Raw genomic sequence first — 288,358 nt, 5'->3', positions numbered from 1 at the left:
AAACAGACCATGCACGGTTTTCCCAGAGCAGAGCTAAAATACACAAGATATTTATTTTAAAACGATTCCATGATGTAATGATGTTATTTCTGTGCTATGTGCAATTCTGCTAATGCAAATCTTATTGTAGTCACTGACTCACATTGAGGTTTACTGAGTGACTCCTGACTGTGTCATTGAGATTCATCCCACACTGCAGAAAACAAGAGAGACCTGAGTGACGTCCTCAGGATGCAAGCTACTGACAATGAATTCTGTATAGAAATAACAACTTTACTGTGATCCAATCCAATTACTATAGAGGAGATGAGAAAAACATGCATTATGTATAACTAAAAACTGCATTAGGAGACTCCTCAAGCTATGCTTTCTCATCATACAGTGTAGGTGGATTAATATCTAGTCTCAGATATGACGCTATCTATCTATCTAAAACAGAAGGTATAGCAGCACTACTTGAATACACCAAAGGTACTAATATTGCATTTACAATGGCATATTCCACCCAGAGTGTCAGCTTCCTTGATATCCTAATCTCTACACATAACAATAGATTAAAAACGAGTCTATATACCAAACCCATCGATAAGAACACCATCCTACACTATTACAGCAGCCACCCCAGGAAAATGGTTAATTCATTACCATACAGCAAAATGCTGAGGGATAGAAGAGTTGTAGATGATAGTCAGGTTCTACAGGTTTCCCTTGATTCCATTACAGAGAAATTTGTACAAAGAGGATATCCTAAACCAGTGATGGCGAACCTTTTTGAGCCCGAGTGGCCAAACCGTAATGCACGCCAACTTTTTTCCCTTAAAGTGCCAGCACAGCAATTAAATCAGAATACTGAGGTTTAAGTTTAGAAAAAACAGCTTAGGTAGGCAGTATGTTCCCCCACATTAGGTTGTAGTTCCCCCAGATTAGGTAGGCAGTATAGTTCCCCCACATTATTTTGTAGTTCCCCCAGATTAGGTAGGCAGTATAGTTCCCCCACATTAGGTTGTAGTTCCCCCACGTTAGGTTGGCAGTATAGTTCCCCCACATTAGGTTGTAGTTCCCCCACGTTAAGTTGGCAGTACAGTTCCCCCACATTAGGCTGGCAGTATGTTCCCCCTACATTAGGTTGCAGTTCCCCCACATTAGGTTGGCAGTATGTTCCCCCACATTAGGTTGTACTCCCCCCACATTAGGTGCAGTATAGTTCCCCCACAGACATACAGCCTCCAGCCATATACAGTGTATGTCTGGAGGCTGTATGTCTGTGTACTGGCCCACTTCAGTGCTCCGACCACCGCTTCTCCGGTCAGGGGTCACGACCTACTGCTATGGCCTATAGGCCATAGCAGTAGGTCCCGGGAAGGAGGCGCCATGCTCGGAGCATGGAAGCTGAAGTGTAGCTGGTAACTTACCATGCCGGCCAGCGCGCATCCTCCCCCTCGATGCTCCGCTCCTCCGTTGCTATGGGCGCACGCACGAGACGTCAGTGACGTTCCTGCGTATGCTACCTCCCAGCGGCCCCTGCTTTTTTAAAGTTAACGCAGGGCTGCAGAAAGGTAACAGGGACATCCTGAAAAGATCTTTCAGGACACAGGGATGTCCTGTTTTGCCCCACCTGGCGAACTATGGCCGCGTGCCCACAGGGGGGGCCATAGGTTCGCCATCACTGTCCTAAACATTGGTAGAGTGTCAAAGACAGCTAGAGAGGGAACAAATATTACCTCCAATAGGGAAGAGAAAGCAATTAAAGGGGTACTCCGGTGGAAAACAAATTGTTTAAAATCAACTGGTGCCAAAAAGTTACACAGATTTGTAAATTACTTCAATTTGAAATCTTATTCCTTCCAGTACTTATCAGCTGCTGTATGCTCCACAGGAAGTTGTATAGATCTTTTCTGTCTGACCACAGTGCTCTCTGCTGATACCTCTGTCCATTTCAGGAATTGTCCATAGCAGGAACAAATTCCTATAGCAAACCTCTCCTGCTCTGGACAGTTCCAGACATGGACAGAGGTAGCAGCACTGTGGTCAGTATGTAAAGAACTACACAGCTTCCTGTGGAGCATACAGCAGCTGATAAGTACTGGAAGGATTTAGATTGTTATATAGAAGTAATTTACAAATCTGTTAATTTTTCTGGCATAGGTTGATTTGAATAAATTTGTTTTCCACCGGAGTACCACTTTAAAGAGAATTCCATTTGACTCTCCTACAATGGACAGTTGACACATCAGTGAAATTCTTAATCTGCACTGGTATACTTTGCATTACAACTATAGAGATCTGGAAGAATTTAAATTGAATCCACTTATGTCGCATAGACGGACAAAAAATCTAAAAGACCAACTAGTCCATGCTGATGTATATAAAGGTACCACTGGAACTACACAGACATTTTTATCTACCCCTAAGGGTGCATGCACATTTTCACTGTACAGGTGCTGGATCCGGCTGGGGGAGGGGAAAACCGTGCGCTCCCGTACCCCAGGTGGACCAATGCTAAAATCCAATGACTTTAATGAGCCCACCAGAGTCACCATTTTACTCCGGCTGGCTAATTTTTGACCCGTATCCAATTTTCTGACCGGACCTATAAACGCAGTATACTACATTTTTAGGTCTGGTCAGAAAACCGGATATGGGTAAAAAAATGACCCGACCGAAGTAAAACGGTGACTTCAGTCGGCTCATTAAAGCCAGTGGATGTTAGCGTTGGTCCGCATGGGGTACGGGAGCGCGCGGTTTTCCCCTCTCCCAGTCGGATCCGGCACCCGTACAGTGAAAATTTGGTGTGAAAGCACCCTAAAACTGGTTCTTACCCATGTCTATCCTGTATTAACTGTCCTTATATGATAAAAGGTTCCATTCTTATTCACCCTACTTATCCACAAAAATTCAAGCTAAGACACTAACATACTTGTTATTCTGGATAGGTGATTTATGCATTGACATGTCCTTGCAAGTTATTGTATATTGCACAGACTACATGGACTTTAAAAACTTGTTTAAACAATCACAGGTATTCGATTAGAAAAAAACTATTCGACCTACCTGTCTCTGAACATTTTACCGAAGCGAGCCCCACCGAAAGGGATCTGAAATTTATGGCCATTGATTATGTGCCACCCCTGAAAAGAGGGGGTGACAGATTGGTCCTTCTTGGGGAGAAAGAATTGAGGTGGATCCACAGATTGGGATCCTTGCGTCTAAAGGGACTCAATGTCGAATTTAATATTGCATACACTCTGTTCCAAATTATTATGCAAATTATATTTTTCTCATTTACCAAAATAATTGATGTAAGTAACAGTCAGCATAATTCTCATTCTCTATTAAGAGTACAATTCAAATGTTATTGAACAAACCTCCTAATGATAACAGTATTTTCTTTAAACATAAAAAACTTACAATGCAGTGTTCCAAATTATTATGCACAGTAAGTTTCAAAACACTTTATAGGTTGTAAAGAACTGAAAATTGTCATTTGTTGTGTTTTCAGCAGATTTACAGAATTCAAAAGCTATTTCAATCAAACTTTTAGCAACATTTACATTTTTTAAACATTTTAACAGGTCACATTACATTTTAACATAGGACCCCTTATTTGATAGCAGCTTCACAAGTCTTGCATCCATTGAAGGTGTACTTCGGCCCTAATACATCTTATCCCCTGACCAAAGGATAGGGGATAAGATGTATGATCGCGGGGGTTCCTGGGGACCCCACAATCTGTCATGGAAAGTGTGACGACCATGGGCTCTGAGTATCGTGACGTCACAACTCCGCCCCCCGTGTGACATCACGCCCACCCCCTCAATGCAAGTCTATGGGAGCGAGCATGACGTGCCAAAAAGTTAAGCAGATTTGTAAATTACTTCTATTTAAAAATCTTAATCATTCCGTATGTATCAGATGCTGTATAATACAGAGGAAGTTAATTTCTTATGAATTTCTTTCCAGTGTGACCACAGTGCTCTCTGTTGACAACTCTGCCCATGTCAGGAACTGTCCAGAGCAGGGGCAATTCCCCATAGCAAACCTGTCCTGCTCTGGACAGTTCCTGACATGAACAGAGGTGTCAGCAGAGAGCACCTTGGACAGACAGAAAGGAAATTCAAAAAGAAAAGAACTTCCTCTGTATTATACAGCATCTGATAAGTACTGGAAGGGTTAATATTTTTTAATAGAAGTAATTTACAAATCTGTTTAACTGTCTGGCACCTGTTTATTTAAAACATTTTTCTTTCCACCAGGGTACCCCTTTAATAATGTGGAACACCCACCTTTAGTATTTTTTCCTTAAATTGGGCTCACCTGGCAATCTAATTATCACAGGTGTCCAAAATTGTTTTCAGTAATCAAAAGAGCCCTGAGACACAATGGCATCCATGAGTTAAACTGCAAAACTAAATATTTCATCTTTGTGAAACACTTAAATAGAATTTGCATAATAATGTGGAACAGGATGTAGTTGATTGGGACGGCTTTTTCTTGATCTTTCTCTGGACAGATACTTTTGTCTGTGGTATATACAATGTTTAGTTTTTTAGTTTATTAATTCTATGTGAATTATAACATTTTTCTTTTTCTCTCTTTAGGCTGTATTCACACCTCGTTTTTTACATATGGGTGCCGTACCACAGCGGATCAGCCCGTGACTCCATTAACTTTAATGAGCCGACCGGAGTCAAACGGTGACTCAGTTTTGACCCGTATACAGTTTCCAGACCGGACCTAAAACCGTAGTATAATACGGTTTTAGGTCCGGTCCAAAACCGGATACGGGTCAAAACTGAGCCGACCGGAGTCACCGTTTGACTCCGGTGAGCTCATTAAAGTAAATGGAGTCACTGGCTGATCAGGCTGGGGTACGGGAGATCCCGGTTTTCCCCTCCCCCAGTCGGATCCGGCACCAGTATGTAAAAAACGAGGTGTGAATGCAGCCTTAGACTCTATAAAATATGTTACCGGATCTGTATGGATTTATGAAGATTCATGTGAGAGAGAGGACAACGCACCCCTTCAGTGTTTTGAATATTTAAATAGTTTTTTCGTTGGTTTATATATGAAGCTTTATGATTTAATAACATTTTCATTTTATTTTTGCATTCTTGTGAGATGTAGCACATTGGGCTGGTGAGGGTGGCTCCATTGGGCACTTGGACGTGTCGCTAGGCTCGGAGCAAATGACGCAACCTGTGATTGTAATTATTTGTTTCATTTAGTTTTAACAGTAATGTATTGTAGAGTACTGCCCCTATCTAGTGATGTAGTGTGACCATTTTCCCATGATTTGATGGGGTGAATGTGGGGATTTATTGCCAGAATGCCCTCTATAGGCTGCCATTGGATGGTGTTTGATTCTGATGATGTCTGGATTTTATCCTCGCACCCAATGAGGTTTGCGCCCCTGACCAGGAAACTGTAGTTGGAGCGCATGTCACTCTTTGGCTCAGAGGTATTAGCATCCCCTGCAATATATGTGTTTTGACTGATATGGGTATTGGTCTTTAACCCCTTCAGGACCGGGCCAATTTTGGCCTTAAAGGGGGTACTCCACTGGAAAATATTTTGTTAAAAACAACTGGTGCCAGAAAGTTAAACAGATTTGTAACTTACTTCTATAAAAAAACATATTAATCCCTCCAGTACTTATCAGCTGCTGTATGATCCACAGGAAGTTCTTTTCTTTTTGAATTTCCTTTCTGCCTGACCACAATGCTCTCTGCTGACACCTCTGTCCATTTTAGTAACTGTGCAGAGTAGGAGCAAATCCCCATAGAAAACCTATCCTGCTCTGTACAGTTCCTAAAATGGACAGAGGTGTCAGCAGAGAGCACTGTGGTCAGACAGAAAGGAAATTCAAAAAGAAAAGAATTTACTATGGATCATATCAGCAGCTGATAAGTACTGGAATGATTAATATTTTTTAATAGAAGTAATTTATAAATCTGTTTAACTTTCTGGCACCAGTTGATAAAAAAATTAAATAAAATTTTTTTTTCTAGTGAAGTACACCTTTGACCAAGCCCATTTTTCCATTCTGACCTGTCCCACTTCATGTTGTAAATTTTTTATAACTTCGGGACACTTTAACTTATCAAAGTGATTCTGAGATAGTTTTTTTGGGGACAAATAGTGGTAAATTTTGGGGACAAATGGTAAATTTTGGACAATAAATAAAGCATTTCATGACAAAAACTCAGGAAATTTCGGGAAAAATAAAAAAAATTTGCTTTTTTTCCGAATTCCAGATTCTCTACTTTTAACCTGTACAGGACCCAGGGCATAATTTTACGCCCCGGTGCCCTGGTACTTAAGGACCCAGGGCGTAAACTTACTCCCTGGCATTTTCCGGTCCCTGCCGTGCGCCGGGCGGGGATCGGAAGCGGATGACTGCTGAAATGCTTCAGTAGGCATCCAGGGCAAACGCCGAGGGGGCCATGTAGGGAAATCCTGCGATCCGCAGCGATACCGGGCTGATCGGGTCTCTGCTGGAGGCTAGGAGTGAGGTGGCAAGCCTGCCACCTCCTCCTATCCCATGCGATCCGTCGGTTAGTTAACCGACCAATCGCAGGGGGGGGGGGCGTTACTTCCTCCCGCCCTGCCCGGCCCCTGAAAGTCCGGAGAGGACGGGAGGAAGACCGGAGGATGCGGCGGGGGACAGGGGGAGTGCTGGGGACCGGCCCCAGTACTTACCTCGTCCCTGAAGACCCGGATCCGGCGATGAAGATGGCGGCGGTGGCGACAGGTGAGTTCCTCTTCAGCCGCGGTCGGGCCCTTTACAGCAATGCACGTCGCCGTAAAGCGACATGCATTGCTGTATTGGGACCCTCTATACTACAACTCCCAGCATGCCCAGAAAGCCCTTGGCATCTGAGCATGCTGGGAGTTGCAGTTTTGCAGCATCTGGAGGTCCACAGTTTGGAGACCACTGTGCCCTTCCAGATGTTGCAAAACTACACATCCTCAGCATGCCCTTACTGTCCAGGCATGCTGGGAGTTGTAGTTCTGTAACATCTGGCCCTTCAGATGTTGCAGAACTACAACTCCCAGCATGCCTGGACACTTTTGGCATACTGGGAGTTGTAGTTTTGCAACATCTGGAAGGGCACAGATTGGGAACCACTGTATTAGTGGTCTGCAAACTGTAGTCCTCCAGATGTTGCAAAACTTCAATTCCAAGCATGCTGAGAGTTGTAGTTCGGCAACATCTGGCTCTAAAGATGTTGCCGAACTACTACTTCAGCATTCCTGAGAATGTTTTGGGAGTAGTGGTTTTGCAACAACTGGAGGCACACTGGTTGGCAAACATTGTCTGTTTCCTAACTCAGTGTTTCCCAACCCATGTGCCTCCAGCTGTTGCAAAACTACAACTACCAGCATGCACTGATAGACTGTGCATGCTGGGAGTTGTAGTTTTGCAACAGCTGGAGGTTCCCCCCCTGTGAATGTACAGGGTACATTCACATGGGCAGGGGGCTTACAGTGAGTATCAGGCTGCAGGTTTACTCACTTTATTCCTTGTTACGTTCCTCAAGGGGTCTAGTTTCCAAAATGGTATGCCATTTGTTTTTTTTTTTGCTGTTCTGGCACCATAGGGGCTTCCTAAATGCGACATGCCCTCGAGCAAAATTTACTCTCAAAAAGCCAAATATGACTCCTTCTCTTCTGAGCATTGTAGTTCGCCCTTAGTGCACTTCAGGTCAACTTATGGGGTACCTCCATACTCAGAAGAGATGGGGTTACAAATTTTGGGGGGTATTTTCTGCTATTAACCCTTGCAAAAATGTGAAATTTGGGGGGAAACACACATTTTAGTGACATTTTTATTTTATTTTTTTACATATGCAAAAGTCGTGAAACACCTGTGGGGTATTAAGGCTCACTTTATTCCTTGTTACGTTCCTCAAGGGGTCTAGTTTCCAAAATGGTATGCCATGTGTTTTTTTTTTTTTTTTGCTGTTCTGGCACCATAGGGGATTCCTAAATGCAACATGCCCCCCAAAAACCATTTCAGGAAAATGCACTCTCCAAAATCCCCTTGTCGCTCCTTCGCTTCTGAGCCCTCTACTGCGCCCGCCGAACACTTTACATACACATGAGGTATGTGCTTACTCGAGAGAAATTGGGCTACAAATATAACTATACATTTTCTCCTTTTACCCCTTGTAAAAATTAAAAAATTTGGTCTACAAGAACATGCGAGTGTAAAAACTGAAGATTGTGAATTTTCGCCTTTACTTTGCTGCTATTCCTGTGACACACCTAAAGGGTTAAAATGCTGACTGAATGTAATTTTGAATACTTTGGGGGGTGCAGTTTTTATAATGGGGTTATTAAAGGAGTTCTCAGTTATTAAAGGAGTTCTCTAAGCTAAAACTTTTAACCCCGCTGTGCCCGGGCTGTAAAACTATACATAATAATTGTAACGCCGAGCGCTCTGGGTCCCGCCGCTCCGGTCTCTGTCTCTGACCATGAGCGCTTCTGTGTTCGTGCCGGCGGGGACGCGATCCATGGGGCGGGTCAAACCAGTTCATGGATCGCGCCCCATTCTACTCACCCTCCTCCTGTGACTGTCTCGTCCCGATGCGCGCGGCCCCGCTCCCTAGGGCGCGCGAGCCGATGTTCTGAGATTTATAGGGCCAGTGCACCGTTAATTGGTGCCTGGCCCAATTAGTTCTAATCACCTCCCTACTCATAAATACTCACTTCCCCTTCCTTTCCTTGCCGGATCTTGTTTCCTTGTGCCCTGAGAAAGCGTTATAGTGTGTTCCCAAGCCTGTGTACCCAGACCTTCTGCTGTTGCCCCTGACTACGAACCTCGCTGCCTGCCCTGACCTTCTGCTACGTCTGACCTCGCCTCTGTCTAGTCCTTGTGTACCGCGCCAGTCTCAGCTGCCTGAGAGGTCGAGTCGCTACTGGGGATCACGACCTGGTAATTATCGCCGCAGCAAGTCCATCCCGCTTTGCGGCAGGCTCTGGTGAACACCATTAACTGCTTAGAACCGATTCCCCAGTACGACCTGCATCATCGCCTCTCAGGTACAGAGGATCCACCTCCAGCCGCTAGTCTGGACCCTGACAATAACCTTTCACTTACCTGCCTACGATCCCCTGTTGTTCCGATATTGCCGTCCCATTCTCCGGTCCCGGTCTCTTCCACTTCATGCGGGTCGGTGACTTCACTCTGCGCTCAGCGTCTGCGACGGAAGTTTGCTGCGGTCGCTTGATAGGCTGAGCACAGAGAGAAGTCACCAACCCGCAGGAAGTGGAAGAGACCGGGACCGGAGAATGGGACGGCGATATCGGAACAACGGGGGATCGTAGGCAGGTAAGTGAAAGGTTATTATGCATAGTTTTACAGCCCGGGCACAGCGGGGGTTAAATGTTTTAGCTTAGAGAACTCCTTTAATTCGCATTTACAATATGTCTACTTTATGTTTGCATCATTTGTTAACCATTGTTTTACTTTTTTTGGACGTTACGGGACTTAGAAGATTGGCAGCAATTTTCAAAATTATAGTGAACATATCAAAATCAGATCTTTTTAGGGACAAGTACAGTTCTGAAGTGGATTTGAGGGGCCTGTATGTAAGAACCCCCTATAAATCCCCCCATTATAAAAACTGCACCCCTCAACATAATCCAAATGACATTTGGGAAGTTCATTAACCCTTTAGGTGTTTCACAGAAATGAACGCAAAGTGGAAGTGGAATTCAAACATTAGTTTTTTTTTTCTGCAACACAGTGCGTGCTGACAAGGAAATACAACTCAATATTTATTACCCTAATTCTGACATATTTAGAAATATCCCATATGCGGATATTCCCATATGCGGCTCTTGTGCGCAACATGACTCACATACAGGCCTCACACATGACGGAGCACTGTGTCGATTTTGGGTCTTCCTTTTATTTAGGATATTTTGTAAATACCTTATCAAGATGCAGGGGCCTTTGGGTTCCAAAATATTTTTCCGAGACAAATTAATGTTATCATGGGTACCATTTTGAGGTACATGTGACACTCTGATCGCTTTTTATTCCATATTTTATGATGAGGTGGTACAAATAAAAAAAAAAAACTGTTCTGCCATTGTTTTTTATTTAATTTGTTACTGTCATTTCATGCAGTAAAAATGACATGTTATTTTTGGTCTGCCATTCGGTACGATTATGGAGTTACCTAATTTATATACATTTTTTATGGTTTATCACATTTATATCCCCAAAACATTTTTTTGTAAAAAAAATGTTTTTTGAGTGTCACCATATTCTGAGAGCTGCAACTTTTTTTTTATTTTTTTTCACCAACGGAGCTGTGTGAGGACTTCTTTTTTGTGGGATAAGTAGCGATTTTGAATAGTACTATTTTGGAGTATGTCTGACATTTTGATAACTTTTTATAAAAATTTTAGCGAGGCGGGATTACCAAAAAGCAGTAATTTTGGCATGATTATAATTTATTTTTTTTTTACAGTGTTCACCATGCAGTTTCAATGACATGATAATTTTATTCTGCAGGTTGGTACGAATATGGCTATACCTAATTTATGTATATTTTTTTTTATGGTTTATCACATTTATATCACAAAAATAATTTTTTTGCTAACATTTTTTGTCACCATTTTCTGGGAGCTGTAATTTTTAATTTTTTTTTCCCAATGGAGCTGTGTTAGGGCTTATTTTTTGTGGGATAAGTAGCGGCTTTGAATAGTACTATTTTGGAGTATGTCTGACATTTTGATCACTTTTATAAATTTTTTTAGCGAGGCCGGATTACCAAAAAGCTGTAATTTTGGCATGATTATTCTATATTTTTTTTATTCTGCAGGCTGGTACGATTATGGCGATAACTCATTTATGTACTTTACTTGATGGTTTATTACTTTTACACTATAAAAACTATTTTTTATAAAAAAAAATATTGTTAGTGCATCGCTATTTTCTGAGAGGTGTATTTTTTTATTTCTATACCAACAATGTTGTCTGATAGCAAATTTTTTCCATGAGAAGTTGATGTTTTTAGTGGTACCATTTTGGGGTACATGGGACATTTTGACCACTTTTTATTTCAGTTTTACAGAGGCGACATTGATTTAAAGCCATAAATTTAACAAGGTTTTTATAAGAATTTTTTTTTTTAAATTACGGCGTTCATCGTGCGGGTTAAATAAGGTGATAGTTTTATTGCTTGGGTTGTTGCGGACACTAATAATACACTGCAGTACAGATCTGTACTGCAGTGTGTTATGCCTGACAGTGTAACACTGACAGCTGTCTCACTGACACGCATAGCAGATCAGGCTTTACCTCGGGCAGAACGTGTCCCCCCCATCCAACACACGGAGGTGGCCTCATATCGGATGGGACCCTAAGACTAACTCACCTCTGCTGGGCATACAGCCTCTGACTGGGTGACATGTTGGATCCATTATCAATCCAAACCACCTCCTGTGAAATAGGGGAGGGGATGCACGGCTACAGAGGGAGCCACTCCCCCAAATTGCACAGCAAAAACTAAAATATAGCCAGCACCTAAACCCAATACACGGGTGCAAGTACAAAACATGTAAAAAAAAGAAAATGGCAGCAGCACACTTGGTCAACAAAATGGAGGCTCTTAGCGCACTTTTTGATGAAAACGTGTCCCCCCCATCCACCACGCGGAGGTGGCCTCATATCGGATGGGACCCTAACACTAACGCACCTCTGCTGGGCATACAGGGTCTATGCAGGTTGGAGTCTTGCATAAGGATAACTTGTCCTTCTATGTACTTCCTCATTGTACCTCCGCTCTTCTGCTTGGCCTACCTTGGTTACAACTCCATGCCCCACAGCTAGATTGGAAAACTGGAGAAGTTCTCTGTTGGGGACCATTTTGCTACAACAACTGTATTTATACACTTTTGTCTAAGTTGGTGTCTCCTTCTACTCCTCTGCCCGGTTTGCCATCGTATCTTTAGGACTTTGCTGACATCTTCAGTGAGAAACAAGTTGAAGTTTTACCACCTAATCCTCCATACGATTGTCTTATAGACTTACTGCTCGGGACTACTCCTCCCGAGCAGTAAGAATTTACCCTTTGCCTATTCCCGAAACTCAGGCCATGTCAAAATACATTCAAGAAAACCTTCAAAAAGGCTTTATCAGGAAGTCTTCTTCCCCAGCCAGAGCCGGATTCTTCTTTGTGGAAAAGAAAGACGGTTCTTTGCGACCTTACATTGATTATTGTGGCCTGAATAAAATTACCGTCAAGAACCGCTAAGCACTGGAATTATTTGATCGTCTTCGTGGAGCGAGGATCTTCTCAAAACATGACCTTCATGGAGCATACGAAAAGGTGATGAATGGAAGACTGCGTTTAATACTCGTGATGGACATTTTGAGTACCTTGTGAAGCCATTGGGACTCTGTAATGCTCCTGCAGACTTCCAGGAGTTCGTCAATGATATCTTTTGTGACCTCCTATACTCCTGTGTCATAGTCTATTTGGGCGACATTCTCATCTACTCGCCCAATGTACAGATTCATCGTTCCCACATTCACCAGGTCCTACAACGTCTCAGAGACAGTCATCTCTATGCTAAACTGGAGAAGTATATTTTCGAAAAAAACAGTCTTCCTTTTTTGGGTTATATTGTTACCAGTCAAGATCTTCAAATAGACCCTAACAAATTGTGTGCTGTACTGGATTGGCCACGACCATCCAGCTTAAGAGCTATTCAGCACTTTCTCTTTTTTGCCAATTACTATAGGCAATGTATTCCTCGTTACTCCACCTTGGTAGTGCCCATTGTCTCTATCACCAAGAAGACTTCTAATCCTAAGGTTTGGACTCCAGAGGCTGAAGAGGCTTTCAATCAGTTAAAATCCGCCTTCACTTCAGCTCCGGTTTTGTCTAGACCCGATCCAAGCAAACCATGTCTTTTGGAGGTGGATGCTTCTTCAGTCAGAGCTGGTGCTGTCTTGATGCAAAAGTCTTCCAAAGGAAGAATCGTAACCTGCGGCTTTTTCTCTAAGATCTTCTCTCTCGCGGATAAAAACTATACCATTGGAGACCGCAAACTCCTGGCAATAAAGCTGGCTTTGGATGAATGGCTTCATCTATTGGAGGGCTCTGTACATCCAGTTTTATATATTCTGACCACAAGAACTTGCTCTATCTCCAGATAGCCCATTAACTCAATCCTCGGCAGGCCCGCTGGTCACTGTTCTTTTCCAGATTTAATTACTTCATTCACTTCCATCCGGCAGAGAAGAATTTACGAGCAGATGCTCTTTCCAGGTCTTATGATGTCCTTGACCAGGAATCTCCTCCTCAGCATATTATTCCTCCTGAGCGTCTCATCTCTGCAGCGCCAGCAACTCTACAGACCCTACCCCCTGGAAAGACTTTCGTATCTCCCCGTTTAAGATTGCGAGTCTTAAAGTGGGGGCATTCCTCTCTCCTGGCTGGTTATTCCGGAGTCCGCAAGCTCATTTCCAGACAGTATTGGTGGTCTGGTTTAAAACGGGATGTCGTTGATTTTGTCCGTTCCTCCTCGTTTTAAACCTGCGGGTCTCCTACACCCCTTGCCAGTCCCAGAGCTCCTCTGGACCAATATTGCTATGAACTTCACAGCTGACCTTCCGTCTTCCAGCGGCAATATGGTCATCTGGATGGTAGTGGACCGATTTTCTGAAATGGCTAAGTTTGTGCCTCTGCGCGGACTTCCATCTGTACCGCAGCTTTCTAAGCTTTTTCTTTGCCACATCTTACACTTACACGGATTGCCTTCTCATATAGTATCCGACCGTGGAGTCCAGTTCATCTCTAAGTTCTGGCTGGCCGGCTTTTCTCGTCTCCAAGCCCACCCTCAATCCAATGGACAGGTCGAGAGGGTGAATCAGGTCTTAGGAGATTATCTACATCATTTCATCTCTGCTCGTCAAGACGACTGGGTAGATTTAGTTCCTTGGGCGCCGTTCTCATACAATCATAAGGCAGGTAGAACAACAAGACCCCAATAGGCGCTGCAGATTCCCACGAAGTAAACCAGACCAGAGATGTAGTAGTAGTAGTACAAAACACATGTGCTCCCAGGGAGCACATGTGTTTTGTACTACTACTACTACATCTCTGGTCTGGTTTACTTTGTGGGAATCTGCAGCGCCTATTGGGGTCTTGTTGTTCTACCTGCCTAAAGTTTCATCAGGATTGGTTGTCTTTCCTCCCCTGTGACCTCCGGCTTGGCAGCAGTCCTACCATCTTTGCTACTTCTGGTAACCCCATTGTGGGTTGACACGCAAGTTTTTACTTGCTCTCAGGTGAGCAGCCACTACCTAGGGGTGTGTCTTAACCGACCCCCGATTTTTCATGTTGCTTACCCATACGGTATCACACGAGGCGCCTCCCTCCGGTCTCTCCTTTTTTCTCTTTTACAGGTCATACAATCATAGGGATTCTGAATCCTCTGGGACTTCACCTTTCTTTGTGGTTTATGGACTTCATCCTCATCCTCCTCTTCCCTTGTCCTCTTCCTCTGGAGTTCCTGTGGTTGATGAGCAAGTGCAAAATTTCTCCACCATCTGGCACAAGACTCGTCAATCTCTATTGTATGCCGAAAGTAAGAGGAGAAACACTTTCCTCAAATCTGGTCTTTTGTATGCTCTGAAAAAATGGTGAGAGAGCGTATATAAAGAATTGTGTGTTTACACAGTTGGTACTGAAGTAGAAACAATATATATTATATTGTATTAAAACAAATATATGTTTATTGATGTAATTGTCTATGGCAACTGCCTGCAGGGCCCTTGCAGTAGTGTCAATAGATACAAACAAATATAAAATTAATAATATAGAATATAAAAAAAAAAAGATTATTAAAAATGATTATGCAGATAAGGGTCCATATTATGCAATCAAAAGGATAGGCAGTGATTTTGAATGCAATATTGCACAATTTGCAAACCAGTCGATAAAGTTCCATATAGCTTAGAGAGACTTCAAAAATCTTATGTAATGATATTGAACAAAGTTTGGAAGTTGCAGGACAGTGTTGGCTTACCTGTCCTGGCAGGATCCCATGGCGCTCTCACTACTTACCCACAGCGGCTTCAGAACTGGACGCCTAGTCGCTCCTTGGAATGGCGAGTCAACAGCGCCGGTGAGCCAGGGGAGGGAGAAGTCGGCTTGTCGGCGTAGTGATGCGAAGTTCTATGAGTTATGCGCATCAGGATGTCTACTTGCCAGCGTGGTGTTATGCAACTTCATGCGCTATGCGCACCAGGAGATCTGTTTGCCGGTGTAGTGATCTGAAGTTTTGTGCACTGTGCGCACCAGGAAGGTCGGCTTGTCTCTATAGTATAGTTCATGCGCTGTGCGCATCGGGAGGTTATAGGATGCTGCAAATACCTATTGATTGCTATGGGTATAAAGGCCAGACGCATTTCGAGAACGGCTGGGTCTCAATAGCAGTGTTGTATGCCACTTCTCGAATGAAGTCTCAAGCGGACAAGAAAAGGCGTCCTCCTCCCGAGTTCTCTCCTGGTGAAAGAGTCTGGTTGTCATCCAAGTATATCCGCATTAAAGTACCCAGTTATAAACTGGGCCCTCACTATCTGGGTCCTTATAAAATCAAGAAATGTCTAAACCCCGTGGCTTATTCTCTCCATCTGCTGTCCTCTCTACGGATCCCGAATTCCTTCCATGTCTCCCTCTTGAAACCTGTCATCCACAACCGCATTTCTAAAAAAGACACCTCACCTACTCCCATCTCAGGTACCTTTGATGTTTTTGTCGTTAAAGAAATTTTGGACTTAAAGTTTATGAGAGGAAAACATTTTTTCCTTGTGGATTGGGATGGATTCGGGCTGGAGGAGAGGTCTTGGGAGCCGCAGGACAACATCCTGGACAGTGACCTCATTCGGAAATTCTTGTCCTCCAAAAAGAGGGGGAGACCTAAAGAGGGGGGATACTGTTATGGTGAGTGCTCCAGTTCGAATCTCTGACCGTGAACGCTTACCTCCCCACACTCCCGGCCGGCCCGAGATTCGCATCACGGGACGCGCCCGCATGCAACTTGCTACCCGCTTCTCACCGGCCTCCACTCTGTCCCCTGGTTCCCGGTGTGCACACCCCCGCCTCCTAGGGCATGCACGCGCTGGCTTCTTGAATTTTAAAAGGCCAGTGCACCATTGATTGTTGCCTGGTCCTTCTGCCAGGTTATTTAAGTCAGCTCCGCCCCTTCCTCCCTGCTGGATCTTCAGTGCCCATTGCCTGAGATTAAGCGTACTTTTGTCTGTTTGCCTTGCCCGTGTTCTAGACCCTTCAGCTACGTTTTTTGACTATGCACCTTTGCTGCCTGCCTAGACCGTCTGCTAAGTCCGACTACGCATTTGCCTTATCCTTCTGTACCCTGCCTGCCCAGATACCAGTGCCCAGTAGCAAAGGTGTTGAATATGGGTCCATATGGAAAATAGATAGGAATGTATAGAAGTCATTTTAGGGGCTGTTTAGTTAAGCGTATCTGTATAAATGCATAAAAAACACACTGAAAGATGTCACTCAAAGTGTCCATAGAGTTTCATTGACTATGCGTTTGTTTTTACACAGACAGTGTATTTAGGCTGGGTTTACATATATCAGTTGTCCGGCATAGTTTCCCTCTGGCGTGCACCGGAGGGAAACTGATGCTAGAACTGATCCCATTCATTTGAATGGTATAGTTGTCAATCATCCAGCGTTTCAATTTTGATGCCGGATGGTTGGACATGCCAGAGAGCACCAGACAGGAGAATGCAGCTTGTCATCAGTTGTCGCATCAGTTGCATCGAGATTTAGGCTGTGTTCACCTATGCCAGATGCCGGACATATGTGAACCCAGCCTTAGTAGCTATGTGTGGGAGGAGATGAAGAAGAAATTCTACATTACAGCTCTGTCCCCAAGCTAAATATAATAGCATATAAAAACTGCCAAATGCCATATGAAGGCCATACAGAAAAACATACTTAAATTAAAATATAATTTATTGAAGTACATATAAAAAAATAAATGACACTAACATGTCAAAAAATTACGACAAACAGACAATGGCAACTGAAACACAGGGGCAATCCTGGCTAAACAGTTACATATGCTGAATACAAAATTACAAAGTGCATGTGCCAGTAATATATACATGGGATACTATAAGGTAGGAGCTGGGATAGAACAGCTCACAATAAAAAGTGCTCGTGCTACAAAATTTGAGCAGACAGCAATCACATCAGCAACTACCCACATATAGCAGCAACTCTGAACAGACCACAGTGTCACGATTCGGCTTACAGGTTGTGGATCCACTGTGTCAGCGAGGGATTGGCGTGGACCGTGCTGGTGGACCGGTTCTAAGAGGCTACTGGTGTTCACCAGAGCCCGCCGCAAAGCGGGATGGTCTTGCTGCGGCAGTAGCAACCAGGTCGTATCCACTAGCAACGGCTCAACCTCACTGACTGCTGAGAAGGCGTGGGACAGAAGGACTAGGCAGAGGCAAGGTCAGACGTAGCAGAAGGTCGGGGCAGGCGGCAAGGTTCGTAGTCAAGATGGATAGCAGGAGTTCAGGTAACATAGGCTTTGGACAACACTAAACGCTTTCACTGGCACAAGGCAACAAGATCCGGCAAGGGAGTGCAGGGGAAGTGATGTGATATAGCCAGGGAGCAGGTGGAAGCCAATTAAGCTAATTGGGCCAGGCACCAATCATTGGTGCACTGGCCCTTTAAGTCTCAGAGAGCTGGCGCGCGCGCGCCCTAGAGAGCGGAGTCGCGCGCGCCAGCACATGACAGCAGGGGACCGGGACGGGTAAGTGACTTGGGATGCGATTCGCGAGCGGGTGCGTCCCGCTGTGCGAATCGCATCCCCGACGGCCATGTCAGTGCAGCGCTCCCGGTCAGCGGGACCGACCGGGGCGCTGCAGGGAGAGAGACGCCGTGAGCGCTCCGGGGAGGAGCAGGGACCCGGAGCGCTCGGCGTAACAGTACCCCCCCCCCCTTAGGTCTCCCCCTTTTTTTGTCCGACAACTGCTTTACCTGGGACGAGGAAACCGGGAGTGAATGGAGGGTTTCCTCAAAGGCAGGCAGTACAGCAGGAGTGGGAATGGGGAGGGAGGGCAGAGGGCGAAGCCTGGCACGGCACGTGTGTCACCAGGACGGGGGCCATGAGGAGGCACTGAGGCTTGCCTGACGGGACTGGGAGGGGGGGAGAGGCACTTCCTATGGCAAGCAGAGTCCCAGTTCTTGATCTCCCCGGTGGTCCAGTCAAGGGTGGGAGAATGAAGCCGGAGCCATGGCAGACCGAGGAGGACCTCAGAGGTACAGTTGGGAAGGACGAAGAACTCAATCACTTCGTGATGCGGTCCAATACACATCAAGAGGGGTTCTGTGCGGTAACGCACGGTGCAATCCAATCTGACTCCGTTGACCGCGGAAATGTAGAGCGGCTTGACGAGACGGGTCACCGGGATGCAGAATTTATTCACCAAAGACTCCAAAATAAAATTCCCAGAGGCACCAGAGTCCAAGCAGGCCACGGCTGAGAGGGAGGAGTTGGCAGAAGGAGAGATCCGCACGGGCACCGTGAGACGTGGAGAAGCAGATTTTGAACCAAGAGACGCCACACCCACGTGAGCTGGGTGCGTGCGTGCGTTTCCTAGACGTGGAGGACGAATAGGGCAATCCACCAAGAAATGCTCGGTACTAGCACAGTACAGACAAAGATTTTCTTCCCTACGGCGATTCCTCTCTTCCTGGGTCAGGCGAGACCGATCCACTTGCATGGCCTCCTCGGCGGGAGGCCCAGGCGTAGATTGCAAAGGATATTGCGGGAGAGGTGCCCAGAGATCTAAGTCTTTTTCCTGGCGGAGCTCCTGATGTCTCTCAGAAAAACGCATGTCAATGCGGGTGGCCAAATGGATAAGTTCTTGCAGGTTGGCAGGAATCTCTCGTGCGGCCAGCACATCCTTGATGCTACTGGATAGGCCTTTTTTAAAGGTCGCGCAGAGAGCCTCGTTATTCCAAGATAATTCGGAAGCAAGAGTATGAAATTGGATGGCGTACTCGCCTACTGAAGAATTACCCTGGACTAGGTTCAGCAGGGCAGTCTCGGCAGAAGAAGCTCGGGCTGGTTCCTCGAAGACACTACGGACTTCAGCGAAGAAGGACTGGACTGTGGCAGGATCATTGCGGTCCCAGAGCGGTGTGGCCCAAGACAAGGCCTTTCCTGAAAAAAGGCTCACTATGAACGCCACCTTAGACCGTTCTGTTGGAAACAAGTCCGACAACATCTCCATATGCAGGGAACATTGAGACAAAAATCCACGGCAGAGTCTAGAGTCCCCATCAAATTTGTCCGGCAGGGACAAGCGGAGGCTAGGAGCGGCCACTCGCTGCGGAGGAGGTGCAGGAGCTGGCGGAGGAGATGGTTGCTGCTGTAGCAGAGGCAGAAGTTGCTGTAACGTGGCGGTCAACTGCGACAGCTGCTGTCCTTGTTGGGCAATTTGCTGCGATTGCTGAGCGACCACCGTGGTAAGGTCAGCGAGACTTGGCAGCGGCAACTCAGCGGGATCCATGGCCGAATCTACTGTCACGATTCGGCTTACAGGTTGTGGATCCACTGTGTCAGCGAGGGATTGGCGTGGACCGTGCTGGTGGACCGGTTCTAAGAGGCTACTGGTGTTCACCAGAGCCCGCCGCAAAGCGGGATGGTCTTGCTGCGGCAGTAGCAACCAGGTCGTATCCACTAGCAACGGCTCAACCTCGCTGACTGCTGAGAAGGCGTGGGACAGAAGGACTAGGCAGAGGCAAGGTCAGACGTAGCAGAAGGTCGGGGCAGGCGGCAAGGTTCGTAGTCAAGATGGATAGCAGGAGTTCAGGTAACACAGGCTTTGGACAACACTAAACGCTTTCACTGGCACAAGGCAACAAGATCCGGCAAGGGAGTGCAGGGGAAGTGATGTGATATAGCCAGGGAGCAGGTGGAAGCCAATTAAGCTAATTGGGCCAGGCACCAATCATTGGTGCACTGGCCCTTTAAGTCTCAGAGAGCTGGCGCGCGCGCGCCCTAGAGAGCGGAGCCGCGCGCGCCAGCACATGACAGCAGGGGACCGGGACGGGTAAGTGACTTGGGATGCGATTCGCGAGCGGGTGCGTCCCGCTGTGCGAATCGCATCCCCGACGGCCATGTCAGTGCAGCGCTCCCGGTCAGCGGGACCGACCGGGGCGCTGCAGGGAGAGAGACGCCGTGAGCGCTCCGGGGAGGAGCAGGGACCCGGAGCGCTCTGCGTAACACACAGGATGCCCGCCCCTTAGATTGTTACGGAAAACTTCCTTCTTCTGAAACGGTACGTGCACTTTTTACTGTGAGCTTTTGTAATTTTGTATTCAGCATATGTATCTGTTTAGCCAGGATTGCCCTCTGTGTTTCAGTTGCCATTGTCTGCTTTTTTTGTATGTGTTTGTTGTAAGTTTCTGACATGCTAGTGTCACTTATTTTTTTTTTTTATATGGGCTTCAATGAATTACATTTTCTCAGTATGTTTCTTTGAAAACATAATGGGAGATTTATCAAAACCTGTCCAGAGGAAAAGCTGCTGACTTGCCCATAGCAACCAATCAGCTCGCTTCTTTCATTTTTAACAAGGCCTCTGTAAAATGAAAGAAGCAATCTAATTAGTTGCTATGGGCAACTGGGCAACTTTTCCTCTGGACAGGTTTTGATAAATCTCCCCCATACTGTGTAATATATATATATATATATATATATATATATATATATATATATATATAGTAATACATGTTTTGCTATATATTATGTAAAAAATGTGTATGTAAAAAAGTGCATTGTACACAGCCTATTAGTACTTATCACCATTTAATTATTTATGTATTTTTTCTTTAACCCCTTAGGGACTCAGACCATTTTCACCTTAAGGGCTCAGCCCTTTTTTGCAATGCTGACCACTGTCACTTTTTGCATTAATAACTCTGAGATGCTTTTACCTTTTATTTTGATTCTGAGATTGTTTTTCTTGACGTATTCTACTTTAAAATAATGGTAAATTTTCATTGCTACTTGAATCCTTTCTTGGTGAAAATTCCCCAAATTTCCTGAAAATTTCGAAAATTTAGCATTTTTCTAACTTTGAAACTTTCTGCTTGTAAGGAGAATGGACCTTCCAAATAAACTATATACTTTGATTCCCAAATACAATGGCCGACATTTATCATTGTCTTTAGACAGTTTTTTGTGTCTACAAAAGGCACAAAAAGGCGCAAGCAGGGTTTATTTGCAATCCACTGATTTTGAGTTGCAATCCACTGATTTTGGCAATACACATGATATAGAAGGGATTTATGAACTGCGCCTTTTTGTAAAAAGGCGCAAAAAAGGCGCAAAGCCACTGAAAAGTCTCTAAAACTACACCAGCCCAGACCTGGCGTAGCTTTTTGGTGTATGTGAAGAAAGAAATTTGAGAAAATGTTTACCTGCACAAAATGTATCAAATGCTCTGTGAACATTTAATAAATTTGGTGCTCCTACACATCACCAGTACACAAAAAAAGGTGTAGAAAAATGCTTCACTTACAATTACAATAATAAATGTGGGCCAATATGTCTACCCGTCTATGTCTTTATGTTGGTATCATAAAGTTGACATGCTTTTACTTTTTGAAGACATTAGAGGGCTTCAAAGTATAGCAGCAATTTTCAAGATTTTCATGAAAAATTCAAAATCTGAATTTTTCAGGGTCCAGTTAAGTTTGAAGCGGATTTGTGGGGCCTTTCTGTGAGAAATACCCAATAAATGACCCTATTATAGAAACTGCACCCCTCAAAGCATTCAAAATTACATTCAGAAAGTTTATCAAAATTCAAAATCTTAATTTTTAACTCCATGTTCTTGTAGAGCCATTTTTGAATTTTTACAAGGGGTAAAAGGAGAAACATCCTCCCAAACTTTTTAACCCAATTTCTCTCGAGTAAGGAAATACCTCATATGTGGATGTAAAGTGCTCTGTGGGTGCACTAGAGGGCTCAGAAGGGAAGGAGTGGCAATGGGATTTTGGAGTGAGTTTTTCTGAAAAGGTTTTTAGGGAGCATGTCACATTTAGGAAGCCCCTATGGTGCCAGAACAGCAAAAAAAAAAAAAAAAAAAAAAAAAAAAAAACACGACATACTATTTTGGAAACTACAACCCTCAAGGAACGTAACAAGGGTTACAGTGAGCCTTAACACCCAACAGGTGTTTGACGACTTTTCGTTAGTTGTTTGTATGCCCTGCATCCCCAAGTGGTTAAAAAACAACAATTGACTAACACAGATCTACCACACAGGAGGTAGAATTTTGGTACTTTGGAAAGAATAAATCGAATGGATACTGATACATAAACTGCCAATTTATAAGTGGATGGATCTAGCTCTCACAATGATTTGTAGGATGGAAAAACAATGTTAAAGTGCTAAAGAAGTATTATGATTTAAGTTAATAAAGGTAATTCACTGTATAACAAAATGTTATCTAGTTTCTTAGTATACTCACAGTTTTCAAGATGAACACATTACATGGTAAAATCTAAAATCAGATAAATACCAGCGCTAAAAAGGAATAAATATTTATTGAAATAGATAAAAAATACAATGGGGGAAAAGATAATTGGGGGGCTGGAACAAGGGATGTTACGTAGGTGCTATTATTCTAAGATGACGAGTATTCCTAGAAGTTTTGATGGGGCGGGGTAGAGGCTGAAAAATATGCAAATATGCAGAAAAAATTATAATATAGGGATAACTTGAAGGATAATCCTAAAAGGTTGTGTTTTTATTTCCTTTACAGTTTCTGTCTAAAGCAAGCTAAAAGAAGTTTTAGACCACTCCCATCTGTCACCATGACTCACTAGAAATCTATAATGACATAGGTTGAATGCCCTACATATGTTTACCCAGGTTAACATCATTTCAGACACTGCTTATAGGAAAAAATGCATTGTGACATTCTTTCTCTTTTTCCATGCGGGTAATGTGACCTGACTGCATTTGACGATTTAGGCGAAGTTCACACATTTTGAAATAACAATAGATAAAATAGATTAAAAAGCAGCAGTAACTAGGGCACAAGGGTGAATTACAAAAAAAAAAAAAGGATAAGTTGGCCAGCATATACTGATACACAACTATTGCATGGAGGTTGCATACAGGTGCACGCTGCTAGGCTAAATATACACAAGCAGGAGAATACAGCAGCACACAGCTAGCACAAAGATATATATGAAATATGAAATGCTATATTGCTATAGTAAAAAATGTAGGTACTTAGCTTACCATTTGGCCAAATAGCGTGATAAGGTGACCGCATTGGGATGGGTACTTTACTATGAATGTGCCTCTGAGCAGTTAGTTACCAGGTTTGCAAGGTCTGGAACATCAAGCACCTTATAAAATGAGTGGGGCGCACGAACCAACATGGAGGTAGCCACTCCCCATATGTTCAATACAAAAAAAGGATGAGTTGGCCAGCACATACTGATACACAACTATTGCATGAAACCGGCATTCAGGTGCACGCTGCTAGGCTAAATATACACAAGCTATCAGTGTGCTGCTGTATTCTCCTGCTTGTGTATATTTAGCCTAGCAGTGTGCACCTGTATGCCAGGTCCATGCAATAGTTGTATATCTGTATCAGTATGTGCTGCCCAACTTATCCTTTTTTTGTATTGTACATATGGTGAGTGGCTACCCCCATGTGGGTTTGTGCACCCCACCCATTTTATAAGGTGCTGGTTGTTTCAGACCTTGCAAGCCTGGTAACTGAATGCTCAGAGGCACATTCATAGTGTAGGGTCCGTCCCAATGAGGTCACCTTATCGTGGTAGGATGGTACACACTATTTGGCCAAATGGTAAGCTAAGTACCTCAATTTTTACAATAGCAATATAGCATTTCACATTTCATATATATCTTTGTGCAAGCAGTGTGCTATGTTCATTTAGATGGGTTCTTATGTCATTGGTAGTCTCCCCCACGTATAGAAAATCGCAAGGGCAGGGCAAGATATACATAATGTAATCTGAACTGCACATAAGATAATGTTTCATTGGGTAAGACTTTTTTAATTGGATGGATAAATGTTGAACCTTTATGTATGTAATTACAGCTAACACAGGAGCATCAGGGGAAACAGCCTTTCTTACTAACTGTAAGATATTTTTTGTGTGATTTTTGGTTTATGGGATACAACTGTTTTTACTATCGGTCTCTCAAATTTGGTCCCCTATGCTAGGACATCAGTGGTGGAAAATTAAAGACTCCAATCTGAGGGTGGCCATCTTTAATAAGGTGCCAATGTTTACGAATTATACGTGCAATCTTATTCAAATCATCATTGTATGTGGTAACCATAGGCAACCTCTCAGTTTTAATGAGGTCTCTAATTTTTCCACCATCAGATTTTCCTTTTATTTTGTTTGTGTGTTGTTCAATTAACTTGGTAGGGTACCCACGTTGTAGAAATTCTGACATCTCATTACAGTAGAGAAATAGTTAACTTCCTGGACATTACAATTTCATCCGACAAACAGGGTATAAAAATTATCCCTTTTAGGGAGGAAACTGCTAGCAATTCAATATTACGGGCAAATTCCTGTCACCCACGTCATGTAATTAAAAACATACCTTTTGGAGAACTGTGTAGAATAAAATGCAATTGTTCTGATCCAGTTAGATTTAGAGAAGAGAAAGTTAAATGGAGGATGCGGTTTTTAGAAAGAAGTTACTCGGCAGAGGATATAAATACAGCATAAGAAAAAGTGGATAACATAGAAAGCACTACATTAATAGCCGAAAATAGTTACAGTGTTACTAGTAATATTACCATAGAGCAGGGCACTTTAAATAAAAAAGGATTGTTACAGGATAAAGAAGTAATCAAGAAAAAGAAACCTACATTTATCACAGCCTACAGTAGCCAGTTTGCTTGCATTAGACGAATCATTAATAAGTACACACCTGTGCTAGAAATGGATCCAGTGCTACAATAGACAGTAGAGGCTGGTATAAATGTAGTCTCCAGGAGAGGTCCCACATTAGGGACTAAATTATCTCCTAGTTTGTTTAACAGTAATCTACAAAAAACTAATAGTAAAAATTGGTTGAACACCACGGGGAACCGCAAATGTGGCCACCGTAAGTGTATCACCTGTAAACATATGGAGATTAGTAAAGAATTTAACTCTTTTGTAACTGGAAACAAATACACCATCAAATCCTAAATAAATTGTAATACCAAGTCAGTTGTTTATTTAGCACCATGCATGATTTGCCAACAGCAGTACGTAGGGTGCACTAGTTACCCATTACAAAACAGAATCAGACGACATATTTCAGATGCTCGAACAGACAAATTTAATGTCTCTGCTTTAAGTAAACACTTTGAAGACATGCATGCAGGAGATGTGAGGAGCCTTAATGTCAAGGGTATAGAAAAAGTGAGTAACGGTACCAGAGGTGGTGATCTAAAAAGAAAAATATTTAATCGAGAGACCTTCTGGATGTTTATTTTTAATAGTAGATACCCCCAGGGTATGAACCATAGACTAGACTTGATTACAACATACTGATACATAATTGTTGGTTGCTACTGGCTACAGCGCATACAGGTTGAAGAAAACTTGTATTCACCTGTGTATTCGGTGGAGTCAAAATGTGACTAGTGAGAATCAGATAGTATCTTGTAATATATCCAAATTTATTGGTATTGCTACTTACATACATACTAAAAGTAAATAAAAAAAAGTATAAAAACAAAATAAAATAAATTTTAAATGATTAGTAATAGTAATTGTAATTGCTGTCACAAGTTAATACCTTGAGAATATGTGCATGCGTATATGTCTATATTTACAAATATGCCTTGTGGGCATGCATGCATTATATGTATGCATATAATTACATAGATACTACTATATGCATGTATATTTCCTTAGATTAGTAATATCATCTACATTATAGAATTATAAAATTACAACAACTATAAAATAGAAATAAAAATAGATATAAATTAACTAAAAATATACCATACCATGCAAGTGTGAATTGAGTTTTACATGTCCACTGAAACACCTGTAGTAATTTGTATTGTAATTCCGTTTCTGGTTTTGGTACGTACCGAATCCAGACAGGGATTTTCCGATTTCCTGATTTTCTGTCATGAACATGTGACTGAGATTTTAGTGTGTGTAACATTTATCCTATTACTCTATGACTAAGCGCGTCCACCTGGATGCTGGACGCTTTTTTCTTCGTTGGAATTGCATTTAAATAGTTCTTGTCGGCCGCACATTTTCCTGAGTAAATGGGGATGGTCATTTACTTTCAGAAAATCAAAGCACATCATTGTTGCATGTTCTTGCCTCTCTGTAAATGAGCACTAAACATACTGATGTGGATTTAAATTGGACATCCAAGAGTTAATTTGGAATACACATTTAATATTTTACTTCATTATGATTAATCATTTATTTTGTGGGACTTTCAGTAATTTCTTTTTGATGAATAAAATATGAGACTTTTTATTAGGGAAATCCATTATGTCTATGGCAATCCAATGCCCCTTTCAGGACGTCAAGACATGCAGCTATATCAGAGCCTTAAGGTACATTCACACAAACAAGATCTGCTGCGGATTTAAAGGTGTGAATATTCCCTTATGCTGCATGATTGGACTATAATTTCAAGTAGAGCACATGCTTTAATGTAGTGTCTTTACAGCATAATTAAAATACTCTTTATTTTCCTTTTTTATCGGTTTAAAATTTAAAGTGTCCTTTTCATGTGAAAAGTTTTCATTGGTCTCTTTGCCGAGGTCCTACCAGTCAGTAGAAGGTGGGGAAGAAGCATGCGGCAGTATGCTTCATTCCACAGTGAATAATGATTTCCGTTTTGTGGCTTCATGGGGGCGTCCTGTGAAGCAGGGCGTAGATTGATGCAGGCTGGGGATTGAAGAGAGATTGTGTCGGATCACTGTGACATCTTCTTTTATTTCAGCAGCATAGACAAGATTAGCAATGTGCTTCCATATGCTACAAGTCGTATTGAAGGATTCTGGACATTTATTTTATTGCTAATTTTGCTGGATTTAAAGAGTACCTGTCATGATCTTGTAAAATTTTATAATTCTCTCAGTTCACTGCCCCCATCAGGATAAACCACCCCCGGCCTTTATTTTTTTAAATAATTTTTTTAGTTTTCTAGCTTGATATTGCTCTATATTTTCTGCTCAGTCTTAGTCAGATTCACAGACTGGGAAACGGTGTTCTCCAGCAGACATGACATCATCTTAAGCCATAAAGGGGAGAACATGCTCCCTCACTCTGCTACATACAGCTCAGAGCAGTTCAGTGTGAGATGAGCTATGATTGGCTAAGGCTGCAAACACCCCTCAGGACTCTAGACTGCAATTCCTGATTTTGGACTTCTGCCAGGCAAGCAGGAGTCCAAAGTCTGTGCAAGACATAGGAGGAAATGTGCTCTGGACAAGTAGGGAGACACCTAGTGGCAGCTTTTTTAAACACAAAGAAAACAAAGAAAACTACATTAGAAAGATTTTTTTCCCTAACGTCTGCAGCAGCACAATAATGGTCAACAATCCCCCCTGTGAGCTGGCAGGACCTGTGGAACTTTTAATAATTACAACACACCACCCTGTAGTATAAATGGACCTTCCCCCCTTCCCTCACTGAGTTTTTTCATCCTGTGAGCAGGACAGTGGAGATACCTTCCTCCTTAGCTCTGGCTGTCCTGTGACCTCCCTGATATCCTCGACTGCAGGATCCCTGCTGCTGTTTAGCTTCCGTACCGGAAGCTGCATATCTGCCGGCTGCCATGCACCTCCTGCTCCTAAGAGCGCGCGCGGCGACACTTCCTGGTTTTATTTGCAGCGCGATCTATGCGCACGCAGGACTCCGCTGATGTCAGAGGTTGGCGTGGTTAACTCCGGACGGCGTTCTTCTTTTTTCTCTATCTCTGTTTATTTCCCATATCTACTGCTTGCTGTAGGTAAGGCAGTATCAGTAGAAAGGGATTTGTTTGTTTTTCTCTAGTTTTTATGGCCTCTTCTTAGCAAATGCTGGAAGGAGGCAGGTGGGGGCGTGGCTTTCCATATTTTGGCGCCAGTCAGGGTATTTAAACTGCACAGTGTTAGTCAGCATGTCTTTTTGAGCCTGCTTCAATCAATTGGTGCTAGTGCAGAGAGCGTTTCTTTAGAAACTATTTCTTCTTAAAGAGGTATGTACCTTGTTTTTTCCCTATAGTTATGTGTAACTATACAGTTAGTTTTAGTGTATATAATATTCCTTTTTAGATGTCTTCTAAAGATTCAGGCAGAAATTATGCTGGGAAATCTACACAGAAAAGAAAGCATACAGTTTGCAGAGAATGCAATTCACCACTTCCAGATGGTTATGATCATACTCTATGCCAGTCTTGTCGTCCTTGTCTTCCTGAAAATCAGGAACCCACAATACACGATGTGGTGGTGTGGGTTAAGGACTTCTATTAAAGAACTTAAAGAAGTTTTTCTACTCCAAGAAAAAGATCTAGATATGGTCCTTCCTCTCCCCAGAGGGGTTCATCCCCTATATTAGATGAGGACGTCTCCATGGTAGAAGATTGAAATGCTTCATCAGAGGACTCTGAAGAAGAATTCGTTGATCAAGGGAAGGTGCTTTTTCCTACTGAAAAGACACAGAAGTAACTAAAATTGGTGCAGACCGAGGGTCAGCCTTGAGATCAGGGAGAAACTCCATTAGATAGTAGATAATAAATGTCTCCAACTCCGCCCTTATGCAGGCAGAGTGAAAAAAAACCTGAGAAAGCTCCAGTGATCTCAAAAAGGTTTAAAACAATGTATCCCTTGGAGGAATCCCAGTCAAATTACTGGTTTTCTCCACCCAAAGTGGATACCGCCATTGCCAAGATATCCAAAAGGACTCTGGTTCCGGCGGAAGATGGGTCGAGTCTTAAAGACCCTATGGACAGGAGGGTTGAGATAGCTCTTAAAAGATCTTATGTTACTGCTGCAAGTCAGTCTGCTGTATCTATTGCTGCTTCTGAAGTTTCTTGTAATTTAAGAAAATGGTTGAATAAGGTCCCGGAGGACATTGAAAGAGGTGTGCCTAGGGATGAAATTCTTTGAAATTCAAAGACTATCTCTGTGATTCTGCTAATCAACAATTATGTTTTTCCTCTAATGCCATGGCTTTGTCTACCGCGGGGAGAAGAGCATTATGGTTGCGCCCCTTGTCTGGTGACAATCCATCAAAGTATCACCTCACTTGCTCTTGTCTCCTGGTAGACTTTTTAGGCCAGAATTAGACACCTTAATGTTAGAGTTGGCAGACAAAAAAGGGAAGTCATTACCTCAGGCTCCCAGACAGTCTCACAGATTCTTCCCTAACAGGGAGAGGTCTCCTCCCACATCTCGATTTTGTCCCTCTAATAGAGGTAGAGGAGCTGGTTCTTCTAGAAGAGGTGGCACTAGAATAACTAGACCTAACAAGAAGGAGCAATTTTGACAATCAAGATACTCCAGTCGGCGGCCGTCTAACTTTTTTTTTCTTTTCTTTCGGTATGGGTACAAAAAATTAAAGACCCTTGGGTTATAAGCACTATCCAGTCTGGTGACGCGCTCTCTTTCCTCTTGTACCCTCCAGACAGGTTCATCTCATCACAAACTCTGCTGAAACCAAAAAAGACACTATTAGAGAATTCTATTCTAGACCTTCTATCTTTAGCCGCTTGGAGCCAGTTCCCTCAGCCCAAGAAGGGAAAGGAGTATACTCACCCGTTTTTCTTGTCCCCAAACCTTCAGGAAAATCACATCTAATCATAGATCTGAGATATCTGAACAAATTTCTAGTAAAGAACATGTTCCAAATGGAAACAATCAAGTCCATAAGGCCTCTCATATCTCAAGGAGATTTTATGGCGTCTTTAGACCTAAAGGACGCCTATTTCCACATTCCTATATTTCCCGCCCACAGACGATATCTGCGTATTGTGGTAATGATCGGGGGAACACTGAAACATTTTCAGTTCAAGGTACTCCCTTTCGGAATAACGTCTGCTCCGTTTGTGTGGATAGTTCATTACCTGGACGATTGGCTAATCATAGCCAGTTCCTTTTTTCTACTCAAGGAGCAGATAGTAATTACGCTCTCTCTCCTGATGGAGTTGGGGTGGATCATCAACAAGGAAAAATCAAATCTTGCGCCAGCCACCATAAAACAATTCCTAGGTTTTATAATAAATTCTCAAGAAATGAAAATATATCTCTCCGATGCAAGGAAGCAACGAAGAAGGGTTATCAGTTTCTAAGAGTCCCTCGAGTTGTCACGTTGAGAACTTTGATGAGTTTCCTGGGTCTGCTATGCTCAGCTGCAGATGCGGTTCCATGGGCTCTCTGGCATCTCAGACCCCTTCAAACAGAGATTCTTCAGAGATGGAACAGAACCCAGTCAGATTTAGATACTCTTCATACACTTTCTCTCAGTGTCAGGAAATCGCTTCATTGGTGGGGCCAGCTCAGAGACGGTATGTCTCTACTAGAGCCAACATGGCAGGTGTTAACGACAGATGCCTCTGCATCAGGATGGGGAGCCCATCTTGCAGAGCACGTAGTAGCCGGATTGTAGAGTCCAACAGAGAGGCTACTTTCTTCAAATGTAAAATAACTAAGAGCCATTTTTTATGCTCTGAGACATTTCGAGCCATTATTAATTGGCAGAGCAGTCCGAGTAAAGACGGAAAATATGTCCGCAGTCTTTTACATAAACAAACAAGGCGGAACAAGATCACCAATACTACTTGCAGTAGTAGGGAAAATCTTGTCATGGGCAGAGGTAAGGATAACCAGGCTATCTGCTGTCCACATTAGAGGCACATTAAATATTCTTGCAGACCGTTTAAGCCGCCAGAAGACTATTCCAGGGGAATGGTCTCTGAATCAGGATATATTCCTGAAGATCATAGATCTCTGGGGCAGACCAGTCATAGATCTTATTGCCACCAGACTGAATACCAAACTAGCAACGTTTTGCTCCCTATATGCAGAAGACCATCCCTTTGCGATAGACGCAATGTCAATACCTTGTAATTTCAGTCTGGCATACATTTTTCCTCTCACAGCGATGATTCCCAGAGTACTCGCTAAGATAAGACAGGAGGAATCTGCGATCATAGCAATAATTCCCTTTTGGTCAAAGAGAGCATGGTTCCCGTCCCTTGTGTCTATGAGTCGAGGGATGTTCTGGAAGCTTCCCCTACAGAACAACCTAGTATCTCAGGGGTCCCAGTTATGCAACAATCTGAAGTCCCTTCATCTTACAGCCTGCAGGTTAGTAGGTCCCTTTTAGAGACTAGAGCTTTTTCTAACCGTGTCTTGAACACTCTATCTCACTCTAGAAGTGTTTCAACTAACAAGACTTATTCCAGAATAAAAACATTTTTGCTCCTGGTGTGCAGAAAGAGGAATTAATTCCTCTTCCCCAACTAGACCACAAATTCTTGAATTTCTCCAAGATGGATATGAGAAAGGTCTATCTACTGGTACTATTCGAGTCCAGGTTGCGGCACTATCAGCTCATATTTAATCCAAATTATGTAACTTCCAGGAAGTTAAAGTTTTTTAAGGGCCCTAAATAGGTTGAGACCCTTGAGAACCTTACCAATAGCATCCTGGGATCTATCTCTGGTATTAAATCAACTGTGTGAACCACCTTTTGAGCCTTTGGAAAGTTCTTCTCTAAAGTATCTTTCCTTTAAAACTATTTTTTGTTGGCTATTATCTCAGAAAAGAGGGTTGGAGAACTACAGGCCTTAGCGGCAGAGGAACCCTATTTAACGTTCCATTCAGATAAGGTTTTATTATCATTTCTCCCTTCCTCTATTCCGAAAGTTCCCTCTTTCTCTAATATAAATCAGATTATTACAATGCCCCGATATTCCCCCTCCAGGGAGGAAGAAGGGCAGTCTGACTACTCTACTCTAGATGTAGAAATATTTACGTTGACAGAACAAAGTAATTTTGCCAGAACAAGAACTTGTTTATTTCCTTTCAAGGTAATAAAAAAGGGTAATCTGCATCCAAAGCAACTATTTCTAGATGGATTTCTGACTGAATAAAGGAGGCTTATACAACTCAAAATCTACAACCACCTGAATTTGTTAAAGCACATTCCACAAGAGCGATGGCTGCTTCCTGGGTGGAAAGAAATGCTGTACCTTTGGAACAGATCTGTGCCAGTGCATCTTGGTCCACTCCAAGCACTTTCTTCAGACATTATAAGTTCAATTCTTTATTTGCTGAAAAAACATGTTTTGCCAAATCGGTCTTAGACTCTGTAAAGAATACACACCCACCCAGGAATACTACTAACTAAATCCCATTATTGTGCTGCTGCAGACATTAAGGGAGATAAAATTAATCTGTTTTCCCTTAGTCTGTCAGCAGCACAAGCTTCCCTCCCTACTATTGTGTGTTTTTTTCTTTTATTACTTTTTAAATAACTCAGAGAAGAACCCGGGGGGGGGGGGGGGGGGGGGGGGGGCATTTATACTACAGGGTGGTGTGTTGTAATTATTAAAAGTTCCACAGGTCCTGCCACCTCACGGGGGGGATTGTTAACCCATTATTGTGCTGCTTACAGACTAAGGGAAAACAGATTAACTACTTAAATCTTATCTTATTTACCATAAGGAGTGCAATAGCAAAATTTAGTTTTAATGAGTGCCCATTTAAGACTGTCTTGCTTGTCCTTGCATCCCAAAAAACAAGGAGAGAGTGTTGCAGTCCCTGTTTGTGCATGTGTGTCTCGGTAACAACTTGAAAGTGTTTTGAAATGACAGGGAAACTTTTTATGAAAAATGAGAGCGCCTTACTTTTTAGTGATAGAATATTCTATAACAAGCTGAGATGACATGATCGGGATGGCAGAATAAGACTAAAATAGGCGCAATAAAAATAGTTGAAAAGTTCAATCATTTAACTTCTTAACGACCACAGACGTATATTTACGTCTGTGGCTCCTGTTATGTGAAGCGTGCTTTGTATCTGCTGGGTCCACGTTGCTATCAGCAACCGGGACCCGCAGCTAATACTGAACATCGCCGATCGGGCTGATGTCCAGTATTAACCCCTTAGACGCCGCAATCAAAGTTGATCGTGGAGTCTAAACAGGGAGAAAATACTGCCGGTTAGCTCAGCGGAGCTGTTCAGGACCGCCGCTGTGAAATTTCGCTGTCCTGAACAGCTGAGAGGACAGCGGGAGGCGCCTTACCTTGCTCCACACTGTCCGATCTGTGTTTGAGTGCTCCAAGCCTGAGATCCAAGCTGGAGCAATCGAGCACATATTACACTGATCAATGCTATGCTATGGCATAGCATTGTTTAGTGTATGCAATCAAAGGATTGCATGTAATAGTACCCTAAAGAAAAAAAGTTATATATTTAAAAAAAAAAAAAAACTATATTAATTGGGTATCATTGTAATCGTATGGTGACCGTATGCAGGTCACCAAGTATTTTACATCATCTACTAACAATAATACTTTTGAGATTAAACAATATATTAATTGTAATACCACATTTGTGGTATACTTGGTGTCCTGCAGAACTTGCCATATGCAATTTGTTGGTTGTACGACCAATTTGTTAAAAACCAGACTCCGCAAACATTTATCGGATATTCCACACTTTAATTCTCGGAATGTATCAGCTGTATCGAAACACTGTGCTGATTTTCACTCAGGGAGTTTTTCATCCCTGAGATGTATTGCCATAGAACGAGTCTGTGTGCCTAGGCGAGGTGGTAATCATAAACAAAAACTTTTGAATCGAGAAGTCTTTTGGATTTTAAAGTTAGCCATCCATGTTCCACATGGTATGAACAGACGCCAGGACATTATTTTACATTATTAATTAATTTAATTTGACTTTATTTGGTCATGTCCTTGGCATCTGTTCACACCATGCGTTTTTTATCCTTACCAGCATTCTTTATTCATGCACTTTCTCTATTTACCACCTGTATCTTGGGAGAGTGTCTCTCTCTCGTTTTTCCGTTATTCCTGTATTTATGTGCCCCTTTTTTATTCATATATATTCTTTGATCTGGAGCTATTATGCATTTCTTCATATGTTTTAGATTCAATCACTATGTAAGGGGTTAATTCCCACGCTCTCACATGATCTGTGTAAGCCTGGGATTGCCCCACCTATAAAATCCTGTGAGTATTTGCAACAAGTTGTATGACTAAGAGTGCAGTGTTTGGCGCTTGAAACGCGTTACTTCTGTCCATGTTTCCTGTGGTTGGGTGCCAATAAAACCTTGTTTTTACATGCAAGAGCTGGATCATCTATTCTTGTCTAACCGTATGGACCTACATAATAAATATATGGTATAATTTTTACCGAAAAGTGCACTGCGTAGAACCGGAAGCCCCCAAAATTTACAAAATAGCCCTTTTTCCAATTTTGCCCTACAAATAATTTTTTTCTGCTTTTGCCATAAATTTTTGGGTGAAATGATTGATGTTATTACAAAGTACAATTAATGGTGCAAAAAACAAGCCCTCATGTGAGTCTGTAGGTGCAAAATTAAAAGCGTTTAGATTTTTAGAAAGTAAGGTGGAAAATACGAAAGTGCAAAAATGAAAAAACCTGTGGTACTTAAGGGGGTAAGGTAGTTATTCCTATTTTATCAATTTTTTTTAAACAAAGGGAGCCCTGAAGAATTTCACTCCTGGGAACCCATAATATCAGTCCTCCCTCAAGGAAGCTTGGTACAGGTGAAACTCGAAAAATTAAAATATCGTGCAAAAGTCCATTCTATTTCTTTTCTTTTTTATTATTTTTTAATTTTTCAAATTCAAATTTTATTAAATTTTAAAAGACATACATAAGAAAAACGACATCAAGAAAAAATTCACATCCCTCCACAACTCGTAACAATATCTGGGGGGCGACATATAACATTTGGAAGAAACCGGACAGGGGAGGCATTACATAGGTTAATTAACAACTTACTGGAGTGCACATCAGAGCCTTCCAGGATACTACTAGTCAGGCTATGGAATAAGTGATACTAATCGCTAAAGAATACAGCCCTGTGGGGGTGCATCTATATACTAAGGAGAAAGCACAAGTAAAGCTACGCTGAACCCCGTACACTTACTCCAGCGTTATCGCCGGGAAAAAATAACACACAGAAAGTCGCCTCCTAACAGATTATAGTTGCGGAAGAAGAGCCATAGGAGCAGGCCAAAAGAAGGGGAAAGCCCAGGAAGAAGAGAGAGAGTGGAAAAGCAAGAATGAAAGAGAGAGGAGGGGGGAGCAAACAGCAAAGGGGCATGGGGAAAGAATTGGAAAGGATCTTAGAGGAAAGATAAATGCTTACCACGCGAGCCGAGTCGATGCCAGTCCCCCACGACTAGCAGCCAGATCTCTGCAAGGTAAGTATAAGGGGACCTATATGTAAATGTGTGCATCTAAGCGTGTGTGCGGTACAGAAGGACAATGGGGCATGCGGGTCTAGTGTGATGGGTTACTCAGAGAGGTGGAGTGTGGAGAACTCCTGTGAGGACAGGAACTCTGACCAGGGGTGCCAGGTGGTCGTATATTTTAATAGATGGTTGTGTGAGTCAGCAGTGAGCTCTTCCATCCTATGAATGTGGGAGACCTCTTGGAGCCATGACGAAATCGTGGGGCTGATGTTGATTTCCACAATCGTGGTATGACTGTTCTGGCCGCCAACAGTAAAAAGGCGATTAATTTAACTGAGCATTTCGGAGTGTCAGAGGGGAGCATAGACAGTAACACAATTTCATGGGTAAGAGCTAGGCGGACCGAGGTGATACGTGCTATGGCATCTACCACTCTGGTCCAAAAATTGACGAGCGAATGTGTATCATGTCACCTTTGCCAGAAGCACAGCGCCAACACACATCCGGAGTCCCCAGATAGAAGGAAGCCAGAAGAGTGGGGACCCTGTACCACCGGGTGAGAATTTTGAAATTAGTCTCCTGTGCCTTACAAGATACTGACATTTTGTGGCAAGTGACAATAGCCCTGCTCCACTCTCCCTCCGGAATAACATGACCCAAATCCCTCTCCCAACCTAGTTTGTAAGGGAGAGGCGAAGCAGTTGAAGCCTCCAATAGATAGGAGTAAAGTAGGCTGACTGCGTGTTCCACTGGTCTAGGTGCCACACACAACAATTCAAATTTGGTGAGGGGTCTATGCAGTTGTAGTTTGTCTCTCATGTGGCTATAATAATGCGTCAGCTGGGCATATTGAAACATGTAGGTGGTCTTGGGGGGTGAGTCTGGGACTACGGCTAAGAGAGTTTTAAGGTTGGAATGAGATATCATATCGTAAAATGTGATACCCTGGTCATGGCGAAAATTTAAAAAGTTACCTTTAGGGTCCGCAGGAGTGAAGGTGGGATTGTAGAACAAGGGGGTCAAGGGGCCCTCAAATGGGAAAAGGCCAAGTTTGGCTAGGTTAAGCTTCCTGGATCTTGATATTGAGTGGAGTACCGGTGGGAGGGAGGCAACTGGCAATCCTGGCTGTTCTGGTCTCGGTTGCCATAGGAATGCTTTCAAATCACAGGCTATAATCGAGCTTTCCATCTTTACCTACTGCTTATCCTGCCCATGATGGCAACAGTCCAGTACTCTAGTCAATATGGAAGAGCGGTAGTAGGACAAATAATCAGGAAGAGCCAAGCCCCCAGCGCATTTTTTACGGATCAAAGCCTGCCTGGCTAATCTAGGACGTTTGTTGGCCCAGACAAAAGAAGCTTGTAACGATGAAATTTCCCTGAAGAAGGTTCGAGGAAGATGGATGGGTAGACATGAGAACAGGTAGAGAAGACATTCACTCTGCCCAACCAGGAAAAATCCTTCCCTCTCCCATCTCGTCAGGTCCCTCCTCAGGGAACTCAGAAGTGGGGGGAAGTTGAACTTGTAAGTGTCCGCCAAGTCCAACGGAACTTCAATGCCTAAGTAGGTGAGGGACAGGGGTTGCCATTTAAAGGGGTACGTCGACCGCAGGTGTTGTACTAGGGATCCGGGTAGAGTGATGTTCAGAGCTTCACATTTGGAGGGGTTTAATTTGTAATTGCTAAAGGAGGAGAAGAGTTTTATTGTGGCTAGGAGCGATGGGAGGGAGATCAGGGGAGAGGAGAGGTATAACAATAGATTGTCCGCATACGCCGAACATTTGTAATGGTCCCGGGCTATCCTAAGTCCACCAATATCAGCGTTTTGTCTTATGTCTACCAGGAGGTGTTCCATACACAACACGTATAAGAGGGGGGACAGGGGGCATCCCTGACGTGTGCCGTTGCGTATGTCAAAAGGTTGGGACAGACGTCCGTTTATCCGAATTTGGGCCTGGGGGTGAGAGTAGAGGGCCATTATGCGAGACAGCATAGTTTTGCCAATCCCGATTTGCGATAATGTCGCCGACATGAAGTCCCAGTCCACCCTGTCAAATGCTTTTTCGGCGTCAAGGGACAAGAGGAAAAGGGGGAGATCAGAACGCTTCGCGTAGTGGATCGCAGAAAACGTTCTCAGGGTATTATCCCTCGCCTCCCGTCCCTTGATAAAGCCCACTTGGTCCGGGTGGACAAGGGAGCCCATGTGTGCGGACAAGCGATTGGCAAACAATTTAGTGTCAGTGTTGATGAGTGATATCGGACGGTAGCTTGGGCATAGCATGAGGTCCTTGCCCTCCTTGGGCAGCACTGTGATATATGCCCGCAGGAAGGAGGGGGGGGGGGAGGTGTATTCACTGATATGTCATTGAAAGCCGCCAATAAGGAGGTAGAAAGAGTCGGGTATAGTAGTTTGTAAAATTTTGCCGTATAGCCATCCGGCCCAGGGCTCTTTCCCGTCGGTAGGGAAGCTATGGCGGCTTCCAATTCCATAGACGTGAACGGCTGTTCCAGAGCCTGGATATCTAACTGAGTAAGGGTGGGGAGTGCCGTTTTATTCACGTAGTCGGCTAAGGAGAGGGGTTCGGGCGCCGTCGTAATAGAGTGAGAAGGCGGAGGTAAATTATATAGGGAGGTGTAGTATTGTCGGAACGTCTCAAGGATGTCTGGGGTCAATGAGCAGGGTGAACCCGAGGCATCCTTGACCGCCGCGACAAATAGGGACGCTTTCTTTTCCCTCAGAGCGTTGGCCAGTAGTCTACCGGCCCTATTACCCCACTCGTAATATAGACGACCCCGTCAGTTGTTTATAGTGAGCATGCTTGGACGTGAGAGCCTTAAGAAGTTCACTTCTAACTTGGATGAGTTCCCTCAGGACAGTATCCTGTTTGGGATTACTTGTGTTGTGTCTCTAAAGAGTGGAGGGTGAGGTGTAATTTAGATATATTCGCTGCTGCCTCCCTCTTCAGATGGGAACCGTGCTTAATTAAGATGCCCCTAAGGACGCACTTGAGCGTTTCCCACTTGATCATGGGCAAAGAGTCGTCTGTCGCATGATCAGAGAGGAAATTTGTAACGGAGTCCTTTAAATCGCCTAAGCATACCGAATCTCGCAACAATGACTCATTCAGCCTCCATGAGGATTGTGGTTTTGATAGGGAGGGAAGCATCAGCGAGCAACTGACGGGTGCATAGGCGTAGAAGGGAGTAGGAAATGCGGGCAATAAATATAATCAATGTGATTATAAGAATTTCTGGGCGCGGAATAGTGGGTATAGTCCCTGTCCTGTGGATGGAATATTCTCCATGTGTCACTGAGCTGCATCGAGTGCAGTCTTTTCCTAAGAGCTCTCAATTTACTGTGAGACACACTCGAAGTTCCATGGGACGTGTCAACCTGAGGGAACAGGGGTAAGTTAAAGTCCCCACTAAGGAGGATGGGACCAGTGGCAAATTCTTTTAGCGCCGTAAGGGTTTTCAATATGAATTTCGCCTGGTCTCTGTTCGGGGCATAGATAGAGACTATGGTGAATGGTTGGTTGGCTATTTCACAATTGACAAATAAGTACCTGGCCTGCGGGTCTGGTAGGGAGGTGAGAATTTTAAGTGGGAGAGATTTATGGAAGGCGATTGATACGCCCTTTGATCGGGACTCCGGGTTGGTACTATGGAGCCAGGTCGAATAATATTTAGTGGACAGCGCCGGGACATGAGCGGACTTAAAGTGAGTCTCCTGCAAGGTCAGTATGTGTGCCCTCTGCTTGTGTAGAGTGTATAAAATCTGTGCACGCTTTTCAGGTGTATTAAACCCCTGAGCATTCAGGGAGGTAAGTGTGATGTTAGCTGCCATAGTAGGGGATATGCCATGTAGTCCACTTACCAGCTATGTCGTGGGGTGTCTGGTCGGTCAGCCCGCGAAGCAAAAAGATGATAATACAGCGTTCGATCCTAGGGTGGAAAGAGAAGGGAAAAGAAAGTGTTAGTGGGAAAGCAAAGGAAGAGCACAGAAAGAACAGCAACCCTATAGAACGGGGTGCACAAGTCCATTCTATTTCATTAATGCAACTTAAAAGGAAAGGAAGCACGACGTGCTCCAAAATCTCCTGGTAAATGGATGCGTTAGCCTGCGAGCTGTTCACCCCTACAACCGTACCAGAGAATACATTCCTTATAGATATGCAGCAAATGTATATACTTGATCCAAGTGGGCTCAATATAAGCAATGATGAATGCCCACATGCATTCCAAATAAAGATTCACTAATTAGTATAACATATGAGTTCCCAACACGTTTCTGTCCTCATGCTGATTAAAATGCATGGGAACGTCCTCAGGTGAACCTTTATCCTATAGTTATTAGCTCAAAATTGTAAAAGAATATAGTTCTTAAAATTGAGCTGGATAGCCCTCTACAGTTGTAGATGTTCCTCACAGGCTAGTTTAGACTGTCATCCCCTGCAACAAATGAAAGTGGTAGGGAAAATAGTAAATTACCTTTTCTCTCAGTAGCCGTTTTTCTCAGTATAAAAGATATTCATACTCACAGTAGTTATGAGGAAAAACCCTATAAAAGAGGGGCAAGGTCATAAGATCTCTATATTGTAACCTACATAAAAACCATACAACTGCTCGGGTTTATACTTACAGTGGGGATCAAAATATTGGACACCCAAGGAAAAATTTGTATTAATGTGCATAAAGAAGCCAAGGAAAGATGGAAAAATATCCAAAAGGCATCAAATTACAGATTAGACATTCTTATAAGATGTCAACAAAAGTTAGATTTTATTTTCATCATTTACACTTTCAAAATAACAGAAAACAAAAAAATGGCATCCTCAAAAGTTTGGGCACCCTGCAGAATTTATAGCATGCACTGCCCCCTTAGCAAAGCTGCGACCTGCCAGTGTCATGGATTGTTCTCAATCATCATCTGCGAAGACCAGGTGATGTCAATCTCAAAGATTTTAAATGCCCAGACTCATCTGACCGTGCCCCAACAATCAGCACCATGGGTTCTTCTAAGAAGTTGTCTAGAAATCTGAAACTGAAAATAGTTGACGCTCACAAAGCTGGAGAAGGCTATACGAAGATAGCAAAACGTTTTCAGATGTCAATATCCTCTGTTCGGAATGTAATTAAGAAATGGCAGTCATCAGGAACAGTAGAGGTTAAAGCAAGATCTGGAAGACCAAGAAAAATATCAGACAGAACAGCTCGCATGATTGTGAGAAAAACAATTCAAAACCCACGTTTGACTGCACAATCCCAGAAAGATTTGACAGACGCTGGAGTTGTGGTACACTATTCCACTATAAAGAGATACTTGTACAACTATGGTCTTCATGGTAGAGTCATCAGAAGAAAACCTCTTCTATGTCCTCACCACAAAAATCAGCGTTTGAACTTTGCAAATGAACATATAGACAAGCCTGATGCATTTTGGAAACAAGTTCTGTGGACCAATGAGGTTAAAATTTAACTTTTTGGCCGGAATGAGCAATGGTACGTTTGGAGAAGAAGGGGAACAGAATTTAATGAAAAGAACCTCTGTCCAACTGTTAAGCATGGGGGTGGATCAACCCCCCTGTGGGCATTGGTGTCGCGGTGGTGGTGGTCGCCGCCCGGTGCTGCGCCATTTTATGCTAGGGACGTTAGGGACCCACTCTAAATAGGTGGCCTTGACGTGGCGAGTGGGCTTGTACTTTTTGATCAAAAATGTATACTAACAACCTGTTAGTTTTTGATATTATGCTGAGAAGCAATCAGATCATTATACAAGATTGTAGATGTGCACCATGTCTGTTTTTCTACCCGAATTCACACGGTGGATCAATCATGCTTTGGGGTTGTATTGGAGCCAGTGGCACAGGGAATATCTCACGGGGGATTACATTAAGAGACGTAAACAGAAGGTTTTGCCATGGCCTTCACAATCTCCTGACCTCAACATAATTGAAAATCTATGGATAGACCTTAAAAGAGCAGTGCGTGACAGACAGCCCAGAAATCTCAAAGAACTGGAAGACTTTTGTAAGGAAGAATGGGCAAAGATACCTCAAACAAGAATTGAAAGACTCTTGGCTGGCTACAAAAGCGTTTTCAAGCTGTGATACTTGCCAAAGGGGGCAATAAAAGATATTAACTCTGCAGGGTGCCCAAACTTTTGCAGACACCATTTTTTTGTTTTATGTTATCTTGAAAGTGAAAAGGATGGAAATAAAATCTAACTTTTGTTGACATATTATAAGAATGTCTAATCTGTAATTTGATGCCTTTTGATCATTTTTCCATCTTTAATTAATACAAATTTTTACCTGGGGTGCCCAAAATTTTGATCCCCACTGTACAACTTGCGCCGAGCAGTGATTGAATAATTGCTTCTACAGTGGCAGGAGAACGGGAGTATCTCCCTATGTGCTGGTCTGGCTTGTGGTGAAGCTGGCGCCTAATGCACACAGCCTCACTTCTGCATTATAACAGCATCTGGTCCGCTCACCTCCCGACGTCAGAGGAGGGGGTGGGACCGCTGTCACAGAGCGCTCACGTACAAGATTATGCTGGGCGGAAGTAGGTGTGCCGTTTGGTATATGCTTATTGTAGCCATCTTGGTTATGGGCAAAAGTAAGGGCATAAGTTAAAGTACAAAACCACCACTATCTTTCATATAAAGTCAGGCGATACTGTGTAGAATAGGGATTAGACAGCAAGGCTCACTATTTGTCATCAAAATAGCATCAATCAGATGTGGCAGCATTGCAAAAAGCGGTTTAACCCTTACAGTGTCAGAGCAGACCAGTGTAATATCATTATACACTAGACAAAGCATGACAAAAGGGGAACCCAATATAATCAAAGGCCCTTTTTTTTGCACGCAACAGAATAAAAATAAGGTTTGATAGAGTATTCTGGAAGAAAGTTTTTATTAGCACAGTGCAACACATGGCGGAGAATACAAGGTATAAACAAAGAAACAATGAATAGTATCTTCTGTATCTAAGAACGGTTTCAAATGATCAAATAAATCTTCAAAGAAACCAGCACATGGAAGTGAAGTGACAAATGGAACCCTACTGGGCAAGAAGGGGAGGGTATTAGAAGGGGCGTATGGATCTATCATGGCCCTACAAAAACACCTACTCAAAGGTCCTATAGCCTAGGCAGCATTGTCGTCCTTAAAAGGAAGGTACCGAAGACAGGATACCTCCTGCAATTCCCTGTTTGCCCTACTCCTTAAGAGGTGGTGCTAGACAATGGTCCACTGCGACCCTCCCTCTCTACCTGAATCCATCTCAGGTCACCGTTCGATGTGCTAGCGAGTCAAAAACGTGACACGGGAATTAAGATGTAAAACAAAAGAGAATACATTAAAAGGCTCATATAAAGGGGGAGAAATTGAGTGGTTCATTGAGTCCATGTGGGGCCATAGTATGTAAATTAAAAAAAAATTAATCTGCACTCCAGCTGCAGTAGGATTCTATTATGGTCATCCCCATGTGGAGATGGATTCACTTTTTTGACCCCTACAAATCTCAAACCCCTCATGTCTCCACCATGATATTCTCTCATATGTGTAGCCACCGGTGTGTTTCTGTTGTTTCTAATGTTGCCTAGATCTTCTAGAATTTTTTTTCGCAATTCTCTGAATGTCTTACCCACATAGCGTTTATTACATGGGCATATGGCAACATAAATGAAGGACTTTGGCACTGATAAAATATATAAAATTTAAAGTTTTATCAATTGCACAACCAAGTCTATCAAGGTCTTAGTTTTTCCACATTGCCACATGCCCGGCAATGGCCACATGGAAAACAACCTGATATAGGGGTACGATTTAACCAAGTTTTCCTATTAGTAGTTGTTGATGTTAGATGACTGGGTCAACACATCTAAAAGGTTGCGTCCCCTACGATAAGTAATCGATGGTATACTAGTTAGAATCTCATCCAGATCTTGATCGATTCTCAAAATATGCCAATGCTGTTTTATGATTTTGCGTACCTGTGGAGCCTTGCTATCAAATGTCCCTATAATCCTGATGAGCTGTCAATAGTAATCTAGATCTAGGTAATAATAATGATTCCCTAGGGGTCTTTAATGCTTTCTGAAATGCTTGCTTTTGAAAGTCATGGATGTCAGAACAATTCCCCCTAAGGCGGAGATACTGCCCTCTAGGTATCCCCCACTTAAGAGGACACGGGTGGCAGCTCTCCCACCTTAGGAGACTGTTCGTAGAGGTGGCTTTGCGATAGATAGTGGTGTCAAGAGCACCACCTACTCTTTTAGAAATAAACACAACAAAGAATGCTAGACCTGTTAGTGATGTTTTACATGTAAAGTATAACCCAATATTATTACAATTGTGTGATCTTAGTAGCATATCGAATTGTGCCTGCATCCCGGTCCACAAGATGAAAATGTAATCTATGAAACGGGAACTGGCATATTCAGATTGATGTTCCCTGTCATCTTGGAAGGTGATGGTAGCCTCCCACCAACCCAGGACCAAATTAGCGTATGTGGGGGTGCAAGGGCTCCCCATAGCTGTACACCTGAGTTGGTGGTACAATAAGCGACAGCCCTCATTCCTACGTTGTGCAGTATGGAAGAATATAGGGCTTACACATCTATACTCACCAAAATGGTGTCAGGTTCCACAACACCTTCTAATTTATTCAGTAGGTCCATGCTGTCGCGAGTATAAGAAGGGAGTGCTAAAACAAAATCACGCAAAATCTTGTCAACATATGTACCGATGTTTTGGCCTATGCTACCAATACCCGCCACAATCGGTCTTCCCTTAATGGGCGGGAGCCACTCATGAACTTTAGGGAGTGCATAGAATGTAGATGTAGTGGGGGCATTGGCGGCTAAAAAGGCATATTCCTGTTCATCAATAATGCAATTAACTTTAGCATGGTCCAGTATTTTCAATAGTTCCTTAGTGTATTCCTTTGTAGGATCACCACTTAACCCCTTAAGGACACCGGGCGTATCCATAGTTTTAGAGTTCTTAAGGACTGAGGGCATATGGGTACGCCCGTGGGAATTTCGGTCCCTGCTGCTATCAGCAGACATCCCATGCATATGCCCTGGGGGGTCCTGAGACCCTCCCATGTTGGCGATCGCCGCAAATCGCTGGTCAATTCAGACCAGTGATCTGCGGCGATTACGGGTCAAACCGGTCTCCGGTGACCCAGTGACCTGCAAAATAAGGGGGATCAGAGGTGTCCAAGAAACCCCCCATTCCCCTGAAGGTATAGGAGTGAGGTGGCAGGGGTGCCACCCCTCCTACACCTACTTTTGGTCGTTCAGAAGCGACGATCAATAGCAGATCTGGGGCAGGGGGGGGGGGGGGGTTAACGTTCGGTTCCCCCACTCTGCCCACCCACTGTAGTCCGGGCAGAGCAGGGGAACCGTTGGTGACTGGCTCCTGAGTTCAGTCACCATCGGCGGCGGTAGCGGGCGACGATCGGCGGGCGGCAATGATGTGCGTCTGGCTCCCTGCTGCAGACTACAGAAGACGGTGAGTTGCCTAGCAACATCTGGAGGGCTGCAGTACACTATACAGTTGTCATTAAACTGTAGACCTCCAGATGTTGCAAAACTACAACTTCCAGCATGCCCAGACAGCTGTTTGGGCATGCTGGGATTTATAGTTTTGCAACAGCTGGAGGGCTACAGTTTGGAGATCACTGTGCAGTGATCTCTAAACTGTGGCCCTCTAGATCTTGCAAAACTACAACTCCCAGCATGCCCACACAGCAGTTTGTTGTCTGGGCATGCTGGGATTTGTAGTTTTGCAACATCTGGAAGGCCACAGTTTGAAGATCACTGTGCGGTGGTTTCTAAACCGTGGCCCTCTAAATCTTGCAAATCTACAACTCCCAGCATGCACGAACAGCAAACGGCTGTCTTGCCATGATGGGAGTTGTAGTTGCGTACCTTCAGCTGTTGTATAACTACATCTGCCAGCATGCCCTTAGGCGATCAGTACATGCTGGGAGTATTAGCTTTGCAACAGCTGGAGGCACACTGGTTGGAAAATACAGAGTTAGGTAACAGAACCTAACTGAAGGTTTTCCAACCAGTGTGCCTCTAGCTGTTGCAAAAGTACAAATCCCAGCATGCACAGTCTGTCAGTGCATGCTGGGAGTTGTAGTTTTGCAACAGCTGGAGGTTTGCCCCCCCCCCTTCCCCCTATTGTGAATGTACAGGGTACATTCACACAGGCGGGTTTACAGGGAGTTTCCTGCTTCAAGTTTGAGCTGCAGCAAATTTCCCGCCGCAGCTCAAACTCCTAGTGTGAAACTCGCCGTAAACACCCACCCGTATGAATGTACCCTAAAAACACTACACTACAGTAACACATAATAAAGGGTAAAACACTACATATACACCCCCTTGCACTGTCCCCCCCCCCCCCAATAAAAATGAAAAACGTATGGTACGGCATTGTTTCCAAAACGGAGCCTCCAGCTGTTGCAAAACAACAACTCCCAGTATTTCCGGACAGCCACTAACTGTCCAGGCATGCTGAGAGTTTAGCAATAGCTGGAGGCACACTGTTTGGGAATCACTGGCATAGAATACCCCTATGTCCACCCCTATGCAATCCCTAATTTAGTCCTCAAATGCGCATGGTGCTCTCTCACTTCGGAGCCCTGTCGTATTTCGAGGAAACAGTTTAGGACCACATATGGGGTATTTCCGTACTCAGAAGCAATTGCGTAAAAATTTGGGGGGCTTTTTCTCCTTTTACCTCTTATGAAAAGGAAAAGTTGGGGTCTACATCAGCCTGTTAGTTTAAAAAAATAAACATGTTTACACTAACATGCTGGTGTTACCCCATACTTTTTATTTTCACAAGAGGTAAAAGGGAAAAAAGACCCCCAAAATTTTTAACGCAATTTCTCCTGCGTACGGAAATACCCCATATGTTGGTGTAAAATGCTCTGCGGACGCACAACAAGTCTCAGGAGTGAGAGCGCACTATGTACATTTGAGGTCTAAATTGGTGATTTGCACAGGGGTGGATGATTTTACAGCGGTTCTGACATAAACGCAAAAACATAAATACCCACATGTGACCTCATTTTGGAAACTACACCCCTTACAAAACGTAACAAGGGGTATAGTGAGCGTTAATACCGCACAGGTGATTGACAAATTTTCGTTAAAGTTGGATGGGAAAATGAAAAAAAATTCTTATTAACTAAAATGCTGGTGTTACCCTAAACTTTTTTTTTCACAAGGGAAAGTAGGAAAAAAAAGCCCCCGCAAAATTTGTAACCCAATTTCTCCTGAGTATGAACATACCCCATATGTGGATGTAAAGTGCTCTGCATGTGAACTACAATGCTCAGAAGAGAAGGAGCACCATTGGGCTTTTGGATGGAAAATTTGTCCAGAAATGAAGGCCATGTGTGTTTACAAAGCCCCCATAGTGCCAGAACAATGGACCCCCCCCCACATGTGACCCCATTTTGGAAACTATACCCTTCACAGAATGTAATAAGGGGTGCAGTAAGCATTTGCGCCCCACAGGTGTCTGACAGATTTTTGGAACAGTGGTCCGTGAAAATGAAAAATGCAATTTTTCATTTGCACAGCCCACTGTTCCAAAGATCTGTCAAATGCCAGTGGGGTGTAAATGCTCACTGCACCCATTATTAAATTCTGTGAAGGTGCAGTTTCCAAAATGGGGTCACATGTGCGTGGGGGGGGGGGGGTTGAAACGAAAAAACAATCTCAGAATCAGAATAAACGGTAAAAGCATTCCAGAGTTATTAATGCATAAAATGACAGTGGTCAGAATTGAAAAAAAAAGGGCTCAGTCCGTAAGGGGTTAAGACCTCATAGGTATCTGTGTCATTTAATAATCTATAACACATTTTCACGATCCAACAGTACCAAGTTACCCGCCTTGTCCGAGTTTTTAATAATCAAGTCTTGATTCTAGGCCAAGGATCTCAATGCCTCCCTCTCACGTCTGGTACAATTTGAGGGTAAGGAGTTCTGGGTATGTACAATGGAACCCAGATCTCTCGTTACCCTATTGGCAAAAACTTCAATACAATATGCTTCATTTAAAGGTGGAAATGATTTACTAATGACCCAGGTAAATTTATCAAAGGGGGTAGTTGGTACAAATGATAGTCCCTTACACAAGACCTGTTCCTCATCTCTAGTAAGGGGGAAACGAGACAAATTGAGTACATGATTAGAACTATTCTGTTCTATCGATACCGGGGCTGATCCTGTTGATTGCGTAACTGGTATTGATCCTTCAGTTCTACCCCTAAAAAAGAGGCAGTACCCGATGAGGCTGAGGAAGATGGTCCACATGATGGAAATGCGTTTGTATTCATGTTTTGTGGGGCATAGCGTCCTCGTCCTCTAGGATTCCTGGAACCCCTGCCTCGCTGTCCCCTGTTGTTGCCACATCCTCTATCCGATCCTCCAGGGGACCGATCAGTGTCAGAGTGATATGTGTCCGATGTAGTTATATGTATGTCAGGCAGAAAAGTGCCAGGAAGTGCACAGTGGAGTGGCAGAGGCCTAAATTCATCAGGTGCAGGCAGAGGGCGTGTGGCAGCAGGAGTCGCAGCGAGAGGTCTGAGCTCCCGGTGTCAGCTAGCAGTCATGTCTCGACCAGAAACCACGCAGCCGTGATTGATTGGTTCACTCGGTCATCCACTTCATCCCAAGTGACATCCGACACCCCCAGTCAACAGTCGAAGGGTTCCTCAGACTCAACCTTTACTTAGCATGGCCCTCATGCTGCTGCTGCCATCTCCAGGCTCTGTCATTGTGCCACCATATGGTCTCTTCCTGCAGATGCTGCCACCTCCAGGCTCTCTCATTGTGCTGCCATATGGTCTCCTCATGCGGATGTTGCCACCTCCAGGCTCTCTCATTGCGCTGCTATATAGTCTCCTCATGCTGATGCTCCTACCTCCAGGCTCTCTCATTGTGCAGCCATGTTCCCCAGTTACAGAAATTCCTCTGCATTAGACCACAAGGAAGTATTGAGGATATGCATTAGCTAAAACTTAACTTTTCTTAGGATAAAATATATGGACCCCAATTTTTTTTTTTAAATCTAACAAAAGGAAAGGTGTACAAAAAACACACCATGTGCCACCTACACCACCAAGTATTGATGCGATGCAAAGACCTCTAAAAGGTGGAAGGGAACAACCTATGGTCCATTGTAACAGGTGGGGGTAAAAACTTCCCCTGTAAGGCCTTACTCTTGCTCTATTAATTCCCTTCTTGGCAAGTGTTACTCACCCTTAAAAGGGCGGCCCCATACAGGAACCTCTCCCTATTTCCACCTAAAAACACTGCCATTTCCCAGGGTGTTTAGTTGGAAATAGGGAGAGGTTCCTGTGTGGGGCCTTACAGGGGAAGTTTTTAACCCACCTGTTACAATGGAGCATTCGTTGTTCCGCTCCACCTCTTAGAAGCCATTGCATCACATCAATACTTGGTGGTGTAGGTGGCACGTGGTGTTTTTTGTACACCTTACCTTTTGTTAGATTTAAAAAAATAATAATAATTTGGTCCATCTATTTTATCCTAAGAAAAGTTAAAGGGGTGCTCCACTGGAAAACATTTTTTATAAATCAACCGGTGCCAGAAAGTTAAACAGATTTGTAAATTACTTCTATTTAAAAATTATAATCCTTCTAGTACTTATCAGCTGCTGTATGATCCACCCGAAGTTCTTTTCTTTTTGAATTTCCTTTCTGTGTGACCACAGTGCTTTCTGCTGACACCTCTATCCATTTTAGGAACTGTCCACAGTAACAGCAAATCCCCATAGAAAACCTATCCTGCTCTGGATAGTTCCTAAAATGGACAGAGGTGTCAGCAGAGAGCACTGCGGTCAGACAGAAAGGAAATTCAAAAAGAAAAGAACTTCCTGTGGATCATAACAGCAGCTAATAAGTACTGGAAGGATTTAGATTTTTTTAATAGAAGTAATTTACAAATCGGTTTAACTTTCTGACATCAGTTGATTTAAAAAATAAATAAATAAATAAACATTTTTCCAGTGGAGTACCCCTTTAAGTTTTAGCTAATGCATATCCTCAATACTTACTTGTGCACACCAACACTTTGCCAAAAGAGACCGTTTTCTTCTGCCTACCTGTCTCAACTACTATTCTGATCCTGCCACCCGCCTGATGCCACACATTTGTTGCCAAGTTTTCCTTCTTTCACCCACCTTCGTCACCAGGTGCTGGTATTAACACCCACCACCCCACTCTACCAAAGTGTACCAAAGTGCACAGCAGCACCTATGTGTGGAGCTGTAACTACGGTCAGGGACAATACATGTCCTTTACAGCCCACTGGGTGAATGCGGTTCCTGCACAGCCACAACAGCAACTTGTACAGGTCACGCCGCTTCCGCCTCCACCCTCTCAGGCCGTTGGTCCTGCGACAGTGTGCGACTCCGCCTCCTCATCCTCCACCGTGTCCTCAGCCTCCACTGCACAAGTCTCAGAGCCCCTCCAGCATACCATGTGTGCAGGGCACGGCGGTGTCACGCTGTTCGTCACATGGTTTGCCTTGGCGAACTGAGTCACACAGCGGAGGAACTGCTAATAGTCATTCATCAAGAGATCGAATCATGGCTTACTCCACGAAAACTGGAAATGGGAGCCATGGTGACAGACAACAGGAAGAACATCTTGTCTGCGCTCCATCAAGGAAGCCTGAGCCATGCGCCCGGGATGACGGGATTACGGATGAACTACGTCATTCCACTGCTTCATATCCTACAATATGTGTTGGAAAAGATGGCAGTTCAGGGCACTGGAGACGTGGCGCCTACATCGAGGCCACATGAGCCCTGTGGAGGCTGAACTGGAGGAGAAGGGGGACAGTGGAGGACAGGCAAGGTTTTGTGAACATGTGTGGTTTTTAATAGTCATCTGACAGGAGAGTAGGAGCAGGCTATGGAGCTATAGGATGATGAGGACCCAGACACACTGTGGCCATGTGGTCTCCTCATGCTGCTGGCACATTAAATGAAACTTTATCAGTTCCTTTGGATAGGGCATAAGATGTCTGATCGTGGGGGTCCCACTGCTAGGGACCTCCGCAACCTCTCCTGCAGCATCCAGAGTCATCACTGCAAGGAGCTAAGTTTTCTCTGTGCATGATGACTCACAATACAGGGGCAGGAGTATTGTGACATTACGGCTCCGCCCCTTCATGATGTCACGCTCCGTCACCTCAATGCAAGTCTATTGGAGGGGGGTCACCGTCATACCCCCTCCCATAGACTTGCATTGAGGGGCGGAGCGTGACATCATGAGGGGGCGGAGCCGTATCGCTCCTGCATCGTGAGTCATCACGCACAGAGAAAACTTAGCTCCGTGCATTGATGACTCTGGGTGCTGCAGGAGAGATTGCGGGGGTCCCCAGCAACCGAACCCCTGCAATCAGACATCTTATCCCCTATCCTTTGGATATAGGACAAGATGTCTAGGGCAGAGTACCCCTTTAATCTATTTTAAATCTTCAATTTATTTTCCAAAATATTTTTAATCTGTTCAATTGTGAGGCCCTATGGTCTCGTTAGGCTGTTGCCATCTCCAGGCTGGGTCTTTCTGCCACATTATGGTCTCCTCATGCTGCTGGCACATTAAATGAAACTTTATCTTAATCTATTTTAAATCTTCAATAAAAAATTTCCTAAATATCTTTAATCTTTTCAATTGTGAAGCCCTATGGTCTCTTCAGGCTGTTGCCACCTTCAGGTTGGGTCATTCTGCCACAGTATTGTCTCCTCTTGCTGCCGCCAATTCCAGGCTGTCATTCTGCCACATTATGGTCTCCTCATTCTGCAGCCACCTCCAGGCTGTGTCATTGTGCCACCATATTGTCTTCTCATGCTGTTTGCACCTTAAATTAAACTTTTAAAATGTTAACCTATTTTAAATCTTCAACTGAAATTTTACAAAATATCTTTAATCTTTTCTATTGTGAGGCCCCATTGGTCTCCTTGGGCTCCTGTCACCTCTAGGCTATCTCAATTTGCCAACCTTGGGTTTTGTGGTCATACAGTATTAGTTAAAAGTAAACGCTTCGGGCTCCCGGGACATTAAACTTATGAATCTAATCAAAATCTTAATTTAAAAAAAATTGATGTAATCTTTTCAAGACTGAGGCCCTATGGTCATCGACATCATATATTACCTGTAAAAACAAGAGAGAGCGCTCCATAGCGTAAAACCACCCGGGTGGATATGGCAAAGAGAGTGATAATACAAGCCTCTTACCCAAGGTGGTTGTGTGGACTCACATACAACAACGGTAATCGTGGGTGAGCGATAGGGTCCGGTCTGCAGCCTCCCAACCATGTTAACAGCAATTGGGGATAGACTTCTAAGGAGTGGCGGGTCTCCACGGCACTGACCAAGGACGGACACGTCAGATAAGTAGAAGGTAACTTTATTGGGATAATGCAACGCGTTTCACAGCGCTTGCGCGGCTTCATCAGGCGTTGCATTATCCCGATAAAGTTACCTTCTACTTATCTGATGTGTCCGCCGTGGAGACCTGCCACTCCTTGGAAGTCTATCACCAGTTGATATATTACCTGTGGAATTACCACAAGAATCCAAAGAAACAGGTTGGAGCGATAACAATGGACCATAACTGATTAAATGAAACATTCACACTTTCACAGTTGGGGGGGGGGGGGGGGGGGGGTTTGCTGAGAATCGGACCGCCAGCTTGATTTTAAGATACAAGTACAAGCTTTTTCACTGCAAACACTTCTAGCATTATGTGCCCACTTATCCAATGGCACAGAAGCTGAATATGCTCCTGTCCAAGTTGCTGGTACTGCAGTCCCTCCCTTTTCAAGTGGACACTCAAAGCATGGGGGTGCACAGAGAGGCATGGGCTAGGACAGGCGGTAGCTGGCCTCACAACGGACCACCAGCTCAATTTTAAGATACAACTAGGAGCTTTGCCATAGCTTAGACTGCAGCAATTATACACTCTTGGAGCTGGAATTGGAGCTGGCACCAGACTTGCCTTCCAATCGGTCCTCAAAAAAGTATTTAAAGTTTGCTCATTCCAATTACCAGGCTCTGTCATTGTGCCGCCATGTGATCTCCTCATGCTGCTGGCACATTAAACTTGTGAATCTATTCAATATCTCCTATTTAAATAACATAAAAAAAATCTATGTAATGTTTTCAAGATTGAAGCCCCATGGTTGTCATCATGTATTACCTCTGGAATTACCATAAGAATCCAGTGAAACAGGTTGGAGCGATAACAATGAACTATAACTGATTAAATGAAACATGTGCAGCTCCTCACCAAGTAAGACAGTCAAAATGGGGGGGGGGGGGGGGTTCACTGTGAGTCAGGGGCTGGCACAGGTGGTAGCTCACCTCACGGAGGAACGCCAGCTTGATTTTAAGATTCAAGTACAAGCTTTTTCACTGCAGACACTCCTAGCATTATGAGCCCACTTATCCAATGGCACAGAAGCTGAATATGCTCCTGTCCAAGATGCTGGTACTGCAGTCCCTCCATTTTCAAGTGGACACTCAGAGCATGGGGATGCGCAGAGAGGCACGGGCTGGGACAGGTGGTAGCTGGCCTCATGACGGACCACCAGCTCGATTTTAAGATAAAAATAGGAGTTTTGCCTTAGTTTACACTGCAGAAGTTATACATTATTGGAGCTGGAATTGGAGCTGGCACCAGACTTGCCTTCCTCTGGTCCTCATAAAAGTATTTAAAGTTTGCTCATTCCAATTACCAGGCTCTGTCATTGTAACCGCCATGTGATCTCCTCATGCTGCTGGCACATTAAACTTGTGAATCTATTCAACATCTCCTATTTAAATAAAAAAAAATCTATGTACTATTTTCAAGATTGAGGCCTCATGGTCGTCATCATATATTACCTCTGGAATTACCATAAGAATCCAATGAAACAGGTTGGAGCGATGACAATGAACCATAACTGATTAAATGAAACATTTGCAGTTCTACACAGAGGGGGGCGCTGAGAGGCAGGGGCTGGAACAGGCGGCGGACCGCCAGCTCGATGCTCACCAGAATGGGTCCTCAAAAAAGGATTTCAAAAAATTTAAATAAATGTTGGTGGAGTATCTCAGAGCGCAGAGACTTGTGAATAATGTTGATTTGTTCGAATTGTATATGAGAAGTACACAGTGTTTTGTTACAGTCGTTACGTTAACCTTCGCCAGAAATGATTTTGTACTATATCCATATAAAAGAAAACCCACCTGCTGTATATCTAGCTGTTTGTTGACATGATTATGTGTACTTATTTTTCCCCTAAATTGTGTTTCTCAAAATCCTCCCACCAAAAGAATGCTCTGTTTCCTGCTGAAATGCCAATGTACTATCAATGATTCTATTTCTACAGTGCAGGGTGTCCATATTTGACTTTCCTCTCACTGCCAAGACATTGAATTCTGCCAGCAATCTGAAGAACGGATACCACAGAAACATCATTAAAAGAGATTGCTAAAGCCTAGGGAAACATTTAATGACACTGCTTAGATCCTTTATGCAGACATATTTTTCTTTGAGAGGAAAAAAAAAGATGGTATAAATCATATTTCCTACTCCCTCTTAGTCCTTGCATTCACTTTCATAAAAATTTTAGGTTTTATATCTACTTGTGAGGACTTAAAAAACAAACAAATGAACCCCCAGAAGCATGGCACATCAATTTTTAATTCCTGTTCCTTGTAAGAATATATCTTTGCTGAAAAAAAAAGTCATTTCATGGTTAAGGAATCACAGGCTTGAAGGATGAACTTCTGATTATCATGTCATTCCAAAGCAGTATGAATTTGTCTGGCCTACTTTTTTAAAGTCTACCCAGAATACAAAGACTTCTACTCTCCTTGTGTATTGTGCAATGGGGTGAGTCGGTCATATAACTAATAAATAAATTGTTGTTTACCATTCGTATCTCTGTATCATGCAGCTTTGTTTTAACCCCCTAGTAAACAAGCCAATTATTTGCCCAGTTTTTCCATTTGTTGCACCTTTAAAAAAAAAAAAAGAAAATTTCAGTGACATAGCAATATCAGTGCTTGCTTTTTGTTGGACTGTTGTACTTTTTAAAGAAGCAATCCAGGTTTTTATTTTGCCCATATCATGCATACAGTGGGGCAAAAAGTATTTAGTCAGCAACCAATTGTGCAAGTTCTCCCACTTAAAATGAGAGAGGCCTGTAATTTTCATCATAGGTATACCTCAACTATGAGAGACACAATGAGAAAAAAATAAAATCATAGTCTGATTTTTAAAGAATTTATTTGCAAATTATTGTGGAAAATACTGTAAGTGTTTGGTCAATAACAAAAGTTTATCTCAGTAATTTGTTATATACCCTTTGTTGGCAATGACAGAGGTCAAATGTTTTCTGTAAGTCTTCACAAGGTTTTCACACACTGTTGCTGGTATTTTGGCCCATTGCTCCATGTCGATCTCCTTTGGAGCAGTGATGTTTTGGATCTGTCACTGGGCAACACAGACTTTCAACTCCCTCCAAAGGTTTTCTATGGGGTTGAGATCTGGAGACTGGCTAGGCCACTCCAGGACCTTGAAATGCTTCATTCGAAGCCACTCCTTTGTTGCCTGGGCAGTGTGTTTGGGATCATTGTCATGCTGAAAGACCCAGCCATGTTTCATCTTCAATGCCCGTGCTGATGGAAGGAGGTTTTCACTCACGATACATGGCCCCATTCATTCTTTCCTTTACACAGATCAGTCAACCTGGTCCCTTAGCAGAAAAAAAGCCCAAAAGCATGATTCCCCCCCCCCCCCATGCTTCAAAGTAGGTATGGTGTTCTTTGGATGCAACTCAGCATTCTTTCTCTTCCAAACACAACAAGTTGAGTTTTTAACAAAAAGTTCTACTTTGGTTTCATTGCACCCCCCACTTCGGGCTGGGGTCGTGACGCGCCGCTGTTAAGGAGGGCTGGGGGTCCAAGCAGGAGATCACGGGGGGGGGGGGGGGGGGGCCATCGCTCGGACCCCCTGCAATCTAAAACTTATCCTTAGAATAGGGGATACTTTTTTTTTACATGATACTTCTCCTTTAATTGCATTATATTTTGTTTATTTTATTTTTATTTAAAATTGAAATTTTTTTTGTAATGAAAAAAATACAGTTTTGTCTTTAAATTCATGCCATTTAAGATATCATTATAATTTTTTTTCTTTGGGCAAGTATGATTTACAGCAATACAATATTGGGTAGGTATGGTCTGGCACCCTGTATGGCCTATCCTCCATGCTATTGCAGGTGGTTGTTTACTTTCTCATTATGCACTTTTTGTAAGCCTTTCGGTAACATTTTACTTGCATGCATTTTGGTTCTATCTTGTATCCATTATCCTTGGGTCCATTCCTCATACCTATCTTCTGTTTGTGTCCTGGTGCCTTTTACTATTGTGTCTATTTTCATGTTTTCAGCTGTTGAACATGCTTAAATAAAGATACATTTTTCTTTATGTGATGCGTTTAGTGCACTATTTTTTGTGTTTGGTGTTGCATATATAGTATATATACAGTATATATATATATATATATATATATATATATATAAATGCTTTCTTGAAGCTTCTAAGTGTGAGGCACGGTGAAACACCTTGGAGGTTAGAGCGTATGCATGGAACCATCATTGTCCTGAAAATGAAAAGTGTAAATCTATTTCCCACTGGCGACTACATGGAGACCCTCATCCTGTAATTAGGCCCTATATGCTTTAGAAACCCTGAGCTAAAGGAATTTGTAAAAGTCCCTGGGAGATAGGTGGTCGGAACAGTTGCTGAAATGGGAGCAAAAGACCTTCTCTATCCGTCCATGTATCAGACCATGTGATTTCCAGTAGAGTGGCCAGAGTCTGGTATTTGAGTTTCGATAATATCCAGTGGCAATTCTGAGCATCATAGGGGGAGAAGGGAATCATGTTAGTTTATTTTTTATTGCTTGTACTTTTGATTTATGGATAAAATTCAAACAATGGTATATTTAATGCAGCTGTAGATGTATATAAGGTTACCGTATATACTCGAGTATAAGCCGACCCGAGTATAAGCCGAGACCCCTAATTTCAACCCAAAATCCCAGGAAAAGTTATTGACTCGAGTATAAGCCTAGGGTGGGAAATACCTCATCCCCCCCCTGTCATCATCCAGACCCGTCATTAACATCCTCATCATCCCCTTGTCATCATCCCACACATCCCCCCTTCATCATCCCCTTATCATCCCACACATCCCCCCTTCATCATCCCCTTGTCATCATCCCACACATCCCCTTATCCCACACATCCCCCCTTCATCATCCCCTTGTCATCATCCCACACATCCCCCCTTCATCATCCCCTTGTCATCATCCCACACATCCCCTTATCATCCCACACATCCCCCCTTCATCATCCCCTTGTAATCATCCCACACCCCCCCCCTTCATCATCCCCACCCCCCTTCATCATCCTCTTCTCATCATTCGCCCTCAGTGGTCTTCAACCTGCGGACCTCCAGAGGTTTCAAAACTACAACTCCCAGCAAGCCCGGGCAGCCATCGGCTGTCCGGGCTTGCTGGGAGTTGTAGTTTTGAAACCTCCGGAGGTCCGCAGGTTGAAGACCACTGCGGCCTTCAACATGCGGACCTCCAGAGGTTTCAAAACTACAACTCCCAGCAAGCCCGGGCAGCCATCGGCTGTCCGGGCTTGCTGGGAGTTGTAGTTTTGAAACCTCCGGAGGTCCGCAGGTTGAAGACCACTGCGGTCTTCAACCTGCGGACCTCCAGAGGTTTCAAAACTACAACTCCCAGCAAGCCCGGGCAGCCATCGGCTGTCCGGGCTTGCTGGGAGTTGTAGTTTTGAAACCTCCGGAGGTCCGCAGGTTGAAGACCACTGCGGCCTTCAACATCATCCAGCCCCCTCTCACCCCCTTTAGTTCTGAGTACTCACCTCCGCTCGGCGCTGGTCCGGTCCTGCAGGGCTGTCCGGTAAGGAGGTGGTCCGGTGAGGAGGTGGTCCGGGCTGCTATCTTCACCGGGGGCGCCTCTTCTCCGCGCTTCCGGCCCGGAATAGAGCCGTTGCCTAGACAACGACGCATCTGCGTCATTGTCAAGGCAACGTGACTATTCTGAGGCCGGGCCCGAAGCGCTTAGAAGAGGCCTCCCCGGTGAAGATAGCAGCCCGGACCACCTCCTCACCGGACCACCTCCTTACCGGACAGCCCTGCAGGACCGGACCAGCGCCGAGCGGAGGTGAGTACTCAGAACTAAAGGGGGTGAGAGGGGGCTGGATGATGTTGAAGGCCGCAGTGGTCTTCAACCTGCGGACCTCCGGAGGTTTCAAAACTACAACTCCCAGCAAGCCCGGACAGCCGATGGCTGCCCTGGCTTGCTGGGAGTTGTAGTTTTGAAACCTCTGGAAGTCCGCAGGTTGAAGACCACTGCGGGTGGGGGAGTTCACTCGAGTATAAGCCGAGGGGGTGTTTTCAGCACGAAAAATCGTGCTGAAAAACTCGGCTTATACTCGAGTATATACGGTAAATGCTTTTCCTTCTTCTAGTGAATAAAACAACTTGGTTTTGAATGTGAAAAAAAATCTTTGAAAGCTAAAAAGTTTTTTTTTTATTAAAAGAATTGTAGTAAACCCATTTTGTGTATGGGCTTCTCCATTATAAAAAGTCAAAAAATAATTTGAAACATATATTGCCAGGACCAGCATACATTTTCCCCATACAGTAATCTTCTCTCACACAATCTTCTCTCTACTGTCTTTTCTCACACTGCAATAATACTTTAGATTGCAGATTGTGTGCCCCTCCAACTTCTTGACTTTTCACATTGAGATCTTAATATCTCGCAAGTCCCCATTGACCCCATCCACTAGGCACATGTGAAAGCGAGCGGGCTTGCATACACTATATGCATGGTCACTCACTTTATATTCACTGGGCTCAGTGCTCTTGTACCCAATCCATTGAATGTGCTGTGTTGTACAGGTGATCGGCGATGCAGACATTGTATGCATCACCGATCTCTACTGTACAGCAGCAAGGAGTGTAGTGCACCATTGAGACAGAGTAACGCACTCTGTCAGTCAAGTTGGTGGCCACTACATTTACAATGTACATTTTACAATCCACCCCATACTGGTAGCAGAATCATGAAACACAGTTGCAACGACACAGAGCCCTGCATGGTTAATTCTTCCTGTATGTTTAGCTATTGCTACTCTGTCCTCCTGCTTGTACCCAACTATACTTTTTGCCATACTTTTTGAATTTATACCTTGTTGTTATTCTGGTTTTGACCTGGGCCTGCCTGACCTTCTGGGGCTTAGTTCTCAGACTTGTGTTCTGTTTAACCCTTGGCCCTGACATGGGCTGCTTCAGGGTTGCACATTTTCCTGCCTGAGGTGACTATACAGGCTGGTGCCTGGTAAAAAATGCAGTGGGGGGCGCTCAGGGGTGCATGGCAGAGTGAACACTTGCTCTTCCCACAGTTGAGGGCACAAGCTTGTTGCTAGAGTGTGTTATAGCTACTAGTGTTGAGCGGCATAGGCCATATTCGAATTCGCGAATATTCGCGAATATATGGACGAATATTCGTCATATTCGCGAATATTCGCATATTCGTAATATTCTCGTTGTATTTTCGCATATGTGAATATTCGCGTGTGCGAAAATTTACATATGCGAAACTTTGCATATGCGAAAATTAGCATAAGCAAATGTTCGCATGTGCGAAAATTCGCATGCCGGTCTCACACAGTAGTATTAGAGCCTTCTTTACACCACACAAGCTGGAAGCAGAGAGGGATGATCACTGTGATGTGTACTGTGAAAAAAAAAAAATTTAAAAAATAAAAAAAACGAATATTCGTAATTACGAATATATAGCGCTATATTCGCGAATATTCGCGAATTCGCGAATATGCGATATTCGCGAATAAAATTCGAATTGCGAATATTCGCGAGCAACACTAATAGCTACAAAACTTCCTGTGCTGTGTGGATGGTGACCATCTGATCTTAAACCAGAAGTGGCATCTTCTGCATCCATAGCCTCAATGGCGGCTGCATGGGCTGCGAGTAGAAACTACTATGTGTAAGTGTGCCACTATTTGACTGATTAATGTACTGTATACAGCAAAAAAAAAGTATATATGCAGATTTTCCACATCACAGGTTTGCCACACTAACCCACAATGTAAAAGGGCTATGTAATGTCTGTTTATTCGTATTTAATATTTTTCTGCTTTATGTCCTGTTCAGACTATAGGGGAGATTTATCAAAACCTGTCCAGAGGAAAAGTTGCTGAGTTGCCCATGGCAACCAATCAGATCACTTCTTTCATTTTTCCGAGGCATTTTCAAAAATGAAAGAAGTAATCTGATTGGTTGCAATGGCCAACTCAGCAACTTTTACTCTGGACAGGTTTTGATAAATCTCCCCCCGTTATGTTTATGTCTGAACAGTTTCTGTGTTTATTTTCCCTGGTTTGGGAAGAGTTAACCTTCCAGGCCTTCAGCACTGGGAGTGTATATAAGGCCTCTTCAGGTGCTGCTCTGGGCTGTTAATTTCACCTGTTACTCTCATAATGCTTGCTTCATGCACCTTAGCCTATGTCTGTCTGAACACAAGTCCTGAGTTTTCCCCATGGTTTACTGTTTCGTTTGATATATTTTTTTTAGCTTGGCTTGTATGAGTACTTTGTCGGGTTATAGTATTCTTGTATTGCTCATTGTGTATTTGAATGGTGTTGCCTTAGTCCATGTTTACACTGTGCGTTTGTCAGTTCTGTTTTGACTTTGTTTGATCCTGGATCTCCTAGGATAGAATCCTGTTCTGAGCCTTGTGCTAATCCGTCTATCTAGTAGTGAGTTAGTCTCGTGTCTGTATTTGGGTATCTTGGATTTTTGTTTCCTCCTAGGCTAGTATCCTGTTCACACTGTGGAGTGTGCCTGCTAGCTAGGAGTCTATTCGGCTTTAGTATTGTTGTCCCTCCATGTTAGGAGGGGGGTGTCTATTGTGTTCCTTGTTCGGAGTCCAGTGTGTACAGTGCTCTTGACTTCTTGACCCGTTTAGTGTTCTGACATTCAGTTAACCTGTTCATCAGCTGCATCTCCTGATTTTGTCTGCTGTATACTTATCCTCATATCTAATCTTGTTCATATATTCATATCTACCGTTAATCTTGATCCTGGTTCTTGAACTGTTTCTTAGCATGCTACATCCTGCCGGTAATATCTTTGTAGTAGCTTTGTAGTATTCCTGTTATATTTCTGACTCGTTTCCTGACATGCTCAGTTTGTTTTGTTTTGTTTGACTCTTATGCCCATGCACTTTAGCACAGTATAGGGTCTGTCCTCATGGTTGTCGATCCATCATTTAGGGCGGATGGGCCATAGGAAGGGACAGTGGTTGTAGGGACAGTTAGGGCTCACTAACTCACTGTTCCCTGCCCCCCTTTCATGACAGGCTAAGTGTACCTGTAATATTATATTATTATATATAAAGGTACATATATTGTACATACTGCCTTGTATATGATTGCCAAGTATAATAAATTCTAGTTCTACTATTGAATATACCTACTGACTACAGTGTTAATTTCTAAATCTCTGTATTTATGACTCTTTCCTTAAGAACACCTTGTTTTATGGCATATCTGCAGAACTCGGTGTGAATATTAAAATCCCCAAGCTTAGAAGTAAAATGCTATTTTTAATGAAATCTGTAGGAGTGAAATTCCGGTGACACTTTTAGGTTATGCAGTAAAAAATGATTTATACTAAGCGAACACTTTAACAAGACAGCTAATTATAAATGAGACACTCTTAAAATGAATGAAAAGAGTAGCTTGAAAGTGTAATCCGATGATCAAGCCTTTGATCCATTTTAAAATACCAGGCAATACGAGAGACAAGAACCTAAGAAGTGTAAAGATAATTTATACTGCAAAGTAAAAACAGTGTAAATGTACAGGTAAGCCCAAACAAAAGCTGGTTTTGCCGTTTTTCCTTTCTTATTTTAATAGAGTCTTAAAAAGTTTCAGATTTTCGAAAGTATGCTAAGCTTACATTAAATAGGTATTCTGGTATATTTTTTGTAGCTTGGGCTGGTGTGAAAAGGAAAAAAAAAAGTACTACCTACCCTGGTCCTCCCGCTGCCTGGTTCGGAGACATGACCTGCCTGCCCAGCCGATCACTGGATGAGAAATGATGCCACTGCACCAGTGACTGGTTGAGCAGACATCTCACAGGTAGAAAGAAAAACAGCAGTGAGGGACAAGAAGGAACTGCTACAGGAGATGCAGGGAACAAGGTAGGTATAACTTTTCTTTTTGTAAACTGTATGTTAACAAAAACTTTTGCTATAATGTAGATAATACTATTAGAAGTATGTTTGTAATATAGAATTTGGATATTTTTTGGTGAAAAAATGCTGTCCTAGCAGCTAATCTGTGTGTCTCTATAAGGAATCAAAATACAGGAAGTGATGGCAGGACAAGCAGGGCTCTGTGCAGGAGTGTGTCACAGAGTCTCACTGCACAGAGTCTTGCTTGTCCACCCACACTTCCTGTATTTAGACTCCTCATAGAGATACACAGACAATAGCTGTAGAGACAAAAACATTTTTTTTAACCAATGTATATTACAAATAAACATACAGTCATGTTTGTAAATGTTGGCACCCCTGAAATTTTTCTAGAAAATGAGGTGTTTTTCCCAGAAAATGATTGAAGTAACACATGTTTTGTAATACCCATGTTTATTCCCTTTGTATCTATTCTGGACCACTCTTGCTGTAGCAACCTGTATCTCCCCCTGCAGCAGAAGTCCAGCTTCCGCATCCTGGAGCAGAATAAAGGGTAAAAACCAGGGGAACACTTAGACTCTGCTCCCAAGTTTGGCCCAAAATCATACTGATGGGTGGCACCGCAGGTTTACACCCGTTGGGGCGTTAAACTCCCTCTAATAAGAATTTCTTCGAAAATAACTTGACAATATATCTTGTAATATATCCTTACTGTATATATTTTAAATTCCCTGCCCAACATTTACTCTCAACCTGTGGTTCCAGGAAACTTTCAGTCATATGCTTTATGTATCTGATACCATATAACAATTACCAGTTCTCTAAAAAGTAAATAACATTATCCTATTTATTTCTTGCACTAAATCTTGCAGTTTTCATTGTGGCTACTAAGCCTAATAATAATACTGTTTCATAGGTATCACTTTTCTGCATTCTCCTCATTATTATCACAGGCAAGATTAAAATATAAGGTGACAACAAAATATAGATAACACAGGATCTACATACAAAACTCTTCAAAGTCAGCTTCCAATAGTCCATGCGGCTGCTGTAAAGCATATGTTTAAATGTTGTACAAAAAATAATAGTTTTTTTAAATTATTATAAAAAAAATAGCAACAGCTTAGAAAAAATAAAACGTTTCTGCATTTCGATCTCAGCAGTAAAATGGGGACAACATCTGAGAAAATAGCAACATAACATTGAAAATATATTTCTCTAGAGATACAAAAACATAAAGTAAGATCAGGGCATTTTCTTTCTATTTCTGTTGAAATACTCAGGTACGCCTTCAGTATGGTCTACAGACATGGTAAAATAAATAGTAGCAAAGATCATGTTAAATTGGTAGACTCTATGATAGGTCATAGATGAGCGAATTTTTGAAAAATTCAATTCGGCCAACTCGCCAAATTTTCTAAAAAAAAAGCTTGTTTTGGTCCGGATTTATTGGCGACAAATTGCTATTAAAAACGGCTATTTCTGGCCTACAGAGAGCCTCAATAGGGGTGCAGAACACTTTGCCATGCTGTAGCACGCATAGGGTGTGTGCTGGGTTAGTGAAATATTACTGTTATTCAGTATGACATGCAGATAAGAGGCATTGCTATTAGAATCACTGTTGCAAAGCTGCACAATGACAGAACCTGGAGGTGGCATCAGTATGAGGAGACCATATAGTGGCTGAATGACACAGCATGGAGGTGGTGGCAGAATGAGACCATATAGTGGCAGAATGACACAGCCTGGAGTTGGAAGCAGCATGAGGAGACCATACAGTGGCTGAATGACACAGCCTGGAGTTGGCAGCAGCATGAGGAGACCATATAGTGGCTGAATGACACAGCATGGAGGTGGTGGCAGAATGAGACCATATAGTGGCAGAATGACACAGCCTGGAGTTGGAAGCAGCATGAGGAGACCATACAGTGGCTGAATGACACAGCCTGGAGTTGGCAGCAGCATGAGGAGACCATATAGTGGCTGAATGACCCAGCATGGAGGTGGCACAAGCATGAGGAGACCATATAGTGGATGAATGACACAGCATGGAGGTGGCGGCAGCATGAAGAGACCATATAGTGGCTGAATGACTCAGCCTGGAGTTGGCAGCAGGATGAGGAGACCATATAGTGACTGAATGACACAGCGTGGAGGTGGCGGCAGCATGAGGAGACCATATAGTGGCTGAATGACTCAGCCTGGAGTTGGAGGCAGCATGAGGAGACCATATAGTGGCTGAATGACACAGCCTGGAGTTGGCGGCAGCATGAGGAGACCATATAGTGGCTGAATGACCCAGCATGGAGGTGGCACCAGCATGAGGAGACCATATAGTGGCTGAATGACTCAGCCTGGAGTTGGAGGCAGCATTAGGAGACCATACAGTGGCTGAATGACACAGCGTGGAGGTGGCGGCAGCATGAGGAGACCATATAGTGGCTGAATGACACAGCATGGAGGTGGCAGCAGCATGAGGAGACCATATAGTGGCTGAATGACACAGCCTGGAGCTGGCATCAGCAAGAGGAGAACATATGGTGGCAGAATGAGACAGCCTGGAGGTGGCAGAAGCATCAGGAATCCTGAAAGTGACCCGGTGGTGTGGTGGGTGGCAATACCAATACTCGGTGATGAAGGTGGGTGAAAAAAGAAGAACTTGGCATCAGATGTGTGGCAGCAGGCGGGTGGCAGGATCTGAATAGTAGCTGAGGTAGGCAGAAGAAAATGGTCTCTTGTAAAAGTGTTAGTGTGCACAAGTAAGTATTGATATGCATTACGTAAAACGTAACTTTTAATAATATGCTTAGGATAAAATAAATGGACCCAAATTTATTTTTAAAATCAAACAAAAATAAAGGTGTGCATGAAAACACCATGTGCCATCTAAACCACCAAGTATTGATGTGATGCAAAGACCTCTAAAAGGTGGAAGGGAACAACATATGGTTCATTGTAACCGGTAGGAATAAAAATTTCCCCTGTAAAGCCCTACTCTTGCATTATTAATTCCCTTCTTGGCAAGTGTTACTCGCCCTAAAAAGGGCGGCCCCACAAAGGAACCTCTCCCTATTTCCACCTACAAACACTGCCATTTCTCAAGCTTTTTAGGTGGAAATAGAGATTGGTTTCTGTGTGGGGCCGCCTTTTTAAGACGAGTAACACTTACCTCGAGAAGGTGGAACAATGTATTGTCCATTGTAGCAGGTGGGGGTAAAAACTTCCCCTGTAAGGCCCTACTCTCACCCTATTAATTTCCTTCTTGGCAAGTATTACTCACCCTAAAAAGGGCGGCCCCACACAGGAGACCCACTCTATTTCCCCCTAAAAACCCTGGCAAATGGCAGTGTTTGTAGGAGGAAATAGGGAGAGATTCCTGTATGGAGTCACCCTTTTTAGGGCAAGAAACACTTGCCAAGAAGGGAATTAATAATGCGAGAGTAGGGCCTTACAGAAGAAGTTTTTACTCTCACCGGTTAAAATGGACCATACATTGTTCCCTTCCACCTTTTAGAGGTATTTGCATCACATCAATACTTGGTGGTGTAGGTGGCACATGGTGCTTTTTGCACATCTTTCCTTTTGTTTGATTAAAAAAAAAAATTTTGTACATATATTTTATCCTAAGAAAAGGTAAATTTTAGCTAATGCATATCCTCAATACTTACTTGGGGTCTGATGCCGAGAAATGTCTGTAACTGGGGAGCAGCACCTTAAATATGCTTTGCACTATCCATATTAGTGAAGTGTTGGTGTGGCACCATGGTCAATCTACTCTGATGCATAAGGCATTGGTGGGCTTAAATCCTGGCTGATCCATTCCTGATTCATCTTCCCAAAGGTCACTCTCTCCACATTTTTCGTGGACAGATGGCTAATGGCACACTACTGGCCAGGCTGGACAGCTTTTCCAGGGCAAACTCTGCTAGTTGTGGCCACAAATCAAGTTTGGCTGCCCAGAAGTCCAGTGGGTCTTCAAGGTGTGTTGGCATGGTCATGTCAAGGTATGCCACCACCTGCTGGTTCAGATCCTGCTCCAGATCTACCTGATGATGATGAAAGGCTTCACTATGCGGGTGAAGAAAGCTACTCATCAGCGACTGTAGGCTCAGGCTGCTGCTTATGGAGCTGGTACTGCTTCTGCCACGCCACCCCTCCCCAGCAGCCTTGGCAGTGGAAGGTGAGCGCAGAGGGCTCCCTGAGTCAGACCTGCGAGAGGATGGACAATGGCGCAGATAGGCATCGGCCAACTGACTACGTAGGATGTGTCTGTAGTAGGTCAGTTTGTCCTCCCTCTCAGTGGGTGTAAAAAAGGCCCCCATTTTAGGCCGGTAGTATTATGGCAGTCTATTTTGGTGGTCCTGTACCAGAAAGCCACATGGAGTTAGTTTATACAAAGGCAAGATGGAGTCTCTTCTTAGAAAGGGGTCTCCCAGTCATGTTCACAGGGACCTATAGGTGGTCTTTTGTAACATTGCCAACCCATGGGTGGGTTGGAAAAGGGGAGGAGAAAATATAATAAAAACCCATTAAAAGGGACCAAAGGCTCTCTTTCTCTTCTGGACCAGCAACCATAACACCTTCCATTCAACTTCCTGGTGGGACACCAACTCCCTTTCAACTTCCTGTTTGGGCCTGATCCTGAGACTGCAGCTACTTCTGATGCCTGTCTTTGTCTCTCATAGTTCCCCGAAGCTAAGTATTTTTCAGTTATATTATTTTGTGTGTTTCATTTATGAAAGTTGTACCTTTAAAGGTAAATCCGTCCATATAGCCAACAGATAGTGTTTCTATTATAATTGTTGAACATGTGTTACTTACACTGTAGTTTTAAGTCTTCTAACTACCTTTTCCCTTAGTTAGAACATGTTTAGTTAATTGTTTATTAAACATCTTTATTTCTGCCAGTATTTGGGTGTGTAGTGTTAAATTGTGCATTGGATATTAGGTTATAACTCTTCCAAAATTCCTAATATATAGGTTGGTCTGTGGGGTGTTTATGAATGCATTTGGTCTCCAGTAATACTGCTTAGTTAAGTGTCTAATGTACCTGGTCTTTGTGAATATATATTGTATTCACTAGACCACTCTTTGGCAGCCATCTTGTGTCTCAGCCATTGATGACCTCAGATACATGGTCTGCAGATATTTAACTGGTTGTATAACCTTTGGAGCCAAATCTAATTCTACCCCCAAAGCCACAAACCACAACACGGTAGCAAGGGTCGAATAAGGTGGAGAGCCAGAATGTTGACAATTCGACGGTCACTATGCAAACAAGTGAGCATGCATTGTGCCATTTGTGCAAACGACTTTGAGGGACTCCCTGCCTCCATCTCCACTGCAAACTTTCATGGTGCAATTCCTCCTCTCCTGTCAGATGACTAGAAAAACCGCCCATCTCGTGAAATGCAAACTGTGCTCCACTGTGCCCCTCCCTCTCCTCCTCCTCCAGTAAAGCCCATACAGGGCTCATGTGACCGTGAGATGTAGACGTCTTGTCTCCAGTGCCCTGACAAGCCATCATTTCCAACAAGTGTTGTAGTAAATGAAGCATTGGAATCACGTTGTTCATCCTGTACTCCTGGCCATTGACTAATAATGTGGCTTCCTCAAAGGACCTGAGCAAACGGCAGGTGTCACGTATGAGCAGCCACTGATTGACATTGAAGTTACACAGGGGAGACCCCCTATCCGTTTGGATCATCAAGAAATCAGTGATTGCTTTTCTCTGTTCGTATAGTTGGTCGAACACATGGCCATGATTAAGACTTAGCGTTAAGTCGAAACGCGTTGGTGCGTTTGGTATTGTTTTCCTTTCTATGTTTTTATTTTTGCTCATGCACTGGATTTTAATATGAAGAAATAAACTTGGATTTTTTACCCAGCTTTGGGAGCCGGAACTTCCTTTTCTCCTTCCTGATTGCTTCACCTGAGGACTTGGCCTCAGAGATTATCCGAAGCTCCCGCTGGTGCAGGTGTATTGTGCTACGTCCCATATACCTTGGAGACTACCGGGTGAGCTGATCAACTTTTTTATTCTATTGTTAAGTCCGCACTGATTGACTGCTACTGCCGCCGACTCCAGGAAACCCTTTTCCACTACGTCCCGGGAAGGTAGGCGGCCACGCAGCAGGTGGTCTACCCTGGGCACATTTGGATACAGACTTTCCACTTCTGCCACCATGCTGACTGCCAACCATGCTACCACCTTACTGGCTCAGCTGTTGCATCACGAGCAACCTGCAACACTCTTCTCCTGATGATGATGAAGTTCCTTCTGCACACGGCTCCCAAATTTTATCATCATCAAGTTGTAACTGCAAGTCACTGGTGTCTCCCTCAAGTTCCTCAACAGTGTCTGTTTCAGGAGCCTGAATGCTCGCAACACCACCTCCCACGCCACTCTCCTCATCACTACTTGCCTGCCTAGCGGAGGAAGTGGTGGATGTCTCCTCCATTTCTTGGCTGGGCAGTAGCTGTTGACTGTCCTCTAGATCATCCTCGCTAAATAGGACAGAGGCAATCGGAGGACAGGGACTGTTCTCGGGCCATGCCAACTGAGGGTTGTGTCTGGGGAACCCACCGACTGTTGACTGGTGGTGTCAGATGTCACTTGTGATGAAGTGGATGACCATGTTAACCAATCGATGATGGCAGATGGGTTGCTGGTCGAGACATGACTGCTAGCTGATACCGAGCGCTCAGGCCTCTTGCTGTGACTCCTGATGCCACTCACCCCTATTCTGCTGAGACCTTTGCCTGATGAATTAAGGCCTCAGCCACTCCTCTGTGCACGTCGTGGCACGTCTCGGCCTGACATACTTAGTGCATATATGAGGGAAGTACGCTTAAAATAGTATTTGTCTACAACACCAGCAGGTGTGTACTTTTGCCTGTCCTTTCACAGTATCTAGGCCATTAAGACTTTAACAGGAACAAAATGGTACACCACTTAGATGTATGCACAGGTTACACTTAATAGAGGACAATATGCTTTTAGGGCTCTGCTTACCCTAACTGGCTAGCTACTATTAGCTTTTTAGATGTTGCACACACCAGTGCTACAGCACACAGTTGCTGTGTACTACACCCAAAATGGCACTCTCTCTCTCTCTCTCTCTCTCTCTCTCTCTCTCAATCTCACTCCCTTTCCTATCAGTGCTCCTATCTAGGCTGGATTTGGGCTAGAGGTGAATCGCTGCGGTAAAAAAGCTTTTCTGCGCAACACACTGCTCTCTGTCCCGCTCTGTAATAGAAGGCTGATGTGACTGGGAGGTGAATCACTACTGTAAAAATGCTTTTCTGTGCAACACACACTGCGCTCTGTCCCTCTCTCTCTGCAATAGAACGCTGATGTGACTGGGAGGTGAATCACTACTGTAAAAATGCTTTTCTGTGCAACACACACTGCTGTCTGTCCCTCTCTCTGTAATAGAACGCTGATGTGAGTGGCCGCAAGATGGCTGCCAATAATATAGTCATCATGACTACCTGTGTTCTCGCCTTCCCAGCGTTCCTTGTCCCATGTTTTGACATGTAGAACTGCCATTTTAGATGCCCTGGAGCCTGGACTACACTAAATGGAGTTTAATGAAGCAATTCGTGCGATTGAATCACGGCAATATTCACATTCGTTGCGAATCATATTTTTCCTGAAATTCATAATGAATTCGGATTCATCAGATTTGATTCGCTCATCCCTAGTCATAACAACTAGCATGATACAGATGACTGTTCTATTATTTGCTAAAAGCTAAAAAAAATTTTTATAGAACTATGTACTGAAAGGTTGCATATCTTTACATAGCCTTTATGGAATTAGCTTTTCACCAATCAAGTCTATGGTGGGCCATTGAACATGTGAATTTACACCATTTACGAAGGATTGATGTTAAATGCTTTTGCTACAATATCCATGTTCTATTTATCAAGACTGACCTTCATGGTGGAACAAATGGTCTGTATTCTATTATATTAAAGAGTACCTTAGTAATATGGCATGTGTTAAACAGGGCCAGATTAAGGCTGCCTGGAAGACGGAGCACTTCCCTTCCACTGAGTGGAACAGGAGTCAGGCCCCTGTTAAAATAAAATGGACTGCATGGTCTAAAATCACTTCAGTTCAGGTCACTCTTTCCAGCTGTTGAAAAGCTACAACACCCATTATGTCTGGAGAGCTTCAGGCATTATAGGAGTTGTAGTTTTGTAACAGCTGTAGCGAAGGGCGCACGGCTAATGTGGTACCAATCTTCAAGAAGGGCTCTAGGTCTTCGCCAGGCAATTATAAACCGGTAAGTCTAACGTGCATTGTGGGTAAATTGTTTGAAGGACTTATAATACAATTATCCCCTATGTATTGCTGTATGTAATCCCTTATAAGTGATAGCCAGCATGGGTTCACTAAGGATAGAAGTTGTCAAACCAATCTAATTTGCTTTTATGAAGAGGTGAATAGAAGCCTTGACAGAGGAATGGCTGTGGATATAGTGTTTCTGGATTTTGCCAAAGCGTTTGATACTGTTCCTCACAGACGTCTGACAGGTAAGTTAAGGTCTTTGGGCTTGGACACTTTAGTTTGTAACTGGATTGATCACTGGCTCATGGATCGTACCCAGAGAGTGGTGGTCAATGATTCATACTCTGATTGGTCCCCGGTTATTAGTGGTGTACCCCAAGGTTCAGTACTGGGCCCGCTGTTGTTTAATTTATTTATCAATGATATAGAGGATGGCATTAACAGCTCTGTTTCTATCTTTGCAGATGACACCAAGCTTTGTAGCACAGTACAGTCTATAGAGAATGTGCATAAGTTACAAGATGACTTGGATAGACTAAGTGTCTGGGCATCCACTTGGCAAATGAGGTTCAATGTGGATAAATGTAAAGTTATGCATCTGGGTACTAATAACATGCATGCATCGTATGTCTTAGGGGGGATTAAACTGGAAGAGTCACTGGTAGAGAAGGATCTGGGTGTACTTGTAGATCACAGACTACAGAATAGCATGCAATGTCAGGCTGCTGCTTCCAAAGCCAGCAGAATATTGTCATGTATAAAAAGAGGCATGGACTCAAGGGACAGGGACATAATACTCCCCCTTTATAAAGCATTGGTATGGCCTCACCTGGAATACGCTGTTCAGTTTTGGTCACCTGTTCATAAAAGGGACACTGCGGAGTTGGAAAGGGTGCAGAGACGCGCGACTAAACTAATATGGGGCATGGAACATCTTAGCTATGAGGAGCGATTAAAGGAGTTACAATTGTTAAGGGGGGATATGATAAACGTATATAAGTATATAAATGGCCCATACAAAAAATATGGAGAAAAACTGTTCCAGGTTAAACCCCCCCAAAGGACGAGGGGGCACTCCCTCCGTCTGGAGAAGAAAAGGTTTAGTCTAAAGGGGCGACACGCCTTCTTTACCGTGAGGACTGTGAATTTATGGAACGGTCTACCTCAGGAACTGGTCACAGCAGGAACAATTAACAGCTTTAAAACAGGGTTAGATACATTCCTGGAACAAAATAACATTAATGCTTATGAAGAATTATAAAACTACATCCCTTTCCCTTATCCCCTTACACCCTTCCCTTCAATTCCCTGGTTGGACTTGATGGACGTATGTCTTTTTTCAACCATACTAACTATGTAACTATGTAGCCTCAAATTGGGGTACAGTGTCATCCATTATTACTGCAAAACCTAGAAGTGACGAGAGACCTAATGGGACAGTCAGGAGAATACACAAACATAAAATGACTCACAGGAGACGTCTTCTCTGTTGTCTTTCCTTTTCTACTTCATCTGGTCAAGACGCCATGTCTTCTTCCAGCTCCATCCTTCTCTGTAAAGTTCGACGCCTGGACATCATTGGTTCCTCACTTTGCCAGCCAATCCTCATCCTCTGTATAAAGACAACAATCATTATAACCCTTGAAGAGACTGTGCCTCCTAAATATAATACTACCAAAACCTGTGTACCCTGTATATTATACTGCCAAACATCATGCCCTCTAAAAATAATACCACCACACACTGTGTCTTCCGTAGTGTGCACAGAGCAGCAGCATCCCATTGAAAACAAGCAAAATTCTGCTGGCGGAAGTTCGTAGTGTGGACGAGCCCTAATTCCCCAGACCCCTCTGCCCCCCAGACACCTAAGTCCTCCTCCAGACTCCTGCTCCCAGAGACCCTTAAGGCTAGGTTTCCCCCTTTTTTACCTGCAAAAACACAGAAAAACTGCTACTGCTTTTTCCTGTGCTATGGTAATTTTTTGGCATTTTTTTCTTGTGCTTTTGCCTTATCTGGAAACTTAGCCTTAGTCCTCCCCTGGTCCTTAAAGGGGTACTCCACCCCTAGACATCTTATCCCCTATCCAAAGGATAGGGGATAAGATGTCTGATTGCGGGGGTCCTGCTGCTGGGGACCCCCGCAATATAGCGTGCAGCACCCACCTGTATCTGCTTCTGGCAGCACTGGAGGTTCTGAACTATATGCCTCATCATCCCCCCAACTTTGATTCCCTTGATCCTCAGTTTGCCCCCCCCCTCCTTCCTCCCCCTTTTATCAGCCCCTGTGCCATATTTACCCCCCGCCTCTTTTCCCATGTTTTCCCCATGCTCATCATTCCCCCCCTGCTCATCATTCCCCCCCTGCTCATCATTCCCCCCCTGCTCATCATTCCACCCACCTCCTCATCATCATTCCCAGCCCCTGCTCATCATTCCACCCCTGCTCATTATTACCCCCCTGCTCATCATTACCCCCCCCTGCTCATCATTACTCCCCCCCTGCTCATCATTACCCTCTTCTGCCTCATCATCCTCCACCACTCATAATCCTCCCCTGCTCATTGCTCCCCCCTCCTCCTGCTTTTTCTATTTTTCATATTTCCTTACCTTGCCACGCTCGGCAGGCTCAGGTAATGCGTCGGGTCTTGTGGGCTGTGACAAGTGATGTCTCCTGCAGCTCCTCCGCGCGGCATCAGGGACGTCACTCCTCATTTCCTGCAGTGCTGGGGTGTAATGAAGAAAACTGTGCCCTGTTGCGGCCGCAGGAAATGATGAGTGATGTCCCTGACGCCGTGCAGAGGAGCCACAGGAGATGTCACTCGTCACAGCCCACAAGACCCGACGCATTACCTGAGCCTGCCGAGCGCGGCCAGGTAAGGAAATATGAAAAATAGAAAAAGCAGGAGGAGTCCGGGCCCACAGGAGCCGCCGCTGGTCACTGTTTTAAAGTGGCCGCGGCCGGGCTACATACTGATCTTTAACAAGCAGCTGCGGCCCCCCCGATCTGCTACTGAGTAGCCAGCAGGGATGTCCCGAATGTGACAAGGCCCCCTGCGGGCACGGGGCCCGGAGCAGGTGCTCCATGAGCGCCAATGATGATCCAGCCCTGGCGATAAAACACAAACATTACATTCTTCCAAAGTTACATTCTCTATTTACTTTCTCATGTAAATGAATAAATGAACAGGGTTCCTAAAGTCCAGTGAAGTGATAAAATATCATTAGCCTAAAGCTAGGTGTTTACAGGATTTTACAACAATTTTTGGGAGGTCACAGAATCAGCCCTACTCAGAGGAAACAATCCAATCACAAACAAATGTCTGCAGCGGACAAGATCATTTTCATAAAGCAATGAGCAAAAAGATGAAGGAAACATTCATGCTCCTGCAGAGCTGTCATACAGATGCGTGCCTGCAGTAATGACTTGGCAAGATCACAGAATAAGAGATTGGCAAGTCTTTTAGATGTTGTGAAAACACAAATGCAGGTTTGAAGCACACAATTAGTTGAAGCATTACTATTGTTTCAGGTGACATTACAGAAAAAGCTGTTGTGTTTGTACACAAAGAATAGCAATATTTTTGGCTATTGCAGTGTATGACTCGTATAAGGTTTTTTTTAGTAGTCTTTTACTAATCTCCCCTTTTTGGTTAGGCATACGATACCAGAAGAATTTACTACATTATTATTTATTTCCAACAAGAGACTGAGAGAACTCATCAGCATCACCACGCCTTGTTGCTCTGTTGAAATAAAACCCAGAATCTCAGTAGTGCGAGATGTGCTAGTTTTTATTCTTATTTTATTTTTTTGTGTGTGCAGGAAGTACTATTTAGGTAATGAGGGGTAGTGATTACAGGGGGGGTCTGCCTTCCTGCCTAATAGAAGGGGTTTGCCTAATTACCTAATGAGGGTGTCTGCCTATTTGTCTAATGAGGGGAGGTCTGCCTACTTAATAGGATTGGCAGACAGAAGACATCATCTGGCTTCCTGCTGCCATGGTGTGGTGTCCCGGTACAGAAAATGGTTCTGTACATTCCTAAAGTCCCCTCATGTAGAATCCCTCAAGTCCACAGGGCTCTCCTGCAGGCTCCCCCCCTAAGTCATTATATGGTATTATCTTGTATATGAAGTATGTACATCTATTATATGTATTGTACAGTGAATGTAAGTAATATACAAAGGTTATTTGGATAATAACCCTGTATAGGACCTTCCTAAGGTCATGTAATATGTCATGTAACAGTAACATAGGTCATAAGGTTGAAAAAAGACCAGAGTCCATCAAGTTCAACCTATAACCCTAATGAGTCCCTACTGAGTTGAGTTGATCCAGAGAAAGGCAAAAAACCCTCATACTAGAGGTAAAAGTTCCTTCCCGACTCCAAATATGGCAGTCAGAATAAATCCCTGGATAAATGTTCTGTCCCTATAAATCTAGTATACATAACCAGCGATGTTATTATTCTCCAAAAATGCATCCAGACTCCTTTTGAACTCTTTTGCAGAGTTCACCCTGGCCACCTCCTCAGGCAGATAATTCCACAGTCTCACTGCTCTTACAGTAAAGAACCCCCATCTGTGCTGGTGTAGAAATCTTTCCTCTAGACATAGAGGATGCCCCATTGTTAAAGATACAGTCCTGGGTATAAATAGATCATGGGAGAGATCTCTGTACGATCCCCTGATATATTTATACATAGTTATTAGGTCTCCCCTAAGCCTTCTTTTTTCTAAACTAAATAACCTTAATTCTGATAATCTTTCTGGGTACTGTAGTTCTCCCATTCCCCGTATTATCCTGGTTGCCCGTCATTGAACCCTTTCCAGCTCCACTATATCTTTTTTGTACACTGGTGCCCAGTACTGGACACAGTATGCTATGTGTGGTCTTACTAGTGATTTGTACAGCGGTAGAATTATTATTATTTGCCTTGGCAGCAGCTGCTCAACACTGGTCACCACAGCTAAATTTACTGTTAACTAAGACTCCCAAGTCCTTTTTCACATCAGTCATCCCAAGTGTTCTCCCATTTAACACATAATCCCAGCCCAGATTTTTCTTCCCCATGTGCATTACCTTACATTTATCAGTGCTGAACCTCATCTGCCACTTCTCAGCCCAATCCTCCAACCTATCCAGATCCATTTGCAACAGTGCACTGTCCTCTATTGTGTTTACTGCTTTACAGAGTTTAGTATCATCTGCAAAGATTGCTACTTTACTATTCAACCCCTCTACAAGGTCATTAATGAATATATTAAATAGGACAGGACCCAAGACGGACTCATGTGTTACCCCACTAGTCACAGTTACCCAATCAGAATAAGTACCATTAATAACCACCCTGTGTTATTACCCACTTAACCACTTACACACATTCTCCCGCAGCCCAATCCTTCTCATTTCATGCACCAACCTTTTATGTGGATCCATATCAAATGCTTTGGAAAAAATCCAGCTATACAACATCCAGGGATTGTCCCTGGTCCAGTCTGGAGCTCATCTCCTCATAAAAGCTGATCAGGTTAGTTTGACAGGACCGATTCCTCATAAAGCCATGCAGATATGGAGTCATACATTTATTTTTATCAAGATACTAAAAAATAGCATCTCTTAGAAAACCCTCAAACAATTTACATACAACGGAGGTTAAACTAACAGGTTTACTGTATAATTCACGGGGTCACCTTTTGGCCCCTTTTAAAATATTGGCACCACATTTGCCATACGCCAACATGTGATCACATGATACCCAGAGTTCCAGAGACACTGGTAACCCCAGGCAACCAGCTACCAATGGGCTTTAGTCCAGCCACCTGATTTATAAAGGGCTGTAGTCTCCACATTCACGCTCTTGGTTCCTGCTCTTTAGTTCCTGCAAGCAAAGCAAGGACAAGTCCTGCACAAGTCAAGCACAAAATAACTAGGCCAAAGCCTAAAAGTCTGCAACCAAATCTGTGAGTACAAGTCAAGTCTCTACTGTCCCTACCAAAGTCATAACAGTAGTACAGTGGTCTGCATAATCATTTTTGCAACTACAAGTCCAAGCCTGAGTGGTTCCCTGTGTCCAGGTCACCTCTGTGGAAGTTGGCTATTTGTAAAGACTGTTGTACTGCCTTCAGTAAAGTTCCAGTTGCATCAAAACCCTGCTTTGGACTCTCATTTACTATGTGCCATTTTGGGTTGGTTGTCGGCGGTACCCTACACCATACAACCACATACTGGCGTCACGAACACTAGGGGTTCACAACATCTTGCCCACAACATCACAAGATTTCTGAAAGGGCCATCGCACTCTCTCACAGCGACAGTGCACCCCAGCAAGTCTGCAGGTCAGCGCACTCAAAGTCTTCTTAAAGGGCCAGTGCACCACAAACTTCTTAAAGCGACAGTGCACACAATCAAGCCTGCAACATGTCAGCACCCAGTTCTCCTGGACCACCGGACAAAGGTGTTTCTTCTACTCCAGCGGTGGGGTCACCACCTGCTACCAGGAGGGTTCTACCCTCTCCACCTCCAGTTTAGCGCAACAGTTTAGGAGCTCCTGTATCCGCACCAGTCTTTTTGGGGAACCCCATTCTTCCCACCTACAATGGGGACCCCATCAGTTTGCGAGATTTTAAAGAGAAGATGCAGAGCCTTTTTGTTTTCTATTCTTTTCCCCCTAATCAAAAGGTGCAGTTGCTCACTGGACAGCTACAAGGACCAGTACTTGAAGAAGTCCATACCTGGCCCGCCTCCGAGAAGGCAACGGTAGAACAGATCTTTGAGTGGCTGTATCAAGTGTTTGAATCCCATTCTCCATCAGAGGTACGCCTCCGCCTATATGAGAGACGACAGAAACCAGGTGAAACCCTCCGAGCTTATGCTGTAGCCTTGCAAAATGCCCTAGAAACTGTCCAGAGACTAGATCATATAACTCCGGAGCAGGGTAACAAGGTACTAATGGACAGATTTATTGATGGGGCTCACAACAAATGGGACAAAGCCCCACTTAGAATGTTAGCAGTACAGAATCCTAGTTTGTCATTTCCCGCTTTTAAGAGACTAGCCATCCAAGTTATTGAGTCTGGGGCCGAGGCAGAAGAAATTAGCGCCTCTCCCTCAGAGACACTAGGAGCATCTGCTAGATCAGTGCCTCTATCACCACCTACTCCTCTACCAGTATCCCCTGCCCCATCAACCCCTGCGGCCTTAGAATTGCAAAGTGTTAGATAGGACATTGATCAGCTGACTAAGGCCGTCAAAGAACTTGCTAGCCAGACCAATCCGCCTGGCCGGGGAGCACCTCCACCTACAAAACCTGTCTGTGCTCCCCTTCCTAAATCCCATAATTTCCCCTCCAACAGACCTCCAGAGACTTAGAGGCCCTTCTGTAGCCACTGTAATAAGACTGGACATTGGAGAACACAATGTTGGGCTTTAAACGGGAATCCCTTGAGGTTGAGGACCGGCCCTCAGGAGAATCGTCCCCAGGTCCAGATTCAGCCTGTTGCAATTCGGACTCTCCCTTTATGTCGCCCCATGCCCCTATGTAAAGGTTGTTTTAGAATAGGTACAGTTAGAGGCCCTAATTGATACAGGGTCTCAGGTGTCTACCATACCCAAAGATGGCTTTTATAAGTATTGGAGTGCTGATTTGTTATGTGAACCTGACGATATTGACTTTAAAGTAATGGCAGGGAATGGGAAACCAGTACCCAGACATGGATACTGGGAGCCAACTATTCAAGTGGGAGAGCATATACTCAGGGGACAGGGAGTGATTGTAACCAATGTATCCGATAGGGGGCAGTGGAGTTTGTATTGGGGATGAATATCATGAGACACTGTTTTACTGAAATAGTAGGTTCTTTACATGCCTCTCTTCCCTACATGTCACCTTCAGGCCGGCGGGCTGCGCAACACCACTTAAAGATTCTTCAAGCGGAGCAGAAGTTTGTCAACCATCAGGGAGAAGTTTGCCGAGTACGGATTTAGGACATCCGGTCAGTAGTCTTACAGCCTCATACGGAGACCATCCTCTAGTGCTGTGCTCGACCTGGAATTAGGAACAAAGATTACCAAGCATTGCTGGAGCCGATACAGCTGGAAGATTATCCTTTAGTCCGGGCAGCAAGAAGTCTAGTCACTGTCTCCGATGGGTAAGTCCCAGTCCGTCTAGTCAACCTATCTGACACTGCCACCATCCTGCCGAAGTATACTCCAGTTGCCCAGTTGTATCTCATTGGGTCGAAAGGCAACCTCACTGGGGCACAGGTGGCCCGGCAGCGTAAAGCTTAGGCAGCCCCGGGGTCTAAATTTGGTATTGTCGCAGCTGTAGCAGCGGCCATAAAAATTGCAGCACCATAACAAGTGCAGCAGCAGAGGCCAGAAAAATTAGGCATGTACACATGGATGAAAAATTGGGCATTATAGCAGCGGCCATAAAAATTGCAGCACCATAACAAGTGCAGCAGCAGAGGCCAGAAAAATTAGGCATGTACACCTGGCTGGAAAATTTGGTATTGTCCTGAAAAATTTCTGTTTGTTTTGCCAGGCAGAAAGTGCCCTTAAACATTGCGGCTTGAACCCTAGTTGGTGGCGGATAAGTCACGCAAGTCATCCGGCATTCAGAGTTTAAATACAGCAGCGTGTGGACCATTTTTAGGCCAAGGCAGCTCATCTGATCAGGCCTTGTTCAGTCAAATGTATCGCCCAGTGTCAGTCCCTTCGGGATCCATCCCTCATTCATCTTAAGAAAGGTGAGGTAATCCGGACTTTTTTGACCAAGGCGACTCCTCTTCTCAGTGACAATACCTCCTGCTGCACTGAAGGTCCTTTCTGACAGGACACTTGAAGCGGGACAGGCCAGAAGTTTGAGCTCAAATTGGGATAGCTCAGGCCACAGGTCAAGACGGCACACCCAGTAGTCAAGGGGTTCATCGCTCCTCAGAGTGTCGATATCTGCGGATAAGGCCAGGTAGTCTGCTACCTGTCGGTCAAGTCGTTCTCTGATGGTGGACCCAGAAGGGCTGTGGCGATGCTTAGGACTTAAAAAGCTCTGCATGTCCTCCATCAACAGCATGTCTGTACAGCTTCCTGTCCTTGCCGGGGTGTTCGTGGGAGGAGAAGGAGGATTACTTTCACCTCTTCCCCTGTTAGATCCCTGTTGTGCTGCGACATGACCCTTATACGCTGTGTACAGCATACTTCTTAATTTATTTTCAACCTGCTGAATCCTTTCCGCCTTGCTGTAATGCGGTAACATGTCAGGCACTTTATGTTTATACCGGGGGTCTAGTAGCGTGGACACCCAATACAGGTCGTTCTCCTTCATCCTTTTTATACGAGGGTCCTTCAACAGGCACAACAGCATGAAAGACCTCATTTGCACAAGGACGGATGCCGAGCTACTCATGTCCCGTTCCTCGTCCTCAGTGATGTCAAGGATGGTATAATCTTCTTCCCCACAGCCACGTTCAACACCACGGAAACCAGATAGGTGACAAGGAGCACCCTGGGATGCCTGCTGTGGTTGGTCTTCCTCCTTCTCTTCAAAGCCACATTCCTCCTCTTACTCCTGTTCCTCACAATCCTCTTCAGAGTTGCCGCAGGTCCAGCAAGCAATGCTGATAAGGCTGTTTCTGGTGGTCCACAACTCTTCCTCTTCATGCTCATCTACTGCCTGATCCAGCACTCCTCGCAGGGCACGCTCCAGGAAGAAAGCAAACGGTATGATGTCGCTGATGGTGCATTCGGTGCGACTGACCAGGTTTGTCACCTCCTCAAAAGGACGCATGAGCCTACAGGCATTGCGCATGAGCCTCCAGTAACCTGGCAAAAAAATTCCCAGCTCCACAGATGATGTCCTAGCACCCCGGTCATACAAATATTCGTTGACGGCTTTTTCTTGTTGGGACAGGCGGTCGAACATTAGGAGTGTTGAATTCCAACGTGTCGGGCTGTCGCAAATCAAGCGTCTCACTGGCATGTTGTTTCGCCATGGATATCTGACAAGTGCGCCATGGCCGTGTAGGAACGCCTGAAATGGTCACACACCTTCCTGGACTGCTTCAGGACATCCTGTAAGCCTGGGTACTTGAGCACAAAGCGTTGTACAATCAGATTACACACATGTGCCATGCACGGCACATGTGTCAACTTGCCCAACCTCAATGCCGCCAACAAATTTGTTCCGTTGTCATAAACCCCCTTGCCGATCTCCAGTTGGTGCGGAGTCAGCCACTGGTCCACCTGTGCATTCATGGCCAACAGGAGCGCTGGTGCGGTGTGACTTTCCGCTTTGAGGCAAGTCAACGCCAAGATGGCGTGACACTGCCGTATCCGGGATGTGGAATAGCACCTGGGGGGGGGGGGTGATGTGGAGCAAGACGCAGCAGTGGAAGAGGACTCGGCCGAGGATGTTATGGAAGAGGATGGAGGAGGAGGAGTAGAGGAGGTGGCAGCAGGCCTGCCTGCAAGTCGTGGCGGTGTCACCAACTCCACTGCAGAGCCACGCATTCCATGCTTGGCAGCCGTCACCAGGTTTACCCAATGAGCAGTGTAGGTGATATACCTGCCCTGACCATGCTTTGCAGACCAGGTATCAGTGGTCAGATGGAACCTTGCCCCTACACTGTGTGCCATAATTTCCTTTTGCACAATGGAGTAAAGGTTGGGGATTGCCTTTTGTCCAAAAAATTTCATCCGGGTACCTTCCACTGCGGTGTCCCAATGGCTACAAATTTTTTAAAGGCCTCAGACTCCACCAGCTTGTATGGTAAAAGCTGGCAGGCTAGCAGTTCCGACAAGCCAGCTGTCAGACGCCGGGCTAGGGGGTGACTTTGAGACATTGTCTTCTTGCGCTCAAACATCTCCTTGACAGACACCTGACTGTGGGCTGATGAGCAGGAACTGCTCAAGGCGAGAGACGGAGAGGCAGATGGTTGAGAGGGGGCAAGGAGGGCAGCAGTAGTTGACCTAGCTGAAGATGCTAGACCAGGAGGAGGATGGCTGCTTTGACTTTGTGTGCTGCTTGTACTGACGTGTTGATCCCATAGGCGTTTGTGATGTGACATCATGTGCCTTCGCAAAGCAGTTGTGCCTAGGTGGGTGTTGGACTTCCCACGACTCAGTTTCTTCTGGCACAGGTTACAAATGGCCTCGCTGTTGTCAGAGGCAGACACACAAAAAAATGCCACACTGCTGAGCTCTGCGATGACGGCATTCTGGTGGTGGCAACAGCATGCGTTGATTGGCGTCCCGTCTGGCTGACCCCGGGTGCCACTAGCTCCTTGTGACGACCTCCCCCTGCTTCCAACTCGTCTCCTCCTCCTCTCTGTCTCCCCATCTGAACTTTCCCCCTCTTCTTCTCTTCTAGCGGGCACCCACGTGGCATCCACGGACACATCGTCATCATCAACACCTTCACCGCTATCTGACACCTCAAGAAAGGAAGCAGCAGCGGGTACAACATCATCATCACACCGTATGTCCATGTGTGTAATGCTGCCTGACTGAGACATATCCCTGTTAACTACATCCTCTGGCAATAATGGTTGTGCATCACTCATGTCTTCAAACTGATGTGTAAATAACTCCTCTGACGGATCAAGTAAAGTTGCTTTATTGCTAGTGTTGGTGGTGGCGGCAGGCGGGCAAGTGGTAGCATGAGAGGTTCCCGAAGCTAAGCTAGAGGAGGAGAAGGACGGTGCGTCAAGGTTCCGAGCGGAAGCTTTAGTAGTAGATTGGGTGTCTTGTGATAGCCAGTCAACTAAGTCCTCAGAACTTTGGGGGTTCAGGGTATGTGGCCTCTGAACACTGGCCATTCTAGGGCCAAAGGGAATCCCAGCACCACGACGGCCCCTGCGGGGTGGCCTTCCTCTGCCTGTCATTTTTTTTTGGTTAAATTTGCACAAGTGTCACACCTAATGTCATTTGCACTAGGGTGACAGAATTTTCCCTGCAGGCAGAAAAAATGGCAACTGTGACATGAAAAAACAGTGACAGCTGATTTTATTTAACAGCCAAAAAAGGTATTTTTTTTTAAATTTGCACAACTGTCACACCTAATGTGATTTGCACTAGTGTAACAATTAGCAAAAAAACTTGCCAGTGGAGTTCCCCTTTTATGCAGTGGTCCCCAACCAGGGTGCCTCCAGCTGTTGCAAAACACACGGACTGATATATTTCAGCCCTTTGAACACTGTAGTAGTTTGTTGCTTTAAAGAAAAAAAGCTTGCCAGCGGAGTTCCCCTTTTAAGCAGTGGTCCCCAACCAGGGTGCCTACAGCTGTTGCAAAACACACGGACTGATATATTTCAGCCCTTTGAATACTGTAGTAGATAGTTGCTTGAAGGAACTTAAGTTTGATTCTGGAGTACCCCTTTTAACCAGCGGTTCCCTCCCAACCAGGACTGATATCTTTCAGCCCTAAAAAGGGCTTTTTTGGGTGCTGTCCTTAAAGCAGATGTTACACTAGTGCTTTAGGAGTAAACTGGACCCTGAATACACCACCTAGCAGCAACCTAGCTATCGCTTTCCCTATACAGCAGGAGCATCTTCTCTAACCCTTCACTTCCTAAGCCTGCAGCATGTTGAATGAGGCTAAAATGGCATCCGTGCAAGAGGTAGGAGGGTCTGGAAGGGAGGGACTGCTGCTGATTGGCTGTAATGTGTCTGCTGACTCTGACTCACAGGGTCAAAGTTTACTGCAATGTTAAAGTATAGGGGGCGGATCGGACTTCACATATGTTCGCCCGGAGATGCGAACATGTGAAATTCCCCGGGAACTGTTCGCCGGCGAACAATTCACGACATCTCTAGTGTCATGACTACGCGAGATGACAGTGAACCCAGGTCTGAAAGAGTTCAAGAAGACCACTACACGTGGAAGACTTTACAAGACGAAAGTTGGGTCATGGGGGATCTGTTGGACTACCTGTTAATGAAAAAGGTACCAACCTGTCTAAGCCGGGCCCAGTGTTACTATGAGTTGAAGAGGTTGTGGCGACAGAGGAAACAACTGTTTGTGCACAAGGGACTGTACAGGAATTCTTTGGATCCAGTCTCTGGTGAGCGACTTCATCAGATTCTGGTTCCCCGAAGAGACGCTGCAATGGACAGGCTGTGAGTCGGACCTACTGGATAATGTCTCAATTTTAACATCGGTATTGAGGGTTAGCCAATGTCATTGTTTACATCTATCACAGTAGTACACCTAAATTCTTGTATTGTATTATTCTAAGTGTTACACATCCACACTGTTTATCAGGTGTAGGATGCCATTGTGGCACTTGTTGTCTGCTGCAGGCATCTTTCATTGTATGCATTTCTATGCTGGGGATCGCCCTTAGCAACAGACCACAAGGGCAGGATCTGCTCTCCCAGCATAAATGGACAACTGCTTTTGGGGTTGAACACCTCCTGCCATTTGAGACCACGTCGATGTTGTTGTTGTTTAAATCTTATACTTGGAGGTGTATAAACTCCACATTTAATCCGCCTTGATCCCTATTAAGGCAGCATTAAGGTCCACCTGTGAGGCCGGCAACCATATCAGCCAACTTGGGTGGGGCTTATAGTCTGTCTCCCTCCTCCCATTGTATGTGTGCCCAGCCACACTGAAGGTAACCTGGGAGCAGGTTGTGAGTCAGACCTAATGCAGCTGTAATTGCCCAGTGGCTTTTCATGCACAGGTAGGTTAGTGTTACATCCCGTGCCACTTGAGAAACCTTGGTGTTGGTGTGCGGGCTCAGGTATGTCCTTTATATAAGGATATACTGGCTATTGTCTCATTTTTAACATCAGTATTGAGGTTTAGCCAATGTCATTGTTTACATCTACCACCGTAGTGCACCTAAATTCTTGTATTGTATTATTCTAATTGTTACACATCCACACCATTTATCTGGTGTAGGATGCCATTGTGGCACTTGTGGTCTGTTGCAGGCATCCCCCATTGTATGCATTTCTATGCTGGGGATTGCCCTAAGCAACAGACTACAAGGGCAGGATCTGCTCCCCCAGCATAAATGCACAGCTGCATTTGGGGTTGAGCACCTCCTGCCATTTGAGACCACGTTTTTGTTGTTGTAAGAATCCAAGAGGCAAAGGAGATTGTTGGGGAAAAAATGGGTGAGGCCCAAGAAAGACAGCAAAGAGGCTATAACTGTCACGCCTCTGCCAAGTCCCTACGATTGGGAGACAAAGTTTGGCTGGGGAAGTTCCCAAGGACGCATAAGTTGGACTCCATTTAGGAAACGGAACCCTACACTATCACTGCATTGCCCTATCCGGACTCTGATGTCTATGAGATTCAGAAGACTGGTTATGAACTGCAGGTGGTACATCGAAATCGCATACATTTTTGCCTTAGAGAAGATCTGCCGGAACCTCCTGCACCTCCTCCAACAGCTGCTAGACCCGTGAGGGAATATGTAGCTGGAGAGGGGATCCATCTGTCAATGGATGTACCGAAGTTCTCCCCTAGCCAGCATGCAGTCTACTGTGCCGTTTCAAGGACTGGTGCAACCATCCCTCGCTCCTGTCCTGTCTCCCATGGCATCTGCTTACATTCCTGATTCCAGTTCATCAGTCCACGTGGATCCAGCAAGTCCAGGACCTATTCCAGTTCCAGAGTTCAGTCTGCAAGTGTGTCCTGCTATTCCAGAAACACCAAGAGCTCCTGAAGCGGAGAATTTTCCTGAGTCCCAAGAGGTGGTATTGCGTTGGTCCCAAAGGTCGACACAAGGACAACTGCCAGCCAGCTATCTAGACTGACCTAAATAGTGTACACACATAAATTCAGTACACACAAAACAAAAGTTATGTACATCACCCACAAACTTCAGTCAAATATACCTTAGGGACTATAGCATTCTTATATCAGTCCACACCACTGTTAATCATTAAAATGTCATATAACTAATGTTATTTCTTCTTGTCTTTGCGTGCCCAGGGTACTTTACTGGCCAGAAGATATTCCTGTAGCTAACCAAATACACGTACAAAAGTAAGGTAACAGAATGTCAAATGTTCTCTAGAGTAAAGTGTTCTAGGAGTAAGTGTGTAATGCAGATAGACCCTAGTAGCCAGGGCATTGGGCAGAAAGCCTCTGGCAACCCAATCCACAACCAGTGTCTAACAGCAAAAATAAACAGTGGTATAATGTCATGTCTAACAGTCCCAAAAAATAAACAGTGGTATAATGTCATTTCTAACAGCAAATTTATTTTATTTTATAAATAAACAGTGCTATAATGTCTAAGAATATGTATGAGCATTGCTGCCACCATGCATACCAAGTCTAATAGGGGGAGATTTATCAAAACCTGTGCAGACGAAAACTTGCCCATAGCAACCAATCAGATTGCTTATTTCATTTTTCACAGGCCTTCATAAAAATGAAAGCAGCAAGCTGATTGGTTGCTATGGGCAACTGGGCAAGTTTTCCTCTGCACAGGTTTTGATAAATCTCCCCCATAGTCAGTCAAATGTCAGTCATAGTCAGATATATCATAGTACTAATCAATAGTGTTGCTCACGAATATTCGCAATTCGAATATTATTCGCGAATATCGCATATTCGCGAATTCGCGAATTTCGCGAATATAGCGCTATATATTCGTAATTACGAATATTCGTTTTTTTTTTTTTTTTTTTCACAGTACACATCACAGTGATCATCCCTCTCTGCTTCCAGCTTGTGTGGTGTAAAGAAGGCTCTAATACTACTGTGTGAGACTGGCGCGCGAAAATTCGCATATGCGAAAATTAGCATATGCGAAAATTAGCACATGCGAATTTTCACATATGCGAATTTTCGCGTATGTTAATTTTGTATATGCTAATATGCACATATGATAGTTTTCGCATACGCGAATGTTCGCATATGCGAAAATAAAACGGGAATATAACGAATATGCGCGAATATATGACGAATATTCGTCCATATATTCGCGAATATTCGCGAATTCGAATATGGCCTATGCCGCTCAACACTACTAATCAAATGATATAGCACTCATAAAATGAGTTGTCATAGTCATAATAAATTGTCAGATATAGTCCATTGTCATAAAATGTCCTAGTCAGTCAGAAATGTATAGTCAGCAATGTCTGCTGTATGCATAGTCCCTAATTGTGCATAGTCCATAGTCAAACCTACTAAAAAGGAGAAAAAAATGATTTCATAAGTATAAGTCATGTCGTTATAGTCATAGGTATTTTCATAAGATAATGAATCCTTATCTCAAACAAGTCCTAGAAGTATTATATTCATCGGATTTGCATATACTTTTCATCAGCCTGGAATTGGACGTTGTATGTAGTGCTTCAGGACTGCATACGGCCCAGTGGCCATTTTGCTCCTCTCCCTAAGGGGACATACGTTGAGGTCGACTTGTATTAAATAAGGGGGTTTGAGGTGTCCCAGTACAGAACATGATTCTGTACAGTCCTAAAGTTCCCTCAGGTAGAATCCCTCAAGTCCACAGGGCTCTCCTGCAGGGTTACCCCCTAAGTCATTATATTGTATTGTCTTGTATATTAAGTATGTACATCTATTATATGTATTGTACAGTGAATGTAAGTAATATAAAAAGGTCATCAGGATATTTACCCTGTATAGGACCTTCATAAGGTCATGTATGTGTCATGTGATATGTGATCACATGATACCCAGAGTCCCAGAGACACAGGTAACCCTAGGCAACCAGCTACCAATGGGCTTTAGTCCAGCCCCCTGATTTATAAAGGGCTGTAGTCTCCACATTCGCGCTTTTGGTTCCTGCTCTTTAGTACCTGCAAGCAAAGCAAGGACAAGTCCTGCACAAGTCAAGCGCAGAATATCTAGGCCAAAGCCTAAAAGTCTGCAGCCAAACCAAATCTGTGAGTGCAAGTCAAGTCTCTACTGTCCCTACTAAATTCATAACATTACATTAATACAGTGGCCTGCATCATCATTATTGCAACTACAAGTCCAAGCAAGCCTGAGAGGTCCCGTGTCCCGATCACCTCTGTGGAAGTTGGTTGTTTTTAAAGACTGTTATACTTCCTTTTTAAGTCCTGCACAAGTCAAGCGCAGAATATCTAGGCCAAAGCCTAAAAGTCTGCAGCCAAACCAAATCTGTGAGTGCAAGTCAAGTCTCTACTGTCCCTACTAAATTCATAACATTACATTAATACAGTGGCCTGCATCATCATTATTGCAACTACAAGTCCAAGCAAGCCTGAGAGGTCCCGTGTCCCGATCACCTCTGTGGAAGTTGGTTGTTTTTAAAGACTGTTATACTTCCTTTTTCAGTAAAGTTCCAGTTGCATCAAAACCCTGCTTTGGATTCTCATTTACTATATGCCATTTTAGGTTGGTTGTCGGCGGTACCCTATACCATACAACCACATCCTGGCGTCACAAACACTAGGGGTTAACAACATGTGCCCCAGGGGTTAATACCATCTGGACTCGCTATCTACACTGCTACACATTGTGGTCCCGCCATGACACTGTGGTCTCCACAACGGCAACCATCTGGACCCAGCAATTGGGTAGCCAATGGGGGCAGGGGATGCCCTCAATCATATAGATGTAGTTAGCATTACTGACAACGGCATGTATAGGGTTAAAACTGCTAAGACAGGCATATTCTCTGTCTCTGCAGTTGCAGCGGGATCCTGGCTGTGATTGACAGCTGGGTCCCTGCACCATGTCCCAGAGTGCAGGAAATATGCAAGACATATGAGTATGTCCTGTTGTAGAAACCCACTGCAAGGATGTACCCATACATCTCATAGCTGGAAGGGGTTAAAGAAGTGACATATATGAGCACTAGTTTAAGTGTGTGTGTGTGTGTGTGTGTATATGTGTGTGGGGCATTCTATAGTTAGTTTGGCCAGCAGTGAAGCTAGATTTACCCCTGATGAGAGGAAACCAAAGTGCCCAAGGGAAAACCCACACAAACATGAGCAGGTGATAGAAACAACACACTGTTATTGTCTTTGTATTCTTTAACCCCTTAAGGACCCAGCCCAAATATACCTTAAGGACCCGGCCATTTTTTTTAACATCTGACCACTGTCACTTCAAGCATTAATAACTCTGGGATGCTTTTACCTTTCATTCTGATTCCGAGATAGTTTTTTCGTGACATATTCAACCTTATGTTAGCGGTAAAATTTTGTCGATACTTGTATCATTTCTTGGTGAAAAATTCCAAAATTTGATGAAAAAATTGAAAATTTTGCATTTTTTTTTACTTTGAAGCTCTCTGCTTATAAGGAAAATGAATATTCCAAATAAATTATATATTGATTCACATATACAATAGGTCTACTTTATGTTTGCATCATAAAGTTGACATGTTTTTACTTTTGAAAGACATCAGAGGGCTTCAAAGTTCAGCAGCAATTTTCCAATTTTTCACAAAATTTTCAAAATCGGATTTTTTCAGGGACCAGTTCTATTTTGAAGTAGATTTGAACCCCTCAAAGTATGCAAAATGACATTCAAAAGGTTTGCTAACCCTTTTGGTGTTTCACAGGAATAGCAGCAAGTTGAAGGAGAAAATTCAAAATCTTCATTTTTTTACACTCGCATGTTCTTGTAAACCCAGCTTTTGCATTTTTACAAGGGGTAAAAAGAGAGAAATTTCTTAAAATGTGTAACCCAATTTCTCTCGAGTAAGGAAATACCTCATGTGTATGTCAAGTGTTCGGCGGGCGCAGTAGAGGGCTCATAAGGGAAGGAGCATCAGTGGGATTTTGGAGAGTGAGTTTTTCTGAAATGGTTTTTGGGGGCATGTCACATTTAGGAAGCCCCTATGGTGCCAGAACAGCAAAAACAAACAAACAAACCCATATGGCATACCATTTTGGAAACTAGACCCCTTGAGGAACGTAACAAGGAATAAAGTGAGCCTTAATACCCCACAGGGGTTTCACAACTTTTGCATATGTAAAAAAATATATATATATTTTTCACTAAAATGTGTGTTTCCCCCCAAATTTCACATTTTTGCAAGGGTTAATAGCAGAAAATACCCCCCAAAATTTGTAACCCCATCTCTACTGAGTATGGAGGTACCCCATAAGTTGACCTGAAGTACACTACGGGCGAACTACAATGCTCAGAAGAGAAGGAGTCATATTTGGCTTTTTGAGAGCAAATTTTGCTCGGGGAGCATGTAGCATTTAGGAAGCCCCTATAGTGCCAGAACAGCAAAAAAAAAAACACATGGCATACCATTTTGGAAACTAGACCAATTGAGGAACGTAACAAGAAATAAAGTGAGCCTTAATACCCCACAGGGGTTTCACGACTTTTGCATATGTAAAAAAATATATATATTTTTTTCACTAAAATGTGTGTTTCCCCCCCAAATTTCACATTTTTGCAAGGGTTAATAGCAGAAAATACCCCCCCAAAATTTGTAACCCCATCTCTTCTGAGTATGGAGGTACCCCATAAATTGACCTGAAGTGCACTACGGGCGAACTACAATGCTCAGAAGAGAAGGAGTCATATTTGGCTTTTTGAGAGCAAATTTTGCTCGGGGAGCATGTAGCATTTAGGAAGCCCCTATAGTGCCAGAACAGCAAAAAAAACACATGGCATACCATTTTGGAAACTAGACCAATTGAGGAACGTAACAAGAAATAAAGTGAGCCTTAATACCCCACAGGGGTTTCACGACTTTTGCATATGTAAAAAAATATATATATTTTTTTCACTAAAATGTGTGTTTCCCCCCCAAATTTCACATTTTTGCAAGGGTTAATAGCAGAAAATACCCTCCAAAATTTGTAACCCCATCTCTTCTGAGTATGGAGGTACCCCTTAAGTTGACCTGAAGTGCACTACGGGCGAACTACAATGCTCAGAAGAGAAGGAGTCATATTTGGCTTTTTGAGAGTAAATTTTGCTCGGGGAGCATGTCGCATTTAGGAAGCCCCTATGGTGCCAGAACAGCAAAAAAATCCCACATGGCCTACCATTTTAGAAACTAGACCCCTTGAGGAACGTAACAAGGAATAAAGTGAGCCTTAATACCCCACAGGGGTTTCACGACTTTTGCATATGTAAAAAAAAAACACATGGCATACCATTTTGGAAACCCTTGCAACGGTTAATAGCAGAAAATACCCCCCAAAATTTGTAACCCCATCTCTGCTGAGTATATAGGTACCCCATAAGTGGACGTCAAATGCACTGCAGGAGCGCTACAATGCTCAGAAGAGAAGGAGTCACATTTGCTAATTTTGCTGAAATGTCGCATTTACTGCCAGAAAAGCAAAAAAAAAATTACATTTGTAAATACATTTCTTTGGAAAAAGGACATACCTCATATCTGGGCGTAAAACAGATCTCCGGGTGCACACTGGTCACGGAGGAACAGGAGGACAGTCAGGGGCCTTGAGCTTCTGCCTATGGAGCCAGAACAGTGGGACCCCCCCTCAAGGGGCATTATTTGGGGTACACTAATAACTAACAAGGGGTACAGTGGGACATAAAAGGATAAAACAGGTTATGTTCCCAGAATGATGACCCAGAGCATAGCCAAAACTAAAAAATATGCCCACCCCAAACCCTATGCTCTGAATAATCATTCTGGGAACGTGATGTGTGTGGCCATCCCTAACCTGTTGCCTCAAATGCGCACCCGCTCAGGTGGGGAGAGAGCGCTGCACATTTGAGGCAACATAAAAAGTCCCCGATGATAGTGACTCAGTGACCCATGACCCAGAGAAAAAAAATACCCCCAGAGGTCTTATCAGTTTTTTTTTTTTATGAGAGTTTTTTGGGCAATTTAGTGGTTTTATGGGGTTAAAACTTGGAATGTACTCTGGACTTGGTACATTGGGGTCAAATTATGGAAAATTAAAATGAAAAGGGAAAATTTAGTACTAAATGGAAGTGTGATACTCCCTGAAGCAGTTTTTAATGCAGAGGCCTGGATGATCAGGGCAAGTGTCACATTGATAGGTGGTATTCTTCCGAATCCCCCTTCTGTTACACACTCTGCATTTTTTCTGGGATTGTCCCTTCTTTCCAGTGTGGGGGACCTCACCTGGAAAGTGTTGGCCTGGGACGATCCTGGCACCTATAACTTCAGTTCCTTGGGAAGTCCGGCCTGCTCTTTCCCGGTCAGCAAAGATCAGGACCTTTAGGACTTCTTCTTGGAACTGAAGGTATGTCCCTGTGTTGCCAGCGTCCTGGTACAGTACAAAAGAGTTGTACATGGCAACCTATACCAAGTAGACCGCAACTTTCTTGTACCATACACATGTTTTCCGCATGGCGTTATATGGCTTCAGGATTGGATCAGAAAGATCAACTCCCCCCATATACCGATTGTAGTCCAGAATACAATCGGGCTTGAGGACCGTTGTTGTGGTACCTCGCACAGGGACAGGTGAGCCGCCGTTACCATGAATAGTGGTCAGCAAAAGGACCTCCCTCTTATCCTTATACTTGACCAGCAACAGGTTTTCATGGGTAAGGGCACGGGACTCACCCTTGGGCATAGGTGTCTGAACAAAATTTAGAGGGAGGCCTTTCTGATTCTTCCGCACGGTCCCACAAGCGGACATCAATCTGGCGGCAAGGGATGTGAAGAGAGGGATACTGGTATAAAAGTTGTCCACGTACACGTGGTAACCCTTATCCAGCAATGGGTACATAAGGTCCCAAACGATTTTCCCGCTAACACCCAGAGTGGGGGAACAATCTGGGGGTTCAATACGGGAATCTCGTCCCTCATACACCCTAAACTTGAGAGTGTACTCGGAGGTACTCTCACAAAGTTTATATAGCTTCACGCCATATCGTGCCCGCTTCGAGGGAATATACTGGCGGACATGCCGCATTATCTGCATGATGCAGGCATTTCCGAATGGCCTTGAACCGCTTCCGTGCCATGGCCATACTGTACAGCGGGGTCTGGTATAGGACGTCCCCGCTCCAGTACTGCCTGACACTTGGCTTTTTGACCAGGCCCATGTGCAGCAGGAGGCCCCAAAATGTCCTCATTTCGACTGCACTGACGGCGTACCATTCATTGGACCTGGCCAAAACAGAATCAGGGTGGTGGACGATGAACTGCCTGGCGTACAGATTCGTCTGCTCCACCATGGGATTGACCAGGCTGTCACTGAAAAAAATAACTGAAAAAGTCAAATTCAATGAACCCAGCCGTGTCAATCCGGATTCCGGAATCGCCAACAAACTCCGGAATCCGTGGCTGATAACCCTCTGGGGGTCCCCAGACAGGTTCACCGGAAGGGGGTTCCGGTAAAATCGCCTGGGGGGTCAGACTCCTAGTACGAGCGGCATCACCACTCGCACTAGTGCCAGCCACTGGGGCACTTTTATGAGGGTTGCGTGGCCTCGCCTGGCGGCGTCTCCACCGCCGTGCAGGGGGCTCATCATCAGTACTAGATGATGAGGAGGACGATGAAGAACACAGGAATGTTGGATCTTCATCGTCCTCACTGACAGATTTGGAGTCGGAGGCAAGAAAAGCGTATGCCTCCACTACCAAAAATGCCCAGCGAGCCATCGCCTTTTTCTACAGTGGTGGGGGGCGGTGGTGGGGGGGTGAGGGGGTGTGTGTGGGGGGGTGGCGGGGATGTATGTAGTGTGTGTGCTTGGTGTATACTATATATAACGGTGTGTGATTAGAAATCACACACCGTTATATGAACAAAAATAAAAAGCTGCGGCCAAAAAAAAATGGACGGGCCAAATGCAGCACCCTGAACCCCTAATAGGGCCCGGGTGAAGCTGAAAAATCTCAGGCAGACCCTTGGGGACCTATTAGGGGGTCGGGGGTGGGGGGAATTTTTTTAAACTTTTATTTTACTGTTTTACACAATTTTTTCCTACCTTTCCCTGGGGGGTTTTCTGTCCCTGCTTTATGGGGGATCGTCGGTCCTGAGGGGGCTCCAATCCTCACAGGGGGGGGGGGTCCCTGGCACCTTCGAGCAGCTTTGCCCGCTGACTGAACTCAGCTAATGGGCAGAGCTGCAAGAAGAGGCAGTTAACCCCTCCCCCGCCGGCAGCCAATACCAGCACTCCTGGGGGGGTGACAAAATCGCCACCTCCCCATAGATACAATGGGTGATAGGGGGTGTATTGTACACCCCCGATCACCTTGTATCTTCGGGTCAGCGGGTCACACGTGACCCATATGACCCGAATCGCGGCAGATCGTTAGTGTGAATTCACCAACGATCTGCCGCGATCGCCGACATGGGGGGGTCTCATGACCCCCATGGGCATTTGTGCGGGATGCCCGCTGAACGATATCAGCAGGCATCGTGGACCGGTCCCCGCCCGGCAGGGACCGAAATTCCCACAGGCGTATGGATACGCCCTGGGTCCTTAAGTACCAGGACGTCAAGGCGTATCCATACGCCCTAGGTCCTTAACCCCTTAAGGACACATGACGTACTGGAACGTCATGTGTCCACTCCCGATCTATAACGCGGGGCCACGGCGTGGCCCCGCGTCATAGCGGGTCGGGCCCGGCCTCTAACAACGGCCGGGACCCGTGGCTAATAGCGCGCGGCATTGATCGCTGTGCCGCGCGCTATTAACCCTTTAGACGCGGCGTTCAAAGTTGAACGCCGCGTCTAAAGTGAAACCGAAAGCATGCCGGCTAGCTCAGTGGGCTGTTCGGGATAGCCGCAGTGAAATCGCGGCATCCCGAACAGCTGACAGGACAGCGGGAGGGCCCCTACCTGCCTCCTCGCTGTCCGATCGCCGAATGACAGCTCAGTGCCTGAGATCCAGGCATGAGCAGTCATGCGGCAGAATCATCGATCACTGGTTTCTTATGAGAAACCAGTGATCAATGTAAAAGATCAGTGTGTGCAGTGTTATAGGTCCCTATGGGACCTATAACACTGCAAAAAAAAAGTGCAAAAAAAAAGTGAATAAACATCATTTAACCCCTTCCCTATTAAAAGTTTGAATCACCCCCCTTTTCCCATAAAAGAAAAAACACAGTGTAAATAAAAATAAACATAAATGGTATCGCCGCGTGCGGAAATGTCCGAATTATAAAAATATATCGTTAATTAAACCGCACGGTCAATGGCGTGCGCGCAAAAAAATTCCAAAGTCCAAAATAGTGCATTTTTGGTCACTTTTTATATCATGAAAAAATGAATAAAAAGCGATCAATAAGTCCTATCAATGCAAAAATGGTACCGTTAAAAACTTCAGATCACGGCGCAAAAAATGAGCCCTCATACCGCCCCATACACGGAAAAATAAAAAAGTTATAGGGGTCAGAAGATGACAATTTTAAACGTATTAATTTTCCTGCATGTAGTTATGATTTTTTCCAGAAGTCCGACAAAATCAAACCTATATACGTAGGGTATCATTTTAATCGTATGGACCTACAGAATACATATCAGGTGTCATTTTTACCGAAAAATGTACTACGTAGAAACGGAAGCCCCCAAAAGTTACAAAACAGCGTTTTTTTTTTAATTTTGTCGCACAATGATTTTTTTTCCCACTTCACCATAGATTTTTGGGCAAAATGACTGACGTCATTACAAAGTAGAATTGGTGGCGCAAAAAATAAGCCATCATATGGATTTTTAGGTGTAAATTTGAAAGAGTTATGATTTTTTAAAGGCAAGGAGCAAAAAACGAAAATGCAAAAACGGAAAAACCTCCGGTCCTTAAGGGGTTAAGTGGTTAAAGGGGTACTCCGGTGAAAACCTTTTTTTCTTTTAAATCAACTGGTGGCAGAAAGTTAAACATATTTGTAAATTACTTCTATTAAAAAATCTTAATCCTTCCAGTACTAATTAGCTGCTGAATGCAGACAGGAGGTCATCATGTGACCTCCTGCGGCCATGGCAACCACCGGTGACTCACGATCGTATAGCGCAGCCGCCGTTGGTGAACAGGGGAAGCTCCCTCCCCCCCTGTCAACACCATAGATGCCGTGATCAGGATTGATCATGGCATCCATGGGGTTAATGCTGCTGGGACAAGCGCGATCGCTGCCCCTGCATCTGCACCATGTCCCCGGCTGTGATTGACAGCCAGGTCCTGCTGGCGAACTCCTGAGCTGCCCGCGGCAGAGCAGGAGATCGCGAGGATGTATGCATACGTTCCAGCTCGCTAACATGTCAGTCGCTGGGATGTATGCATAAGTCTCATAGCGGGAAGGGGTTAAGATCCAAGAATTCAGTGTATTGGTAACCATGCTGCTCAATTTTGCATAGGAGACTAGCTTACATATATAATTATTCCTGATATTAGGTTTATTGAGAAACATCTCCTCTTTTCAGTAATTGTTGATACAGGCCATTCTTGGAATTCTTTACAGAATTGGCAGATGGAATCATGGCATGGCAGAACAATAAACAGAGGCAGGTGGAAAACAGGCACAAGTCAAGGCAGAGTCAGTGATGGAACAGCAGTAATGTTAGACAGTGGACCATCGCACATAAATCTGGTTGCCAGCATCAGAGTCATGCATGTCAACCCATTGATAGTTTGTGAAAGCACCATAATACTGGAAGTTGAGGTAAAAAAAAAAAAAAAATAGGCTTTTGCTTTAGCTTCACTTTGTAATTGTTTTCTTTGTTTGCTTTTGGGTAAAAAAAAGCTGAAAAATGTAATTACGAAATTTGTAATATTCTGTGTTTCGGAAACATAGCAGCAGCGACAGATTTAGGGGAACTTACCCAAAGTAAGGACATTATATATGTATTGTGAGATCTTTGTAGTCACTCACTCAGGGGGATCACCATGGTGTGCTAACCATTTTAGAACCTGGTTAGCTCACCAAAAATTACAATCCCGCAATCCTTTTAAATAGGCCTCAGTCAGCTTCATTTTCCATCCGCAAAGACAAACCTGGGCTACAAAAAGTAGCACGATGTGAACCATGGTATATGGAGATAACATCTTATAAGTCACTTTTAATACCAGATTATCTATCCATTTATGTTGTAACCAGTTTTGAAAAGATACTATATATACATACTACCATGTCTACTTCTTTGCCTTTATATATGTAAATTTTATAAGAATATTTTGTAATCCAGTTCCATGTTTTACTTCTATCTGCGGAGGCAGTCACATGACTAATTGTTATACTATAAATAGTTTTACCTTTGGGTTTGTTTTATGCCATGTTAGTCAGGTCTTGTTACCTGAAACGCGTAGGCTTACGCTCTGTCCTGTTCATGTATCTGCTTTTATGCCAATAAACACTATTGCAACGGACATCGAGTGCTGGACATTCTCTCTTGTTTGCTGTATTGGGCGGTTGCGCTTCCGCCAGTCCGTGCACACCTGTGTCCAGTGGGAGGTGAGAGCTGTCTACTTACCGGCCTTGGATCTTCAGTGTTGGCGTGCTCCCTCCACGTGTTTGATATAGGCGCTTACAGATACAACATGAACGGCTTTGTCTACAGAGCATGTGGAGGCATCGGGATCTACAACCGGACCTACAGAGAAATCTCCTGAGCTGAATAGAGCAGGAAAAGCACGCTCTGTTTTTGGGTCCTGTATTGAGAATATGAGCCCCGCTGCACCACCTGATCTCATCTGCCTCATGTGACAACTTGAGATTACACAAGGTAAAGAGCTAAAGACGTGGTGGGATTTTACTACTCTTTCCACTTATAAGGAAAAAGATATGATTCCCCGTGGTCTACGTATTAAAAAGAGACCTACAAGAATTTTTCCACTTGCCTTTGAAAATAAGTGGGACTCAGCCCTAAATAGATGCTCTCAGGAGCTAATCGGCTATATCATAGAAGAAGAGCAATTGGAGCTAACATCCCTACAAAATGAAATTTTGGATATTAAAACTAAAATAAATACGTATGTTGGCAGTGTTGATTTACAAGTCCTGGAAGAAAAAGTCAAAAGCAATATGGACACACTGGAATCTAACATAATGGATATCAAAAAGGAAAAATTTAAACGGGACATTCATGATTATCAACAAGATGCAGTGTACACCTGGGCGGCTCAACGTCGTCAGTCGGTTACCACAGGAGATTCCACACCTAAATCCATTTTGAGAAACAGGTCTGGGTCTCGCAAACGCAACAAGAAAAAGCGCAACATCAAACGGCGTGTCAGCTTCTCGGATGTGGACAGTGTGCAAGATCATACCTCTTCTAATGAGAGTTTTGCCCTTGGAGCCACGGCTTCAAGTATGACTCCGGTAAGCCAACAAACCGGATTGGGGTTTCATCGCCGCAACGATCCAGGAGAAGAACGGGGCGCAAGCACTGGAGACAAAGGCTACGTGCTGAGACCCCGGCAGCCAAACAAGTGAGTGACTCTATTATTAATCTGACTCCATTCATCCTGTCCACCCCACAAAGCACTGCACTCAGTCGAGGACTTAATTTTGTGCCCTCATGTGACTTTAATTTGTTCTCCACTATCTTGGACGTGAATAGGTGGGCACGTAAATTGACACTCAAGAGACACTTTGCCCTGATTGACATTTCCACTGGGGAGCAGGATGCACGTTCTCCCCCTGTACAGGTTCCATCTCTACCTGGGCATCCTCCCACACCTTCGAACTTTGATATACAATTGAGTTCTACTGTATCTGTGGATTTTGCAGATCAAATTAATTTGATAAATCTAAATGCATTGTCCAATGAGTCTGTGTCCCTTTGTGATGAAGGTATTCCTTTTCATTCTGCCAATCCTGATTTCTACCCTGTACCTCCCGTCCGGGGGCACTGGATAGATTTCAGGAATTGGTAGAAGGAGATTTGGTCAAATTAAAAAGTACAACACAAAATGTATTTAAACATCACAATATGACTAAGAATGAAATGGAGGGCATTGAAAGTTTACACAAAAACAAAAATTTGGTAATCCGAAATTCGGACAAGGGAGGTACCATAGTAGTGATGTATTCGGATCTGTATGAGCATCTGAACATGTGTATGCTCAACGATCCGAATACATACAAGAGGTTGTCAGGAGATCCTACCCCCACCAGCCAAAGGGATTTAGGTCGATTACTGGATGATGGAGTACAACGGGGTGTCATCAGTACTAAAATGAGAGATTATCTATTTGTTCAGCATTCTGTCACCCCAGTCTTCCACTCTCTCCCCAAGGTCCACAAAGGGGTTTTTCCTCCTCCCCTACGCCCCATAGTGGCTGGCATTGGATCCTTGGGAGAGAGACTGGGAGAGTGGGTAGACAGTTTCTTGCAGCCTCTTGTTTCCATCACTCCGACGTATATACGGGATACCAAGCATATCTTACATATCATGGATGGAGTGCAGTGGCAGGAGAATTTCTCCTGGGCAACGTGCGATGTCACTGCACTCTACCCATCTATCCCAAGGGGGGGGGGGGGCTTACGGGCTCTGTCCAGGCACATGGATTTGTACAGTAGATACTCCCCTGATCTGAAGCTTTTTATTTTGGAAGCCACCAAATTTTTGTTAAAGAATAATTTTTTATGTTCAATGGTTGCTTTTTTCTTCAGATCAGTGGAGCATCTATGGGCGCTAAATACTCGCCTTCCTTTATATGTCCCAGTGGGAAGAAACACACATTTTTTCTACATCTAACCCTTTCTACAACTCCATAAAATGGATGGGAAGGTATATTGATGATCTCATCGTGATATGGAGGGATACTGAGTTAAGATTTGGGGAATTTGTGAGTTACATAAATGAGAACCAATTGAATCTCAAATTTACTGCATCTTTCTCACGACTGAACATTTCTAGATGTCAGATTTTCCACAGACGGACAGCATGTTGTTTCCTCTCCATTTCGTAAAGATATTGCAGGGAACACTATTCTGCAGGCAACATCTTGCCATCCCCATCATGTTACGGCTAATATACCGTATGGGGAGTGGTGTAGGTTGCGGCGGAACTGCACTAGGAATGATACATACGAGGTGGAGTCCGAACAACTACATAACAGACTGAGAGACAGGGGCTACGACGAAAAATCACTTAAACTAGCCAAGGATAGGGCAGACAGACTAAGTAGAGAGTCACTTATTATACACACAGATAAACGCAAGGAGACACAAAAAAGTGGGGAATCTGTTCCATTTTTCATTACCCAGTACAGTAGACAGTACAATCAGATAGGACGGATTATGAGGAAATATCTTCCTATTTTGTATCAGGATCCGATCCTGGGAAAAATTACGTCTTCAGGGTTTAAAATGGTCTCAAAACGAGGCCCCTCTCTGGGTAACAGATTGTCACCTAGTATGTTTGGTACTAGTGCCACTCCTAGCAATCCAACCTGGCTCCATAGTCCAGGCAACTGGAAATGCGGCCACAACACGTGTGTCACCTGCAGACACATGCATGTATCGAGGGATTTCAAGTCATACAGCAATAACCAACAATATAATATTAAAGAATACATTAATTGTAATTCGAAATATGTGATATATTTGGCCTCCTGCGAGACATGCATGTGTCAATACGTAGGTTGTACGTCCACACCATTGAAAGTAAGAATTAGATGACATTTGTCTGACTGTTCAAATCTACAATTTAATATCTCAGCACTATCTAAACATTTCAGGGATATACACCAGGGCAATACAGAGTCCTTTAGAGTGGTAGGAATAGAACGTGTTAAGAGGATGTCACGGGGTGGTGATTTCAGGAGATCTCTCCTGAACCGGGAGTCCTATTGGATTTTCTTACTGGGCACCCGGTATATTTTAGTAAAACACCAGCCGGTGATTACTTTTGCCTGGACTTTTGCAGTATCTAGGCCCTTGACAGATTAACAGGTACAAAATAGTACACTACCTATAAGTGCATAACTGCATACCACATATGTACATCTAAGTAGTGTACTATTTTGTAACTGTTAATCTGTCAAGGGCCTAAATACTGTGAAAGTTTCATGCAAGAAAAAACGCAACACAATTCTTATAGTTTTCTGTAGTGCTTCTTTTAGTTATTTCTTTGTGTCACAAGGTTGACAATGGAAATAGTAGCAAAAACATATCATATTCACCCAGGTGCACCAAACTATCGGACGCGCTAGACACTAGGACAGGCTTCAGGATTCCTTCTTCCCTTTACCGGCTCCTCTCAGCTTGTCCTCCTTCCTCTTATGAAGGGGAACAGGTGAAGCTTGCGCCGACACTTAGACGACGTTTCGGAGGCTCCTCCTCCTTTTTCAAGTATCCCTACCGTGCACCCTCCACCATATTAAATAAGCAATCAAGTCTCGCGAGATTTCAACTCTATAAACGAGAAAGATTAGATTAAAATCCTACATGCATATTGATATAAAACTAGAAACAGTATAAAACGATGTTATCTCACAGGTATATGCCAAAGTTGCAAGATTCATTTAACCCATTCGGGCTCAATGCATCAAGCTTTTCAATCCAAAACACTTCGCGTTTTAACAATCTTTTTTTAATTTCAGTTTCTGATGTTCCTTGTATTTCTTCGATCACCATCCACCTAAGCTCACTGACTCCATGTCTTTGTTCGGCAAAATGTCTGGCAACACCCGTTTCACCATATTTGTTACTCTCCTGTATCTTTTTACTGAGTGCATTCCGGATTGCACAAAGATGTTCCGCAATCCAGAATTTTACACTTCTCGTAGTTTGGCCAACATATACTCTCCCACAAGGACACTTAAGCAGGTAAATTACCTGCTTAGTGTCACAGGAGAACCATCCTCTAATGGGAATTTTCGTCCCATATAGAGGGTGCAGTATATGATCGCTTTTAATAATACTGGAACAATTTGTGCATGAAAGCCAGGCAAAAGTCCCCATCTTTTTCGACTGTATAAAAGCCTGTTTAGATTTTTTCTTTTTCTTCATGTCGGCTCGAATCAAACAGTTAGCTAAAGATTTCCCTTTTCTATAGACGAAACGGGGGAGATTGCCAAACACCTTACCAAACTTAGTATCTGCTCTCAGTAATCCCCAATACTTCTTTATGGTATTTTTAATTAACTGGGCATGCTTATCGTAAGTACCTATATACACCAGATCATATTTACTTTTATTTTTTGTGATTTCTTTTTTTCTTTCTGCGTATATCCTCCCTAGACATTCTCTGTACGTCTTCCCCTACTTTTCTCACCTCTCTCTCCTGATAACCTCTTTCTGTAAATTTCTGAACTAACTTCTCTTTGTTCCTCTCATATTCTTCCACGGCACTGCATATACGTCTGGCTCTGACGAACTGACTTTTTGGTATCCCTTTAAACGTCTGTGGGGCGTGGAAACTATCTCGTAACAGTAAATTGTTTCTATCTGCATCTTTCCTATATAAGGTAGTTTGTAACCTAGTTCCTTCTTTGTAGATTTCAACATCTAAATAATGGATCTTGTGGAGGTCAGCTTCTAAAGTAAATTCAATCAATTCATGACATTGATTCAGTAATGATACAAATAAATCCAAGTCCTCACGTGTTCCATCCCACAGCATGAACACGTCATCCACATACCTAAGCCATGTGATGACGTGCTCGCTCTGTGGGAAGGAACCTATGAAAAGCTCTTCAAACTTAGCCATAAAAATATTAGCAAAAGATGGGGCCACTGGGGACCCCATCGAAACTCCTTGCAATTGAAGGAAAATAATCTTCTCCAAATCTAAAATAATTCTGAATTCGGGTAGAAAACAGACATGGTGCACATCTACAATCTTGTATAATGATCTGATTGCTTCTCAGCATAATATCAAAAACTAACAGGTTGTTAGTATACATTTTTGATCAAAAAGTACAAGTCCACTCGCCACGTCAAGGCCACCTATTTAGAGTGGGTCCCTAACATTCCTAGCATAAAATGGCGTAGCACTGGGCGGCGACCACAACCGTCGCGACACCAGTGCCCACGGGGGGGGGGGGAAACGACCCACTGGCAGAGCGGCCCCAATGCCACTCAAACCAGTCTATGGGTCGCAACCCCCCGCAGACACGGCAGCAACGGACGCCGCACAGCACCACACCAGTGTGAACAAGGTGTAATAGCTCACTTACCATGCTCTAACAATCAGACTGGGAGGCTGCTAGGAAAGAAATGGCCCATGTGTAGCTAACTACTACTTATATAGGGTTGGGCTGAGGGGGTGGGGAAGAGTGCAGCACATGTTCAAAAAAAAAAAGAAGGGGATAGAAAACACAGTGTGAATTTGGGTAGAAAACAGACATGGTGCACATCTACAATCTTGTATAATGATCTGATTGCTTCTCAGCATAATATCAAAAACTAACAGGTTGTCAGTATACATTTTTGATCAAAAAGTACAAGCCCAATCGCCACGTCAAGGCCACCTATATAGAGTGGGTCCCTAACGTCCCTAGCATAAAATGGCGTAGCACTGGGCGGCGATCAACACCGCCGCGACACCAGTGCCCACGGGGGGGAAACGACCCACTGGCAGAGCGGCCCCAATGCCACTCAAACCGGTCTATGTGTCGCACCCCCCCGCAGACACGGCAGCAACGGACGCCGCACAGCACCACACCAGTGTGAACAAGGTGTAATAGCTTACTTACCATGCTCTCCCAGTCAGACTGGGAGGCTGCTAGGAAAGAAATGGCCCATGTGTAGCTAACTACTACTTATATAGGGTTGGGCTGAGGGGGTGGGGCAGGGGCGGATCCAGAGTCGAGTCTCGGGGGGGGGGGGCACTATTAGAGTATTTTGTGTTGGCGGACAGAAAAAAAGATTACAGAACTTACAATATTATTAAATGTATCATACAGTCCTAACCTTGTTTAAGACTTTTTGGCCATGCTCATATGTCAGAATAATAATCAAATATACCAATTGCCACAGAATGGGAAAGTGCTAAAGAAATTTTTACCATTTAAAACTACAGCTCCCAGTATGACCTAAGCAGTGGTAAGTTTATGCTGGGAGTTGTTGTTTCACCCATCACAACTGCAGAACTTACATGTAACTCCAGCTCTGATGGGACATAGTTAGGAGAATACACAATGATATCAGTGATTACAGATGACCTCTTCTCTATAGTGAGGAGAATACACAATGATATCAGTGATTACAGATGACCTCTTGTCTATAGTGAGGAGAATACACAATGATATCAGTGACTACAGGTGACGTCTTCTCTATAGTGAGGAGAATACACAGTGATATCAGTGATTACAGGTGACGTCTTCTCTATAGTGAAAATACACAATGATATCAGTGACTACAGGTGACGTCTTCTCTATAGTGAGGAGAATACACAATGATATCAGTGACTACAGGTGACGTCTTCTCTATGGTGAGGAGAATACACAATGATATCAGTGATTACAGATGACCTCTTCTCTATAGTGAGGAGAATACACAATGATATCAGTGACTACAGGTGACGTCTTCTCTATAGTGAGGAGAATACACAGTGATATCAGTGACTACAGGTGACGTCTTATCATTGTGTATTCTCCTCACTATAGAGAAGACGTCACCTGTAATCACTGATATCATTATGTATTCTCACTATAGAGAAGACGTCACCTGTAGTCACTGATATCATTGTGTATTCTCCTCACTACAGAGAAGACGTCACCTGTAATCACTGATATCATTGTGTATTCTCACTATAGAGAAGACGTCACCTGTAATCACTGATATCATTGTGTATTCTCCTCACTACAGAGAAGACGTCACCTGTAATCACTGATATCATTGTGTATTCTCACTATAGAGAAGACGTCACCTGTAATCACTGATATCATAGTGTATTCTCCTCACTATAGAGATCAGTGATTACAGGTGACGTCTTCTCTATAGTGAGGAGAATACACAATGATATCAGTGATTACAGGTGACGTCTTCTCTATAGTCTTTCCTTATCTAATTCAGCTGGTACATACCGCCAGGATTTGTTCCAGCTAAATCTTCTCTCTGCAGAACTTGATGCCCAGACGTCTCCTCACTATGTCAGCACATTCTGATCCTCTATATGAAAACAATAATTATTATAATACTGCCAAACACTGTATTCTTTGAATATAATACTGGCACACACCCCCTGAATATAATTCTGACACACTGTACCCCCTGAATATACAACACACTGTACCCTCTGAATATAATACCGCCATACACTGTACCCTCTGAATATAATACTATCACACACTGCACCCTCTGACTATAATACTATCACACACTGTGCCCTCTAAATATACTACCACACACTGCACTCTCTGAATATAATACTACCACACACTGCACCCTCTGAATATAATACTACCACACACTGTGCCCTCTAAATTTAATACTACCAAACACTGCACCCTGTGAATATAATACTATCACACACTGCACCCTCTAAATATAATACTCTCACACACTGCACCCTCTAAATATAATACTATCACACACTGCACCCTCTAAATATAATACTATCACACACTGCACCCTCTAAATATAAAACTATCACACACTGTACCCACTGAATATAATACTAACACATACTGTGCCCTCTAAATCTAATACTACCACACACTGCACTCTCTGAATATAACTTGCTGTGCAGTGCACCCTCTGAGTAAAATACCGTAATGTATTGTGGCCCCTAAAAAATGTACCACCCCAGAAATTCCTCATAATATACACTATACTTCTGAAAGGCAAAACACTCTGTGCCTTCACATATAGTAATAATGCCCCATCTTGTACCCCTACATATAATAATTATGACCCGTCCTGTTCCCCCCACATAATAATGCCCTCTGTGCTGTGCCCCTCACATATAATGCTCCTGTCATGTGCCCCACCCATTTAATGCCCCTGTGCCCTTCACATATAATGCCCCCATTCTTTGCCCCTCACATATAATGCCTCCATCATGTGCCCCTCATATATAAACCCCCCATCATGCGTCCCGCACATATAATGCCCCCTGTGCTGTGCCCATCACATATAATGCCCCCATCATGCGCCCCTCACATATAATGCCCCCTGTGCTGTGCCCTTCACATATAAAGCCCCATGTCCTGTCCCCTCAGGGGGCATTATATGTGAGGAGCACAGCACAGGGGGCATTATATGTTTGGAGAACATGACAGGAACATTATATGTGAGGGGCACAGCACAGTGGGCATTATATGTGAGGGGCGCATGATGGGGGCATTATATGTGAGGGGCGCATGATGGGGGCATTATATGTGAGGGGCACAGCACAAGGGGCATTATATGTGAGGGGCGCATGATGGGGGCAGTATATGTGAAGGGCACAGCACAGGGGCATTCTATATGAGGGGCGCATGATGGAGGCATTATATGTGAGGGGCAAAGAATGGGGGCATTATATGTGAGGGGTACAGCACAGGGAGCATTATATGTGAGGGGCGCATGATGGGGGCATTATATATGAGGGGCGCATGATGGGGCATTATATGTGAGGGGCACAGCACAGGGTTCATTATATGTGTGGGACACAGCACAGGGGGCAATATATGTGAGGGGAACAGCACAGGGGGCAATATATGTGAGGGGCACAGCACAGGGGGCATTATAAGTGTGGGGCACAGAACAGGGGGCCTTATATGATATAATGCCCCCTGTCCTGTGCCCCACACATATAATGCCCCCTGTGCTGTGCCCCACACATATAATATATATGTGTGGCACAGCACAGGGGGCATTATATGTGAGGGGCACAGCACAGGGGGCATTATATGTGAGGGGCACAGAGCAGGGAGCATTATATCATATAATGCCCCCCTGTGCTGTGCCCCACACATATAATGACCCCTGTGCTGTGTGCCCCACACATATAATTTATATGTGTGGCACAGCACAGGGGGCATTATGTGAGGGGCACAGCACAGGGGACATTATATGTGAAGGGCACAGGACAGGGGGGCATTATAAGTGTGGGGCACAGAACAGGGGGCATTGTATGATATAATGCCCCCCTGTCCTGTGCCCCACACATATAATGCCCCCTGTGCTGTGCGCCACACATATAATGCCCCCTGTGCTGTGCCCCACACATATAATATATATGTGTGGCACAGCACAGGGGGCATTATATGTGAGGGGAACAGCACAGGGGGCATTATATGTGAGGGGCACAGGACAGGGGGGCATTATATCATATAATGCCCCCCTGTGTTGTGCCCCACACATATAATGCCCCCTGTGCTGTGTGCCCCACACATATAATTTATATGTGTGGCACAGCACAGGGGGCATTATGTGAGGGGCACAGCACAGGGGACATTATATGTGAAGGGCACAGGACAGGGGGCCCCCCTGTCATGTGCTCTTCACATATAATGCCCCCTATGCTTTGCCCTGCAGACCCTCATGAAATATTCCCTTTTCTCTGACCCCCCCCCCTCCTAACAATGGCGCATATCCCTAATCCCTGAGCATACCTTTACTTCCAGTATGCAGGCCGCGGGGACGGGTCCTCCAGGCGCCGGCGCGATGATGTGACGTCATCGCGCCGGCCTTTAGTGGATCTCGTCCCCGCAGCTCACACGCTGTGTATGCACAGCGTGTGTACAAGGTTAGTGAATGGTGGAGCCGGAGCTTACAGCTTCGGCTCCACCATGATAGGGAGGGGGGGGGGGGCAGCAAACTCGGGGGGGGGGCAGCAAACTCGGGGGGGGGGCAGCAATCTCGGGGGGGGGGCAATCTCGGGGGGGGGGGACATTGCCCCGTTGCCCCCCCCTGGATCCGCCACTGGGGTGGGGAAGAGTGCAGCACATGTTCAAAAAAAATAAATAAATAAATAAAAAAAGGAGGGGATAGAAAACACAGTGTGAATTCGGGTAGAAAACAGACATGGTGCACATCTACAATCTTGTATAATGATCTGATTGCTTCTCAGCATAATATCAAAAACTAACAGGTTGTTAGTATACATTTTTGATCAAAAAGTACAAGCCCACTCGCCACGTCAAGGCCACCTATTTAGAGTGGGTCCCTAACGTCCCTAGCATAAAATGGCGTAGCACTGGGCGGCGACCACCACCGCCGCGACACCAGTGCCCACGGGGGGGAAACGACCCACTGGCAGAGCGGCCCCAATGCCACTCAAACCAGTCTATGGGTCGCACCCCCCCCCCCCCCGCAGACACGGCAGCAACGGATGCCGCACAGTACCACACCAGTGTGAACTAGGTGTAATAGCTCACTTACCATGCTCTCCCAGTCAGACTGGGAGGCTGCTAGGAAAGAAATGGCCCATGTGTAGCTAACTACTACTTATATATGGTTGGGCTGAGGGGGTGGGGAAGAGTGCAGCACATGTTCAAACAAAAAAAAAAGGAGGGGATAGAAAACAGTGTGAATTCGGGTAGAAAACAGACATGGTGCACATCTACAATCTTGTATAATGATCTGATTGCTTCTCAGCATAATATCAAAAACTAACAGGTTGTTAGTATACATTTTTGATCAAAAAGTACAAGCCCACTCGCCACGTCAAGGCCACCTATTTAGAGTGGGTCCCTAAAGTCCCTAGCATAAAATGGCGTAGCACTGGGCGGCGACCACCACTGCCGCGACACCAGTGCCCACCGGGGGGGGGGGGGGGGGGGGGGAAACGACCCACTGGCAGAGCGGCCCCAATGCCACTAAAACCAGTCTATGGGTCGCACCCCCCCGCAGACACTGCGCCACGGCAGCAACGGACGCCGCACAGCACCACACCAGTGTGAACAAGGTGTAATAGCTCACTTACCATGCTCTCCCAGTCAGACTGGGAGGCTGCTAGGAAAGAAATGGCCCTTGTGTAGCTAACTACTACTTATATATGGTTGGGCTGAGGGGGTGGGGAAGAGTGCAGCACATGTTCAAACAAAAAAAAAAAAAGGAGGGGATAGAAAATACAGTGTGAATTCGGGTAGAAAACAGACATGGCGCACATCTACAATCTTGTATAATGATCTGATTGCTTCTCAGCATAATATCAAAAACTAACAGGTTGTTAGTATACATTTTTGATCAAAAAGTACAAGCCCACTCGCCATGTCAAGGCCACCTATTTAGAGTGGGTCCCTAACGTCCCTAGCATAAAATGGCATAGCACTGGGTGGCGACCACCACCGCCGCGACACCAAAAATAATTATTTTTAACCCCTTAAGGACCCATGACGTATGCATACGTCTCCGCACCCTGGGCTTTAAGGACCCATGACGTATGAGTACGTCATGGCGTTTTCCAGTCCCTGCCGCGCACCGGGCAGAGATCGGAAGCAGATGCCTGCTGAAATGCTTCAGCAGGCATCCAGGGCAAACGTCGAGGGGGGCCATGTAGGCCCCCCATGTCGGCGATCGTCGCAAATCGCGAGGGAAATCGCCCCTGCGATCTGCGGCGATACCGGACGTGTACTGGCCGTTTGGACGTGATGCTGGAACATACACACAAACACACACACAGATACACACGTTGAGTTTTATATATATATATATATATATTGTAGGAGACCATCAGGCAAAGTGGTGGAAGGTAGATATGTGCCAAGTAGATTTCTGTATTCACTACTAAACTTCCAGGGTTGTCAAAGAGGCAGATCTGGCAATCCGTTTCAGTGTTGCCATGCAGCTAAGTTAAAGCAAGCTGCAGCGTATGTGCAACCAAAGTCCCGGGGCTCTGTGGGGGAAAAGAGCATTTCTTTGTAATCAGTAACAGCAGGTTACTGATATGTGCATAGCTAGGATAACTGCCATGCAGTTTTAGTGGGCTCTTTTCCTGGAATGGCCGTAGTGTGGGTGGGAGGCCGTTCCCACAGTCCGGTCCGGGCTTTACTGGACTTAGTCTGTATTAAAACTGCTGCTCCTAGACCTCAGGTGAGGAGAGTGTGTACAAAAGAGTGTGGTTGCCATATTTTTGCTCTGCAGTGAGCTACAGACTGGAGCAGTCACAGCAGTGCCCTGAGAACAGGACTGATAGAGCCTTGCTGCCCTGCACTTGGAGTAACCACCACTACAAGGTCATGTATGGACGTTTATGAGGGAGCAACCTTCTATTTTTTTGTTGTATGGACTGAGTTAAACGGCTGCTGAGAAGCCTTCTGCTGAACTGTTATGTTCCTGCTTGTTTTTTTAAAATAAACCCTTTTGTTTTGCCCCAGCCTTCTGCCTGTCAGCCCACCATTTCAGCTAATTCCCACATTTTGGTGGAGGATGCGGGCACGCTGGTTGCTAAGGGTGACGACTGCATACATTTTTGGACTGTTTAACCTGCATATGTCCTGGATAAAAGCTGCTACATTCCTGCCAAACCAGTCACCTGCTATGGAGGAACTATACAAACACCTGGTGCAAGCCAATGCAGTCCAGCAAGAGTCAAACCGTGTGTTGTTGGAACAGATTGCTGCCCTCAAGGACAATGTTTCTGCTCAGAGGATGGAGGACTTATCTGGAGTAAATAAAATAAAGAAAGTAGTGCAAAATGCCTTGCAAAAGATGACACCGGAGGACGATGTAGAGGCATATCTTGCTGTGTTTGAGAGACTTGCTGAAAGGGAGAAACTTCCTGGGGCTCTATGGACAGAGGTTCTGGCACCTTACTTGATTGGTGAACCCCAAAAAGCCTACTTCGACCTGACCGCAGAGCAAGTCAAGGGCTATGACCTCTTCAAGGGTGAGATAATGGCACGGCTGGGAGTCACCTTAGCGGTGCGGGCTCGCAGAGTCCACGACTGGCGCTTTGAGAAACAGAAGCCGCCACGCTCTCAGCTGTTTGATCTACTACATCTTGTGCGCAAGTGGCTACAGCCAGAGACTCTAAGTTCAACTGCCATCGTTGACCGGATTGTCATGGACCGCTATGTGAGTGGACTTCCTCATGATATTCAATGCTGGGTTGCTCAGGGTGACCCCCAAACGCTGGACCAGCTGGTGGCACTTGTGGAACGGTTCACCAATACTGAGATTTACATGGATCTGGGAAGCAAGCCAAAGCAGTTTGTGGAGCGCTACAGGAATCACATCCAGAAGTCCGGTGTCAAGGCCCAGTCCTCAGTTGAACAGGAGATATGTTCCAGGCCTAGTCAAGCTGATCCACCCAGGGGAGAGAGGTTGGTGGACCCAGAAAAGGTACTGCCACCCTATAAAGGCCCACTAGGTGGTAGACCCGAGGTGCGTTTCTGGAGGTGTCAGCGAGGGGGACATATTGCAGAATACTGTCCTCAGCCAGAGGAACCCATGGAATGTGGGGCCACCAGTCACCTCTCCCTGCTTGCCCGTCCTGTTTGCAGTGCTACTTCCTTGCAGGAGTGAGGTCCACAGGAGTGCCCACTCCAAGTGAATGGGGTCAGTGTGGTAGCACTGTTGGATTCCGGCAGCTTGGTCACTCTCTTGCGAGCTGCCATACCCCATGTCCTGGTAACCCCAGAAAAACGGGTGGGGGTGGTGTGCATACATGGGACACCAAACACTACCCACTTGCTAAAGTGACTGTAAAAACTGCCTGGGGGACTCTGAGCCATGAGGTGGGGGTAGTGAGGGACTTAATACATCCTTTTCTTGTGAGACGTGATTTTCCATTATTCTGGGAATTGTGGTCAACTCCTCAATGTATCTCTAAGGAGGTCTCATGTCCCCGGACTCTCAGCCCACTTCCCCTAGATGAGAATGTACAAAATGATGCCGTAGGGGTGACCACTATTGTACCTGATAATTTTCCCCCAACAGTGTTAGCCGGAGAGGCGGATGAGCCATCCACGCCTGAGGAGAATGTTCCTGATCTAGAGGTGTCACAGGAAGATTTTGGAAATGCTCAGTTGCGTGACCTTACCCTGAAACATGCATGGGAAAGTGTAACCGTGCTAAATGAGGCTCCGCAGGAGCCAGTTGCTGAGAAAAGGTATCCTCACTTTTCGTTATCTAATAATTTGTTGTATCGTGTGACTAAGGTACGGGGTGAAATTGTGGAACAGGTGTTGGTGCCAGTACCATATAGAAAAGTAGTGCTTGATATGGCCCACAGTCATGTGTTATGGGGTCACTTGGGGACAGACAAGACACGAGCGAGTCCTGCAAAGGTTTTATTGGCCAGGCTGTTATCAGGAGATCTTGAATTTTTGTAAGTTCTGTCCAACTTGTCAGTTATCCGCTCCTATGCCCCATTTCAGGAGTCCCCTAGTTCCCCTACCGATAATTGAAGTGCCATTCGAAAGGATAGCTATGGATCTTGTAGGTCCGTTGGTCAAGTCTGCCCGAGGCCACCAATATATTCTAGTAGTACTTGACTATGCCACCAGGTACCCCGAAGCTGTTCCCTTGCGTAATACCTCATCAAAGTGTATTGCCAGGGAACTGGTTCACATATTTTCTAGAACAGGTCTACCCAAGGAAATACTCACAGACCAGGGTACACCTTTTATGTCCAAGGTAATGCGAGAGTTGTGTAAACTACTGAAAATAAAACAGCTCAGAACTTCTGTGTATCATCCCCAAACAGACTACTTAGTGGAAAGGTTCAATAGAACCCTGAAGGGAATGTTGAGGAAGGTGGTAGAAAAGGATGGGAGGGACTGGGATTGTTTACTGCCCTACCTCCTGTTCTCCATCCGAGAGGTCCCTCAGTCTTCTACAGGCTTCTCTCCATTCGAGTTGCTATATGGGAGACATCCCAGGGGTTTACTGGATATCGCTAAGGAAACATGGGAGAGTGAGGCCACCCCTTATAGGAGTGTGATTGAACATGTGACCCTAATGCAGGATTGTATCAGCAGGGTTATGCCCATTGTTAGGGAACACATGCAAAGGGCCCAAGAGTCCCAGAGTCGGGTATATAATAGGGTGGCTCGAGTAAGACAGTTTAACCCTGGTGGCCGTGTACTGGTACTTGTGCCAACTGTAGAGAGTAAATTCCTGGCTAAGTGGCAAGGTCCCTATGAAGTGGTAGAGAGGATTGGAGAGGTAAATTATAAAATCCATCAACCTGGGAAAAGAAAACCGTTCCAACTCTACCATATAAACTTACTTAAACCTTGGCAGGATAGAGAGTCCCTAGTAGTGGCCCTGACCTCCCAAGTGGAAGCTCCCTCAGAAGTGGAGAAGGTTACCATAGGTGACACATTGACTAAATTCCCCAAAACAGGAAACCTGGGAGTTTTTACAAAGGAATAGAGATATAGTCACCAACCTCCCTGGCACTACAGATGTTGTTCAACATGAGATAGTTACTGAACCCGGGGTAAAGGTCCATGTGAAGCCAGGGGTTACCTATGTGACCTAGGGGTTATTGAGGAGTCTAAGAGGGCTTGGTCTAGTCCCATTGTATTGGTCCCTAAGCCAGATGGATCCTGGAGGTTCTGTAACAACTTCCGCCATCTGAATGAAGTGTCTAAGTGGGATTCCTATCCAATGCCCAGGGTAGATGAACTAATTGAAAACTTAGGGCCTGCCAGGTACATTACTATCCTGGACCTTACCAAAGGGTACTGACAGATTCCCCTGTCAGAGGAGGCAAAGGAGAAAACTGCTTTCTCCACACCAGATGGTCTCTTTCATTACACCAGGATGCCTTTTGGGTTACAGGGGGCACCAGCCACATTCCAGAGGGCCATGGATTTTAAAGCCCCATGCGAAATATGCAGCCGCCTACTTAGATGATATTGTGATATTCAGTACAGACTGGGAGTCCCATCTGAGTAAAGTACAAGCGGTAATGCAGTCACTCAGGGAAGCCGGATTTTCAGCTAACCCTGAGAAATGTGCCATTGGGTTAGAGGAGGCTCGATATTTGGGGTACATTGTGGGTAAGGGCACAATAAAACCTCAGATAAACAAGGTGGAGGCGATTCAGAGCTGGCCACAACCTCTGACAAAAAAGCAGGCAAAAGCATTCCTGGGGATTGTGGGCTGTTACCGCAGGTTTGTGCCAAACTTTGCCTCAATAGCTGCACCATTGACCGATCTTACAAAAGGAAAAAAGGCAGTGATGGTTCAGTGGTCTGAAGAGGCAGAAAAGTAATTTCAGTCCCTAAAAAAAGTCCTATGTAATCAGCCAGTGTTGGTTGCACCCAACTTTTCAAAAGAATTTATTGTACAGACAGATGCCTCAGAGGTTGGTTTGGGAGCAGTAATGTTGCAGGATGTGAATGGGGAAGAGCACCCCATTATATATTTAAGCCGGAAGCTCACATCCTGTGAAAGGAATTATTCTATTGTGGAAAGGGAATGTCTTGCGATAAAGTGGGCCCTTGAGTCCTTACGATACTACCTGGCTGGCAGAAAGTTCAGATTGGTGTCCGATCATGCCCCCCTACAGTGGATGTACAGGAATAAAGGTAATAATGCCAGGGTAACAAGATGGTTCCTCGCTCTACAGGATTTTAAGTTTGTAGTGGAACACAGGGCAGGGAAACACCATACAAATGCAGATGCCCTGTCAAGGGTTCACTGTCTTTTGGGTTCAAGTGCCCAGTCCCCTTGCCTTGGGCAGAGGGGAGGGGGGATATGTAGGAGACCAACAGGAAAAGTGGTGGAAGGTAGATATGTGTCAAGTAGATTTCTGTATTCATTACTAAACTTCCAGGGTTGTCAAAGAGGCCGATCCAGCAATCCGTTTCAGTGTTGCCATGCAGCTAAGTTAAAGCAAGGAAGCTGCAGTGTATGTGCCACCGAAGTCCCTGGGCTCGGTGGGGGAAAAGAGCATTTTTTGTAAACAGTAACAGTAGGTTACTGATATGTTCATAGCTAGGATAACTGCCATGCAGTTTTAGTGGCCTCTTTTCCTGGAATGGCCGTAGTGTGGGTGGGAGGCCATTCCCACAGTCCGGTCCGGGCTTTACTGGACTTAGTCTGTATTAAAACTGCTGCTCCTAGACCTCAGGTGAGGAGAGTGTGTACAAAAGAGTGTGGTTGCCATGTTTTTGCTCTGCAGTGAGCTACAGACTGGAGCAGTCACAGCAGTGCCCTGAGAACAGGACTGAGAGAGCCTTGCTGCCCTGCACTTGGAGTAACCACCACTACAAGGTCATGTATGGATGTTTATGAGGGAGCAACTGCTGAGCTGCTGAGAAGCCTTCTGCTTAACTGTTATGTTCCTGCTTGTTTTTTTTAAATAAACCCTTTTGTTTTGCACCAGCCTTCTGCCTGTCAGCCTACCATTTGTTCAGCTAATTCCCACAAAATATATGTGGTGTCCCGGTACCGTATTGCATACCGTACCTTGGTTAGAGGTCCCCAAAGTCAGAGTTCCTAGTAACTGTGGGATTCCGCTTCTTTAGTCATCCCCTAGTCACCCCTCAAATAGTTAATATATAACTAAAATAAATGTAAATGCTGTATAGAAAGTGTATACTTACCTTGCATAGCGTCGCAGGACCTGCGGGTCATGTGACTGTGGTATAGTCTCTATGGTAGGTAAAAGGACCTTTGGAGGTTCTGGGTCATTTGACACCCACAATGCCTTGTAAAGCTGATTGACAGATGGTGTGGACCAATCCTAAAACGGCCAGCCCCTGCCCATATAAGGGAGCTGCAGCCAATGATCGCTTTCTTGTTCCTGCGCTGCAAAGCAAGCAGCATCTCTTAAATTGCTGACACTTCATGAGGACAGACCTCCGCAACTTACAAGGACTGCCACTAGGCCACAGCCTGCCGGCCTTGACCTGAAACGAAACAGTGAGTTCTTACAACTTCCCCCGCTTATGCTAGCGAGACCTCTGGACCTAAACATAACCCTAAATCCAGCGTATCTGCGCATACTAAATCCTACTAATTTAAATAACTTACAAAAGTCCCAACCATATGTCAATCTCAGCTAAGCTGTATATAGACTTTGTTATAAAGACTGTTCCTGTATTCGCATGTAACAGAAAATCTTCAGTAAAGTTTATGCAAGTTTTCAGCAAAGCTCTGGTTGTGGACAATACTTTATTCTACATCTCCCTATTGCTTTTGGGAAGGGTGGCGATAGGCCAAGCATCACAGGATTAACCCTCACCCTGGTGTCATGACTGGCAAGAGTTAATTATAACCGTGATATACCTCACAGCAACACCCCAACTGCCATACACCCCCCCCCCCAAGGCACCACACATATATATATACAGGGGCGGACATATCACTTGTTCAGCCGGTTCGGCTGCACAGGGGCCCAGCCTGTTAGGGGGCCCACCTAGTCTGGGCACCTCACAGTCTGGGCCCCTGCAGGGCCCCCTGCCAGTACTTCATACTAAATGCTGTAGCAACAGGTCCCGGACCTGCCGCTGACAGCAGTAATGCGAGTCAGTGAGTGATTGTCACTCACTGACGGCTGGGGGGGGGGGGGGGGGGGAGCCTTACTGTACACTGACTGACTACATCACATTCTTTTTTCTTATGTTCCAGCCCTGCCCTGTCTGTTGCCCAGACTGGCCAGCGGGGGCTGGAGCGAGAGGGAGCGCCGTCCGGAGGGCAGCTGGCCAGTGACGTCAGCTCACTTGTCCCTCCTCTTCCTGCCCACTGCCTGCAATAGAGGAGCGGAGCAGCAGGTTACACTGCACACAGGTACTTACTTGTATGGGGACAGTGTATGATGGCTGTGTGTGTGTGTGTGTATGATGGCTGTGTGTGTATAAAGGGGCAGTGTGTGTATATAGCAGCTGTGTATGTGTATATAGAAGCTGTGTATGTGTATATAGAAGCTGTGTATGTGTATATAGAAGCTGTGTATGTGTATTTAGAAGCTGTGTATGTGTATGATGGCCATGTGTGTATACAGGGACAGTGTGTGTCTATATAGTAGCAGTGTATATGCATATAGAAGCTGTGTATGTGTATGATGGCAATGTGTGTATAAAGGGGCAGTGTGTATATATAGTGGCAGTGTATGTGTATATAGTGGCTGTATATGTGTGTATGATGGCAGTGTGTGTCTATATAGTGGCTGTATATGTGTGTATGATGGCAGTGTGTGTCTATATAGTGGCAGTGTATGTGTATATAGTGGCTGTATATGTGTGTATGATGGCAGTGTGTGTCTATATAGTGGCAGTGTATGTGTATATAGTGGCTGTATATGTGTGTATGATGGCAGTGTATGTGTATATAGTGGCTGTATATGTGTGTATGATGGCAGTGTGTGTATATATAGTGGCAGTGTATGTGTATATAGTGGCTGTATATGTGTGTATGATGGCAGTGTGTGTATATATAGTGGCAGTGTATGTGTATATAGTGGCTGTATATGTGTGTATGATGGCAGTGTGTGTCTATATAGTGGCAGTGTATGTGTATATAGTGGCTGTATATGTGTGTATGATGGCAGTGTGTGTATATATAGTGGCAGTGTATGTGTATATAGTGGCTGTATATGTGTGTATGATGGCAGTGTGTGTATATATAGTGGCAGTGTATGTGTATATAGTGGCTGTATATGTGTGTATGATGGCAGTGTGTGTATATATAGTGGCAGTGTATGTGTATATAGTGGCTGTATATGTGTGTATGATGGCAGTGTGTGTCTATATAGTGGGACAGCCGGAAACGTATAGAGTCTAAAAGAAAAAGGAAAAGCCAATTAGGAAGCAAAATCAGGATAACAGCTTTTGTTTCACACTAATGTGGAGGATTGTTTGTTTACTTCATGTGACTAATCTTAGAATGTGGGCATTGGGTAACTAATAGTACCTGCAGATATGAAGATGTCCTAAGAACAGTTATGTTGTATGCACTGTATGGATTAAATGCCATTCATTTGATAGTATGCAGTAAGAGACTGAGAATGTAGTCTGCCAGAGAGAGGATTTATGCATTGATGTTTTGGAATGTGCTAAAACTCTCAATAATATACTAATAATGAGTGTGACTACAAAACTAACACTACTAATTCTGAATACATGCAAATACATAAAATAACTGACAAGGATTCTTGCGATGGACATGGAACACATGATTGTATATAAGACATTGATGTTGAAAATTGGATGTCCACTCAGGCAAGTGTTCATATATGGTCGGTGTGAACAGGCGGCAAGTATTAATATGGCTACTAAGATGGTGGCCGGAAATAGGTGCAGATATGTAGAAATACAGTTCTATTCACTTTCTTTTTTGATATATGGTTTTTAGAAGAAGTATTAAAAGTGAGGTTTTAAAGTCTCAGATTATGTATTCAGTGCCATATACAGTCATAATGGTAAATGTTGGCACCCCTGAAATTTTTCAAGAAAATGAAGTATTTCTCACAGAAAAGGATTGCAGTAACATGTTTTGCTATACACATGTTTATTCCCTTTGTGTGTATTGGAACTAAACCAAAAAAGGGAGGAAAAAAAGCAAATTGGACATAATGTCACCAAACTCCAAAAATGGTCTGGAAAAAATTATGGGCACCCTTAACTTAAAGGAGTAGTCCAGTGGTGACTCAGTGGTGAGCAACTTATCCCCTATCCTAAGGATAGGGGATAAGTTGCAGATCGCTGGGGGTCCGACCGCTGGGGCCCCCTGCGATCTCCTGTACGGAGCCCCGACAGCCCGCGGGAAGGGGGCGTGTTGACCTCCGCACGAGGCGGCGGCCAACACGCCCCCTCAATACAACTCTATGGCAGAGCCAAAGCGCTGCCTTCGGCAATCTCCGGCTCTGCCATTGAGATGTATTGAGGGGGCGTGTCGGCCGCCGCCTCGTGCGGAGGTCGACACCCGCTATCTGGGCCCCGTACAGAGAGATTGCAGGGGGCCCCAGCGGTCGGACCCCGCGCGATCTCAAACTTATCCCCTATCCTTAGGATAGGGGATAAGTTTTTCACCACTGGACTACCCCTTTAATATTTGGTTGCACACCCTTTGGAAAAAATAACTGAAATCAGTGTCTTCCTATAACCATCAATAAGCTTCTTACACCTCTCAGCCGGAGTGTTGGACCACTCTTCCTATAACCATCAATAAGCTCCTTACACCTCTCAGCCAGAGTGTTGGACCACTCTTCCTATAACCATCAATAAGCTTCTTACACCTCTCAGCCGTAATGTTGGACCACTCTTCCTTTACAAACTGCTCCAGGTCTCTTATTAGAAGGCGCCTTTTCCCAACAGTAATTTAAGGATCTCTCCACAGGTGATCAATGGGATTTAGATCTGGACTCATTGCTGCCACTTCAGAACTCTCCAGCGCTTTGTTGCCATCCATTTCTGGGGGCTTTTTGACGTATGTTTGGGGTCATTGTCCTGCTGGAAGACCCAAGATCTCGGAAGCAAACCCAGCTTTCTGACACTGGGCTGTACAGTGCCACCCAAAATCCGTTGGTAATCCTCAGATTTCATGATGTCTTGTACAAGGCCCCCAGTGCCAGAGGCAGCAAAACAACCCCAAAACATCATTGACCTCCACCATATGTCACTGGTGGACAAAATGCTCTATCTTGGTCTCATCTGTCCACAAGACGTTTTCCCAGAAGGATTTTGGTTAAGTTCATTTTGGCAAAATGTAGTCTTGCTTTTTTATGTCTCAGTGTCAGCAGTGGGGTCCTCTAGGGTCCCTTCCATAGCGTTTCATTTCATTTAAATGTTGACTGATAGTTCGCGCTGACTCTAATGCTCCCTGAGCCTGCAGGACAGCTTGAATATCTTTGGAACTTGTTTGGGGCTGCTTATCCACCATCCGGACTATCCTGCGTTTACACCTTTAATTAATTTTTCTCTTCCATCCATGCCCAGGGAGATTATCTACAGTGCCATGGGTTGTGAACTTCTTGATTATGTTGCGCACTGTGGACAAAGGCAAATCTAGATCTCTGGAGATGGACTTGTGACCTTGAGATTGTTGATATTTTTCCACAATTTTGGTTCTCAAGTCCTCAGACAGTTCTCTTCTCCTCTTTCTGTTGTCCATGCTAAGTGTGGCACACACAGACACACAATGCCAAGACCAAGTGAACTTCTCTCCTTTTTATCTGCTTTCAGGTGTGATTTTGATATTGCCCACACCTGTTACTTGCCCCAGGTGAGTTTAAAGGAACATCACATGCTTGAAACAATCTTATTTATCCACAATTTTGAAAGGGTGCCAATAATTTTGTCCAGACCATTTTTGGAGTTTGGTGACATTATGTCCAATTTGCTTTTTTCCTCCCTTTTTTGGGGTTAGTTCCAATACACATAAAGGGAATAAACATGTGTATAGCAAAACCTGTGTTACTGCAATCCTTTTCTGTGAGAATTTTATAGAAAAATTTCAGGGGTGCCAACATTTACGGCCATGACTATATGTGTGTATTGGCGCTGTATAGAGGCTGTGTACGCATATGGGGCTGTATATGTGTATTTTCTTAAGGTTGCAGGGTGTAAATGTACGTCCTGCCCCCCTCCAGTTCTATGCTTCATAACCGGTTGGTTAGAGCTGGGACATGTGGCTAATGCCAGAGTTCACCAATCAGGGTGATGTCCAGCATTAACCACATTAGATGCCACAATCAAAGTTCATTGCAGCATCTAAAAGTATGAAAATAGGTTGCCAGATAGCCCAGAGGAGCTGATCAGGACCACAGCAAAATTGTGGTGTCCCGATCAACTCAGCGGAGGGTACCTATCTGCCTCTGGCTCGTCTGATCTGTGCTCCATTAGTGCAGAAAGCTTCAACAGCCTGTAGTAAGGTAGCGCCAATAACACTGATCAATTCTGGGGGGCGGGGAGGGGTTGAAGGGGGCCTTGACCTGTGTAAGGGGCCCCAAAATTTCTGATGGCAGCCCTGATGAGAAGGACCGGGGGGGGGGGGTGTCAGCTGTGTAATAATGATGAGGTGCTTAAGGTATATGGGGTGAAGAGGAGACTGAGGATGGAGTGCGTGGGGTGTATGGGAGTGATGAGGAGACTGAGGATGGAGTGCATGGGGTGATGAGGAGACTGAGGATGGGGTGTATGGGGTGATGAGGAGACTGAGGATGGAGTGCATGGGGTGTATGGGGGTGATGAGGAGACTGAGGATGGGGTGTGTGGGGTGATGAGGAGACTGAGGATGAGGTGCGTGGGGTGTATGGGGTGATGAGGAGACTGAGGATGGAGTGCGTGGGGTGTATGGGATGATTCAGTGGTTGGTACAGTATTTGGCAGTATTATATTCATGGAGTACAGTGGTTGGCAGTATTATATTCGGGGATACAGTATTTGGCAGTATTATATTCGGGGGTACAGTGGTTGGCAGTATTATATTCAGGGTACAGTATTTGGCAGTATTATATTCGGGGGTACAGTGGTTTGCAGTATTATATTCAGGGGTACAGTGGTTGGCAGTATTATATTCAGGGGTACAGTATTTGGCAGTATTATATTCAGGGGTACAGTGGTTGGCAGTATTATATTCAGGGGTACAGTGGTTGGCAGTATTATATTCAGGGGGTACAGTGGTTGGCAGTATTATATTCAGGGGGTACAGTATTTGGCAAGGTTATAATGATTATTGTCATCATACAGAGGATGAGGATCTACTGACAAATTAAGGAACCAATGATGTCCAGGTGTCAGACTCTGCAGAGAAGATGGAAGAAATCCTGGTGTCTGGACCAGATGAAGAAGAAAAGTAAAGACAACAGAGAAGACGTCACTCAGGTCAGTGATATAATTGTGTATTTTCCTAACTGTCCCATCAGAGCTTTAGTCACTGATATCATTGTGTAGTCTCCTGACTGTCCCATCAGCTGTAGTCACTTCTGACATGATGGGAGTTGCAGCTTTCCAACATCTGGGGAGCCACTTGAATCAAGGTGATTGGTGGTGGTCCCATGAGTCAGACCCCCTTTATAAAAATGGGCTGTTTATTTTAAAATGCCTGGGCCTATTTTTGGTCCCAGTCTGGCCCTGCCTGTAAGTCACTTCTATTACTAAGGAGCCAAGGAACCAGGGGGTGCCAAGGGGTGTTGTGCTAAGTCCAGGGGTGCGAGTGTAAAGGGGAGCACTGCCCTCTGCCTCTCAGCTAGATACGGGTCAAGCTGACCCGGGGGAATACTCACGGGGCCTGGGCCGCACACTGAGAGGGACAGGGGCCACCCGGAGCCCACCTCAGGAGCCGTTCCATCCACCTGTGGTGGACAAGGCAAGTGGCGACACTACACGTGCGGGGTAAGTGGAGGCCCTCCGGTGGGGTCTAGGTACATGAGGAGGCACAGTGCGGGGGGGGGGGGGGGGGGGCCCAGGCACATTCTTTGCACAGGGGCCCTCTGCTGTCTGTGTCCGCCCCTGTGTATATATATATATACATATATATATATATATATATATATATATATACACATTTTCATTATGTACCCTATTATAACCAACTATGATTGACATTTGCTCCCTCCCCTTTTTGGCTCCGCCTTCACATAGCCATACCTATTTTGCTTGGGGCTCCCAAATTCCTTCAAACAGCCTTGCACACATGTATCCTTCTCTGTCTTGCAGATAAAACTATATACAGGGATGTATTAGAAAGAAAAGGGGCAATAGCACTGACACCAATGTAAATTATCCTGGAAAAAAACATAATTTTTTATGTATTTATATAGCAAATGTACTTATTTTTAAATGTCACATAGGTACATATTATTTTGCCATAAGTCTGCAGCAAAGTTTTTTTTTTTTTTTTTAAAGTCCCCTACTGTATTAAAGAATATACCTTGAAAATATTGGCAAACTGCAAGCTGAATGCCAACATTAAGTGTCAGACAGTGGCTTCAATATACAGTATCTCAATATAACTGCAACTTCTTCAAGTAAGTATTTTTCTGTCTTGTGTAATTAATTAATGAGTCCTGCAAATGATTAATGAGGATTGTAACAGAAGAACCGCGGCAACAACTGAACGTAATGAGTTTAAACTCTCGTCTTGCCACCCATTCTTTATTCAACTGCACAGCTGCAAATTAACGGGGCAAACTAACAAGGATATGAAGAAACCTGAAGAATTAGCACATTACGGATTGGCCATATACCTTTCACAAACACTGTTCCTACCTTTAAACAATACAATAGCAGTACTTTGCAATCAGCAGTACTGAATCCTCAGAAGCAAACTTAGTAACTCCAGGAGCATGATCATTAAATGACTACTGTATCATAGCTAAGGAAGACTATAAATATACCGTACTACATTTTGTATACTGAAATTTGTTTTTTTTTTTATATGAAACATTGATCTCATGGACTATATTGTTTTTATTCATTAATACGCAAAAATTAATACCTCATATGTACATACAATACTATTGTCTATTTATGGAGTTTTTATGTAGAAGGAAGGGAAGTAGTAAAAGTAAAAAGTATATTTCAGGCCAGGTCTTTACACAGATCATATTTGCAGTTTACACTGCCCAAAGGTGCTAATTCTGAGTACACTCTCTTTAAAATCAAATTCACACTTACCAATTATCGTCATGATTTGGTCACTTGTTACTGTTATAATTTGTTCATGGTAGCAGTATTCATAAATGTAAAAGTCACTCATAGTAAGTGTGCAAAATAGCACATCATTTATGGCCTCTGGGTAGGATCACACAGCGCATCCGCAGCATATTTGATGCTGTGGATGCATTGTCAGCAGTCACAGAGAGACTGCAGAGTGAGCTCCATGCTCCCTATAGCTCTGTGTGTCCGCTCGTGCTGGTGGATTTCCCTCCGGCAGTCATGAGCTTACACACAAAGCTACCTGGCCGCAGCAGGGAGCTCACTCTGCAGTCGCTTTGTGACTGCCGGCAGCGCATCCAAGGGTCAAATACTCTGCAGAAGTGCTGTGTGTGACACTACCATTAAAGGTATTTTTAGCTACAGACATTAGCAGAAAGGTCATATACAGATAAAACTAGCCATTCTTTTTTCTGGTAGTAGTTTTTAAAGTTACAATATCATATTTTTCCTTTGCAGCTAAAGTATCTCAGAGCCAACACTGTAGAAGACACACCTTCTTCTTTTGGGGTAGTGTAGGTAGGCCACATTCAGACTGAGACCACTTTTGAGAGGAATATTATAAGTATTTTATTTCAGTATTTGTAGCCAAAACAAAGAGAAGCTTTTTTAAAATTAGGTTTACCTAAACTTAACCATTAGCCCTTTAGCCCTAAATGCCCTGCATAACACTGTTAGGTCCTTTAGAAGTGTACCTAAGTACTTGAAAGATCCAAATCTTCTATTTTTGGCTTAGGCTGGGTTCACACCACATTTTTGCAATACAGTTCCCATATCAGGTTTTTGATTACAAAAAGGAATCCTCAAAACCTGACTAAACTGTATCCAAAAGTGTGTACAAATTTTTATCTGTATACGGTTGAAAACCGTATACAGTTTGAAAAATTATATCCGGTTGCATCCATTTTTTAATAAAAAAAAGTATACGTTTTGAACTTTTCACTCCATCATGAATAAAGTTTCACTTGTTTGATTGAAATTCCAAGAAAAAAAACTGTGCAAAGTAAAATACCATATGGTGAAAACCGAATGGAACCGTACGCACATACAGTTCTGTACGGTTCCCATTGACTCCCATGTTAAAAAAAAAAAACATATACGGTAAGCCGTGAAACGCGTATAGCCTATATTCCAGATCAAAGACTATTTGAAATTATCCATCTTTACTTGCTTTTGAACTTGCCTTGACAGCGCTGGAGCACCGCACTTGAATCCCACTGTGCGGCTCGCGCGCAATACACACGAGGGACGCTGACCGTTCACCTCACTTCGCTGCATACAGCGTTATTTTTCCAGCTATTCCATAGAGGACTGCAAGCACCCGCTCCAATTGATCACAAAGACGCGGGGACTACAAGTGCCACTGCCACTCACATTGCGATCATCATCCATCACTTAAGGGCCGGACGCTGTGCCGTGCTATTGCCACTATCTGCCTCCTGTCATCTGGTACCGTAAGAAGGCCGGGCGCAGGACCGTGCCAGCAACGATCCCTATATCCACGGAGCACGCCACTCTGTAGGGGACAGACTGCATCTACCTACGGTAACATTGTAACTGCATCGGAGAACAAGGTACTATAATTCTTTGTCATATAATCCAAAACCTCAGTGCACTGTAGGTAACATCTAATGAACGGCAATACTTTGTAACAGCTTGCAGTCACCCTCCCTGTCACAAGTTATAAACCATTATTTGCTACATCTTTCTCTTCAAGAACAAGACTTAGAGCAATTCTGTATCCATTTTTTGCTATCACATTGAAAGTATCAAGATGGACTATTAACTTCATTTTTATGTTTTTTATGTCTTCCGTTATCATTTGAGCAATCTTTTTACTTTTTCTGTGGTATACCTGGAGCAAGGGCCCTGCCCAGGTATCCATGATTATTTATATGCAATAAATGTTTTAATATATTTTTTACTATATTTATTCTCAGGTTTTTATTTATTGTTATTTATTTACATATTTTTACTGATCATTAATTTAATTTACTTTATTATTTGTGAAAATACATTAATATATAGATTGAGCATAATCACCACCACTGAATGAGTATACATTTATTTTACACTTTATTCTGATTATCTATTTACATATATTTTACATCTACACCTTCCCTTCCCCCATCCTCTTATTCCTCTTTGTAATCCCTTGAGGACTGGTTATGCACTTGTTGTATAAAATTTTTTCGGCTACATTGTTGAACGTCTTTTGGGATTTAGACTTTCCAGTTAACCTTGGGATTGCAGCTGAGTGAGCTGCACTACCCTCCTTTTCAATTAACTTACGAGCCTGATAGAGAATCCAACAAATACCCAAATTCACCCCGCTATCCCCATCTGGACCCTCAACACAGCCCAATACACAAAGTAATGCAGAAGGAGGAAAAAGGATACCGTAGACTCGCCTGATTAAATGCAACACCTCCCTCCAGAATTGTGTAAAATGTGTACAGTCCCACATCATATGTAACAGATGGGCCTCAGGTAGAGAAAAACTCTACACGGAGTTGGGCAAAGGACCCCCCCCCCCCCCCCCACATACAGCTGAGACAGATACAGAACCCCCTGAGAGGACCAAAGGAAAGAATCAGGGAGTATGCGAAGCTCAGACAGGTTAGGATTATTACAAAGGGGAGAGTATGTAACATAAGTAGGATACCGGAAAAGGGATCTATACTTCGCCCAAACCTTATGTTTGAGAGTAAACGTAGGCACCATATCTGAAGATCTGGTTTGAGCGGCAATTTCTAGCAAGTAAACAGTTGTCACCCCCCCAAACTGCTGGGATACTAACTGACCCAATCCCCCATGCTAGCGTACGTGACCCACCCTTTCAACTATTGAGCCTGTGCGGCTAGGTACTACAACCACGGATTAGGAACTGATAGGCCCCCTTCCTGCTTACCACGCTGTGACGTCTCAAGACGTATTCGGGAAGACTTACCATTCCATATAAGTTCCTGATAAACGGACTGAATCCTAATAAAATTCTTCATGGGGATCCAAATAGGAGAGTTATGCAACACATACAGAAACTGTGGCATTAGTACCATCTAGATTAGACCTACCCGCTATTGAGAGAGGGAGTTTACGCCATGTCGCTACCTTACAAGCACTATGATCTAATAGAGGAACAAGATTAAGAGCAATATAGCTAGAGGGAGAGGCCGTAATCATAACACTCAGGTATTTGTACTACTGGGATGCCCATCCCGGCAATATCCGGGATCGGCGGAAAGGGGTCCAGAGGAAGGAGAGTAGATTTATCCCAGTTGATGGTCAGGCCAGAATATTCACCAAACTACTCAATCAAATGCATCAGCGGAGGAAGAGTATGAGCAACATCACCCAAGAAAAGAATCATATCATCAGCATATAGAGCTATGTGTTCATCAAGGGCACCATATCGTAATCCTCTAAACTCTGCTGATGATCTAACCAACACGGCCAGGGGTTCTATGGCTATAGCAAAAAGAAAGGGGGACAAGGGACACCCCTGGTGCGTGCCTCTACTCAGGGGGAAAGAGTGGGAGAGTAATCCATTTGTCCTGATCTTGGCCCGCGAAGCCAACAACTGAACCCATTTCGCATATGACGCATCACTTTCCACAGAAAGCACCACTCAACGCTGTCAAAAGCTTTGGCAGCGTCAAGTGAAAGTACAGTCCTACCAACAGGCCCCTCCGCCACCAATTGAAGATTCAGAAATAGCCGTCTAATATTTCTAATATGACTTGACTAATATGACTTGCCAGGCATAAACCCAGTTTGATCGCCATGCACCAGAGTAGAGCCAACCCCCAACAACCTATTTGCAAGGACCTTAGCCAACAAATTTAATATCTGAACATAACAATGAGATTGGTCGGTAAGAGCCCGCCAAAAGCGGATCTTTGCCAGGCTTCAGCAATAGCACTATAATAGCCTCCAACATAGAAGCAGGTAAGCCCCCCTCAACTTCAACAGCCTGCAGAACTTCCAGCAACTGAGGAAGCAGCACTTCACTATATTATTTTAGATATTCATTGGGTAGCCCATCCACCCCTGGTGATTTCTCATTTGGCAAATAATCCAGGACCTCCTCCAATTCTCTCAAAGTAATAGGCGTGTCCAGGAAGTCTCTCTGGGTCTGCGACAGGGCTGCCATGGGGACAGAGGAAACAAATTGATCCACAGCAACATCATCATACAACAATGTGGAGGAATACATTTCCTCATAAAAGGAGACCAACACATATGAATTTTCATCGCAGAGACAGGGAATTGCCGTGGACCCCTGCTGCACCCAAATCATACGAGCCAATAAACGGCCAGTGCTTTCCCCACTTTCAAAATATCTCTGCTGCTTAAAGAAACGTTTATTATCTGCCATTTGCAGTAGATATGCATCTAGCAGAGTACACAAAGACTTCCAGCCAACCTGAACAGCATCAGACGGGTTCCCAAGGAACTCCCTCTCAGCAGAAAGCACCTGCCATTGCAACGACTCCTGTATCTATCGATTCTTCGAGTTACATGTGTTAATGTCTCTAATAAACACACCCCAGACAAAAGCCTTTAGAGAATACCACAATACCCCCAGCGAAGCAGAGCCACGATTAACTGCCAGGATAGATTCAATATCCACTACTAGGATGTGGCCTATTGTGGGTATTTGAAGCCAGCACGGATTAAGGCGCCACAAGAACCTGCTAACTCTAGGAATAGAACTGAAGCTAAGGTTTACATGAACAGGAGAATGATCTGATAAATGACGGGTGAGATATTCTACCACCGCCACCCATGGGAAGATCAGCTCATTACCCAGCACTAAATCAATACGTGACAGAGCACCATGGGAACTAGAATAGCAGGAATATTGCCTACCCGCAGGATTGTGCCTCCTCCATAAGTCAACCCACCCAGCCTCCTCTACAAACCTAGTCAGACCGGTAACAGAAGACCCAATAGGGGCCCCTCTACCGCGAAATTTATCTAAGGACAGATTCAAAAGATTATTGAAATCCCCTACTAGAAGAAGGGGCACATCTGGCAGGGAAGAGACAAAGGGCACCACCCTCCTTAAAGGGGTATTTCAAGATTTTTTTTATTTGATTATACTACAGGGGGCTGTAAAGTTAGTGTAGTTCATATTATAGTGTCTGTACCTGTCTCTAACGGCTGGTCTCATATTCTTATGTGATCTTTGCTCTGGATGTTCATTTTTAACAGCATACAAAATGACTCCTGTCTTGGGTATTTCTCAAGATGCAGTGCGGCTGAGACCTGACATCACTAGTCAGGTGATGACAGGGAGCCTGTCTGCTTCAATGGGTGGAACAGCTGGAGGCACCCTAATTAGAAAGCACTGACCTTTTTCATTGAATCTAGCTTGTTTGTTGTTCAATGGGTGGAGTGGCTGATGTGTGGGAGGTAGGAACGTGGAATTCTTGGTTTTGTAGTAAAAAAAAAAAAGAAATATTCAACAGAAAATACTGAGGTTCACAAAAAGAAAGCCACAGCTTTATGGTAATCTCACAACACAGCCATTTAACCCAAGGACAAGCGATGATCCTTCCTAAGCATGTCCATTACTGTTTGGCAGGTAGGTGCTAAAATCACCTTATGGTGGATAACCCCTTTAATGCATTACTTGAGTATGGGGGAGGGATATGCAGTATATTGCAGCCAATATACAAGGCACAAGGTGAAACTCACCGTAAAGGCACACAAAGCGATAATCGGAGTCAATCAAACTAAAGGAACACTTAAAAAGAATATTCCTGTGAATAGGAACACTGACACCTCTAGCATGAGGTGGCATGGAAGGTATGGCCCATGATTTATTAAGTATCTGTTTCGTATCATCCATCAGATGTGTCTCAGAGAGACACAAAACAGCAGGTTGATGAGACTTGAGCGCCTGCAGAACAGCAAGCAGTTAAGTGGGATCATTAAGGACCCGCACATTCCATGCCACTATGTGTACATCAATAGCCATAAGAGTGGACAAAACAATAAATGAAGCAGGGAAAGGACAGACACAGAGGCAAATGACCAGGATGTTCCCTTTTCTGGGGCCTCTGTCAAATCATGATTGGCCCCAGAAAAGGGAACATCGATAAATTACTATTAAAAGAAGAGGCAAGGTGGATCTACCACTTGAATAGTAAATTCCCAGGAAGGTTGAATGAAGAATTCACTTTTGCGGCGTTCCTTGAATAATAAAGTGTTACATAATTACAACAGTTTGAATACCCATTATTGACACTAGTTTTAGGACCCAGGATGCAACAGGATCTACAGACTTAGAATTATTACTGTAAAGAATTATGTGAACTCACTGCTCTGGAAATATAGATGGAGATTTCTATGTAATAAAACATCATCTTACCTGGGCACTGAGATGAAATCTGTCCCTTGGGAATTGTGGTATGATGTCATATGGAAGGATGGATCGAGATGGAAGCACCTAAGGGAAAAGTTATTTTACATTATTTAAGTGAGAAACCACTAAAATAACATAAAACAATAGATTGATTACTATCCATTTCAGATTATTTATACTTACCATAGCGGAGATAACGAAGATCAATACATAATTATTATAACATATAAGTGAGAAATCAGAATATCGGTATACTTCATCATCCAAATATAAATTCCTTTACATTTTCTTTCCCCTCCCCCTTTTCTTTTTCCTTCCCCTTTTCTTTCCCTCCCTCCTTATTCCTCTTCCCTACTCCTACACATCCCTTACTTCCAATCCCCCTCCAACAATATACTAGTAATATGAGTCGAACAAACTAAGATAAAAGGACAACAAGTAATACACCAAAAAGTAACAGACACAATATATGTCCTATAAGTACCGTTAATCTTATGATCTAGTATACCTATAATACCACATAGTCTAATAATCAATATTTGTTATAACATAGGTACTATAATTGAAGCACCCTATATGAAACCTAAGAATACTCTCACTTTAGATATACTTACTAATTTGTCAACATATCAGCCTGATAATAATTTCTACTACAAAAATAATTTCTAAGTCCTAAGACATGCGCAGTAAAACTTAACTCTGAGAACTGAACCTAAGTCTGATGATATGCGCTGCAGATACGGTCGCATAGATATATTCGCGAGGAGTCACGGCCGAACATAGACAATCATGCTCCATGCGCATGACAAGAATAACGGAGTGACGTCAGGAGTAAACAAATGCACCGATAGGTGCAGATGTAGGCACATGACAGATATAAACAAATACCATGATTGGTCAGGAATCCCCGTGCATAGAACATCCTGTGAGGCTCATACATGCGATTGGCCATAACATCTCGCGAGACACGAAATAATGATGTTTCAGCGCATGATTGGTAGACGCAAGGATAGGAAACTGTCATGAGAAGAAGTTATATAAACCCTGACTGGCGTCCGGAGCATCATTAGCCCCATAGCCCTTGACAAAGCTGACCTGCTCAGCGAAACGTTGGGGGGGGGGGGGTAGCTATATGTTTTAATACAGCGGATAGCGATATTTGAATCTAGTGCAATAGAAACTGGCACATTATATGCATAGGATATAGTGCACTATACACCAGTAAATAAGTGCCAGTAGCATCTAAACTGATAAGAGAGGCATCCCTCTCCCTTTTGACCCACTGACACCACTGATAATTTTAAACAGTGTGTTTATAGGGTGTATTGTTTTAATATAAATATACAGTAAAGAATAATACATTTTACAGGGAGTTTCTAGTAAGGGTTTTCCCCGCAAGGGGGTTACTCCTTAAAGGTTGTTTACGGGTCAAAACAGGAACACGGACAAAGGAATAAGTGCATGACCTGGAGGAAGGACAAAAAACAAGACAAACAAACAACAAAGACACAGATGTCGCAACTTGCAACACAAGGGGCAGATAAAAAGCCCAGTAACCAAAAGCATGTAGCATACAGATAAACATTCTTCCCATGATTAGTGCAAGTATAATCCCGGGAAAAGAATAACATAACAGAGGCATCTGGAATAATACAAAACAGATCATAAAACAACACCCCAAAGGATATAGAAACTAAGTAAGAACCCCCTCTCCCCCCCCCCCCGCCCCAAAGCATCTAGGTGCATAAAAGCTCCCCCATGAAACACTGAAAATGTAAATGAGAACATGACAAAATGGTCATGCTCCCCCCAGCAAGGGGAGGGGAGTACATTCAGGAGAGAGACCTGCCGCAGAGTGAGGGAAACCTAGGAGAGGCAGACATAGTTAACAGTGCAGCCGCCGCAACGCTCGGAGAAAACCTCAGCAAAACAAGTCACGGAGCATCATTGGTGAGCCTGTCGAATCTGCACTTCATGAGCATCCAGCCAGTCTGCAGATGCCACTAAGGTTTCAAACAAGTGGGTAGTGCCCAGGGCCACAACCCTCAGTCTGGCTAGATTAAGCATGGAGTCTCTTGACATCCATATATTTAGCTCTTTTCTTTTGGACTTCAGCGAAAAAGTCCGGAAACACAGAGACACGATTGCCATTAATGGTGAGCTGTTCCATGTCCCAAGCTTTGCGTAGAATAATGTCCCTATCCTTATAATGAAGTATACGAATATGCACAGCTCTTGGCGGAGCCCCAGACGGAAGAGGTCTGGTGGGAACCCTATGCGTCCCTTCTACTGCAAAGAGAGGTGTCAGAGTCTTTTTTCCAAAAGTGGTAAGGAGCCAGTTCTCAAAGAATTCTCCAGGATTGCGGCCTGCCATAAGAAGTTTTCCATAACATCCAACTTGGCAGCCAATGCGGTCAGATTAGTAATCACACGGTGCATTTCTCGCTTCAGGGGGGGACCTGATCCTCCAAATCGCCAACTCTTTCTTCCACCGCCCCAATCCGCTAAGACACTTTCTGCCTATCATGATGTAACAGGTTAATGTGCTCAAGCATGGCACCAATAAGAAGCTTCATGTCAGCATTCCCCTTAGAAATAGCCAGCATCACATCAGGAAGGGTTAAGGCCAGGGGAAGCATGATCTGGCTTTGCAATGACCACCCCAGCATAAGAGAGGGGAGCAGGAGACATAGTTCCAGGCACATGCATAAAAGGAGATACAGTGGAGGAGTTTTTAGCAGTCACTGCAGGGGCTCCAGCATTAATAGGGTTAAATTCAGGCTGCGCTGTACTCACTGACCGGCCCGGCGAGTCATCAGGCCCTGAGGCCGTAGAAAGAGCCTGTTCCGCCAGCAGTCATTCTGCCCCTGCATCACTGATGTCGCTCCAGTCATCAGCCGCAGCCTGGTCCGACTCAGGAGGTTCCATGACCCGGGCAAATCGCTGGAGCCGCTCTGCCACACCAGCCATCTCAGCGCAAGATGGTGCCTGCTCACCATATGGCCCTCTCCTGCCACTTCCCTGCCCCTTGTTCCCCTTATTCTGGTTGCTGCACCCAGCCATCTCACACACCACAGCTTAAGGAGAGGTACGGCAACACACTGTAGGGGTTGGGGCTGTTAAACGTGCCAGATGAGGATCAGCAGCGGAGCTCCGGGATGCTGCAACCGCAATCATGCAGCTCTAAGCCACACACCCCTTCCATTTGATATTTACCTGGCTTGTCTTACCAGCTCCTAAGTGCCCCTTGCACTAATTAAGTGTAGGGACTGTCGCCCAGTTGGGGGCTGCTCTTTAGAGTGGATCAGTTGTTTAGGTGAGTTGAAGGCTGCAATGTACTCTACCTGCTGTGACAAATTTATTGATTTATTCATTATACTACTACCTTTTAGTGACAATAAAAACCACAAACTTTGTGTTTTACAGGGATATTTAATAAAGCATATTATGTTAGGAAGTGAGAATTCAATTATTTAGTTAACATTATTAAATGTGACTTTGTTTTTGAAAACCCAAGAATGCTGTCATCCCTTTCCAGAATTGTAGAAATTGTGTCAATAGTTGAGCATATGAAACAGACAATCCAGATAAAACCAGCCCAGAGCTCTTCTCAGTAACAAGTTTACAAAGCATGTTGACAATAAAAACATTATCTGGAAGTGTTCCCTTCCCTTGAGTCACCCAGTTGTGAGGCATTTAAATGTAACATATCATGTGTTTCTGGCATGCCTCAGGGATTCTTTTTGTACCCGGGTCATGAAAACTGTCACGTCTTGAGGCAGTTACGTAACATAAAGCTGCTGTACAGGTTTAGTTTAGATAAATCCTGATTTACATTGCTCCTAGGATGTTTGCACATGCAGTTCTCACCAGAATACTATATATATAATACAGAGCTTACAAGAGCCAATAACATACCTGTACCTATAATTAGCAATATAGCATGCTGAAACACAAAATTCTTTCTTGTATGCACTGTGATACACAGACCTAGCATTTACTGTACAAGAGACATTTGCAGAATCAACTGGGTAAATTCATATGTGGGAGGTTTGTTGCAGGAATTTCTGTGCCCTAAAATCTGTTCCACTTATCTGAATGGGGTTGATATTGGCTTTAACCACTTTTTCTGCAAGCCCCATTCAGATAACTAAGACACTCAATTTAAACTGCAGGACCCTGCTTTGCTGTCCCATCTCTGTTTTTTAGATGTTTTCTGCTGCTTTCATTCTATTTGACGACTTATAACAAACCCCTTAATTTATTAATCTTTTTTCCTCTGGTTATTTTCCCCATAGAGACTCCACATTTTAATTTTGCATTAAAAATTGACTTACAGGAGGATCTTACATATAAGCAATCCCCTCCCCCTTTCTTATTTGTACGGTTATTTCTGTGCAGACAGGAACCCTGCAAATTAACAGCCCAGCCATAATTCGCATCCAGCCATGTCTCACTTATCACCACTATGTCATAGTCTTCTTCTAACTTTAATAGTTCCAGTTCCTTAATCCTATTATTGAGACTTTTGACATTAGTATATGTGATATGTGTAGACCAGAAGAGATAGTCCAGCGCAAGTGGGTCAGGAACGGAATAATTTATTGCAGAATTAAAAATAGGTACATGATAGACATGGACAAAGGTGACGCGTTTCGGCCCTGCAAACGGGCCTTAGTCCTACAAACAAGAAAGGTACTTGCAAGCTTAAAATAGGGAAAGTATCCCACACACATCCAATCAAATGTGGGATGAATTTCCCCCCTCCCACTATTGACAGGTGCACCAGGTCTCAAAATTCCGACCTGATGTCACTGTGCATAGCGGGGTAACATAGAAAACATGGATATAAATAATACAGCTCTGATCCCCGATGGAGATACGTAATGTAACAAATCCACATATCTCCATAAAGGATACAATAATACAAAAAGAAAATAACATAAATTGCTATTTCCAAAGAGAAATAGAAAAACCTAAGAGCAAAGAAAAACATATATTGTTTAAAACCATGGTTGCTAAACAAGACTGAGCAGACATAGTTGTCCACAGTGATACTAAAAATAGTGATATTAGTTAATAGTGATATTAGTTATGTTCACATAATAATAACAGTAGTTGACATATTGTGTTAAACTATCTGCCCAAAGCTTGAAGACCGTATGAGAAACATATTGTGAGTGAGGGGAATTAGACCAAACATGTATATATACATGGAACAAGGAATAGAAAACTATACTCCAAACAACCCCCTGCTATTGTGGATGGAAAAAGTATGGGGTGGTTTGAGGAGACAATTTAAAATTTAATGAGTTAATAATGAAGAATGGTATCCATTCTTTTATTAAAGGAGTAGTTCAGTGGTGAACAACTTATCCCCTATCCTAAGGATAGGAGATAAGTTGCAGATCGCAGGGGGTCCGACCGCTGGGGCCCCCGCGATCTCCTGTACAGGGCCCCGACAGTCCGCGGGAAGGGGGCGTGTCGACCTCCGCACGAAGCGGCGGCCAACATGCCCCCTCAATATAACTCTATGGCAGAGCCGGAGCGCTGCCTTCGGCAATCTCCGGCTCTGCCATAGCGATGTATTGAGAGGGCGTGTCGGCTGCCGCTTCGTGGACCTTTAAGTCCATTGGGGGGTTCAACTGTCCAGCTTCAAGATCCAATATACCTCGCGGTCTAGTAATTTTGATCTAATATTTCCTCCCCAAACTTACTCTTTCAAGACCTTGCAGGATAAGTGATGCCATATTACCCGAATGTGTTTCAGTACAATGTTTCGATACCATAGATACATTACGGGAATTAAAAGGACGTACGTTTGAGATGTGTTTACGGAAATAAACTTTGAGCGGGGTGGTAGTGTAACACACATATTGTAGGTTGCACTCTTGACATGTAATTACATATAATACATGAGTGGTGTTGCAGTTAATACATTGCCCTATCCCAACTATGTCACCAGTGGAAGAGGATGTCACACTATCAGAATTAGTCATGAACTTACAAAATATACAGTCAGTATGCCCAAAGATCCACTATGACGCAGCCAGGTAGGTTGGTGTTTAATGGTCCTACAAGGTTGGGAACAACTCTTGACAGATAACTCATTGCGCATGATTAACTATTTATTTGAGTACGAAAAGCAACATCTAAATACAGTAAATCTCCAACTGGAAAACCAGATCAAAGAGATCCAAGCATTTTCCACTCACCCGGAATTTAGTGTCCTAGAGACTAAATTGCAGAAACATCTCGAAATATTAAAAAACGAAATAAAGGAAAAAAAACACAAAAAATACGTACGTGACGTTACAGATTTTGCGATAGGTCAAGTGTATAGCTATCGGGGCTCCAATAGCGCACAAAACCACGGTACTATTAGTGGCCAATATAGGCCCAATACACAATCTAGACAGACACCCCATTATACGGACGTGTCGGAAACGGATACCTCTGGTACAGAGGGTCTCCAATCAGACTCCAATACATCACGCAATACGTACAAACGTAAGACCAAGACGTATAAGAATAGACCACAACTACCTAAAAGGGCCTCATATCAACAAGCTCCAACTACACATAATTACTCAACTCCGACATGGCAACAACAGGGTGGTGGTCAATTCTCTGGACCATCATCATCTATTGGTTGGTTGCCAACATCGGGAGGGTTGGGCATGAACCCACCAATAAATTCAAGACATGGGACTTTTCCCAACCCAGGAACAGGGGTTCAGGGATCTACCCAAGTAAATACACCCATGTTCCAAGATGGGCAGCCTGCTACATACTTCAACCCACCATCCGCCATAACGAATATGCAAAGTCAGAGTTCTGTCATCAACCCCCCCCCTCCTTTTTTACCATTAGGACAGGGACCAATGAAGGGGCCTACATAGGAGATGGTGATCTTCTAAGAGAGATAGTGAGTAGTAATTCTCCAGATGACGGAGATAAACTTAGAATCTACAATTTATCGTCTCGCCATCTAGGGCCACAAGAGATTAAGTTGCTCTCCAAGGGCCTTTCCTTTACGCCGCTACCTAAATTTGATAGCTTTAATTGGATAAAAGATGTAAATCTTTTTGCCCGTAAATTAGCTCTCAAAAAGTGGCATATCCAATTGGACACAGACTCAAGATCACAACTAAGGAGAGACGAGGAGACCAGACACTTGCTCCATGAGCTATTATTAGAGAGTGAAGGCATTGCCGCAGGGTTTGAAGCACCTTTTACGAATCTCAAACCTAGATCCCTGATGACTCCTCTGTTTTCTCAATATGCCAATATAGAGACTTTTGTGAATCTCGTTACAGCGGACATTGAGTCCATCCATCCTCAGAAGCATCTAATTAATTCCAATCTTACACTGGGGGAGCAACAAGCCCTGGAGACATTGAGAACGGACCCGTCCATAATCATCAAGCCCTCTGACAAGGGGGGTAACGTGGTGATTATGGACCGGTCTGACTATGTCTCCATGGCAATGGATCTCCTGAATGATAGGGGAAAATATGAAATACTATCAGCGGACCCTACTGGTGAATACCTGGCCCAATTTAAAATTTTACTGGCAGATGCCAAAGAACAATTACTCATTTCCACGGACGAACACAAATACCTTTACAATGCACATCCCACAATTGCAACGTTCTATGCGTTGCCAAAAACGCACAAGAATACTACACCCATTCGCGGTAGACCCATAGTGTCAGGCAATAATTGCCTTACTCAGGGTGCCAGTGTCTATATTGATAAGATTCTGGCCCCCTTTGTTGTCACTTTACCATCATTTCTGAAAGACACCAAGGATACTGTATTAAAACTTCAGGACTTATCAGTAACAGAATCAACGTCTCTAATGAGCTTAGATGTAGAGAGTCTATACAGTAACATTAGACACGATTTGGGTCTTACAGCTATTTCTCATTTTTTAAGCACTAAGAGCACTTTTTTCACAGCACACAACACTTTTGTTATTAATTTACTTCAATTTATTCTTACTCACAATTATTTTCTATTTAATGGTACTTTCTATCACCAAACACAAGGCACAGCTATGGGGGCTTCCTGTGCACCGACTTATGCTAATTTATTTCTTGGGTGGTGGGAAGACACTATTGTTTTTGATGAGGTTTTTAGTTTTTTCACTGATCACATTATTTTTTGGGGGCGCTATATCGATGATGTCCTAATCCTTTGGGACGGAGATATCTCACTATTCACAGATTTCGTTCACCAACTTAACACCAACAGTATAGGCATGGTATTCACCAGTGAGGTAGGGGGTAGATCCATTAATTTTCTTGATTTGCACATCTATATAGACGAAAACCTCAAGATACAGACAGAGGTTTTTCGTAAACCTACGTCAGCCAACTCACTCCTTCATTGGAATAGTTGGCACCCGGATCGCCTCAAAGCCAGTATCCCCATAGGACAATATCTACGAGCACGTCGTAATTGCTCAGAGGACGTTAAGTTTGAAGAGGAAAGTAAGAGACTCTTCTCCAGATTTAGACAACGACAATACCCTAGGAAACATCTAAAAAGAGCATACCATCGGGCAAAAGAGACAGACAGAAATTATACACTTAGGACAGAAACCCGTAGAGATCAAGAAAACCAAATACGGTGCATAGGTTCCTATGATGGATATACCAACAAGATCATGGGAATCCTTCGTAAACACTGGCATTTGCTGTCGAATGATAGGGATTTGGTACCTGCTATAGGAGTGAAACCGAGTATTACTTTTAGAAGGGGACCTAATTTAAAAGATCTGTTGGTGCATAGTCATCTAGATGTATCTAACACGAACAAAAATTGGTTGAGCAACAAGACGGTTGGTTCATATGCGTGCGGACATTGCACTTTTTGTACTTACATCATCAAAGGCAAGACCTTTACTAACCCCATAGACTCTCGGACTTATGAGATCAGGCAATTTATGAATTGTAACAGCAAAAACATTATCTATGTGGCCGTCTGCTCGTGCCCAAAAATCTATGTGGGTAAAACGACTCAAGAATTTAAGAGACGAATTTCCCAGCATCTAAGCTGTATAAGAACAGCAAAAGACACCCCTATATCTCGTCATATGCAGGTTTGCCACAACAGCAATTTGAAAGACATACGATTTGTAGGTCTCTGTCAGCTACGTCTAGGTCCCAGGCGGGGTAATATTGATTCATTACTACTGAAAGAAGAGGCGAGATGGATATATAGACTTAAAAGTATGGCCCCTTTAGGCCTAAATGAAGGGTTTTCCTTTGCCGCTTTTCTAGATCCGCAATAAGTTATTATGGTTTAAAGATAAGTTGAGATGACAATTAAACATCCTCCATGTATATTATGTCCACTCTGCTGATAAGATGGAAGGTCCCATGGAAATAGGGACTTCTAATGAAGCAGGAGTAAGCACTCCACTTTAAAAGTGTTTGCCACTGGTTATCTGTCTCCTCTGCACTAAAATTTGACTGAATACCATAGGATAATACTTACCTTTATGTCTATATTTATGTATGGTCATCGCATTATCCGTAAAATCATATGATGTTGCTAACTAACCATAGGACACAACCTATCGATTATGGAATATCTAATGCAGTTAGTGACTGTAAACTTCATTTTACTATAGTCTCATTGTATGGGACAAATATCCTTTGAAAATTTGATACATATGAGTCAGAGCAACTGTATATCTATGGTCCGGAATAGTAACATATACAGAAAATGAATGGACTATAGATTTCTAAGTCCTAGCGCATGCGCTGTATTCGCCATTGAGTTACATATTGAAAGCGAGCGGAGTATTTCTAAGTCCCCGCGCCTGCGCACCAAATAGGAGGCGATGTCTAAGTCCGGGCGCATGCGCGGCAATAGGACAAGCGATCGACCGATCACGTGATTACACACATGACCAAGTCATCACAACAATGGCGCATGGTGATGACATCAACTTACGTCATCAGACACGAACAGATAAACATCAATCTGGTTGGCCGCTCTCCACACAGGAAAGTGAGGTGGAAAGCGCTCATTGGACACAAGGAAAAGAAACAGGGATTGGCCTGGTAGAGTGTCGGGGAGTGATGAGGTAATCAACCTAGGGTATAAAAGACAGAGTGAGACACGTGGACGGGTGTTTGCCGCATATTCCTCCTGAGGACGGCGCAGATGCGCCGAAACTAGTAGAGGAGGCAAATTTCAGATTTTAATCTATTTCGCAGATTCCAATTGTTTGGGTACTGCAGACCCATAAGACAGGAAACTACTGGGTTAATCCCAGAATTCATAACTTATCTGGAACTGTGAAATTTGAGTTTTAATCATTTGTCATCATTTTATATAATAATACAATAAAAGTTATATTTTAATTTGGGGGGTTTACCCTATAGGGATTTGTGCTCTGGGCTTCGGCCCCGGGTTTGTGTAATATATATTAGTGGGATCCCTAACCCACCCAGGGGTTCTTTTTGTGGTTGTTTAATGGTCTGCTCCGAAAACAAACTACCGTATATACTCGAGTATAAGCCGACCCGAGTATAAGCTGAGACCCCTAATTTCAACCCAAAATCCCAGGAAAAGTTATTGACTCGAGTATAAGCCTAGGGTGGGAAATACCTCATCCCCCCCTGTCATCATCCAGACCCGTCATTAACATCCTCATCATCATCCCCTTGTCATCATCCCACACATCCCCCCTTCATCATCCCCTTATCATCCCACACATCCCCCTTCATCATCCCCTTGTCATCATCCCACACATCCCCCCCTTCATCATCCCCTTATCATCCCGCACATCCCCCCTTCATCATCCCCTTATCATCCCGCACATCCCCCCTTCATCATCCCCTTATCATCCCACACATCCCCCCTTCATCATCCCCTTATCATCCCACACCCCCCCCCCTTCATCATCCCCACCCCCCTTCATCATCCCCACACCCCCCCTTCATCATCCTCTTCTCATCATTCGCCCTCAGTGGTCTTCAACCTGCGGACCTCCAGAGGTTTCAAAACTACAACTCCCAGCAAGCCCGGGCAGCCATCGGCTGTCCGGGCTTGCTGGGAGTTGTAGTTTTGAAACCTCCGGAGGTCCGCAGGTTGAAGACCACTGCGGCCTTCAACATCATCCAGCCCCCTCTCACCCCCTTTAGTTCTGAGTACTCACCTCCGCTCGGCGCTGGTCCGGTCCTGCAGGGCTGTCCGGTGAGGAGGTGGTCCGGTGAGGAGGTGGTCCGGGCTGCTATCTTCACCGGGGGCGCCTCTTCTCCGCGCTTCCGGCCCGGAATAGATGCGTTGCCTTGACAATGACGCAGAAGTACGTTGGCAATGAACGCACCTCTGCGTCGTTGTCACGGCAACGTGACTATTCTGAGGCCGGGCCCGAAGCGCTTAGAAGAGGCCTCCCCAGTGAAGATAGCAGCCCGGAACCACTATCCCACCGGACGACCTCCTCACCGGACAGTCCTGCAGGACCGGACCAGCGCCGAGCGGAGGTGAGTACTCAGAACTAAAGGGGGTGAGAGGGGGCTGGATGATGTTGAAGGCCGCAGTGGTCTTCAACCTGCGGACCTCCGGAGGTTTCAAAACTACAACTCCCAGCAAGCCCGGACAGCCGATGGCTGCCCGGGCTTGCTGGGAGTTGTAGTTTTGAAACCTCTGGAGGTCCGCAGGTTGAAGACCACTGCGGGTGGGGGAGTTCACTCGAGTATAAGCCGAGGGGGGTGTTTTCAGCACGAAAAATCGTGCTGAAAAACTCGGCTTATACTCGAGTATATACGGTAGGTGAAATACGTTGTCCAATCGTACGTGCTCGTTTGGGAATACACTTATAGCCCGCTGTGAATACTTTCCTAAATGCAGGATCATTGGTTATTATGGGCATGTATTTGTGTATAATATTGCAAATTTGTTGGAATTCATTACTATATTTAATAGTGAAAATGATAGGCGAGTTGACTTTCTGGTAATTTTTGCGATATGTGTAATATGACAAATGCGAGTGCCAGGTAGACAACACAGTGTCTTTTCTCCTAATATTAATAACACAGATTACCTTGTCTGTCCCCCTAATAATTGAGTCATCCTCTACCAACAACTGTTTGGCCTGCATTCAAGCCCACTCTACTCTTTACTGGAACAGATACTTCCCATGCTACCATTCCTGTGTTAGATGATGACACTAGGAAAAGTGTTCCTCAACATCTATTCTGCAAAAGGTTAAACAGGCCCTGCTTGTTCATCAGTGGTTGGAGGAACTATGGGGGACATGTATCATTGCCTTTAGACTACTTTTCATGTCTACAGATTTTGCGCAATTGCGCTTTTTTTGCATTTGAGCTGCGTTTTTTTTGGTGGATGATTTTCTAAAGTTGTCACCTGTTTGGTGTACCGTAGACAACTTAATCCAGTGGACTGGTATGTATCATTTGCGCAAAAAAAAGTAGATTTTTTTAGCGCAATTGCGTTTTTTTTTTTTTTTTTTTTTGCGAAAATCAACTAAAAATTTACGAGTGGTAGCAAGGACAGGTAGAAAAGTGTCGGACGCTGGACGATGCAGGAGCCAGCCCTCAGCACTGCAATACTACAACTGCTCCCATCATGGGACAGAATCTGACCGGGCTCTCTGCAACTAACCCACAGAGTGGTACCTGAAGGCAGTGAAAAAAAAATCACCACAGGGTAAAAAAAAATTATTGTTTCCGCACACCACCAAAAATGCAAGAAAAAAACGCAAGAAAAGCTGTGACAGTTTTTCCTGCGTTTTTGCTGGTGGGCAAAAAAAACCCCAATGGAATCCGAGACTCAAAGCAATAGAGCAAAATCCCTGTGTCCACTTTTCCTGTGAGGTGTAGATCAGATGTACAAATAGAACTGTGTGTAAATTTAGAACTTTGCATGAAATGTATCAAGTATGGTAAATTTGGAAAATTTAGACCAACCAAAATGATCTAAAAAAGACATCTACCTACACAAACATTGATACATGTCCCCCTTTGTGCTCACGTGATACTCCACAGCATACGTAGTGTACATGACTATTCCTCAGTGTTGAACCTTGCCTGACCATAATTCAGAAAAAGGCTTTTGCCCCAAAAATAAATTGAGCATCTAAAATGAAGCATTAAAAGAGATAACAGTATGTTTATTTCTAATGCATAGCTAAAATGAGCACTTTGTGAGCATATTGTTGCACCAGCTGGAAAAGTGCAAAATATTGTAGATATACTAATGCATCAGTTACATCTCGCTTAATGACAATACAGTAGGTGAATAAGTAAATCAGCTTCCTTGTGTTTATACTATTTAGATTATTGTCATGGAAATGTAAAGTCGCCATGGAACAGTTTGCATGTTTTTTTTATATGACTCTCCTAATGGTCATGTGATGAGTAATCTATTTTCATTGGTTGAATCAATCTAAATCATTATTTCACTTGCTTCAATACTCAAAATACTTTACCAAGCACAGTGCTGTTTTTACAGCAGTTAGTTGCATACAGTATGTCTTGATACTATTCAGATTACTTTTACTGCAGTCGCAAGTATTCGTAAGATCAAAGTATATTACTAATAATCCATAATTTCTTTCTAAGGGTACGTTCACACTGTGGAATTCTGCGCAGTGAATAGTGCCATCAGTGTGAATGGGTCTTCCGCAAGATCTTTGGCCCGCCCCTCAGTGTACTGAAAATTTATGCTCAGAATGCAGACATGGAGCTTACGTGATCGTGAGGTCATGGCACGCCCTCTCCATTTATGTCTATGGAACAAAGGTACACAGCCGTAATACCCCCTCCTATAGACATGAATGGAGGTGGCGTGATGGCTGTGGTCGCCCGCCATCCGGCACAAATCAACGTTTGCTCTGTGCAGCGGATTACTGGAGTGCCGCAACGTAGATAGCGGGGGTCCCATCGGCCGGACCCCCCCGTGATCAGACATCTTATCCCCCATCCTTTGGACAGGGATAACATGTCTAGGGGCGGAGTACCCCTTTAAAGGGGGGGAAACCTTTTTTTTTTTTTTTAATTAACTGGTGCCATAAAGATTCGTAAATTACTTCTATCAAGAAATCTTAATCCTTCCAGTACTTATTGGCTGCTGAATACTACAGAGGAAATTATTTTCTTTTTGGAACACAGAGCTCTCTGCTGAATTACGACCACAGTGCTCTCTGTTGACATCTCTGTACATTTTTAGAACTGTCCAGAGTAGGAGAAAATCCCCATAGCAAATATATGCTGCTCTGGACAGTTCCTAAAATGGACAGAGATGTCAGCAGAAAGCACTGTGCTTGTAATGTCAGCAGAGAGCTCTGTGTTGCAAAAAGAAAAGAATTTCCTCTGTAGTATTCAGAAGCTAATAAGTACTGGAAGGATTAGGATTTTTTAATAGAAGTAATTTACAAATCTGTTTACAAATCAAATCAAATCAAATTTTCTGGCACCAGTTGATGAAAAAAAAAAAAATTCCACCAGAGTACCCCTTTAATCTCCTCCAATAATGTAAACAGTGGAGAGGCACCTGAAGCATTCCTATGTGATGTTGCATTTCATTCAGCAGAACTGACACAATGAACAGAACTGCAGAATAGCCTGTTTAGGACTAAAACAGCCACCTACTATTCAGTGCCCAAACAATACTGCCTCAATTTTACCTCCATTTCGTATCAAAATCATGTTACCACACAATGCCCACATAAAAGTACCATATATGATACAATACTGACAGTCAATGCACAAACAGAAATGCCTCAATAACCGTAACATATAGCATGCACCTAATATTTACGTACAGCTCTCATAATACTACCAAACAGTTCCAAAAATGCTTCCATACACAGATTACAAAATTATAACTCAAATTACTTAGAAAATAATAATAGAATTTAATAAATATTTTATTCCACCACACAATGCTCTATTTTCTCTATTAAGTATGAGCATATTCAAGGTTTAGGGCATTAATAAAGACATATGGTATTCTATATTACCTAATGGAAAAATAAGTTCTGGTGTATACAGTATCTATACCTGAGCCAATTTTTCAGTTTGGAAAAACCCATTATAAACAATTTTAGGGCCATTTTATGGTGCTATTTAATTCAGTATGAAAGTTTTGTTTTAGGCACCTCTGGCAATGATTCATTTGTTTTCTTGTCTTATGCAACTAACAGGGAATAACTTTTGTTTGTATTTTAAATAGTTTGGGATTTTCAGAAGACTGCAGGGATGTACATTAAAGGCAATGTTTACTTGGTTGTTATTATGAAACACAAAGTTTTTGTGTGTTTTTCCATAATCACAATATTGCCTAGAATGTACTTTTCTACAGTTTTTTGAAAGCCGCAAATTCACCAGAACTCCCAAACTATTTATATTATGACAATTGAACATTCAATAACACATTTTCTTTCTTAAAATAACTATTGTTAATTTCATGGAAGAAAAGCAAAACAAAGTATGTGTAACTGTAATATGTCTTCATGTAATAAGATTAACTAAAATGGAATTCGTTTTGTAAATGATGTATGGTTATTAGTAGCTATGAGCGAATCAAACCTGACGAATCCGGATTAATTATGAATTTCAGGAAAAATTTGCTTCGCAACTAATCCGAATATTGCCGCAATTCGATTGCTCAAATTGCTTAAACTCCATTTAGTGTGGTCCAGGCTCCAGGGCATCTAAGATGGCAGCTTCACATGTCAGGACATGGGGCAAGGAATGCTGGTAAGGTGGGAACACGGGTAGGAGGGATGACTCTGAATCATATGCAGCACACAGCCTATCAGAAGCCAGCCACCCCTGTGATGTCACTGCCCTATATAATCAGCATCCATCTTGCATCCAGTCACTTCAGCGTTCTATTGCAGAGAGAGAGAGAGAAGGACAGAGAGCAGTGTGTGTTGCACAGAAAAGCATTTTAACAGCAGTGATTCACCTCAAGCCCAAATCCAAAAAAAGGCAAGCCAAAAGTACACACCTGCTGGTGTTGTAGACAAATACTGTTTTAAGTGTAGTGGAGCGTACTGTACTCCCCTCCTAAGTACATACCACATACGTACATCTACGTGGTATAGCATTTTGTTCCTGTTACAGTCCTAAGGGTCTAGTTACCGTGAAGGGCCAGCCAAAAGTACACACCTGCTGGTATTGTAGACAAATACTGTTTTAAGCATAGTGGAGTGCATTTTACTTCCCTCATAAGTGCATACGACATACATTCATCTAAGTGGTGTACCATTTGTTCCTGTTAAAGTCCTAAGGGCCTGGTTACTGTGAAAGGCCAGCCAAAAGTACACACCTGCTGGTGTTGTAGACAAATACTGTTTTAAGCGTAGTAGAGCATATAGTACTCACCCCATAAGAACGTACCACGTTTGTACATCTACGTGGTGTACCACTTTGTTCCTGTTAAATTCTTATGGGGCTAGTTAGTGTGAAAGGCCAGCCAAAAGTACATACCTGCTGCTGCTGTAGACAAATACTGTTTAAAGTGTAATGGAGCGTATTGTACTCCTCTCATAAGTGCATACCACATACGCAGATCTAAGTGGTGTATCATTTTGTTCCTGTTAAAGTCTTAGGGGCCTAGTTACTGTAAAAGGCCAGCCAAAAGTGCACACCTGCTGGTGTTGTAGACAAATACTGTTTTAAGTGTAGTGGAGCATACTGTACTCCCCTCATAAGGGCCTACCACATACGTACATTTAAGTGGTCTACCATTCTGTTCCTGTTAAAGTCTAAAGAGCCTGGTTACTGTGAAAAGCAAGCCAAAAGTACAAACCTGCTGCTGTTCTAAACAAATACTGTTTTAAGCATAGTGGAGCGTATTGTACTCCCCTCATAAGTACATACCATGTTCGTACATGTATGTGGTGTACTATTTTGTTCCTGATAAAGTCTTAAGGGCCTAGTTACTGTGAAAGGCCAGCCAAAAGTACACACTTGCTGGTGTCGTAGACAAATGCTGTTTTAAGCGTAGTGGAGCGCATTGTCCTCCCCTCATGTACGCACTAAGTATGTCAGGCAGAGAAGTGCCAGGACGTGCGCAGAGGAGTGGCAGAGGCCTAAATTCATCGGGCACAGGCAGAGGTCACAGCAGACTGGGGGAGGGTGGTAGCAGGAGTCGCAGCAAGAGGCCTGAGCTCCCAGTATCAGCTAGTGGTCATGCATCGACCAGTAACCCATCTGCCATCATCAATTGGTTAACACGATCATCCACTTCATCACAAGTAACATCTGACACCCCCAGTCAACAGTCGGTGGGTTCCTCAGACACAACCCTCAGTTGGCATGGCCCGGGAGCAGTCCCTGTCCACCCATTGCCTCTGTCCTATGCTGTTCCCTCCCATAAAGAAGTATCTTATGCTGTGGGTTCAGCTCCACTATTCACTGAGGACGATCTAATAGAGGACAGTCAGCAGCTACTGCCCAGCCAAGAAGTGGAGGACACATCCGCCGCTTCCTCCGCTAGAAGGGCAAGTAGTGATGAGGAGAGTGGCATGGGAGTTGGTGTTGCGAGCGTTCAGGGTCCTGAAGCAGACACTGTTGAGGAACCTGAGGAGGAGATCAGTGACGCGCAGACACAACTCGATGATAATGAAGCCGATCACACTTGGGAGCCGGGTGCAGAAGGGGCTTCATCATCATCAGGAGAAGAGGGTTGCAGGTTGCCCGTGAGGCAGCTCTTGAGACAGAAAGGTGGTAGCATGCTTGGCAGTCAGCATGGTGGCAGAAGTGGAAAGTCTGGAGCCAAACGTGCCCGGGTAGACAACCTGCTTCAAGGCAGCCTACCTTCCTGGAAGGTAGTGGAACAGGGGTTCCTGGAGTCGGCAGCAGTAGCAGTCAATCAGTGGGGGCTGTTGGTGGGAAAATCAGCTACTCGGCGGTGTTGCAGTTTTTCCATCAAGCATCCAAACGAGGTTACCTTGGCCACATGCAAAATGTGTCGGAAGAAAGTGAAGTGAGGCCAGGGTCCCAATGTTGGCACCACAGCCCTGCGTGAACATATGCAGCGTCACCATAAAGCAGCCTGCTGCATCACCCAGTGGAAAGCCGCTCCCTGTTTAAGCCAGCCAAGGCTCCACCACCTCAGCCGAAAGGAGCTGTCTGTCATACCCATCTTCTGTTGCTCCAGATGCTCCTCCTACTTCGAGTGAGTCATTCCGCCAGCAAACAACAGTATGTCATCCAACAGATCAGAAGCTGAATGTGCTCCTGTCCAATTTGCTGGTGCTGCAGTCTCTCCCTTTTCAAGTGGTGGACTCTGCACCATTCAGAGAACTGATGGTTTGTGCCGAGCCGAGGACAAGTCTCAGTGCCCCTCCAGCATACCATATGTGCAGGGCACAGCGGTGTCACGCTGTTCTTCACATGGTTTGCCTTGGCGAACAAAGTCACACAGGGGAGGAACTACTAAAAGTGATTCATGAAGAAATTGAATCATGGCTTACTCTACGAAAACTGGAAATGGGAACTATGGTGACTGACAACGGGAAGAACATATTGTCTGTGCTGCGACAAGGAAGCCAGAGCCATGCGCCCTGCATGGCACACGTTTTCAATCTGGTTGTCAAGCGGTTCCGGAAGTGTTCCCCCCTCTGCAAGACATCATAACAATGGGAAGGAAACTTTGCATGCACTTCAGCCACTCATACACCACAAATCACACCCTCCTTGAGCTTTAGCGTCAGAACGGTATCCCCTAACATAGTCTGATTTGCCACGTTTCCACATATCGAAATTCCACCCCCTCATATGTTGGACCGACTATACGAACAGAGAAAAGCCATCACCGATTTCTTGATGATCCAAGTGTATAGGTATACTCCCCTGTGTAACTTTAATGTTAACCAGTGGCAGCGTATACGTGACACCTGTCGTTTGCTCAGGCTCTTTCAGGAAGCCACATTATTAGTCAGTCGCCAGGATTACGGGATGAACAACGTCATTCCACTGCTTCATTTACTACAACATGTGTTGGAAATGATGGCTGGTCAGGGCACTGGAGATGTGTCACTAACATCTCACGGCCACATGAGCCTTGTGGGGCCTGATAATGTAGGAAGTGCCAAGGGGCAACTCAGCTCACTCACCACACCGTAATGTAGTCCTGGGCTTCATAGAAAGAGAGCAGTCTGGAGCACGAACACACGGGCCGCTTCCCGTAAATGGCATATGAAAAGAAGGTGAGAAGTTCAGCTCGCTGACCAGAAAATTAAAACATAACCTTTACTGTGGACGGTTAAAATCCATGAGGACAAAAATAACTAAATAATGAATAAAAACATCGCGCCGACGCGTTTCGGGCTGCAGATGAGCCCTTAATCATGGCAATGCATAAGCGGACAGTGCCCGTTTATATATTAAGTACCATAATGAAAACATACCGGAGAACCAGTAACCTCGGAGTCCGGCGTCTGACATCAGATCCGGTCCGACAGGCGCGTCACAGCAAAGTAAGAACCGTAGTGGATTAATCACTAGTGACAGCATACCAAAAATGTGGGCCGGCTGACGGCAGTCGTGGACAACGGGAACAGATAACAATAATTCAAAATGAATAAAGGGGAATATCATCTGTATATCTAAACATAAGTGCATAGTGCAAAATGCGACTGCCGTCAGCCGGCCCGCATTTTAGGTATGCTGTCACTAGCGATTAATCCACTACGGTTCTTACTTTGCTGTGATGCGCCTGTCGGACCGGGTCTGATGTCAGACGCCGGACTCCGAGGTTACTGGTTCTCCGGTATGTTTTCATTATGGTACTTCATATATAAACGGGCACTGTCCGCTTATGCATTGCCATGATTAAGGGCTCATCTGCAGCCCTAAACGCGTCGGCGCGATGTTTTTATTCATTATTTAGTTATTTTTGTACTCATGGATTGTAACCTTCCAGAGTAAAGGTTATGTTTTAATTTTCTGGTCAGCGAGCTGAACTTCTCACCTTCTTTTCTTGTGGGGCCTGACCTGGAAGAGGAGAAGGAGGTGAAGGGGGACAGTAGAGCAAAGTTTAGGTTTAAAAAAATGGGTGGTTTTTCTAGTAATCTGACAGGAGAGGAGGAGCAGGAGCAGCCAGAGGAGCTAGAGGGTTATGAGGAAGATAAGACAGAGGACCCAGACAAACCGTGGCAGTATGCAGTAGAGATGGAGGCAGGGAGTCCCTCCGAGTCCCTTACACAAATTGCCACAATTTGGCAGCAGGATGACTTCTGGCTCTCCATCTTATTGGACCCTCACTACCGGCACAAAATGGGGGCCTTTTTTTTACACCCACTAAAAGGGAGGACAAACTGACCTACTACAGAAACATCCTATGTTGTCAGCTGGGCGATGCCTATCTGCGCCATCGTCCATCCTCTCACAGGTCTGACTTGGCTGCCCTCTGCGCTCACCTTCCACTGCCATGGCTTCTGGGGAGGGGTGGGGTGGCAGGAGCAGTACCAGCTCCATAGGCAGCAGCCTGAGTCTACAGTCGCTGATGATCAGTTTTCTTCCCCCGCATAGTGAAGCAAATCATCAGCAGCAGGTAAACCTGGAGCAGGACCTGAACCAGCAGGTGGTGGCATACCTTTAAATGACCATGCCAACACACCTTGAAGATCCGCTGGACTTCTGGACAGCCAATCTTGATTTTTGGCCGCAACTAGCAGAGTTTGCCCTGGAAAAGCTGTCCTGCCCAGCCAGTAGTGTGCCATCAGAGTGGGTGTTTAGTGCGGCGGGGGCCATAGAAACCCCAAGGAGAACTCGTCTGTCCATGAAAAATGTGGAGAGACTGACATTTATGAAGATGAATCAGGCATGGATCAGTCAGGATTTCTACCCACCAATGCCTGATGCATCAGAGTAGATTGACCATGGTGACACACCAACACTTCACAAATATGAATAGTGCAAAACATATTTAAGGGGCTGCTCCCCAGTTTCAGAAAACCCTTCACATCAGACCACAAGTAAGTATTGAGGATATGCATTAGCTAAAACTGAACTTTTCTTAGGATAAAATATATGGACCCCAATTTTTTTTCCAATTGAGACTCTCTGTAGGCCAGAAATAGCCATTTTTAATAGCGATTTGCCACGAATAAATTCATATTTTTTGGGGAGAATTCGACGAATTGGCCTAAGCAAATTTTTCTAAAATTCGCTCATCTCTAATTATTAGGGAAACAAAAAAATATATAAATTATTAAAACATGTCTGTTGTGGCTCGACCTTATAGTACTTTAGATGTGTACCCAAAAATGCTTCTAACAAAATGTATAATAAAGGGAATACAAATATAGAGTATCACTATGTCATATTTTGTTTTACCAGCTCCTAAATTCATATTTCCCAAAAAGTTGAAACAGTGCTAATATCATAAAGAACTTTGTTTTAAATTGGTTATCAAACATTTATGGATGAATATGGAGATATGGTTCTACAAAACATTGCTAAAACAGTTCAAAACAGAAACCTTTTAAAAATGACTAATATCTAAAAAAAAAAAGAAATGTTTCTGCTACTTTGTGGTAAACTTAGCATAAATTATTAACCCAATAAATACTAAAAAAAAATATGGCTTCTAAACACATTGTTAATAGTTACATATAAAGAGCTGAACACTGTGTGTATTACATTTCAGAGCGTGAAATATTCATTGCACATATTACGTAGAGATGGAACAATGAATAGGGATAAGCTTTAGGGTACTTGTGTTTAGTTTTTATTCTCATTTATTCATAACAACTGTTTTAGATAAAACAGGTGGTTCACCTCTTACATTGGATAAGTTACCTAATAAAGGTGCATACTTTATTTCCCACTATGTCATTTTGGAGTACCAATCGTTGCTTTATTTCATTAGAAACTGCACATTCTACTACCACTAAAAGATTTTTTTTAAAGGCCTGCATCATCAAGTATTAAATCATAACCCAGATGAAGTAGTTATCATAAGGTAAAGAGACTGTAGGGTTGGTGAAATTAACAAAAGTGCATTCTTATACACCATTATGTCAAAGGAACAAAAGGGGGGCCTTTTTTTACACCCACTGAGAGGGAGGACACACTGACCTATTACAGAGACATCCTACATAGTCAGTTGGCCGATGCCTATCAGTGCCATCGTCCATCCTCTCGCAGGTCTGAATCGGGGGGCCCCCTGCGCTCACCTTCCACTGCCATGGCTGCTGGGGAGGGTTGGGGTGGCAGGAGCATTACCAGCTCCATCAGCAGCAGCCTAAGCCTATAGTCGCTGATGAGTACCTTTCTTCACCCGCATAGTTAAGCAACTCAGCAGCAGGTAGACCTGGAGCAGGACCTGAACCAGCAGGTGGTGGCATACCTTGACATGACTCTGCCAAACCACATTGAAGATCCGCTGGACTTCTGGGCAGCCAAATGTGATTTTGGCCGTAACTAGCAGAGTTTGCCCTGGAAAAGCTGTCCTGGCTGGCCAGTAGTGTGCCATCAAAGGGGGTGTTTAGTGCGACGGGGGCCATGGTCACCCCCAAGGAGAACTCGTCTGTCCACGAAAAATGTACAGAGACTGACCTTTGGCAAGATGAATCAGGCATGGATCAGCCAGGATTTCCACCCACCAATGCCTGATGCATCAGATTAGATCAACCATGTTGCCACACCAACACAAATATGGATACTGCAAAAAATATTGAAAGGGGTACGCCAGTGGAAAACTTTTTTTTAATCAGCTGGTGCCAGAAAGTTCAACAGATTTGTAAATTACTTCTATTAAAAAAATCTTAATCCTTCCAGTACTTATTAGCTTCTGAATACTACAGAGGAAATTACTTTCTTTTTCAAACACAGTTCTCTCTGCTGACATCACGTGCACAGTGCTCATTGCTGACATCTATGTCCATTTTAGAAACTGCCCAGAGCAGCATATGTTTGCTATGGGAATTTTCTCCTACTCTGGACAGTTCTTAAAATGGACAGAGATGTCAGCGAAAAGCACTGTGCTCGTGATGTCAACAGAGAGTTCTGTGTTCCAAAAAGAAAATAATTTCCTCTGTAGTATTCAGCAGCTAATACGTACTTGAAGGATTAAGACTTTTTTAATAGAAGTAATTTACAAATCTGTTTAACTTTGTGGCACCAGTCGATTTAAAAAAAGAAAAAAAGTTTTCCACCGGTGTACCCCTTTAAGGTGCTGCTCCCCAGTTACAGAAATTCCTCCACATCAGACCAAAAGTAAGTATTGAGGATATGCATTAGCTAAAACTTAAGTTTTAATAATATTCTTAGGATAAAATGTATGGAACCAAAAAGTTTTTTTTTTTAAATCAAACAAAAGGAAAGCAAAAAAGCACCATGTGCCACCTACACCACCAAGTTTTGATGTGATGCAAAAACCTCTAAAAGGTGGAAGGGAACAAAGTATGGTCCATTGGAACATGTGGGAATAAAAACACCCAATTAGTTCCCTTCTTTGCAAGTGTTACTCACCCTAAAAAGGGCATCCCCACACAGAAACTTCTTCCTATTTCAACTTAAAAACCATGCTATTTCCCATGGTTTTTAGGTGTAAAAAGGCAGAGGTTCCTGTGTGGCCCACACTTTTTAGGGCGAGTAACACTTGCCAAGAATGGAATCAATAGGGCCTTACAGTTTTTACCTCTGCCTGTTAAAATGGATCATATGTTGTCCCTTTCCACCTTTTAGAGCTTTTTGCATCACATCAATGCTTGATGGTGTAAGTGGCATATGGTGTTTTTTGCACACCTTTTCTTTTGTTTGATTTAAAAAATGTTTGGGTACATATATTTTATCCTAAGAATATTAATAAAAGTTAAGTTTTACGTAAGGTATATTCTTTGACAAAAGGATTTAGCTAATGCATATCCTCATTACTTACTTGTTCACACCAACACTTTGACAAAGGAGACCGGTTTCTTCTGCCTACCTGCCTCATCTACAATTCTTATCCTGCCACCCACCTGATGCCATACATCTGATGCCAACTGCTCCTTCTTTTACCGACCTTCGTCATCGGGTACTGGTATTAGCACCCACCGCCCCACTCTGTCAACGGGTCACTTTTAGGACTCCTGATTCTGCTGCAGCCATCTCCAGGCAGTGTCATTCTTCCGCCATATGGTCTCCTCGTGCTTACGCCCCCTCCAGGCTGTGTCTTTCTGCCACTTTATGGTCTCCTCATGCTACCGCCACCTCCAAGCATTGTCATTTTGCCACTATATGGTTTCCTCATGCTGCTGTCACCTCCATGCTGTGTCATTCTGCCCCTATATGGTCTCCTCATGCTTCCGCCACCTCCAATATGTGTCATTCTGCCACTATATGGTCTCCTCATGCTTCCGCCACCTCCAGGCTGTATCATTCTGCCACTATATGGTCTCCTCATGCTGCTACCGCCTCCACGCTGTGTCATTCTGCCACTTTATGGTCTCCTCATGCCGCCACCACCTCTAGGCTGTGTAATTCAGTCACTATATGGCCTCCTCATGCTGCTGCCACCACCTCCAGACTGAGTCATTCTGCTGCCATGTGGTCACCTTATGCTGCTGACACATTAAATTAAAATTTTAATGTTCATTATCATCTATTAAAATTCTTCAATTTACATTTTAATAAACATCTTTAATCTTTTTCAATTGTGAGACCCTATGGTCTAGTCTGACTGCTGCGACCTCTAGGCTCTGTCATTGTGCCACCATGTGATCTTGTTATATTGATCTTATAGTAGTATTTATACACCAATGGAGCTGGAATAAACGCAGCTGCTGCCACCTCCAGGCTGTGTCATTCTGCCACCATTCGGTCTCCTCAGGCTGCTGGCACATTAAATTAAAATTTTAATGTTCATCACCATCTATTTAAAATCTTCAATTTACATTTAAAAAAAATAACTTTTCAATTGATAGGCCCTATGGTCTCGTCAGGCTGCTGCCCCTCTAGGCTCTGCTTTGCCTTCTTGTGATCTTCTTGTTGTATTGATCTGGTAGTTTGACAGTATTTCTTTAAAAGTAAATGCTTCGGGCACCCATGATACTCAGTCATGAGCATGGGGGTGGGCGCTGAGAGGCAGGGGCTGGTATAGGCAGTCACTGGCCTCACGGCGGACTGCAAGCTTGATTTTAACCCCTTAAGGACCAGGCTAATTTTACTTTGGCGTTCTTGTTTTTTCCTCCTTGCCTTCTAAAATCCATAACTCTTTTATATTTACTTCAACAGACCCATATGAGGGCTTGTTTTTTGCATGATCAATTGTACTTTGTAATGACTCTTCTCATTTTACCACAAAATGTACGGCGAACCCAAAAAATTATTTTTTTAGTGAGGAAATTTCAATGAAAACAACAATTGTGTATAATTTGGAGGGTTTCGTTTTCACACTGTACACTTTATGGTAAAAATTACATGTTTTCTTTATTCTGTGGGTCAGTATGATTAAAATGATTCCCATGATTACATACTTTTCTATTATTGCACCTCTTTAAAAAAATCTCAAACTTTTTAACCAAATTAGTACGTTTAAAATCCCTTTATTTTGACGGCCTATAACTTTTTCATTTTTCCATATAAGTGGGGAATATGAGGGCCCATTTTGTGCCGTGATATATACTTTTTAATTATACCACAATTGCATATATAAAACTTTTAATTCATTTTTTATAATTTTTTTTGAATATGATGTGACAAAAATCTTGGATTTTTTTTTAACGTTTAAGCCGTTCACCGTACAGGAATGGCGAGGAAACCAATGACTGCCAAAGACTTGCATTGAGGGGGCGGGGCATGATGTCACATGGGGGAGGAGTCGTGACATCATGATACTCTGGCCCCGTGGTCATCACGCTATACACTCGGAGCCTCCAGCGATGTAGGGAGCTCTCAAAGGTGGGTGTGCAATGACACATTGCGGGGGTCCCCAGCGGAAGGACCCCTGCGATTGTACTTCTTATCCCCTATCCTTTGGATAGGGGATAAGATGTATAAGGGCTGAAAATACATATGATGGCTTAATTTTTGCACCACCAATTCTACTTTGTAATGACATCAGTCATTTTACCCAAAAATCGATTGTGCGAGAACATTGAAGAAAAAATGCCATTTTGTAACTTTTGGGGCTTCCGTTTCTACACAGTACATTTTTCTGTAAAAACGAAACCTTATCTTTCTTCTGTAGGTCCATACGATTAAAATGATACCCTACTTATATAGCTTTGATTTAGTCTTACTTCTGGAAAAAAAAATCATAACTACATGCACAAAAATTAATACGTTTAAAAATGTCCTCTTAGAACCCCTATAAGTTTTTTATTTTTCCACAAACGAGGGCTTTTTTTTGTGCCATGATCTTAAGTTTTTATTTACATTGTTTTTTTTTTTTTAATGGGAAAAGGGGGGTGATTCAAACTTTTATTAAGGAAGGGATTAAATCACATTCATAAACTTTTTTATTCTCACTTTTTTTTGCAATGTTATAGCCCCCATAGGGGACTATGACATGCATTACATTGATTGCAGTCACTGATCAATGCTATGCCATTGCATTGCATTGATCAGTATTTTCGGCGGTCGATTGCTCAAGCCTGGATCTCAGGCTTGGAGCATTCAATCACCGATGGAACATGCAGGAGGCAAATAAAGCTGATCAGGAAACCACGGTTTCAACGCAGTGGTCCCGATCAGCCCAACTGAGCTGCCGGTAAGCTTATTTTTTTACTTTAGACTCGTCGATCAACTTTGATCGCCGCGTCTAAAGGGTTTATAGCGCACGTCACCGTGATCAGTGAGGCGCGCTATTAGCCAAGGGTCCTGGATTTCATTAGCCGCCGGGACTTGTCCAATATGATGCCAGGTCACAGCGTAACCCTGCGTTATATCGCGGGAGCGGGCGCAGGACATACAGGTATGCCCTGCTTCCTTAAGGACCCTGAAGCTGGGTTCACATGGCAGAATTGCCTCACTGAATTTATTTCCTCACTGAAAATAATAAGAGAAGAGTAGAGGGAGTAAGAAAAGATTCTAAGAAAAAAAAACTGGCTCAGATATTCACAAGGTGCATTGGTATTTCTGAGCCATATGCTTTCGTGAAATAGCAGACATAGTAAACATTTCTAAAAATGTAAAGCAGAATAAAAAATTCAGTAAAATAGGTCTAAAAATGGTATAAGCAGCAGCTTCTTAATCTAGTAATGTGTTCTATAGAAACAAGGACGTCAGTCCACACATTGTACAAAAAAAAATCTGTAATTGCAATGTAGTAATTGATATGCTATAGATGTCTGATAGATGATTGTCCCAACTTATTAGAACTACAACTCTTATCCAACATTTTTCAATTTTAACCCCTTAGTGTCCGCTCATACATGTTTTTCCTGCAGTTACTATAAAGCCTTAGGCAAGGATGCTGCCATTTTACAGTGGCAGCCTATCCGCAATAAAGCCGGACCTAACGGCCAGGACTGGAGAAGCTTTCGATCAATCTAGACAATCAAATGAGGATGGGGCAACCCTGAGGATGGAATTTCAGGAAAACAAGGATCAAGAGTTTCACGTACCCCCTCCTATGTTTCTCAACATATATGTTTTTCCAGAGGGGGTTATCTTCTATCCCTTTAGCAACAAAGTTGTTAAAAAAAAAAAAGAAGAAATGCTGCAGCACTGGTCCAACCCACTTTTATTTAAACAGATGCAATACCAGACACCAGCTGTAAAGAAGCTGGGAAACTAGCGAAACAACTGTTGCCACTGGTATTGCACCTGTTTTAATAAAAGTGCAGTGGACCGGATGCGTGCTGCAGCGTTTCTTCCTTCTACAATTGATTCTTTGTTTGCCTTTACACAAATGATTCAATTTATTTAATAAAGACAACTTATTTTCACAAGTAAGGCATATGGATGTCATAGAAAACACACTTTATGAGAGACTTACTTAGATACACATAGCCCATCTATCTATCATATGTTACACAGTCGAACGTTCATTTAAACACTTATTTCTTGTCTGAACAATATTTGGGAAGAGGCAATTTTTCCTCAGTGACATGAGCTGATCCTCAGGAAAAGAGATCTATGCCAATCAATAAACTAAAATAATTTCTTTGGTATTGATCAGTAGCACTCATTTCAGTTGCATACAAATGTTCACCCTTATATATACCGTATTTATCGGCGTGTAACACGCATTTTTAAGGCAAACATTTTTAGCCTAAAGTCTACCTGCGTGTTATACGCTGATAAGCCGCTGCAGTTCAATGATTTAAAGCGGGCTATTTAAATCAATGAACTGCAGTGGCTTTTTCAGGTGCAGAGACCGCCAGCGCTGCCAGCTTCTCTGGCCCTGCCTGTCCTGGGGTCCCTGCTGCCGCCTCTTCTCTCCCCCTGCTATTGGTGCCTCTGCTCCTTCTCTCACCCTGTCTATCGGCGCCGACAGACAGGGGGAGAGAAGGGGCACCCATTGCCTGTGCCGCTGCCCCGTTGCCTCCCCCATCCCCGGTTGTATAATTACTTGTTGCCGGGGTCAGGTCCATGCTGCTTCAGGCCTCCAGTGTGCGTCCCCTGCATTGTTGCTATGCGCTGCGCGGCGCAATGACGAGTGACGTCACTCGTCATTGCGTCTCGCAGCACATAGCAACGACGCAGGGGATGCCACACCGGAGGCCTGAAGCAGCGCGGACCCGACCCCGGCAACAGGTAATTATACACCCGGGGATGTGGGAGGCAAGGGGGCAGAAGCGCCGGCAATGGGTGCGACACCGATAGACAGGGGGAGAGAAGGGGCAGCGGCGCCTATAGCCAGGGGGAGAGAAGGGCTCTAGACCCCAGGAAAGGCAGGGGGAGAGAAGCGGCAGCGACGGCCTCTCTCCCCCTGCCTTTCCTGGGGTGCTTCTGCGGGGTAAGAAACAGTGTATCAGGGTATACACAGGCACACACACACACCCTCATTTTACATAGGTTATTTGGGTAAGAAACTTTTTTTACCCAAATATCCTTGGTAAAATGAGGATGATTGTTACAGGCCGGCGCGTGGTATACACCGATAAATACGGTATATATATATACATATATATATATATATATATATATATATATATAAAATACATTATCCATATTTGTCAAATGCTTGTGAATGTTTTAAATTTTGTTTATGCTTGATACATATAAATTATTGTTTTGGGGCTTTAATAGTTTGTTCATACATTCAGGTTTTTGGTTACAATTATCAAATGGGAACTACGGTACCAGACAACTTATCTCCTATCCATAGGAGGGGGTTCGGCCGTTGGGACCCACACCACTGTATTCCACATACATAGAGCAATCTCCATGCATGTGTTGACCACGGTCACTCCAAAGCCTAGCACAGCCAGCGTGCTGAACACAAATGTACAGAATGCCAGGGTTCCTGGCTGGAGATTGGGGGGTCCTAGTGGTCGGACCCCCCCCGTGAACAGACATTTTATCTTCTATCCTGTGGTTAAGGGATAAGATGTCTAATACCAAAGTTCCCCTTTAACTACAATGCCAGTCATGGATCTAATAAAAAAAATTAAAAAAGAGAGCGTGAGACCCCAGTCTCTTCTTTGTGTTCTCCATGTATGATCTGGCTTTTTATTCAGTAAATACAATTAACAACCTGAACATGTGATCCAACCTAACTTACATAGAAGACCAGCACAGTAATACAATACACTAGAGTTAAGTTTATTACGAGTGTAAGCCATGGACACTTTATTCTCTTTCAATCCCTGTGCAATGTAAATGTTATGCTTGTAGAAAAGAAGAACTTAAAAGAGCATCAAACATTTGCCTATCTGGGTACTAGATTAAACACAGTGCAGCTCCTGTTCTTCAGTTTTAGCCAAACTTGGTAAGCTTACTGAAAGCAGACCTTAAATGCAATGTCATATTTTGACAGGGAGAGAAAAGCTAAGCCCTCAGCTATTCCACTGTACATACACTGTTAATGGAGTAAAGAGTGCTCGCAGCAAAGTGGTAATATTTAATTTAATCACAGTATGGCCGCCTAAATCAGTCCAAACAAACCAGATAAAAAAAGTGGAATGCAAACAAGGCAAAACTCATGATCTAACCGTATTATTTTGAATGCATTTATTTTAACCTTACAATCAAAGACTACACACCATATTATCAGTAGGAACAATATAATTACACTTTTCCACAGAGGTAAATTACAAAGTTACTGTATAAGAATAAATACAATTTTGTAACCATGGCCACCTCTTAATGTTAGAACATTGCATTTAATGAAAGCTGTTTAAATAAATGCTGTCTTAATTATACAACATAATGAAATTCCTGCTTAAATAACTACTGTCTTAATAATAATATTTCTCCTCAAACAATGAGTGTAATACATTCTAAACATGCACAAGTTGTACATCCTGCTTATTACTTCTATTACTACTTTTTTTTTACGCCAATTATTGATAATGCTCTTTTTTGTGCTTTTTAATTCTGTCTTCCGATTAACAAAAACATTGATTTCTATCTAAGAATTATTCTGCTGACATGAAGAGAATATTGTTCATATGGCTGCAAAGTATAGTTTGTACGGTAATAATTGCTTCTGAAATACAGGCTTACTCTAAATCACCAGTCATGATGTTCACTTAAAGTTGACATCAGGTTAACTGTTCTTAAAGGGATTATTTATTTATTTTGAATGGATTGTCATTCACAATTTAACCCCTTAACGACCACAAGTGTAAACTTACGCTCGTGGCCGGCTCCCGTTATGGGAAGCATGTTCAGGAGCTGAACGTGCTTCATACCCAGCGGGTCCCGGTTGCTATCAGCAGCCAAGAACCATGGCTAATACCGGACATCGCCAATCGGGCTGATGTCTGGTATTAACCCTTTAGATGCTGAGTTCAAAGTTGTCCGCAACATCTAAAATGGGAGAAAAGTGTTGCCGGTTAGCTCAGTGGGCTGTTAGGGACTGTTGCAGTGAAATTGCGGCATCCCGAACAGCTGAGAGGACAGCGGGAAGATGCTTACCTTGTCTCCCGCCGTCCGATCGTCACTCTGCTGCTCCATGCCTGAGATTCAGGCTGGAGCAGCAGAGCACCGATAACCCTGATCAAAGCAATGCTATGGCTTTGCATTGATTAGTGTCTGCAATCAAGTTATTGCATGTTATAGTCCCCTATGGGGGGCTATAACATTGCAAAAAAAAAAAAAGTGGAAAAAAATAGTTAATAAATGTGATTTAACCCCTTCCCTAATAAAAGTTTGAATCACCCACCTTTTCCCATAAAAAAAGTAAATAAAAATTAACATATGTGGTATTGCAGCGTGCATAAATGTCCAAACTATGCAAATATAATGTTAATTAAACCGCATGGTAAATGGCGTATACCTTAAAAAATTCCAAGTCCAAATTTGCGAGTAACTATGGCTTTTTTTTTACCCATTTCCCCCTCCCCAGCAGGATAAGATATTATTTACATAATATATATATATATATATATATATATATATATATATATATAGATAGATAGATAGATAGATATTATTTTTTTTTTTCAATTAGCATAGGTATTCTTTCTATACTTTCTATTTTAACCTCTTAAGGACCCAGGACGTACAGGGACGTCCCCGCACCCTGGGCTTTAAGGACCCAGGACGTCCCCGTACGTCCTGGCGTTTTCCGGTCCCTGCCGCGTGCCGGGCAGAGATCGGAACTGGATGCCTGCTGAAATCCTTCAGCAGGCATCCAGGGCAAACGCCGAGGGGGGCCATGTAGGAAATCGCCCTTGCGATCTGCGGCGATACCGGGCTGATCGGGTCTCTGGGACCCGACCGCCCGGTAATTTCGCATGATCCCGGCTGTTACAGACAGCCAGGACCATGCTAACGTATAGGAGCGAGGTGGCAAGCCTGCCACCTCCTCCTATTCCCTGCGATCTGTCGGTTAGTTAACCGACCAATCGCAGGGGGGGGGGGGGGGGGGCGGTTACTTCCTCCCGTCCTTCCCGGCCCCTTGAAGTCCGGAGAGGACGGGAGGAAGACTGGAGGATGCGGCGGGGGAGTGCTGGGGACCGGCCCCGGTACTTACCTCGTCCCTGAAGACCCGGATCCCGGCGGCGGCGGCGACAGGTGAGTTGATCTTCAGCCGCGGTCGGGCCCTTCACAGCAATGCACGTCGCCGTAAAGAGACATGCATTGCTGTAATGGGACCCTGTAAACTACAACTCCCAGCATGCCCAGACAGCCCTTGGCATCTGGGCATGCTGGGAGTTGCAGTTTTGCATCTTCTGGAGGTCCACAGTTTGGAGACCACTGTGCCCTTCCAGATGTTGCAAAACTACACATCCTCAGCATGCCCTTACTGTCCAGGCATGCTGGGAGTTGTAGTTCTGTAACATCTGGCCCTTCAGATGTTGCAGAACTACAACTCCCAGCATGCCTGGACAGTTTTGGCATACTGGGAGTTGTAGTTTTGCGACATCTGGAAGGGCACAGATTGGGAACCACTGTATTAGTGGTCTGCAAACTGTAGTCCTCCAGATGTTGCAAAACTACAAATCCAAGCATGCTGGGAGTTGTAGTTCGGCAACATCTGGCTCTAAAGATGTTGCCGAACTACTACTCCCAGCATGCTTGAGAATGTTTGGGAGTTGTGGTTTTGCAACAGCTGGAGGCACACTGGTTGGGAAACATTGTCTGTTTCCTAACTCAGTGTTTCCCAACCTGTGTGCCTCCAGCTGTTGCCAAACTATAACTACCAGCATGCACTGAGACTGTGCATGCTGGGAGTTGTAGTTTTGCAACAGCTGGAGGTCCCCCCCCCCCCACTCCTGTGAATGTACAGGGTACATTAACATGGGCAGGGGGCTTACAGTGAGTATCAGGCTGCAAGTTTGCGATGCAGCAAATTTTGCACTGCAGCTCAAACTCGCAGCGGGAAACTCGCTGTAATCCCCGGCCCATGTGACTGTACCCTAAAAACACTAAACTACACTACACTAACACAAATTAAAGAGTAAAAAACACTACATATACACATACCCCTACACAGCCCCCCTCCCCTCCCCAATAAAAATGAAAAACGTCTGGTACGCCACTCTTTCCAAAATGGAGCCTCCAGCTGTTGCAAAACAACAACTCCCAGTATTGCCGGACAGCCGTTGACTGTGCAGGCATGCTGGGAGTTTTGCAACAGCTGGAGGCACCCTGTTTGGGAATCACTGGCGTAGAATACCCCTATGTCCACCCCTATGCAAATCCCTAATTCAGGCCTCAAATCTACATGGCGCTCTCACTTTGGAGCCCTGTCGTATTTCAAGGCAACAGTTTAGGGTCACATATGGGGTATCGCCGTACTCGGGAGAAATTGCCTAACAAATCTTGGGGGTCTTTTTCTCCTTTCACCCCTTATGAAAAGGTGAAGTTGGGGTCTACACCAGCATGTTAGTGTAAAAAAATTAACTTTTTACACTAACATGCTGATGTTGCCCTATACTTTTCATTTTGACAAGAGGTAAAGGGGAAAAAAAAGCCCCCCAAAATTTGTAACGCAATTTCTCCCGACTACGGAGATACCCCATATGTGGGCGCAAAGTGCTCTGGGGGCGCACAACAAGGCCTAGAAGGGAGAGTGCGCCATGTACATTTGAGGTGATTTGCACAGGGGTGGCTGATTGTTACAGCGGTTTTGACAAACGCAAAAAAAAAAAAAAAACACATGTGACCCCATTTCGGAAACTACACCCCTCACGGAATGTAATAAGGGGTGCAGTGAGAATTTACACCCCACTGGTGTCTGACAGATCTTTGGAACAGTGGGCTGTGCAAATTAAACATTTTGTACAGCCCTCTGTTCCAAAGATATGACAGATTTCAGTGGGGGGTAAATGCTCACTGTACCCCTTGTTACGTTCCTTAAGGGGTCTAGTTTCCAAAATGGTATGCCATGTGGGGGTTATTTTGCTGTCCTGGCACCATATGGGCTTCCTAAATGCGACATGCCCCCTGAGCAAAATTTGCTCTCAAAAAGCCAAATATGACTCCTTCTCTTCTGAGCATTGTAGTTCGCCCGTAGTGCACTTCAGGTCAACTTATGGGGTACCTCCATACTCAGAAGAGATATGGTTACAAATTTTGGGGGGTATTTTCTGCTATTAACCCTTGCAAAAATGTTAAATTTGGGGGGGGGGAAACACACCTTTTAGTTATTTATTTATTTTTTTATGTATGCAAAAGTCGTGAAACCCCTGTTGGGTATTAAGGCTCACTTTATTCCTTGTTACGTACCTCAAGGGGTCTAGTTTCCAAAATGGTATGCCATGTTGGGGATTTTTGCTGTTCTGGCACCATAGGGGCTTCCTAAATGCGACATGCCCCCCGAGCAAAATTTGCTCTCAAAAAGCCAAATATGACTCCTTCTCTTCTGAGCATTGTAGTTCACCCATAGTACACTTCAGGTCAACTTATGGGGTACCGCCATACTCAGAAGAGATGGGGTTACAATGTTTGGGGGGTATTTTCTGCTATTAACCCTTGCAAAAATGTGAAATTTGGGGGGAAACACACATTTTAGTGAATTTTTTTTAATTTTTTTACATATGCAAAAGTCGTGAAACCCCTGTGGGGTATTAAGGCTCACTTTATTCCTTGTTATGTACCTCAAGGGGTCTAGTTTCCAAAATGGTATGCCATGTGGGGTATTTTTGCTGTTCTGGCACCATAGGGGCTTCCTAAATGTAACATGCCCCCCAAAAACCATTTAAAAAAAACGTACTCTCCAAAATCCCCTTGTCGCTCCTTCGCTTCTAAGCCCTCTACTGCGCCCGCCGAACAATTTACATAGACATATGAGGTATGTCCTTACTCGAGAGAAATTGGACTACAAATATAATTATACATTTTCTCCTTTTACCCCTTGTAAAAATTCAAAAATTGGGTCTACAAGAACATGCGAGTGTAAAAATGGAGATTGTGAATTTTCTCCTTCACTTTGCTGTTATTCCTGTGAAACACCTAAAGGGTTAAAATGCTGACTGAATGTCATTTTGAATACTTTGGGGGGTGCAGTTTTATAATGGGGTCATTTGTGGTGTATTTCTAATATGAAGACCCTTCAAATCCACTCAAACCTGAACTGGTCCCTGAAAAATTGTGAGTTTGGAAATTTTGGGAAAAATTGGAAAATTGCTGCTGAACTTTGAAGCCCTCTGGTGTCTTCCAAAAGTAAAAACACGTCAATTTTATGATGCAAACATAAAGTAAAGTAGACATATTGGAAATGTGAATAAAAATAAAAATTATTTGGAATATCCATTTTCCTTACAAGCAGAGAGCTTCAAAGTTAGAAAAATGCAAAATTTTCAAATTTTTCATCAAATTTTGGGATTTTTCACCAAGAAAGGATGCAAGATACCACAAAATTTTACCACTAAGTTAAAGTAGAATATGTCACGAAAAAACAATTTCGGAATCAGAATGATAAGTAAAAGCATCCCAGAGTTATTAATGTTCAAAGTGACAGTGGTCAGATGTGCAAAAAATGGCCGGGTCCTAAGGTGTAAAATGGCTGGGTCCTTAAGGGGTTAAAGTAGCTTGAACCTAGTTGGCTCTAAAATGTAACCTCTCAAATACCCCTTTAAACTACTTTTAGTTATGCTTCTTCTACAAAGTATTGTAAAATTTATTTCCGAAATACTTATTTGGTGTTGTCAAAGGTTTTGGCAGGTACGAAAATCAGAAACTGTCATTTTTTTTTTTTTTTTTTATGTTAATGATTTTTTGGGGGGAGGTTAGAGCATCTTGAATGGGTTATTATTGTAACTATTATAATTTCACAGAGCTCAGTAAAGGTGATCAGAATTGAATAAGCTCCCTATAAGAAAGAAAATATCAGGTTGGCAACCCTACTGCTGACCACAATGACTCATTTCTAGTTTATCATCATGAATGTCACAAACAATTCAACTGCAACTTGGTTTAAAAGTACTGCTAAATGTCGTCCCACATCCCTTGTGTTAAGTTGTGCGATGGTAATAAGGTACATACCCCACCAGAGATATCTGCTGAATTCCATCAGTATTATACTGACCTATATGGCCTACCTACCTCTACCCACCCTAGCCCTGACTCTTTCCCCGTACCTGGCCTTCCTGCTGAGACTTCGGCGGAACTTGATGCCCTGTTTACTAAGGAGCAGCTCCTCGGAGTTATCTCCTCTGTCCCGGGACGTAAGAGTCCGGGCCTGGATGGCTACACGGCGGCCTTCTATAAGAAATTTGGAGAAAGTTTAGCCCCTTTAATGGTAGCCTCTTTTAATGCAGTGGGCCAGGAATGGCCTTTCCCTCCACAATCCACTATGGCCCACGTCGCGGTGCTCCCCAAACCGGGCAAAGACCCACAGCTCTGCACCAGTTATAGACCCATCTCTCTATTGAATGTGGATCTGAAATTGTTCTCCAAGCTTATTGCAAATAGGCTCTCATCTACCGATGGAGCCTGGCTGCTCTTTTGAGTGGCCTCCTGCTCTTCAGCATGTAAACATCTTCCTATGTTCTAATGTATTGCTGTACGTGTAGCTGACTGTATTTGCACTTATTGTCCCTGCACTACTGGTTATCTTCAATGTTATGGAAATCATCTTTGTTCCTTTTTTGAAAAATAAAACTTTTCAATAAAAAAAAAAAAAGTACTGCTAAATGTATAAAACACAAATAATCTACTACTGAAAAGCCTCTTCAACCCCCCTCCCCCCCAAATGAATCAACAGTAAAATGGTAAAGTAGACAGGTGTAAGGGAGCTGGATGTGGATCCTCTACCTGTGTGGCAGGTGACTTGGACCGTGGAGTCTAGCGTGTCGCTGGTCTTCACCCGAGCCTGCCTATTAAACTAGCTAGAAAAAAAAAAAGGTACACTCATATCAAAACATAGTTAGCAGCCAGCATTGGAATATAGTTTAAAACTCATTTGATACACAAATCAAATTTTTCCTAGAAATGAGAAAAACTGTACAAGGGTTTTGGATGCCCGAAATGTGAAAACGAATGCAAACTGAATAATTCAATAAATAGCCACTTCTATTTCTATAGAAATTACCTCTGTTTTTCTATTCCTGGATAACCCCCTCTCAGACCAGCGTATGGATAATTCCCACCTAGGGGGTTAAGCAAGTGGATGCTAGAATTTATGGGGTTGTGAACTGTCTTTAGCACTCAAAAAAAAAAAAAAAAATTATATACACACAGTGGTCCCTCAACATATGATGGTAATCCGTTCCAAACGGACCATCGTTTGTTGAAACCATCGCATGTTGAGGGATCCGTGCAATGTAAAGTACAGGACAGTGGTCTACAATCTGCGGACCTCCAGGTGTTGTAGTTTTGCAACATCTGGAGGTCCGCAGGTTGTAGACCACTGTTAGAGGAAGTTGTAATCACCTGTCCCCGCCACTCCGGACAGTCACCGCTGCCCGGGATGTCACTGTCCATCACTGTCGCTGCGTCCCCGACGCTCCGGCAAGGCCTCTGCTTCCCCGGCATCCACGCTCTCCATCGCCGCAATCACGTCGCTACGCATGCCACTCCTATTAGATGATGGGACGGCGTGCACAGCGATGTGATGACGACGATGGAGAGAGGACACGACGGAGCCCCGAGGACAGGTAAGTGATCGTCAGCGGACCACACGGGGCACCGTAAATGGCTATCCGGCGGCAGCGGAAGCATTTTGAAATTATTGTATGTTGGGGCCATCGTAGGTCGAGGGGTCACTGTGTGTGTGTGTGTGTGTGTGTGTGTGTGTGTGTGTGTGTGTGTGTGTGTGTGTGTATATATATATATATTTTTTTTTTTTTTTATTTACCTTAAAAAAAACACACATTTGCACTCCTTTACATATAGTCATGTGGTACACATCTGACTTTGACAACTTTGCTTAGCCTCTTTAGAGATTCTTATGTAGTAGAGCATACTTCCAATTTTGCCAACCAAAGGTGTATTTATGTTGACAAAATCTATGCACAGTTTTATAATAAATATAAATGGTATGGTATTGACACTACACCTTATAGGATTATTTATAAAGAAATGGGTGTGTGCAAATGTGTTGCTAATATCACTGCTATCTTTATTATAAATGCAGATAAATAATATATGTTCACACTCCTTTGTACAGGCAGAGTGATGAAAAATGCCCTATTTCATTTCTGCATAATATCCTTTAAACTCATCTTCTCAAGCACTTTGTATAAATAATTTTATTTGTAGTTATTTGTTGAGAGATAAGAAATGCCCTGAGCCATTAAGAGTAGAAAGTGTGAGAGGAAACTATGGTTAGAAGGATGGAAATTGTTACTTCAGCACAAAGGAAGGAAGGAAGGGTGGCATAGTTAGAGATGTAAGCCTTTATAGGCTTTGTTTGTTGCTGTTGTGGAAACCTTGCAAGAACTTGTCAAGACTGAATTTAAACAATGTTACAAATGAAACCATTTGCTTTCAGTGCAGAACTGTAAGTACAGTTTTGGCAGAGATGAATGTGCAGGCTACTACAGCACCCAGTTCATTTCATCAGCAATGTTGCAGGGTTGTAGCCAGGTAGAGAACACATATTTCACATACAAATATTTAACATACAGATCTAAACTGCTGAGCGTTTCTGATATATCTGACAGTAGTGTTGAGAAGAACCAATTTCCATTAAACAAATTAAAGGGAGATCCATCTTTGTAACATTAATAATCTAGATTAGATAATCAAGATTAGGTTGTCAATTTTATTTCCCTGTAATGTTAGAACAGCACTCAATATCCCAGTTCTGTGGCTAGTAAAACCAGGCTGCACACCCCCTGGAGAGTTGTCTGGAGGCACGCTATCAGATCAACAAATACGAAAAACCAATACATTTCAGGCACATTATTTGAAATTCAACTTGTTTACGAAATTTCAACAACTTTTTCTTGCAGGCCAACATTAAAATAGTAATAGTATTGGTAAATGCTGTATAATGTTTTTGAAGGCCCTAATATTTTTGGTGAGATCTTATAGACTGTGACTTCAGGTGCTCCTGTTTAAAAGTGTCTTGAGTGAGGAATAGTTATACTATAGCATTTAATGCATGCTTTGCTTGTTCTTGTATTTGTTCTATGGCTCTAGAAGCGATGCGGCTCCTCTATTTAAATGGGCACTGTCATTAAAACGTAAAATCATTCTAATGTACTTTGTTTTAAAAAAATGAAGTTTTCTATGTTTTATTTGTGTTTTAAAAAGCTGGCACTGAGTTTCTCCCTACTTGTCAGAGGACACCCCCCCCCCCCCCCCATCTCTTGTACAGACTTTGGACTCCTGTTGGCCTGGCAGAAGTCCAAAATCAAGAAATGCAGTCTGGAGTGCTGAGGAGGGTGTGCAGACTTAGCCAATCATAGCTCATCTCACACTGAACTGCTCTGGGCTGTGTGTAACATAGTGAGGGAGGAAGTTCTCCCCTGTATGGCTTCGGATGATGTCACAGCCTGCTGGAGAACGCTCCTTCCCAGTCTATGAATCTGACTGAGACTGAGCAGAATATACAGAGCAATATCAAGGTAGAAAACGAACAAATTATAAAAATAAAGGCAGGGGGTGGTTTATCATGATGGGGGCAGTGAACTGGGAGGTTTATAAAATTTAACAAGATCATGACAGGTACTCTTTTAAACTCTCATCTAAAGAACCCCAGTAAATACAATAAAGTATCTAGTTTACTCATCCTTATAGCCTTGCTGATCTGCACTGTATGATGAACTAATTATGAAGGATTTCTTTTATGTCTTGTTATAATTAAATGCTTATAATAGGACAATGTTAAGTTTTTTTTGTTCCATATTTAGTTTGCTCATATTTAATAGCTTTAATTTTTACTTTAAAGAACAATGTTGAATAGCGCTGCATGAGAACGAATGGCATTCTGTCTTAATTATTCAGACTGCATTAAAATTCATAGTTCAAGGCAACTCAAAGATGGGCTTTTTTGATTTTTCTTATGATGATAAATTTTTTAACACTTAGTGTTCATGTAACCATCATGTTTCAAAGAGACAGTGGAAATGGATCTCTTTAGTATTAATGTTCAGTGACTTGAGAAGACGCTTATGAAAAGCCCTCATGGCTTAGTAGGAAAGAATGTCACCAAGGAAGAGATTTTGTGTTTGTTGCCAGGCAATTAAGACATGCAATACAGTAAAGTACAATACAATACAGTATAAGACAACACAATGCTACAAAGAATTGTGTGCTATCACCTTTCAAACTACTGTAAAAGATGATAACTTGCAATGAACAGCTGCAGTTTCAAACACTTATATGATTAAAACAAGTTGGAAACTATCTATCTATGTAAAAACATACATGCATGTACAATAATGTATTATGGGGGAAGATACGTTTCTACTGGCAGTCACCTAGGAAAAATATAAAAATAAATGTCCTACATAATTAACAAGATTTTCCGACTTTTATATTGATGGCATATTCTTAGGGTTGTTCTAAGGATAGTTCATCAATGTGAATGTCCCTAAAAAATAAAAATATCATAGGTTTTCTAGTATATATTTTCTTATTAATCAAATATCATATGTAATAATATACTTCTAGTCATTGAACTTGGTGATATTTTGACCTTCATGATAGAATTTGGCTCGGTTTACTGTAACAATTTCCAGAGCCTAATTCCTTCACAATTCCTCAATTTTTTAGGGACATTTAACCTTCATCAGTTAGTTGATGCCCACATCTTCTCATCTTAGCTAAGAACTGGGTGGCATCTTCCTAAACTTATTCTGATGTAAAGAATAGAACCTTTTAGCCTCTCTCTCCTTCAGGGCCCTGTATGAAATATTGTGTAAGACCACTATAGTAACGTCTGTCTGGAAATGAGAATTTGGGGTCACTGGGGTAGATTCATCAAAACCTGTGGAGAAGAAAAGTTGCCCAGTTGCCCATAGCAACATATCAGCTTGCTTCTTTTATTTAAGACCTCTGAAAAATAAAAGAAGCAATCTGATTGGTTACTATGGGCAACTGGTCAACATTTCCTCAGCAAAGGTCTTGATGATTCCTCCCCACAGAGACAAAAAGTAATGAGAATATTTGGATCAATATGATGAACATCATCATTTTACTTGGCATCTTAACATAAGTCACATGTTGTGTCACTAAATGTAGTCTTTAACTTGTTGGGGATGGAGGGAATACAGGTACGCCCTTGTGTCCTGGTACTTAAGGACGGAGGGCGTACATGTACGCCCTCCATATTACCAATTACCACTGCTCGCCGGGTGGTGATCGGACCAGGATGACTGCTAATATAAATCAGCAGGCATCCCATGGCAATGCCCAGGGGGTCCTGAGACCTCCCCATGTCATTTCAGACTGGCGACTTGTGGCGATTCCGGGCCAATCGGGTCACTGGTGACCCGATTGCTCTTAAAATAAGAGTGATCGGAGTTGACAGACAGCTCCAACCATTCTAAAGGATAGGAGCAAGGTTGCAGGGGTGCCACCTCCTCCTATCCCCTGCCATTGGTCAATCAGGATCAATGGCAGTTGGGGGCGGGGAAGGGGGGGTTAAAGTTCATTTCCCCCCACTCTGCCCACTGACTGAAGTCTGGGCAGAGCGGGGGGGGGGGGGGGGGGCATGGCGGCTTACTGAAGCAGCGGCAGTATATCGCAGCGGCGGCATCACAGTGGCGGTAGAGACATCTGGCAGCAGCAGGAGGAGGCAGGCCAGAAAGTATGGCGGTGGATGAGGCTGCAGTGAAGATTGCTGGTAAGTGATCTTCACTGTGGCCTTCTAAAAGTTGCAAAACTACAACTTCCAGCATTCCCAGACAGCCAAGGCTGGCTGGGCATGCTGGGAGTTGTAGTTTTGCAACATCTGGAGGGCCACAGTTTGGAGACCACTGTGTAGTGGCAACTTTCAGCATGGTCTGAATTGGCACAGTTTGGAGATGACTATATCAAACTATATCAAACTCTTATCAAACTTCTTTCCCCTCTCACTAAACTAAGCTAATGGCTCAATTCCAGATTGTGTTTACAAAACAGAGTAGCAGCTAAAAGAGTTCGGATACATTCTGAAAATACATGTTTATGTTAACTACAACTTTAAAATGCCCTCCATGCTCCTGCTGCTTCTTAGGGTGTGAATGAAAACAGAGTGTGTGTGTGTAGTGTATATAGATATCAATGAGGGTACGCTTCACCTGCCAGGAACAATTGTAAATTACAGATGGCATCTGCAGACAGAAATCTGATTTTAATAAATCAGTATATAAGTAATTTAGTGGCCAGAGATAGTGCTATTTCTCATGTACAGTACACATTTGGCATTGTTTTCCTTGAAATGACAAGTGTGCTTTCCTTTCCAGCTTTATTAATTTTGAATTGCAATCTTAAAATATATATTGATCTTCATATTGTTCAAGTTTAGTTTAATAGTTCACGGTATATGTAAGATAGAGAATCCAGCTCCCAGAAAAAATCCAATAAAACGTAACATTTAATTCTTATATATTGTATTAAAAAATGTTTTATGGACATCTTGAGCTTACAATATGTGGCATTCAAATGGTATACTAACTGGCTGGACTTAGGTGCTGCAGCTTTTGCCTTGACAGATCTCCAGGTACACAGGTGTGAGAGTGTTTGATTTTGGCAGTGCCGAACCACTTCTCTGCTTAGATGTTATTATTGACTCTAGTGATATTTTGGGTCTGAGCACGCTTGTATATCTCACACACGCCTGTAGTCTATCAACATGGAAGAGGATATGTCGGGAGAACCCAGCTCACAGCACACACTGGAATATTCGGGGCTTTCACATTGTCGGGAGGGAGCGGACTAGTTTTTCATCCAATGTAACACTCAAGAAGAACTACAAGTGTTGAGCACACGTGCATTGGAATACAAATTAACTTCCTTGGCTGAAAAAGAAACTAAGTTGTTCTGGACAGTTAACTCACTCCAGTCGTACAGCCAAAGTGAATGAGCACCTACGGGTCTCAGATCAAATAAAGAGATCTCACAATTTTATGATGACCCTGATTTTTTACAACAGTGGAAAGACATTCATAAAGATCATGCATTAAAACTGACCAGATTGATCCTGACTCGCACAGAAAAGGAATATGCCACTGTAACAGAAGAACTTTTGAGGACCAGAATGGAGTTAAAAACGCGCATGTCAGAGGCCTAATATATCACCTTGAATAAACGCATCAAAAAACGCCTGATACCCATCCAAGCGGATTTAAAAATAAGGAAGAAAGATACATTTTTACGGGACAAATTAGATTATGACCTGGATAAGGTTTTTGTTTGGCAACAGAAGCAACCTCGTAGAAAATGCTCGAGACCACCAACTCGCTGCAAGGAATACTGGACCACAGACTTGGGATCGGATTCCAGTGGTGTGGGAGAACCTGATGGATCCTCTACCAATGCCTCATCCAGCCACATGACTGTGAATGAGGCACCCCCTTTAGGCAGAGGAGACGGAGGGGCCATTAAAAAACCAAGAAAAACAGGTCCGGTCCAAAACCGCATACGGGTCAAAACTGAGCTGACCGTAGTCACCGTTTGACTCCGGTCGGATTAATAAAGTGAATGGAGTCACGGGCTGAACCGGCCGGGGTACGTGAGTGCCTGGTTTGCCCCTCCCTCTGCCGGATCTGGCACCTGTATGTACAAAACAAGGTGTGAATTCACCCTAAGACCATTAGAGCCATTAATACTCATTTTTCAGAACATGCCAGATCTATAGTCACTGGAAAGGGTTCACCAAGGTTAATCAACCATATTCGTGAATGCCATGGAGGTGATATTAAATCCACGTCCTTCATGGGATTGGTTCGCATTCAAAATTTAATCGGAGGAGGTAATAAAGACAAAGGACTTTTAAAACAGGAAACCGCTATCATTCTCAAAACTCAAGCATTAGGTAATTTGGGACTTAATGAACACAATGATATTATTATACTGAGTAGATAGTGAGACTACTCCTCCCCTGTTGTAATAATTACTTTATTCTTGTTTTGTGCGGTGCTATGTTATAAAATACATTGATTTCCATGCACATTGAAGGGACTCAAAGATTTTCAACTTTCTCCCTTCCCTCTTGTTTTTAATGTATCTGTTTTGTAAAAAGGTTTTTTACATGATGACTCTTGTATGCTTTGTAATTCACACTACAGTGTAAGCTTTAGTATGTGACCTATTCCCCCCAGTGATCCAAGGGTTAACTTGTGCACTGGGCATGCTTAGAAGGCTGGTCCCATACTTAAGAGTGGAAACTGGGAAGTGATGTCCAGAGTCCAGTGGAAGCCGCAGTGTGCAGCGACAGGGTCGTTCGCCCAACCTCCCGTCTCCACTCCCGATGTATGTGCATCCCCCCTGTTTTTACCATTAATTATTTATTATTTATTTGGCATGCATATAATCATGATGCATGCTATTTTGATTACTATGAATGGTTCATGCTGAAATTATATTCTTGTGCATGTAATTTACACAGCACGGCAATTAGATGGTACATATCTTTGGCCACAACTCACATAGTCCGGCAGCAGAGCGATATATTTGACTATACATACTGCCTCCTCCTATTGCCTTTATGATGGGAGGTGGGTGTATTCCGGTTTTACCGAGATTAATCAACACCTGTGTATCGTACCTGACGTTTTGATGGTACAATATCAGTTCCAGCCATGAGAAGCGAATCTGCAACAAGGTATGTTTTCATTTGTATTTTGTTACATAAATCTCTTGGCTATGTGGTATCTTTGCCATGATTAAGAGCTTAGCCTCGAAATGCGTCAGTTGCACTTCTGTATTTTAGAGTGACATGTCACTTTCTGTTTTTTAAGTGAAAGATCCATTTTTAATATGTAGGAATTAAATGTTATGTTTTATTGGATTCTGGGAGCTGGATTATCTATCTTCTATATGCCTTTATGTCTATGGGGGATAGCGGTTCCCTGCTGCTGTGTCAAGAGTGGTGAGCTGATCTATGACCAATTTTCTGTTTCTATATTGATACTTGAGGGTAACATTGTATTTTTCTGAACATGACAGATCTGAAATCACAAAAAAGTAAAACTAATACAAAAAAAAAACATTTTTACATGTTGTATAAAAAAATTAAATAAAAACAGTTACTGAAATGAACATGAAACAATATTAAAACATTAAACTTTGCTCCAATATGAGTTTTGGGCCCAGCCCTGTTAAAATTAGTTTGGGGGCAGGCGTGGCTTGGTAGTCGGACAAAGTGGTGTATAGAATGTGCGCTCCTGAGCCAGCAACTTACAGCAGCAACTAGCGCACTTTCCCAACCCCTGTTCGACTCCACATAATTCCCTGGCTACCCATTGGCAGGGTAAATCTGTGGGGAAACCCAAGAAACTGAACACCTTCTATTGCTTCATGGGAGGTAGCACTTCCCAAGATGGCAACACTCCACAACAGCATGCCTTCTTCCCGACTTCCTCCTCCAGCGGTGGTCTGCTGCGAGTGGTGCTGTGAGGTCTCCAGCTGGCATGACAAGCAGCTCTCTGCCTCCAACACACTCTACTGCGGGCACTGATTCTCCCTCGGACCAGCACATAGCTGCAACGGCGACTAGGGACTCTTTACCACCATGACAGGTATGTGACACTGCCCTCTCTGCTCCAACCTTCCCTCATTTAAGCAGCCCAGGGAAGAGACCTCACCTGTCATCCTATAATTAGGAATCCATTTCAGCTCACAGCCCTGCAGCTACACATAATATATGTGAGGTTATCTTTGCTGTCTTCCCCACCAAAGAAGCCCCTGAAAAAAACACTAAAATCAATGCTGTAGTCTCTTAGTTTTACCATCCATAAGAGCTTTGCTTTGTCTCTTCACCCAATCCAGGCTTCTATTGTGGATTTGGAAATCATATTAAATTGTGGAGGGATTCCGGACACTGTCCCATCAAAGGAACTAATTGCCTATATACAACGCCTCATTAAAGCAGTCCTGCTGGATTGTTCCCCCAGGGATCTGATCATCGATAGGATCCATAGGGTCCCTAAGCCTAGACATCTTGCAAAAGTGTTCTAGCAAGAGTGCATTACTTCCATATCAAAGACACATTAATGTTTCGCATGGGAAACTGTAACCATCTTCCTGACCAATACGAATTAGAGTTCATATTTGCGGACCTATTCGCTATCACCCTGCAAATGCCCAGGATCCTTCATCCTGTGACTCTCGCACTTTGTTCCCAAAAGAGTCCATACAAATGGGGATATCTTACCCGCTTCTTGATCTTAAAAGTAATGTAACACATGTACTCTTTAATTCGGATGACAGGATTGCTCTGCTAACCAAATGGCACATCCTGGGGGAGATTGCCTGTCCAAACAGGGGTCCACCCTGTTTCTTTAATAAACTCCTCAGACTAGTTTCTAAACATAAGCAAGGTCATCTCCTCATTTGTGTTGACTTTAATGCAGTCATTGACACCAGTCTGGATCCGTCCCCCTCCTCACGCTGTCCTCCATTGTCCCTTTTTAAACTATTCCACAGGGAAGAGGTATATAATGCATGACGAGTTCTTCACACCTCAGCGATGGACTACACGTATCATAACTCTCTAACTTGCTAAATAAAAGTTGTTATATGCGTATTTATGTGTTGCTATGCCGTTTACAAACAGAATCAACAAACAGTTTTCTTTGAAATGCCCTTGTCCTAGTGAAGGATTAATCTTTGGTCCTTCTAAACAATGTTTGCCTGTTGTGGCCCCCAACCCTTCCGAGGTACAGTATGTTTCCACTGAAATTATCAGATAATTCCATATCAGATATATAAAGGAAAGTGGGCACGCTGTCAACTTCAGCTTGGCACCAGTTCATTAACTGATAAAGATATTGTAAGATAAAGTATAATATAAAACTTTCCAAATACTGTGCAAACATACAAAAAAGTTGTATGTCATATTCTGTGGTTATGTGGTTAACTTGTTTCAACAGTTAATCTTCATTCGGATCAACAAAATGGATGAATTAAACCTTTTTATGTATATTACTGAGCATTAACATTTCAATCTTGGTTTGGCCTCATATAACACATTTCTACTGACTAATGCTAATAAAATAGTGTACTTCTTTCTACAGCACTGGCAGGAAGGCCAACCACCTGTTCTTTTGAAAGATTAATGAGCAAGATGTTAAATTCTCCCACAGTCTAGTATTGTCTGCTTTTCCAAATCCTCTGCATCTTCCTTTTAATATTTTTTTTCTTATTATTACAAGTAAATGTTGTATTGCTCTACATGTCATATGAAATTAACTTGATTTCATGTGTTAACACAGTTCTTGTGTATTAGTAAATTAGTATATATATATATATATATATAAAAACAATAGTGCGGCACACAAATTTAAAAAAAAAGGTGAATTTATTGTCTCACAACATAGCAGCAATGTTTCAGTTCCTCACTGGAACCTTTTTCAAGCTTGAAAAAGGTTCCAGTGAGGAACTGAAACATTGCTGCTATGTTGTGAGACAATAAATTAACTTTATTTATTATTATTTTTTTTTGGAGTGCCACACTATTGTTTTTCTATTTCTGCTTGGACTGTGGTAAGGTCTGGAGTGCTGGCACCAGGCATTGGATATAAGGTAGTGCTGCAAGAATTTCTTTGTTGGATATATATATATATATATATTTATATATATATATATATATATTATACAAAAAAGAAGATTGCAGCAGCACACATTGGTCAAAAAATTGAGGCTCTTAGCGCACTTTTTGATCAAAAACGTGTCCCCCATCCACCACGGGGGGGTGGCCTCATTTAGGATGGGACCCTAACACACATTATGAGCCTAACACTCAGATACCAACTCACCTCTGCTGGGCATATAGCCTCTGACTGGGTGACATGCTGGATCCATATACAATTTAAAACACCACCTGGGAGAAAGGGGGGGGGTTGCATAGCTAAAGAGGGTGCCATTCCCCCTGTGTAGTAAATACAAGCAAAAAGATATATATATATATATATATATATATATATATATATATATAAATAAAGATGTTGCAGCACTCCACAGGTAGGCAAAAGGTGGTTGTTTATTCCACACTGGCTTTCTCAAGTAACTGATAGTGACATAAGTGAGTTTAAATAGACCTCCCACAAGGTCATGTGACATACTTAGCATAAATAATTAACATAGATAAACAAAATGAATACGTGATCCAAAGTAAATATTGTTATCCTCACATAACATATAAAGCATAGCAGTATATGGATGCATAATACAGTGATCGAGTATCGAATATTCATACTTGTGTCCATACCATATAGCAAGTGTTCAAATGAATTACGTGCAGCAGTGAAGAACTTCCGGGGTCCCCGCCATAATGCCTGTATGAAGAGACGCTGATACAACGTGGTGTCTGTATGTATCACGGCTATTAGCATCGCTTCCGGGTGAGTAGAGGGTAGCGACGTCATTGCCACCATGGAAACCTCTCGCCGTCACTAGCGCCTGCGTAATAGACCTATTGGGCGTAGGGTAGAGACTGCTCATGCGCACTGCGTGCCGCGTCCTTGGCAACAGATCTGTAATCAAATAGAGTCATTCTGGGGTGTTGACAATGGATCCGGTGGCAATGAGTGTCTCCATCCTATGTAATGCAAGGTAAGTGGTTCAGCAGAATGTCACGGTTAGTGAATACTCACGTGATCACATAGAGAAAAGTTACAGTCCCAGATGGAAGATGAAGTAATAGGATACCTTTTCTGTCGCCGTTGTCCTTAGCAACAGGTGTCCATAGATAGAGAAAGGAAACAGAAATGAATGAACATCCAATTGTTATGCACAAATACGGATGTCCAAGGCCTGGAAACCGCTTCCATAGTGCAGTGTCGGTGTGTATGGACCGACCATCTATCCCATGTACCATCGCTCTGTAGTGGAACTGTCGGTGTGTATGGACCGATCTTGTGCTCCAGACCACCGTATGTGTACCGATACCAGCATAAGTCCACCTTAGGTAGCCAAACTGAAAGAGAGAAGATATACGTATCAGAATGTACTGAATCACATTACTGGCTCCCACATACAAAGAATACATGCATCACCGGGGCATAGACAACCCTGTCCAGTGTGTATTTTGAGGGAACTGATTAGGGGGGTGCTAATTTAGAGATGCTCATGGACATGTGCAAACTCAGCACCTAGTCGGGTGGTTGTTGTCGGAGGTAATCCGATTACAGCCTCTAACCGACTGTGAACCCCATGGCCCACACACTTAGGCGACATGTGTCTATATGAGCCCACATTCAAGAAAACAATCATGTCGGAGCCCAGAGGATTAAGGAGTATGATCGGTACAGTACGGTTGGTTAAATGCAAACGGTAGGGCTGATGGTACAGAAAAAAAAGATATAGGAGGAATGTATATATATAAGATATTATAGATGTAATATTTAGTAAATATAGTAAGAGTATTTCAGTGGAGAAGAATGGAATAAGGTATGAATAGTAGTGTATTACCAGATAAACAAAGGTTAAAAGATCCTGTATACTGTGCAGTGTGTGAAATCCAATTGTAGACATGATGTATGGCCCAAGCGAAACTACGGCATCATGGCAAGTACCCGGTGTGTGAGTGATCTAAAAACAAAGAGAGCAAGATAAATAAAATGATATAATATATACAAAGTTTGTGATATATATCACTATCACCTATGTTTCGGTGGAGCGACCAAGTATAGAGGGGCTAAGGTAATCATCATTTGAGCATTTTAGGGAGGACTGTGAACTCCACATTCAGTCCTTTAGGTTTTAAACAATCAAGGTTGTGTATCCATCTTAATTTTCTGGTTTTTAATGTAGTGATGCGGTCACCGCCCCTCTTTAGTGGGGGGGATGTGATCGACTATCATGCCCTTAAGATCGGATTCCATATGTTTGGCTTCTGTGAAGTGTTTTGACACAGGTAAGTCAATACATTGTTTCCGTATTGAATACCTGTGCTGATTTAGGCGGGTTCGAAAGTCATTCTTTGTTTCCCCCACATAAATCAATTTGCAGGGCCACCAAAGAATGTAGACAACATGGTTGCTTTCACAAGTCAAATAAAAGTTGATGGGGTATTCTTTCTTGGTTTGTGGGTGTATGAATGTATTGCGCTTGTTAATATATTTGCAACTAACACATCTGAGACATGGGAAGCAACCTTTTGATTTCACTGACATGTATTTTTGATTTTTTTTAGGCCCTGCTATATCTGCCTTGACCTTGATCCCTGAGGTTCCGTGACCTGCGGTAAGACATAAGGGGGAATTTGAAATTCTTTGATATAGGGAAAGCTATCTTTAATGAGGTGCCAATGTTTTTTCATAGCTATGGCAACACTGTCACTGTTAGGGTCTACCTAGTCTCCTCTCAGTTTTAACCCTCTGTACATGTCTGGAGATGATACCCGCTGGGTATCCTCGATCTCTGAACAGTTTGACCATTCGGTCAACTGCTGCCTCAAATTTGTCATCTGTATCCGTAATTCGGCTGGCTCTAAGAAGTTGACTATAGGGTAGTGAAGATACCATGGGTCTGGGGTGTGAGGATTCGAATTTCAGAAGAGTGTTACAGTCCGTGGGTTTATGATAAATGTCTGTGGTTAATCTGTTGTTATGTATGGTCACTTGTGTGTCTAGAAAATTAACCGTATTATCAGAGAAGGATAGAGCGAATTGTAAGTTGGTATCCACGCTGTTTAGATTACTGGAGTGGTGGGATACATAGACGCTCTCTTCTTCGAACTCTGCCATAACGATGTTGGCGCCACGTTGCTACCCATAGCAGTTCCTCGTTTTTGGATGTGAATGTGGAGAGTGAAAAAATGAGGTTTATTGAGAGCGCTCCTGTGTGACGACGGCGGTCAAATGAAGCAGAGGTCTGAGCCAGCACTTACGCAGGACTAACTTTTATTACAAAAAGAAGTCAAACAGGTAAAACAGGACAACGCGTTTTTTGCGCTCACTGGCGCCTTCCTCAGGTCCACAATAGTAGGTCTGTGTAGTCCTGGCCAGGGTTCCTGCAAGCGGGCTTGTAGCTAGTAGATAGAGCAGTGGAAATGATTAATGTACCTGGGGGTTGAGTGGAGAGGCTCTATAGGGGGGAAAAAAAATAAAACTTTGAAATGCATGTTGACTAATGCTAGAAGTCTGACCAATAAAACTGACGAACTGGAGTTGATAATCCAAGGCAGAAGATCAATTACTGAGGCAAATAAACAAGGCAGCAAATCAAAATGACGTGATAATAATGGGGGACTTTAACTATCCTGGTATGAACTGGGAGACTGAGACCTTTGAATCTCATAAAGGAAACAGGCTTCTGACTATAGCTAGAGGGGGCGCCCTACTAGACTTAATATTAACCAACAGACCTGACAGAGTAACTAATGTGCAGGTAAAAGGACACCTAGGGAACTAGGGAATAGTGATCATAGTATGATACATTATAACTCCCCCCATGTTCTAAAGGAATTAAGTAATGTAATAGACAGACCCCTATTTTTAATATTCAAGGACTCTATAGTAACAGAGAAGGTTCCCCAGGACTGGCACATAGCAAATGTGGTGACAACATTAAAAAAGGGGTCAAAAGGTGACCCAGAGAATTATAGGCCTGTTAGTTTAACCTCCGTTGTATGTAGATTGTTTGAGGATTTTCTAAGAGATGCTATTTTGGAATATCTTGATAAAAATAAATGTATGACTCAATATCAGCATGGTTTTATGAGGGATCGGTCCTGTCAAACATACCTGATCAGCTTTTATGAGGAGGTGAGCTCCAGACTGGACCAGGGGCAATCACTGGATGTTGCATATCTTGATTTTTCTAAAGCATTTGATACAGTGCCACATTAAAGGTTGGTGCATAAAATGAGAAGGATTGGGCTGGGGGAGAATGTGTGTAAGTGGGTAAGTAACTGGCTCAGTGATAGGAAACACAGGGTGGTTACTAATGGTACTTATTCTGATTGGGTGACTGTTTCTAGTGGGGTACCACAGGGGTCAGTCTTGGCTCCTATTGTATTTCATATATTCGTTGATGGCCTTGTAGAGGGGTTTAATAGTAAAGTAGGAATCTTTGCAGATGATACAAAACTCTGTAAAGTGGTCAATAGAGATGAGCAAATCGAATCTGGCAAATGCTTATTCCTTACGAATTTCATGAAAAATTTGATTTGCAACGAATCCAACTATCGCCGCGATTATCTTGTGCGAATCACTTCATTAAACTCCATTTAGTGTGGTTCAGGCTCCAGGGCATCTAAAATGGCGGATCCACATGTGAGGACATGGGGAAAGGAACTCTGGGAAAGCGGGAACAAGGGTAGGCGGGATGACCCTGAATCACATGCAGGATGCAGCCTATCAGCAGCCAGTAACCCCTGTGATGTCCCAGCCCTATATAATCAGCAGCCATATTCCAGATAGTCACTTCATCCTTTTACTGCAGAGATAGGACAGCGCTGTGTGTTACACAGACCAGCTTTTTCCAGCAGTGTTTCACCTCCTAGTCACGTCAGCTTTCTGGTGGACAGAGAGCAGTGCATTTTATACAGAAAATTTTTACTGCAGCCAGTCGCTTTCTACAGCAGTGTATTACAGAGAGGGCTGTGTGTTGCCTCATACACCTAAACAAGCTGGCTCAGCTTGAGAAACATTAGCAGAGGATGGAAGAACAATTTTACAGTGCAACTCTGTCTTTGTTCCACAACAAATGATCTGCTCGTTATACTAGTCTGTAGACTGTATAATACCCAGCACTCCATTCCTAATAGTCTTTGACAGAGTGCAATTTTGGGTTTAGTACACAGTGACTGTGGGCTTCAGCACTGTTGTGTACTGCTAGTGTTGTACAAAAATTCGTTTTTTAAGCATACTGCAGCGCATTTTTCTGCCCTCATAAGTGCATACCACATACCTACATCTAAGTAGTGTACTATTTTGTACCTGTTAATCTGTCAAGGGCCTAGATACTGTGAAAGGCCAGGCAAAAGTAATCACCGGCTGGTGTTTTACTCCAATACATTTTTTAAGCGTACTGTAGCACATTTTTCTGCCCTCATAAGGGCATACCACATACCTACATTTAAGTAGTGTACTATTTTGTACCATTTAATTTATCAAGGGCCTAGACACTGTGTAAGTCCTGGCAAAAGTAATCACCGGCTGGAGTTGTACTCAAATACTTTTTTAACCCCTTAAGGACCAAGGACGTACCGATACGTCCTTGGTCCTGCTCTCCTGATATAACGCGGAGTTACACAGTAACCCCGCGTCATATCACGGCGGGCCCGGCGTCATAGTGAAGCCGGGACCTGCCTCTAATAGCGTGCAGCGCCGATCGCGGCGCCGCGCACTATTAACCCTTTAGCCGCGTGCTCAGAGCTTAGCCGCGCGGCTAAAAGTGAAAGTTGCCGGCTAGCTCAGTCGGGCTGTTCGGGATAGCCGCGGCTAATCGCGGCATCCCGAACAGCTTACAGGACAGCGGCCTCCTCGCTGTCCGATTGCCGAATGACTGCTCAGTGCCTGAGATCCAGGCATGAGCATTCATGCGGCAGAATCGTTGATCACTGGTTTCTTATGAGAAACCAGTGATCAATGATGAAGATCAGTGTGTGCAGTGTTATAGGTCCCTATGGGACCTATAACACTGCAAAAAAAAAGTGAATAAAGATCATTTAACTCCTCCCCTATTAAAAGTTTGAATCACCCCCCTTTTCCAATAAAAAAAAAACACAGTGTAAATAAAAATAAACATATATGGTATCACCGCGTGCAGAAATGTCCGAATTATAAAAATATATCATTAATTAAACCGCTCGGTCAATGGCGTGCGCGCAAAAAAAATTCCAATGTCCAAAATAGTGCATTTTTGCTCACTTTTTATATCATTTAAAAATGAATAAAAATCGATCAATAAGTCCTATCAATGCAAAAATGGTACCGTTAACTTCAAATCACGGCGCAAAAAATGAACCCTCATACCGCCCCATACATGGAAAAATAAAAAAAGTTATAGGGGTCAGAAGATGACAATTTTAAACGTATTAATTTTCCTGCATGTAGTTATGATTTTTCCAGAAGTCCGACAAAATCAAACCTATATAAGTAGGGTATCATTTTAATTGTATGGACCTACAGAATAAAGCTAAGGTGTAATTTTTACCAAAAAATGTACTACGTAGAAACGGAAGCCCCCAAAAGTTACAAAACAGCGTTTTTTTTCAATTTTGTCGCACAATGATTTTTTTTTTCCGTTTCACCGTAGATTTTTGGCCGAAATGACTGATGTCATTACAAAGTAGAATTGGTGGTGCAAAAAATAAGCCATCATATGTATTTTTAGGTGCAAAATTGAAAGAGTTATGATTTTTTAAAGGCAAGGAGCAAAAAACGAAAATGCAAAAAAACGGAAAAAACCCCGGTCCTTAAGGGGTTAAGCATACTGTAGTGCATTTTTCTGCCCTTATAATTGCATACCACATAACTACATTTAAGTAGTGTACTATTTTGTACCTATTAATCTGTCAAGGCCCAGCATACTGTAAAAGGACAGCAAAAAGTACACACCTGCTGCTGTTCTGGACAAATACTGTTTTAAGTGTAGTGAAGCGTATTGTACTCCCTTCATATATGCATTAAGTATGTCTGGCAGAGAAGTGTCAGGACGTGCACAGAGGAATGGCAGAGGCCTAAATTCATTAGGCGCAGGCAGAGGTCGCAGCAGACTAGGGGCGAGTGGCAACGGCATTCTCAGCGAGAGGCCTGATCTCCAGGTACCAGCTAGCGGTCGTGTCTCGACCAGCAACCGATCTGCTGTCATCGATTGGTTAACACGGTCATCCACTTCATCACAAGTGACATGATACCCCTGTCAACTGTCGGTGGGTTCCTCAGACACAACCCTCAGTTGGCATGGCCCGAGAGCATTCCCTGTCCTCCCATTGCCTCTGTCCTATGCTGTTCCCTCCCCTAAATAAGTATCTTATGCTGTGGGTTCAGCTCCACTATTCAGTGAGGACGATCTAACAGAGGACAGTCTGCAGCTAGTGCCCAGCCAAGAAGTGGAGGAGACATCCGCCGCTTCCTCAGCTAGGCGGGCAAGTAGTGAAGAGGAGAATGACGTGGGAGGCAGTGTTGCCAGTGTTCAGGGTCCTGAAGCAGACACTGTTGAGGAACCTGAGGAGGACATCAGTGATGTGCAGACACTTGTTTATGATGATGAAGCCGTTCGCAATAGGGAGAAGGGGTTCATCATCATCATCATCATCATCATCATCATCATCAGGAGAAGAGGGTTGCAGGTTGCCAGTGAGGCACCAACTGAGCCAACAAGGTGGTAGCATGGTTGGCAGAAGTGAAAAGTCTGTAGTCAAATGTGCCCTGAGGAGAACAACTGCTTCGGGGTAGCCTACCTTCCCAGGAGGTAGTGGAACAGGGGTTCCTGGAGACGGCGGCAGTAGCAGTCAATTAGTTCTGACTGTTGGTGAGAAAATCAGCTACTTGGCGGTGTGGCAATTTTTCATCAAGAATCCAGAGGAGGTTAACATACGGCACTACGGCCCTGCATCAACATATGCTGTGCCACCATGAAGCAGCCTGGGAGAACCGTGGCTCCGATGTAGTGGTCCAGCCTGTGGCATCACCCAGTGGCACGCCGATCCCTCTTTAAGCCAGCCAAGGCTCCACCACCTTAGCCAAAGGGAGCTGTTTGTCATACCCTCCTTCTGTCGCTCTAGATGCTCCTGCTCTTCCTACTTTTAGTCATTCCACCAGCAATCCATCTGCGAAGCCATGTCCAAGAGGCAACAGTATGCCCCCACTCATCCAATGAGGAAGAAGCTGAATATGCTCCTGTCCAAGTTGCTGGTGCTGCAGTCCCTCCCTTTTCAAGGGGTGGACTCTGCACCTTTCAGAGAACTGATGGCTTGTGCCGATCCGAAGGCCCCCAGATTTTATCTCTGGATTGGGAAAGAGGGATTCCCACACTGGGGCAAAATGGGAAAGCCTTGCCCCACTGGTCTGGCATCATTGTTTAGGGTTGGAAGAGGACTGACCGGGGTTAGTGAAGACATTTCTACCCTAACGGACCTTCCTGTAAGACCCCCGTCCTGTTTTCCCTTTACCTCCTCTGAAAGATTGGTCTGACTGGGAAAAAATATGAAAGTGAGATTTCTTAGGTTGGACCTTATCTAAGGGTAGTCTTTTTTTCTTGTCTACATAGAGAGATATATACCTGGCACTGCGCTGTAGGGTGTTAAATGTGCATGGAGTCCTGAAATGACAATGTAGCAGCGGGTCTGTCCTGTGTATAGGTGGTGGTGCAAGCTTGTGAAGGCAGCAGACAAATCCAAAATATAAGGTAGGTAAAAGAGAAACAAGCGCACCCACCACATGAGCAGCATAAAACTTGACTTTTGCGAACATCCAGGTAACAGACATCAGGAGTGCAGGGGAACGGGAGGGAAGGAGGTAGTCGCGACTACCTCCTTCCCTCCCGTTCCCCTGCACTCCTGATGTCCGTTACCTGGATGTTCGCAAAGTAAAGTTTTATGCTGCTCATGTGGTGAGTGTGCTTGTTTCTCTTTTACCTACCTTATATTTTTTTCTTGTCTGCTGCTTTTTCCAATATAGAATCCAGCTCTGGACCTTATAGCAAAAAAGCCCGTCTCAAGATTCAAATTTCCCGCCCAAGGGCAGCTGGAAGTGACGTCAGACGCCAGCATTCCGGCCGGAAGGAGATTTGCAAAACTCCTTGCCAGGAGAATAAACTAGGAAGCGCTCGCGCAAGGTAAAGTCCTGCATGCGAAAAGCAGAGACCGCCGCAAGAACGCCAAAACCCGCACACCTGCAGTGCTCCTGCAGCGTTCCCTCTGCCTCCATGCCCCTGGAGCGTCTCTGCATGCTTTGAATAGACATCTGGAGCGCTACAGTTTGGGAACCACTGTATTGTGGTCACCAAACAGTGCCCTTCCAAATGTTGCAAAACTACAACTCCCAGTATGCTGAGACTGCCCAAGCATGCTTGGAATTGTAGTTCTGCAACATCTGAAGGGCCAGATGTTACAGAACTACAACTCTCAGCATGCCTGGACAGTCTGGGCATGCTGAGAGTTGCAGTTTTGCAACATCCGGAAGGGCAGTGGTCTCCAAACTGTGGCCCTCCCGATGTTGCAAAACTACAATTCCCAGCATGCCCAGACATCCAAAGCACCCCTGCCACCACGCTCCTATCCTTAAGGATGATCAGGGCTGCCTGACAGCTCCGATCATCCCTACTTTCTGGGCTATCGGGTCATCAGAGACCCGATCAGCCTGGAATTGCAGCGAATCGCCGATCTGAACTGACCCACAAATGCCGACATGGGGGGGTACCAGGCATTTGCACAGGATGCCTGCTTAACGATTTCAGCAGGCATCCCATTCCGATCCCCGTCCGGCTAGTGGCAGGGATCGAAATTCCCGCGGGCTTACAGGTACGCCCGTGGTCCCCAACAGGTTAAAATTTTGGGAAAAATTGGAACATTGATGCTGAACTTTGAAGCTCTCTGAGGTCTTCCAAAAGTAAAAACATGTCAACTTTATGATGCAAACAAAGTAAACATATTGCATATGTGAATCAATATATAATTTATTTTGAATATCCATTTTCATTATAAGCAGAGAGCTTTAAAGTAAAAAAAAAAATGCTAAATTTTTAATTTTCCTTGACATTTTAGGATTTTTCACCAAGAAATGATGCAAGTATCGGCAAAAAGTTTCCACTATGTTAAGGTAGACTATGTCATGAAAAAACAATCTCTGAATCAAATTCATAAGTAAAAGCATACCAGAGTTATTAACCCCTTAAGGACCAGGGGGTTTTCCGTTTTTTCCTCCTTACCTTTAAAAAATCATAACCCTTTCAATTTTGCACCTAAAAATCCATATGATGGCTTATTTTTTGCGCCACCAATTCTACTTTGTAATAACATCAGTCATTTTACCCAAAAAACTATGGCGAAACGGAAAAAAAATCATTGTGAGACAAAATAAAAAAAAAAAAAAACACAATTTTGTAACTTTTGGGGGCTTCTGTTTCTACGCAGTAAATTTTTCTGTAAAAATGACACTTTATTCTGTAGGTCCATACTATTAAAATGATACCCTACTTATATAGGTTTGATTTTAACTATATGCAGGAAAATTTATACGTTTAAAATTGTCATCTTCTAACCCTTATAGCTTTTTTACTTTACAACGTATGGGGCTCATGTTTTGCGCCGTGATCTGAAGTTTTTAGCGGTACAGTTTTTGTATTGATGGGACTTGATCGCTTTTTATTCATTTTTCATGATATAATAAATGACCAAAAATACACTATTTTGGACTTTACACTGGAATAGTAAAGAGTAAAAATAAAAGTAAAAAAAAATTGGGAAACAACCCCCCTCCCCCAATAAAAACGTAAATTGTCCCATTTTTCCTATTTCACCCCCCCAAAAAGTGTTAAAAAAATATTTTATATACATATTTGGTATTGCCGCATTCGTAAATATCTGAACTGTTAATCATACCGTACGGTGAACGGCGTGAACGTAAAAATAAAAAAAAAGTTCAAAATAGATGCTTTTTTATAACATTTTATTCCCCCCAAAAAATTATAAAAAAATGGATTAAAAGTTCTATATAAGCAAATATGGTATCAATAAAAAGTACAGATCACGGCGCAAAAAATAATCCCTCATACCGCCGCTTATACGGAAAAATGAAAAAGTTATAGGTCTTCGAAATAGGGGGATTTTAAACGCACTAATTTGGTTAAAAAGTTTGCGATTTTTTTTTTTTTTTAAGTGCAACAGTAATAGAAAAGTATGTTATCATGGGTATCATTTTAATCGTATTGCCCCAAAGAATAAAGAACACGTCATTTTTACCTTTAATTGTACGGCGTGAAAACAAAACCTTCAGAAATTAGCAAAATTGTAGTTTTCTTTTTAATTTCACCACACAAAATAGTATTTTTTTGGTTGTCACATATATTTTATGGTAAAGTAAGTGATGGCTTTATAACAGACAACTGGTCGTGCAAAAAACAAGCCCTCATACTAATCTGTGGATGAAAATATAGAAGAGTTATGATTTTTTTTGAAGGTGAGGAGGAAAAAAACAAAACGTAAAAATTTAATTGTCTGCTTCCTTAAGGCCCAAATGGGCTGAGTCCTTAAGGGGTTAATGCTTAAAGTGACAGTGGTCAGATATGCAAAAAACACTCTGGTCCTTAAGGTGAAAATGGGCTTGGTCCTTAACCTCTTAAGGACGTAGGGCATACCTGTACGCCCTACACTTGGTCCCGGTATTTAAAACCGGGTCTTTCCCGGGGAGTAATGATAGCCGGGACCCTGGGCTAATAGCATGTGGCACCGATTGTTGTGCCGCACTCTATGAACCCTTTAGACGCGGCGATCAAAGTTGATCGCCGCGTCTAAAAGGAAAGTGAAAGCTTCCCGGCAGCTCAGTCGGGCTGATCGGGACTATCGCGATAAAATCGTGGAGTCCCGATCAGCTAGGTCGCGAGTGGAGTTCCCCTTACCTTGCTCCGTCACGTCTTATCGGCGTTTGATTGCTCCAAGCCTGAGATACAGGCTTGAGCAAACGACCCCCTATAACACTGACCCTTGCAAAGCTATTGCTTTGCAGGAATCTGTGTAAAAGATGGGAGCTTAAACACTGCAAAAAAAAAAGAAAAGTGAAAACATTTTTTTAAGGTCATTTAACCCTTTCCCCTATAAAAGTTTGAATCACCCCCCTTTTCCCATAAAAAAATAAAAGTGTAAATAAAAATAAACATATGTGGTATCGCCGCGTGTGGAAATGTCTGAATTATAAAAATATATAGTTAATTAAACCGCACGACGCAAACAAATTCCAAAGTCCAAAACAGCATATTTTTGGTCACTTTTTATATAATGAAAAAAATGAAAAAAAATGAATAAAAATCGATCAAAAAGTCAGATCAATACAAAAATGGTACCAATAAAAACTTCAGAACACGGCGCAATAAAGGAGCCCTCATACCGGCCCGTACGCGGAAGAATAAAGTTATAGGGGTCAGAATATGACAATTTTAAACGTATAAATTTTCCTGCATGTAGTTATGATTTTTTTCTGAAGCACGACAAAATCAAACCTATATAAGTAGGGTATCATTTTAACCGTATTGATGTACAGAAGAAAAGGTGTCACTGTTACAAAACAATGCACTGTGTAGAAACGGTAGCCCCCAAAATTTACAAAATAGCATTTTCTCTTCAATTTTGTCACACAATGAATTTTTTTTCCATTTCGACGTGGATTTTTTGGTAAAATGACTAATGTCATTGCAAAGTAGAATTGGTGGTGCAAAAAATAAGCCATCATATGGAATTTTATGTGCAAAATTGAAAGCGTGATGAGGAAAAAATTTATATGCAAAAAACGGAAAAACCCTGCGTCCTTAAGGGGTTAAGTCTAGAGAATGAAAATCATTTTCTGTGTTAACTGGCTCCTTTGGAGTACTTTTCTATGAACCGAGGTGTGGAGGCACATGTCCCATTTTTATGTTCCCAGGTTTCCTGTCCTGCGGCAGGAGGTCCTCTCCAGGGGTGCTGTCATGAGCTACCGTATTTATCGGCGTATAACACGCATTTTTTGCCTAAAGTCTACCTGCGTGTTATACACCGATAAGCCGCTGCAGTTCAATGAATTAAAGCGGGCGCTGCCGGCTTCTCTGCCCCTGCCTGTCCTGGGGTCCCTGCTCCCGCCGCTTCTCTCCCCCTGGCTATTGGTGCCGCTGCCCCATTGCCGGCACCGATAGCCAGGGGGACAGAAGTGGCGCCGGCAATGGGGCAGTGGGGAGACAGACAGGGGGAGAGAAGGGGCAGTGGCACCCATTGCCAGCACCGCTGCCCCGTTGCCTCCCCATCCCCGGTTGAATAATTACCTGTTGCCGGGTCTGGTCCGCGCTGCTTCAGGCCTCCGGTGTATGTCCCCTGCGTCGTTGCTATGCGCTGCACGGCGCGGTGCAATGACGAGTGACGTCACTCGTCATTGAGTCTCGCAGCGCATAGCAACGACCCAGGGGACGCCACACCGGAGGCCTGAAGCAGCGCGGACCCGACCCCGGCAACAGGTAATTAAACAACCGAGGAGGCAACGGGCAGCGGCGCCGGCAACGGGTGCCGCTGCCCCTTCTCTCCCCGTCTGTCGGCGCCGCTTCTCTCCCCCTGGCTATCTGTTTTATCTTCTAGTAAAGCTGGATGCTAATCAGCATAGCTGTCACTATGTGTGTCATTCATCTTTCACAGACTCCTTAATGTCTGATCAAGTTTTGTCATTCAGGAGTCCGAGAAAGCTTTGACTATTTCAGCATGCTGGGAGTTGTAGTTTAGTAACAACTCAAGCTGCAATGTTTATAAATAACTGTTAGAGCAGTGTTGCCTCCAGCTGTTGTAAGACTACAGCTCCCAGCATGTCCACACATCCTTTATCTGTAGTTTTGAATACACTCAATAGAAATCTCCTATACTGGATACCGTATGCTTTACAGCAGGTATCCAGTATGCTGTAAAATCTAGACTAGTCTGTCTGGCTAAAAGACAGGTAACCCCTAGTGGTGGCTATTTTGAGTTTGAATTTCAGGTGAAAAAGGAGTATATTGTGAAATGTCATATTATATGAATATATGAAAAGTTTTTAACAATGACAGTGCCTCTTTAACCTCTTAAGGACCCAGGGCGTATCCATACGCCCTGGCATTTTCCGGTCTCTGCCTCGCGCCAGTCAGAGATCGGAACCGGATGCCTGCTGAAATGCTTCAGCAGGCATCCAGGGCAAACGCCGAGGGGGGCCATGTAGGCCCCCCATGTCGGCGATTGCCGCAAATCGCAAGGGAAATCGCCCTTGCGATCTGCGGCGATACCGGGCTGATCGGGTCTCTAGGACCCGACCGCCTGGTAATTTTGCATGATCCCGGCTGTCACAGACAACCAGGACCATGCTAAAATATAGGAGCGAGGTGGCAAGCCTGCCACCTCCTCCGATCCCCTGCGATTCTTCGGTTAGTTAACCGACCAATTGCAGGGGGGGGCGGTTACTTCCTCCCGCCCTGCCCGGCCCCTTGAAGTCCGGAGAGGACGGGAGGAAGACCGGAGGCCGCGGCGGGGGAGTGCTGGGGCCCGGCCCCGGTACTTACCTCGTACCTGAAGACCCGGATCCCGGCGATGAAGACGGCGGCGACAGGTGAGTGGATCTTCAGCCGCGGTCGGGACCTTTACAGCAATGCACGTCGCCGTAAAGCGACAGGGTACATTCACATGGGCAGGGGCTTACAGTGAGTATCAGGCTGCAAGTTGGCGATGCAGCAAATTTTGCGCTGCAGCTCAAACTCGCAGCGGGAAACTCGCTGTAACCCCCCCGCCCATGTGACTGTACCCTAAAAACACTACACTACACGAACACAAAATAAAAAGTAAAAACACTACATATACACATACCCCTACACAGCCCCCCTACCCAATAAAAATGAAAAATGTCTGGTACGCCACTGTTTCCAAAATGGAGCCTCCAGCTGTTGCAAAACAACAACTCCCAGTATTGCTGGACAGCAGTTGACTGTCCAAGCATGCTGGGAGTTTTGCAACAGCTGGAGGCACCCCGTTTGGGAATTACTGGCGTAGAATAACCCTATGTCCACCCCTATGCAAATCCCTAATTCAGGCCTCAAATGCACATGGCACTCTCACTTTGGAGCCCTGTCGTATTTCAAGGCAACAGTTTAGGGTCACATATGGGGTATCGCCGTACTCGGGAGAAATTGCCTAACAAATTTTGGGGGTCTTTTTCTCCTTTCATCCCTTATGAAAATGTGAAGTTGGGGTCTACACCAGCATGTTAGTGTAAAAAATAGTTTACACTAACATGCTGGTGTTGCCCTATACTCTTCATTTTGACAAGAGGTAAAAGGGAAAAAAAAAGCCCCCCAAAATTTGTAATGCAATTTCTCCCGACGACGGAGATACCCCATATGTGGGCGCAAAGTGCTCTGGGGGCGCACAGCAAGGCACAGAACGGAGAGTGCGCCATGTACATTTGAGGTGATTTGCACAGGGGTGGCTGATTGTTACAGCGGTTTTGACAAACGCAAAAAAAACAGAACCCCACGTGACCAATTTCGGAAACGACACCCCTCACGGAATGTAATGAGTGGTGCAGTGAGAATTTACACCCCACTGGTGTGACAGATCTTTGGAACAGTGGGCTGTGCAAATTAAAAATTTCATACAGCCCACTGTTCCAAAGATCTGACAGACACCAGTGGGGGGTAAATGCTCACTTTACCCGTTATGTTCCTCAAGAGGTCTAGTTTCCAAATTGGTATGGCATGTGTTTTTTTTTTTTGCTGTTCTGGCCCCATAGGGGCTTCCTAAATGCGACATGCCCCCCGAGCAAAATTTGCTCTCAAAAAGCCAAATATGACTCCTTCTCTTCTGAGCATTGTTGTTCGCCCGTAGTGCACTACAGGCCAACTTATGGGGTACCTTCATACTCAGAAGAGATGGGGTTACAAATTTTGGGGGGTATTTTCTGCTATAAACCCTTGCAAAAATTTGAAATTTGGGGGGAAACACATTTTAGTGAAATTTTATTTTATTTTTTTACATATGCAAAAGTCGTGAAACACATGTGGGGTATTAAAGGCTAACTTAATTCCTTGTTACGTTCCTCAAGGGGTCTTGTTTCCAAAATGGTATGGCATGTGTTTTTTTTTTGCTGTTCTGGCACCATAGGGGCTTCCTAAATGCATCATGCCCCCCAAAAACCATTTCAGAAAAATGTACTCTCCAAAATCCCCTTGTCGCTCTGAGCCCTCTACTGCGCCCGCCGAACACTTTACATAGACATATGAGGTATCTGCTTACTCGAGAGAAATTGGGCTACAGATATAAGTATACATTTCTTCTTTTACCCCTCGTAAAAATTCTAAAATTGGGTCTACAAGAACATGCGAGTGTAAAAAATGAAGATTGTGAATTTTCTCATTCACTTTCCTGCTATTCCTGTGAAACACCTAAAGGGCAATTTTTATAATGGGGTCATTTGTGGGGTATTTCTAAGATGAAGACCCTTCAAATCCACTTCAAACCTGAACTGGTCCCTGAAAAATAGTGAGTTTGGAAATTTTGTGAAAAATTGGAAAATTGCTGCTGAACTTTGAAGCCCTCTGGTGTCTTCCAAAAGTAAAAACTTGTCAATTTTATGATGCAAACAAAGTAGACATATTGTATATGTGAAAAAAATATAAAAATATTTTGAATATCCATTTTCCTTACAAGCAGAGAGCTTCAAAGTTAGAAAAATGCTAAATTTTCAAATTTTTCATAAAATTTTGGAATTTTTCACCAAGAAAGGATGCAAGTTACAAAAAAAAGTTACCACCATGTTAAAGTAGAATATGTCACGAAAAAACAATCTCAGAATCAGAATGATAACTAAAAGCATTCCAGAGTTATTAATGTTTAAAGTGACAGTGGTCAGATGTTCAAAAAATGGCCAGGTCCTAAGGTGTAAAATGGCTGGGTCCTTAAGAGGTTAAATGATTTCAGAACCAAAACCCTAAATTAAATTAGAAATCATAGTTACATAGTTAGTACGGTCGAAAAAAGACATATGTCCATCAAGTTCAACCAGGGAATTAAGGGGTAGGGGTGTGGCGCGATATTGGGGAAGGGATGGGATTTTATATTTCTTCATAAGCATTAATGTTATTTTGTTCCATGAATGTATCTAATCCTGTTTTAAAGCTGTTAATTGTTCCTGCTGTGACCAGTTCCTGAGGTAGACCGTTCCATAAATTCACAGTCCTCAGGGTAAAGAAGGCATGTCGCCCCTTGAGACAACTTTTTCTTCTCCAGACGGAGGGAGTGCCCCCTCGTCCTTTGGGGGGGGTTTAACCTAAGGCTGGGTTCACACTACGTTTTGTCCCATACGGGAGCGCATACGGCAGGAGGGAGCTAAAACCTCGCGCTCCCGTATGTGACCGTATGCGCTCCCGTATGTCATTCACTTCAATGAGCCGACCGGAGTGAAACGTTCGGTCCGGTCGGCTCATTTTTGCGCCGTATGCACTTTTACAACCGGACCTAAAACCGTGGTTGACCACGGTTTTAGGTCCGGTTGTAAAAGCGCATACGGCGCAAAAATGAGCAGACCGGACCGAACGTTTCACTCCGGTCGGCTCATTGAAGTGAATGACATACGGGAGCGCATACGGTCACATACGGGAGCGCGAGGTTTTAGCTCCCTCCTGCCGTATGCGCTCCCGTATGGGACAAAACGTAGTGTGGACCCAGCCTAACACAGTTTTTCTCCATATTTTTTGTATGGGCCATTAATTTACTTATATACGTTTATCATATCCCCCCTTAAACGTCTCTTCTCAAGACTCATCTCTAACTATCATAGCATAAAATTACTTCATGTACTTTTTTCTTTGTGCTCCTGGTTTACTTACCTCAAACTTCATGTAACGTGTACCAAGGACAGATTCTGATAACATTTGGATAAGAAGCCAGCGTGTTACCTCAATTTCCATTTGTGGCTCAGGTTTTTACCTCTCAGATAGAAGATATTCAGCACTTTAGCCATCTGGTTTGATTCAGCAAAGATAACTTCTCTTTCCTATATGTACATTTTGAAAGTTTTTTTTTTTTTTTTTTTGGTAAGTCATTCTACTATTGCATTTTTGTAATATACTCCTAGAATATGTTACATTTTATATACCTTTAAAAAGGGCCTTATGTTGATGGTCTGAAATTCTTTCCTCATGCACAGTTGGTATTGATCAGTTACCCTCATTACTATGCCACAATGTTTCAGTTGGACAATTATTTGGCGGGTCATGTATCATTTTTTATATTTAAGTCAATAATATCAGACAATTCACATATCTCCACATCTCACAGTCTGCATAGACAGAGAGTTTGCTATTCCTTTATCATTGAAATGTCTATGAACTAGATGTAGCCTTTATTCCTTAAAAGGGGTACACAGCTGGAAAACATTTTCAAATCAACTGTGGCGATAAAGTTAAACACTATTTGAAAATCTAAATCTTTCCAATATTTAGCTGCTGTATGCTCCAAAGAAAGTTGCGTAGTTCTTTCCAGTCAGACCACAGTGCTAGCTGCTGATACGTCTGTCCATGTCAGGAACTGTCCAGAGTAGAAGCAAATCCCCAAAGCAAACCTCTCCTGCTCTGGACAGTTCCTGGTACAGACAGGTATCAGCAGAGAGTAGGCTTGTGCAATTCGTTTCGGACGTAATTAGTTTGTGTCCGAATTGTTCATTTTTCGTACATTCGGATTGATCTGTATGTGCGGAATATTTACATCCGAATGAATCCAAATTCGTAACAAAACAAATTGTACATTCCTACGAAATTGTGAAAAACTAACAAAATTAGTTTTCATTTAGAAGCAAGGGAACATTCAATAAAATGTGTGCGTTTTACTTTTCTCTATTTTTTAGGTATTACTACTGCTCCCAGCATGGAACAGACTGTTCCATGCTGGGAGTAGTAGTACCTGTACTAATAGACATGTCGCCCCGGGTTTCAGTCGTGACACCTGATGCGATCGTTCATAATATAGCAGAGATGTGGAGCGGCTCTATACATCGCTCACATCTCTGCACTATACTCCAGTGATGTGAATAGATCACTCACTCATATTTTCTGCCCAGAGTGGGGATTGGCCAGATGGTTGCAGCCAATCACCGCTCTCTGAGGGAAATATGAATGAGTGGGTGGCTGGCCGGAGTATAGAGCAGAGATGCGAGTGCAGGAATAAGCCGCTCCACATCTCTGCAATAGACAGGACGATCGCAGCGGATGTCAGTAGTGATACCGCTGTGATCTGTTCTTACCTTCAGGTACTACTACTCCCAACATTGAGCACACACTGCTCCATGCTGGGAGCTGTAGTACCTGCATTAATAAACCGACAGTGTAAATTCTGACACCTGTTGCGATCCATCTATTTATGCAGGCACTACAGCTCCCAGCATGGAGCAGAGTGTGCTCCATGTTGGAAGTAGTAGGACCTGCAGTTAGGGAAAGATCACAGTGGATGTCACTCCTGACACCCGCCACGATCCTCCGCTCTTCTATAGTCCCCTGCACTGACTTATTTATACACATTCATATTTCCCACAGAGTTGTGATTGGCTGGAACCATCTGGCCAATCACAGCTCTGTGGGAATTATGAATAGGTGTATATACGGCAGTGCAGGGGACCATAGAATCAGCCGTCCGCAACTATATATTACATTATTCAGGAGGATCGCAACGAACTCCGGGCAATCTGTCGATTAGTACAGGTACTACTACTACTCCCATCATGGAACAGGGTGTTCCATGCTGGGAGTAGTAGTAGTACTACCTGAAAAATGTAGAAAAAAAAAATGAAAAAAAGTGAAACACACATTTTTATTATTGTAGGCTCACATAAATTGATCCGTTTAAAAATGTAAAAAAAAATTATAAAAAGATACATTTCGTTAGACAATTTTTTCCTCCTTTACTGAATCCTTTATTTTAGTTTAATGGTACACTACGAAATTTTATAAAAAAAAAAATTAATAACTAAATCTGGCAAAAACTAAAGTAAAACTAACAAGTATAACGAATAGATCCGATATAACGAATTCATCCGAAAGCCTAACAGTTTCTGAATAGAACCAAAATATACGAATGTAACCAAAAACCGAATAAAAAGTAGTACTGTATCACGAATGTTTAACAGAACCGAAAAAATGTTAATCCGAAAAAAAAAATTAAAAACTAAACAAAACTTTTGGTTGTGCACATGACTAGCAGAGAGCACTGTGGTCAGACTAGAAAGAACTACACAGCTTCCTCTGTAGAATACAGCAACTGATAGATGCTGGAAGAAGAGATTTTTTTTTTTAATGTAATTAATTTACAAATCTGTTTAAATTTGACACCAGTTTTGAAAACTTTTTCCCCCAACGGAGTACCCCTTTAAGAGTTTATTCACTTACTGAAACCTGCAAATATTTGATCTTTTAGATTTAAAGCTGTGTTAAATCATTGAAATCTGATGCAAATATGCACAGAATATTGTGTGTATTTATCCTAATAGTTTTATGAATTCACCCACTACATTATGAATTTGCACTCATCTTTATGTCCTCATTCATTATTTACAGATTAAAAATATTTTGGTGAACAGATAAAGCTACAAATCCTAAAATATTGGAATAATCGATCGTAATATATTTCTGCATCACTTATGCTGCACAGACACACAACTAGATGTAAAGTTCATTCCTAAATTAGTTCCATAAATTCACCCACTTCGATATTAATTTGCAGTCATTTTTCTGCTTTCTCTGTGGTCCTTATTTATCATCATGTATAGTTGGAAACAATTTAGGTAAACTGATAAAGCCTTAAGTATTCCATATAATCAATGAAATAGACTAATTGTCTGATCTTATTGTATCTCTGCATCGCCAAGACTGCACAGTCTTTGAACTAGATGTAAAAGGTCATTCCTGAAAAGTTCCATGAATTCATTTGCTTCCTTATAAATTAGCATTGGTCAGTTTTCTTTATGGAATAAAACAAAGTTTCCATGTGTAGCAAATCCGACGCCATTCAAATCATATATACACAAACACACACACACACACACACACACACACACAAAACAACCAAGGCGTATTTAGATTCAAACTATCTTTATTGAAAACACAAATTAAAATAAAAAATTAATTCATTTAAAAATGGTAAAATTATGTAAGAGTGATACTGGTAGGAATCGGACAAAAAGTGAAGGCTTACAAATACCAATAGACAGTAAATAGAGTTACTTCAGGAGATATGGGGGAACAGTGTGCCTAAGAGAAAAAACCCTAATAATGCATCAAAGGTAAGCTGGTAGTATGTATAATACTGATAAGTATAGCAGGCTAAAAGTAATGGAAAGAAAAAAGAAAAAGTAACAGTCATTACCAAGTGGAGAATGTAAATGGTAAGCCTAAACCACCCGACAATTTGCTCCAATGGCTTCTTCTGGAGGATGACAGGAGGAGAGTCTGGAGGAGGAGGACGACGACAACAGAGAGGGGTCTAGAGGAGGACGACGAGAACAGAGAGGGGTCTAGAGGAGGAGGAAAACGACAGAGAGGGGTCTAGAGGAGGACTGAGGAATTATGGGAGTTGTAGTTTTGCAGCAACAGCTGTAGAGCCACTTGAAATGAGGTGATCGGTCGGGGGCCCAGTAGAAGGACCCCACCAAAAAAAAAAAAAAAATGCTGCTTGTTCTAAGATGCACAAGCCTATTTTTGGTCCCAGTCCGGCCCTGCTTAGGCCACAAGAACCCTTTAGTGCCTTTGTCCACAGCACACTGTATGATGTTGTCTTCTACATGCCCTTTCCAAGCCTCTTGTTTTTCAGGCTCTCACACCTTTAAAGGAGAACTCCAGTGGAAATTTATTATTATTTTATTTTTATTTTTTTTATCAACTGGTGCCAGAAAGTTAAAGATTTGTAAATTACTCCTATTAAAAAAAAATCGTAATCCTTCCAGAACTTATTAGCTGCTGAATACTACAGAGGAAATTCTTTTCTTTTTGGAACACAGTGCTCTCTGCCGACATCTCTGTCCATTTTAGGAATTGTCCAGAGCAGGAGAGGTTTGCTATATGGATTTTCTCCTACTCTGGACAGTTCTTAAAATGGACAGAGATGTTAGCAGAGAGCACTGTGCTCGTGATGTCAGCATAGCTCTGTGTTCCAAATAGAAAATAATTTCCTCTAATATTCAGCAGCTAATAAGTACTGGAGGGATAAAAAAAAATTGTAATAGAAGTAATTTACAAATCTTCAAACAAAGAGTGTAATGTCCGGCACTGCTGCTGATATTCTCACGTATTTGGACTAAGGGACGTGTTGGAGTGTTCCCCGAAGTGTTGGTGGTGCTCTGACTATGAGTAGCAAATCACATATCTTGAAGTAAAGAGGAGTAGTAGAAAAAGTCGGCAGACTCACCAATGACTTCTTTTCCAGGGTAGTTTCTTTATTTCATACTCACATATAAAAGATGGATACAAAAGGTGGGAGAGGGATCACAGTGGGGGGTATTCACTGTCTGGCGACAGACTCTGTTTCGCTCGGTGCTCGAGCTTCTTCAGGCCAGAAGAAGCTCGAGCACCGAGCGAAACAGAGTCTGTCGCCAGACAGTGAATACCCCCCACTGTGATCCCTCTCCCACCTTTTGTATCCATCTTTTATATGTGAGTATGAAATAAAGAAACTACCCTGGAAAAGAAGTCATTGGTGAGTCTGCCGACTTTTTCTACTACTCCTCTTTACTTCAAGATATGTAATTTACAAATCTGTTTAACATCTGGCACCAGTTTATTTACAAAAAAAAAAAAAAAAAAACGTTTTCCACCGGAGTACCCCTTTAACCCCTTAAGGACCAAACACATTTTCACCTTAAGATCCAGGCCAATTTTATTTTTACGTTTGTTTTTTTCCTCCTCGCCTTCTAAAATCCATAACTCTATTATATTTCCATCTAAACCCATATAAGGGCTTTTTTGCCTGACCAATTGTACTTTGTAATGAAACCTCTCATTTTACCATAAAATGTACAGCGAACCCCCCCAAAAAATTTTTTTTATGAAAACCACAATTTTGCACATTTTGGAGAGTTTCATTTTCACACTGTACACTTTACGTAAAACAACATGTTCTTTATTCTGTAGGTCAATACGATTAAAATGATACCCATGGCTAGATACTTTTATATTTTTGTACTGCTTTAAAAAAATCTAAAAAACTTTTTGTACAAAATCAGTAATCTAAAATTGCCCTATTTTGACCACCTATAACTTTTTCATTTTTCCGTATATAGGGTGGTGTGAGGGCTATTTTTTTGCGCCGTCATCTGTACTTTTTATTGATACCACATATGCATATATAAAACTTTTGGATAGTTTATTAATTTTTATGGGAATAAAATGTGACAAAAAAGCTGCATTTTTTTAACTTTATTTTTTACGTTTTCGCTGTTCGGGATCATTAACATTATATTTTGATAGTTCGTACATTTATGCACGCGGCAATAAAAATATGTTTATAAAAAATTAGGCTTTTTGGGGGGTAAAATGGGAAAAACTGACAATTTTCATTTTTATTGGGGGAGGGGAGTTTTCACACTTTTTTTTTTTACACTTTTTATGTCCCCATAGGGGACTATCTATAGCAATCATTTGATTGCTAATACTGTTCAGTGCTATGCATTGGATAAAGCACCAATCAGTATGATCGGTGATCTTCTGCTCTGGTCTGCTCAATCTCAGACCAGAGCAGAATACCCAGGGAGACGGCTGGAGCCAGGTGAGGGGACCTCCGGCCGCCATGCTGTATGATCAGATCATCCATTTAAAGTACTGCACTGCCACAGATGCCGTGATCTGTATTGATTACGCTATCTGAGGGGTTAATGGTGGACATCCGTGCGATTGTGGATGTTGGCCATTACGGGCTGCTAGCAGCCGGAACCTGCCGTGCATGACGCGAGCACTGTTCCGATGCTCGCGGTCATACACAGGACATAAATGTACGTCCTGGTGTGCGAAGTACCGCCAAACCAGGACGTACATTTACATCCGTGGTCCTTAAGGGGTTAAGTCACCTCACAGGTTATTCATCTATATAAAGAGAAAAAGGCAGGAAGGAAGAGAAATCATAAAAAAAGGTATCAAGTGCATTTATAGATCCTGAGGGAAGGAACTTATTAACAACAGAAGTCCGATCTGTATATGTATGTGAACACTACAGTATATAGCAGTAAGACCAGTCCAGCATATACTGTATATATTCCTACCGCATAGTTATAAAGGAAATATGTATGTCTGACAAGAAACAGTTCTCCCTGTATATTAGCAAAGAACTGACATAAACTATACATTCCCATAGACTTGCTAACCCACTTGTAGTAATTTGGGAAAGATTTAGTGCAATTTTGATGTGAAAGTCCACGGAATTTGCTGCAGTATCTGGAAGCACATCGGTATCTGAAGCCACCTAAGAGATTCTGTGAGGGTAAGCCCCGCCCCCAATCAGGACATCACCTGAAGCAGTAATTGTATGCACATTAATGTATTCAATTACTAGGAGGCTTTGCCTGTAACATCCGCTGTTAGTAGGTGCCATCTGCTGAAGAGAAAAAAATACAAATTATATTAGAAAGTTTAAAATAACATTTACATAAAAGCCAACATCAATATAACATTGCACATATCAGCTGACATCTCCTTCCTCTTTACTTCTCCATGTCATGCTTTACATTTCATAATTGTTGTAGGTCAATGGTCATGGTAGTTAAAAGTATTGGTGCACTAGCCATAAATTGGAGGGGATCTGGAAAGCTCTCCATAAACCTTGCATAAAGACTACATTCAGCCAGTGGGATCCACTAATCACTTCCCAGAGCCTCTATAGTAGGGGTCTTCGACTATTTGAAGACAGGGTCCGTTTATCCAGGTCTCATCATCTGAAGGTCCAAGCTGAACGCTAAGGCCTGGTTCACCTAATGGCTGCAGGGCTGTAAAAGAAATCGGCACTGCCTATTGTAGGACATTACTACTACATAGGGTAAAAGGAGCAACTGAAATGTGGAGGATGCAAATCTACTGTTTCCTGTATGACCTGAATACCCCATACACTGTCACTGTGCACCCTCATGAACTGTGCACCCTCATGAACTATGCTCCCCCCCCCTCCAATGAACTTTGCCACCACCAGTTGAGTACCACTGCTCTGTAGCAATATATTATCCCCTTAAGGACAGAAGTTATTTTAGCCTTAAGGACTGAGCCATTTTTTGCAAATGTGACCTGTGTCACTTTATGCATTAATAACTCTGGGATGCTTTTATATATCATACTGATTCTGAGATTGTTTTTGGTGACATACTCTATGTTTGTGGTAAATTTTCATCAATACTTGCATCATTTCTTTCCGAAAAATTCCATAATCTCATGAAAAATTGGAAAATTTTGCATTTTTCTAACTTTGAAACTCTGCTTGTAAGGAAAATAGACATTAAAAAAAATGATATATTGATTCACATATACAATATGTCTACTTTATGTTGGCATCATAAAGTTGACATGTTTTTACTTCTTGAAGACATTAGAAGACTTCAAAGTTTAGCAGCAATTTTCAGGACTTTCAAGAAAATTTCAAAATCAAAGTATTAAAAAGTAAATTCAGTAAGTTAGTTAACCCTTTAGGTGTTTCACAGGAATAGCTGTAAAGTAGAGGAGAAAACTCAAAATCTCCATTTTTAAACCCAACATGTTATTGTAGCCCCATTTTTCTCATTTTTACAAATGGTAAAAGAAAAAGCTACACAAAATTTGTAACCCCATTTCTTGTAAGTATGGAAATGCCTCATATGAGGATGTAAAATGCTCTGCTGGCTAACTACAGGTCTCAGAATGGAAGGAGCAAAATTTGGCTGAGGGCATGTGGCATTTAGGAAGCCCCCATGGTGCCAGAACAGTGGAAACTCCCAACATGGCACTCCATTTTGGAAACTACACCCCTCAAGGAATGTAACAAGGGGTACAGTGAGCCTTAACTCCTCACAGGTGTTTCACAACATTTCGTTAAAATTTGAGGTTTAAATGATAAATGTGTTTTGGTTTTTTTTACACTAAATTGCTGGTGTTACCCCAAATTTTGCATTTTTACTAGGGGTAATAGGAGAAAAGTCACTACAAAATGTGTAGCCCCATCTCTCGAGTATGGAAATACCCCATATGAGGATGTAACTTGCTCTGATGGCGAACTACAGGTCTCAGAAGGGAAGGAGTAAATTTTGTCTTTTAGAGAGAATTTTGCTGAAATGGTTTTTGGGGGGCATGTTGCATTTAGTAAGCCCCCATGGTGCCAGAACAGTGGGAACCCCCAACTTGGCACTCCATTTTGGAAACTACACCCCATATTGACTCCATTTTGGGGTGTATCAATTTTTTTTGACACTTCAGGTGTTTGAGGAAAGTCTGTAGAATGCAGCAGTGAAAATAAAATTTCTAATTTGGATGCATATTTTGCACCATTTTTTTTCACTTTCACAAAAATATGAAACTAAACCTGCCAAGGTATTCATCTAGGGGTATAATGAGAATTAGTTTTAGTTTTGTTAGGGGTATAGCAAGGTGGTGAAAATATAAAACTACTACCAAAGTATACAATTAGGGGATGTGATGACTTGCTCTTGCAGCGAGGTGCGGTTAGCAGTATAGTGGTACGGAGACATAGCAAATGACTTTTCCTGATATCCAGATCAAAGCTCCTCATACAGCTTCTCCTGGCTGTGTCAGCTGCCGAAAGACAATCCCCCTCACCTGTTGAGGGAGCCTAGCTTTAAGATCAAGAAAAGCCAGCCTGGATTGTGGGGAATGACCCCCACCCTACACTTAGTCATTCCCAGTAAAGCCTTCCCATGTTGGCCTTCCAGCCACACTACAGACATAGTATCAGGCTGCAGCGTAGCACAGATACTGGAAAAATATTTGGCTTTACTTCACCAAGGCCTTAGTGACACACCGCGTTCATCAATCACCATCCCTTTTACCTTCTCACAGGGTATAATGAGAAGGGTTTTTAGTTTGGTTAGGGGTATAGCAACATGGTGAAAATGAAAAACTACATCGGCCAAAGTATTCATCTAGGGGTGTAATGAGAATTTTTAGTTTTGCTATTTTATTTTTGGAAATAAAATGTAATGGAGAGAAAGGAGAAATTACTGAATTGCTCACTAATAAGTAATGTAATTTCAAGGGTGCACTTAGGGTTATCCAAAGTAATTGTAAAAATAATTAAAAAGGGGACAAATTTAGATATCAATAGATGTTTGATAAATTCTGAAACAGTCTTCAATGCACAGACCAGGCTTGAGGGGACAAGTCTCGCAGTGGTACTTTGTGTCTTTTCTAATGCCACGCTTAGAGCACACCAGACACCATTTCTGTTGCCTATGCCCCGATTCTCTACGGGGAACTACTCCAGGAAAATGTTGCCCTGGTACAATTCTGTTATCAGATCCTGTGGCGCTGCTTCCCTCCCCCTCCTGATCCCCAAACAATAAGGTCTTAATGACATTTTCCTGAAATTGCAGGAATGTACCTGTATTTCCTGCAAATTCATTGTACAGGGCAATTTGGAGGAGGTGCAGTGCCAATTTCTTATACCAGGCCTGGGTTTTGCGAAGGGCAGTGTACGGCTGCAAGACCTGATCAGACAGATCCACTCCTCCCATGAACTTATTATAGTCCTGGATATATACAGGTTTAGGGGCTCTATCTGTGGTACCACGGACTGGAAAGGGGTGGATCTGTCTGGGTGTATGGTGGTAAGTACAAGGACATCACGCTTGTCCCTGCACTTGCCAAGCATCATGATGTCCTTGCACACAGCCCCTTCTTCAATTTTTGCCGTACAAACATTTTAGGCAGATCCCTTTGGTTTCGCCTAATGGTACCTCAGGCATTAGTACCCTTGGCAAGCAGGCATCCTAGTAATGGGATGCTGGTATAAAAATTATCAAAGTAGATGTTATACCCTTTATCTAGCAGGGGGTGAACTAGATCCACACAATTTTTCCTGTGGTTTTTAGTACAGGGGGAAACTGGGGGATCAATTTGAGTCTTTCCCCTCAGACTCAATTTGTGAGTGTAGCCTGTTGAGCTCTCGAATCAAGTTTTACCCCATACCTGGCTCGTTTGTTAGGCAGGTATTTCCTAAAGTGCAACCTTCCCCTTGCAGTGCACAAGAGACTCGTCCACTGCACTCTTTTTCTGGGGTGTAGATTTCAGAAATTTTTTGGGTCAAATAGTTAATAAGGGGCTGAATTTTATATAAACAATCAAAATTTGGATCACTGGGGGGTGGGCAATTTTCATTATTGGCATAGTGTAAAAATTTGAGGACGACTTCAAACCGTGCCCTTGGCATGACAGAACGGTACAATGGAGTATGGTAAATCAAATCCATACTCCAATATGAACGAATTGGGGGCTTTTTAATTATGCCCATGTTTAACAATAGGGCAAAATTATTTTTTTTGCTCTAGTGGATTGGTTGGCGTCTACTCGTAAGGCCTGGCATGATATGCCTATTGATGGGCCGCAATAAATTACTCGCCATACCGGTTTGTTTCCTCCACAATTCTGAAAAGAAGAGCTGAAAAAAATCTGCTTCTTTTAACCCCGTGGTGTCAACATGAATGCCTGCAGTCGCCACAAACTCAAAAGTTAGAAGCCAGAGACCACCAAGTACTGGTACTAGGACCTGGCTCAGTACAATGCCTAGAACGGTGGCAGGGAGGTTCCTCATCAGAATCAGTAGAGGACGAGGAAGAAGAGGGCAAATAAAGCAACTCTTCACCGCTGTCTGAGCCTGAGGAAGATGGGAAGAATATGCCTCATCACTGGTGTATGTGCAACGCCTTGACATATTTGGTTAAGTAGTTAACGTACGAACACTAAAGCTATATTTTTTTTTGTATTTTTATATCTTTTTTTTTTTTACTTTTTACGGATCAAACTACAAATAACAAAACAGTGGCGAACTGTCACCGCTGTCCTGAATCCCTAGAACTAGTATAGGTAGATAAAGCAAACAACTGTAACCGCACGACTGGTACTGTCAAATATTTTATTTATATATATATATATATATATATATATATATATATATATATATATATATATATATATATATATATATATATATTTTTTTTTTTTTTTTATAAACTACTGTCAGTTCACACAGGCTGCAGACTTCAGGCAGGAAGGGACACTGCTGGGCACTGTATCACTGCTGGGCAATGAATGGGCACTGTGGCACTGATGGGTACTATATCACTGCTGGGCACTGTCACTTCTGGGCACTGACACTGTTCTATTCAGTGACCGTGACAATCTTCACTGCAGCCTGTCAGTTCACACAGGCTGCAGACTTGAGACACAGGACACTCAGACTGGGGTTACTGCTGGGCACAGATTGGCACTGATGGGCAGTGATATACTGTCACTTATATGTGACCGTGGCACTAATCTTCACTGCAGCCTGAGAGATAGCCTCAGGGACCAATCACAGCGCTCCCTGCCCGGGACCAATCACAGATGGTCCTGGGATATCAGGCAGAATTGGTCTCCCGTGGGTAACCGCGGGTGTTCTGCCACTTAACCCGTGCGATGCCGTGCATCGCCAGGTCAACTGAATGACGCCAATTGACGGCGGAATGCGTAAGGACCTGCTCAATCCAACGTCAATTGACATGATTCTGTGGGAAGGGGTTAAAGGGAACCTTTAGTCATCAGGGTAGTCCCTGATGGCTTCTGCCAGCTTTGATACAAAAGGACTCCCGTTTTGCCCAAACAAGGAGGGCTCTATCGGAAAAAAGGCATGTGAGGCAAGGAGAAGATGCATGGTCACCAGTGGAGCTGCATGATTTTTTTTTAAGTTTGTTATTGTGTTCACGGGGATGTATAAATGACATGATATGATGACTATAGATACCGTGCAGTAGGTATACGTGCTAACGTGACCTATAGTCACAGTTGTATGATATACAGTAACCAACTATAGATCGCAATACCACATACCTACTGCACTTTTAAGCCCCCTAGAAAATTTGCCTGTTTGCTGACAATACACTTCACTACTATATTGTACTACTATTTCTTCAGCCAAGCTAAAAACTAATGTGTTTCAATAGCAGTTCCACCTGATGATCATGATCATCATCAACTTCTCGAACCCACAACAGTAAAAACAGTAAGTCTTCGAAAAAAATTTCAGTAAACTGTAAGAATGCCAATCTGACTCAAAGTAATCAAAAAAGCTCTCAGACAAGACCCTGCGCATCTCATATTATAATAAACTATATATATATATATATATATATATATATATATATATATATATATATATATATATATATATATATATGCACACACATACATACACAGTGACCCCCCCCGACAGCCCTGACATACTATAATTTCAACCTATGATGGCCTCTCAGAGGCCATCGCATGTTGAAGGCAGCATCAACATACAATGCTTTTGTATTTCGGGGCCATCGCATAAATGGCTATCCGGCAGCGCAGACTGCTTCAGCTGTATAGCCGTATAAGGTGCCCCGTGTGGTCCGGTGATGATCACTTACATGTCCCCGGCGCTCCGGACCGTCCTCTTCGGGATCCCCTGCATCCCGTCGCTCTCCATTGGAGTCATCACGTCGCCACGCACGACGTCCCATCATCCAATAGGAGAGGCATGCGTAGTGACTTGATGTCGGCGATGAGGAACGACAATCCCGGGCAGCAGAGACTGTCTGGAATGGCCAGGACACCACGGGGACGCAGCAACATCGATGGAAAGCGACATCCAGGGAAGCGGTGATGGTCCGTTGCCTTCCTATATTTAACATTGCATGGATCCCTCAACATACGATGGTTTCAAACTATTGTTCATGTGGAATGAAATACCAACGTATGTTGAGGGACCACTGTCTCTTAAAACCAAACTCCTCCTAGCAAAGCAAATCGTAGTCTACCACTGCTTTACCAGCAAAAATGTTTGGATCTACAATGTGGGATTATTAACAGGTTTGACTTCATGTGACTAGCTAATAGCTTTGGACTGCCAATCTATGGGGTATGAGAGGTCAAAAGTTTATACTTAAGAACTTACCATGATTTTGTCAAGATTTCAAGTCTTATGCTTATAGCATGAGTGGAGCAGAGTATGGTAAGGTACTTCAAGATCTTCACATCGTCTTCTATAACCGGTAGAATGAACGTCTCTCATACCTACAAGAGCACAAACAATTTTTTAACAAAATGTTCTGTGACATATCAATCTTTAGAACAATAGTAACCATAATTAGCTTGTAACTACTAGCAACTCTTAAAAAAATCTTAAAGCCATCTTAAAACTAGACTCCTCTTACCAAAGCAAAAACTAACCAAAAATAGCAGTCTTCAACTGATCCACTAGCACAAAAAGGTTTGGATCCACAATGGGGGGATTACGGACCATTATGCCTTCAAGTGACAAGCAGATCGCTTTGTACTGCAATTTTCAGCAAAATCAATACTGATTTTTTTTTGCAGTAAAAGAGTTTGCACACTGTCATCTTGAATCTAAGCTCCTCTTACCAAAGCCAAACTGACCAAAAATAGCAGTCTTCCACTAATCCACCAGCACAAAAAGGTTTGTATCCATAATGGGGGGGATTATGGACCGTTATGCCTTCAAGTGACAAGCAGATAGCTTTGTACTGCCATTTTCAGCAAAATCACTACTGAATTTTTTTTTTGCACTAAAAGAGTTTGCCCACTGTCATCTTAAATCTAAGCTCCTCCTACCAAAACAAAACTAACCAAAAATAGTCTTCCACTAATCCACTAGTACAAAAAGGTTTGGATCCATAATGGGGGGATTATAGACCGTTATGCCTTCAAGTGACAAGTGAATGGATTTCTTAAACTGAAGTATACATACTGCCCATCTTTAACCTAAGCTCCTCCTACCAAAGCAAAGCTGACCAAAAATAGCTGTCTTCCACTGATCCACCAGCACAAAAAGGTTTGGATCCATAATGGGGGGGGATTATGGACCGTTATGCCTTCAAGTGACAAGCAGATAGCTTTGTACTGCCATTTTCAGCAAAATCCCTACAAATTTCTTTGCACTAAAGCGAGTTTGCACACTGTCATCTTAAATCTAAGCTCCTCCTACCAAAGCAAAACTGACCAAAAATAGCAGTCTTCCACTAATCCACCAGCACAAAAAGGTTTGGATCCATAATGGGGGGATTATGGACCGTTATGCCTTCAAGTGACAAGCAGATAGCTTTGTACTGCCATTTTCAGCAAAATCCCTACAAATTTCTTTGCACTAAAGCGAGTTTGCACACTGTCATATTAAATCTAAGATTCTCCTACAAAAGATAAACTGACCAAAAATAGCAGTCTTCCACTAATCCACCAGCACAAAAAGGTTTGGATCCATAATGGGGGGGATTATGGACCGTTATGCCTTCAAGTGACAAGCAGATAGCTTTGTACTGCCATTTTCAGCAAAATCAATACTGAATTTTTTTTTGCACTAAAAGAGTTTGCCCACTGTCATCTTAAATCTAAGATCCTCCTACCAAAACAAAACTAACCAAAAATAGTCTTCCACTAATCCACCAGTACAAAAAGGTTTGGATCCATAATGGGGGGATTATAGACCATTATGCCTTTAAGTGACAAGTGAATGGATTTCTTAAACTGAAGCATACATACTGCCCATCTTTAACCTAAGCTCCTCCTACCAAAGCAAAGCTGACCAAAAATAGCTGTCTTCCACTGATCCACCAGCACAAAAAGGTTTTGGATCCATAATGGGGGAATTATGGACCGTTACGCCTTCAAGTGACAAGCAGATAGCTTTGTACTGCCATTTTCAGCAAAATCCCTACAAATTTCTTTGCACTAAAGCGAGTTTGCACACTGTCATCTTAAATCTAAGCTCCTCCTACCAAAGCAAAACTGACCAAAAATAGCAGTCTTCCACTAATCCACCAGCACAAAAAGGTTTGGATCCATAATGGGGGGATTATGGACCGTTATGCCTTCAAGTGACAAGCAGATAGCTTTGTACTGCCATTTTCAGCAAAATCCCTACAAATTTCTTTGCACTAAAGCGAGTTTGCACACTGTCATATTAAATCTAAGATTCTCCTACAAAAGATAAACTGACCAAAAATAGCAGTCTTCCACTAATCCACCAGCACAAAAAGGTTTGGATCCATAATGGGGGGGATTATGGACCGTTATGCCTTCAAGTGACAAGCAGATAGCTTTGTACTGCCATTTTCAGCAAAATCAATACTGAATTTTTTTTTGCACTAAAAGAGTTTGCCCACTGTCATCTTAAATCTAAGATCCTCCTACCAAAACAAAACTAACCAAAAATAGTCTTCCACTAATCCACCAGTACAAAAAGGTTTGGATCCATAATGGGGGGATTATAGACCATTATGCCTTTAAGTGACAAGTGAATGGATTTCTTAAACTGAAGCATACATACTGCCCATCTTTAACCTAAGCTCCTCCTACCAAAGCAAAGCTGACCAAAAATAGCTGTCTTCCACTGATCCACCAGCACAAAAAGGTTTTGGATCCATAATGGGGGAATTATGGACCGTTACGCCTTCAAGTGACAAGCAGATAGCTTTGTACTGCCATTTTCAGCAAAATCCCTACAAATTTCTTTGCACTAAAGCGAGTTTGCACACTGTCATCTTAAATCTAAGCTCCTCCTACCAAAGCAAAACTGAACAAAAATAGCAGTCTTCCACTAATCCACCAGCACAAAAAAGGTTTGGATCCATAATGGGGGGATTATGGACCGTTATGCCTTCAAGTGACAAGCAGATAGCTTTGTACTGCCATTTTCAGCAAAATCCCTACAAATTTCTTTCCACTAAAGCAAGTTTGCACACTGTCATATTAAATCTAAGATTCTCCTACAAAAGATAAACTGACCAAAAATAGCAGTCTTCCACTAATCCACAAGCACAAGAAGGTTTGGATCCACAATTGGGGGGATTATGGACCGCTATGCCTTCAAGTGAAAAGCAGATAGCTTTGTACTGCCATTTTCAGCAAAAGCACTACTGAATTTTTTTGCACTAAAGCAAGTTAGCACACTGTCATCTTAAATCTAAGCTCCTCCTACCAAAACAAAACTAACCAAAAATAGCAGTCATCCACTGATCCACCAGCACAAAAGGTTTTGGATCCATAATGGGGGAATTATGAACCATTATGCCTTCAAGTGACAAGCAGATAAGCTTTGTACTGCCATTCTGTTTAAGAAGAGAAGAGCCTGACCTACCAAGCGATTTCGGGTAGATGTCATGTCTTAAGCAGATTCAATGGCTGGTAAGGTAGTAAGTTTAAGATTCTTGCCATGGTATACTACAACAGGTAGCCGAATGAACTTGTTAAACCTACAAAAAGAAAAAACAGTTATTGAAGTAAACTGACAATTTTTGGAACCACTGAATTCTTACAAAGTAACGCTAAGGTAAGACACTTTATCTCAACTACATTTTAAAAATAAAAGTAAAACTAGCACAAAAAAATAATAATAATAATAATAATAATAATAATAATAGTCTACCCCTGATCTACCAGCACAAAAATGTTTGGATCCATAATGTGGGATGATATGAACAAATTACAATGTTATGGTTTTTTTTGTGTTAAAGTAACTAGACACCTACTTATTGTATAACCGTGGCGACAGTTTTAATTTATTTATTTATTTATTTTTTTGCACAAAAAAAAAAATCAGTAGTGCACTGTTAGCACTAAGAAATGTGTACAGTATACAGAATATAAATGCAATAATCCTAGAGAAAAAAAAAATATGGAGGCTCTTAGCATACCATTTGGCCAAATAGTACAATCTCACCATGAAAAAGGTAACCTCATTGGGACAGACCCTATAATAGATATCCCTCTCCTGGGCTTTAAAAAATAAATAAAATAAAAACATAAAAAAGAAAAATGCTCAGCAGTTAAGGGCTGATGGCAGTTGTGGTCATTAGACTATGTGGTAGCTGCTCAAGGTATAATAGCAGCTGCGGCCATCTGTTAATCCTCCCCCAGAAATACAGTTTGCTCTAAAACATACGTATAATATGGAACTGCAATTCTACTATACAGGTTCTTAGCATACCATTTGGCCAAATAGTGTGTACCATCCCACCACGGTAAGGTGACCTCCTTGGGATGGACCCTACACTAAAGATATTCCTCTCTTGGGCTTTTTTTGGACCCTACACTAAAAGGATATGCCTCTCTTGGGCTTTTTTTTTGCTTTTTTGGACCCTTCACTAAAGATATGCCTCTCTTGGGCTTTTTTGGACCCTTCACTAAAGATATGCCTCTCTTGGGCTTTTTTTTTTTGCTTTTTTGGACCCTTCACTAAAGCCCTTTCTTGGGCTTTTTTAACTAGACTATGTGGTTATTAGACTATTTTGCTGATGCTCAAGTATAATAGCAGCTTTTTTAAAATATTTTTTGCAAAGGCAGCCAGGGAGGGAGGTCAGAGGACTGGCCAAAAGGCAGCCAGGGAGGGAGGTCAGAGGACTGGCCAAAAGGCAGCCAGGGAGGGAGGTCAGAGGACTGGCCAAAAGGCAGCCAGGGAGGGAGGTCAGAGGACTGGCCAAAAGGCAGCCAGGGAGGGAGGTCAGAGGACTGGCCAAAAGGCAGCCAGGGAGGGAGGTCAGAGGACTGGCCAAAAGGCAGCCAGGGAGGGAGGTCAGAGGACTGGCCAAAAGGCAGCCAGGGAGGGAGGTCAGAGGACTGGCCAAAAGGCAGCCAGGGAGGGAGGTCAGAGGACTGGCCAAAAGGCAGCCAGGGAGGGAGGTCAGAGGACTGGCCAAAAGGCAGCCAGGGAGGGAGGTCAGAGGACTGGCCAAAAGGCAGCCAGGGAGGGAGGTCAGAGGACTGGCCAAAAGGCAGCCAGGGAGGGAGGTCAGAGGACTGGCCAAAAGGCAGCCAGGGAGGGAGGTCAGAGGACTGGCCAAAAGGCAGCCAGGGAGGGAGGTCAGAGGACTGGCCAAAAGGCAGCCAGGGAGGGAGGTCAGAGGACTGGCCAAAAGGCAGCCAGGGAGGGAGGTCAGAGGACTGGCCAAAAGGCAGCCAGGGAGGGAGGTCAGAGGACTGGCCAAAAGGCAGCCAGGGAGGGAGGTCAGAAGACTGGCCAAAAGGCAGCCAGGGAGGGAGGTCAGAAGACTGGCCAAAAGGCAGCCAGGGAGGGAGGTCAGAAGACTGGCCAAAAGGCAGCCAGGGAGGGAGGTCAGAAGACTGGCCAAAAGGCAGCCAGGGAGGGAGGTCAGAAGACTGGCCAAAAGGCAGCCAGGGAGGGAGGTCAGAAGACTGGCCAAAAGGCAGCCAGGGAGGGAGGTCAGAAGACTGGCCAAAAGGCAGCCAGGGAGGGAGGTCAGAAGACTGGCCAAAAGGCAGCCAGGGAGGGAGGTCAGAGGACTGGCCCAAGGCAGCCAGGGAGGGAGGTCAGAGGACTGGCCCAAGGCAGCCAGGGAGGGAGGTCAGAGGACTGGCCCAAGGCAGCCAGGGAGGGAGGTCAGAGGACTGGCCCAAGGCAGCCAGGGAGGGAGGGAGGTCAGAGGACTGGCCCAAGGCAGCCAGGGAGGGAGGGAGGTCAGAGGACTGGCCCAAGGCAGCCAGGGAGGGAGGGAGGTCAGAGGACTGGCCCAAGGCAGCCAGGGAGGGAGGGAGGTCAGAGGACTGGCCCAAGGCAGCCAGGGAGGGAGGGAGGTCAGAGGACTGGCCCAAGGCAGCCAGGGAGGGAGGTCAGAGGACTGGCCCAAGGCAGCCAGGTAGTGCGGCAGACTGGCCCAAGGCAGCCAGGTAGTGCGGCAGACTGGCCCAAGGCAGCCAGGTAGTGCGGCAGACTGGCCCAAGGCAGCCAGGTAGTGCGGCAGACTGGCCCAAGGCAGCCAGGTAGTGCGGCAGACTGGCCCAAGGCAGCCAGGTAGTGCGGCAGACTGGCCCAAGGCAGCCAGGTAGTGCGGCAGACTGGCCCAAGGCAGCCAGGTAGTGCGGCAGACTGGCCCAAGGCAGCCAGGTAGTGCGGCAGACTGGCCCAAGGCAGCCAGGTAGTGCGGCAGACTGGCCCAAGGCAGCCAGGTAGTGCGGCAGACTGGCCCAAGGCAGCCAGGTAGTGCGGCAGACTGGCCCAAGGCAGCCAGGTAGTGCGGCAGACTGGCAAAAGCGGCCAGGTAGTGCGGCAGACTGGCAAAAGCGGCCAGGTAGTGCGGCAGACTGGCAAAAGCGGCGAGGTAGTGCGGCAGACTGGCAAAAGCGGCGAGGTAGTGCGGCAGACTGGCAAAAGCGGCGAGGTAGTGCGGCAGACTGGCAAAAGCGGCGAGGTAGTGCGGCAGACTGGCAAAAATGGCCAGCAAGTGCGGCCACTGCAAAGTCAGGAGACAGTCATTTAATTAAAGCATTAAAAAAATAATTACCCCTTAAATATAACACATTGTGAGAAGGCTAGACATGATTTTAATCACTTACACTTCGGTCCAAGAGCAGGGATCACAATTCCAGCCAGGGAAAATCAGGTACACCTTCTTGAGAAAGCAAACTAATAGAGATTTATAGAAGAAGAAGAATATGACATAGGTCACAAGTCGTAACTTATTTGTCGAATGGCAGCTCCTTCCACATGTCGGTTGTGTTACACAATATAACAGCATACGCAATATAGGAAAGACCTTACCGTCTCATCGCAGCTCCTACCAGTCTGGGCAAATTGTCATCTCACTCTTTCTTGGGTATTCATGTCCAGGGATAGCAGGCGGCATCAAATTTTCTTACTAACAGGAAAAGAATATAAAAAAAATATATTAAAAAAAAAGCCTACCTAGATACTTGTGAGAAAGACACAAAAAGCAGTTAGAAAATGAATTAACTTTTCCATTGTAATTAGAGATGAGCGGAATTACAGTAGTTCAATTTTACACAAATCTCGTAGCTCAGTAGGACTGTATCCACCTTTTCCATCCCATTGGAGAACCTGAAAGCTGAACTAATTTATGCAGGCTAAAGTCAGCAACCGCCGAGCTGCGAGGTTTGTGCCAAATCGAATTACTGTATCTTCACTCATCTTGAATTGTAATAAAATAAAATAAATAGCTGGCTCACCCTCCCTAAAGAGCAGAGGTTACATGCCCAGCACCACCTATTATCATTAAAGGACATTTGTAATTAAACTCCTCAAGCACAGCACAGCACAAAATGGATTTGGAAAAATTTATGAATAAATGAATAGCAAATATCTGTTGTCTTACCCAATAGAACAGTTTCTGGAGAAAGCACGAAGACAGAGGCTATTCGAACAAGCCTATGGCATAGGCCATATAGAGAAGACCTTACCATCTCAACGCAGCTCCTTCCAGTCTGGGCAGATGGTCATCTCACTCTTTCTTGGGTATTCGTGTGCAGGGCTAGCAGGCAGCATCACATTTTCATACTAACAGGAAAAGAATAAAAAAATGAAGAAAAAAAAAGCCTAACTAGATACTTGTGAGAAAAACACAAACGCAGTTAGAAAATGAAGCAACTTTGATATTGTAATAAAAAAAAAATGGCTGGCTCACCCTCCCTTAAGAGCAGAGGTTACATGCCCAGCACCACCTATTATAGTTAAAGGGCTACTCCACTTCCCAGTGTTCGGAACTAGAGATGAGCAAATTTACAGTAAATTCGATTCGTCACGAACTTCTCGGCTCGGCAGTTGATGACTTATCCTGCATAAATTAGTTCAGCTTTCAGGTGCTCCCGTGGGCTGGAAAAGGTGGATACAGTCCTAGGAGACTCTTTCCTAGGACTGTATCCACCTTTTCCAGCCCACGGGAGCACCTGAAAGCTGAACTCATTTATACAGGCTTTGGTGGTCACCATACACCCACCCATAGACTTGCATTGGGGGGGGCTGCGCGTGAGGTCACAAGGGGTGGAGCATGACATCACGAGGGGGCGTGAGAACCTTGAAGCGCGCACCAGCGTTCAGAACTAACTCCTCAAGACCATACAGTACAGTACAAAGTGGATTTGGATAAATGAATTACAAACATTGGGTGTCTTACCCAATAGAAATAGCTTCTGGAGGAAGCACGAAGACAGAAGATATTAGAACAAGCTTATGGAATAGGCCATATAGAGAAGACCTTACCATATCAACGGAGCTCCTTCCAGTCTGGGCGGATGGTCATCTCACCCTTTCTTGCATATTCGTGTCCAGGGCTAGCAGGCAGCATCAAATTTTCATACTAAAAAGAAAAGAATAAAAAGAGAAAAAAAAAAAAAAAGCATACCTAGATACTTGTGAGAAAGACACAAAAGCAGTTAGAAAATGAAGTAATTTTTAAATTGTAATTAGAGATGAGCGGAGTTACAGAAGTTCGATTCGACACAAAACCTCACAGCTCGGCGGTTGCTGACTTTAGCCTGCATAAATTAGTTCAGCTTTCAGTCTCCTAGGACTGTAGACCCCTTTTTCATCCCATTGGAGAACCAGAAAGCTGAACTAATTTATGCAGGCTAAAGTCAGCAACCGCCGAGCTGCGAGGTTCGTGCCAAATCGAATTACTGTATCTTCACTCATCTTGAATTGTAATAAAATAAAAAAAATAGCTGGCTCACCCTCTCTAAAGAGCAGAGGTTACATGCCCAGCACCACCTATTATCATTAAAGGGGTACTCCGCACCCCTAGACATCTTATCCCCTATCCAAAAGGATAAGGGATAAGATGTCAGATTGCCAGGGTCCTGCTGCTGGGGACCCCCGGGATCTCGGCTGCAGCACCCCCCTGTACGGCTTCCACCTCACACCGGCAACGCTGGAGGCTTCGGATCCCGACCACAATGGCGGAAGAGAGTGACATGACTCCGCCCCATGTGACATCACGCCCTGCCCCCTTAATGCAAGTCTATAGGAGGGGGCGTGAAAGACCTCCGATAAACTTGCATTGAGGGTGTGGGGCGTGACGTCACACGGGCGGAGTCGTGACGTCACGGTCTTCCACCATTGTGGTCGGGATCCGAAGCCTCGAGCGTTGCCTGTGTGAGGTGCAAGCCGTACAAGGTGGGTGCTGCAGCAGAGATCCCGGGGGTCCCCAGCAGCGGGACCCTGGCAATCTGACATCTTATCCCCTATCCTTTGAATAGGCAATAAGATGTCTTGGGGTGCGGAGTACCCCTTTAAAGGAAATTTGTAATTAAACTCCTCAAGGCTATACAGCACAGTAAAAAAATGGATTTGGTTAAATTAATGAATTAAAGAATAACAAATATCTGTTGTCTTACCCAATAGAACAGCTTCTGGAAAAAGCACGAAGACAGAGGCTATTCGAATAAGCCTATGGCATAAGCCATATAGAGAAGACCTTACCATCTCAATGGAGCTCCTTCCAGTCTGGGCGGATGGTCATCTCAATCTTTTCATACTAAAAAGGGAAAAAAAAAATAAAAAATAAAGCCTACCTAGATACTTGTGAGAGACAAAATGAAGCAATTTTTATATTGTAATAATAAAAAAAAATTTAAAAAAAAATTTAAAAAAAAAAATGGCTGGCTCACCCTCCCTTATGAACAGAGGTTACATGCCCAGCACCACTTATTATAGTTAAAGGGGTACTCCCCTCCCCAGCATTCGGAACATTTAGTTCTGAACGTTCGTACGGGCTTTGGGGATTCGCCATACCCCCACCCATAGACTTGCATTGAGGGGGCTGCGTGTGAGGTCACAAGGGGTGGAGAATGACATCACAAGGGTGTGTGTGTGTGAACCCTGAAGCACTCACCAGCGTTCAGAACTAAATGAGTGAAGTACTCCTTTAAAATGAAATTTGTAATTAAACTCCTCAAGGCTATATAGTACAGTACAAAGTGGATTTGGATAAATGAATGAATAAATGAATTACAAACATTGGTTGTCTTACCCAATAGAAAAAGCTTCTGGAGGAAGCACGAAGACAGAGGCTATTCGAACAAGCTTATGGAATAGGCCATATAGAGAAGACCTTACCATCTCAACGGAGCTCCTTCCAGTCTGGGCGGATGGTCATCTCACTCTTTCTTGGGTTTTCGTGTCCAGGGCTAGCAGGCAGCAACAAATTTTCATACTAACAGGAAAAGAATGAAAGAAAAAAAAAAGCCTACCTAGATACTTGTGAGAAAGACAAAAGCAGTTAGAAAATGAAGTAACTTTTACATTGTAATTAGAGAAGAGCGGAGTTACAGTAATTCGATTCGACACAAACCTCGCAGCTCAGCGGTTGCTGACTTTAGCCTGCTTAATTAGTTCAGCTTTCAGGTACTCCAGTGGACTGGAAAAGGTGGATACAGTCCTAGGAGAGTCTCCTAGGACTGTAGACCCCTTTTCCATCCCATTGGAGAACCTGAAAGCTGAACTAATTTATGCAGGCTAAAGTCAGCAACCGCCGAGCTGCGAGGTTCGTGCCAAACCGAATTACTGTAACTTCCCTAATCTTGAATTGCAATAAAATAAAAAAAATGGCTGGCTCACCCTCCCTAAAGAGCAGAGGTTCCATGCCCAGCACCACCTATTATCATTAAAGTAAAATTGTAATTAAACTCCTCAAGACTATACAGCACAGTACAAAATGGATTTGGATAAATTAATGAATAAATTAATAACATATCTGTTGTCTTACCCAATAGAACAGCTTCTGGAGAAAGCATGAAGACAGAGGCTATTCGAACAAGCCTATGGCATAGGCCATATAGAGAAGACCTTACCATCTCAACGCAGCTCCTTCCAGTCTGGGTGGATGGTCATCTCACTATTTCTTGGGTATTAGTGTCCAGGGCTAGCTGGCAGCATCAAATTTCCATACTAACAGGAAAAGAATTCAAAAAAAAAATAAAAAAAAAATAAAAGACTACCTAGATACTTGTGAGAAAGACACAAAAGCAGTTAGAAAATGAATCAACTTTTACATTGTAATAATAATAAAAAATAAAAAAAAATGGCTGGCTCACCCTCCCATAAGAACAGAGGTTACATTCCCAGCACCACCTATTATAGTTAAAGGGGTACTCCCCTCCCCAGCATTCAGAACATTTAGTTCTGAATGTTCGTACGGGCTTTGGGGGTCACCATACCCCCACCCATAGACTTGCATTGAGGGGGCTGCGCGTGAGGTCACAAGGGGTGGAGCATGACATCACAAGGGGGTGTGTGAACCCTGAAGCACTCACCAGCGTTCAGAACTAAATGTTCCCAAGGCTGGGGAGTGAAGTACTCCTTTAAAATGAAATTTGTAATTAAACTCCTCAAGGCTATATAGTACAGTACAAAGTGGATTTGGATAAATGAATGAATAAATGAATTACAAATGTTGGTTTGTCTTACCCAATAGAAAAAGCTTCTGGAGGAAGCACGAAGACAGAGGCTATTCGAACAAGCTTATGGAATAGGCCATATAGAGAAGACCTTACCATCTCAACGGAGCTCCTTCCAGTATGGGCGGATTGTCATCTCACTCTTTCTTGGGTTTTCGTGTCCAGGGCTAGCAGGCAGCAACAAATTTTCATATTAACAGGAAAAGAATGAAAGAAAAAAAAAAAAGCCTACCTAGATACTTGTGAGAAAGACAAAAGCAGTTAGAAAATGAAGTAACTTTTACATTGTAATTAGAGATGAGCGGAGTTACAGTAATTCGATTCGACACAAACCTCGCAGCTCAGCGGTTGCTGACTTTAGCCTGCTTAATTAGTTCAGCTTTCAGGTACTCCAGTGGACTGGAAAAGGTGGATACAGTCCTAGGAGAGTCTCCTAGGACTGTAGACCCCTTTTCCATCCCATTGGAGAACCTGAAAGCTGAACTAATTTATGCAGGCTAAAGTCAGCAACCGCCGAGCTGCGAGGTTCGTGCCAAACCGAATTACTGTAACTTCCCTCATCTTGAATTGCAATAAAATAAAAAAAAATGGCTGGCTCACCCTCCCTAAAGAGCAGAGGTTACATGCCCAGCACCACCTATTATCATTAAAGTAAAATTGTAATTAAACTCCTCAAGGCTATACAGCACAGTACAAAATGGATTTGGATAAATTAATGAATAAATTAATAACAAATATCTGTTGTCTTACCCAATAGAACAGCTTCTGGAGAAAGCATGAAGACAGAGGCTATTCGAACAAGCCTATGGCATAGGCCATATAGAGAAGACCTTACCATCTCAACGCAGCTCCTTCCAGTCTGGGCGGATGGTCATCTCACTATTTCTTGGGTATTAGTGTCCAGGGCTAGCTGGCAGCATCACATTTCCATACTAACAGGAAAAGAATTAAAAAAAATTTAAAATTTTTTTTTAAAATAAAAGACTACCTAGATACTTGTGAGAAAGACACAAAAGCAGTTAGAAAATGAATCAACTTTTACATTGTAATAATAATAAAAAATAAATAAAAATGGCTGGCTCACCCTCCCATAAGTGCAGAGGTTACATTCCCAGCACCACCTATTATAGTTAAATGGGTACTCCCCTCCCCAGCGTTCGGAACATTTAGTTCTGAACGTTAGTACGGGCTTTGGGGGTCACCATACCCCCACCCATAGACTTGCATTGAGGGGGCTGCACGTGAGGTCACAAGGGGAGGAGAATGACATCACGAGGGGGCGTGGGAACCCTGAAGCACGCACCAGTGTCCAGAACTAAAAGTTGTGACGGCTGGGGAGTGAAGTACTCCTTTAAAATGAAATTTGTAATTAAACTCCTCAAGGCTATATAGTACAGTACAAAGTGGATTTGGATAAATTAATTACAAACGTTGGTTGTCTTATAGAAAAAGCTTCTGGGGGAAGCATGAAGACAGAGGCTTATGGAATAGGCAATATAGAGACCTTACCATCTCAACGAAGCTCATTCCAGTCTGGGTGGATGGTCATCTCGCTCTTTCTTTGGTATTTGTATCCAGGGCTAGCAGGCAGCATCAAATTTTCATACTAACAGGAAAAAAAAAAAAAGCCTACCTAGATACTTGTGAGAAAGACACAAAAGCAGTTAGAAAATGAAGCAACTTATATATTGTAATTATAATTTTTTTTTTTTTTTTAAATGGCTGTCTCACCCTCCCTTAAGAGCAGAGGTTACATGCCCAGCACCAGCTATTATAGTTAAAGGGGTACTCCACTCCCCAGCATTCGGAACATTTAGTTCCGAACGTTAGTACGTGGTTTGGGGGGTCACCATAGCCCCACCCATAGACTTGCATTGAGGGGGCTGCGCGTGAGGTCACAAGGGGTGTACAAAGTGGATTTGGATAAAGGAATGAATAAATGAATTACAAATGTTGGTTTGTCTTACCCAATAGAAAAAGCTTCTGGAGGAAGCACAAAGACAGAGGCTATTAGAACAAGCTTATGGAATAGGCCATATAGAGAAGACCTTACCATCTCAACGTAGCTCCTTCCAGTCTGGGTGGATGGTCATCTCACTCTTTCTTGGGTATTCGTGTCCAGGGCTAGCAGGCTGCCTCACATTTTCATACTAACAGGAAAAGAATAAAAAAAAAAAGCATACCTAGATACTTGTGAGAAAGACACAAAACCAGTTAGAAAATGAAGCAGCTTTTACATTGTAATAAAAAATTAAATGGCTGGCTCACCCTCTCTAAAGGGAAGAAGTTACATGCCCAGCACCACCTATTCTAGAACTAAAAGTACATTTGTAATAAAAAAATAAAATAAAAAAAAAAGGCTGACTCCTCAATGCAACAAAACACTGCACAAAATGGATTTGGATAAAAGAATGCATTAATAACAAACAATTTAGGAATATTAAATATATAAATACAAATATTAAAATATTTATTTTAAACTTGAAATGCATGACAATCTGAAAGTTATACTTTATCTTTTGCGCCAACAGTTGCAACAACAGATAAAAAGGTATCACAAGTGCACCTACAGAAAATCATAATGTAAAAAGATGGGGGGAAAAAAAAAGGACAGTAAAATTTAGGGCAATGGCTGAAGTAGTATTGAGTCCTTCCTCACCTCAGATAATACGATGTCTGCATGGACTATATGGCATCTAACAAAGTTCTGTTATAGATAATTCAGATTAAAATGTAGCAGCTTAGTTCCTTTTTAGAAAAACTTGGCAGTAGCAAAATTATCATAAACCGAGGGTATAACCCTACGGACAGACTTTATGATGTCCTGTGGTGGCAGATACTCTGTTTAAGGCACTTTCAAGCCACGAGGCTATGGGATGCCGGGTCTGATAGAACTGTGTGCTGTTACAGCTTTAGGTGATCGGGGAGCTGCGCTTCCGATATAGGACATCACGGAAAGGGGAGCAGTGGAGGCATTACTCAAGAAGACCCAGGAGTAGCGCTGCCACCACAGAATATCATGAAGTCTGTGTGTAGGGTTATACCCTGTTTAAGAATTTTGATTTTGCCAAGTATTTCCTAAAAAGTAACTAAGCAGCTTCATTAGAGTCAAAATTATCCATCTATAATGGAACTTTTTTAGATACCATATAGCCGTACAGACAGAAGGAGGACTCAATACCACTTCAGCCATTACCCTATGTCTTACTGTCCAATTCTTTTCTATCATTTTATTTTATGATTTTCTGCAGGTACACTTGATACCTTTGATCTCTTGTTGAAATTATTAGAGTACAAGACAACATATAGCTTTCAGATCATCATGCATTCCAAATTTAAATACATTTTAATTTTTGTATTATCTATATATGGAATAATCCTAATATTGTTCATTAATAATTTAGTCATTTATCCAAATCCATTTTGTACGGTAATGTATAGCCTTGAGGAGTCAGCCATTTTTTTTTTATTACAATTTTCCTTTAGTACTAATAGAGGGTGCTGTGCATGTAACCTCTGCTCTTTAGGGAGGGTGTGCCACTAATTCTATATTCTTATACATTGTTTAGAGAGCTGGACAAACAGATAAAAAGCAGCATGTTAAAAACAACAATGAGAATGGCTGCAGATACTTACAGCTATGACTTTCCGAATGCATTCCTACCTTCACTTAGTAGGCACTAACTATTGTTCTACTGATGCTGAATAGTATAGAACAAATAACTGTCTCTCTATGTTTAACTCATTACTAAGGCTATTTACACATGGTGCCACATTGCTAACTCCCCCAAGTTATCAATGCAACAAGTCATGTGTAGGTAGCCACTACATTACCTGCTGGTTCAAGGAATGGGGCCGACATTCACCATAGAGTTGTATGGTAAATTGCCATTTTGCTAAGATTTATTATAATATATATCCAGGCTAAAAAATGACTAACTGATTCTTTAGATTAGGCTAGTTATTATAGCTATCTACACATGGTGCCACATTGCCAACTCCCCCAAGTTAGCAATGCAACAAGTCATGCATAGGTAGCCACTACATTGCTGACACTCACCATAGAGTTATATGGTAAATTGCCATTTTGCTAAGATTTGTTACAATAAATGACCAATCTACATTATCACTAACTGATTCTTTAGGTTTAGTTACTAAGTCTATCTACACATGGTGCCACATTGATAACTCCCCCACGTTAGCAATGCAGCAAGTCATGCGTAGGTAGCCACTACATTACCTGTTGGTACTAGGAATGGGGCTGACATTCACCATAGAGTTGTATGGTAAATTGCCATTTTGCTAAGATTTGTTACAATAAATGACCAATCTATATGATCACTAACTGATTCTTTAGGTTTATCTAGTTATTATAGCTATCTACACATGGTGCCACATTGATAACTCCCCCAAGTTATCAATGCAACAAGTCATGCATAGGTAGCCACTACATTACCTGCTGGTACTAGGAATGGGGCTGACATTCACCATAGAGTTGTATGGTAAATTGCCATTTTGCTAAGATGTGTTACAATACTTGATTAATGTACAGAATCACTAACTGATTCCTTATTGTTAACTAGTTATTATGACTATTTACACATGGTGCCACATTGATAACTCCCCCAAGTTAGCAATGCAACAAGTCATGCATAGGTAGCCACTACATTACCTGCTGGTACTAGGAATGGGGCTGACATTCACCATAGAGTTGTATGATAAATTGCCATTTTGCTAAGATTTATTACAATAGGTGACTAACGTTCAGAATCACTAACTGATTCCTTATGTTTAACTAGTTATTATGACTATTTACACACGATGCCACATTGATAACTCCCCCAAGTTAGCAATGCAGCAAGTCATGCGTAGGTAGCCACTACATTACCTGCTGGTACTAGGAATGGGGTTGACATCCACCATAGAGTTGTATGGTAAATAGCCATTTTGCTAAGATTTGTTACAATAAATGACCAATCTATATGATCACCAACTGATTCTTTAGGTTTATCTAGTTATTATAGCTATCTACACATGGTGCTACATTGATAACTCCCCCAAGTTATCAATGCAACAAGTCATGCATAGGTAGCCACTACATTACCTGCTGGTACTAGGAATGGGGCTGACATTCACCATAGAGTTGTATGGTAAATAGCCATTTTGCTAAGAATTATTACAATAGGTGACTAATCTACAGAATTACTAACCGAGTCTTTAGGTTTAACTAGTTATTATGGCTATATTTACTTGGTATCATATTGAGAACTTCTCCAAGTTAGCAATGCAGCAAGTCATGCTTAGGTAGTTACTCTCTAACCTGCTAGTACTAGAGATGGAGCTAACCATAATGATTATCAGAATAACACAAAAAAAACACAGGGTAAATAATGAACACCTTCTGGATAAATTATGAAGATTAAAGGGGTACACCGGTGTAAAACTTTTTTAAATGAACTGGTGCCAGAATGTTAAACCGATTTGTAAATTAGAAAAAGAAAAAGTATAATCACCACCTCAAGTCTAGTATCAGGCAACCTGATACATACATAAGCAAAAGGAAATAGATAAAATACATGCTTACATTTTTTGATGAAAGAATTTACTAAATGTATTCAATAACAGACAGATAAAATATCTGAACAAATAAAATAAAATAAAAAAGTAATCCACAGATCTAAAACCATGCAATAAATGTAGTGGTATATGCAAGTTTCTGCCAAACCTATTGCCACAGGGCCCTTGTGGAATGGTATCATGTCCCGCACTGAAAATGTATAATTTATGCTAGTTTGTTTGATAGTCCGGCATCTGATGGATCAGAATGATGGAGTGACAGTTCACAATATTACTCAGTGTCTCCCAGTCCAAATAGATAAATAGATTTTCCGGCTGATGGTGTTACCTTCGGCACATTTATATTGTCAGGTCCGCATTCAGGACGATGGTATTCTGGTGTCAGGACGCGGGCGTCTCCGCGGCTGGTCTGCCTGCCACAGACCCGTAGTTTATCGCTGTAGTGATGCAGTTAGAAAGTGACACCTTGATGATGTCCTGGCATGGACCTCGTGTAGTTCGATGGCGTCTAACATCAAAGACACATGATGGATGGTTAAAGTAAACTGCCGGGGTGAACTGCCCAATGAGCCGGATGCAATGGGCTGCAAACTGGGAGGCTACAGATGTTGCAAAAGTAATTGCCGGATAATCCGTTCAATATAGGTAAGAGTTCAGTGCTGACTGGTACACTAATGGCAGTGCGTTTCTGGATACGTTAAATGTACTCTAGACACGTTTCAGGGCTCTTAACCCGTTTGGAGTTGCCCTTTCTTCAGTAGTCTTTTCTACTGAAGAAAGGGCCACTCCAAATGGGTTGAGCCCTGAAACGTATCCAGAAACGCACTGCCATTAGTGTACCAGTCAGCACTGAACTCTTATCTATATTGAACGGATTATCCGGCAATTACCTTTTGCAACATCTGTAGCCTCCCAGTTTGCAGCCCATTGCTCATTGGGCAGTTCACCCCGGCAGTTTACTTCAACCATCCATCAGATGTCTTTGACGTCAGACGCCATCGAACTACACGAGGTCCATGCCAGGACATCATCAAGGTGTCACTTTCTAACTACATCACTACAGCGGTAAACTACGGGTCTGTGGCAGGCAGACCAGCCGCGGAGACGCATGCCAGCGTCCCGACACCAGAATACCATCGTCCTGAATGCGGACCTGACAATATAAATGTGCCGAAGGTAACACCATCAGCCGGAAAATCTATTTATCTATTTGGACTGGGAGACACTGAGTAATATTGTGAACTGTCACTCCATCATTCTGATCCATCAGATGCCGGACTATCAAACAAACTAGCATAAATTATACATTTTCAGTGCGGGACATTATACCATTCCACAAGGGCCCTGTGGCAATAGGTTTGGCAGAAACTTGCATATACCACTACATTTATTGCATGGTTTTATATCTGTGGATGCATTAATTTATTTTATTTGTTTAGATATTTTATCTGTCTGTCTGTTATTGAATACATTTTGTAAATTCTTTCATCAAAAAATTGAAGCACGTATTTTATCCAATTCCTTCTGCTTATCATGCATCAGGTTGCCTGATACTAGACTTAAGGTGGTGATTATACTTTTTCTTTCGCATATTCAATACACCTGGTGTAGGTGTAAAATCAATATACCGCGGCTGGGAAGTTGTAAGCTGCACTGATTTTTCTAGATCTGAAATTTACTTCTATTAAAAAAATCTTAATCCTTTTAGTACTTTTTAGCAGCTTTATGCTACAGAGAAAATTCTTTACTTTTTGAATTTATTTTTGTGTTGTCCACAGTGCTCTCTGCTGACACCTCTGTTCTTGTCAGGAACTGTCTAGAGGAGCATAGGTTTGCTATGGGGATTTTCTCCTGCTCTGGACAGTTCCTGATACGGGCATCAGGTGTCAGCAGAGAGCACTGTAGACAACACAAAAAAAAAATAAAGATTTTCCTCTGGAGCATACAGCTGCTTATAAGTACTGAAAGGATTATGTTTTTTTAATAGAAGTCATTTACAAATCTGTTTAACTTTCTGGCACCAGTTGATTTAACCGGAGTACCCCTTTAAGTGTTACAGAACAAAGACATGGCATATATCAAATAAATAGAGATACTTAACTTTCCAATAGCAGTTCCTCCCAGTTGGGGCAAACATCTGGTAACTGGCAAAAAAAAAAAAAAATAAGGTAAGTTAGAGGATGTCAGACCATAGTGAGATAATGTGGTTCTTATGCTGGGTTCACATGTAGTATTTTGGTCAGTTTTTTGGGGCCCCATTTGGTTAGTATTTTTTGCCAAAACAAGTGTAACACCACAATAAACTATAATGGAACAATTTCTCTGTTTTAGGCACATTTATGTTTTTGGCTAAGAATATGGACCAAAATTATATGTTTGGAGTAATCAAAAACTGTCTAATAGTAAAACTCTTTTTCCAAATCAGAACTGAGCTTTCATTCTATGAGAGCGCTATGGGGGGGGGGTATGAAAACCTGTGCACAGGAAAAAGTTGCCCAGTTGCCCATAGCAACCAATCAGATTGCTTCTTTCATTTTGCAGCGGCCTTGTTAAAATGAAAGAAGCAAGCTGATTGGTTGCAAAGGGCAACTTTTCCTCTGGACAAATTTCGCCCTTTATGCCTGGACTGCTGCAATAAACCTTAACTTCTCTTTCATGGCTCCCCCGATATTGCTCTCCTGTCCTCCGGCCCTGTAGTCATTGAGGGGCATTTACTATGGGGTTTAGTCATTTTTTTCTGACAATTTTTGGCGCAAAATTGTCGCAATTGCGCCTACCCTATTTTTCGTGCGACTTTCTCTAGCAAGAGATAGAAAGTAAAAAAAATTTTTCCCCGCTTAATTTACGCAAGTTTTCATTTTTGACTTGCAGTGGTCAGGTATTTATTAACTGAGACAGTCGCAGCTGCGCAATAAACTGTCGCAACGGACGTAAAAATTGACTAAATTTACTCCAGCTCCAACATGGAGCAGGAAAAGCTACTGCCGCCCGGGCTCCGACATACTTTCTCCCCGCTACCCTCACTTCGCTACAGGGACACTGCAGTGATTTACATCCCACCCATCTCACCTGCCAGCGCCACACAACTCCCCTCTGTCTGCTAACTGTTGCAAGACTACAAGTCCAAGCATGCCCTTACAGTGAAGACACGCTGGGAGTTGTAGTCTTGTAGCAGCGGGAGCTGAGCAGCGCGGGCGGGAGACAAGGAGGGGATATTAGTGTCCCCATAAGTGAGGGTAGCGGGGAGGCCATATGAGGAGCCCGGGCTCCTGCCCTGACAGCCAAAGGCTTTGGCTGTCAGGGCATGCTGGGTGTTGTAGTTTTGCAACAGCTGAAGGGCCACAGTTTGCAGACCACTGGTTTTGTGATCTGTAAACTGTAGTCCTCCAGCTGTTGCAAAACTAAACAGCTGAAGGGGACCGGCGAAGACGTTCACTTACCTTTCCGAGGCTCCTGCGACGATCGGTGACTGAGATCGTTGGACGACACTGACGCGCAACAGTGTCTTGCGGCAATGTCGTGCGGCGCTGGATCCTACGGAAGCCGGTAAGTTGCCCAAGCCCTAAAACAGTGTTTCCCAACCAGGGTGCCTCCAGATGTTGCAAGACTACAACTCCCAGGTTGTGAAACACTGTGCCCGACCTCCGCCCCACCTTACTGTAAGGGCATGCTGGGAGTTGTAGTCCTGCAGCTGGGGGCAGGGGACAAGCTTGACACTTGCCCACACATCTCCTGCACCACACAAATACAACTCCCAGCATGTCCTTACTGTAAGGGCATGCTGGCAGTTGTAGTCGTGCGGGGAAGAAGATGTGTGAGCAGGTGATAAATGTACTAACCCATTTTTTTCTTCTTCTCATTTCAGATCCGTGTATCCTGTGGACTCCTTCAGATTCGGTGGACTACTACGATGACCAGCGTTTTTCTTTGTTTGATTTTAATAAAATGGTTAACGAGGGCTTGTGGGGGGAGTGTTTTTAGTAATAAAATTTTTTTAAAACCTGTTGTGTTTTTTCCTTACTTTACTAGACAGGCTTAGTAGTGGAAGCTGTCTTATAGACAGAGTTCATTACTAAGCTGGGCTTAGCGTTGGCCACAAAAACAGCTAGCGCTAACCCCCAATTATTACCCCGGTACCCAACGCCACAGGGGTGCCGGGAAGAGCCGGTACCAACAGGCCTGGAGCATCAAAAATGGCACTCCTGGGCCTAGGTGGTAACAGGCTGGCGTTATTTAGGCTGGGGAGGGCCAGTAACAATGGTTCTCGCCCACTCTGGTAACGTCAGGCTGTTACTGTTTGGTTGGTATTTGGCTGAGAATGAAAATAGGGGGGACCCTATGCGTTTTTTTTTTTTTTAAATAAATAATTAAATATTTTAAAAAAACAAATAGGGTCCCCCCCTATTTTTATTCTCAGCTAAATACCAACCAAACAGTAAGTACATTTAGGGAGAAAAAAATTGTGTTAAAAAGGTGTAATAAACACACACACTAAACGCCGTTTAGCACTATTCTGAGCCATGGCTACAATTTAGTTATTGAATTATTTAGATGTGGTGAAAAAGCTAAAAAAAAAAAAAAAAAATAATCAAAAACAAAAGATCCAGAAAGAAACCTAGCAGCCAAACCTATTCAGACAGCAGGAAAAAGGAACAGACATTTTTTTTCTACTACATGAAGTAAATTTCCCACTTTTGCCTATGTGTGCCAAATTTATTAACGCCGTGCAACAAGTTAGTAAATTTGTCGCACAGTCAAAAATGAAGAAGAAAAAAACAGGGTAAAAACCAGACTACATAGTAAAAGATTAGTAAATGTCCCTCATTGTGCTCAGCCAATAAATAGCCCACCAAAATGATGTCCTGCCTCAGCCTGTGATTGGCTGAGCAACAGTGTGATGTATTGGGCCCCAGAAGCAGGAAGAAAACCGGACCCAGAGGATGGGAGAGCAATATCAGCAGCAGCATCGGGGCAGGCGGGGATGGGTGGGGGCGGTTAGTAGCAGATGGTTAGTTGAATTTTTATGTAAATTTGCTGTAGCCTGGGCATATAGTAAAATACACTCATATACAACATAAAAAATGTTTAGATTTTTTTTTAATACCAGTCAAGTCAAAGGGAAACAAGATTCTGCCATGCTGGCAGATTTATTTATAAATGTAGATGTTAAGCATACACAATGGGGGAGATTTATCAAAACCTGTGCAACTAAAAGTTGCCCTGTTTCCCATAGCAACCAATCAGATCGCTTCTTTCATTTTGCAGAGGCCTTGATAAAAATAAATGCAGCAATCTGATTGGTTGCTATGGGCAACTTTTCCTCTAGACAGGTTTTTGATAAATCTCTGCAATAAATATCTCTCTGCCTACATTTCAGGCTAGGTCCACACTGTAACTGGGGCAGATTTATCAAGACCTGTCCGGAGAAAGTTGCCCAGTTTCCCATAGCAACCAGATTGCTTATTTTATAGGGACCTTGTTAAAAAAAGGAAAGACGCAATCTGATTGGTTGCTATGGGCAACAGGGTAACTTTCTCCGGACAGGTCTTGATAAATCTGCCCCAGTTACAGTGTGGACCTAGCCTGAAATGTAGGCAGAGAGATATTTATTGCAGAGATTTATCAAAAACCTGTCTAGAGGAAAAGTTGCCCATAGCAACCAATCAGATTGCTGCCTTTATTTTTATCAAGGCCTCTGCAAAATGAAAGAAGCGATCTGATTGGTTGCTATGGGAAACAGGGCAACTTTTAGTCATGAACTTTACATATTTGAGGCAGTGGCAAGAAAGGTAAAAAGTAAAGCAAAATGTATTGAACATTATCTGTCGCAGAAGGGCAATTTTCCATATAAACCAGTGGTGTCCTAATTGTGGCCCTCCAGATGTTGCAAAGCTACAACTCCCAGCATGCCTGACAGCCATGCTGGGAGTTGTAGTTTTGCAACATCTGGAGGGGCACAGTTTGGATACCACTGATATAAACAAACCATGAACACTCAATATTTGGGGAGAGTTATCAAAACCTGTGGAGAAGTTGCCCATAGCAACCAGATTGCTTATTTTATTTTTCAAAGGCCTTTCTAAAAATTAACAAAGCAAACTAATTGGTTGCTATCGGCAACGGTTCAACATTTTCTCTGCAGAGGTTTTAATAAATGTTCCAATAATATGGCTCCAAAATATTAATAAAAAAAAAAAAAGGTGGAGTGGTGTCAAAGCATGCTGAGAGAATCTGGTTTTTAGGCTGTGTTCCCATGTAGTAATTTGGACAGTTTTTGGGCCCCATTTGGTTAGTATTTTAAGTCAAAACAAGTGTAACACCACAATAAACTATAATGGAACAATTTCAAACTTTTTGGTGAAACTCATTGTTTAGGCACATTTATGGCTTGTGTCCGTTTTGCATCCTGTACGGTTTTGTCATTTTTTTTTCCCATACCCAAAACCGTAGTCTACCACAGATTTTGGTCTGGGTGAAACACTGTATTAAACCGTATACATTTTTTTTTTTTTTTTTTATAAACATGGGAGTCAATGGGTCAATGGGAACCGTACAGAACAGTATATGCATAAAGTTCCATCCGGTTTTCACCATACGTTTTTTGACTTTGCACAGTTTTTTGTCTTGGAATTTCAATCAAACAAGTGAAACTTTATTCAAAATGGAGTGAAAAGTTAAAAATGTATACTTTTCTTAAAAAACGGATGCAACTGGACATCATTTTTCAAACCGTATATGGTTTTTAACTGTACGGGTTGAAATTCGTACACACGTTTTGATACAGTTTAGTCAGGTTTTGAGGAATCCGTTTTTCATCAAAAACCTGATAAGGGAACTGTATTGCAAAAACATGGTGTGAATGCACCCTAATTGTAAAACTGTCTTTTCCAAGCAGAACCAAGCTTTCATTCTATGAGAGCCCTATGGGGGAGATTTATGAAAACCTGTGCAAAGGAAAAGTTGCCCAGTTGCCCATAGCAACCAACCAGATCACTTATTTTGCAGAGGCTTTGTAAGAAATGAAAGAAGCGATCTGATTGGTTGCTATGGGCAACTCAGCAACTTTTCCTCTGGACAGGTTTGGATAAATCTCCATTAGCCTTAGTCATGAACTTTACATATTTTAGGCAGTGTCTGTCACAGAAGGGCAATTGTCCATATAAACCAGTGGTGTCCTAATTGTGGCCCTCCAGATGTTGCAAAACTACAACTCTCATGCTGCGAGTTGTAGTTTTGCAACATCTGGAGGGCCACAGTTTGGATACCACTGTTATAAACACACCATGCACAGTCACAATATTTGAGGAGAGTTACCAAAACCTGTGCAGAAGAAAGCTTGACCAGTTGCCCATAGCAACCAGATTGCTTATTTAATTTTTCAGAGACCTTTTTTAAAATTAACAAAAGCAATCTAATTGGTTACTATCGGCAACTGGTCAACTTTTTCTCTGCAGAGGTTTTAATAAATCTCTCCAATAATATGGCTCCAAAATATTAATAGTTCTACAGGTACAGATGTAGTTACTCTAGGTATCTAGACTATACAGGATCAGTGATGAAAGCACAAGTGTATATGTACACATAAAACATGGCCGCCCCCAGCATTAGAGTATATGTTCACATAAAACATGGCCGCCCCCAGCACTAGTGTATATGTACACATAAAACATGGCCGCCCCCAGCACTAGTGTATATGTACACATAAAACATGGCCGCCCCCAGCACTAGTGTATATGTACACATAAAACATGGCCGCCCCCAGCACTAGTGTATATGTACACATAAAACATGGCCGCCCCCAGCACTAGTGTATATGTACACATAAAACATGGCCGCCCCCAGCACTAGTGTATATGTACACATAAAACATGGCCGCCCCCAGCACTAGTGTATATGTACACATAAAACATGGCCGCCCCCAGCACTAGTGTATATGTACACATAAAACATGGCCGCCCCCAGCACTAGTGTATATGTACACATAAAACATGGCCGCCCCCAGCACTAGTGTATATGTACACATAAAACATGGCCGCCCCCAGCACTAGTGTATATGTACACATAAAACATGGCCGCCCCCAGCACTAGTGTATATGTACACATAAAACATGGCCGCCCCCAGCACTAGTGTATATGTACACATAAAACATGGCCGCCCCCAGCACTAGTGTATATGTACACATAAAACATGGCCGCCCCCAGCACTAGTGTATATGTACACATAAAACATGGCCGCCCCCAGCACTAGTGTATATGTACACATAAAACATGGCCGCCCCCAGCACTAGTGTATATGTACACATAAAACATGGCCGCCCCCAGCACTAGTGTATATGTACACATAAAACATGGCCGCCCCCAGCACTAGCGTATAGGATCAGATCCAACTAGCACCATAACACCTGGGGATCAGGGGCTTGTGTGCAGATCTCAGATCCCACATGGAGGTGCAGTGAAGCATAGGAAACATGTTCTTAAAGAGCCCTACACACCATTATACTGGTCACAGCTGCCCCTTGCAAGTTCCCTCCAAAAGTCTGGTGCAAAGCTGTCCTCATCTCCTCCATGAAACCTGATCTGCACTAAGGCAGCTGTATTTAAGGCTGCTTAATTAGCTGACCACACCTCCTCCAGAGCTGGAATCAAAAACACCCCTTCAGTGCTGAACTAGTGAAATTCCTTGTAAAAAGGAAATGCCAGGCTGGGTTTACACCACATTTTTGCCATACTGCTTTCAGTCAGTTTTTCTCTAAAGAAAACCATATAGCAAAAAAAAGACAGATGGAAATGTATGGAAACATATAGGAAAAAGTAAACAGCATGCGTTTTTAAACCAATCAGATCACTTATTTTGCAGAGGCTTTGTAAGAAATGAAAGAAGCGATCTGATTGGTTGCTATGGGCAACTCAGCAACTTTTCCTCTGGACAGGTTTTGATAAATCTCCATTAGCCTTAGTCATGACCTTTACATATTTTAGGCAGTGTCTGTCACAGAAGGGCAATTGTCCATATAAACAAGTGGTGTCCTAATTGTGGCCCTCCAGATGTTGCAAAACTACAACTCCCATGCTGCGAGTTGTAGTTTTGCAACATCTGGAGGGCCACAGTTTGGATACCACTGTTATAAACACACCATGCACAGTCACAATATTTGAGGAGAGTTACCAAAACCTGTGCAGAAGAAAGGTTGACCAGTTGCCCATAGCAACCAGATTGCTTATTTTATTTTCAGAGACCTTTTTTAAAATTAACAAAGCAATTTAATTGGTTACTATCGGCAACTGATCAACTTTTTCTCTGCAGAGGTTTTAATAAATCTCTCCAATAATATGGCTCCAAAATATTAATAGTTCTACAGGTACAGATGTAGTTACTCTAGGTATCTAGACTATACAGGATCAGTGATGAAAGCACAAGTGTATATGTACACATAAAACATGGCCGCCCCCAGCACAAGTGTATATGTACACATAAAACATGGCCACCCCCAGCACTAGTGTATGTGTTCACATAAAACATGGCGGCCCCCAGCACTAGTGTATATGTACACATAAAACATGGCCGCCCCCAGCACTAGTGTATATGTACACATAAAACATGGCCGCCCCCAGCACTAGTGTATATGTGCACATAAAACATGGCCGCCCCCAGCACTAGTGTATATGTGCACATAAAACATGGCCGCCCCCAGCACTAGTGTATAAGTACACATAAAACATGGCCGCCCCCAGCACTAGTGTATATGTACACATAAAACATGGCCGCCCCCAGCACTAGTGTATAAGTACACATAAAACATGGCCGCCCTCAGCACTAGAGTATATGTACACATAAAACATGGCCGCCCCCAGCACTAGTATATATGTACACATAAAACATGGCCGCCCCCGGCACTAGAGTATATGTACACATAAAACATGGCCGCCCCCAGCACTAGAGTATATGTACACATAAAACATGGCCGCCCCCAGCACTAGTGTATATGTACACATAAAACATGGCCGCCCCCAGCACTAGTGTATAGGGTCAGATCCAACTCGCACCATAACACCTGGAGATCAGGGGCTTGTGTGCAGATCTCAGATCCCACATGGAGGTGCAGTGAAGCATAGGAAACATGTTCTTAAAGCCCTACACACCATTATACTGGTCACAGCTGCCCCTTGCAAGTTCCCTCCAAAAGTCTGGTGCAAAGCTGTCCTCATCTCCTCCATGAAACCTGATCTGCACTAAGGCAGCTGTATTTAAGGCTGCTTAATTAGCTGACCACACCTCCTCCAGAGCTGGAATCAAAAACACCCCTTCAGTGCTGAACTAGTGAAATTCCTTGTAAAAAGGAAATGCCATGCTGGGTTCAAACCACGTTTTTGCCATAATGCTTTCAGTCAGTTTTTCTCTAAAGAAAAGCGTATGGCAAAAAAAAAAGACAGATGGAAATGTATGGAAACATATAGGAAAAAGTAAACAGCATGCGTTTTTAAACCGTATACTGTTTTTTTAAAGTGCATACGGCTGTGTCTGTTTTTAATAAAAATTAAAAAAAATGAAAATTTTATTTAAAATAAAATATGTTTTCTAAATGTTAACTTTAGGATGCAAATGCAAATTAAAAACCGTATGGAACCGTTTACATGTGCGTTTCCCATTGATGTCCATGTTAAAAAAAAAAAAAAAAAAACCTATGCAGTTGCAATACGGTTTTTAACCGTTGACCACTGTTTTCAGTACGGGGAAAAAAACATACTGCAAGCAAATCGTATGCAACCGGATGCATACGGTTTTCAATTGTTTGTCTATGTATACAGTTTTTAATATGGTTCCATACATTTTCTATAATAAACCGTACTTGAAAAATGTGGTGTGAACCCACCCTAATAAGGATTGTATATTAATCCCACCAGGGCGATACTGATACTTAAGATCTGAGGGCGTACATGAACACCCTCAGCGTTTCCTTTCACCACCGGTAACCAGGCAGTGAATGGAACGGAATGCCTGCTAAAATCGTTCAGCAGGCCTCCTGTTGCAACGTCTGTCATGGGAGGCCTGTGTGCCTCCTATTGTTGCATTAGTACAACAGCCAGTGTGCACAGTAAATGGGCATGCTGGGAGTATTAGTTATGCAACAGCTGTAAGCAAAACTTCAACTCCCAGCATGCCTTTGGCTGTCTGTGCATGCTTGGAGTAGAAGTTATGCAACAGCAGGAGGCACAAAAGTGTGCCTCCAGCTGTTGCATAACTACAACTCCCAGCATGCTCGGACAGCCAAAGGGCATGCTGGGAGTTGTAGAAGTGTACCTCCAGCTGTTGTATAACTTTAACTCTCATAACTATAACTCCCAGTATGCACCATGGTCTGTTAGTGCATGCAGGCATTGTAGTTTTGCAACAGCTGGAGGTTTGCGCACCCCCCCCCCCCTCCCACGTGAATGTAAAGGGTACATTCACACAGGCGGGAGTCTACAGTGAGTTTCCCGCTTCAAGTTCTCCGACGCAGCTCAAACTCCCAGCGGGAAATTCCCTGTAAACCCCCGCCCGTGTAAATGTACCTTAAAAACACTACACTTAATAAAGAGTAAAACACTACATATACACTCACCCTTACGCAGGAATTAACCTGTCCAGGACACAGGGCGTACAGGTATGCCCTGGGACTAAGGGACCCAGGGCGTAACTGTATGCCATGAACGGGATGCCTGCTAAAATCATTCAGCAGGCATCCCGTGACCCCTCCCGTGAGTTGTTTGCCTCCTACTGTTGCTTGGCAACAACTCCCAGCATGCACAGTCAAAGGGCATGCTGGGAGTTTTAGTTATGCAACAGCTGGTGGCACTGCCAGCATGCCCTTTGGCAGTCTGTGCATGCTGGGAGTTGTAGCTATGCAACAGCTGGAGGCATATTTTTTCTATGAAAAAGTGTGCCTCCAGCTGTTGCATAACTACAACTACCAACTTGCACGGACATCCAAAAGGCATGCTGGGATTTGTAGTAGTGCCACCAGCTGTTGCAGAACTACAAATCCCAGCATGCCCTCCCACTGTCAATGCATTCTGAGAGTTGTAGTTTTGCAACAACTGAAGGCACACTGGTTGGGAAACATAGAGTTTGTTACCTAACTAAGTGTTTTGCAACCAATGTGCCTCCAGCTGTTGCAAAACTTCAACTTCCAGCATGCATACATCGACACAGTAACACAATTAAAATGTAAAAACGTCTCGTACAACAGTGTTTCCAAAACGGAGCCTCCAGCTGTTGCATAAAAACAACTCCCAGTATTGCCGGACAGCAACAGCTGGAGGCACCCTGTTTGGGAAACACCACTGTAGGGTATTTTGGTGGTGGAGGCAAATGAAATGCTTGCATCTGGGTCCATCCCTATGCAAATCCCTAATTTAGGCCTTAAATGTGCCTGGCACTCTCTTACTTCGGAGCCCTGCTGTATTTTAAGGCAACAATTTAGGGTGACATATGGGGTATTTTCATACTTGCGAGCAATTGCGTTACAAATTTTGAGGGGCTTCTTCTCCTTTTACCCCTTATGAAAAGGAAAAGTTGGGGTCTACAACACAATGTAGTGTAATTTTTTTTATTTTTTTACACTAACATGCTAACAAGTAAAAGGAAAAAAAAAAGACCCCCAAAATTTGTAACGCAATTTCTCCTGAGTACGGAAGTACCCTTTATGTGGACGTAAAGTTCTCTGGAGGCGCACAACAGGGCTCAGGAGTGAGAGCGCACTATGTACATTTGAGGCCTAAATTGGTGATTTGCACATGATAGTTACAGCGGTTCTGACATGAACGCAAAAAAAAAAAAAAAAAGAAATACCCACATGTGACCTATAAACTACACCCCTCATGAAACGTAACAAGGGGTATAGTGATATAGGGGGTATAAAGTTAGATGGGAAAAGGAAAAATTTTTTTTTTTTTTTCACGAAAATGCTGGTGTTACCCCACAATCTTTCATTTTCACAAGGGGAAATAGGAAGAGAGCCCCCCAAATTTGTAACACCATTTCTTCTGAGTAAGGAAATACCCCATGTGAGGATGTTAAGTCCTCTGTGGGTGCACTACAGGGCTAAGAAGAGAAGGAGCTCCATTGGGATTTTGGAGAGAGAATTTGGCTAGAATTGAAGGCCATGTGTGTTTACAAAGCCCCCATGGTGCCATGACAGTGGACTTCCCCATATGTGACCCCACTGTTCCAAAGATCTGTCCAACGCCAGTGGTGTGTAAATGTTCACTGTACCATTTATTACATTCTGTGAGGATAGTATTTTCTGAAATGGGGTCACATGTGGGGGGGGGAGGGATGTCCACTGTTCTGACAGCATGGGGGCATTGTAAACACACATGGCCCCCAACTTCCATTCCAGACAAATTCTCTCTCCAAAAGCCCAATTGCGCTCCTTTTTTTCTGAGCCTTGTAGTGCGCCCATAGAGCACTGTACATCCACATATGGGGTATTTCTATAGAAAATGGGGTTACAAATTTTGGTGGCCATTTTCTCCTTTTACCCCTTGTGAAAATTAAAAATTTGGGGTAACACCAGCATAAAAAAAAAATCGACTTTTTCATTTTCATGTCCCACTTTAACGAATGTTCGTCAATCACCTGTGGTGTGTTAAGGCTCACTTTACCCCTTGTTACATTCCTTGAGGAGTGTATTTTCCCAAATAGTATGTGGAAGTATGTGATCTGCATCGCAGTGGAAATCATCGGAGCAAGCCTGCGCTCTCCTCCGACTGGATTTTCGGCTCATCTCACAACCCCCAACACACATTTTCACCCTTGGCTTCGTCAGGGGACATAAGCATATGCCCCCTGATGAAGCCAAGGGCGAAAATGTGCGTTGGGGGTTGTGAGGTGAGCCGAACGGCCAGTCCGAGGAGAGCGCCGGCTTGCAACGATGATTTCCACTGCGATGCAGATCACAGACTTTCACATTTCAAGACCGCCTAGGATCCTTCCAAGATGGGGAAGGTGTCTCGGCAGCACTCCTGAACTTTGCTCCATGGTGAAAACCACATATGCTATACGGTGTTGTGTCCTCAGTACAACACCAAGAGGTGAGCAGGAATTTGTCTACCTTCACACCACACCTACGGTTGTTAGGAGTAACGGCACATTGTTGCGCCCTCTCTGCTTCTTTTTCTTCATAGCTACTATATTCCCTAATAGTATGCCATGTGTTTTTTTTTTTTTGCCCTGTTCTGGCACCGTGGGGACTTCCTAATCGCAACATGCCTCCCAAAAACCATTTCAGCTAAATTTGCTCTCCAAAAGTCCAATGTTACTCCTTCCCTTCTGAGCCCTCTACTGCACCCAAAGAGCACTTTACATATGAGGTATTTCCCACAGAATGACATATATAAATGTCATGATGTGCAGGTAGTTCGCGCATCATGACATTTAAATTTGTCATGCAGTTAACCCGGTGATGCGCGGCATTGCACGGGTTAACTGGCAGAAGTCCCGCTGTTATCAGCGGGGGGCAACTTCTGCAAGCCCCCCCAGGACCATCTGTAGATGGTCCTGGTCAGCGATCTTTGTGGTTGGTCCCTGTGGACCAATCACACTGATCGCTGACTGTGGGGTGTTAAAGTTCAGATCCCCCACTCTTCTCGCCCCTAGAAGTCGGGCAGAGCGGGGAAAGAGGATCCCGGGAGCTGCGGGGGGCCGCGGCACATACCTGCTGTGGGACCGGCGGGGACGGCAAGGACCGGGGACCGTCTATAAGGTAGCTGCGGCAGGTAATTGGAAGCAGCAGTGAAGATGGCCGTAATATTGTTATTCACTTCTGCTTCTAGGAGTTTCAAAACTACTGGAAGTGCAACATCTGGAGGGCCGCAGTTTGGAGACCACTGTGCAGTGGTCTCCAATCTGTGCTCTTCCAGATGTTGCAAAACTACAACTCTCAGCATGCCCAGACAGTCCAGGCATGCTGGGAGCTGTAGTTCTGTAACATCTGGCCCTTCAGATGTTGCCGAACTACAACTTCCAGCATGCCTGGGCATGCTTGAAGTTGAAGTTTTGCAACAGCTGGAGGCACTCAGGTTGGGAAACACTGAGTTTCCCAACCAGTATGCCTCCAGTTGTTGCAAAACTACAACTCTCAGCATGCTCAGACAGCCGAAGGGCATGCTGGGAGTTGTAGTTTCTCAACAACTGGCGGAGAACAGTTGGGAGACCGCTAAGTAGTGGTGTCCAAACTGTAGCCCTCCAGTTGTTTCAGAACTTCAACTCCAAGCATGCCCAGACTGCCCAGGCATGCTGGGAGTTGTAGTTAGGCAACATCTGAAGGGCCAGATGTCACAGAACTACAACTCCCAGCATGCCTGGACAGTAAGGGCATGCTGAGGATGTGTAGTTTCGCAACATCTGGAAGGGCACAGTAGTCTCTAAACTGTGGACCTCTAGATGTTGCAAAGCAGCAACTCCCAGCATGCCTAGACGCCAAGGGCTGTCGGGGCATGCTGGGAGTTGTAGTATACATCGCCGGGATGCGGGTCTTCATGGACCAGGTAAGTACCGGGGCCGGGCCCCAGCACTCCCCCCGTCGCCCGCCGCGTCCTCCGGTCTTTCTCCCGTCCTCTCCGGACTTTCAGGAGCCAGGCAGGGCGGGAGGAAGTAACCGCGCCCCCCCCCCCTGCGATTGGTCGGTTAGCTAACCGAAGAATCGCAGGGGATAGTAGGAGGTGGCACCTCGCTCCTAGCCTCCAGCATGGTCCTGGCTGTCTGCGACAACCGGGATCGTGCAATGTTACCGGGCGGTCGGGTCCCAGAGACCCGATCAGCCCGGTGTCGCCACAGATTGCAAGGGCGATTTCACTTGCGATTTGCAGCGATCACCGACATGGGGGGCCTACATGGCCCCCCTCAGCGTTTGCCCTGGATGCCTGCTGAAACATTTCAGCAGGCATCCGGTTCCGATCTCTGCCCGGCACGTGGCAGGGACCGGAAAACGCCAGGGCGTATGGATACGCCCTGGGTCCTTAAGGCCCAGGGTGTGAGGGCGTATCCATATGCCCTGGGTCCTTAAGAGGTTAAAGGGGTTCTCCGGTGCTTAGACATCTTATCCCCTATCCAAAGTAAAGGGGATAAGATGCCTGATCGCGGGAGTCCCGCCGCTATCACGCCCCCTCCCGTAGGCTTGCATTGAGGGGCGGAGTGTGACGTCACACGGGTGCGCAGGCGTGACGTCACACGGGGGCGCAGGCGTGACGTCACACGACGCCCGCCGGTAATCAGTCCCGGTGCAAACTCCCGCGATCAGGCATCTTATCCCCTATCCTTTGGATAGGGGATAAGATGTCTAAGCATCGGAGAACCCCTTTAAGACTTAAGAATGCTGAGTTGCATCCAAAGAACACCATATCTGCTGTGAAGCATGGGGGTGGAAACATCATGCTTTGGGGTTGTTTTTCTGCTATGGGACCAGGATGACTGATCCATGTAAAGGAAAGAATGATTGGGGCCATGTATAGTAAAAACCTCCTTCCATCAGCAAATGTGGCTGGGTCTTTCAGCATGACAATGATCCCAAAACACACTGCCCGGGCAACGAACAAGTGGCTTTGTAAGAAGCATTTCAAGTGGCCTAGCCAGTGGCCTAGCCAGTTTCCAGATTTCAACCCCATAGAACATCTTTGGAGGGAGTTGAAAGTCCGTGTTGCCCAGCGCAGCCCCAAAACATCACTGCTCTAGAGGAGATCTGGATGGAGGAATTGGCCAAAATACCAGCAAAATTGTGTGAAAACCTTGTAAAGACTTACAGAAAACATTTGACCTCTGTCATTGCCAACAAATGGTATATAACAAAATATTGAGATTAACTTTTGTTATTGACTAAATACTTATTTTCCACCCTACTTTGCAAATAAATTCTTTAACCCCTTAAGGACGCAGGGTTTTTCGGTTTTTGCACTTCCGTTTTTTCCTCCTCTCCTTTAAAAATCATAACCCTTTCAATTTTGCACCTAAAAATCCATATGATGGCTTATTTTTTGCACCACTAATTCTACTTTGCAGTGACAGTCAATTTACCCCCCAAAAAACGGGAAAAAAATCATTGTGCGATTAAATTGAACAAAAAAAATGTAATTTTGTAAATTTTGGTGACTTCCGTTTCTACGCAGTACATTTTTCAGCAAAAATGACACCTGATATTTATTCTGTAGGTCCATACTATTAAAATGATACCCTACTTATGTAGGTTTGATTTTGTCGTACTTCTGGAAAAAATCATAACTACATGCACAGAAATGTATACGTTTAAAATTGTCATCTTCTGACCCCCTTTTTTATTTTTCTGCGTATAGGGCAGTATGAGGGCTCGTTTATTTGTGCCGTGATCTGAAGTTTTTAGCGGTACCATTTTTATATTGATCGGACTTTTTGATCGCTTTTTATTTTTTTATCATATAAAAAGTGACCAAAAATACGCTATTTTGGACTTTGGAATTTTTTTGCGCGTACGCCATTGACCGTGGCGATACTACTCATGTTTATATATATTTACATGGTGTTTTTTTTTTTTTTATGGGAAAAGTTTTTTTTTTTTTTTTTTTTTGCAGTGTTATAGCTCCCATAGGGGGCTATAACATTCCATACACTGATTGCCAGCACTGTTCACTGCAAAGCCATAGCTTTACATTGATCAGTGTTATCGGCGGTGGATTGCTCAAGCCTGCATCTCAGGCTTGGAGCAATCTCCGAAGGGACAAACCAGAGGAAGGTAAGAGGACCTCCGCTCATGTCCCAGCTGAATGAGACACCGCATTTTCACTGCGGTGGTCCCGATCAGCCGGGAAGGTTTTACTTTCGTTTTAGACGAGGCCTACAACTTTGAACGCCACGTCTAAAGGGATAATAGCACGCGGCACCGCGATCGCTGCAGCGCTATTAGCCCCGGCTTCAGATGCATGCCGGGACCGACCCGATATGACGTAGGGTCACCGCGTGACCCCGCGTTATATCGCAGGAGCCGGCCAAGGACGAAAGTATACGTCCTTGGTCGTTAAGGGGTTTAAAATCAGACTGTGATTTTATAGATTTTTTTTCTCATTATGTCTCTCATAGTTGAGGTATACCTATGATGAAAATTACAGGCCTCTCTCATGTTTTTAAGTGGGAGAACTTGCACAATTGGTGGGTGACTAAATACTTTTTTGCCCCACTGTGCTGCTTACATGTTCACTGCAGTTGGACTGAAAGCCAGGGAGACAGCGGACATCATGGGGCGCTCAGAAGCAAACACTGGTGGTATCATGTGATCAGCACACTTCATCTGGCCTGTGGTGTCCACCATCGGCTACTGATAACAAGTGTGCAGTGATGTGCATGAAGCAGCTCGCTACAGCAGCATGTATGGTGCATGTCTTTAAGGAGTAAAAGTAGACTTTAACCCAAAATATAAAAATAGCAATGTATGAGTAATCTAAAGTTTGGAGTGTTGGGCAAACTCTGCTTTATGTTCTACTTCTTTACAGAGATATTGTCATTTCTGTATTGTTACAATTTTCCAAATATGACAATAGGAAATGCAAGTTTGTTGTCACCTTGGGCTTCTCGGCAACTGGTGGTAAAACTGCCGCTATGTTTTTGAAAGAATATGCTAATACAACTGCCAAAAAACACTCAATTCATGTGACATTACCCCAACCTAGGTATCAGCTCAATGGAAAATAATCATTTATCTTTTTTCCACAATACAGAATGTAGATTAAACATTGGCTCTTTATTTAAAATGCTTATATATAAATCTCTTCTAATAAGAATGGGTACATTTATGTTTGTGCTCTAGTTTGTGACTGTATTATTAGAAGTAACTGATTACGATTATTGTAATTTTGCCAGAGCTCCACTGTCGGGGGAAATGTCTGCACGGAATTTTCCCCTGCTGATATTCACCCTTGTGAACATAGCCTGAGTTTCAATAAAAAAAATTTAAAAAGTCTTGAAAAGGTTTATTTATTTTATTACATTTCCAAAATTATGTCTATATATTGTTTCTTTTAGAAAACTTTGCTTTTCTTAAATTGATATTGAGTAAGGCTGCGTTCACATATCAGGTGTCCGGCATAGTTTCCCTCCGGCGATGCTAGAACTGATCCCATTCATTGGAACGGGACAGTTCACAATCTTGGTTGGACATTCTGCACGGCACCAGACGGAGGAACACAGCTTGCTGTCTGCCCGTTGGCCCTCCAGAAACAATGGACGCCGGATGCCATACAACTGATAACAACTTGTCATCGGTTGTGGCATCAGTTTTGTCGAGATCTAGGCGGAGTTTCCTTATGCCAGACATATGTGAACCCAGCCTTACATGTGAATGCAATATATTTGATGCCTCCTCTGAACTAGGTCCTGTACTAGTGTACTAGGGATATAAAAACCTTGGATTGAAAGCAAGCATATACAGGTGAAACTCAAAAAATGTGAATATCATGCAAAAGTTCATTTATTTCAGGAATGCAACTTAAAAGATGAAACTAAAGCAAAAAAAAAAAAAAAAAAAACACTGACGACAAAAGCCTTCTAATATACGCAACTATTCATAAACTATTCACAGGGTAGGTGGGTAGGTTTACATGTGCATATTTTTTGCTGTAGATTTGCTGCTGCAGATTTTGTTGCCCATTGACTTGAACCCAGTGTTGGATATGTACACTGGACTGCTAAATCTCCTCCTTACCGGTAAGAGATCACAATAATGGAGCATTATGCATGACAAAACATGCAGATTCTACTACTACTCTCCTCCTCTCCCGTTGAGGGCTGAGATGTTAGGGTATACAATGGGGATCAAAAGTTTGGGCATCCCAGGTAAAAATTTGTATTAATGTGCATAAAGAAGCCAAGAAAAGATGGAAAAAATCTCCAAAAGGCATCAAATTACAGATTAGACATTCTTATAATATGTCAACGAAAGTTAGATTTTATTTCCATAAAACTTTCAACTTGTACAAAATCAGTAATCTAAAATTGCCCTATTTTGACCACCTATAACTTTTTCATATTTCGGTATATAGGGTGGTATGCTGGCTCACTTTTTGCGCCATCATCTGTACTTTTTATGGATACCACATTTGCATATATAAAACTTAGATTTTTTATTAATTTTTTAAAAATAAAATGTGACAAAAAAGCTGCATTTTTGGACTTTATTTTTTATGTTTACGTCATTCACCGTACGGGATCATTAACATTATATTTTGATAGTTCGGACATTTACGCATTTTTCATTTTTACATTTTTCAACTTTTATTTTTACACTTTTTATGTCCCCATAGGGGACTATCTATAGCAATCGTTTGATTGCTAATACTGTTTAGTGCTATGCATAGGACACAGCACTGCTCAGTATTATCGGTGATCTTCTGCTCTGGTCTGCTCAATCTCAGACCAGAGCAGAAGACCCCGGGAGAAAGCCGGAGCCAGGTGAGGGGACCTCCGGCCGCCATGCTGGATGATCAGATCACTGCAGCAGCGCTGTGGGTGATCCGATCATCCATTTAAACAACCGTACTGCCGCAGATGCCATGATCTGTATTGATCACGGCATCTGAGGGGTTAATGGCGAACATCCGCGCGATCGCGGATGTCGGCCATTCCCGGCGGGTCCCAGGCTGCTGCTAGGAGCCGGAACCTGCAGTGTATGACGCGAGCACCGTTCCGATGCTTGCGGTCATACATAGGACATAAATGCACGTCCTGGTGCCGGAAGTACCACCAAACCAGGACGTACATTTACGTCCGTGGTCATTAAGGGGTTAAACAGTAGTCTCCTGCTTCTGTATGTCTGCCGGCCATATCACCCCCCCCCCCCCCCCCCCCGATCCACCCATACCAAATAATCACACACACCTTTATAACCGCCTGGGTTTCATTTCCCCTTGCTCCTCCCATGTGTTATTCCCTCTTTATTACTCTCTGTGCACGGTCACCCCCTCTTTACCACCCCCTGTGCCATTTCTTTCTCCCACCTGTTATTTCACCCTCTTTATCCCCTTGTGCCACTTTATTTCTTCTGTACCAAATAATCCCCACCCCTTCTGCCGCATAACTTTTCCCCTTCCCTCCTCCCGCTGTTCTTACCTGGCCATCAAGCTTATGTGCAGGGGCTCTCAGCAGGTTTGAAGTTCTCGTGACATCCGCTGCACTCACTGAGAAGCTGTAAGCAGCAGCGGTTGCAGGCACTGACGAGTGATGTGCACAAGGTCACTCGTCGGTGCCCACAGTCACTGCTGCTGCTCTCAGTAAGTGCAGCACACAGGACGTCAAGAGAATGTCAAACCCGCTGAGCATCCCTGCACCTGAGTCTGTTGGCCAGGTAAGAAGAACAATAAGAGGAGGGAAGGGGAAAAGTGATGTGGCACAAGGGGTATGATTTGGCACAAGGGACATGGGTAATAAAGTGGCACAAGGGGTGGTAAAGAGGGGGTGATGAAGAGGGTAATAAAGGGGCAATGAAATGGCACAGAGGGGTATCAAGGGGAAATGATGTGGCACAGGGGGTAAGGGGAGGATGATTTGGAACAGGGCACAGGAGGAATAAAGTGGCACAGGATATAAAGGGGAAATTAAATGGCACAGAAAGGTTCAAATGGGGAAGAATGAAGTAACATTTGAGGAATCAAGAGGGGGCATTAAACAACACTGGGAGATTCTACTGTAATACTACTTTATATCAGGTTTTATTGGTAATTACACTCTGGAGTGAGTTCAGTATAGTATTTGGTCATTTTTGAGCCTTTTTTTTCCCTATAGGGGACATCTTTCAATAGCTCAAAAATTCCAGTGCTGCAAAGTTCTAATGCTGTCAGTAGGATTATGCTGCATTGTGCATTTCAGCAGCAGAGCTTTCTGTAGCTGAAATCAAATGAACATGTTCTTTCTTTCAGCAGAATACCATGTGGAATACATTGCTGTCTATGGGGACCAGCCAGTGGCGTACTTAGGGGGGGGCGCGGGGGGCGGCCCGCCCTGGGTGCCACTCTCAAGGGGGGTGCCAGGGGCGGACTGACCCGCCGCCGCAAAATGAAAGTTTTTTTTTCTTTAACACTTTGCCGCCGCCCGCGCTGTTTGCCACCGCCCGCGCTCTGTGTCCGCCCGCAATAGCTGGAGGCGCCCGGGTTGGCAAACACTGCCTTAAGGCCTATCCCAACCAGGGAGCCTCCAGCTGTTGCAACACTACAGCTGCCAGCATGTCCGGACAGCCTTTGGCTGTCTAGGCATGCTGGGAGTTGTAGTTTTGCAATAGCTGGAGGCGCCTGGGTTGGCAAACACTGCCTTAGGACCCAGAGTATTGTATTATACTCCAGAGCTGTACTCACTATTCTGCTGGTGGGATCACTGTGAAACAGAACCACTTTTTTTACATTTATTAATTTATTATTATATAGATGCATAGAGGGTGGGGTGTAGCTCTGTATAGGTATATGCAGAGCTACCCCCCCCTCTTCCCCATAGGTATATGCAGAGCTACCCCCCCTCTTTCCCATAAATATATGCAGAGCTACACCCCCCTCTTCCCCATAGGTATATGCAGAGCTACCCCCCCTCTTTCCCATAAATATATGCAGAGCTACACCCCCTCTTTCCCATATGTATATGCAGAGCTACACCCCCCCTTCCCAAAAGGTATATAGTGTAACTCTGCATATACCTATGGGACAGAGGGGGGGGGGGTAGCTCTGCATATACCTATGGGAAAGAGGGGGGGGTAGCTCTGCATATACCTATGGGAAAGAGGGGGGGGGTAGCTCTGCATATACCTATGGGAAAGAGGGGGGGTGTAACTCTGCATTTACCTATCGGAAAGAGGGGGTTTCCTGGCTACCTACCTGCCCTTTTACTGTGCAGGACACCAAGGAGGGCATTATTACAGTTTGTGGGCCTATAGATGGGAAGATTGTAGAGGAGGGGAGGGCACTGAAAATATGCAGTTTCTGACATGTTTTTCCCTGCAGATGTCTTATCCGGACAGAGAAGAAAAGGAAAGAGGACGCCGCTGATCAGAAAAGACGTAATTGTGAGTCCCAAACTGTAACTGTAATCACTTATATGGTATATACATCCTGTGTACAGCTGATATCTACCGCCATATGGTCCTGTATATAATCACTTATATTGCATACAGATTCCTTATAGTATACTGGTCTGTTTATAGGGGTTTTATTCAGTACAGTATGGCGGTATTATCCAGTTATTTTGTGGTGGTATATACTTACTCCTTGTATACCAGTATTATTAGTCATGGAAATTTACTTACGTTAAAGTGTTTCTTACATATATAAATTTTTATTTATTGTGTGTGGGATTTGGGTGGAATAGGGGCGTGGCAGAAGATTGACAAGCTGCAGAGCCTAGCAGGGGCCCTTGCCTTTTTTTTTTTGGTCCGGGGGCCACCGAGTGTTGTCAGTCCGCCCCTGGGGGGAGGCGAGGGAGGGGGTGTAATTAAGGGGGGTGCGTGTGTGTGGTGAGCGGGGGGGGGTGCCAAACAAAGAGTCCGCCCCGGGTGCCAAATGCTCCAGGTACGCCCCTGGGACCAGCATTGCCGTGTGGTCCCAGCGCCAACTAGCTCAGTTAGCACCAGCCACCATCTGAATCTCTGCTTAGGAGCTTCTGTGGGTGGAGTTTCTGCAGTTTAACCCCTACAGGACCCATGACGTAACGGTACGTCCCGACACCCTGGGTCTTAAGGACCAGGGACGTACATTTACGTCATGGGCAGTTTTAGTCCCCGCCGTGTGCGGGCGGGGATCGGAGCGGGATGCCTGCTGAAATCATTCAGCAGGCATCCCGTGCAAATGCCCAGGGGGGTCATCAGACCCCCCCATGTCGGCGATCGCGGCAAATCGCAAGTGAATTCACACTTGCGATTTGCGCGATCCCGGGTCATTACGGGTCTATAGTGACCCAGTGACCCGGAACGTAAGGGGGATCGCGGGTGTCTAAGACACCCACGATCCCCCTGAAGCGATAGGAGTGAGGTGGCAGGGTTGCCACCCCTCCTATCCCTGCTATTGGTGGTCTAGACACGACCACCAATAGCAGATCGGGGGCGGGGGGTTTACTTTCGTTTTCCCCGTCCTGCCCTCCCACAATAGGCGGGGCAGGACGGGGAAAGTGACGGGGACCGGCGCCGAAGATCCACTTACCGATCCGGGCGGGCGTCGGAGGCTGCAGGCGACGGAGATCGGCGGGCGGCGATGACGTGCGGCTGGATCCGACGGAAGCCGGTGAGTTGCCTAGCAACATCTGGAGGGTACAGTTTGAGACCATTATACAGTGGTCTCTAACTGTAGCCCTCCAGATGTTGCAAAACTACAACTCCCAGCATGCCCAGACAGCTGTTTGGGCATGCTGGAATATGTAGTTTTGCAACAGCTGGAGGGCTACAGTTTGAGACCACTATATAGTGGTCCCTAAACTGTAGCCCTCCAGATCTTGCAAAACTACAACTCCTAGCATGCTCAAACAACTGTTTGCTGTCAGGGCATGCTGGGAATTGTAGTTTTGCAACAGCTGGAGGTCCACAGTTTGGAGATCACTTTGCAGTGTTCTCTAAAACTGTAGCCCTCCAGATGCAAAACTGCAAATCCCAGCATGTCCAAACAGCAATCAGCTGTCTCGGCATGCTGGGAATTGTAGTTGCGTACCTCCAGCTATTGCATAACTACATCTCCCAGCATGCCCTTCGTCGATCAGTATATGCTGGGAGTTGTAGTTTTGCAACAGCTGGAGGCCGACTGGTTGGAAAATACTGTTAGGTAACAGAACCTAACTGAAGGTTTTCCAACCAGTGTGCCTCCAGCTGTTGCAAAAGTACAACTCCCAGCGTGCACGGTCTGTCAGTACATGCTGGGAGTTGTAGTTTTGAAACAGCTGGAGGTTTGCCCCCCCATGTGAACGTACAGGGTACATTCACACGGGCAGGCTTACAGTAAGTTTCCTGCTTCAAGTTTGGGCTGCGGCAAATTTTTCGCGCAGCTCAAACTTCTAGCGAGAAACTCACCGTAACCCGCCAGTGTGAATGTACCCTAAAAACACTACACTACACTAACACCTAATAAAGAGTAAAACATTACATATACACCCCTTACACTGTCCCCCCCAATAAAAATGAAAACCGTATTGTATGGCAGTGTTTCCAAAACGGAGCCTCCAGCTGTTGCAAAACAACAACTCCCAGCATTTCCGGACAGCCACTGACTGTCCAGGCATGCTGGGAATTTAGCAACAGCTGGAGGCACCCTGTTTGGGAATCACTGGCATAGAATACCCCTATGTCCACCCCTGTGCAATCCCTAATTTAATCCTCAAATGCGCATGGTGCTCTCTCACTTCGGAGCCCTGTCGTATTTCAAGGAAACCGTTTAGGGCCACATATGGGGTATCTCCGTACTCGGGAGAAATTGCACTACAAATTTTGGGGGGCTTTTTCTCCTTTTACCCCTTATGAAAAGGAAAAGTTGGGGCTACACCGGCTTTTTAGTGTAAAAAAATAAAATTTACACTAACATGCCGGTGTTGCCCTTTACTTTTTATTTTCACAAGCGTTAAAAAGGAAAAAAAGACCCCCAAAATTTGTAACGCAATTTCTCCTGAGTACAGAAATACCCCAGATGTGGGCGTAAAATGCTCTGCGGGCGCACAACAAGGCTCAGGAGTGAGAGCGCACCATGTACATTTGAGGTCTAAATTGGTGATTTGCACAGGGGTGGCAGATTTTACAGCGGTTCTGACATAAACCCCCCCCCAAAAAAAATACCCACATGTGACCCCATTTTGGAAACTACACCCCTCACGGAATGTAATAAGGGGTACAGTGAGCATTTACGCCCCACAGGTGTCTGACAGATTTTTGGAACAGTGGTCCGTGAAAATGAAAATTTTTATTTTTCATTTGCACAGCCCACTGTTCCAAAGATCTGTCAAACGCCAGTGGGGTGTAAATACTCACTGCACCCCTTATTAAATTCTGTGAGGGGTGTAGTTTCCAAAATAGGGTCACGTGTGGGGGGTTCCACTGTTCTGGCACCACGGGGGGCTTTGTAAACGCACATGGTCCCTGACTTCCATTCCAAACAATTTTTTTCCCAAAAGCTCAATGGCGCTCCTTCTCTTCTGAGCATTGTAGTGCGCCAGCAGAGCACTTGACGTCCACACATGGGGTATTTCCATACTCAGAAGAGATGGGGTTACAAATTTTGGGGGGTCTTTTCTGCTATTAACCCTTGCAAAAGTGTGAAATTTGGGGGGAAACACACATTTTTGTGAAAATCTTTTTTTTTTTTTTTTTTACATATGCAAAAGTCGTGAATCCCCTGTGGGGTATTAAGGCTCACTTTATTCCTTGTTACGTTCCTCAAGGGGTCTAGTTTCCAAAATGGTATGGCATGTGTTTTTTTTTTTGCTGTTCTGGCACCATAGGGGCTTCCTAAAAGCAACATGCCCCCCAAAAACCATTTCAGAAAAACGTACTCTCCAAAATCCCCTTGTCGCTCCTTCGCTTCTGAGCCCTCTACTGCGCCCGCCGAACAATTTACATAGGCATATGAGGTATGTCCTTACTCGAGAGAAATTGGGCTACAAATATAAGTATAAATTTTCTCCTTTTACCCCTTGTAAAAATAAAAAAATTGGGTCTACAAGAACATGCGAGTGTAAAAAATGAAGATTGTGAATTTTCTCCTTCACTTTGCTGCTATTCCTGTGAAACACCTAAAGGGTTAAAACGCTGACTGAATGTCATTTTGAATACTTTGGGGGGTGCAGTTTTTATAATGGGGTCATTTGTGGGGTATTTCTAATATGAAGACCCTTCAAATCCACTTCAAACCTGAACTGGTCCCTGAAAAATAGTGAGTTTGAAAATTTTGTGAAAAATTGGAAAATTGCTGCTGAACTTTGAAGCCCTCTGGTGTCTTCCAAAAATAAAAACTCATCAATTTTATGATGCAAACATAAAGTAGACATATTGTATATGTGAATCAAATTTTTTTTTATTTGGAATATCCATTTTCCTTACAAGCAGAGAGCTTCAAAGTTAGAAAAATGCAAATTTTTCACATTTTTCATCAAATTTTGGGATTTTTCACCAAGAAAGGATGCAAGTTACCATAAAATTTTACCACTATGTTAAAGTAGAATATGTCACGAAAAAACATTCTCGGAATCAGAATGATAAGTAAAAGCATTCCAGAGTTATTAATGTTTAAAGTGACAGTGGTCAGATGTGCAAAAAACGCTCTGGTGCTGAGGTGTAAAATGGCCTGGTCCTTAAGGGGTTAAAGGGGTATTCCAGGCAAAACCTTTTTATATATATATATCAACTGGCTCCGGAAAGTTAAACAGATTTGTAAATTACTTCTATTAAAAAATCTTAATCCTTCCAATAGTTATTAGCTTCTGAAGTTTTCTGTCTAACTGCTCAATGATGATGTAACGTCCCGGGAGCTGTGCATGATGGGAGAATATCCCCATAGGAACTGCACAGCTCCCGGGACGTGACATCATCATTGAGCAGTTAGATAGAAAACTTCAGAAGCTAATAACTATTGGAAGGATTAAGATTTTTTAATAGAAGTAATTTACAAATCTGTTTAACTTTCCGGAGCCAGTTGATATATAAAAAAAAAAGTTTTGGCCTGGAATACCCCTTTAAATTCACCCGACTGTTGACCCTGGTCTATATGCCTGTAATATAAAAAGCAAACATTTCTCAGCACATCCTACACAACTATTACAAACAAACTACAAACAAAAGAATTACAGCAGCACACTGCTAGGATATATGTGTAATATAACACTTTTTACATACTGCTACAAAGAAAAAAAATAGAGGTTCTTAGCTTACCATTTGGCCAAATAGTGTGTACCATCCCACCACGATAATATAGATATACCTCTCTTAGGTTAGCACTGAGCATACAATTTCTGATGTATGATCGCGGGGGGCCCACTGTTGAGCCCCCAACCGCAATCTCCCTGCAGCCCCCGCTTTCTATGCGGGTGCTCAATCTCCAGTTTCGGAAACCTCCGGTTTTCCAGGACTGGGGATGTGACGTCATGCCACGCCCCCTCCATTCGTCTATGGGAGGGGGCGTGATGGCCCCCCCACGATCAGAAATCTTAAGTTTTTGCCTGGAAAACCCCTTTAACTGCAGGTACAACGACTCCCAACATGGAGCACACACTGCTCCATGCTGGGAGCTGTAGTACCTGCATAAATAAACAGATCGCAACAGATGTCAGAAGTTACGCTGCAATCTGTCTATTAATGTAGGTACTACAGCTTCCATCATGGAGCAGAGTGTGCTCCATGTTAGGAGTAGTAGTACCTGCAGTTAAGGAGAGATCACAGTAGGTGTCACTCCTGACAACCAATGCGATCTTCCTATCTATAGTAGAGATGCGGAGAGCCTCTATACAGTGCTCAAATCTCTGCACTATACTCCGGCCAATGATGTGAATAGATCATCATTCATATTTCTCTCTAAGAGCGGTGATTGGCTGCAACCATCCGGCCAATCCCCACTCTGGGCAGGAAGTATGAATGAGTGATGTGAATATCTATTCACATCACTGGCCGGCCTGGAGTATAGTGCAGAGATGCGAGCGCTGTATAGAGCTGCTCCGCATCTCTGCTATATTATGGACGATCACATCGGGTGTCAGGAGTGACACCCAGGGTGATAGGTCTATTAGTACAGGTACTACTACTCCCATCATGGAACAGTCTGTTCAATGCTGGGAGTAGTAGTACTACCTAAAAATAAAAAATAAAATTGAGAGAAAAAAAGTGAAACACACACTATAAAAATTTAAATTTGGTTATAAAAAATAAATTTGGTTAAATAAATTTTTTCCCATCACTACTGCATCTTTTTTTATTTATTCATTTATTAATTTTTGGTACCCAACAAATTTAGAAAAAACATCAAAGGGGAAAAAAATTCCAGAAAAAAGCGCAAGAAAAAAATGCCAAACACAGGAAAATTCTGGTGTTTTTTTCTTGCATTTTTTTTGGGCCACAAAAAAAAAATAAAAATAGAAACTAAGCCTTAGAAATCACAGGGTAGGGTTTGGCTCACTGTGCTATCCAGATAACTGAGCTGACTGCTGTAATCCTATACCCAAGGAATAAAAAGTAAACTTAAAAAAAAAAAAAAAAAAAAAAAAAAAGATAGCAGTTATATGTAATAGTAAGAGAAAAGAACTGCAGGGCCCTTGCAGTCTATTCACAATTAAAGATAAAAAAAAAATACACAGATACAATTTGGTATACAAGATAGTATTACTATATATATATTGCAACAATGTAACCTGCAAAGTAAAAATGGCATATATGATAAAATAGCAAAAATATATAGAATAGAGGACTACAAGTCTCATAATGCCCGTTAATAATCAGCAAAGTCTCTCCATTTAGTTTAAAATGGTAAATGCAAATAGAGCTACCAGGAAGGAAAAAATATTAGTGCAGTATAAAATGGAGTCCTGTAAAGCCCTGAAGAAAGGGCCTTGCCCTATAACGCGTCCAGTGTCTTTAATATATTTATACATATCAGAAAACATTACCACATCACTATTATGTATATCTGGATGCCTGCTTTCTAACTAAAGGAACTATTGTCCTACCTGCCCGGAATCAGCTTTACACACCTGCTTCCCGGATCTGATTCATCCCCGATCTGCACAGGAACCACAGACCCCACTAAGGCTATAGCTTTCCACAACTTTTACAACTTCTGCTGCGGTTTTTGAGCCAAAGCCAGAAGTGGATTCAAAAGGAATAGGACATATAACGGAAGGACTTACACATCTCCCTCCCCATGGATCCACTTCTTACTTCAGTTCAATAAGAAACCTGTGTGGAAATCTATCCTAAGACGTGAACTCGGTACCTGCTGCCCGATCCAGCACCAGCTGCATAAAGCTAACAGTAAGTTACTATTCGCACCAACAAACACTACGGGACTTACAGCCCATGTACTTGTGATGTTATTTCACTAAAGCAGCAGCAAGTTACTGTGCATTATGGGACTCACCAGTTACACATTCACCTGTTTTATCAAACAGAGGGATTTTGGTGACTACCAAGAGGGCATTATGGGACTTATAGTCCTCCATTTCATGCTCCATTTGCATTTACCATCTAAACTAAATGGACAGACTTTGCTGATTATTAATGGGCATTATGAGACTTGTAGTCCTGTATTCCAGTGCAATATAGAATTTAAATTTTTGTATTTTTATATCTTTATCTTTTTGTATTTTATCTCTATCTGGGAAACACTTTTGCTATACTAATTCCTCACTTGTTGAGTCGGAGACATACGTATTAGAGAAATGTTGATATGTATTTATCATATATGTCATATTTACTTTGCAGGTTACATTGTAGCAATATATAGAGTAATACTATCTAGGTATACCAAATTATATCTCTGTGTATTTTTATCTTTATTTGTGAATGGACCGCAAGGACCCTGCATTTTTTCTCTCTCTATCTATTGTGGTATGAATTATTAATAAATATTTGCCATATAACTTTAGCTAAGTTTCCACTTGGCAAAACAGCCCCATGTTTTTTTTTTTCATTGAAAAAAACGCTGCGGCCAGATGTTAGCTGTAAATCAATGAAAAAATGCTAAATTCTTTTTCCACTTTGCGTTTTTCAGTTTGGCGTTTTATATTTAAATTTTTTATCCTTTTTGTTTGTTTTTTTTCACTCTTTTTTAACTCCTTGGCAGTTTTGCAAAATGGCAGCATGTTAAGCCTATGGTGTTTTTTTTCTATGTGAATCAATATGTCATTTATTTGGAATGTCTATTTTCCTTACAAGCAGAGAGCTTCAAAGCTATAAAAAATGCAACATTTTCAAATTTTTCATGAAATTTTGGAATTTTTCCCCAAGAAATGATGCAAGTATTGACGGAAATTTACCACTAACATTAAGTAGAATATGTCACGAAAAAACAATCTCAGAATCAAATTCATAAGTACAAGCATCCCAGAGTTATTAAAGGGGTACTCTGGTGAAAACCTTTTTTCTTTTAAATCAACCGGTGGCAGAAAGTTAAACATATTTGTAAATTACTTCTATTAAAAAATCTTAATCATTACAGTACTTATTAGCTGCTGAATGCTACAGAGGAAATTCCTTTCTTTTTGGAACACTGATGACATCACGAGCACAGTGCTCTCTGCTGACATCTCTGTTCATTTTAGCAACCATGCATAGCAGATGTATGCTAAGGGCAGCATGGTGGCTCAGTGGTTAGCACTGCTGCCTTGCAGTGCTGGGGACTTGAGTTCAAATCCCACTAAGGACAACAATAAATAAAGCGTTACTATTATTATAATAACGTCAGCAGAGAGAACTGTGGTCGTGATGTCATCAGAGAGCATTCCAAAAAGAAATGAATTTCCTCTGTAGTATTCAGCAGCTAATAAGTACAGGAAGGATTAAGATTTTTTAATAGAAGTAATTTACAAATATGTTTAACTTTCTACCACCAGTTGATTCACCGGAGTACCCCTTTAACTACAGGTACTACGACTCCCAACATGGAGCACACACTGCGATACGCCCTATCCAGGAGATTTCAAAATTAGAAAGACTCAATACGTCAGCTCCAAGCTCCTGTAACAGAGGGTCATAGTTATGGTGATAGATGGAGGAATGAGGATAAGAGAGACGGACGTTGTCCGCTTGTAGAGAGATCACGTGATGCTGGTCTCCCACTCCACAAACATTGTTGTTTAATCTGAGTGCCTGTGCCAGGGGTTCAATGGACAGTATATATATTAGAGGGGACAGGGGGCAGCCCTGTCTAGAGCCATTAGTGATTGGGAATTCCTCAGATAGAGCCCCATTGACTAGGACTCTGGCGGTCAGACAAGTATAAAGGGCCTACATAGCTGACAGAATAGGGCCAGAGAATCCCATCGCCTGAAGTACCGAGAAGGCAGAAGACCAGCGGAGCCGGTCGAAGGCCTTCTCGGCGTCAAGTGCAAGGATCAGCTCAGGAGTAGAGGTGCTCTCTATGTAGTAGAGAACATCAAGCAGGTGACGGGTGTTGTCCGCCGTTTGTTGACCTGAGACAAATCCAGACTGATCCCAACTAATCAGACCAGGGAGAATAGGGGAGAGTCTAAGCACTATGATTTTGGAATATATTTTGATATCCTGATTTAAAGGGGTATTCCAGGCAAAACCTTATATATATATATATATATATATATATATATATATCAACTGGCTCCGGAAAGTTAACCCCTTAAGGACGCAGCCCTTTTTCACCTTAACCCCTTAACGACGCAGGACGTATATTTACGTCCTGCGCCGGCTCCCGCGATATGAAGCGGGATCGCGCCGCGATCCTGCATCATATCGCGTCGGTCAACGGCCGGGACCAGCGGCTAATACCACACCGCCGATCGCGGCGATGTGCGGTATTAACCCTTTAGAAGCGGCGGTCAAAGCTGACCGCCGCTTCTAAAATGAAAGTGAAAGTGACCCGGCTGCTCAGTCGGGCTGTTTGGGACCGCCGCGGTGAAATCGCGGCGTCCCGAACAGCTGACCCGACACCGGGAGTGCCCTTACCTGCCTCCTCGGTGTCCGATCGACGAATGACTGCTCCATGCCTGAGATCCAGGCAGGAGCAGTCAAGCGCCGATAACACTGATCACAGGCGTGTTAATGCACGCCTGTGATCTGTGTAGAAGATCAGTGTGTGCAGTGTTATAGGTCCCTATGGGACCTATAACACTGCAAAAAAAATGTAAAAAAAAAAGTGTTAATAAAGGTCATTTAACCCCTTCCCTAATAAAAGTTTGAATCACCCCCCTTTTCCCATAAAAAAAAATAAAACAGTGTAAAAGAATTAAAAAATAAACATATGTAGTATCGCCGCGTGCCTAAATGTCAGAACTATAAAAATATATCATTAATTAAACCGCACGGTCAATGGCGTACGCGCAAAAAAATTCCAAAGTCCAAAAAAGCGTATTTTGGTCACTTTTTATAACATTAAAAAATGAATAAAAAGTGATCAAAAAGTCCGATCAAAACAAAAATCATACTGATAAAAACTTCAGATCACGGCGCAAAAAATGAGTCCTCATACCGCCCTGTACGTGGAAAAATAAAAAGTTATAGGGGTCAGAAGATGACATTTTTAAACGTATAAATTTTCCTGCATGTAGTTATGATTTTTTCCAGAAGTGCGACAAAATCAAACCTATATAAGTAGGGTATCATTTTAACCGTATGGACCTACAGAATAATGTTAAGGTGTAATTTTTACCGAAATATGCACTGCGTAGAAACGGAAGCCCCCAAAAGTTACAAAATGGCGTTTTTTTTTCGATTTTGTCGCACAATGATTTTTTTTTCCGTTTCGCCGTGCCTTTTTGGGTAAAATGACTAATGTCACTGCAAAGTAGAATTGGTGATGCAAAAAAATAAGCCATAATATGGATTTTTAGGTGGAAAATTGAAAGGGTTATGATTTTTAAAAGGCAAGGAGGAAAAAACAAAAGTGCAAAAACGGAAAAACCCTGAGTCCTTAAGGGGTTAAGGACTGAGCCCTTTTTCGCAATTATGACCACCGTCACTTTACGAATTAATAACGCGAAAACGCTTTTACCGAATATTCTGATTCTAAGATGTTTTTTTGTGACATATTCTACTTTATTTTGGTGGTAAATTTTTGGCGTTACTTGCATCCTTTTTTGGTGAAAAATCCCCAAATTTCATGAAAATTTTAAAAAATTTTGCATTTTTCTAACTTTGAAGCTCTCTAATTGTAAGGAAAATGGATATTCCAAATAAATTTTATTTTCTTCACAAACACGATAAGTCCACTTTATGTTGACATCATAAAATGGACATACTTTTGCTTTTTGAAAAAATTAGAGGGCTTCAAAGTAGAGCAGCAATTTTCAAAAATGTCATGAAAATTGCTAAATCTGAAGGGACAGATGTTACAGAACTACAACTCCCAGCATGCCTGGGCAGTCGAGGCATGCTGAGAGTTGTAGTTTGGCAACATCTGGAGGGCTACTGTTTGGGCACCACTGTAACAGTGGTCTCCAAACTGTGACCCTCCAGATGTTGCAAAACTACAACTCCCAGCATGTCCAGACAGCCTTTGGCTGTCTGGGCATGCTGGGAGTTGCAGTTTGGCCCCCCTAGTGGTTGCCACAGTAAAGATCGATTTACTTTCACTTACAATTCCCCCCCCCCCCCCACTGTCGATTCCCTACCTGATCAGGATCCAGCAGGCTCCAGCGAAGATCCCAGGTCCCCAGGCATCTTCTCCTGCAGGTACGGCCTCCATCTTCTTCCCAGAGCCCCTCGACATCCAGGGGCGGGCAGAACGTGGGGTTGCCACCCCCTGGTCAGAACTCAGTTCTGAGTAATGGCAGGGGATAGGAGTAGATCGCAGCTTTGCGACCTCACTCCTATCCTTTAGGCTGATCGGGGCTGTTGCTGACAACTCCAATCAGCCCTATTTTCCAGGTGATCGGGTCACCAGAGTCCCGATCAGCCCGGAATTGGAGAAAATCGCATGTCTAAATTGACATGCGATTTTCTCCGATCGCCGACATGGGGGGGTCTCAGGACCCTCCGGGGCGATGTGCCAGGGTGCCTGCTGAATGATTTCAGCAGGCATCTGGCTCCGGTCCCCAACCGGCTAGCGGTGGGGACCGGATTTCCCACGGGCGTATGGATACGCCCTCGGTCCTTAAGGACTCGGCATGCAGGGCGTATCCATACGCCCTGTGTCCTGAAGAGGTTAAACAGATTTGTAAATGACTTCTATTAAAAAATGTTAATCCTTCCATTAGTTATTAGCTTCTGAAGTTTTCTGTCTAACTGCTCAATGATGATGTTACGTCCCGGGAGCTGTGCATGATGGGAGAATATCCCCATAGGAACTGCACAGCTCCCGTGACGTGAGTCATCAGAGAGCAGTTAGACAGAAAACAACTCAACTTCAGAAGCTAATAACTATTGGAAGGATTAAGATTTTTAATAGAAGTAATTTACAAATCTGTTTAACTTTCCGGAGCCAGTTGATATATAAAAAAAAGTTTTGGCCTGGAATACCCCTTTAACAAAAAGAGATTGGATTTTGTGGACTTTCCTGGCTTAGGTATTGCCATGATGAAGGCCTGAAAATTCTCTCCAGGGAGAGAGCCAGTAGACATAATTTCATTACAAAAAGGTGTTAAATGGGTACTCCGGTGGTTAAGATTTTTGGCTATATTGCATCTTCTTTTAATGTTCATGTTTTTTGCAATGGACATGTATTATATGTTTGTGTAGCATGTGTCTTTTTTTTTTTTTTGTTACCTGTTTGTGGGCCACGAAGTTCTGTAGTTCTGTGTTGGATCTCTGACTATTGTCCACAGGTTAGGATTAGGCTGTGGACAAGATTTCATAGCTTATTTTTTTCTCTGTTCTTTCAGAACTGCATGAGAGATAGGCCACGCCCCCTCATCTCCCCCTCCTGGAGGACGCAGGTGTGCATGAGAGCAAGAAGCTCCTACACAGCTCCTCATCTCCCCTCCCCCTGCTCTGTATTCTGAGGACGCAGGTCTGCACTGAAAGAAGACAGAAAAGATAAGAGTGTTATGTGAAGGGGAGGATAACAAGGTGCACGGACTGGGGATGTATAGACTGCAGGGGATTAAATCTTGGACTGGGGATGATTTCTATGTGTGAAGGGGGGGGGGGGGCAGGGACTCCTGAATGACACATGCTGGGAGTTGTAGTCCCTGTTATGTGTGTGTATGCTAGTGTTTACAAACCAGTGTGCCTCCAGCTGTTGCAAAACTACAACTCCCAGCATGCCTGGACAGGCTTTGGGCATGCTGGTAGTTGTAGTTTTGCAACAGCTGGAGGCACACTGGTTGGGAAACACTGTCCTAGCCTATTCAGCATACACATCATGTTACACCAGTGTTTCCAAACCAGTGTGCCTCCAGCTGTTGTAAAACTACAACTCCCAGCATTCCCTGATAGTCTTTGGGCATGCTGGTGTGGTAGCCCTTGGGGGGTGTATGGTAGTTGGGGTGTTGTTTAGGTAGATGAGGGGTTAAGGTTAACCCTATAGTTCGTGAGGCCAGGCTGAGGGCTAGTATGCTGAGGTAATTCTCCAGCCTATCGCCGCCATTCCCAGTAACGATAGGTGCATGCATAAAATGACTGAGGGTCCACAAGGTACTTGGACTTGAACTTGGGTAAACTTTGCTTAAATGCTTGCTGTACATCCAATGCACAATAAGTCTCATGCAAACAGTCTCTATATAGTTCAGTGACTGACAGTTGTTGCAGACCTTGAATAATAATACAAGTCTCTGAATTTAGGGTAGTTTGCAAAGATCCGTCCGGATTTAGGGGATAGATAAGGTCTGGTGATCTTGCAGAGTGCTTAGGGATTGATTCACTCACGATTCTGAATAGATCAGCCGTTGCCGCAAAGCTCAGGTCTAACTCACTGCGGAAGATAGCTGCGCAGATCCTGCTCATTTGACAGCGTGGGAACAAGAGAGAGAATCATGGCCGCCGCTTCCTTATATGGGCAGGGGCGGGGTTGTTTTGATTGGTCTGAATATCTGGCACTCACCGTCACAAAGCATGGTGGGCGCAATACGTCACAGGGACCTCGAAAAGGTCCTTAAGCAAAAACCATAGAGTTTACCTGATCACGTGACCCGCAGGTCCTGCTATGCTCTGGACAGGTAATTAACTAGTTATATACATTAGTACTGTTATATTTACATAAATCCTGAATAAACTATTAGTTTAATGACTATCTAGATGAGAGGTGACAAGGGGCAAACTAGACAAAAAGGACCCAGACGTCCTGGGGACTCTGGCTATGGGGACCTATATACACAGGTACCGGATAGGATGCGGTACTGGGACACCACAAACCCCCTTACTTAAGATAAGTCGACCTCGACGCCTGTCCCCTAAGACGGAGGGACTAGGACTAGAACAGGATGATCTATGAATTTGCTATACATCCTAAGTAAACAGTGAACACATTTACATTCTCTGATACTCTTACTAGTATCTGGATTAGGCAATAGAAAGCTATCTAGACATTGGTGCTATCTAGACATTGGTGCTATCTAGACATTTGAGGAAGCTATCTAACCTTTTAGTTTCTAGCTTCTTAGACATTTTATTAAACTTATTATACATTTTAAAGCTAGACAATTAGGCAGCTATCTGACATGTAGTTGCTAGCTCCTAAGACACTTTATTAGCTCTATACCCATTTTTATGAGGCTACACTGAATATTAGTACAGCTCTCTATACCTTTAGTTTCAAGCTGACTAGACATTTTTATTATCTCACACATTTTATTCGCCAACAATAAGTTACCTGTTAGTACACAAAAGGTTATACTGGCTAGCCGGAAGCTAGGTCACAGTAAGGATGGCTGCTAGGGTCTATCGGCTACACGCTACTTACCCCTAGAGCACTTTTAAAACAACCTAACTAGGTTATTCTTAGAAATACGTGTTTTAATTCTATATTCGCAAGAGCACCTACTGGCCAGGCAGAGCATCTTACACACGCAAAGAAGGAGAAGAAGTATGCCGAACAGTGGCAGGAACTGGGTATCAATATGCTACAATTCCTAAGTGTTTTCTTAAGTGAGACATATTTTGTTTTTGTGTATGTACTAGAGAAACTTGAGGTAGTACATTTAAGTGAGCAATCTAGAGTACTGAAAAGTGATAGGCAGAGCATTGAAGTGGGTAACCCAAGGTACTATGTGTGTAGGTACTAAATGTGAGTCCTGGTACCTTACGGGTAGTTTGCCCTGTGTAGTCCTTTGAGACCGCCGCAACACCACCTCCGAGTCATCAGGAGTTCCTTCACTTGGGGTTTCTTCAAGAGCTTCAGTCCCGGAGGGACAAGCTGGAGGGCTGGAAACGGAAGCAATATCTTCGGTTGGACTGCGGGATTCTCTGAAGACAGGTGGAGTAGTGGCATCAATGGAGCAGGACTGATGCTGGGGGTAGCAACCAATGGTGGTTGACAGGGAGCAACACCTACTGGCAACTGTTTGGGTGGAGCAACCAGTGGCGGCTGGCTGGATGGAGCTGGGAACGGTATACCCCAACACATGGTAGGCTGCTGAGATGGGAACAAAGGAAAGTCCATAGTGGGATGAATTCCTTCTCCTGGCACATATTCTCTCACTGGCCTTGTTGGAGGTGGAGTAGAAGTAGCAGGAGGAGCAGAAGGAGTAAGAGGAGATGGGCCAAGCACATCTTCTTTCAGGCACAGTTTTATCCTATTCCTGTGGCTCAAACCCGTCTTTCTGTATCTCGTACACGTCCGTTTCGGGATAAGGGACTGCAGTAATGGTGTATGGCTCCGTTTTCCACAAGGAGTCCAGTTTATGGGTTCTAGGAAATTTTCTGAGCCACACTTTATCTCCAAGCTGTAAGGGCTGAGCCGAAGCATGTCGATTAAAATCTTTCTGCTGGCGTTCATGAACCTCACCCATTTTCTTCTCAACAATGTCTTTGAATTCCTCAATTCTTCGTTGATGCTCTGAAACCCAACCTTGGGAAACCTGAGGAGAATTGTTGAAAGGTGCCTGTAGCCCCAAGGTTCGATCCTTTGGCAATTGGCCGTGTCGGCCCATCATCAGGAAAAAAGGCGTGTACCCCGTAGAGCAGTGGACAGTGTTGTTGTAAATTTCTAGGAGTTCAGGCAACAATTGAGGCCACTCTTAGTGCTTTGAAACAGAGGTAGCTCTAAGCATTTGGATGAACACTTGATTGATCCTCTCGCAGAGCCCATTCCCTTGGGGATGGTAGGCCGTCGTCCGGAGCTTCTTGCAATCATGCAACTGGCAAAGTTCCTGGAACAACTGGGCTTCAAAGGCGGTTCCCCGATCCGTGAGGACCGATTTAGGACACCCCAGAGGTTGGATCCAATGTCGATAGAAGAGCTGAGTGGCAGTCTTGGCGGTAAGATCCTTGACAGGGACCACTACCACCCACTTGGAATAATGATCCACCATAGTTAGAGCATGACAATAGCCAGATCGAGTGGCAGCCAGCTTCACATGATTCAAGGCAACAATTTGATTCGGCGTTTCTGTACAGATGGGATGTAAAGGGGCTCTTGCGTCCCTTCGGGGGTTCTTTATCACTTTGCACACTGAGCACTCGGCACACCATTTCTCGATGTCTCCCCGCATCCCAATCCAGTAAAATCTCCTTCTGACGGTGATCTCTGTCTTATGGACCCCGAAGTGTCTGGATTGATCATGATAGGCATTCAGGACCATGGCTGCATCTCTTCTGGGAACCACAATCTGGTGTATGCCGTCTCCGGAAACTGGGTCCAGGGAATTTCGGTAGACCAGCCCTTTGTGCAGGAACAGGCGATTCCTCTGCCGCAACAGCTGCTTTAACTCTAAGTCCCCGTGGGCCTTGCGCACCCGAGTGGGCACTTTCTTGTGGAGGCAATAGTCTAGGAGCTCCCCGATAACCCGGCCTTCATCCTGAAGTGTCTTCCAGGTGGATAGATCTTCAGGGACTTTGGGAGATTGAGGTCCCTCACCCACCTGGGCAGTTAGAGCACTCTGGCTCACGAACCTTCGGTAGAAGGGAGGCATTTCCACATCTTCCCACACATCTTCAGCTGGAGGTGCTTCTCCCGGGGCCATGCGAGAAAGTACATCCATATTAACATTGGTTTTTCCGCTGCGATACTTAATGTTGAAATCGTAGTTGGCCAACCGAGAGGCCCAACGCTGTTCCAGCGCTCCCAACTTAGCAGTGTTCAAATGGGCCAAGGGGTTGTTATCAGTGTAGACCGTGAAAGGGGTAGCAGCCAGATAGTCCTTAAACTTCTCAATAATGGCCCAGAACAGGGCCAGAAGCTCCAGCTTGAAGCTATAGTTGACATCATTCTTCTCAGCACCTCGGAGATGCCGGCTGGCATAGGCAATCACCCTCTCTTTGCCATCTTGCACTTGAGATAAGACCGCCCCCAGACCTTCAAAGCTAGCGTCTGTGTACAAACGGAATGGCAGGCTGTAATCAGGATACGCCAAAATGGGTGGTTCTGTGAGGAGGTATTTCAGGGCTCGAAAGGCATCTTCCTGTTCTTCAGCCCACTGTATGGGGAGCCTCCCATTATAAATATCCTGGGCAGTCCCTCTCAGTAATTTGGTTAAGGGTCCAGCAATTTGAGCAAAATGGGGGATGAAGCGCTGGTAATATCCAGCAAATCCCAGGAAACTTCGGACGTCTCGCACCGTCCTGGGTGTAGGCCACTCTTTCATAGCACTCACTTTGTCTGGATCAGGCTGGACTCCTTGAGCACTGACGACATGTCCTAGATAGTGTACTTGCGGCTTTAGCAAGTGACACTTGGAAGGTTTAACCTTGAGTCCATGTTGGATAAGGACTTGGAAAACTTCTTTCAGGTGATCCAGGTGTTCCTAATATGTCCGAGAATAGACGATGACATCATCTAAATACAACAGAACACTCTGGAAGTTAAAATGCCCCAAGCATTGCTCCATCAGGCGTTGGAAAGTAGCTGGTGCATTGCACAGTCCAAAGGGCATACTTTTGAACTCAAAGAGACCCATAGGGGTCACAAATGCGGTCTTCTCTCTATCCTCTTCTGCCATTGGCACCTGCCAGTAGCCGCTCGTCAGATCCAGTGTGGAAAAGTAGGAGGCCGACCCCAATGCAGTCAAAGATTCTTCGATGCGAGGGAGAGGATAGGCATCCTTATGAGTTATGCTGTTCAATTTCCGTTAATCCACGCAAAAGCGGATAGTCCCATCTTTTTTCTTCACCACGACCAAAGGTGCAGCCCAAGGACTCTGGCTTTCTTGGATGACATCGGCCTCTTTCATCTCCACGAGCATTTTCTTTATGGTCTGATACATCCCAGGAGCCACAGGGCGATGTCTCCCTTTAATGGGTGGATTGTCCCCATGTTTGATCATGGTGGTCCTGCTGAAGTCTGTGGGAAACTTGCTGAAAGCTTCCTCATATCTCTTAGCTACCTGGATGACTCCTTCCACCTGTTCCTTGGAGGTATCTTCGCCTCCTATTTGCAGTTGGCTCCACCAAGGTTCCGCAGGATTCTGGTCAGGTCCTCGTTGAGCCACTTGTGACTTTGAGACCACATCTCTGACATCCAAATAGTTCAGGGTAGCCACTGGAGTATACTTGGGTAGTTGTACTGCAACTTGAGAGAGGTTAATAAGTCTCACTGGAACCTTCCCATTGCGTACTGTTACCAGGCTTCTAGCGCCTCACACCAAGGGGCAATCTTCCAGTAGAAGCGGTTCCAAGAGTGCTTGGTAATCTTGATTTTTCACCCCGGGTCAGGCACAACACCAAATAACTGTCTCCGTCTGTGGCTGTTGACTAACGGCTCGGATATAGTTACATAGTTACATAGTTACATAGTTAGTACGGTCGAAAAAAGACATATGTCCATCAAGTTCAACCAGGGAATTAAGGGGTAGGGGTGTGGCGCGATATTGGGGAAGGGATGGGATTTTATATTTCTTCATAAGCATTAATGTTATTTTGTTCCATAAATGTATCTAATCCTGTTTTAAAGCTGTTAATTGTTCCTACTGTGACCAGTTCCTGAGGTAGACCGTTCCATAAATTCACAGTCCTCACGGTAAAGAAGGCGTGTCGCCCCTTGAGACTAAACTTTTTCTTCTCCAGACGGAGGGAGTGTCCCCTCGTCCTTTGGGGGGGTTTAACCTGGAACAGTTTTTCTCCATATTTTTTGTATGGGCCATTAATATACTTATATACGTTTATCATATCCCCCCTTAAACGTCTCTTCTCAAGACTAAACAATTGTAACTCCTTTAATCGCTCCTCATAGCTAAGATGTTCCATGCCCCATATTAGTTTAGTCGCGCGTCTCTGCACCCTTTCCAACTCCGCAGTGTCCCTTTTATGGACAGGTGCCCAAAACTGAACAGCATATTCCAGGTGAGGCCGTACCAATGCTTTATAAAGGGGGAGTATTATGTCCCTGTCCCTTGAGTCCATGCCTCTTTTTATACATGACAATATCCTGCCGGCTTTGGAAGCAGCAGCCTGACATTGCATGCTATTCTGTAGTCTGTGATCTACAAGTACACCCAGATCCTTCTCTACCAGTGACTCTGCCAGTTTAATCCCCCCTAAGACATACGATGCATGCAGGTTATTAGTACCCAGATGCATAACTTTACATTTATCCACATTGAACCTCATTTGCCAAGTGGATGCCCAGACACTTAGTCTATCCAAGTCATCCTGTAACTTATGCACATCCTCTATAGACTGTACCGTGCTACAAAGCTTGGTGTCATCTGCAAAGATAGAAACAGAGCTGTTAATACCATCCTCTATATCATTGATAAATAAATTAAACAACAGCGGGCCCAGTACTGAACCTTGGGGTACACCACTAATTACCGGGGACCAATCAGAGTACGAATCATTGACCACCACTCTCTGGGTACGATCCATGAGCCAGTGTTCAATCCAGTTACAAACTAAAGTTTCCAAGCCCAAGGACCTTAACTTACCTGTCAGACGTCTGTGAGGGACAGTATCAAACGCTTTGGCAAAATCCAGAAACACTATATCCACAGCCATTCCTCTGTCAAGGCTTCTACTCACCTCTTCATAAAAGCAAATTAGATTGGTTTGACAACTTCTATCCTTAGTAAACCCATGCTGGCTATCACTTATAATACAATTATCCCCTATGTATTCCTGTATGTAATCCCTTATAAGTCCTTCAAACAATTTACCCACAATGCACGTTAAACTTACCGGTCTATAGTTTCCTGGGGAAGACCTAGAGCCCTTCTTGAAGATTGGCACCACATTCGCCTTGCGCCAGTCCCTTGGCACAATACCAGACACCATAGAATCTCTAAATATCATGAACAGGGGTACAGATATTACTGAACTTACCTCTCTAAGAACTCTTGGGTGTAGTCCATCCGGCCCTGGGGATTTGCTTACATTTATATCACTTAACTTACCTTGTACCATCTCTACATTAAGCCAGCTCAGTACATTACATGATGTGTTACCAGCACTGACCTGGCCAATGTCAGCTCCTTTTTCCCTAGTATATACAGAACTAAAGAACCCATTCAGTAGCTCCGCCTTCTCTTGATCGCCTGTGACAACCTCCCCATTATCATTATTAAGGGGTCCTACATGCTCTGTCCTTTTTTTTTTTGCATTTATATATCTAAAAAAATATTTAGGATTAGTTTTGCTTTCTTTGGCCACCTGTCTCTCATTTTGAATTTTTGCTGTTTTTATTACATTTTTACAGATTTTATTAAGCTCTTTGTACTGTTTAAATGTTATCGCTGACCCATCAGATTTGTATTTTTTGAAGGCAATTTTTTTGTTGTTTATTGCTCTTTTAACATCATGTGTCAGCCATGTAGGATTTAATTTTAATCGTTTATATTTGTTCCCCTTTGGTATATATTTAGCTGTATAGTTATTTAGAGTTGATTTAAAGATGTCCCATTTACCTTCTGTATCAGTATTTGACAACACCTCCCCCCAGTCTATGTCCTGTAGTGCAGCCCTCAGCCCAGGGAAGTTTGCCTTTTTAAAGTTATATGTTTTTGCCTTCCCCGCCTGTCTTTGTTTTCTACATTTTAAGTCAAAAGTAACTATATTGTGGTCGCTATTACCAAGGTTTTCCCGCACAGTTACATTACCAATCAGCTCTGCGTTGTTGGAAATGATCAGATCCAACAAGGCATCACTTCTTGTTGGGTCCTCCACAAACTGGCCCATAAAATTATCCTGCAATAAATTTAGGAATTGTCGCCCCTTTGTAGTTTTAGCCAACCCCGGACCCCAATCTATATCTGGATAGTTAAAATCTCCCATTATTACCACTGTACCTGCCCGGGTGGCCCTCTCTATTTGTTTATGAAGCCGAACATCTATCTCTTCAGTGATATTAGGGGGTCTGTAGATTACCCCAAATATTATTTTTTCAGTATTTCCCTCCTTTTGTAATTCTACCCACAGTGATTCCACCTCCTCAAAATCATCACACACTATGGCATCGTTCACACTGACTTTCATACCACTTCTTACATACAGACAGACTCCACCACCTTTTCTGTTCATTCTATCCTTGCGAAACAATGTAAACCCCTGCAGATTGACAGCCCAGTCATGCGAGGAGTCCAGCCATGTCTCAGTGACCCCAACTATATCAATATGTTCCTCCAGTATCAAGGCCTCAAGCTCCCCCATTTTATTTGCTAGGCTTCTGGCATTTGTGAACATACACTTTACATTTCCATCCTTGAATATCTTGAATCCTTACTCGACAGATTTTTCCTTGATGATTCACGAACTTCTGTTATGCTTGGAGGATTTTGAGGTGGTGTTGGGCAGCTAGCCGGCCTGGGGGAGACAGGTGAGGGAGAGATGCATGCAGTGCACAGACAATATCATCAAAACAGTGTCTCATAATATTCATGCCTAAAATTAAATCCGCTGCCCCTTCATCCCTAATCACACCCTGCCTAGTACATGCTTTCCTACCTGCACCGTGGGCTCCCAGTAGCCATGCCTGGGAACTGGTGTCCCGTTCCCTGCGATTACTCTAAACTCTGCTTCCTGAGGTTCACACAACCTTTCTGGGCCCCAATACTTATAGAAAACCACCTGCGGAATAGTGGATACCTGAGACCCCGTATCTAAATGGCAAAAAAAGAGAGAAAAGTTGGCACAACCTTATCCCCTGGACAAGAAGCGGTACAGTCCTGGCAGCAGCTGCAGGTTCCCCCGTGGTGCTCAGCCTTTGGAACAGCAAGCCAGCAGATACACTTTGAAGAAAAGAACAGGCGGCAACTCTCCAGTGGGTGCAAACAGAATCTTTTATTCTTGTAGTGTAGTAAAATACTTCTTAAAACCGAAGAATAAAAGATTCTGTTTGCACCCACCGGAGAGTTGCCGCCTGTTCCTTTCTTCAAAGTGTATCTGAGACCCCGTATCTATCAGAGCTTGTAATCCGGATACCTTCAACCATCACCTGTACATAAGGACAAGAAGCTACATACATAGACAGTCCCTTCTTGTCGCTGGTTGATTCTGGACTTTCAGCCGCTACTCCTGGGGTGCGGTCCTCGACCCCAGGGGACGCCCGTTTAAAGCCCAGCATTGGCTCTTCCAGTGTCCATTTTTGTTACAATAACTACAGAGGGGTCTCTTACTCCCAGATGGTCTCACAGGAGGGGTACTAGGTGGACCAACAGGGCGAGGGTCAGCCTTCTTAGGTGGTGGTGTTGCAGATGTAGAAGGATTTGGCCGTACAGCCATCTCTTTAAAGGCCTTGGCTAACAGTTCAATGTCCTGTTTGATGTCTTGTAAGTCAGCTGTCGAAGGGCTAGAAGAAGGTGTTGACGGGGCAGATTGAGAAGGGACAGACGGTTTGGGAGCGAAGGCCCCGGAGATTCGGTAGCGGGAACACTAGTCTCTTCTGTCTGAGGTCCAGACTCTATTACTTTAACCGCTAGTCTCTTAAAAGTTGGGATAACCATGTCGGGATTTTCCACGGCCAGCATCTTAAGTTGGGCCTTGTCCCATTTGTTCAGTGCCCCTTCTATAAAACGGTCCATCAGTACTCGATTGCCCTGATCGGGCGTGATGCCGTCCAACTTCTGTACCGCCTCTAATGCACTCTGTAAAGCTACTGCATATGCTCTGAGAGTCTGACCCGGCTTCTGACGTCGTTCATATAGTCTGAGGCGTACCTCCGAGGGAGAATGAGATTCAAAAACTTCAAAAATCTGTCTCACTGTGAATCCGAAGAGGCTGTAAAACATTTCTTTAAAGTCTCTCAATGTAAAAGGGTCACCATTGTAGGTGGGAAGCACAGGATTCCCCAAGAAGACAGGTGCAGCAACAGGGGCTCCCAACACATAGGGAGAGACTGGAGGTGGACTTGCTGCTCCTCCGGTGATGGAGGTCTTGCTGGAATCACAGAGTACGTCTTTGTGAGGTAGAAGGTGTTGGTGAAGGCGGCAACACCCTTCTGACTTTGGGTGGAGACCCCATTGGTGGGGCCACTGGAGCATCGCCCCCTTGCTGTTCAGATGGGGACTGTGGGGCTGCTGGTTCTGACATTTCTGTATTTGGTATGCTGGCCCTTTAAATAGATCTCGAATTCCCAGGTCTCCAGAAGATAAACAGTTGTTCTCTGATCTGGAACTTGAGAGCGTAGATTTCAAATTTGAGGGCGGTGCCTTGAAACTCAACAGCTTTTAATTGAAATTTGAGTGCGTTGAATGATAGCTGAAGTGATTCAATATAGGACTTCAATTCAGCAATCTGGTGTCTCAAAGTCCCGTACTGTTCTGGCTCTTTACAGCTTCCAACCCTTTGTCGCACTCTGCGCCTTTTCCCGCGCTGAACTTCCTCTCTTTGTTGGTTTCCGGCACTAGACTCCAACAAAATGGCCGCCGCGGCACCGAGGGTTTCGGTGGGTGGGGTCTCCGGATCACGTGCACAAGGAGGCCCCGCACTAACTTCAGTACTTTCTTTCACAGCTTGTAGCTCCGCTGTGCTGTTCGCCTCCCCCTTACTTACATGCGCACTTCCTCCACACAGCACCGTGTGCACAACCCCTTACTACAGAGTATAAGTCACAGTACATGAATAAAGTTCGTTTTCTGGGGGGAAGTACACTTTCATTAGTGGCGACTGTAGTAGGCACACACCCGAATCCTGTTCGTGCAACGCCAAAAAGGCTTTGTGGTAGCCCTTGGGGGGTGTATGGTAGTTGGGGTGTTGTTTAGGTAGATGAGGGGTTAAGGTTAACCCTATAGTTTGTGATGCCAGGCTGAGGGCTAGTATGCTGAGGTAATTCTCCGGCCTATCACCGCCCTTCCCAGTAACGATAGGTGCATGCATAAAATGACTGAAGGTCCACAAGGTCCTTGAACTTGGATAAACTTTACTTAAAGGGGAACTCCGGTAAAAACAAGTAGAAAACAAATGTTTTCAAATCAACTCTTGCCTGAAAGTCTAACAGATCTGTAAATTACTCCTATTAAAAAATCTTAATCCTTCCATTACTTATAAGCTGCTGTATAAAACAGAGAAATTTGTGAATTTCTTTTCTGCCTGACAACAGTGCTCTCTGCTGACACCCCTGTCCATGTCAGGGACTGTCCAGATTAGAATCATATCCCCATAGAAAACCTTTCCTGTGCTTGTCAGTTCCTGACATGGACAGCAGTGTCAGTAGAGAGCACTGTTGTCAGACAGAAAAGAACTTCAAATTTCTCCATAGTATATCTGTAGTATACAGCAACTGATAAGTATAAGAAGGGTTAAGATTTTTTAATAGAAGTGATTTACAATTCTGTTTAACTTTCTTGCACCAGTTGATTTGAAAACCTTTTTTTTCCACTGGAGTTCCCCTTTAAATGCTTGCTGTACATCCAATGCACAATAACAGTTTCATGCAAACAGTCTTTATATAGTTCAGTGACTGACAGTTGTTGCGGACCTTGAATAATAATACAAGTCTCTAAATTTAGGGTAGTTTGCGAAGATCTGTCCGGATTTAGGGGATATATAAGGTCCGGTGATCTTGCAGAGTGCTTAGGGATTGATACACTCATGATTCTGAATAGATCAGCCGTTGCTGCAAGGCTCAGGCCTAACTCGCTGCGTAAGATAGCTGCGCAGATCCTGCTCGTTTGACAGCCTGGGAACAAGAGAGAGAATCATGGCCGCCGCTCCCTTATATGGGCAGGGGCGGTGTTGTTTTGATTAGTCCGAATATCTGTCCAAGGGACTTCCAAAGGTCCTTAAGCAAAAACCATAGAGTTTACCTGATCACGTGACCCGCAGGTCCTCCTACGCTGTGGACAGGTAATTAACTAGTTATATACATTAGTACTGTTATATTTACATAAATACTGAATAAACTATTAGTTTAATGACTATCTAGATGAGAGGTGACAAGGGGCAAACTAGACAAAAAGGATCCCGACGTCCTAGGGACTCTGGCTATGGGGACCTATATACACAGGTACCGAATAGGATGCGGTACCGGGAAACCACACTGCGAGTTGTAGTCTTGCAACAGCTGGAGGCACACTGATTGGGAAACACTGGCCTAGTCTATTCAGTATATGACAAGCAAAGTGCATTGTTTTCCAACCAGGGTGTTTTCAGCTGTATCAAAACTACAACTCCCAGCATGCCCAGACAGCTTTTGGTTGTCCAGGCATGCTGTTAGTAGTAGTTTTTAAACACCTGGAGGCACCCTGGTTGGGAAACACTGGTGTATGCCCTATAGAGGTGTGGTGAATTACAACCTCCAGGAGACTACAGAGGCAGCATGCTGGTGCTATACCACAGACTGAAGACTCCTGAATGACACATGCTGGGAGTTGTAGTCCCTTTTGTGTGTTTGTATGCCAGTGCATCCCAACCAGGGCTGACTATATTAGTGCGCTGTGTATAAGGGGGCCGACCCGGGAAAATAGTAGGGTGGGTAAAGGGCGGAACAGACAAACAAAACAAACAAACAAAAAAAAAAAAGAGCCGCCCCACACCAGCAAAGCATGTGGCATGCTGGGAATTGTAATTTTCAGCACAGTAAGAAACAGGAAATAGAAGCAAAGATAAGAAAACAAAGTGGGGGATAAAAAGACAACAAAACGGAAATAGAGCAGCCTAAACAACAAGAATAGAAATGAAACAAAACAAATAGGGTACGTCAAAAATGGAAAAACCACTGGAGTACCCCTTTAAATGCTGGGACCGAGAGAAAGAAAGGGATTTATAATAGGCACTAGCTAATCCGTCTGGTCCAGGGGCCTTATTAGAAGGGAGGGAGCTAATGACTTTCTGGACTTTTAGCAAGGTGATAGGGGCATTGAGATCCGTTAAGGTGGGCAGCTGCAGCCTCTCGAGATACTGGTTGTTACTGATATGTGATCTGGAGGGGTAATTATAGAGTCTTTTTGATTGTATAAAGCAGCATAGAAGGCAGTAAAGCCATTCACTGTATCTAAGGAGGTGACAAGTTTTGTGCCAGTAGTAGGGTGAATAAGGGATGGGATGCTGGATTTAAGCTGTCTAGCCTTAAGCCTCTGTGCGAGCAGCCTACCTGCCTTGTTATCCTGGGAGTAGTATTGGGCCTGGGTCTTCCGATAAGCCTTCTCATATGAAGCTACCATGTGGTGTCTGAGATCCATACACACAGAGCTAAGAACTGCTGCAGAGTCTGATGAGGGATTGTCTCTATTGGTCCTCTCAGCGACTTGCAATTGAGAGAGAAGGGAGGTTAGTTTCTGGTCCCTAAGTTTCTTGAGTATCGATCCATATTTAATGCATGATCCACGGCTCTGTGACAGTTCCAGAAGGAGACTGCACTGCATTAAAGGAAAAATAATCAGAATTTCAATTTCTGGGAGTATTCCCGGTGGGACAGCAAAAAGGGGCTAATGCCCCATAAATAAGTGGTTGGTGAGGACACTTTACCTTGTAGCGAGAGAGTGACCGGTGAGTGGTCAGACCACGTTATAGATTCTATGGAGTTGTCTGTGATATTAGACAATAATGATCTGTCTACTAGCAGCATGTCCAACCGGGAATATGTGTTATGGCTCTGGGATAAGAAAGTGTATCCCCTCTCAGTACTATGGCTTATACGCCATGAATCATACAGCTCATGTTTCCACACCCAATCAGCCAAGGACATCGATTGTGTACGAGATAGGGCAGTGGAGCCTATGGTAGGGTCCATTACTAAGTTGAAGTCGACTCCTATAATAAGAGACCCCCACTTGCAGTTACGCGCACGGAGTAGTACCTTGTTCAGACAGCGGAATTGGCTGCGATTAGGGGCATATACAGACACAATAGTCAACTGGATCACATTAATAGTGCAACATAGGATCAGAAACCGACCACAGGGGTCAGAGATGATTTCTTTCAGGGTAAAGGAAACAGAGTTGCCAACAGCTATGAAAGTACCTCTAGTTTTTAGACTTAAAGTGGGAATGGTAGATATGGGGGAAGGATGGGAGTTTCATTCTAAAGGCATCCTTCTCCAATAAATGCGTCTCTTGTACACAAAGTATGTCATATTTGAGGGAGCAGGTCTCCTTCCACAAGTGAGATCGTTTGTGGGGGGGAGTTCAAACCATTTGCATTAATACAAGCAATTTTAACTACCATGATCTAGGTAACAGTAAGCAGTCAGCTTAAATGTCAGGCATATGTTTACAATGAGGAAACGTGCCTCCCAGCCAGCACGCGCCCCCTCTATTTCAGGCAGGAATGACACTACTTGCGCACAGGTCAAAAGGCAATAGTTAAGGCGATATTTGTGAACCTTAGGTGTAGGACAAGAGCAAGGAAAAACAACCATAAAAACAAAAGAAAAAACTAAAGTCAAAGAGCCCCAAAAATAGGAGCATGTATCTTGGAGTGGGGTAATAGTCCACACTGTGACCAAAGGACAGTAGCCAGTGACATGAGGCCTAAGTCACTTGGAAAGCAAATGAAACATATACCACCCAGGCTCAGGCTGTAGACAAGTCTTTGGGGATTTTAGGGACAGGTGCCACCAGGGACCATTGACTCAGAGGTGCTGAGGGGATATGCTGATCCGAGATTAAAGCCAATCCTTCATTAAGGGAACTTATCACATGTAGGGTGTTATCTTTGCGGATCAGGAGTCGCAGGGGGGAATCCCCATCTGTAAGAAATGTTCGCTGAGCGTAGTGCTTGGGTAACAGGCAGCAGGTTCCTCCGTGCCTGTAGGGTAGCAGCAGCCAAATCAGCAAATATAGAAACCATATGGGATGGGGCTGGCAGGCCCCTGTTCTTCCTTGAATACTCCATCACTCTTTCTTTTATTGTGAAAATGTGTATCCTTGCTAGGACATCCCTGGGGACCGTATCATCCAAGTGCTTTGGGCAAGGGACCCTGTCTACTTCCAGCTCATATGGGGTGCAGGAGGGGAGCACTGCTTGTAACAGGGAGCGGACATATTGGGGGATGTCCCCAGGCTGTACTGATTCTGGTATGCCCCTCAGTTTAACATTGTTCCTCCTGCTCCTGTCTTCCAAATCAGCTATTTTGGCTTTAAGTGCATTCACGGTTTCCTCAAGGGAAGTGTGAGAGTCAATGGGGGTGTTATGTGACTCAGAGAACTCTTCCATCTTGTTCTCAATGTGGTCCACTCTGCCCCCCAACTCATCCACAGCTTTATTCACTGGACTAAGCATACTATTCATGTCTCCCAAGAACGTTTGGTGGAGTTCCATTAGCATAGCCTTCATGGTTACATCCTTCATCATCAGGCCAGACACACTGATATCATCCAGAGACGTACTTACAGATGGCAGTGGGATATGGGGGTCACCCCAGGTCAAGGTGCCCGCGTCCGGTGTGTCCACATCAAGCCGCGGTCTCTGCTTGGCCGGGCTGGAAGATGGTGAGGCCGATGGCGTGGAAGCCGCGGGGTCTGGAGAGAGTGGAGATGCCATGCTGTGAAGTTCGGAGGTCCTCCATGCTGCGTGCAGAGGGTGATGCTCTCTGAATCGAGGTAGCAGACTGAAGAGGATGCGAGGTGATCGCAAAAAGCGCTGGATCCAAACTGGAGCGCCAGGGACGAGGGGAAGCAGGTGAGTAGAAGCATGGTAGGCCGACATGGCGCCATCTTGCAGCACCCGCCCAGCGCGAGTGAAGCTGAATTTCTGTAGGGTCCCCTGCTTCGGGACCTTCTTTCTGTGGCCAGCCATGAAGGATAGAGAAGGATAGCTACCAGCTAGGCAAAATTCAAGGCGGTATCAGCTAGATAAAGTCGCTTAAGAAGGCCTCAGAACCGGAGCTCTCTCACTGTGTGGCCAGTGTCCTCAGCAGCCAGGCCACGCCCCTCCTATTGAAAAATCTTTATCATTCCAGTACTTATCAGCTGCTGTATGCTCCACAGGAAGTTGAGTAATTCTTTTCTGTCTGACCACAGTGCTCTCTGCTGACATCTCTGTCTGTATCAGGAACTGTCCAGAGCAGGAGCAAATCCCCATAGCGAACATCTCCTGCTCTGGACAGTTCCTGACATGGACAGAGGTGTCAGCAGAGAGCACTGTTGTCAGACAGAAAAGAACAACTCAAATTCCTCTGTAGTTTACAGCAGCTAATAAGTACTGGAAAGATTAAGATTTTTAAATAGAAGTAATTTACAAATCTGTTTAACTTTCTGATTTGAAAAAAAATAAATAAAAATGTTTTCCACTGGAGTACACCTTTTGAGTACCAAGATGCAAGGGAGTACCTGTACATCCTTCGTCCTTAACAGGTTAAATGCTACATTATGCATCTATGGCTTAAAAACAGCTGTGAACACTACATAGGCAGTTGTATTACTCTTCACATTCAGGGATTTGCATAACAGTTGCATACTGAAATCTGTGTGGTGTCCTGCCTCTCACTTTTGACTGGCCTCATGAAAGAGGTGTATGCTAGTTCAGAAATACATTATGATACTACTAACACACGATTCAAGTAATTTTTACATTAAGCTTAACATGGACTTTTTTTTTTTCATAAATCCTTTCATCTCTCCTTTCTGGTTTTAGCTTTCCACAGTTTCCTTTTTATATAAATATGCAATTATAAACAATAATTTTTCCATTTTGACCAATGTTGTGTCAAGGTCATTAAATGATGATATTATTGTAACCAGTCAGCAGTCTTTCCAAGCTGAGTAATCCTTAAGAATAGTAAAACCTGGTCAGTCCAGACTAGTTCAGATTCACATTTACGCAGAAGACTGCTCTCTAGGGTGTACCTTTATAAGGATTTAAAGGTTCTGTTTTGTGTCTTAGAATCTAAATATTAATGTCCAAACATAACCAAGGTCTTAGTTAATTTATACACCGCTTAAAAGCATACATAATAAAGTCTTGTCAAACAAACAGCCTCTTTGGAATATTGTGAACAGAACCCAGACAATTATTTATGATACAGGCAGGACATTTTTATTATCTGCATTTATCTCGCTTTGTATAAACAGTTTTCATCATTTCCCCATTTTTAGTTATTTTTTTTTTACTTTCCTTAAAGGGGTCGTGCCAAAATGACAACTTTATCACCTATCCACAGAATACTGTCGCACAGTTCTGAAGCCCAATCTGCATTACAATTTTTTACAAGCTATGAATCATCCATATCTAGGCTGCTCCCCATATAAAGAAACAATTGTCAAGAGCCTGGCATTCACATTAGGGCTGCCTCTTGACATGCTTATCTATTCATAGGATATGTGACAAGTCTCTGATCAATCTCCATCACACTGCTGCTCCATTTACTGCTGCTCCATTTGCACAATATAGATCTCACAGTAAAGTGCTGTACTTATGTATCTTAGGCAGGGCTGTTTGAAGGAATTTGGGGGCCCCAAGCAAAATGGACATGGAGGCCCCCCCCCCTTGATTTTCACGCACGTCACACTCTAGGGCCGGCATCAGGACGTAGTAACGCCTGCCCTTGAATTCTGGGAGCACGACGTGAGCGAACGTCGATACGAGGCCCCCACATTAGGTACAGCAGAGTCCCCCCCCCACATTAGGTGCAGCAGAGTTCCCCCCCCCCACATTAGGTGCAGCAGAGTTCCCCCCAACATTAGGTGCAGCAGAGTCCCCCCCCCACATTAGGTGCAGCAGAGTTCTCCACATTAGGTGCAGCAGAGTTCCCCACATTAGGTGCAGCAAAGTTCCCCCCCCCACATTAGGTGCAGCAGAGTTCTCCCTCCACATTAGGTGCAGCAGAGTTCCCCCCCACATTAGGTGCAGCAGAGTCCCCCCCCCCACATTAGGTGCAGCAGAGTTCCCCCCCCCACATTAGGTGCAGCAGAGTTCCCCCCCCCACATTAGGTGCAGCAGAGTCCCCCCCCCCCCCACATTAGGTGCAGCAGAGTTCCCCCCCCCCACATTAGGCTGGCAGTGTTCCCCACAGACATACAGCCTCCAGCCATATACAGTGTATGGCTAGAGGCTTGATGCCTGTGTACTGCCCCACTTCAGTGCTCCTACCACCGCTCCTCCGGTCCGGCCATAGCATTAGTTCCCGGGACCAGAGAGACGGGGGTCGGAACACCGAAGATGACGTCCCACTGGTCACTTAACAAGCTGGCCAGCGCACGTCTTCCTCCTCCTCGATGCTCCGGTCTTCTGTGCTTCCGTTGCTATGGGTGCATGCACGGGACGTCAGTGACATCCCGGCGTGCGCTATCTCCCGAAAAACATCTTTCGGGACACAGGGATGTCCTTAATAGTGATGTGGGGAATTGCCCCATCGCTACATGATGGGCAAGCACCGCATCTGCTCGGGGCCCTGGGCCAGCTCAGGGCCCCAAGCAATTGCTTGGCTTGCCTGTCCTGTAGCGACGGGCCTGATCTTAGGCAGTCCAATAGAGTTTGAATGGAGTGTCAATGCACATATTCAATTGCCACTCCATTCAAACAGTGGACCATGGGATACTAATTCTCGTGATCAGTGGGGGTCCTAGTAATCAGACTTTGACCAATCAGATGCCAATATCCTGTGCATAGGTTGTAAGATGACATTATGGCATAGATTAGCTTCCACCCTAATTTTATTTTTTTTCACTAAGAAGTGCCATAATTGTCTCCCCAGTAATGGCAACCACATGCAGATCTGCTTGAATAGACAACCTGGCTAATTTGGGTACTATCATGCTTTTATTTTTTAGAAAAGGAACACATGGCATGGCATAGTTTGAATAAGATGGGTCAAACTTGCAAACAAAAAATAAACTTGTAGCAGCCGGGCAAAAACAGATATAGAACTGTTAGTAGCTTGTAGAAAAAAACTGGCACTGCTTCTTGGCCCAGATAGACTGTTGACTGGGGGTGTCGGATGTCACTTGGGATGAAGTGGATGACCAAGTGAACCGATCAATCACGGCTGCTGGGTTGCTGGTCGAGACACGACTGCTAGCTGACACCGGGAGCTCAGACCTCTCGCTGCGACTCTGACTGCCACACGCCCCTACTCTGCTGCGACCTCTGCCTGCGCCTGATGAATTTAGGCCTCTGCCACTCCCCTGTGCACATCCTGACACTACTGTGCCTGACATACTTATTGCGTATATGAGGGGTGGTACAATACGCTTCACTACACTTAAAATAGTACACTACTTAGATGTACGCATGTGGTATGCAATTATGAGGGCAGAAAAATGCGCTACAGTATGCTTAAAAACACATTTTTGTAAAACACCAGCTGGTGATTACTTTTGATTGGACTTTCACAGTATCTAGGCCCTTGACAGATTAACAGGTACAAAATTGTACACTACTTAGATGTACGTATGTGGTATGCACTTATGAGGGCAGAAAAATACATACAAATAAATCTATTATATTCACTACTGTGTTGACAGGCCGTGATTAGGATGTCTCCTTATATGCTGTTTTAGTGTATAGGATTCTTCTTGTATGGGAATTAAATCCTGTTCTCACACACACCTACACACACATATATACACACACACACAAGGTCTCTCTTTCTTATCTTTCTCCTTCTAATCACGGCATAGGCCATATTCGAATTTGCTTTATTTCGCCAAAATATGGACGAATATTCGTCATATATTCGCTAAATTCGCATAATCGTAATATTAATGTTTTATTTTCGCATACGCGAAAAATTGCATATGTACACATTTGCATATGCGAAAATTTGCATATGCGCGAATTAGCATATACAAAATTTACACATGCGAAAATTCCCACACCAGTCTCACACAGTAGTATTAGAGCCTTCTTTACACCACACAAGCTGGAAGCAGAGAGGGATGATGACTGTGATGTGTACTGTGGAAAGAAAAAAAAAAAAAGAAAAAAAAAAACAATATTCGTAATTGCGAATATATTGTGCTATATTCGCGAATATGCGATATTCGAGAATAAAATTCACGTTGCGAATATTCGCGAGCAACACTACTAATCACTAACTGTCCCTATTTCTCCTCTCTTTGTAATCTGTATCTCAGTCTCTATCTTTGTAACCACTAACTGTCCCTATGTCTGGCTCTCTCCCTCTCTCAGTCTGCTCTCTGCTGAAATGCCAAGTGCTCTGAACGCTGTGGGTGACATCAGCGCTCTTTTATCTGTGTCCCTGGCTGTGTCCAATTGGCCTTTGTGCTTGATTGACTCAGTAAGCAGCAGACCACATGACAGACCTGGGTTATCATGTGATCTGCTGCTTTCCCTACATTATCTCACTGCGCCTTGCCTGTTCTTCTTCCGTCCACAAATAAAAAACATGCTTTCAGGTTTTTCGAACTATTTTCCCGACTCAACTGGTAAAACTTTGAATGTTTGCTGAGCCAAAAAAATCAAAAATTTCGGGTCGAATCCGGGTTCATTGTCTCTACTGATTACATATAATGTGAAAGGGATAAACTCCAATCTAAAGTGGCCCACAGGTTAAGGTGCCTCCTATTGTTTGTGCTTCCCACACTTACAGCCTAAGTAGTCAAGTAGGATGTGCTCTTTAGTGACTGACAGTTCTCTCAATATAAAGACTTATACAGAGATAGCTGTCAATCACAAAGTAGGACCACTTGCCTACTTAGCCCAGAAAGATTTACATAAATAAATAACAAGTTATCCTGGAACTTATCTCAGAAAAATATTAATCTTTTCAGTATCCCATTTTATAGCATATTGCCTAAAATTGGATAACATTTTTGATGTGACAGGTTCTTTTTAAATGTCTCCCATCCCGAACAGTTGGGAATACTCCTGCTTGTCTCCTGTATATATTAACTAAAGCAAATGTCTTATTGAGTTCTCAGGCTTCTTCTCCATATAAGCTTCACACCAGGGATTAAAGAGGTTTGACAAATAGAAAATCTGGCTGTTACTATAAATAACCAAACTGTTTATCTTTTATGGACTCATTGGGACAACTACATGTCTTTGACTTGATGTTCAGAAAATACATATAAATAGATTGCTCGCCTGGGCACATTTAAAATGACTTTTGATCCCTTTTTACTTAAAAAAACATTTTTTTCCAAATTATAACATAGAAACAATAGAAAAACATATATACAAATTAAAGGAGTATTCCAGGCAAAAACTTTTTTTTATATATCAACTGGCTCCGGAAAGTTAAACAGATTTTTAAATGACTTCTATTAAAAAATCTTAATCCTTCCAATAGTTATTAGCTTCTGAAGTTGAGTTGCTGTTTTCTGTCTAACTGCTTTCTGATGACTCACGTCCCGGGAGCTGTCCAGCTCCTATGGGGATATTCTCCCATCATGCAAGGGATATTCTCCCATCATGCACAGCTCCCGTGATGTGACATCATCATTGAGCAGTTAGACAGAAAACTTCAGAAGCTAATAACTATTGGAAGGATTAAGATTTTTTAATTGAAGTAATTTACAAATCTGTTTAACTTTCCGGAGCCAGTTGATAGATATATATATAAAAGTTTTTGCCTGGAATACCCCTTTAAGAGATATAAGGGAAATAGAAAATATGTAGTAGTAGTAGTAGTAGTAACAGTTTAGTGTCAAAGTAGTAGAAGTTTTGTGTCAAAGCCAAAGGGTTGAGAAGGATGAGTCCATCTCTCAAATAGAGTTGAACTGGAAAGATAATATCTTTCCTTTCACACTATAGTTCATTAATCCGTTATTAAATATCTGTTTTATGTATTGTAAAATAAAAAAACGGACGTATAACGAATTAATTAACGGTTGAATAGGGTTCAAAGTTCCGTTATTGAAACAGAATTTTTTTTATCCGTTATTACATGTTATTATCCATTATTACATCCGTTAATGATGTCTGTGTTTTTTAACCCTTTTTTGACCTCTCCTACCTGTCACACCTTGCAACACCTGAAGCTCCGCCTCCTACTCCAAGGGAAGGGTATAAAAGGATGCCACAATGATCCGGCTGCAGTCTGAATTTCAGAATTGAGAAGGACAGTACTGTTGCTTGGATTGCATGCTGTCAGACTTTACCACAAATTTCACCATGTTTCCCACCCACCTTTCCTACAGTTTCGATGAGCTGCTGCAACGTTCCCAACAAAGAAGAAGGAGAAGATCTGAAGATGATGAGAGACGTCGCTGCCGCTGAAGATATTGGATTCATCCCATCATTGCAGCATGGATGACCCATAGGGTGCACAGCACTTTGTACCTGGAGGTGTGCCAGCACCCTGAGAAGTTTGCAAGCTACCTACGGATTACTGTAGAAACGTTTGATGATCTTCTCTAACGCATCAGTGAACTAATCCGTCGCCAAGACACCCACCTCAGAAGGAGCATCTCGCTAGAGGAATGCCTCATCATAACCCTCAGGCATGTATACAAAATCCAATATTTTTTTTTATTTTTTTTGCAGTGTTCATCCAATGTGTTTTGCAAAATACTAAAACCCTTTTTTTTTAAAGGTTCCTGGCATCAGGTGAGAGTTTTTCATCTCTCCACTTAGTTTCGCCTGGGAATTTTCACCATCTCTGGGATTGTCCGGACCACCTGCTAGGCCCTGTGGGATTGCCTTCTAGCAGACTTTCTTCCACAACCTTCAGCAGAACATTGGCTTGGCATCCCAGAGATGTTCCAGGAAGTCGCACAGTTTCCAAACTGTGTTGGAGCAATCGAAGGGAAGCATATCAGGATCCAGAAGCCGGCACACACTGGGTCGGAGTATTTCAACTACAAGAAGTTCTTCACCACCATACTTATGGCCATTGTGGATGCGCAGCGCAAATTCATCAATGTGGACATTGGAAGAACCAACGACTCACGTGTGTTTAAGAACTTTGCCATGGGCAGGAGGATCTAATCTGGTGAGATGGGACTTCCTGAAGCAAGGGCCTTTCCAACAGTAAGTTAGTACAGTGATCCCTCAACATACAATGGTACAGTGGGGATCAAAAATTGGTCACCCCAGGTAAAAATTTGTATTTAAGTGCATAAATAAGCCAAGGAAAGATGGAAAAATCTCCAAAAGGCATCAACACAGATTAGACATTCTCATAATATGTCAAGTTAGATTTTATTTACATCATTTACACTTTCAAAATAACAGAAAACAAAAAAATTATGTCTGCAAAAGTTTGGGCACCCTGCAGAATTAATAGCATGCACTGCCCACTTTGCAAAGCTGAGACCTGCCAGTGTCATGGATTGTTCTCAATCATCATCTGGGAAGACCAGGTGATGTAAATCTCAAAGGTTTTAAATGCCCAGACTCATCTGACCTTGACCCAACAATCAGCACCATGGGTTCTTCTAAGCAGTTGTCTAGAAATCTGAAACTGAAAATAGTTGATGCTCACAAAGATGGAGAAGGCTATCAGAAGATAGCAAAATGTTTTCAGATGTCAATATCCTCTGTTCGGAATGTTATTATGAAATGGCAGTCATCAGGAACAGTGGAAGTTAAAGCAAGATCTGGAAGACCAAGAAAAATACCAGACATAACAGCTCGCAGGATTGTGAGAAAAACAATTCAAAACCCACGTTTGACTGCACAATCCCTCCAGAAAGATCTGGCAGACACTGGAGTTGTGGTACACTATTCCACTATAAAGAGATACTTGTACAAATTTGGTCTTCATGGAAGAGTCATCAGAAGAAAACCTCTTCTATGTCCTCACCACAAAAATCAGCATTTGAACTTTGCAAATGAACATATAGACAAGCCTGATGCATTTTGGAAACAAGTTCTGTGGACCAATGAGGTTAAAATTTAACTTTTTGCCGGAATGAGCAAAGGTACATTTGGAGAAGAAGGGGAGCAGAATTTAATGAAAAGAACCTCTGTTCAACTGTTAAGCATGGGGTGGATCAGACATGCTTTGTGGTTGTATTGCAGCCAGTGGCACAGGTAACCTCTCACGAGTAGAAGGAAAAATGGATTCAATAACATTTCAGCAAATTTTGGATGCTAACTTGATGCCATCTGTGAAAAAGCTGAAGTTAACCCCTTAAGGACGCAGGTTTTTTCAGTTTTTGCATTTTCGTTTTTTTTCCTCCTTACCTTTTAAAAATCATAATCCTTTAAATTTTCCACCTAAAAATCCATATTATGACTTATTTTTTGCATCACCAATTCTAATTTGCAGTGACATTAGTCATTTTACCCAAAAATCCACAGCGAAAGGGGAAAAAAATCACTGTGCGACAAAATAAAAAAAAAGCCACAATTTTGTAACTTTTGGGGGCTTCCGTTTCTACGCAGTGAATATTTCTGTAAAAATGACACCTTAACATTATTCTGTAGGTCCATACAATTACAATGGTACCCTACTTACTTATATAGGTTTAATTTTGTTGTACTTCTGAAAAAAATCTTAACTACATGCAGGAAAATGTATACCTTTAAAATTGTCCTCTTCTGACCCCTATAACTTTTTTTTTTTCACGTACAGGGCGATTTGAGGGCTCAGTTTTTTGTGCCGTGATCTGAAGTTTGCATCTGTACCATTTTTGTTTTGATTGAACTTTTTGATCACTTTTTATTCATTTTTTAATGGTATATCAAGTGACCAAAAAGCTTTTTTTGGACTTTGGAATTTTTTTACTTGTACGCCATTGACCGTGCGGTATAATTTACGATATTTTTATAGTTAGGACATTTACAAATGCGGCGATATCTCATATGTTTATTTTTATTTACACTGTTTTATTTTTTTAATGGGAAAAGGGGGGTGATTCAAACTTATTAGGGAAGGGGTTAAACGATCTTTATTAACACTTTTTTTTAACTTTTTTTTTTGCAATGTTATAGCCTCCATAGGGGCCTATAACATTACATACACTGATCTTTTACACACATCACTGGCATGTATTAACATGCCTGTGATCAGTGCTATCGGCGCTTGACTGCTCCTGCCTGGATCTCAGGCATGGAGCAGTAATTCGCCAATATGACACCGAGGAGGCAGGTAGGGTCCCTCCTGGTGTCCTGGAAGCTGTTCGGGACGTCGCAATTTCACCGCGGCGGTCCTGAACAGCCCGACTGAGCAGCCGGGATAGTTTCACTTTCGCTTTAGACACGGCGGTCAGCTTTGATTGCCGTGTCTGAAGGGTTAATACAAGGTGATCGGTGAAGTCCTGTATTAGCTGTGGGTGCCGGCCGTTGATGGCCACCGGGACCTCCGCGATATGACGCGGGGTCACCACGTGATCCTGCGGCATATCGCGGGAGCCGGCGCAGGACGCAAATATACGTCCTTCATCGTTAAGGAGTTAAAGAGTGGATGGCTTCTACAAATTGATAATGATCCTAAACACACCTCAAATCCACGGGGGATTACATCAAGAGACGTAAACTGAAGATTTTGCCATGGCCTTCACAATCTCCTGATCTCAACATAATTGAAAATCTATGGATAGACCTTAAATGAGCAGTGCGTGACAGACAGCCCAGATATCTAAAAGAACTGGAAGACTTTTGTAAGGAAGAATGGGCAAAGATACCTCAAACAAGAATTGAAAGACTCTTGGCTGGCTACAAAAAGTGTTTACAAGCTGTGATACTTGCCAAAGGGGGCAGTACAAGATATTCACTCTGCAAGGTGCCCAAACTTTTGCAGATGCCAATTTTTTGTTTTCTCTTATTTTGAAAGTGTAAATGATGGAAATAAAATCTAACTATTGTTGACATATTATAAGAATGTCTAATCTGTAATTTGATGCCTTTTGGAGATTTTTCCATCTTTCCTTGGCTTCTTCATGCACATTTATAACATTTTTACCTTGGGTGCCCAAACTTTCGATCCCCACTGTACCATCGTATGTTGAGGGATCACTGTACTAACTTACTGTTGTACTATTGGTGCAGTTCTTCGCTTTCAAATGCTTCTTGCTCTTTTTTTCAACAAATAGAAGATACCCATTCAGGCAATCACTGACTGAGGTGGGTCACCACTATAGCCAGTGATTGGCTGAGCAGGCATTTCCTATGTGTTAAAAGGAGAGCAAGAGGCCCTTGGAAGCAGGGACTTGCGCTGTTAGAAGGGCTGGTGGGGGATCTGTAGAGCAGGTGAGTACATTTTTTTTATTTTTTATCCCACCCTAAGCTTTTTAAATATAAAATTAACTCTCAAGACAACCCCTTTAACATATGTTTTATGAAACATTATATTAATAGGTATTTTTTGTATGGACACATTATGCATTTGTTGATCATAAAACAAGAAAATGAACTTGGCAAACTGATTTTTGTTACTTTGTAGCATTTTCTATAAACTGCCAGACTCACCAGCTGCTCATCTGTATAAACAGAAAACTACTGAAATGAATGATAACTGAGACATAATACACCTGAGCCGAGTGGTTGAATTCTAAAGGCAGATAACAAATATTTATTCCACTTTTGAAAGGCAGATAACAAATATTTATTCCAGTTTTGAAGCACAATGGAGGAAATTTATCAAAACCTGTCCAGAGGAAAAGTTGTAAGTTGCCCATAGCAACCAATCAGATCGCTTCTTTCAATTTTCAGAGGCTTTAAAAAAAATGAAAGAAGCGATCTGATTGGTTGCTATGGGCAACTAGGCAACAGTTCCTCTGGACAGGTTTTGATAAATTTCCCCTATGAGTATACGTGGAAAAACTATTTTCTAGCATAATAATAACTGGGGTGTCCTTTTCTGAATCATTGGATTCTATCCTGTTAATTATATTTAACAAATGCCACAAAACCTCAAATACCAGCAAGTTAAAGAGAACAAAAAGTATCGGCAATCCTGAATGCTCCACTTGGTGAAAATTAACAACAAATAATAGCCTATAAAATAGTTTCCTATTGAAGTAAATTACAAAACTGGGTACAAATATTTTAGAATTAAAAAGAATTGTGAATTTTATCAATCTTGTTTTTTTTCCCTCAATATTCTATTATCATTCTCTAACATATTACAAGGCCGAATGTATGTATAAAATGCATTTTGTGCAAATTGTGGTTGGTGCTTGGTTATAGCCCATCAGTATTGTTACTATGGCAAATTTATGATGGTCATTTGTGCAGCATTTTTCCTGTTTTTGTGCCAGTTCTATCAGTTCAGTCTGCCTATTTATTTACCCATCCATCTATCTACAGTGTCATAACTAGAATCCTGGGGGCAATTCTTTGGCCCGCCCCTCCTATGTGACCGCACTTATAGGGTATATAGTGACCACTGGGCGTGAAGGGTGTAGGTGGATGGGGCAGATGGTATTAACCCCAGGGGCAAGATGTTATTAACCCCTAATGTTCGTGACGCCAGAGTGGTTTTTGGGGATCTGTAACCAACCAAATAAGGCAAGGGAAGGCAAGAAGAGTCCACGACCAGGTTATGGTTAACGGAGGCTTTACTGAGGTCAGAACATTGTTATAGTCTTTACAGCTAGGCCAGAATCCCAAAGAGTCAGCCAGTAACATGAAAAAGGACCCTGCAGCTTGCTTTGGGTTGCAATACTTTTGGATCAGACTTCCATGTCTGTGCTTTGCTGTGGCTCAGCAAAGGTATGGTGTAAGAGAGAGATGTGGTATAAAAGAGAGTATGTAATGGCTCCCCCTCTTATAAAGGAGGGCTGAGCCAGAAGGCCAT

The 288,358-nt window shown here is 43.5% G+C and overlaps 2 long non-coding RNA genes across 2 annotated transcripts; one reads left to right on the top strand and one right to left on the bottom strand.

Moving 5' to 3' along the window:
* Positions 1 to 86,932: 86,932 nt before the first annotated feature.
* LOC130367006 (uncharacterized) lies at positions 86,933 to 215,091 on the top strand. Its single transcript, XR_008892038.1, has 4 exons — positions 86,933 to 87,069; positions 95,532 to 95,732; positions 179,160 to 179,209; positions 214,982 to 215,091. It is a non-coding gene; the product is annotated as an uncharacterized LOC130367006 (long non-coding RNA).
* Positions 199,475 to 211,106, bottom strand: LOC130367007 (uncharacterized). The gene is made up of 3 exons (XR_008892039.1): positions 210,987 to 211,106; positions 207,789 to 207,907; positions 199,475 to 201,233 (listed from the first exon to the last, which is right to left on the bottom strand). It is a non-coding gene; the product is annotated as an uncharacterized LOC130367007 (long non-coding RNA).
* Positions 215,092 to 288,358: the final 73,267 nt, after the last annotated feature.

The sequence above is a fragment of the Hyla sarda genome, chromosome 4 (assembly GCF_029499605.1).
Source record: "Hyla sarda isolate aHylSar1 chromosome 4, aHylSar1.hap1, whole genome shotgun sequence".
In the NCBI taxonomy this organism is placed as follows: domain Eukaryota; kingdom Metazoa; phylum Chordata; class Amphibia; order Anura; family Hylidae; genus Hyla; species Hyla sarda.
The sequence above is the reverse complement of the archived record's forward strand: the minus strand, read 5'-3'. Positions and strand labels throughout refer to the sequence as shown.